A 211,872-nucleotide genomic window follows, 5' to 3' on the forward strand; every position below is an offset into this window, starting at 1 on the left:
CCTCTGACAGGAGGTATTAATGAGACTTTTTATTACCTAAACAGTTTTTGAGGCTGAGCTTCACATTCTTTAATGTGAGAATGGATTCAGCAGCATGTGTTTATTAGTGCTGTGCAGCTCATTAAGTTCTACTTTTGACAGCAGTAGAAGAGTTTTCCATTGGCTTTACCTACCTTCCCTCCCTCCCTCCTTCCCTCCCTCCCTCCTTCCCTCCCTCCCTCCTTCCCTCCTTCCCTCCTTCCCTCCTTCCCTCCTTCCCTCCTTTCTTTCTTTCTTTCTTTCTTTCTTTCTTTCTTTCTTTCTTTCTTTCTTTCTTTCTTTCTTTCTTTCTTTCTTTCTTTCTTTCTTTCTTTCTTTCTTTCTTTCTTTCTTTCTTTCTAATATACATGAATCACTGCTGCTGGTGTAGCATGCTAACAGTTATTTAAAGAACAGTCTGGTAAATACTTTAGTTCATGTATGGACTATAAAATACAATATATTGTATGGTCACTCATTTTAAGTCAAGATTCCTTTAACATGCTTTTCCTAAATAACAAACAGCTCCTGCAGAGCTTGTTAGCCATGTGAGGACCATGTGGTGTGTAAGCAGATATAAATACATCAGTAAAAACAGTCCATAGAATTATAAATCACAATAATGTTCAGCTCCAGTGTGTTGATGAACAGTATCTTATTAACTACTCATCAAAATTATCTTTCTTGTACTTAGACTTATGTTCAGTGTAAATTTTATGTAAAGCCTGACTTTGTTTTCTTTTGCCAGACATATCTATTTCTGAGTCAAAACTCAGTCTCTTTTGCAAAAAGGAGGAAAATCAAAGAGGCATGATAATCAGCCTAAACTCATCCAAAGCACTTTAAAAATAACCACCCCACCTACTGCACTGGGAGATTATATAGTGCAGTGTACAGAAGCACAGTGTGCAGTAGCTAAGGAGCTGTGCAATATGTAAGCTCTGCAAAATGTATTTGCGGCTGTGGCTCTCTAACCAGTATCAGCTTTGCTCCTGCTAGGACATCTGCCTCTCAGACTCTCACTGCCTTACGTCTTGGTGCCCAGGATGTTTAATTCTGCTTTCTGTGAGAAATGGCTCTGCATGGGTTTTTGTTTCCGAATTAGTGGCTTATAGTGGAGAGAGTTGTGGCAGAAGGTGGTCAAAATAAGTGAGACGGTGGTGTTGCTCACTCACTGGTGCGGTGGGTGGTGGTGCACTGGCATTGTCACTTGGGCTGTTACACAGATAGAAGGTGTAAACTTGGGTGAAATTCTGCAAGATAGGTCTTCCAAGGGGTGTAGGCTTACAATTATCCTGTGCGGGCCTTGGTAGGCTACACAAAACCAGCTGTCATCTCACTTTTTAAGTGTCCTGACTGTTCCAGAGGATGCATCACAATCTGCCTGTGGGTCCTGGGTGAGACCTTTCTTGGACAGTCTTCCCAGCAGAGACTTGTACAAAACTGCTGGACTGTTTGTCCTCTGCTCATACAGGTATACTGTTTCTTGAGGAATCCTAGGATTATCATGGTGATATGCAAATGCATGATGTGTACATACATTAATTAAATGGAATCATCCTAATCTACATAGATAATTTAAAATATTTTCCCTCTGCTTTCCCCTCTACTATGCTTGGTCCCTCTTGTTATAACCCCCTGCTTATGTTTTCTTATAGCCAGCTTTTGTTAGTGTTTTACAGGTGTACATAATTGACCAATTTATCCAGTTTCCCAGTAAACAGTCTACTGGTAAAAGAGCTTTTGGCAATACACTACAGCATACACTACAAAAGATGCAGTTTAGGCCTAGCGGTCACATCACTCTGAGGGGAATTTTGCTCCAAAGTAGATTTTGAAGTTAACCAAAACAAAGGGAATTTTCCCATGATAGACCAAACAGAATGTACAGTGCAGGGAAACGAGGAAATCCAGTCTCATGGTTTTCAGAATCACATTGATTTTGAAAGGATTAATTACCTGGCCACAGTTGCATCTTAATAATGTAATGCAAATTGGCATTTCATCTGCATATCTCTGTTACAGAATTTGATGAAACAGTTTTTGTTTGTTCACACTTGTCTCTCTTAAAATGTGTACATCATCAGAAAATGGTGGGTTTTTTTTCTGCAGCTGCTTGCACTTTCTTCTCTCTGCAGACAGAAATCAAGTTATCCTATTGCTTTCAATTATAATTTTCAGCCAGATTAAAAAAAAGTAGACTTTTACTACTCCTAACAAAAGGATTGTAACCAGTTTGTGTATTGCAATTTGCTAAGTTATCTGTATGCAGAAGCTGGTCACTGCAGAAATGGAGGGGTTTGCATGCCCCTATTAGGATATTAGGCTCTTAATACAATTCTGAATGCATTTTGTGGAGATAGGAAAAAGCAATTGATAGTGAGTCCAAGTTAACACATGGATTTGCCTTCATTGCTTCCATAGGAAAGGCAATTCTCTCTTTCCATTGTTTTGAAGACGTTTTGTGCCCTTTGGTAATAAACAGGCTATCTGGATCAGGGCTGCCTAGACTGTGGACTTCAGATTATTTGAATGAAGTGCTTTACTTAGTTGAGCTACATGGTAGGTGGAATTTGAAAAGACCTCAAAGTGCACGGAGAGAGAGGAACCTACTGTAGCTCTTTTGGGTCCTGAGCTGCACAAGATTTCATAGAATCATCGAATCAACAAGGCTGGAAGAGACCTCCAACATCATCCAGTCCAACCTATCCCTCAGCCCTATCTAATCAACTACACCATGGCACTAAGTGCCTCATCCTAACCCTAACCCTAACCCTTGAACACCTCCAGGGATAGCAACTCCACCACCTCCCTGGGCAGCCCATTCCAATGCCAATCACTCTCTCTGTGAAGAACTTCCCCCTAACATCCAGCCTATACTTCCCCCAGCACAACTTGACACTGTGTCCCCTTGTTCTATTGGTGGTTGCTTGAGAGAAGAGACCAACCCCACCTGGCTGCAACCTTCCTTCAGGTAGTTGTAGGCAGCAATGAGGTCACCCCTGAGCCGTCTCTTTTCTAGGCTAAACAACCCCAGCTCCCTCAGCCTCTCCTCACAGGGTTTGTGTTCCAGGCCTTTCACCAGCTTTGTCACCCTTCTCTGGACATGTTCCAGCATCTCAACATCTGTCTTGAATTGAGGGGCCCAGAACTGGACACAGTACTCAAGGTGTGGCCTGACCAGTGTTGAGTACAGGGGAAGAATAACCTCCCTTGTCCTACTGGCCACACTGTTCCTGTTACAGGCCAGGATGCCATTGGCCCTCTTGGCCACCTGGGCACACTGCTGGCTCATCTTCAGCCTACTGTCTATCAGTACCCTCAGGTCCCTTTCTTCCGGGCTGCTTTCCAGTATGAATAAGCATGTCCCACTGACTGCTGAGGACTTTCCCATTAGGCTCTTTCAGAAGGTTTATTTTTCAGATTCTATTGTGATTTTAAGCAGTTTCTGCCCTACTGTACAGTGTAAAAGGTAGTATGTGCTCATACAGTGAGCTTCCTAAGTCAGTGCAGAAAATCAGATATATGTGGTTAATATTATAACTTGAAATTTAGTGGGGATTTTTCTAGTAACAGAAACCCAGAAAACCCTCTAAATTTACATAAAAGGGAATGATAAATTCTACTGTGATACAGGGAAACAGACCATCATTTTTTCTACCAGCATTTGCTTCCCACTAACAAAACTGTGTTTAGGAGCGACCTCTTGTATTTTTTTCTAGCATGCCTTACAAGGGTGGCAGAGAGAAAGTTTTGCATGGAGGTTGTTATGCAATTATTAGTTTACATCTTCCTGTTTACAAGCCTTAATTCTGCACTGATTTTTTTAATGTGTTTTTTGTTTAAATCCTTAAAAAGATGTTTTTCCCTCAGTGAATGTTTTTTTTCCCCCCTCCCAAACACAAGCTGGAAATACATAACGCAGATAATATGTGTTTCTTTGAGTGATTCTTTGAGTCAGTTGCTTCCAGCTCTCATGTTCTATGCTAGGCAAGTTTAGAAATTATTATCAAAGCTCATAAGCTCAGACAAGAAAGCTCCTGACTGGTATTTGCTATGGCAGTTACAAGTTTTAACATCTAAGTATATACATAAAAGAAAAATCCCAGAAGTAACAGACAAGTAGAATTTTTCTGGGTTGTTAAGATACAGTGACATCTGGGTTTTATTGCATTTAATGATTCCTAGTATTATGTGCCATTTGTGTTATGTAACCATTATTATTAATCTGTAGCTCCTATTTAAAATCAAGTTTTCAAGGCTTTTTTTTTTGCCCCACAATCATATCTTCAGTTGGTATCTGGTTATATATTTATGCATACTAAAATAAAACTAAAGGTATTCTTCTTTATCAAGAATTTTTTTAAGTACTTGGAGATGGATTCTCTGTTCTCCATGAAGTAACTATTGTTCTAATCATTACCAGGAATTGAACCTGGAACTACTAGGGCTAGAGGATAGCTTGATAATTTGAGCTCAAAAGGGCTAAATCTTCTGGCTAACAGTTGTAGGACAATCATGCCTTTTGTGGCTCTGGCAGAAGTTCCAAGTTGGAGAGGGAGTTATGCTTGTGCAACTCAAAATTGTCAGTGAAATCCAAGGGAATTTGGGGGTTTGTAGGGAATGCAACAGAGGACTCTTCCAGGAGCTTCCCAGTAAGCATGAAAGAGTTTTGCTTTTTTTTGTGTGTGTGTATGTGATGGGTAGTGAGCAATCCTAATGCCTGACATCGTTCTGGCTAAGTGCATTCTTCAGTTTTTCATTAGTGGTGGTGGAGTCCATCAGTGAGTCCTTTCAGGAGTAACCAGTTGGCATTTCCTAAACCCTTGTCTGTGTATCATGTAAAGCTCAATGTTACCACTCTAAAGAAAGACCTTGAAAAGTTAAATGCCATTGGAATTTAGTAATGTAGGCGAGAGTATAAACTGTGGTTAAGTTGAGCTGAGGCCTGATCTGAAGGAAGAACCTGAAATTGATTAAACTCTGCCTTTAGCTAGATAAAAATGAGTTTGAAGTAGATTAATATAAAACAGTTAAAAGCTTCCTCGGTGTTGTCAGTTTTCAAAATGAAACTTGTCAAGTCTGGCAGAAAGAACTTGAAGGCAGATCTGATTCTAAACTAAGAAAAACAAACCCAAAGGAGCAAATAGCAGTATGGGCTGCCTCATGTTTGTTCATTTAAACGAATTTTCTCAGTGAAGGCTATGACTTTATGGCCTTCATTTCCATTTGCCAAGCCATTTTTCTCCAGACTACAATTCTTCATGAATTGTGTCTCATAGCTTTGTCTAGCACAGAAATTTCTGCTCTGCTGCTTGGCTTATCTTCTCGTGGCCTTCATGCATCTTCTCTGACATTTACTGTGTGTAATTGTAAGAACATAAACCAAGGGCAAAACTCAAAACATAGTTTTGGATTCAGGAAGAAACTGTCTGAGAGAGAATTGAAATGGAGACAGCACAGCCTAACAGTTAGAATGATGTCAGACTTCTTGCTGGAATCTGCTTCTATCTGTAACTTTGGATGGCACATGACTTCTTTGTGCCACACAAACAGTTTGGCCTACTGCAGGCACAGCCACAGTTTGGTGGCAACATGGTACAACTTTCTGTTATTGATTTGGACATCCGTTCTGTAGTCCCAACAATGAGTGGAAAGGGAGACTCAAACCATCTTCAACAAGTGCTACCAAAATGTTTGTCAAAACCAAGGTTGATTTTACTTAGTGTCATACTGGAAAGCTGTTTTAGAACATGTTTGGGCTTTGACATCTGTTCTCAACACTTTATCCCATATCCTAGCAGATGACACCAAGCTAGGAGCAGGTGTTGATCTGTTGGAAGGTAAGAGAGCCCTGCAGAGGGACCTGGACAGGCTGGATAGGTGGGCAGAGGCCAGTGGGATGAGATTTAACAAGGCCAAGTGCAGGATTCTGCACTTTGGCCACAACAACCCGAAGCAGGGCTACAGGCTGGGGACTGAGTGGCTGGAGAGCAGCCAGGAGGAAAGGGACCTGGGGGTACTGATAGATAGTGGGCTAAAGATGAGCCAGCAGTGTGCCCAGGTTGCCAAGAGAGCCAATGGCATCCTGGCCTGCATCAGGAACACTGTGGCCAGTAGGACGAGGGAGGTTATTCTTCCCCTGTACTCAGCACTGGTCAGGCCACACCTTGAGTACTGTGTCCAGTTCTGGGCTCCTCAATTCAAGAGAGATGTTGAGGTGCTGGAATGTGTCCAGAGAAGGGCAACAAAGCTGGTGAGGGGCCTGGAGCATAAACCCTATGAGGAGAGGCTGAGGGAGCTGGGGTTGTTTAGCCTGGAGAAGAGGAGGCTCAGGGGTGATCTTATTACTGTCTACAACTACCTGAAGGGGCATTGTAGCCAGGTGGGGGGTGGCCTCTTCTCCCAGGCAACCAGCAATAGAACAAGGGGACACAGTCTCAAGTTGTGCCAGGGTATTTATAGGCTGGATGTTAGGAGGAAGTTCTTCCCAGAGAGAGTGATTGACATTGGAATGGGCTGCCCAGGGAGATGGTGGAGGCACTTAGTGCCATGGTCTAGTTGACTGGCTAGGGCTGGGTGCTAGGTTGGAGTGGATGATCTTGGAGGTCTCTTCCAACCTGGTTGATTCTATGATTCTATGAATTCTATGATTCTATGATTCTTTTTTATACCCAACGAGGTCATGTTAGTGACCACAGGCATGAGTCTTCATTCCGTTGCACTGGTTGTATGCCAGAATAACTCCACCAATTTTCACAGTATAAAAGACTAGTGAAATGTGGTGAAAAAAATTGATCCCCACACATACTCTGAACTTGTAGCAACTTAATATTTAGTGCTAAAACGTTTTCAGCCTTCAAAAACAACACTTCTATCAGTCCTATTACAGATTTAGAGTTGCCATCTCACAACTTGCTAGAACTGCAGCAAATGCTGGAAAGTGAACGTGTCCTTAATTATGGCAAATCGTGAGATATGAGATCCTTAAGTTTGATAGTCCTGTCAGAGGGTTAGCTAGTGCTCTTAGGTATTGACCTCAGTGTTGAAACACATAGCTGTTCCCTTCAATCTCTATTTTAGGAATAATTTCTGTCAGTGCAGGCTGTCAGTTCCTTTGAAATGGGAGCAGTTTAAAATCTGCATCAGACTTGTGATGTTATAAACTAACAGATACGTTATTGGAGACTGTGCTGGTTTGAAGCAGGCTAGAATGTTTCGCTGAGCTGCATCTCTCTAACCTCACCCTCCATTTTGGGCTAACCCACTTTGCTTCCTAACCCCCTGGCCGAACCTCTGTTCTTCCTTGGGTCTGGGGTAAGGTTGAGAGGGGTAGGGGGAAGGTGCAGGGGTGGTTGAGAGCCCCTCCTGGGGACTCAGGTTTCTGGAAGGAGAGTTGTGTTTCTGTATTACCTTTTACCTTGTATATTTCTGTCTATAACTGTAGCTCAGCCAGCAGCCCAAGCGAGAGTGGTGCCAAGTGTATTATCTATGTTTTGACTTATAGTTTTATACATGTCAGTAAGCCTATGAGGGAAGTAGACATCACCATTGTTTTCCTTTTACAGCCTGTAATCTAGTTCTTCTCACCAAAGCATTCTAGCCTGCTTCAAACTAGCACAGAGACCCTGAGAATGTAAACAAGGCAGAAGTTAGATGCAGAATGTTTTCATGGGTCTGTAAATTGTTCCATGGATGCAGAAGTAAAACTGAGGTCTCTCTTGTTTCCACAACAATACATATGTGCAACATGTAGGTTGTAAATATTGAGGTTTCTATTATTACATACATACATATAGACATAGTTTCTCTAACTAGTAACATACTGCTGTGATTGTAATATGAGGGAAGCATTGCACTATCTTTAAATTTCTGATGCTAACAAGCCTGTTTCCATTAAAATCAGTTGCAAAACTTCATAGCAAAAGGAGCAATCTCATTATTCTTGATGATCGTACTCCTGACAACCAACTTGTAAAACTGTGCTAGTTTGAAGCAGGGTAGAATGTTTTGGTGAGAAGAATTAGATCACAGGCTGTGAAAGGAAAACAATGGTGATGTCTACTTCCCTCAGAATCTTGCTGAAGAAGAAAGGAAAACATTAGATAACTCTCTTGCCATTTTGTCACACTCTGGCTTGGGCTGCTGACTGAGCTGCATCTCTCTAACACACCCTCCACTCACCTTTGCTTTTTAACCTCTTGGCTGAACCTCTATTCTTCTTTAGGACTGGGGTAAGGTTGAGAGGGGCAGGGGGAAGGTGCAGGGGTGGTTGAGAGCCCCTCCTGGGGACTCAGGTTTCTGGGAGGGGAGTTGTGTTTCTGTATTACCTTTTACTTTGTATATTTCTGTATATAACTGTATCTACTGTAAATATCTGCTTGTATATTGTGCTAGCTGTAAATAAATAGCTTCATTTATATTCCCAGAGCTGCTGAGACTAGTCTGGGTAATTTCAAAAGTGTGGGGGGGCAGGGAACACCCAAACCATCACAGAAACCAAGACGGAGTGTAGTCTCAAAGGACAGATCATTTAGCAACTATGGGTATGTAAAATGTGTATTGTATGTGAGAATTTGCTACGGCACAGATTTCATGTGTGACTTTTAGACTAGTTGAAATGGTTCCCTTCTGAATCTGTAAACTAGACATAGCAGTGCACAGAAGCATAGAATCATCCTTACGTTAAAAGGAGTGATATGCACAGGTAGTATTGTGTGGCATCTTTTTTGGTAGAGACAGAGTTCTTGTAAGACTCAGGCATAAACTCAATCTGAAACAGCTGGGTAAGTAGTACTAGTAGTTAAATAATTAATTCAGTTACTTAGTAACTGATAGAGTAATAGCTGTTGCTTTGGCTTGTGTAAGAGAGTTGTGACCCTTGGTCTCATGTGGTGCACCTAATCACTCCACAGCAGAGTAGAAAGTAATGGTGCTACCAATCAGTTATTGCCTCTTTTCTTACACATATGTTCAAATTGCTGTGGATTAGTGAGGTACTATGTGTCAGATTCCTCCCAACTTCAGATATGCTATGATACTGGGATTCTATAAGTAAATTATGGTGATTGTGTATACATTTAGACTGTGGCATGTTTAAGGCTATGAAAGTTAGTTTAACCTGTAACAAAAAAGATTATCTTAAACCACATTGTCAAGTTAAGGGCTGAAGATACACAAAGACATGTTCAGCTGGCATTTGGTACCTTGTTAAGCCTCTGTAATTTGATCTGAGCAAAGGTTTAGATAAGAATTAGAACTTGTTTCTTCTGGTACCAACATTTTTGATTACAGGAAAATAAATCTGGCAGTATTATGGTCTCCAGAAGATTTATACTGGTTAACACTATTCTTCCCTCCACTTTTCACTAATTTAAATTGGCCAAAGAACAGAAATTTTGGTTCGTTGGGAAATCTTTTTTTTTTTTTTTTTTTTTTTTTTTTTTTTTTTTTTTTTTTTTTTGTGAATGGTTTTGGTCCAAATTGATCTGGGAAATAAAAATATTTTTTCTGCCAGCCAGAAATTTTGAGCTAATTTCATTCTGGAAGCAACAAACATTTTATTTCTGAAATAAATGTGTTCCCTGTTTCCTGCATCTTCTCACTGAAAATGGTATTTGACAGGTGACTACTAGCTCTGCAAAGCAGTGGTAGGGTTATAGAGGATCAGTGATTCTTTGGCAGCCCTGCTCTGTGGCCTGGCTGGAGGTCTGTTGCAGGACTTCCAAGCTCTCAGTTCACATTTACTGGTAGGTGATCGCAAAAGTCTGGAAATGATGAAAATTCCTGGGATTTCCATGCTTTCTGTACTGTTAGTGGGAAGTCACTCCTTTTAAGGTCAGGGTTTCCAGAACTTCCATTTTAGTGGTTGAAACCATGGAAGTGGTGTTTTCCTGCTTTGGCACACTCTGTTGAGTAGGTCTGCCTCCTGATTCCTCACTAAGCACTCTTTATTTCCAGGGAGCCCTTTCACCCCTTGTTATCCGGCATCGGTGTGCCATAGGATGCAGAAGGAAGCGCCTTCCTGCCTGAATATTTCATGTCTCCGCTCGCTGGAGTTGTATCTACCTTGCTTTCTGCTACCTCACTGGTGTATGGGTAGCAATCCAGCTGTGGAAGTGTGGAATTTAGTGTGGGTTAATTCCTGTGTGCAGTTTACCCAGCTTCTTTGGGTGCGTCCTGCATGGCTGCTAGACCACAATGGAAACTACCCACGCAGCTTCAAACAACTAATGAAGTGGCCTCGCACCCGCCACACCCAGCGTCTGGAAGATTCTGGCCCATCTTGCAGAGTAACACTATGCAGAATTACAGCATCTGGCTTTGGCAAGTCTGCAGGCACAGACAGTCTCTGTGAAAAAAAACAAACCCATGCATCCTCACCACTGTTTCGTCCCTTATTTACATGGCTAAATGCTGCAATGCACACATGTGGATAAGAGCAGGAAAAATGCACCCCACCAGTGGTTGTCAAAAAATTGCAGTGGCTCAGCACCCTGCAGGGTCTGCTGCTTGAGCTAATCCACAGGTTTTTCTAGCCACACTGAGTTTCACACATCTTAAGCAGAGCTGGTGTTTGCAGTGTAAAACCTCCCTAAGAGATGTCACATTTGGCCTTCAAAACCGAAGGAGTTTTATAAGATACTGCAAATATACCTAGACATAAACCCTGAATAGCTCTGCATTTCACCAGAGATGCAACTCCTTTTCTTGTCTCTTTCATGCATGAGTGATATAGATCTATTGTGACTGACAAACAGGCACAGAAAATATGTTCTTCTTGCAATCTTGCTTGTGTTGCTATGAGTACACTTCTCATGCTGAAGAACAGAGCACCTCCAACTCCTTTTATTGCCCCCATGATTTGCAGTTCACAGATCTTGGTCTATGGTTGTCTAGAGATGGCAGGAGATAGGAAACATTTTAGGTAGAAGATTGAAGAACAAAGCAAGAATTGTTTTCGGTCTTTATTGGCATATGAGGTTGCTTCTCAGTTTCAAATACTTTTATGGAAAGGCTTACTCTGGGAATGCTAACATTGAATATATTTAATCTTTCATGGTTTAAGTGATTTCTGTATGAACGCAGTGTGTTCTTGTGCAAGTACCTGTGCCTGGGAATATACTTGAGCCCATAAAGACTGTTTTGGCTCTTCAGCTCATCTTTGAAGATGCCTGCTGCCAACCTTAGATTTCTGCAGCAGGAATCTTGCATAAGACCACATGTGCAAGAAAATCATCCATGTAACATTTTAAACCCATTGTTTCTTGCATTAGTTAAGAGGAAACAGAGAGACTTGTCTCTTACAGAATGTGTTTTTTATGGCTTTCTCATAGCTTTGATGATTCTGTGGGAGCATTTACTTATAAATGATTCAAAGGAAATCCAACCTACTCAAAGATAAACACAGTAGTTATCTTGTTAAGGGGAATGGATCAGTAGGATTAAGTCCCTGCAAGATGTCATGGCGTTCTCTCATGACTGCATATAGGTAACCTGATAATTTCAGCTCTCTCTGTTATAAAGGAGCAAAAAGATATTTTTACACATATACATCATAAAATGAAACATGGTGCTCTAGGCACAAAGGGAAGTAATAGAGTGTGTATACACATATGTACATGCTCATGTATACACACATACATTCTTCTGTTTTATGCATACTTCCTTCCAGATGCAGTTAGAATCCAGGCTGCTCTGAGGGTTTGGCAGCTTTCTTGTGCGGTGTGGGTGTTTACCATTCTACTGTGATTGTTCATTTTGTGATGAGTTTTCTCTTGGGTGCAATTTTTAGGCACATCCTCCCATCAGCCAAGGTTGATGCTGAGCCTAAGAAGCAGTGTACAGGTGGTATATTAAAGCTAGCCTCTTTCTTTTGGCTGCAGACAAGAGCACTTCTTAATTTATGATCAAACCATTGCCCTGATACAATACCAGAAGAATTAAGGTCTTCCTAGATTTCAGAGAAATGGTTTGTTAAATAAACAAGGGAGAAAAAAAGAGTTAATGCATAAAAATAGACTATTAGGATCTGACCAAAAGCCTGTTCAACTTGATAGAAGAACTCCTTGAATTTCAGCAGGCTCTGCTTCAAGCCCTTGATGCATTCTCTGGTGTCTGTAATCCCTCATGGGAGTAGCAATTTTTTAGGCAGAAGGTAGCTTCTTACTTTACTCTCACAAGGTATAGTGCTGCTGGTGGTGAAGAAAGGGTGATGGCAGAGTTCATGGCAAAGAATGATTTTTTTTCTGCTTGGGCGGCATCTGAGTTCTAAACAAAAAAAAAGCCTAAAGGGAGAAATCCATCAGGGTCATTACAACTGTCATTTGGCAGTTACTAACATGTATTCTTGGAAGAAACTGTTAACACAATTTTGCTGTTTCTTGCCAAACAGCAAGGGCAAGATGGCTATGTTTTAGAGTCAGAATTGGCCTGCAAGCTTTAGATCCTCTCTAAGATAAACTGATCAAAAAAACTCAAAACAAAAACAAACAAACAAATAAAATGTCCCCCCCCAAAAAAAAAAACCCAACCAAACCAAACCCCAAAATCAAAAAAAGAAACAACCAAGCAAAAAAAGGAAATGGAGCATGATTACCCCTCTTACCTGCAGAATTGTGTGCTTGTCCACTCACAAACATGTACTGTGTTTGTCAACTTCAGATGTACAGAATGATAGAATCACAGAATGCACTGTGTTGGAGGGAACCTTTAAAGCTCATGCAGTCCAGCTCCCCTGCTGTAAATAGGGACATCTTCAACTACATCAGGATGCTCAGATCCCCATCAGGCTTGACTTTGAATGTCTCCAGGGATGGGGTTTATACCACCTCTCTGGGCAATCTGTTTCAGAGTTCCACCACCCTTCTTCCTAATGTCTCATGTGAATCTGCCCTTCTCTAGTTTAAAACCTTTGCCCCACATCCTATTGCTACAAGCCCTTGTAAAAACTCCCTCCTCAGCTTTCTTGTAGGCCTCCTTCAAATACTGGAAGGCTGGAAGTTCTCCCCTGATCTGTCTCTTCTCCAGCCTGAAGAACCTCAACTCTTTCAGCCTCTCTTAGTAGGAGTGGTTCTCCAATGCTCTGATGATTTTTATGGCCCTCCTCATGGCCCTTGTCTTGAGGGCCCCAGAGCTAAAGATGATGGAAAATGAGACCAGATTTTTTTAATTGACTCAAAAGACATTTGATCCATTATTTATACTGTATAACGGTTTTGATTCTACTGGGAGTAGATAAAAGCCAAATTTCTGTCAGATTTTTCCTGTTATAACATCACCTTCTGTCCTGAGAAAAGGAGGCTTTGTGTATTTTTTTTTCCCAAGACCTTGATGTTTCTCTGTTTAGCCTGGAACAAGTGAGCCAAAACTTGTCTAAATTGAAAGTCAAGGTCTGAGAAGGGATATCAGTCTCAAGGGTCTATCATAACTTGGGATTCCCTGTGACTCCAATACTGCCACTGTGCCATGGCAGCATCAGCCTCTCTAGAAGACTGGTATTAAGACAGTGATAGCCTATAGTACAAAATCAGCCATAAAACTTGACAAAGGGTGGCAGGAGTAATTACGATGTTCCACTGAAGTTGGACAGAGAAGGATATATAAAAGATAGCCTGGAATATAATTCACTGTGTTTTCCCATCAATGCCTTGGTTCAGTTGAGCAGTTTATCTGTGATTCTATATCATCAGGTTATGTAAACTAAATATTGCTGAAATGCTTGACTTCAGCAAGTTCAGTGCAGCCAGTCCAGCCAATGCAGTTAGTGACCTCCCTAGAAACTTACACAACACTTTTCTTTTTGCTCTGAGACACTTGCTTGGTGGAGACTAGGTTGGTACTTTTTACTATGTTTTTGAATTTATTTGGAGCATTTGACTGTGCCAAGCTCTACAAAACTGGAGGAAATGTAGTTCAATGACTTAAGTATAGAATTTCTTGTATGTGCTGTGAATGTTGGCATAGATGGAAACTGGATTAGGTGAACCGTGCTGATCTCTTGGAGTATTTAGTAGATTCCTTTCTTGCACACATAAAGAAAAAATATCCTGTACTCATTTACTTGATGTCATTATGGAATAAATCCACTTTAGTTAATGATGTTAAACTACTAAGTCATGCTACTGATTTGGCTACATTTTACTACCTGCTTCATGCAAACTGACTAATACAGAGAGCACTAGGTATGTGATTATGGTTTTGGATGCAGGGTGTGTGATGCAATCCATTAGAGGGCTTATGCACATATGCACCAAGTGTATTTTTGTGCTGCTATATTTTGGAATCTGTGCCAGACATCTATGCAGCCAGACAGTAAACAAAGAAAATGATCCCTTAGGCCAGGAACCTTCAACATCGCAGAGGGCTTACCTCAGAGACTGCAAATGGGAAGAATAGCTCGTGTGAAGTCACAAAGGTTAGTAGGCCAACCAAGAGCAGTGCTGTGCCTGTGAACTACATGTATGGGATTTGAAGTCAGCAGGAGTTTAGCCACTGATTTAAAAAGTAGGACTACCTCAAGTGTTTCTACAGCACTTTCATTCTATTGGCATCAATGGAAGTGCTTCAAATTTGGCAAAGGATGTAAAAGGTGAATTCAATCTGCTGTCAGAGGAGGTTGTGAAATTTCATATTTATTGCTTCAATCAAAAAAGCCCATTTTCCTCCATCTGTCAAATAGTTCATGTAATCTATGTAAAAGTACTCTTCAAATAAATCCACATTCTGATGCCATTGAACATAGGTTCCACTGCATGATAATAAGGTGCTGTATCTACAATGAATATTAGCTGCAGCCTCTTCTAGATTCTAAAACAAGTCTTTAAATTGCAAAGTGTTGGTATGTGGTTTACATGTTCCTCGAAATTCTGTGAAATTAATCAAAAGGTTGAAGAAAACAGACTTTGGTGGTTGGCTTCCCCCCCCACCAAAGCCAAATATAAAGTTAAAGTCTAAGCTTGAAATAATCTGATCTGGCTGCGTGATTCATTGCAGACTTCAGGGAGGCTTGCAGAACTGTTTCACATTCCTATACAAATATAGCAATGAAGAAAAAATAATTCTAGAAATAGGAAATCAAGCACAAAATGTATTTGTAAGAAACAAGATTGCTGAATAGGATAATTTTGATTTGTGTGTGTGTTTTATATTTAGTTAGCTTTCAGGTGATTATTTTTGATCCACTTGTTAAAATGATTATTATGACACAAGTAGAGTAGTATAGTGGCTACCTAATGATACTTTAAGAATCACCAAAACCAAGTTTTAATGCCTGATGGGAAATGTAGTTTCAGATCTTTTCTCCCCACCATAACAAAACTCACTCATACTGTGAAAAGTTTTTTTTCCTTATGTTCCAAACAGTACAATGGAAAAATCTGAAGCATATTTAGAACTCTTGGCTTCTTTCTTTTGACTGTCTGCACACTGGCTCTACCAAAGCAAGAAAACTAATATTATGAAGAGATAGAGAAGAGAACAAGCAGCAGAAGATGCTGAATTCCAGAGAAGTCAGATAGGAGGGAAATTACAAAAATGGGATTTCTCCCAGTGGGTGATGTTCATAGTCCAGGGGATTCAATCTCTGAACATCATCCAATATCTAAACAGACTGACAGGAAACCTGACAAAGACTTTGTGCCAGTGGTATGCTGTCTGAGAAAACAAAAAAAGTAATACCAAGAATTGGTCCTTGGATTTCAAGGGCAGTTTCTTCAGAAAGAAAACTCAGACCTGCAATTGACTAAATTAAAGCCATTAGCCACACTGGCATTGTTGTATCTTATCCTCTTTTCTCCCTGTATAATGTAATTGCCTGAAAGTAAAGAAAATAATAATCATGGTTCTATCTGCCTTCATATCACTGGATAGAAGTGTGCTGTAGTTGGAAGATTAGTGCAGTATTGTGCCCAGAGAAACCTGCTCTTGAACTGGTATAGAAAAAGAAAAGGATTTTTTGCTTTACAGTAGTGTCCACTTATAAAAGGGATTTTCTGAACCGATTCTGTGTTGTGTTTGAAATTCTGCATTTTCTTCGTGGTTTGTCCAAACTTGTCACACATCCACAATCTTAAGCAGTAAATAGCTGAATAAGACCTGCTAAATTCAATAATTGGATTTTGGCAGAAATGTAAACCAGGACAAGATCTACATTCAGGACCAGAGAGGTGTCTAACCTTCCCAAGATTTTATCAGCTGCATGGAGGCAACTGACCCCGACTGTCTGAAGAGGAGACTTTTGCTTCAGAGGCTGGTTTTCTCCCTCCCTTCTTTTACCAGATTGACAGTAGAGTTAGTCCTGAATCTGCAGCTTCTCTGCATTTTATATATGTTGGGTTATATGTTGGTCATATGTGTGGATTGTAAAAAGATGAGAAAGGTTCTTTAAACAAAGCACAAATAACAGAAAATTAAGGGCTCATTGACTCTTTACATGAGGCCTATTAGCTAATACTAACAAAGCTTTTTTCCCCATCTTAACTACCATGGGTTCAAGTTTGTTTTAGCTGCTTTTGTTATAATTTACTCTGGCTTTTTTTCCATCCCTTTGCCTTTGTGATCTTTGTTTTCCATCCATGTGTAGTTTCCTTTCCTACGTTTCTCTCAAGCAGATTCCTTCCATCCACTACAAGAATGGGTACTCAAATCAATTGTTAATTGAAATCCTGGCTCCCTGGGTGTTTTCCTCCACTGCTCTTAGGAGTGTCAGGATTCAAGATACATTTGTTTTTCTTTCTTGCTGTTACACAAATACTGCTCCCCAGAAGGACTTTGAAGTTCGTATTGTATTCATTAATAAGATTTTAAATCTTTCCAAGGCAGTCCCTCCTAGCCCTTCTCCACCAGCAGGATGAGTAGGCCATTGCATATGAACTGGTTCCAGGACCGTGGCCAGGGAGCATGGGAGTGGGACTGATCCAGGAAGTGGGGACCGCTGCTTCCCTGAGCACAGGAGAAGGGATTCTGGGTCCTAGCTTGTCAGGGTTGATCATGGAAGAAGCATGGCCATCTGTGCTTAGCATGAGTGGATCAGCCAGCAGGAATGGGGTCTGCTAGGACCCTAGGAGGTTCACAGTTTGTAAACCAGCTGTGAGTTCAAAAGTTAGTTTGACTGAACCGGGACGAACTGTCTCCAGCACAGTTTTGGCTTAGTCCTGTATTTCTGATGCCAGTGCATTGCCTAATGATGTCAGTGGGTGTTTTGGGTTTGCAAAGAATGCAGGAATGGGATCTCAAAAAACCAGAATCTGTATGTAGAAATGTCTTAAACCAGAAAGATGTTTTGCAGAAGCTTGCATTAAGCATTTTAGCAAGAAAACTGAGCTTCATCCATCGACCTGGCTATTGTTTCTATGAGTTGTCCTTGCAGGTAACTCATGTTCTCCCAGGCTGTCTTCTGATGCTTCTGTGAAGTGCTTCTAAGGCGAAATAACTCGGGAGTTATTTGCCTGCATACCATTGAAGTTTGTGAGCCTTCAGAAGCTTAAGTACTTTTCTGAATTACGCCTTGTCAAATCAGCATGGCTAGCCCAGCAGATCTTTTGTGGAGATGATAATGTCTCTGAAGCGTTAAAGATTTTAGCTTTACTTGATTTTTGTCCTGGAATTTAACAGCATGCTATTATGTCTAAGCAGGCCTTTGTGAGGCTTTGTGCTTTCATCAGTTGCGTGAAGTCACCTCACTTAGTAGTTCTGAGAGTATTTCATATCATAGCTAGTAGCATGCCTGCCTTTAACGCATCTTCTCACTCTTGTAAGTTCTTTGGAATAGAATTCCTTTCTTTTTTCTTGTTTTTGCACAATGACACATAAGGTCTCAGACAGGAATTGGGTTCTTTGTGGTAGATGTCTCACACATGGTATGAAGCAATGCCGTTGTCAAGGGGTCTGTAATGATGTCTTTGATGAAACTCAAAATTCACAAGTGCTTTCTGTGCTTTTGCTTAAGAACTGTGTGTAGTTTGATCCAGACAGTATGTATTCACTTTTCTAACGTGGCACTCTAAGTACTCAGGGATTCCTTATTTATTGTCTGATATGCTCAGTAAATTAGTGAGGTTCATCAAGCCCTAAGAGGAGAGGCTGAGGGGGCTGGGATTATTTAGCCTGGAGAAGAGGAGGCTCAGGGGTGACCTTATTGCTGTCTACAACTACCTGAGGGGTGGTGTGGCCAGGAGGAGGTTGCTTTCTTCTCTCAGGCGGCCAGCACCAGAACAAGAGGACACAGCCTCAAGATACGCCAGGGGAAATTTAGGCTCGAGGTGAGGAGAAAGTTCTTCACTGAGAGAGTCATTGGACACTGGAATGGGCTGCCCGGGGAGGTGGTGGAGTCGCCGTCCCTGGATCTGTTCAAGGCAAGATTGGACGTGGCACTTGGTGCCATGGTCTAGCCTTGAGCTCTGTGGTAAAGGGTTGGACTTGATGATCTGTGAGGTCTCTTCCAACCTTGGTGATACTGTGATACTGTGATCAGTTATAAGCATTCCCAGGTAGCTTCAGAATATATGCTGCTGAAACATATCAGCTTGTTATCTGTTAGTTTTTATACTCGAGATGTGCTGGGCACTGCGGAGTTCCTGCTGTAATAGTATGTTTAATCAATTTCCATGCAGCCTTCAGCCACTGTAGTGTCAAACTATGACAAGCTCAGTTTTGTTGGATTTTTCTTACCTTCTGACAGAGAAATGCGATTGTCCTTTTCTGACCTTGTGCTGTGGTCACACATGCAATTTTGGAAGGTCTTTTGCAATGACTTGGCTTCTCCCTTGGTACGATATTATTGCAGAGTACTACTTCCTGGATTTTCCTTCTAGAACATAACAGTTTTTACAGTGGTAAAGTTCTGAATAGAGTTTGAAATAGTTGGCATCAGGATAGAGGTTTGTGCATGCAATATATTAGTCAGTGTGACTTGTTAAAACCCTAAAAAGAGTGGCTTGTGCGAGTAACTGCATATTTGCTAGTAAATCACAGAAGTGTAGGCATGGGAGGGAGCTCAGGCGACCAGTCCATCTCTGTTTTGCAGCCAAGACAAGGACTATTTTTGACAGTGATTTGTCTAACCTTTCCGTAGTGGACTCCAGTGATGATGATTCCATGACCAGCCTGAGTGAGCTGTTCCAGTGCATGGCTGTTTTTGTTAGTTATTTTGTCTGATAGCTAAGAAATCTTTTGCTGCTTGGTGAGTGGAACTATTCTTCAGACTTTGCTGGGCATGAAGAACAGTTGATCACTGTCATATTTATATCAATATCTTGCATATTTGAAGACTTATGTCTTCCTTCAGTCTCTTTTCTAGACTAAACAAACCCGAACCTTTCAGCTTTTCTTCCTAGATTGTATATTCCAACCTGATGTGGTGGGGATTTTTTTGTTGCTCTTCTCAGGATGCATCAGATTGCATAAATCTTCAAGCATATTGTTCAAAACCAGACTGTGTTTTTGATTTTGATTTGAGGTATCACTAGTGCCAAGAGGGGAGGACTAACTAGCTCTCATAAAATGCCATATTTGCAAGAGAATCATGCCATTAACTGCGTTTGTGCTTTATTGTATCTAAGATCTTTCTGCCATTCTGTGGCTAGCTTACTTTTCTGTGCTTTGTAACTGTGCATTCATTTTGCCTGCTCAGGTGCAGAACTTGTCTTCTGTTTTTCATTTGACCAATTTCACAGCTGATGATTGACAACTCTTTGAGCCAGTCGTGTGAAGCCTTTTCTACTCTTCACAGTCAGATTCCCTGCAAATTTGAATTGTACCTTAATATTCCATCATTCTCCTTCTAATTGAGCCTTAGTCAGTCTTTTCAAAACAAAGCAATAACAATAATTTTTCATCCAAGAATCTTATAGTAATATATATTGCAGAAATTTCCTCTACTGGTCTACTGATGAAAATGCTGAGGATGTGTTGTGCAACATGTGTCACAATCCTACTAAACTTGAGGTCCTATCTTTTGTTTCTTCCTTGACCCGTGGGCTATAACCACAGACTCATGGAAAGATTCAGCTTGAAAAAGACCCTTGTATTCACTAAGTCCAACCTGTAACCCTACTTTACAAGGTTCACCCCTAAACCGTATCCCCAAGCACCAAATCCAAACAACATTTAAACATGTGCAGGGTTGCTGAGTCAACCACATCCCTGGGCAACCCATTCCGATGCCTGACCACTATTTGGGTGATTTTTTTTTCCTAATGTCCAGTCTAAATCTACTCAGTCACAGCTTGAGGCCATTCTTTCTTGTTCTATCACTATTTACCTGTGAGCAGAGGCCAGTGCCAACATCGCCACTATGTCCTTTCAGGTCATTGTAGAAAGCCTCCTCTTTTTCAAACCAAACATCTCCAGATTATGAAACAAGACAGAATGCAAGATGGAATGATCTGACATTATTTTTCATCTTAGGAGGGCTGGCCAGAATACTACCTGTGTCCTTGGTTTCTTCAGCCCTTGCTTAGAGCCAGTAGTTGCTTCTGGTCAGTTTGGTCTGAGCGGCACCTGCCAGTTTCATTAGTGCTCACAAACAGCATTGGGCAATGGCTGGATCACTACCTGAAGCTTAGCAGTATGTCTGTAATACCATGGATTTGGACTTCTGGCAGGCAGAAAGCTAACACCTTAGGATGAATGTCTGTTCATCTCAGAAAGAATTCTAACAGAAGAAAATAATCTTGGTGTGATAGTCATCAGTGAAGCAGACAAAACCCAAAAACCCACAGCAATTTACCTGGACTCTGGTGTGTTTAGCAGCAGGTTTCCCAACACCGAAATGGTCCCTCTTTGCTACCTAGATTATTTAAAAGCAATAAACAGATTAATCATCTGACTTGTCCTCCAGCTACTTTGAAAAAGTATTTTAAGGGCTGCTTTATTTTCACCCCCTTCATTCTTGGGAAATGCACAAGTATCTAACTGAAGCTGGGTTACTTAAACTGAAACTAATAGAAGACTTGGTTGTACAAGTAGTTCAGGAACTAGTCACAAATATGCACTGAGCTGCTGGTCCTCCTGGGCTGAAATTCACCTTGAGTAGAAACAAGAATTGCACCATGTTAACTCACAAAAAAGAGGTAACTACCCTCATATTTTAGTCAGGTGAGTGACAGAGTGAAATGGGAAGGCAGAAGAGGGGTTTCAAGATTGTTGCCCTGATAGTTCAGTGGCTGTTTGTAGGAAGAGAGAATAATCATAAAATAAGATGAAACCATTTTGTTTTCATATTAAGTTATTCCAAAGTCTTTGAACCAATAAATAATGGAGAAAATTGTTTAAAAGGGAAAAATAATATTAATGAAAACATGGAGGTTTTTTTGTCTCTTCTGGTAGTGTCATGTGCCAGCTGCAGTAGTAAACATACCTCCTTTGAATCTGGAGATGAAAACCAGACATATACTTGAGCTTAGGTGATTCATATGGCTTTATAACTGTTTTGTATCTTTTGAGCATTCAAGGAAAATCCAGCCCACAGATTTTTAAACTATGATTCTGGCTATAGAGACTCAACACATTCTTTTCTGTTTTTAATAAGTCTCCTTCTTTGAGCAGCAAATCCTTCTGAAAAGTTGTACAACCAAAGCTAACCAATGGATAGCAGCTAGAAGCTGCGGGGAGAGGAATTGCTTTGGCTGAATAGAGACTAAGGGTTTTATACACCCAAATTTTTATTGTTTTTAATAGGAATTTGGTTTCAAAAAATTATGCCCTCATATGTATTCAGTCTCTAACAACTGGAGGTCTCTAACTAAATGTTCCTATCTTGCCGGATTAATCCTCTCCAGGGGACAGCAGGTATGCCCTTGTGCACATCCCCTCCTGAGACTCCTCTCTTGTTAGATGCACTTCGCTGCTTTCTGATCGACAGCACCTACCATCTGCTGGCTGGAGCTTACAACTAAAGGAAGGGTGAGCCCATATCCCACCAGGAGTGCAGAAGTTACTTATTAATCTTAAGAAGGTTTATTATGTTATAACATAGATTAGTTCTTCTCATTATTGCAGTGGCTTTTCAGAAGAATAGGAAAGACTTAGGGCATCATCAGGCAGCCTTGATAACTGAATCAGAATCATAGAATCAACCAGGACACTTCTGCATTCTACACCTTTATTTCATTCTGCCTTAATTCTATGCCCTCTGGCATACTGGAATTCTGAACTTCCTACAGAGGAAAATGGAAAAATAAATGACAATAAATATTCATGGAATAACAACAGAAATTGATTATCTCATTTTGGTTCAGATTTGAAACCTGAATGAAACCCCAGAAGCTTAATGATAATAAAAAGGGGATGTTTTCCCTCTTTTTATTTCTGAGGGCCTACAGGATTATTGAAAACTCTGTAATTTAGGATTATTTACAAGAGGGCTAAGTATTACTGCAACTTTATCATATTCAGTTCACCAGTGCTAATGACTACAGACTGTAACTTGGTAAGGTGGTTGCAGGCAAAAGGGAAAGTTTGGCAATCATGCTTGCATTTTCACTACCTCTTCAAATGACTAATTTATACAGAAGGCAACCAGCTATGCAGGGCAGCATCCACTGCTGCAAAGGAGGAGATTCCTGAGCAGAACTCCAGTGGTGGTGTATTAAATTAACATATGTGCAGAGTAAATTTGTTAATGTGGATGATATTGGAAAAATTAGAAAATAAGAAACCTTAATCAAGGCATCAAAACAGGACACACCATTTTGACATGGGAATTTTTATGGATTGCATGGGACTGGCTGTACTCCAGAATTAGTTCCAGGCTGAAATGTAATTCCATTCTATATCTTCCTTTGTGTTGGAAACCTGAGTAGCGAGTGGTTATTTCACTGAAATATATTATGTGTGCTATTTAAGCACACTGAGTACAGTACATGGTTACAACTCTGTTTTTAAGTACACTTCTCTTTAATGTGTTTTTACTTAGAATGGCTCTGTAGGTTCATGTTGGACTCAACTTGTATGCACAGAGCACATGGTTCTGGAAGGAAGTTGTATTGTCTGCCAGTGCTGAGCAGCAAGAGGCGAGGTGCTCTCCAAACTGTATTAAAAGAATGTATGAGGAGGCGTGATGTTTTCACTTTCCTGCCCATAACAGCAGCTGCTTTCATCCCAGGAAAGTAAGTGCTCAGTGTGGAGAAGGTGATGGCTGAAATTCTCAATGTATTCCCATAGATATGCAGCTTTCTGGCAGCATTGCAACCATCAAGAGGTAGTGGGAAGAATTAAGTTTAAATGCCTCTTTAGTGCTTGAGGATATCTTTAGGTGTCACTGGCATTCCTCTGTCTTCCCACCTACCTTCTCTCCCACTGTGCCAATTCTTTCTGGGCTAGTCTCTGGAGTGAAATTCCCACAAGACCCATCAGTCTGTTTCTGAGTTTGTGCCACCTCTCTGAATTCTGACCACATCAATCCCTGAGTTTGTAGCCCACAGCTAAAACCTCAAAGATGTTTCTTTCATGTTTCACTTGTGGTTACAGCACAAAGTGTGTGTAGAAAACATATACAGTTTCATGAGAAAAAGACACGTTCTGTGGTGTTGAATAAATCATTTATTAACATCCTTGCCTTTTAGACAGAAGATTTTGATTCATATCTTTCACCTGGTTTTGAGGATGAAAAAAACCTTTTACTCAGGAGAATGCTGTAACACTAGGGCTTCACAGTTGTGTATTTTCCCTGTACAGGTAGGAAGAAAAAGAATGATTTCTAGAAAATCTGTATTAGGACATTTACAACAGTGAAAGGGGAGCTAGGTCTTTATTCACAGGTACTAACAGGCATCTAGAAACTGGAATAGTGTTTTTTAAAAAGGAAGAAGATTAAAAAGATGTGCTTGAATGGGGGGCAGGCAAGAAAGAGGGAACTCCCTGTGACAGCTTAGTGGCTGACATTCTGCTTTAAGATGCAGGTTAAAAACTCTCATCAGAGGAAGAACAAGAAACTGAGGCTGATACTGATGAGTGTCCTGACACTTGGATTACAGAGTGTAGTTTCTAAGCCAGTATTAAGTGTGTGTCTTTGTGTGTGCATATGTGTGTGTGATCTCATACTGCACTTGTCTTTCTGTTTGCTACTGGCTAGTTTAAGCAGCTCCCTGCTTAGTTGCTGCTGCCTGTGTATTCTATTTCAATGTGCCTGAGGCCTCTGATTGATTTATGTGTTGGGGCCAGCTTGAGACAGTGAATGTGGTTATCACCTCTAGCTGTTTACCCCATCCTCAGAGTGCTAAATAAATCCAGTGGTTCAGCAGCTGGTTTACGAACTGCTCAAATATCAGTGCAGGGAGGGTGAGTGGAGTTCTCAGACATGTTAACTTCATCAGCTGTCTGAGGCTGAGCTCTCCAGTCACAGAATTATAGAATCATAGAATGGTCCAGGCTGGAAGGGACCTCTAGAGGTCATCTAGTTCAGCCCCCCTGCAGTCAGCAGAGACATCCCCGCTAGACCAGGTTACCCAGGCCCCTGTCAAGTATCTCTTTGAATGTCTCCAGGGTAAGAGCCTCAACAACCTCCCTGGGAAACCTGTTCCAGTGCTCCACCACCCTCATAGTAAAGAACTTTTGCCTAACATCCAGTCTGAATCTGTTCTTCTCAAGCTTGAACCCATTGCCCCTCATCCTGTCACTGCAGGCCTTTGTAAACAGCTTCTCTCCATCCTTCCTGTAAGCCCCCTTCAGATACTGGAAAGCTGCTATTAGGTCCCCCTGGAGCCTCCTCCTCTCCAGACTGAGCTCCCTCAGCTCCCTCAGCCTGTCCTTAGCAGAGCTACTGCAACCCTGTGATCATTTTTGTGGCCCTCATCTTGACCTGCTCCATCAGGTCCATGTTCTTCCTATAATGAGGGCTCCAGAACTGGATGTAGTACTCCAGGTCAGGTCTCATCAGAGAAGGGTAAGGTGGCAGAATCACCTCTCTGGATCTGCTGGCCACACTTCTTTGATGCAGCCCAGGATATGATTTGCCTTCCGGACTGCAAGCGCACATTGTCTGCTCATGTCCAGCTTCTTGTCCATCAGCACCTTCAAGTCCCTTTCCATTGGGCTGCTCTCTAACACCTCATCCCCCAGCCTATATTGATAGTGAGAACTGTTCCATCCCAGGGGCAGGACCATGCACTTTTCTCTTTTGAACTTCACAATGTTCATCTGGGTCTACCTCTCCAGCCTGTCCAGGTCCCTCTTGATGATCTCTTGTCCCTCTGGTGTGTTGACACCATCACAGTTTGGTGTCATCTGCAAACTTGCTGATGGCACCCTTGATCCCACTGTCTGTCATCAATAAAAATATTAAATAGCACAGGTTCCAGTATGGACCCCTGAGAGACACCACTTGCACTGTTCTCCATCTGCACTTTGAGCCATTGAGCACCATCTGGAGTAGTCTCATGTCACATGACTCAGGCAAGGTACAAGGCAGAGTCTGTGTGTCCATGTCCAGGTGCCCTTTTGAATCTAGCATAGATGTAAAATAATTATATTTTATAGTGCTCAGTGTAGCACTTACAGTACAGATTAAGGAATTAGATGCCTAAACTCCACACGAGCCTTATTTGACAGATGCTGAATTAGGAAGTGCTGTTAAGATGGGAAGCCTATTTTGAGTATACCTGGAAGTAGGCACCTCAGGCATGCCACTTAGAAATAAAGTCTTCATAAGTTGGGGTTCAATTAGCTAAATATGGCTGTGCTTCTGAAACAGATTTTAAGACTCTGTTTATAACTGTAATTGGAAAAGTGGACACTTACATTATAGTGTCTCTGCAAATATATGTCTCATACAGGCCAGATGAAGTGTGCCCTGCAATGGTCTGTTTCTCTCCACTGCCTATCAGTAGCCAAGGAGGCTACTTCTGCTGCAGACACAATATACTAGAGCCCCGATTAAGATGAAATGAATGTCTCCTGTAGAAACTGAAACTGAGATGAGCTTATATGGAGATTCAGTGGGTCAAAGTCTGGGTTTTGGCCCTTCTGTCCAGTCACAGTTCCTTTGAGTATTCAGACTTTCACGACTTGCACCTTTGAGAAAGGCATAACGTTTACAAGGACTACAATTGCTTGTAGTGGCCTGAGTTTGTCTTCCTGATCTGTCTTGGTGGAGGTGGAGGAGAGCAGGCTCCCTGCTCTGTGTCAGGAGAGTGATGTAGGATCAGTCCTTCATGGTTGCATCTGTGGAGATTCTGCCACCTCCCTTTTCTTGGACTCATACAATGAGGCATTAGGACATGGCCACTGAACCATAGTGTGGGTCCTGTCCTGCAGATCTTCCCTTGCCCCTTCACATTTGACTACAGCATAATGTGAGATGCAGTCTAGTCTCCTGTTTGGGCATCCCATCTTGTCCTTTCTTGCCCTGTCTTTGCAGCTGCCTCCAGCTCATACAGAGTAAGAGCCAGTTCCTCTTAGGCATACAAATAAATGTTCTGTTTCTCTAAGTGCTTACCTACTCCCCAGGGGTATTTTTGCAGTGTGTGTCTACAGTTGCTTGGTTTAGGGTTCTCAGATCAGCATTATGCTTTTGTGAGAGAAGAGAAACCTCTGTGTGGAGATGTCAACAGTATTAGTTACTCTGTGTTTCTAGGAAACACCTAGTTGATGGGAACTGTGAAAAAACCCAACTATAAAAAGCTCTTTTAAATTAGAGTTCACACAGCTGAGGGGAAACTCAATGTTTTTCATCTGCCCAGGTTACAGTGGCAAAGGTAAGTACATAGAAATGTTTTCTTTTCTTTGAAAATGTTATCTAATTGTTTTCCATTTCTTTCTCTTTTCCTGTTTACAGTTTCTATTCTTATGTAATGGCTCTCGTGGTAGCTAACAAGCCCATCTGATATTTCGTGCCAGCTGTTTTAGTGGAGTGCTGGATTAGGCTGAGATCCACGTTCTTTGTTGAGGTATATGAGTAGCACTACAAAATATGGTTCAGTCAGGATGATAGCCTACTTAACCTCTTGGCACTTTTTTTTTTGTTAATTTCATCTTGGATCAATTATTATGTTTTGTCTGTCACAGAACTGGGCTGAAAACTCCTCTGGGCATGGAATGTGTCATTCATTTAAACAACATCAAGGCACCCTGTTCATGTTTAATTATTACTTTAATACAAGTGCTAAACTATTTTCAGTCACATCTAACAAACATGTTTTCTGGGACTGGTTGCTGCCTGACCTCAAGTAAGGGCAAGTTAGGCTAAGCCTTGAAATGCTGCATCAAGCTGTCATCTCAAATAGGAGTGAGCTCATTCATCCTCATGTGAACTATTATATAGATGAACTGATGGAAGCAGGACATATTCACTGCCCACCAGAAAGGACATTGCAGTATGCTAATTCATGACGAGTAAGTTCCAGAATAATCCTACTGATGATGTTTAAAAACATCTGTTCACAATGTTGCAGTAGCTAAGCTAGAAACACTGTGTAGTAGATGAAAGCCACCTGTTGATGAAGGCTTTTGAAAATATATATCACTGCTGCTGCATCATTTGTTTTTCAGGATACCCATTATGGTATGGCACATTCATTTGGAAGTAGGCTGAATATTTACAGGCCCAGTTCCAGCAGAATGGGAGCGTGCAATCGACGCTCTTGCTTTCAGTTGCTCACAAAGTCATTTTGATGCAAGGTTTAGGAATGAATGCCATGCTAAGTGCCCTTTAATGACAGAAATAAAAAAAGGAGCAAGCAGATTTTTTTCAGGATAAGGTGCATGTAGAAAGAAAGGTCTAAGCTATGTGTATTTGAGACATCAGTCTAAAAGATTAAGGACAGAAAACGCCACAATACCTAATGTCTTTAGGAGTAGGATTTACTGTGTTTTGATGTATTCCAAATAAATTACATTCTAAGCAATGAATTTTGGGATGTCCACAGTCAGTTCATAGGGCTGATAAATTCCAATTTTAAACTAAGGCAGAGGGCATGTCCATTTCAGCTGATCCACCATTCACCATGATCTCACCATGACACTGTATTAGCACTTGACTAACATAATGACAGTACTTATAAAAAGATGTAGATCTGACTTAAAACTTCCTTCAGGCATGATCCTAAGGCTTGAGAGTCTCATTTGTTTTTAAGTAACATATGTTGGAAAATTTCATGATATCTGGCAGTAGATTTGTTTTAACATCTGAGACCAAACTTTCCCTGGGTTTCATTTTCTCTCCTTCCTTTATGCCTGACTTTCCTATTTCTCCACTGAGCTGCCTTTCAGTCATTGCTGATGATTATCACTATTGGTTCTTCCAGCTAGTGACAGCGGGAGCAGTCTGCAGGGCTTGGGTTGACAAGTACCAAATGAAGCTTCTATGTGCCAGAAATGACTACCTGAGTTAGTGACAGTCACTACCTTACCAGCTATTGTACCATGATCTTTTGAAAGCATGAATGACTGTGAAACGAATAGTCTTTTGCTGCCCTTAGTGCAGAACCATTAAGAGTATAAAATTTTCTGCTTAATTTTTGAGTTTGACAAAAGCTTTCTTTGTAAATTTCCTGGCCCAGACTGCTCTTGCTTCATGCTCTTGCCATGCTACTCTGTTGGTTTGTCCCGGTTCGAAGGAATAAATCCTGTTTTAAATTTCCTTGGTTTCTTATAACAAAGGACTCTAGAGGAAAGAAAATCTTTTAATCCTCCCAGCAATAACCTGACATGACCTTCTAAACACTCTATTAACTCAAAAATATTAGTAATATTTTGTAGCTGTCTTAAGAAGAGCATACAATAGAGATGGACCAAATATTGAGAAGATTAATTATGCTTGGATCTGAAGAAATTAGTATCCACAGTACAATTACATGTTTAAAAAAGGGTGAAATGCTAAAAACTATTTAAAAAGCCATGCAGTGGGGTATTGTTCAGTAGCACTGGCAGAACACAGCCAATTTTCTGCATGCACTTTCTAGGCTTGTAATTTCTCGACTGCCTTAGCACAAATAGCTTGCCTTCACAGAGAGAGTGATTTGCCATTGGAATTAACTGCCCAGGGAGGTGATGGAATCACCATCCCTGGAGGTGTTCAAGAAAAGCCTGGCTGAGGCACTTAGTGCCATGGTCTAGTTGACTGGATAGGGCTGGGTGCTAGGTTGGCCTGGATGATGTTTGAGGTCTCTTCTAACCTGGTTGATTCTCTGATTCTCTGTGTTCTTAAGTTGCTCTGATCTGTTTTCCTTTTCTTTCATAAGTGGTACACTTTAAGAAGATGCTAAGAGATCATATTTTTAATATACTCACTGTGATTTATTTCTTAGAAAATTTGCAAGAGGAGAGAGTTTTTGGCAAATCTGGTCTCTGCTGTGCCAGTAGGCTGACAACAATGGCATACAGCTTAAATGTCAAATAGGTGCTTTGTAAAAATTGACTAGTGTTGTACTATATACATTGAGGAGAGGCTGAGGGAGCTGGGGTTGTTTAGCCTAGAGAAGAAGAGGCTCAGGGGTGACCTCATTGCTGTCTACAACTACTGAAGGGACATTGTAGCCAGGTGGGGGGTGGTCTCTTCTGCCAGGCAACCACCAATAGAACAAGGGGATGCAGTCTCAAGCTGTGCCAGGGGAAGCATAGGCTGGATGTTAGGAGGAAGTTCTTGCCAGAGAGAGTGATTGGCATTGGAATGGGCTGCCCAGGGAGGTGGTGGAGTCACCATCCCTGGAGGTGTTCAAGAAAAGACTGGATGAGGCACTCGGTGCCATGGTCTAGTTGATTGGACAGGGCTGGGTGCTAGGTTGGACTGGATGATCTTGGAGGTCTCTTCCAACCTGGTTGATTCTATGAATTTTTCCATTCTGTGAATGTATTCCCTCATAAAATTATTTGATAAATCGTTCAGCTTTTAGTCAGTTGTTCTCCATTATAAATTTGCATTAGATATCTGATCAAATCTTAGTGAAATCAGTGATAGTCTTTCATTTGCATCAGGCACAAATTGCAGAATAACAGCTACACCTGTACAGAGATACAGGAGATACGATGCACCGAAGTAGGATGTACACAGATACCACATGCTGCTATGTGCCAGCAGGTTGCCTCAGAGCTGGTAATAACCATATCTCTGGAGAGGAAAGTACTTCAAAGGTGGGATGCCCAGTTCTTCAAATTCAACATTGGACTCAGATGAGCAGTACCAATCAGAGCATATGCTTGATAGTGAGTCCTTCTCCCACTTGTGAGAACATTTTTGGCTCAAGAAGTATGGTATGGAGAGATACCAGGGGAGGAGAAGGGTGGGAGGAATGATCAGGTATCAATTCACAGTCTTTGGTGGCCTGGAACTGCTGGCAGTGTAGAGGCTGGAGCAGTGACTCCACTGGCTATACTGCTCTCTCTGGCCTTGTTATGATGGGCCGGGTAGCCATGGCATTCCCATTTGCAGATGGATTAGGAATAGTCTGGTTGCTAGACCAGATTAGAGAGGCCTCTGCTTCCTCAGCCTTGGCACGGGTTTGTGCCCTCACAGGCAAATCCCAAGTGCAGGCTGGTGCTTTAATCCCACATTTTTGGACCCTTGTAACTCTATTTCTTGGAGAGTGCCTTACCTAACAGACTAAGAGGTCATTTAGAGGAATGTGTGGCAGGGATGCAATCTCTGGCTTGTTAACACTGTCACCTTTGCAAGAAAGACCTCTGGTGACTTACCCTCCTGATTATTCCCCTCAGCCCTAGTAGCTCCCCAGGGCACATGCCTCATAGGTTGCTACTGAAGGAAGAAGACTGTGGAAACCATCAGATAGAGTCCTGTTTAATTAAAATAATGTACCATTAGACTTTATTTCTCTGAACATCCTCAAGTATTTCTTTATTCACTGTCAAGTCTTCCAGCAGCCAGCACACTGCCCCAAAAGCTTTCAGCTTTTCTTTGGGAGCTGTGCTGCTTGTCTCCAGTGTGCTCTAGAGTCTAGCCTGGCTTCATGCGCTCCTGCGTGCTTTTGCTATTGACAAGAAGTAGTTGTCAGGCTAAGTCAAACCCCCATTCCCGCATTTGACTCTGGAGAAGATGCCTCAGGCCCAGCTCCTCCTTCAGCCTTGTCCTGCGGATTTGAGATCTAGCCTGTAGCTTCTGTTGTTATGTTTATTGCTAAACCAAAGGAGTGTTGTGTTTGCTTGCTTCCTCACTTCAGCTGCTGATCAGGAGGCTCGCTGGCTGAACACCACTTCATTTCTGTCAAGGCAGTATGCAGGAAGCTTGACAGCCTGGAAAGCTCAGTAACTTTCACTAAGGCCATAGGGATCTTACATTATCCATGGCTTCTAATGGCTATGTATTCCTCACTGATTTAGCAGTTGAGCTGTGGTGGTTCTGGATGAGTCAAACCTCTGTAATAGTGACATGACATCTTCATGCGTGTTAAATGTGAAAGAAAACACAGAATCATAGAATCAACCAGGTTGGAAGAGACCTCCAAGATCATCCAGTCCAACCTAGCACCCAGCCCTGTCGAATCAGCTAGACCATGGCACTGAGTGCCTCATCCAGGCTTTGCTTGAAGACCTCAAGGGACGGTGCCTCCACCACCTCCCTGGGCAGCCCATTCCAATGCCAATCACTCTTCTCTGTGAAGAACTTCCTCCTAACATCCAGCCTATACTTTCCCCGGCACAACTTGAATCTGTGTCCCCTTGTTCTATTGCCGGTTGCCTGGCAGAAGAGACCAACCCCACCTGGCTACAATGTCCCTTCAGGTAGTTGTAGACAGCAATGAGGTCCCCCCTGAGCCTCCTCTTCTCCAGGCTAAACAACCCCAGCTCCCTCAGCCTCTCCTCATAGGGTTTGTGTTCCAGGCCCCTCACCAGCTTTGTTGCCCTTGGAATGATGAACAGTATTATGATTAATCAGAGCTGTACAGCTAATGTGTAGCATTCTGTAGGATTGGGTGGAAATTTCTTGTTTCACACCTACTTGACTTTTATCTTATGTTTGGTTTTCATTTTAAACTGAGGCCAAAAACCTATAGAGTTAAATATAGCACTGTTTATTTGGGGAGTGAAAATGCAATCATTATTGTTTTAAAATTTTTAGTACAGTCTTGCAACCTTAAATTGATTTAATAATTGCATATTTCTGGCAATATTTGCTCTGTACTCATATGTAGAAGGAAACAACAGCCACTGTGTAAGTGTGATCTAGAAATGTGTAAAGGCTGTGCAGCAGTTCCTCAATAGATTTCTTCCAATATGAAATAAATTTATTTGATGCAGTTCTTATGTCTCAGACCAAAGCTGAAACATTTGCTGAATGCTAGATTAAGGACAAGATCCTAATCGAGATTTAATCAGACACTCTGAAGCACAGAGTTTCAAAATTCCTGAGACCAGAAGCAAAAGAATTTCACAAACAAGTATCAGCCAAGTCCTGTTCCTGTAAAACGGGAGGCTGAATAATGAACAAGCAGTGGCAGAAAGTAATATCTGAACAAAGGGAAAATGAAGAGTCTGACCCTGTGAACTAGCTTTAAGGTCATGAACAAGATCTTACCAAATCAACAGAAATTCATTACTGGAAGAAGTCAGAATGAAGTCTTCCACATAAGGCATGTGTGATGAGTCAAATCTGGTCAAGTGGTGTATATGTGCAAAATTCTGAATAAGCTGGAGGCTACTAATGAAATGAACAAGCAGGAAAAGGGGGAATTTCCATAATGCCCCCTGTAATTTCCTGGAGAGCCTCCTTTAGATTGCTAAGGAGGGGTTGGACAAATCACAAGACAAAAGAATCACTTTTTTTTTTTTTCCCACAGGGCTTTTCGTGCCCTGTAACAGGATTCTGGGAGATGGGCGCTTTGTAGTGCAGACATATTCTTTTGTTGATTTAATTGTTTAGGTGTCAGGACTGAGGAACTTTCATGCTCTGTAGGCTCCTTTTCCAGCTTTGTCCTAGGTCGCTAAGATTATAGAATGTTCTATATGCAGTAACAAAGGACACTAAGTGTAGGTGTTAGCTATCTCTTTTTTTTGTCCTGGATTTTGAAAGTCTTGGAACATTGACTTATTCTTGCTGGAAGATCACTCTGCAAATGACTCCAAATTGCAGCAATTTAGAAATCTTGAGGTTCTTTCTATATTTGAATTTGTATATTCAGCAAGCTTTTAGTACAAATGCATGATGCTTTGGTAATTACTTTAATTCGTGAATAGAACTTTAGCTGAGTTGAATGCATGAATGTACCTTAGAGTGCTCAGGCTTTGTGAGACATTTCTGCTAAATCAGCTTATGAATTTCCTTTTGATGAGCTTAATTGTTGACATATTTCTCAAAAGCCACCAGCAGCTTTCTTTGCTAGCTAGTATTCACACGAACTGGACAGTCTTGTGAAGTCCTTTATTCAATTTGCATAATATTTTGCTTCTACTGTAAGATGGAGTGAAATCCTTTGTAGTCAACCTAACAATGTTAGACATTGTAAAGACATCAATCAAAATAAAGCTTAAAAAAACAGAAAAGAATCAACCTCCCAGAGTGTCCTTCAGAATACACAAAGCTAGAAAAAAAATGTATTTTTTCACTCCCCCCCCCAAATTATTTAGAAAAAATTATGCAAAATAATGAGATGTGATCTCTTAATGAAGGTATTTTGTTGGTTTCTTCATCAGGGCTATCACAAGGCTTTTCATTTGAGATTCCTCAAATCAAAATGCATTGCAAATGCTAATACATTAATTAAATCATCAAAACAAACAAACCTTTCGCATGAAACAGAAAAAAATCTGCATCCTATCTATGCAAAAATTTTTGTTGTTGTTGGTAATATTTTCGAATTCCTATATTTGAATAATATTTCCTGAGAGAAGTTGGAAGAGAATGAAATACAAGCTAAGCAGTGGGATCTTTAGAGATGATAATAGTTGTGGATATCTGTGTGAAGTGAAGCATGTAGAAGACTTGAACATAACTAACCCTGTTTTTCTCCAGACATTTCTGAAGAATTCTGGTCCATTAATAATGCCTTAAAAGTATTAAAAGACTGGGATCTGTGGGTTCTAGCCAAATGAGGCCACATCCTATAGTCCTTGCTTTGTATTACTGGAGTAAATTTCCTGTTTGCTCATGGTAGGATGGTAACTAAGGATTGAGTAAAAGTGGCAGGATGGGAATTCGTTTGTCACCTCTGAGAGTGCGTTTGCAAACTGCTGGAACCACAATTGAGCTCAGTGTTTAGCAAGATGATGGACGCCAGTGTGAAGCTCGGAAGTGTCAATTTTAATTAAAAACTGCATTTTCAAATCAAGCTCCTGTTTAACAACGGGTGGGAAATTCTTCCCACTGTGTCAGTTTTCTGAATGCGGTATTGACTGACAAGATGGATGCAGCTTCTCCTTCCAGAAAAGTGCTGCTACCATCATCTTCCCCTTCACATCCCCCTACCAGAAGAAAAAGACTACATTGTTTGTGGAGTCTCCTTGTTCATGTCCTGCATTTAGGCCAGAGTAGACAGATTTTATTTTGTCCTTCCCATCCCCCTTCCTTTATTGTTAACAATGGAGTGAACACATGGGATTAACATGGCTCTTGACATGGCTGACTTGTTTGCCGTTTGGAAACTGCCGATTCTTCAGTTGTATAATTGTTAAAAAAAAGAAAAGTATCAAAAGATTCAGTCATTTTCTGTTTATTCCAAAGACAGGAAGAACAGAGAGTAGGGGAGAGACAGGGGAAGCCAACAACAAAAAACAAATTAGTTTAAGAACCAGCATGTTCCCCTTACTTTAAGGAACACAGTAAACATTTCAAAAGTGCATGCCAACTCATTATCTAACTCAGTCTTCATTGACTTCATGAAAAACAGCAGCAGTTAAGCAATGTTTGCCAAAAGCAAATTTGGGTACATGCATTGCTAAAAAAATGTGGCACTCGCTCTGTACAGGTGCCTTAATCTGCCACTCAGGGGCAAATCAGCATTTCGCCATTGTCGTTTTGCTCTGTTGCTGAGCCCTTTCGTGATTGCTTTTCTACTCTGTTTTGATTGTTGTTTATTCAAAACTGTGGTATGATGTATGGTTTGAATTGCTGGCCAGAAATGAACCTCTCCAAGTGCTTAAAGATATAGAGACAACTTCAGTAATACAATCTTCAATGGAATATGCTTTGCAAGTATCTTTTTCATGACATTTATCATCTAAATAAAATCTTGAATCAGCTATTACTGATTCCCTTCTTTACAAGAGCTTTTAGATTTAGTTTGACATTAATTTAATGTAGCTTTTAATGAACATTATTTTCTAGTTTATGAAGAATATAGGCACTTTTTCAGTCCATTTGGTGTGGCATTTGAAGTTTACACTTAGTTTACTGAGATTACTGTGACAGAGCATTTGAATATAGTGTATATTCAAATACAGCCATTCATGATAACAAACAATGCAGCATATCCTAAGAATTGTTCCTTATGGATAAGCTACCCATTCTTTGAGAAACTCATACCTCAGTGTGTCTAAAACATATGTCTAGAACATGTAAATCCACCAATATTTTGAGCCCTATTGAACTTGGTTTCCTTTGGGAGTAACTCTTTACCCAAGAGAAGCACAAGTGTCTAAGGAACAATTGTTTTAATTAAATAGCTTAAGGAACAGTTCCCATTGGAAATCTTGCAGGCCTTGTTCCACAGCCCTCATGTTGTCTGGTGTGCACAATTGTGTCCTGTGGGCATTGATTTCTCTCTTCTTAAATTCTCTCCCTTCAAAATTAACAGTCCATTTTAGTAAGCTTTATTTCACTTTGGAATCTATATACTCTTCTGCCATATGTTTAAAATTCAGAGTTGCTGTGTAGTTCTGGTTATTAGTTATTCTGCTCCACATATGAGTAAAGAATGTTGAAAAATGCTAGCTTACTTGTTTTTTAATACATAATTTAAGTTTTTTTCTTTCCTTTTTTTTTTAATACTCTCTTTGGTTCAGAATTTCTTAATGAAATGAGGAATTCTGTTTGTAGAAAACAATGCCACTTTCTTATGGTTTTTAAAACATTTATCTTATTTTCCTTTGGGGAAAAATAAAACAGCTGATGAAATTAGGATTTCAAAATGAAAAAAAAAATTGCTTAAATAAACATCCATTTAGCATTTTATCAAAAGCTGGAGAATACTGCTGAAATTTGAATTTCTTCATCTTCCCTAATTCTCCCTTTCTTCAAACATTTACTTGGTTATTGTCAACATTTCCAATTCTCAGGAGGATCAGGTGACAGAACAGAGATTTTATTTTCCTTTTTTTTCTTGAGGCAGTTATGTCCAAACCAGAGAATATTCAATATGTTCCAATATTTATTTCAGGCTATTCATTGTTGTTGAGCAAAGATTGCTTCACTTCCGTGGTGTGGTTACTTCAGTCAATGCAGGACAATCTGGAAAGTACATTGACAACGAAAAATCAAGTGTTACACTTTCAGAGCAGTTTTAAACCACAGCAGAAAGGGCATTGACATTGTCAGTCAAAATAACTGAACCTTAACTATTAGTGTTAATCAGAGAAACGTCAGAGGAAGAGCAACACATGCCTGTATCAAATGTCCCAGCACCTTGTTCCTGATAGCAGGTAGCAGAAGATTATTACGTTGAAGTATATAAAACAGGGCAAGTACAGACTGTTTCTTCCTGCTTGTATACTTTCCCAGCTTCTGACAGGCAACAGCTTTGAGAGTCTGTGCTGAAATTGCATCTTAAGCATTGTTTTTATGAACCACTGAGTGCGGAAGCAACAATAGGAACAATGGATCACTGTTCAGCATCAGTGGCAAATGCACTTAGAAATAAGTAACGCTACCACTTCAAAACGCTTGACACAGACAACAGAAACAGAAGAGCCAGGAAATAATGGACACACCCACGGCCAGAGGCAACATCTCACAGCTCCTCCAAGTTATGCACTCCTTGAGAACTGAGAATTCCTACCATGCAGAGAGATAGGAACCAAAGTTACCATTATATAATGCACCAACTTCTGCCACAAGACATGGTGTCATGTTCTTCAGTCGAAGGGTTCTTGCCTGTGTCTTCCTGCAGAGCCTTTTGTTGGTGAGAGTTGGGTGAGTTTGCCTCATACCAATGCATTATACCACCAGTCAGCTGTTCTTTAGTGGTTAAGACAGACTTCTACATTCTCTGAGTTCCTGCCTCTCTGTAGGTCCTGTTCAAGCATCTGCTCCATGTAGGATGTGAACAGCACCATATTGTTTCCTCGGGCAGCCCTCTTTGGGGTCTGTCAGCAGGGCTCCCCAATAAATAGCTCTACAATAGCCTTCCTGCACAATGCTTGGCCTAATATAAGATCAGCTGTGTGTATCTTTCCACAGCAAAGCATTTGGAAAATGACAGCCTGAAGTAAAATGGAAGTTCCAAATCTGGCTCAAAATCTCCTCTTGAAGCATTCTGATCTTTTGCATTAGCAGCAAGGGACAGGTAGGCTGCTGCAGGAGGGCTCTGCAACCACCTGCCGAGCCCCATTGTTAGCCAGACTCTTGACTCTGCGGGAGGCAGTGACTCCTGCTGAGTTCCTGCGAGCTTTTTGCATGAAGCACTTCTCCCTGCAAAGTGGCACCACGCTGGGACACAAAATAGGTCCTGTCCTGATGTGAGCACGGCACAGAAAGGGAGGGCAGTTGTGACGTATAGGGACTGAGCTGTGATTTTGTTGTGGGTAGTTCATGCTGTGTTTTGGAGACAGCATGTGTATGTTTGAAGTTTACTTGGGTATGCAGAGTAATATGCCAACACAGGTTTCTAAACAGCTCCTCGCTGCATAAATAGCCCCATTCATTTCAGCAGATGGTTCTGAGCGTAACCCAGCTGCTGGAGTGTAGTCATCTGCCTGTGCAGCTCTTCCTTGGTTTACTTCGTTTTGCTTTCACAAAAATGTCACCGATCCCCACAGAAATTTTCCTTGGGTGAAGACTCTGTTAACTCATCAGGGAATTTCAGGAGCTGTGACCAGATAAGACAGTGTCTACAATAACCACAGCTGAAGCTTAGTTTTGAACTAAGACACCTATCCTCCTGAAGTTGTGATGTTGAGAATGGCAGACCTTGTTTCCTTTTGCAGTCCCATTATTTTTACTGCATCCTTTGTCTTTTGGAAGGAGCAAATAAAAACAAAGCCATGCTTTACATTTTTGCTTGAAGATAAACTGGAACATTTAAACAGACAAACTTTAAATGATTGTTTACTTTTGCAGAGGTCAGGGCCAGTACCCAGGGCTACAGCAACATGGCTGAACTCCCATGCTCCTTTTTAGTGTTTTAGTTGTCAGTGTTTCTTAAAGTGTGGGAAGGGTGACACTGGTGCAAGGTGGTGCATGTGCTGCCCGCTTTGCCAGTGAGAGAGGCACAAGAGTGAAAGAACAAAACCGATATAGGCCAGTCTCAGGGAAATGACAGAGTGCTGTTTGTGAATGACACTGATTTACACAAACATGTGAAGAAGATTTATCCATTTTTTCTTAATGGATAAACTTTCACTACCTCCTAAATTTAGACTCGTTTCTGTGAAGCCAGAGCTGAACCACACCCTTAAAATGTGGAGGGCTGTTGCATGAAACCATTGTGCTACCCAGAGGGTTCAGTCAAATGAGGACAAGTTTACAGGCAGGTGCAATTTCCTTTTAGAAGATTGATAGATGGTGCCTCTGTGTTCTGTGATGTGTTGGTTTTGGTCTCTACAAAATACAGCTTGCATTCTATTCTAACTAGTTACTAATCATGCATCTGGAACAAAGAGGAATGTAGCTGGGCAATATATTATATTTAATTACAATCTGGTTCAGATTCCCTGTTTCTTTTCAGTTTAATCTGTGCAACAAACATACTCCCACTTTCCATCCATTTTTATCACTATTTGTAGCATTTAACAAAGGTTATAGTGACCCAGAGGAAGCTTAAGAGGAAAAGTGTGGTGGTAGATCTTGGAAACAGAATTTGACTGTGATGACAGCGGGCATGATGCCAAGCCCAGCTCCCCTACATGTCTTTTGGTTGCACTCTTTGTTTTTCCATGTGCTGGGCTGGATTCAGTCATACAGCCACATCTATAGTTGAGGCAGAAATCTGCAGTAATTAGTAAATCTCTCTTCTTCAATGACTTTTTGTTTTTCAGAAGAATACTTCAAATTGTTCACTTTTTCTGGGGCTGTATTGTTGAATTAATAAGAAAAATGTAGCCAACAACAGTCTCTCAGTGAATGCATGAACATTTAATTCTGTGCTTAGTAACCACTATCTTGTCATATCTAGTGACAAACTATTTATTAGTGGGAATTAATCTGCTCATCTCATTAGATTCCATGCTGTACTGTCCATTTGTTTTCATTCAGGGCTTTATCTGTTCAAATTTTACCTACTTATAGGCTGGCCAACTAAAATTTGTGCAAAGCTCTTTGGGAAGTGACATAAATGCTAGTATCAAATAACATTCACTTACTGACTTTATAGTATTTCTGTTTAATGAGGTGAGCAAATATTTAGCAACTGATATATTTCAAAACCTGTTAAAATTAGTAAGACTTGCCATTGAAATGGGCTGCCCAGGGAGATGGTGGAGGCACTGTCCCTGGAGGTCTTCAAGAAAAGCCTGGATGAGGCACTTAGTGCCATGGTCTAGTTGAGTGGATAGGGCTGGGTGCTAGGTTGGACTGGATGATCTTGAAGGTCTCTTCCAACGTAGTTGATTCTATGATTCTATGATATGAAGCAGAACTCTTTTAGATGCTCTGATATTAACTTATTTAATAATTCAGAAATACTAAAGCTATCTTGATTTCCAAAATTTTCATCTATAGACTTTTATTATTAAAATTTATTTCACAGACATTTCTGCTATACTTTTTACCATCTTTTGCCACAATACGTAAGGTAGGCATGTTTATAGCTGCTCATGTTTCTGGATACAAAACACTTGTGAGGCCCATTCGTAAGAACCTTTGGAGCTTTGGTGTAGAACATAGCTTAAAAAAGTTTTCCAAGTGTTTTTTTCTTTCTAAGGGCTGTCTTCAGGACTTCCAGTAGTGTCTTTCATGATAGTATTGAACAGACTTATAAAATTTGCAGTTGCCATTAACTCTACATACACAAAGTAATCCAAAATTATATTTAGAAATTATTTTCAAGGGCTCTTTAGTGAGCAAGTGCAAGTTACTGCACTTAGAGAGGAATAGTCATGGAATCATAGAATCAACCAGGTTGGAAGAGACCTCCAAGATCATCCAGTCCAACCTATCCCCCAGCCCTACCCAATCAACTAGACCATGGCACTAAGTGCTTCATCCAGGCTTTTCTTGAACGCCTCCAGGGCCGTTGCCTCCACCACCTCCCTGGGCAGCCCATTCCAATGCCAATCACTCTCTCTGGCAAGAACTTCCTCCTAACATCCAGCCTATACTTCCCCCGGCACAACTTGAGACTGTGTCCCCTTGTTCTGTTGCTGGTTGCCTGGGAGAAGAGACCAACGGCCCCATCTGGCCACAATGTCCCTTCAGGACAGCAATGAGGTCACCCCTGAGCCTCCTCTTCTCCAGGCTAAATACCCCCAGCTCCCTCAGCCTCTACTCATAGGGTTTGTGTTCCAGGCCCCTCACCAGCTTTGTCGCCCTTCTCTGAACATGTTCCAGCACCTCAACATCTCTCTTGAATTGAGGGGCCCAGAACTGGACACAGCACTCAAGGTGTGGCCTGATCAGTGCTGAGTACAGGGGAAGAATAACCTCCCTTGTCCTACTGGCCACACTGCTCCTGATGCAGGCCAGGATGCCATTGTCTCTCCTGGCCACCTGGGCACACTGCTGGCTCATCTTCAGCCTACTATCTGCCAGTAACCCCAAGTCCCTTTCTTCCTGGCTGCTTTCCAGCCACTCAGTCCCCAGCCTGTAGTGCTGCTTGGTTTTGCTGGGACAGAATCCTAGTCCAGTCATATTTTGCGGGCCCGTAGAGGTTTCATGTCAGCCAGGGCAGCTGACCTGAGTTGGCTTATAGGCATGTTCTATGCTGTAAACAACGTGCTTAATATAGAGGGTGAAGTTTGCTAAGGGGTGGTCTTTTGCTTGGGCTCCTTCTGACCTTCTGCCTCTTTGCCTCCTCTGAAGGACTGGTTTCCCATTCATTGTGGCCACTGTACCTTTGCTGGGCTGAGGATAAATTCATGTATTTTGCATCGGTGTGAGTTTGGCAATTTTTTTGCTGGGGAGCACTGCTATAGTTCAGCCTTAAATATGGGCTAAGTGTAAGTGTAGGAAATGGAGATGTCCATGTCTTGCTTGAGTTTTCTTGTTGTTGTTTTTTGTTTGTTTGTTTGTTTTACAAATACAGAGATTCTTGTGGCTATGTAGTGCACCTTGGTTCTGTGTTTATCAAGTTCTTTGTCCTCAGATCCTCCTAATTTGTGGATTATCATGCTGTTGCATTGATTATGATTCCTCTTTCCTCTGGGCAAGTAATAGCCTGCAGTGCCTGAGAAGTATGTCAAGAACAGACTGCACATTGCTTGTGTTCAGTGAAAAATGGTAATGTCTTTGAAATGTAACCAATTTTCTGTCTTCAGCTGCAGTCAGAGCAATTTCTCTATTCTTGTCTTGCTGCTCCTGTAGTAGAAGGAATACTTGCTGGAGGGCAACAAAGCTGTTAGAGGGCAAGAAACCTTGTCAGAGGGCAACACAAGCCCTGTGAGGAGAGGCTGAGGGAGCTGGGGTTATTTAGCCTGGAGAAGAGGAGTCTCAGGGGTGACCTCATTGCTGTCTACAACTACCTGAAAGGAGGTTGTAGCCAGGTGGAGGTTGGTCTCTTCTGCCAGGCAACCAGAAACAGGACAAGGGGACATAGTCTCAAGTTGTGCTAGGAGAGGCCTAGGCTGGATGTTAGGAGGAAGTTGTTGCCAGAGAGAGTGATTTGCCATTGGAATGGGCTGCCCAGGGAGGTGGTGGAGTTGCTGTCCCTGGAGGTGTTGAAGAAAATCCTGGCTGAGGCACTTAGTGCCATGGTCTAGTTGACTGGACAGGGCTGGGTGCTAGGTTGGACTGGATGATCTTGGAGGTCTCTTCTAACCTGGTTGATTCTGTGATTCTAATGTACTTAGTACATTTAGCTTTTAGCCTGGTGTCTGTCTATGTAAGTATTCTTCAATTCTGTCTTCTTTCATATTTGCAAATATATATATATGAAAAAAAATAATTATGGATATTATCTGTATGGACTTCTGTAAAGCCTTTAACATGATAATACCCCTCTCACCAAATTCAAGAGAGATAATTTGAAGGGTGGACTTTTTAGTGGATAAGGAATCAATTGGATGGTTGTATCCAGAGGCTAGTGGTGAATGACTCGATGTCCAGATGGAGATCGAACTGTACTGGTATCCATTCTGTTCAATATTGTCATCAATGACACAGCAGGATTGAGTGGACCCTTGGGAAGTTTGCAGTTGACATTAAACTGAGTGGTGCAGTTAACATGCCAGAGGGACCTCGACAAGCTTAAGAGGTGGGTCTGTGTGAGCTTCATGAAGTTAAGCAAGTCCAAGTTCTTTGCATAGATTGGGGTGATCCTCATTATCAGTACAGGAAAGGGATTGAGAGCAGCCCTGTTGAGAAGGACTCGGGGAGACTAGTAGCTGAAACTGGACATAAGCCGACAATGTGCACTTGCAGCCTGGGAAGTCAGCCATATCCTGGACTGCATCAAAAGCAATGGAACCAGGAGGACAAGGAATGTGATTCTGCATGTCTACTCTGCTCTGGTGAGACCCCATTTGGGTCTGCCCACACCCAGAATACCATTGGCTTTCTTGGCCATAAGGGCACATCGTTGGATCAGGGTCAGCTTGCCCACCAGCACTCTTGGGTCTTTCTCAACAGAGCTGCTTTCCAGCAGGTCAGCCCCTAACTCATACTGGTGCATGGGAGTTATCCCTCCCCCCATGCAAGACTCTATATTTGCCCTTATTAAACTTTGAGGTTCACCTCTGCCCAACCTCCAGCCTGTCCAGATACATATATATCTTCTTACTGCTTAGGAAATACACCTACTGCTGTTGCTGACATAATCATGCAATAATTTAAATAGTACAAATCCATCTCTTTGTGATATTCTTCCTATTCATGCACTCCTGACAGTTACTGTATATTCAGTGCAACAGAGGGACAAAAGCCCTTTAAAAACACATTAATAACATTAAAACTTGTTCCTAATGCTGATTGTAACAGCTGCAGGACACATCTATCAAGTCATACCAATACAGTTTTCCAGTGTACTTCCTTTTCCTACCTCCCTGCTGCCATTGTGATTTGTATTTAACTACAAAAGCATTCTGTCTTTAATCAGAATGAGGAAATGTAGCATTCATGGTTTCAATATGCCGTGAATAATGAACAGTACATTTCCTGTGGCCCTGTGATTTGGTCTGTAATAAAGTGCAAATGTAGCTATGGTGTTGTTTCCAGTTTAAAAAAAAAAGAGAAATTCTATCAGAGCCTTTATTTACCAGAATCACACTGAGTAAAAGTTTAACTATCATGTCAAGGCTATCTTCTCAGCAGCACAACAGGTGAACTTAAATGAATTAGAGAACAAAGTACGAATGTGTTTGCAATCAGCATTTCCATAAAATAAGTCACATTGCACCATGTACTTATGGAAGGCTGCTGTGCCTGTTCATGTCTGCATGCCAGATAGATAATGTGTCTGTGTGTGTAGGGGGTGTGTGTTGTATTGGAACATTCTTCCCTTCAGTATATTATTGAGTCTTCTATCCCAACCCAGCTTATTTCTGCTCCTTTTAATTGCCTCTGTTTCAGATAGTGCATACCATAGAAAATTAATGTTAGAGTCCTGCTTATGAGCAAACTGCCTGGTGCATTGGCCATTACTGTGTTAGCCAAGCTGGCCGTCTCACAGAAGTCACCTCTGGTGAAGTTATGTGGTGAAGAGACCTTAAAGACATAAAATCTGGCCCTGTTGAAGTCAGTGATGGTTTTGCTGTTTACTTCAGAATTTATAAGATCTGTTTCAGCATATCCTAACATCTGCTTTTGCAGAGCATTGTGTGTAAATCGGTCTCCTCTTCAGTAGCATTGTGGCCCTCTGGACTAGGATGAGGAGGTTTGCCTAGGGATTAAGAGCAGCTCATTAAAAACTTCCTTTATGGACCACAGAAATGGATAGACATTTCTGAGGATACAAATAGGAAGATGCATCATGTTATCTGGTGTATCTTATTTCTGATTAAGATCTTAAGAATTTATCCTTAAATCACAAAATCACAGAGTTATTGAGGCTGGAATAGACCTCTGAGAGCATCAGGTCTAGCCTATGACCTAGGTCCTGTGTGACCTGCCCTAGGTTATCCTGCTTTGGCAGTGGAGTTGGACTGGATGATCCTCAGAGTTGCCCTCCAGCCCCTATCATTCTGTGAATCTATGATGAAGAGAGGATGAGGGAGGAGGAGGGAACTATAAACCCGAATAATGAAAACAGAGATTGTTTTTGTATTTGTAGGAATATTATTGGTGTCATCCACTAAGTGTAGTGACTCTGATTGAACTGTTTGTATGCTTAGCAAAAGTTAATTGTCCCAAATGGCACATGAGGAAAATGCATGCCGTTTTTTTTTCCCTCCCCCTTAGCATCACTCTGATAAATCATAGGATCATAGAACTGTCCGGGTCAGAAAGGACCCCAAGGACCATCCAGCTCCACCCACCCCCCACCGTGTGCAGGGACACCTCATACTAGATCAGGTTGGTCAGAGCCCCATCAGCCTGGCCTTTAAAACTTCCAGAGATGGGGCTTCTACCACCTCCCTTGGCAACCTGTTTCAGTATCTCTTATCCACCTTCATGGTGAAGAAGTTCTTCCTAACATCCAGTGGGAATCTACCCACTTCCAGTTTTGCTACATTCCCCCTACTCCTATCACTACCTGAAATCCTAAAAAGTCCCTCACCAGCTTTCTTATAGGCCTGCTTAAGATACTGGAAGGCCACGATAAGGTCTCCTAGAAGCCTTCTCTCCAGACTGAACAGCCCCAACTCTCTCAGTCTATCTCTATAGGAGAGGTGCTCTAGCCCTTTGATCATCCTCATGGTCAATTTAACTAAGTGACATATCACCACATTAGGTTAGAATTAGTACAGTCATATTTCATTATCTTGTATGGTTCTGTGGAGCAGAACCCTTAAAAAGATCTTGTAGGGTGATCTGAATGCTTCTTTTTTAGTTGGTGGTGTTATTTGAAATGCCAGAGCATCGACAGAAGAATTTGAACTTTATTAAGGAAATACATTTTTAAAGAGATTGAAACTTTGTTTTTGATCGTTGAAGTGATATTAAAACAAGGTGCAAATGTGTTTGTACTTAACTCTCAGAGGTTTCAGTGTCAGATGAAATGTCACTCTCTATTCTCCTCTTTAGGAAGGTGGCCTCTACCAGATGTAAGCTCCGAAATGGCAATTGTCATTCACGTAAATGACTAGCACGTTTATCATGCCAGTCTGTGAGGCTGACTTGAATTTTGGCAAGAGGCAAAGAGCAGGCCCATAAGAAAAAAGTAGTCCTCATGGGAACAGTAAAAATATGTTGGTATTGTTTAATTCTTCCATAACATACTAAATTAATTTATTTGTTTTTGAGCCTTCTAAAGTATAATGCCATCAGAGAATGTGTTTTTCATATAGTTCTTTTACAAATACATTGAAGTTTTGGGGAGAGCAGTCTTCGAGTAAACACCACTGGTCATCCATAAAGGGTGACTTGGAGAGAGAAGACTGGATATTTTAATTTCCTTTCTACTTTACATTCTATATAATAATTGGCATCAGTGCAATGTGATCTTATCTGTACATCTGAGAGTGGTAGAGGATGGAACCAGGCTCTCCACAAAGGAAGCTGAGGGTGGTAAGCCAGTGTCAGGGCTAAAATCAGCAGCCCAGCTGAAGTGCATGTACACTAATGCACGCAGTATGGGCAACAGGCAGGATGAGCTGGAAGCCTTGGTGCAACAGGAAGGCTGTGATGTGGTTGCTGTCACAGAAATGTGGTGGGGTGCATCACACAACTGGAACGCTACAATGAATGGGTACAGGCTTTTCAGGAAAGACAGGAGAGGGAGAAGGGGTGGAGCAGTGCCTCTGTATGTTAGAGAAGCCCTTGACACCATGGATCTTGTAACTAATGATGAGCAGGTTGAGTGCCTATGGGTGAAAATCAGAGGGCAGAAAACTAAGAATCCAGATCCAGTGTATCTCTATAGGAGAGGATCCAGTTGGCAGTCAGTCACTAGTGGTGTGCCCCAGGAATCAGTGCTGGGCCCAGTCCTGTTTAATATCTTTGTTGATGATCTGGATGAGAGGGTTGAGTCCACCATCAGTAAGTTTGCAGATGACACCAAGCTGGGAGCATGTGTCGGTCTGTTAGAGGGCAGGAGGGCTCTGCAGAGGGACCTGGACAGGCTGGACAGATGGGCACAGTCCAACACCATACGTTTTAAAAAGGCCAGGTGTCAGGTTTTGCACTTTGGCCACGACAAGCCCATGCAGTCCCAAAGGCTGGGGACAGAGTGTCTGGAGAGCAGCCAGGCAGAGAAGGACCTGGGGGTACTGGTTGACAGGTGACTGAACATGAGCCAGCAGTGTGCCCGGATGGCCAAGAATGCCAATGGCATCCTGTATCAGGAATAATATGGCCAGCAGGACCAGGGAGGTCATTCTGCACCTGTAGTCAGCACTGGTTAGGCCACACCTTGAGTAGTACTGTGAACAATTCTGACCACTCAGTTTAAGAAAGATGTTGAGGTGCTAGAACATGTCCAGAGAAGGGCAACAAGGCTGGTGAGGGGGCTGGAGCACAGCCCAATGAGTAGTGGCTGAGGGAGTTGGGGTTGTTCATCCTGGAGAAAAGGAGGTTCAGAGGAGACCTCATTGCTGTCTACAACTACCCAAAAAAGTTGTAGCCAGTTGGGGGTTGGTCTCTTCTCTCAGGTACCCAGTGACAGAACAAGAGGACACAGTATTAAACTGCACCATGGCAGATTTAGGCTGGATGTTAGGAAGAAGTTCTTCACAAAAAGAGTGATTGCCCATTGGAATGGGCTGCCCAGGGAGGTGGTGGAGGCACCGTCCCTGGAAGTGTTTAAGAGGAGGCTGGATGAGGCACTTAGTGCCATGGTCTAGTTGACTGGATAGGGCTGGGTGCTAGGTTGGACTGGATGATGTTGGAGGTCTCTTCCAACCTGGTTGATTCTATGATTCTTTGAATAATAGAAATTGTACGCTTTACAATAAAGACAAAAGAGCCTTGAAAAGTAACATTGAAATTAGAAAGATCTATTCCTTATGCAATGCTGCATTTAACTTCTGATTTTTTTTTTAAAAGACAATTAACATACCTACTTTCTTCTACCAGCACTGCTAACAAACATGTTGGTCTACATCTAAGAATTCCTGACTGGTATTAACCACCAGCACAAATCCACTGTGGCCAGGCTTGAAGTTTTTAACTTCTCACCCAAATGTTTGCCAGTATCTTCCTTGCTTGATCACCATCTTGCCTCCTGTACAGACCTTTGACCTGGAAAGTCAGCTTCTGTTGGAGAAGTGATAGACAAGAATGTCACTGAACTTGTATTACATGGACTATCTTCAGCACAAAGGCTTTAGTTCACACATTTAAAAAAGAAGTATAAGAGGACTGTGGATGCACACTGACACAATCTGTAATGATCAAGAAGTAGCTTCTGTGAGATGCATCTACCAGAAATTAGAGAACTTCTGAGATGTAGTTGGACTGCTTGCAGCTGCAGCAGTTGCTGCTGGAGAATTCCTGCAGAAAAAGTGACTAAATATTCAAAATGAAAGAAATTGTATAACTAGATTAGATAAACATTAGCATCATTGGGGAACCCTAGCATTCACCTGATGGATAATATGTGCCATGAAAAGAATAAAGGTAAGCTGCAAGATCAGTCCATGCTCTGTTGAACCTGGATATAACAACTTCAGTCCATGTTTTCTTATTCCTTATTGCAGAGCAAAACTTAATGACTTTATAACAGGAATGTTACCTGCATATGAACTTTGTGTTATTATAAATAATAGATGCTTCCATGCCCAGGTTTAGTGGTTTTGCACCACCCAGGCAAATGCTCACCTGGGCATTAAACCACTCCAGTATTAAGTGAAAACTGACTTGGGAGCCTGAAATGCAAAGACAGTTTCACAAGAAATGTGTTGGGGAGATACTTAGTACAGAAGGGATAACCAAAGAATACTGATTCGAAGAAACAAAGGCCAGAAGATATAAACTAGAAAGGCTGCTAAGGTGAGAGTTTGGTTTTCTGAGGACAGAAAGCAAAACAGAAAGTGGAACACAGTTAGCTAGATGTTACAGAAGGTGGAATTGGATGATGATGGGAGAAATGGGGCGAGTCAAGTTCTTATTTTTCTCTTCTTGGAGGTCTGTAGGTTTTCCATGCTGTGATAATGAAGCTGTGTTTTGGGTAAACTGCTGCAAAGCAACTCCATTCACTCTTAGTGAATCTTCATTTTTAGGTGTCAACATGCAGTCACAAAATGCATAGTCAAGTTCTCATGCAGTAGCATGTGTAACAACATGCATACTTTTCCAGGAACATGAAGCATAAATTCACTGCAATTTCCTGCAGTCAGGAAAAGCAGTGGGTAAAGTGGAATTTATTTTTCTGAACTGTGTAACAAAGAGTGTAATCTTGCATTGCTTATATTCAAGAAACTTTAGTATCATAGAGGAGAAAAATGCCTTTTTCTTGTGATTGGAGCACTTCTTCTATGAAGATGGGCTGATACAGTTGGGGTTGTTCAGCCTGGAGAAGAGAGGGCTCTAGGGAGACCTTATAGCAGCTTTCCAATACCAAAAAGGGTGCAGGAAAGCTGGAGAGGGCCTTTTTCCAAGGGCATACCATGATAGGAGAAGGGGCAATGGCCTTAAACTGAAACAAGGTAGACTTTGATCAGGTTTTAGGGAGAAATTCTTTACTGTTGGGGTGGTAAGGCACTGGAACAGGTTGCCCAGAGAGGCTGTGGATGTCCCTTCCCTGAAAGTCTTCAAGGCCAGGTTGGATGGGGCTTTGAGCATCCTGGTCTAGTGAAAAGTGTCTCTACCCATGGCAGGAACCTGTAACTAGATGGTCTTTAAGGTAGCTTCCATCCCAATTTAGTCTGATTCTGTGGCTTGCAACACCTTTGCATCTTTTCAGGTTTACAAGATTTGTAAAACTTAAGCTCCTTTAATTTAAAGATCCTTTTATTTATTTTCACTCCATTTCTATTAGAGCAATATTTTTTCTGGTGGGCTTAAGAAGTAAACTAGCCTTACAACAACTGATTATTTTTAAACTGCACACCTGAGATTCTAACCTTGAGTTTAGCTATGAAAAGCCTGAGGAGCCCTTGCAATACAGAGGGAAGCTAATATCCTTGATGGTTATCTGTTTGTGATACAGTAAACATCAGTTGAATTAACCTGCACAACTTCTGTACTGAAAAGTGTTAAAAGATACTTTAAATTATAGAGAGTCAAATACTTAGGAAATAGAATCACAGAATCAACCAGATTGGAAGAGACCTCCAAGATCATCCAGTCCAAACTAGCACCCAGCCCTATCCAGTCAACTAGACCATGGCACTAAGTGCCTCATCCAGGCTTTTCTTCAGCACCTCAAGGGATGGTGCCTCCACCACCTCCCTGGGCAGCCCATTCCAATGCCAATCACTCTCTCTGACAACTTCCTCCTAACACCCAGCCTATACTTCCCCCGGCACAACTTGAGACTGTGTCCCCTTGTTCTATTGCTGGTTGCCTGGGAGAAGAGACCAACCCCTACCTGGCTACGGCCTCCCTTCAGGTAGTTGTAGACAGCAATGAGGTCACCCCTGAGCCTCCTTTTCTCTGTGAAAATGAAAGCTGAGTCACTAGAAACCAGCAACAACTGAGATTTTACCTTGTATGTTGCTTGCAAGAACACTACAGGCTATGTCATACTAGTCTGAATTGCAGGCAATCCATACCGTGTGGTATGGAAACATTGTTCCTATACTGGCCTTTAGGAATAATGGATGTCTTGGAGGTCCATTGTCCAAAGAGACTGCAGGTAGTAAACCTGGGTAGGTGTCATGACTGAAGCAGATATATCTCTAAATGCTTATTTTCTGTGTCTGTCTCTCCTCTTACCTGCCTTGGGTCCACTGGAATGATCATGAAATGGAAGGAAATAGTCCCTGCAGCCATGGGTGTGCTGGCTGTGTGAGGCCAGCAGTTGTAGCAGCGTGTAAGAAGAAATGCGGCAGAGGGGAATGTCTTGTGCTACCCTCCCTTTCCTTGCCAAAACCTACCACCAAACCTAAGAAATGCTGTACAAAGGCCAGGGACAAGCTCACTGTTTATTTCAAGCCTCTGTTAAGAAGCTGTTATTTATTTAAAACTTCACACAAGGTTACAAAATCATAAGCATAAAAATCAGCAAAGAATGTGCTCCTTCTCCCCCACCATAACATAAGCCACAGTGTGAAAAATTAGCAGGAGCCTGCAGCAATTGGAAAAACCCAAGCCTTTGCTCTTTATCCATAGAGGTTTTAAGAATGAAACTCATAAATATTGAAACTACCCAGAACAGTAGATGAAGGAGATCCTAATGTCACTGTTAGAACCTGGCTTTCTCTTAACTGCCTTCATAGTAAAGCTATTCAAGTTGGGTCCAATTAAAGCTTGTGCTTGGAGAAATGTCTTGGTTTCACTCAGCAAACAGTGGGCAAAATACTACTAATGATAATTTATACATTCTTCTTTATGGTAGCTATCATGTATTACCAGCCTAACTACAAGGGAAATGAAAGAAGGGAGGAGCCAATACTTTTTTTTTTTCCCTCAGGCTGTCTTGTATATTTATATGAATTTTCAGTAGAATTACTTCTTGGCAATGATGGCAGCAGCACTAAAATGGGGAAAACAAGACTGCATGTGGGAGATGACATGTCTGGAAAGGTGTGTGGTCATTTTATCTAGATATTATAGAAGAATCTCTGCAGACAAGATTGCAGACAAGGCCACAATCTGGATTGTGTGATGACATGGGTGCCCAAAAGGAGTGTATCACTTGGCATGTCCAAGAGGCCAGCCTTGCAGTGCCTCCAATTTCAATGTGGCAACCCACAAAATATTCTTAGGGTTGTAGACATTTCCTTTATTTCACAGTCCATGTCACCACAAGGTTCTGGTAACCTCCTAAAAAAGGCCCTTTTATTTGTCTTACCTGCTTTTTTGTGGGCGCTATGTCATAGGGCTAAACACTTGAATCCTGCATGTCTCAGGTGTAACAGCACTGCAAATACATGAATGCTCAATACTTTGCTACTGGGCAGAGCATGCCCTGCCCAAAGGCTGAGTTCAACTGCTAGCTTGAACTCCATACCAGGCACAACCACTGTCTTAGCCTGTGGGCTAGAAAAAAAAACTAGTGAGGGAGCTAAGGTCCTGCAGGACTTGGGTATCAGGTTGAGAAAAGAGGTCAAATCTTCCTCTCACTTCAGCAGTCCTGCAGAGTAAAGGAAGATAGAGAAGGGAAAATGTCACTTGGTTTGAATAGGCAGTTTCTCTGCATGCCCTTTGGTGTTAGTTTCTCTTGTTTAGTGTGAGGGTATCATGCATGACAATGGGAGAGAAGAAATACTTTAGAAAAACAAACAAACGACTCCTCCCTCTCAAAAAGTCAGGAGGGGGGAAAAGAGCGGGTGGTGGTGGGGAAGAAAAAAAAGAAATGAGAGGCTTTGGTTGTAAACCCACAAAAATTGGCAGTGAGGCTTCAAGGCAAGTGTAAGCCTTGAAATTTCTTTTAGCTCTTAAAAAAGAATAGTTGAAATAAAAACACATCACATCAAGTCTCTTCCCATGGATTCCAGCTTAATAATGCTTCCTTGCCTCTCTCTTTTTTTTCTTTAAAGATTTGAAAACTTTAAAAAGTTTCAGCATAAGCCTTTTTTTGTGCTTTATGTCCTAAAAAGAATGTTGAATGATTTTTTTTCCTGTTTGAGTGGATGCTCCCTCCATGGAGGTGTTCAAGGCCAGGTTGGATGCGGCCTTGAGTGACCTGTTCTAATGGGAGGTGTCCCTGGCTATGGCAGGAGGTTGGAACTAGATGATCTTTGAGGTCCCTTCCAACCTAAACCATTCTATGATTCTATAATTTAAGAAATGCCAAGGCAGCTGCAAGAGAACAAGGGGACACAGTCTCAAGTTCAAGGCAAGATTGGACGTGGCACTTGGTGCCATGGTCTAGCCTTGAGAATTGTGGTAAAGGGTTGGACTTGATGATCTGTGAGGTCTCTTCCAACCTTGGTGAAACTGTGATACTGTGAAGTTGTGCTGAGGGAATTATAGGCTGGATGTTAGGAGGAAGTTCTTGCCAGGGAGAGTGATTTGCCATTGGAATGGGCTGCCCAGAGAGGTGGTGGAGTTGCTGTCCCTGGAGGTGTTCAAGAAAAGCCTGGATGAGACACTTGGTGCCATGGTCTAGTTGAGTGGATAGGGCTGGGTGCTAGGTTGGACTGGATGATCTTGGAGGTCTCTTCCAACCTGGTGGATTCTGTGATTCTGTTATGGCTTCCCCATTGATTTTCTGGATATCTTGGAGGATAGATATTGATTTCTTTATCAACAGAGCATCAGGAGTGAAAATGTTGCTTCTTTAACAAAGTAAATCTTAAAGGCTGCGTTAGTTGCTGAAAATAAATAGCAAAAAAGAAAAAAAGGCTTAGAATAGTTTCACTTTGCAATTTCTTTCCCCCAGTTGTTTCGTTTTCACTCAACTTTTGTGATATCATGTAGTCAATCATGAGAGTCATTGCCAGCATACTTTCTAATACAAAAGGGATAAAGTTAGGTGAAAGAACATACAACAAGGGCTAATATTTAGAGAGGAGCAGTTCTTTACACTTACAGCTCTGCATGTAACATGCCCTGTGATCCCTTTGTGCTTTGGTTCCTCCTTAGGTAAAGATAGATGAGAACACTTACTATTTTTTGTCAAAGTGCACTGAGATACAAGTAAGTAAAATTCTTCCCAGTTTAATCTTCCTCTGTGTTGGAGAAGTGGTGTTTGGTTCTGGTTATGTGTGAGTGTGACACAGCCCCATTGGCCTTTGTTGTTACTGTTGTTGTAGGCAGTCTGATTCAATTTTAGTGATACAAATAAAAACATTCCAGATGCCACTATCTCCTTTTCACAGGTTACCAAAGATGAGGGGGAAAAAAAAAGAGGTATTTTCAGTTGCACCTCTGAGGAAGCAGCTATCAATGATCTGTTTTGAAAATTTTGGCTGATGATTGGTTGTGGATGGCATTGGGCATGGTAGGAGGAGTAATGCAGCTCAAAGTGCATTTTTAACTGTTGATGAGGATGGTTTTAAAGTATGAGCTGAGGAGAACCTGTAAATACTGATCAGGGCAACAGTCGCCACTGGAGGCCAAATGACAAAAACATCACTCATAAAATGTAGTGATTCAAGTGTGTGGATACTCTCTAATGGCATGGGTTTTCAGTGCATGTATGTCAAAGACCCTGATTTATCAAACTATTATCAAATTAATTGCAGCACTACCATGCCTCAGGCCTCAAAAAAATCACTGTATTGTGTCTGAGACCAAAGTAAATTAAGTAAGTGCTGCAATATGGTTTCATGATCTTTATTTAGATTGGACAGCTGACCCATGTTTTGTCTACACATTCCCCAGAATCCCGAGTGTTGTCTTTTGTACTTGCACCTTAAGGCAAGGCAGCTCAGTATCTAAATCACATATTGACCCAAGAGTGATCTAAGAATACAGCATTCCTATGTTTCTGTCTTAACATACTATATAGAAAATTAAAATGTAGTTCAGTTCTGTGTGTGTGTGAGAACACATTACACAGTATCACAGTATCACCAAGGTTGGAAGAGACCTCACAGATCATCAAGTCCAACCCTTTACCACAGAGCTCAAGGCTAGACCATGGCACCAAGTGCCATGTCCAACCTTGCCTTGAACTGCCCCAGGGATGGCGACTCCACCACCTCCCCAGGCAGCCCATTCCAGTAGCCAATGACTCACATTCACATGCTTGAGAGAGGCAATCTTTTGACAGACCAATGGAGTGGCAGCTGCTGATTTATTTCTGAAAGGCACTGTAAGGGGATTCCATCCAGCCTGCTGGTTGAGATACTTAGGCAGTAAGAGTGATAAAAGTTTGGTCCTCTCTGTCTAATGGAGTGAAATCCTGCATCTTCCACTGACAGAGTTATACCCAGTCATAGAATCATAGAATCAAGCATGTTGGAAAAGACCTCCAACATCATCCAGTCCAGTCTAGCACCCAGCCCTATCCAATCAACTAGACCATGGCACTAAGTGCCTCATCCAGGCTTTTCTTGAACACCTCCAGGGACAGTGACTCCACCACCTCCCTGGGCAGCCCATTCCAATGCCAATCACTCTCTCTATGAAGAACTTCCTCCTGACATCCAGCCTGTACCTCCCCCGGCACAACTTGAGGCTGCATCCCCTTGTTCTGTTGCTGGTTGCCTGGGGGAAGAGACTAACCCCATCTGGCTACAGCCTCTCTTCAGGTGGTAGTCTCCAGGTTGTAAACTAGTTTTGGTGTGACAGAACATACTTCATCTTACTCCATGAAGCTCTGCCACTGTATAGGCAGAGGCAGACCATGCATATGAGTAAAAAAGACTTCTTGGAAACTCAGATTACACAAAGAGACCTGTGTTTCTTCTCTCTGCTCTCAGGGTGCATTGTGCATTTTGAATGACATTGCTGCTTGATGTAGTGCAGGAAAAGTCTGAATAGACAAGGGAAAAGGGATGTATCCTTACTTCCAAGTACACCATGTACTGATCTTTTGCTTCAGCTTTTGGTGTCTGTTCTGGACCCAGAAGTTGACTCTGCTTGAGGCATTGAGCATACTTGTAAATAGGAAACTCTGTGGAGATATGACTTTGAGCTCCCTTGAGCTAGGGGAAGAAAAAAAGATCTTTTAATTGTCTGGGCAGCCACTGCTTTTCCAACCTGTTTTTAATAGAAAATTGGGAGCTTTTTTTTATTTTTTTATTTTTATTTTTTTTTTAAAGCGACAGATGTGGAACAGAAGTAGAGACTTCTGAGCTCCAGATACCAAATACATCAGACTGTCTCTCTGAATCAGTAGGATTTAAGACATACTCTCCTTCTTAACATTTGCCTCTGCCCAGTTGCAGATAGTTGCCTCCTCAACATGTTGTCAGCACGTGCTTGCACATTGTGTTGGCTTATTTGGATTACACTGAGGCACTAACTTGTCCTGTAAATTGATTAAAGAGCCTGACACTCCATTCCTCTGTTGAACTCTCCTATGACATCTGAGGTACTGAAAGAGAGGCTTTACACTGGAGTATCTAAATCTTGTATTGGATCTTATCAATACAAATTAAAATATTTGTGAAGCAAGCCCAATTTTTATGCACATTTTAAAACATAAAAGGGTCTTAGTAACCAATATGCTAACAAGAGGCTAATTCTGTGTAAGATTCCTAAGGTGTTACTTTGCAGAAGGAGCAAGAGAGCCCCATTAAACTGTCAAAATGTTGATGTCATGGAGTACCACCATGCAAAAATATAAAAGCAAAAAACTCAAAGAAGAATCAACAAAGTGCAGCTGTTACTGGAATCCTTTCTGGGATAGGTTTTTCTTCTTGCCTTCTTCATAAAAAACAATTATGAAAGAAAGAGAAGTATCTTACCAGATTCACTGGTATGCTCTGGGAAATTTTTATGGTGAGCATTTGAGTCTTAAGAGTATGAAGATGAGTCCTCTTAGTATACACTTGCATACTGTAAGAGTTGCTACCTGGAGATCTGTCTTCTCTTGCCTTGCACCTCTTATTTCCCTTCCTACCACTAAAAATGCATGTAAATACCAGAATATTAGCAATTTATGTACCAGTGTAAATGGCTGCACAGAAAGAAGTGGGTAATTTTGCAGTTGTGATACCCCTAGTGGAAATAATTGTCTTCAGTTTAAAGCCTATAAATCACAGTTTAAAGAAGTGCATGTTAAAGTAGACTTGCCTGTTTAGCAGCAGGTCTGCTTTCTCTCAGGAATCGGTGTCTGAATAGCTGGTTATCCTGCTGCTGCTTTTCTTCATTGGTCCTGTATTACTTCTTCCCAGCTTGCCTCCTGCTGAAATAATTGTGGTACTAATAACAACGTGTGGGGAAATGACCAGATGTGCTAGTTTTCTTAGACAATTATACCATTTTTTCCCATTTTCCAGACATTTTTTTCCTTTCTTCGTTAACTCACCGGTGCCAGGGACTGGATTTTTCCAGTACATGAATCCTAATTAGTAAGCCAGAGGATTGACCATTCTGTTTTACCCCTGATGTGTCGTTTCCCCTCTGTTCTTACTTAACTGCATTTTGAAAGGCCAACTCTTGTGTTTTTAAGGATAAAAAAAGAAATTCAGGAATGTTTTGTGACAGAAATGGAAATCTGGTAGAGATGAAAAATGAGAAGAAGGTGTAGTTAGCATCAGGGCCATCTGGTAGTTCTGAGATTACAGGGCATGGAGGCTTGCCAGAGTGGCTGAGCTGCTTGAGACGGAGCTACCCTTTTGTGACTGAAACTTGTGATGCCATGGTGTGTTGCTCTTCACTTGTCATGGGCACAAGGTGAGTTTATTAGATGATACTGGCCCTGAGGAGCATCTTCAGATTGGTTTTGTAGAGCAAAGAGAGCGTTTGGTGCACTGCTGATGTGAGTTGCTCTTCCAGTCTTGCCCTCCAGCTTTGGTTTCTGCTTTATCTAGGACCAGAAACAGAAGGGAAGAGGAGGAAGAGGCAGAAGCTTGTCATAAGTGAGGGTATCCTCAGATTTTGAGTTTAAGGACTCTTTCAGCCTTAGTATGTGCTCAGGGATGCCCTGAGCCTGCAGGAGGAGTTGGTGGAAGATTGGCAGGGCAGAAGGAGTGGCTGAATCCCAGGGAGGATGAAGCACTACACTGTGTGTGAGAGATGTGAGAGTGAGTGGGCTAACTGTGGCAAGGGAAGAGAACTGGACACAAAAAAAGCATTTTTCTGGATAGATAGGATTATAGCAATCTGAAAAGGTTCATGAGATTCCAAGATTCACCAGGGTGGCAGAAGAAAGGAAAACAATTTGAGTGAAGTAAAAAAAGGTTGTGGCTTCCTGTTTGCATTGGTATATTGAAATCTGGGGACAAGGTCCATCAAAAGATGAGATGACAGAGCAGATATTCTTGCCACCTTGTACTGGAAAAGGGGAGAGTGGGTAGAAGGCTGTGCCCTTTGTAATCTTCTGTCAGTTTACTATAGAGGACACAGGTGAAGGAAATCTGATACATGCAGCCCTTCAGCTTGGTGGGTTTTGGGTGCTAATTGGTAGGAAGTGAAATAAATAGCTGCCTTTATGTCAGCTGGAGTTCAGTTCTTATCTCATCTCTCTAGAGGTCTGTCCAAAATGTGAATCTTTTGAGGTTCAGAAAAGGATGATTAATTCATTTTTCATGCTAATACATTAATTGGTTCCAGGCAGACTGGGAGCAGCAGAGCCAAGGTATTGCATGAAGGCTGCAGTCCAGGTAATTTGAAGTCTGTCATGGGGCTGAGAAGCACCAGAGATTTAATGATAAACTCTAGATGCTTTCATTTTCCAAAATATTTCATAGGTCCAGGAGGACCATGTTTTGGGGTGCTCAAAAGGAAAGAAAGAAAATGTCAGAGTACTTCTGGAATTATTCCAGCAGTGCTGTGCTGCCTTTTAAGAGATCCTCAGGAATTTGTCTCCCAACCCTGGGGACTGTATTTCTAAGCTCCAGCAGTCATCTTCCCGACTGGGCAAGGTCAGTCCTTAGCAACTGTGTTCCTTGTATGTAAGCATTACCTTTTGTTGTGACCCTGTTGAGTGTGCTTTTCATTAGCAAAGCTTGAACCTGTTATCTCTTTACTGCCCACTTAGGTTGTTGCTGGTTTAAAACATGTCACTGTAGAATTCATGCCTATGAGGTGCTCTCCTTTAGCTGTCTAATGTATTGTCTTCTGGTACAAGTACTGGGAGAAAAAGGGCTAAACAACTGTCTTCAGGGAGTTGCATTGCCAAACACTGTTTTACCAGTCAGCAACAGCACAGTATCACCAAACCACAAGAGCTTTTAGATGAGGCTTTAAATAAAAGGAAGTAAAAAAATGCTGGCTTTAGTCATTAATCTCTCCTTTTTATTAGCTTTTAGGGAATGAGGAACAGCTCAGTGAGTTGCATTTGTAGCAAATACAGGTTATGAAATAAGTGTATTTCATTATTTGCTCATTTTGCAGTGAAAGACTCTCCAAATCTGCCTCCTAAATGTTTTAACTCAACACTAGAATTGATGCTGCCAAATACCGACTGATTCAATAAATGATGAGTTTCAAATTCCTCTTTTACGTGGGGAATGTGATATAGAACAATGACCTCAAATTTCGTCTGTGTCCTCAGATTCACCTCTTTTCTTTGGCTGCATCTTTTTCTGTATCTTATATTTTTTCAAGTTGTGAGGGTCTTATAAGGACACTAGTGTTAATAATTAGACAGTGTAGCTCTGATGGATCTTCTGGTAACATCTTTTCTAACTAACGAGTATTTAATAGAATGTGATTGGAAGCTCTGATCCTTAGATCTTGACCTGTCTAGACCTCGTATACAACTAAGTGACCAGACAGCCCTTAACTCTCATTAGGAGTTATCTGAACCCCACATTACAAAGCTATGTGAGGAAACCGTTCAGATTTAGCCTCAGGCCACCTGCTTTGTAATCCGTTGCTGTGCACTTAGTTGATCCCGCTGTCCTTATAGTAACTGGAAAGCTACCAATGGTTTAATTTTAAAACAAATATTCTGACTCAGGAAGCATAGCATGGAAAGCTGGTTGCTATATTTGTCAGCATGTGACCTTCATAAAGCCTGTGATTTGGAAAGATTGCTTCAATGATACAGAGAAACTCATCACATCGTTATAAAACAGAAGACAAGCACCTATCAGCTAAATAGATTTTGATACAGTATATTCAGCTGGAATATATTTTACAGATCATATGCTTGTCTTGTTATTTCTGAAAGTCCCTTATATCTTTAAAGTAAATGAATACTTTCTACTATTGTTTTTCTTTTAAAGGAATTTAAATGAAAAATCTAGAGAGGCATTTCTGCAGAATGGCCTGTTGGGTATGCCATAAAGAGCTGTAGAGAGACAGTTTCATCATGAATTTTTCAATGTATGTGTTCCTAAAATTTCAAATATTGTTAAAAATGCATCAGGAACAGTGTGGCCAGTAGGACGAGGGAGGTTATTCTTCCCCTGTACTCAGCACTGGTCAGACCACACCTTGAGTACTGTGTCCAGTTCTGGGCCCCTCAATTCAAGAGAGATGTTGAGGTGCTGGAATGTGTCCAGAGAAGGGCAACAAAGCTGGTGAGGGGCCTGGAGCACAAATCCTATGAGGAGAGGCTGAGGGAGCTGAGCCTGTTTAGCCTGGAGAAGAGGAGGCTCAGGGGTGATCTTATTACTGTCTACAACTACCTGATGGGGCATTGTAGCCAGGTGGGGGGTGGCTCTTCTCCCAGGCAAGCAGCAATAGAACAAGGGGACACAGTCTCAAGTTGTGCCTGGGTAGGTATGGGCTGGATATTAGGAAGAAGTTCTTGACAGAGAGAGTGATTTCCCATTGGAATGGGCTGCCCAGGGAGGTGGTGGAGGCACCATCCCTGGGGGTCTTCAAGAAAAGCCTGGCTGAGGCACTTAGTGCCATGGTCTAGTTGACTGGATAGGGCTGGGTGCTAGGTTGGACTGGATGATCTTGGAGGTCTCTTCCAACCTGGTTGATTCTATGATCCTTTTACCTAGTCCATAGGCCTCTTCCTTCTCTTTCTAATATAGTGAAATAGGCCAGTTGTTGTCTGGGTTTTTAACTAGGAATTTGGGATCCATTGCCATCCCATATGTCTAGGGTGTTTTAAAAGATAAGTGGGGCAAATCATGTAACAAAGGAAAGGAAAATGAAATTCTTAAGATTGATAATTTTTCAGTGGCTTAGGAAAGGGTCCAAATATACTTGATCTTAATCCTTTCTGGAAACTCTTATATGGCACCATATGCATCCATATATATGTAAGACAGTTAGGTGTCCAAGTGATCTTGTTAATGCTAATGTGTCATTTCAATTATTTGTCTTTTGAAAAGTGGTCTGTTTGGAGATGCTAGTTGCAAAGATAGGAAATGGAGTGTGGATGTAGTAAGGAATAATTTACTATGTCTGGAGAGTTCTTTAGCAAAACATCTGGATCAATTTGTTTACAAGTCCCTGTAGATAAAATCTGTCCAAGGAATCCGTTTTTGCCCTTTCCGAAGAATCATTTAAAAGAAGGCAAAAAGAAAGTTTGTGATCATCTTGCATGGAAAGCTCATGGGAATTTGTTATTAAGGGATCCAAAGAAAAGTTTGATATCTCATTTCATTTCATAGATCAGCCAGAAAATGTGGCATGATTTTGTGGTTTTAATTTAACCTGCCCTGCCCTGTTTATCTGCTTCCTCCACATCCCTTATCATAAAAAGAAATGTGTTTTAGAAGCTAAGAGTAAACACAGCATGTTAAAGGTGCACCAGAGCTGGATGTGGAATGGAGAAAAAAGCCTTGGTTTCACATGTACATTACAAAATGCTTCAATTACTACAGGATGTTAATGTGAGAAATAAACCTTTCCTTCCATTTTGCAAGTCCAGCTCTTGGTGCTATTGAATTCTGTGGGAGGTGGCCCCCAGCTTAGAGAAAGACATGCATAGATTGAACCTGTTCTTGAAGTGCTCTCCAGTAAAAGAGCAGAACGAGGTATTTTGTATTCAGGTGCCACAACCTGCAGGAGCATAGAACTCCATTTGCTGATACTGCACCTGCTCTTGAAAGGTATTTAAAATGCTGGTGAAGCCTCCTGATGGAACTGTAGTTATTTGGAGAATAAAGAGATCTGGAACTCTTCTGTTCTAGTTAGTACAAGCAACAGTTTAGCCATGTTAGCAGTTAGTTATGGCCATAGTTCCTGAGCTTATTTTCAATAGCTGATTATACCCTGCCTTGTTTTGTGATATTTGTTTTTTTCAGATGTTTTCTTCATTTACAACACTTAATCTCAAAATGAGTCTAAGCCATGACAGATAAAGAGTTAATGGATATTTAGTTTTAAAAGAACACTTTGACAGATTTTTTTTCTCCCTTCTAAGTTTGACATTTTTGCAACCTTTTACTAAAAAAAAAAATTAACATTGAAATGTAATTTTATGATTAGACATTAAAAATGCATAGATAACTCTGCTGCTTCCATGAAAAGGTCAGAAGCATGGGCTGATGTTGTCTATATAGCTATGCTTTTTCAGCTCCAAGAAACATGTCTCTCTCAGTAGTACATTTTTTCTTTTTCGGTAGAAGTAAGATCTCCATCCCTCTTTGGAACAATGTCCTTGGCGCTTCAAGTGAATTAAACAACCTTGTAGAAGAAGAATGGCTCTGGGACAGAACATTGGTCTATTTCCATGCTAAGTTTGGTCGTGAATCTGAGGGTTGTGGTTCAGACAAACTCCAGAGCTGTATGAATTTGATTGCAGCTCAGCATCGGCATTCATGAAGCCCAGCTGAGTCCCGTTGTTGTTGACAGTATACTGAGCTCAGAAAGAATCTGGGCTCAACTCAAACAAACAGGATCATTATGTAAATCAAAAGAAGATGAAAGTAGAATCCACATCTTTCAGTTTGAGTATTAAAAGTCTGCCAGGAGGAATAAAAGATACTTCCTGTAAGGGTGATGAGTTGCAATTTCCTTTTAAGTTCTTCTGTTTTACATAGTAAAGAGAAGAGGAGAGTGTCTTGATTAAACCATTTAGGTATGGATTCCATCTTGTTCCAACATGTAGGTTTACTTAGAATTAACATTAACAATTCTTCCTATTTTTAGTTCTTTTTAAGGCCTTTGCACCAGCCTTGTGAAATGATACTGGTCATATCCATCCTGGAGTTCTGAACAGAGGAAAAAGGGTATTTTTCTTTCTCAAGAGAACACAACAAAGTCATTATACTTGCCTGGATTAGATGTCCTGCAGTTTCTAGATCACGCAGTATTTATTTAATCCTGTGTTCTCTTGCAGAGCGAGTATGTTTTCATGCAGATGCTGAGTAATCTCCCAGTAGTGTAGAGGACATAGCAAAGATTTTGACTTTTGTGCAGCATTTCTGTTTCTTGGCATGGAAAAGCGACATGTGTGCATAACAACTGGTTAATAAGGTGTATTTATAAATTTGTTGCTAACTGTGATGGTTTGGGTGTTACCCCCCGCCCCCCCCCCCCCCCCCCCCCCTTAAGAAAATCATCCAGACTAGACTCAGCTTCATTCAGTTTCCAGTGGCTATATTTACAGCTTAGCATAATATACAAGCAGATATTTACAATATATACAGCTATATACAGAAATATACAAGTTAAAAAGTAATACAGAAACAGAACACCTCTCCCAGAAACGAGAGTCCCCAGGCTACACTCTCAACCACCTTTCCACCTTCTCCCCACCCTTCTACCTTACCCCAGACTTTGCCTTATGCTCAAGGTAGTTTGAAGGGTTTGCCAGGGGGTTAGGAAGCAGACGGATTAGTCAGGCAGGTTAGAGACAGTAGTGCAGCCCAAATTGCCCAGAGACTCCCTTATGTATATTTATGTTCTTGTTCTTACACATCTCAGCTAGTCTACAAGTGAAGTAGACATCACCCTTATTTCCTTTTCACAGCCTATAATCTAATTCTTCTCACCAAATCATCCCAGCTAGGCTCAAACTAGCACACTTACAAATAACAGATTTTATGATCTGCAGCAGTAAGGTATCAGAAGTCACTACATATCTATTGTATTATAAAGTAGTTTAATCACACAGCCTCATGTTTTAGGTTTACTTTGCAGATGTGTTTTCTTCCACAGTTAATTTAAAACTAGAAAAAACCACAATTCAATACTTAAATTTTTTGATCACTGAAATAATTTCATGGTCTTTTGGTAAGTGCTGGGGAAATTAATGGAGCTTTTGGAAAAGATTCTATGATAAAAAAGAATTTAGATCAAGATCCAAAAAAGCACTTAGATGTCCAAAGAAAAGCTTAGACAGAATCTAGGTACCTAAATCCAAGGGAATGAGTCAAACACCCTGTGCAGAGATGCAGAGACTCTGCACTGCTGAGTCTACTTAGGTTGCTGAGAATCCAGTGTTCTGCTAATGCATGTGCTCTACAGTGCTGTGGTCTAAGATAATGTGGTAGCCTTAAACTAATTGTCCTACTATCTTCATTGCTTTTTAGACCTTAAATCTAGCTGCTAGACATCATCTTGTCATGGTAGTATGGAATTCAGAAAACATAATTTTAATTATCATTTAAAATGGAGGCCTCTCATTCGTCACTGTAATATAGTAGCATTTCCAACTTAATTTGTTATTCATTAGAGATCTGCATTGCATCTTTATATCAATAATATCAACCACATTGTCTATCCATACTAGTACTGAATAATGTATACCATTAGAAGCAGTTATAAGGATTTTTTTTTTTTTAGTATGCTGAATATCTCTTGATCTTGTTGAATACATTCAGGTGTTTGTATTCAAAGTGATTGAGTAACTATTAATGCTAACTTCAGTAATATCAGACTGGAATGCTTTTAGCTCAGTGGAAGATCTCACCAGAACTGCTGATTTCAGCACTGAGGGAAAAAAAAACAAACCTACAAATCTATTAGCTCTTATTTCCATTTCTGTTTTCTGTTGTTCTGGTTTAACTTCAAAGTCCCTGCAAAAAAGGCCTCTTCTTTCAATGTCTTCTTTCTGCTGTAGACATGAGACAGTTGAAGAGAAACGTACTTTTAATTTAGTATTTTGTTCCACTGGGGAGATGAAGGAACAATTTAATTCCCTTGAGAATCTTCTATCAATATACTTACATTAAGCATTATATTTTCCTTGCAGTATTAAACAAATGCAGTGAAAGAATTCTCTTTGGCAATATCTTCTGATCTTTTACAATGTCATGGAATGGTCTTTTATGCATCCCATACATTCTTGGGAGCATAACGATATGAAATAATTTCTGTGACCAATTCTTGAATAGGAATAATTTTGCAGAGGTGGATTGAGTAGTTTTGTAATATGTCAAGGCTTGCTAGAATAAATGAGGAGGTACAGATTGCCATAGACTTCAACCCGTTTTTAGAAACAGAAACTTAATGTGTCTCATGTGACAAAGTGTCTCCTGAATCTAGTCTGCAGTATTATGGGCAGCCTCAGTTCTTGTATTTGTGCTGTTGCAAATGTATGTATTTTGTAGAAGTTGAGCTTATATTCAGTTCTTTAGGAGAGGAGCTGGCTCAGGTATATTTTGGAAATAAATACTTCATTAAAAATATCTGCTCTGGTAGCTGCCTTTCTCTCACAGACGGTAGGCAGGAAAGTATACAGACATCACAAAGTTTTAAAGGTAACATCTTGTAATTTCAAGCCTGTATTCATCTTTTTTGTACAATGGAAATAATTTTTTTTGCTAGCATTATTTATGCAATCTTTGAGCTTGCTGAGGTTTTAGTTAGTCCAAAACAAAAAAAGAAATTGAGGCAGGAAAGAACTAGAATGGTACTGGTAGTGCTAAATTTTAATGAGTAGTACTGGGAAGGTAAGAACAGGGCTTGAATGAAGTAAAATAATAGAACCTTTCTTTTACATATTCTGAGAGCACAATATCAGGCAGGCTGCTGCTGTCACTGACAGTGTCCACCAGACACCATGATTTATGGCTATGACAGCATGAACTTAATCCACTGCAACCCCTGACAGAGTCCTCTGCAGTCCAGCTGCATCCTTGATAATAGGATTGGTTATGACAACTGCCTGTAGCCATGAAGAAGTGAAAAGAGCTGCTTTATGGCAAAGAAATTGTGCCTGGCCCTTTGGCACAGAGGCAGGATGTGGAAGTGAATGTTCAGAGCTCTTCTGTTCTTCACACTGCATGGTGCTGCTTGCTGGAAAGAAAAAGTCACAATACAATTTGAATGCCTGTAGTGTTCAGCCACACAGTATGGATTCCCATTGATGGGGTGCATGAATGACGTAGCAGCTTAACCTGATGGTTGCCATCATATGCTTAGGCCTGTGAGGCACCTGACCATGTTCTACATGACATTCTGGTTTCAAAAAGATAAGCACTATGCAAAATCAGTGTAGTCCATATTGTGCAACTTGAGTGAAAACCTGGTTGGCTGATAAATCATAAGAAGAAATGATGGAATTCTTTCCTGAGGAGAGAATTTGTAGTGTTGCCTGACTTTCAGTTCCTTTATCAGTGCTTTTGAATGAATATAATGTTACCATTGGTAGAATTTGTGGACAGAATAAAAAAGGGTAGAGAATGAAATATAATTATAATTACGGTCTTAGAGTTTTTTTTTTTTCTCTCCAGCATGCATCTTGATAATGCTGTCTAAAGCTACATATTTACAGCAAGCTAAAATCTAAAAGCATGTAATACAATGCCTATGTACAAAATATATTTACAACTTAGAAATAACACAGAAATCACCCTTGGTCAGAATGCAGAAGGGGCCAACCACCACCTTCTCCCCCTGCCCCATCCCCCTAGATAGAAAACCCCAACTGTTACATACTCAGCTGAGGTTAGTGCAGAAGTCAGTCAGGGTGGAGAAGGGAAAGAGGGAGAGTGAAGCAGGAATCATAGAATCAACCAGGCTGGAAGAGACCTCCAAGATCATCCAGTCCAATCTAGCACCCAGCCCTATCCAATCAGCTAGACCATGGCACTAAGTGCCTCATCCAGTCTTTTCTTGAACACCTTCAGGGATGGTGACTCCACCACCTCCTTGGGCAGCCTTGTTCCAGTGGAAGGTGTCCCTGGTCATGGCAGGGGACTTGGAACTGGATGATCTTTAAGGTCCTTTCCAACCTAACCCAAGGAAAGAGGAATTGTTTATACAGCAGACATTACCATCCCATTAATTTACTGTTTAGGATATTGACTTATCTATTGTTCTTCTGGAACCAATACAATTCTTTATTTAAAAGTTAAAATGAAACCAGTTAACTCTAAAACTACTACATGTTGGTAGCTCTATTTCAGCATTATGAGAAAAGAGGTAAAGGGAGAATTTGAGGGAATATGACAGTGAATTCTGAATGTTTTTCCTTTCAGTTGGCAAGAATCATTTAATGATGTGCAAATAAACCCAAAAGAGTTGCTTACAGTCTCAAGAGAAGTTCTGTTTTTATGCACTATCCATGGAAAGATGCTTAAAAAGTGTGTGGACCTAAGAGGCAGTAGCAAAGTGTTTTAAAAAATCCTCCACTCTGATTTAAGCTTTGTCTTTGAATTCTGGATGCTACTACTTTTAATTTTACCTGTCCACTTGGAACAAAATTGCCTTGGCAAGGCACCATTCATACATATTTATTCTATTTATTTCCACAAAATTCTAAGTGTTATGGAACATTTAGACTCACATCTTTAGTGTCCCAGACAGTGGACTACATATTTTTAGTTATTGTAGCTGGATTTATAGTAAAAATAATAAAAAAAACCCTAAATTAATCTATATGGCATAATGGAAAAGTTTGGAGACAAAGTCATTGTTCTTCAGCTGAACAAGCTATTTCCTTCTGCTATCAAGTGGATGGTTTGGAGCATACCTGAGTGAGCTGGAAAATCTTACAAGATCTCTGAGAGGAAATGGGCATAATGTTAATTGAGGATGATTAACTTAAGCTTTTGAGACCTGAAAGAAGGGCAAGTGGCAGGACTAGTGTATTTTATTTGTTAGATGTACATTTAAGTGAATTACAGGTGTTTCTTTCAGTACATCACATAAGTGGTTTATTGCCATTTTTCATAGAATCATAGAATGAACCAGGTTGGAAGAGACCTCGAGGATCATCCAGTCCAGCTTTATACGTTTTAAAGAGCAAGGGATTATATGTTCCTTGCCCAAATGTCTGTAGACCAGATTAAATCTTGTGCGTCTTTCAGAGAGGCCAAATTTTTCTAGGGGTTTTCACTAGTTGTGCTGGTTTATAGCATGTGCCAGAGTCCCTTTGCTGGACAAGAGCAATGCCTGCTCAGTATGTTAGGTATTACATGATTTCTTTCACTTGATGGCACCTTGTTGACTTGTGAGAAAGTGGTTAATTCTTTTTCTTGAGTGTCTTCTAGGAATCCTGTTAACCTGTTTGTATGAAGTTCAGCTATGACTTGTAAAGACAGCACTGCTGGATTAAAATGTTACTGTGACCTTCTGCTCAGAGTAACCTTCATCACACTTTTGCTTGTTCCCTAGTAGACCTTAGAGCAGAGTTCAGTGGAACTGAGCAACTAATATAGATGACAGCCCAGTAGGTATAGAAGAGGGCTTTAATGTACAATCTAACAGTATTTGAACAGTCAGTCCCAGGGATTTTATCATAGGAAATTATTCCAGAATGGTTTCTCCTTATAGCTTGTCCCAGATTAATTTCCTGCACAGATTCCCTGTTAAAACCATGCAGGACAAAGTTACTATCTCATTAGGATTGCAACTTGTTATTTTAACTGATAGCAAATCAGAAAGATTTACATTTAAATTAATACTCAGTCCAAATTATCTTCTGTATATTGGTGAGCCTTTGTATCTTTCAAGAACCTTGAAATTCCTTTTATAGTTTCCTTTCCCTCAAAAAAAACCCACAACCAAAAAAATCCCACAACCCCCCACACCCCCAAACAAACAAATCCCCCAAACATTAAAAAAGGCTTTGGTAAGCACACTTATTCCCTTGCCCCAGCCAAGGTAATTAGAAAATGTCACTGGAGAGGGCAATTTCTGGTTTTAATACTTATAGAATCATAGAGTCAGTCAGGGTTGGAAGGGACCACAAGGATCATCTAGTTCAAACTTCCCCTGCCATGGACAGGGACACCCTACCCTAGATCAGCCTGGCCAGAGCCTCATCCAGCCTGGCCTTAAACAATTCCAGGGATGGGGCCTCAACCACCTCCCTGGGCAACCCATTCCAGGCTATCACCAGTCTCATGCTGAACAACTTCCTCCTCACGTCCAGTCTGAATCTACTTGCCTCCAGCTTTGCTCCATTTGTTACATGATACCCAAGGTTTTGATTAAAGTACACTGAATGGTAAATTAACTGGCACTGGAAGCTGGTGGCAGCATTGTAATGAACTTTTACTAGACCATTTACAGTCAGGCAGCAAACATATGGCATTGATGTGTATTCTGGTCATGTACATGAAAATTGGTCTGACCCATATGACCTCTGTGAGCTTGGGAATGTCTATACTGAAGCCAGTTGCCACTCTTTCCTGATGCCAAAGGCAAACCTACTCTAATCCTATAATCTCGTTTCATAATATAGACTTCCATGTAGTTTGGAGCACAAAACCAGTTCAGAAAAATATTTAGCTTGGTCTTCATTTTGGTGGCTTTGTTGCATTCCAGCTGCAGGAGACAGGAATTTGAAGATGGTTTACTTGAGCCAAATTTTGCAGTTTTTAATTGAGCAAAATATTCAGAGAGTAATATAGTTTGCTACGTTCTCTCCTTACTACTGAATCTGAAGTGCAATGATAGGCAAAACTCTTCCTCTATGTCATTTTAACCTGGGGAATATCACAGAGCTATTCCTGTGTATCTGTATTTCCATAAATTGCCTTCCCAGATCTCCAAAGCATGTGTTCTTCCACAGGAATTACATGAGAGAGCCTTTATATGCAAGAGCAGATTTAAGATTTGGCTTGCTGATCTTGTTCTGGAGCATTACTCTGAGTCTGTGGATTTCAAAGGAACACTTGAGGACGGTAGCACATACTCATAGATTTCTCCCACTTGCCCTCCCACTCCTTGACAAGTTCCTAAATCTGTCTTATTCAGTAATTCTACTCCTCATCTGTAAATGCTTTTAGGCAGCTTTTACCAAATCCTAAAGATTGGTGTTGAGGTTTTGGGTTCATTTGATGTTCCTTGAAAAAAAGGATGCAGAGAAAAGAAAACATTCATTAAACCGTCTGTATTAATCATGGTTGAGACTTGAGGAATGAACTGAGAATAGCAGAGGCTGAAATGTTTCAAAATTATGTGTTTAAAAAAATAAGTAGGGGAAGCTTGATGATAGTGCTTCTTACAAGACATTGTTTTAAGAATGCACTCAATTTAAAATCTGCTTCACAGTTGGTTTTGTTTAAATTCCTTCCCTTCCTCCCAACTCCTCTCCCAAATTTGCCATTGGAATGGGCTGCCCAGGGAGATGGTGGATTTGAGGTCTCTGGAGGTGTTCAAGAAAGGCCTGGATGAGGCACTTGGTGCCATGGTCTAGTTGATTGGACAGGGCTGGGCACTAGGTTGGACTGGATGAGCTTGGAGGTCTCTTCCAACCTGGTTTATTCTATGAAATTCTATTTCATTTGACAAGCAGCAAGGTACCTCTATATTAGAAGCAATTGTTTTATTGATATAAAAACTGTATCTTCTTACACCACTCTAGCTTGTCTAGCACTCTAGCTTGTCCACTGAGGATCTCAAACCATTTTATAAACCATATTGTGTTTCAAGTGCTTTGCTTCCTACTATGCACTTCTGAGGCAAAAGCAACAGCATGGAAATCAATTTCAGGGGGTTGTTCTGAGACCCAAGGGGAGCTTCTTTTGGTAGGAAGGGCAGATTTTCTTGTGCAACTGAATTTGAGCACCTTCTGTCACATGCAATGTAGAATTAACCAGTAATATGTCATTTCATCTGTAGCTGAAGTTAGATATGCTGAGTATTTAATGGAGAAGTTGAAAAGTATCCAGTGTTGTGGTTTTTGATCATGAAAGCCTTCTTAAGAACTAACCTATGAACTCTCTCCTTTCACTAGAGGTGTAGGTACAGGGTAGAATAGTGTTAAACATGACAATTCAGCTGGTTTGTGCTGATCAGCATGACCACGGGAGTGGCCCATGTGCACTGTCTACCTCAGATTTCATTATTTCAGATGACATTACCTGCATCAGAACGTGCATACAACTACTGAAGAAGCTGTTAACTGTGTACAGCACATCAAAGTCATGAGGAGATAGCGATTCAGGTAGCGCTGTGTCAACACAACACTGCATTAGACTCACTTGTCCACCTGAAAGGTTTGGATGTTACACCAATTGTGTATAAGGAGATATGATGTGGTGTGATTACATTTACTGAATCATAGAATCAACCAGGTTGGAAGAGACCTCCAAGATCATCCAGTCCAACCTAGCACCCAGCCCTATACAGTGTTTCTCTGCACCAAGGGCAAGGAGGCTGTGTGCTGAAATAACCTTGTTGGTGTAGAACAGAGAGCTCCATGACTAATTGCAAGCCCTTATATTCTGTGAATGGGAGGACTGAAAATTCCCAGGAAGGAATTTGTTTGTATTCAGAAGTACACATGCTAAGCATGGTTTCTGTTCAATTTGTATTGATTATGTAACAGCAGGTTGTACCATCTGTTTGGCAGTGGTATATCATCCTGCTTGCTTCTATTGTATATTTCTTTTGCTAAACTTGCCATTAGGTTTCAGTTAAATTTGGGGTAATGACTGTTCCAAGAGAAAAAAATGAGCCACGATCTTCTCCTGATCTCGCTTATATTTTCCTTAAGTGACTTCTTTATGTGATGGGTGGACAGCAGCATTTTTAACAGATGTTTTTCACAGGCTGTTGCATAATTATTTTTCAAGTGGCTTCTAAAAGCAGATGTTTCCATGTCTTTGTTCTTTCCCCTCCTGACACTTTAACACAAACAGCAAATTCCACTGCTGCTGTCCTTTAGATCTAGTGAAGAAAATACCACAGCAGTGATGATGCCTTTTTTTTAATAAAAAAACTTTATTCCAAGACTTTGTTTCTTGTAGTGTCCTGACTGAGTAACTCTGAATCTCTAACTCCTTGGGATTTCTGTGTATAACTTTTTACCTCCTACCATAGTAGATCACAACTGTTGCTTGTGGTATTTTCATTGCCACGATCACCCCTGGGTTTATTTTCCTTTCTTTTTTTTTTCCTTTCCTTTTTCTTTTTCTCTCTTTTTTTTTTTTTTTTTTGGCCAAATAGCCTGAATCTCTTTGCCTCTCTCACAAATAGACAATCAACAACTGGACTTTCCCATTGTTTTCAGAAATAGTCCTGCTTTCTTACAAACCATTTTGTAAGAAGACTTGCAAATTTGACTGCACGTTCCTCAAAGACCAAGGGAATGCAACTAAAAATGAAGTAAAGGGCAAGCCTAGACAAGTTTTACCCAGCCATAATTTATCATTACAAAAGATGAACTTCAGATGTTTGTCTAAAATGATGATAAATGTTTGGATCAGGAAAACAAAAGCTTTCTAGTAAATCTCTCATGTGGAACATCATCTAATAATATACCACTACAGCTACGTGACAGTTTGTCCTGTTCTTACACTTGAGTTATTTACTGATCCCCGTAGCTGTACTAACAAGAGTTTTGCTTTGTTCATGTTAATTTTCACTGGATTTTGAGGAAAGTAAAACATTTTTGAAAGATGTATGGTAATTTATGTTTCACAAGAACTTTATGTGGGGCATAGAATCAGAGAATGGTTGAAGTTAAAATAGACCTCTGGGTGTCCTGTGGTCCAGGATCCTTGTTCAAAGCAGAGTCAAGTCCATCAGACTGTCTGGGGCAATGTCCAGTTGTGTTTTGAATAGGTGCAAAGCTTCTAATCTTCTCTAGACAAACTGTTGCAGTGGTCTGTTCCTATCACAGTAAAAAGCTTTTTGCTTATGTTTAAGTGGGTTGTCATGTGTTTCATTTTTTGTTGGTTTCTGCTTGCACTTGCATTGGATGTCAAAACACAGAATCATAGAATCAACCAGGTTGGAAGAGACCTCCAAGATCATCCAGTCCAACCTAGCACCCAGCCCTAGCCACTCAACTAGACCATGGCACTAAGTGCCTCATCCAGTCTTTTCTTCAACACCTCCAGGGACGGTGCCTCCACCACCTCCCTGGGCAGCCCATTCCAATGCCAATCACTCTCTCTGTGAAGAACTTCCTCCTAACACCCAGCCTATACTTCCCCCGGCACAACTTGAGACTGTGTCCCCTTGTTCTGTTGCTGGTTGCCTGGCAGAAGAGACCAACCCCCACCTGGCTACAACCTCCCTTCAGGTAGTTGTAGACAGCAATGAGGTCACCCCTGAGCCTCCTCTTCTCCAGGCTAAACAACCCCATCTAAACAGAGAGTCTAGCTCTTCTTTCAATCTTCCAGAAGGTGTTTATACACATGGATAAGATTCCCTGAGATTTCTCCTTGGTGGACCAAAGTGTCCAAGCTCATCCCTTAATCATCTTTGTGGCACTTTTCTGGAAGTGATCCAGTATGTCTATTTTCTTAATGTCCTGGGGAGCCCAGAATTCCAGATGTGTCTCTTCAGTGCTGAGTAGAGGGGAGATACCACCTACCTTGACTTGCTGATAACACTTCCCAAATGTAGTCCCCAAGGCTGTTGGTTTTTTGCCACAAGGGCACATGGGTGTCTCATGACCAGCTCCTTTTTCTCTAAGATCCCATGGTTCTTCTCTGCAAAACTGCTTTACACCCATTCAGCCTCCAGTCTGTACTGATGCATGGGCTTATCCCTTCCCAGATGCAGGACTTTACACTCTCTTTTTTTATGAACCTCATGTGGTTGCTGTTGTTTTCTTGTGGTTTCTCCCCCCTCATTTTCTTTGAGATCCCTTCAAAGGCAGCACAATCAACTTTCCAACTATGTTGGAAAACTCTTTTAAAGAACATATGATTCAACCTTTTGTGGAAACAGTAGCCTAGAGGAGATTAACACCTTGTTCAGCTGTCTCTCAAAAACCTCGAGGGATGAGGGCTCTACCATGTCCTTTAGGAGGTTGTTCTGGTGGTTGATTTTACTCACTGAAAAAATTCTTCTTTTATATCACGTCACTATGCTGGTTCTTTCAATGTACCCTAAACCATTCAGCAGCTTGCCCACATTTTGCCTAGTTTTGCTGCTGTTGTACAAGTTCTTCTTGTTGCCCTTCCCAGGTTCAACTACTTTGTGGACTTAGACCTTCCTAACTCCATGCATGCTGCATGCGTAATGTCTCTGGATTTTTCCTGGGTCCACCTCTCCTTGCTACCACCTCTTGTATACATTCCTGAACAGGCCAAAGGTTGCTCTCCAGAAGCCTAGTGCTGTGGCCCTGCTTTTTGCCTTATTCCCTCCCCTCAAGATTCTGACTCTCACCATTTCATGGCTACTGCAATCAAGGCTTTCCCCAGCCTTCAGGTCTCTGACCATTTCTTCCTTGTTTGCAGATGGTAGGTCCACCTACCCTCACTGGCTCCTCAAACACCTAGGTCAGGAATTTATCACCAGTACACTTCAGAAAATAGCTGGATTGCTTGTGCCCTGCTGCATTTTTTTTTATCCAGCAGATACTGAGGTGGTTAAATATCCCAACAAGTATCAAAGCCATGTTCTCTGGAAAAGGCCATGTCTGTCTTCTCAGTGATGTGGTCAGTGGCAGTTACTGATACTGGCCATGTTGATCAACCCTGATATTTTAACTGTTAGCTCATAGCTATATACTTTCTAGTTATTACTATGTCACAAAAGACATAGTAATGGAAACTGCAGAAACTTGATCCTTTGAGAACTTAAAAAAATATACTGATGTCACAGGAAAAAAATATCATGCCCTGGAAAGGGACTGTGTGATATCTTCATACACTTTCTTTTGTCTTTCCAATTTGAACAGCAGTGTTCATTGTTGTTACTGATTCTGGTTATGGCACCAGGCACCAAGGGTGACAGCTTGGGTGGCTTGTTGGAAAACACGTTCGGTGGAGCGCTATGGGAAAATGACTCTTTGTTCACCAATATGGTTAGATGGTCAAATCCACTTTATTTCCATGATGCAGTGACTTATATGCACTTCTAGCCATAGGTGTGCTCCACCAAGATTGGTTACAGTCAGAGGGTCCAGAGTTACTTGTAAGGCATCAATAGGTCAGTATACCATAACAATCTGAGGGTCAGCCTCTGGGGCTGGCTAAACTCTGCCCACCTGCAGCTGCACTCCACCCCCTCCAGCTGCATGTGGGGGGAAGCTACCCTGTGCCTGCTATCTAAACTCCCAAGATGGATTCAAGGACATTCCCAGCACGGGTTGTTCATTGTTTATCAATTCTTGCGTGCTCTGCTAACAAGAATTTCTCCAACAGTGGCTGAAGAAAATTTAGTGATACCAGAATCTATGAGGCTTCTTTTTTTTTTTTTCCTTTCACAATGAAATATTTGAAGCTTCATGAAATCTCATTTTTTACTTTTGCTTCTTTTCTGTGTTGAGTCTTGGTGGTTTAGCTTCCTGGCAATCTGCAGCAATCACTTTTCCTCCAACAAAAACATTTTTTTTTTATCAGTTTTATTATGACAGAAAAGTTTGGTGAAAAATGATTTGGCATTTGACTTTTCATGTAATTTTTCTTCTTGCTTGAACCATTTCTCCTGAATCGGATTGTTTTTCTACTGCGTAGAGTTGCAAAAGGATTGGATGTCACAGAAATGTGTAACAGATAAAAGAGATGCTTTTTGTTTCAGTTTTTCTGTTGTCCAGGTATCTATTGAATTATCTAGTCATCTGAGCACTCGTTAAGATGTCTCATTTTATCTTGTCTCCCTCATCTGTTTTTTCAGGCTTAGATTTCTTTTTAAAGTGCTGATAGGCATTCTTAAGCCAAAAAAGGGGACTTTGTTTACTTCAGCAAGTAAAGATATAAATGTAACCTTGCAAAAGACACCCAGTGGTCACTTTTCTGTAATCATGGGAAACTTTCTTGCAGATTATAGAAAATGAAAGAAGAAAGTGTGCTAATTGTAGTGTGTTTGGTTTGTTGACTCTGTGAAACAGTCTATGTGTAATCTCAACAAAAAAACTGAGAGAAAAACAGAGAGGGAAAAAAAAAAAGAAGTTAGTGGCTGCACTGTAATGTTTCTTTCTTTTCCAAAGCATAATCCAACTTTTTTTTCTTGAACTGATGTACTCAGGTCACTTTAACTAGTGGCTGCATAACTTTTGGCAGTTTGTTTGATGTTCCAACCAATCTTTGTATAAAGAACTGTCTAAACTGTTTACAAGCTTGTCCTCCTGCCCAGAGTTTATTCCATGATCTCTTACTTTGAAAACAACTGTACTTATGGGGGGTGCTATTAAGTAGTTTGGGCCTCACATTGAAAGGTTGCAATTAGTGGTCAGAAGATTCACAGAACTTTGAATCAATAGATGTGTTTATCAGTAGTTAAAAAATAATAAAGCAAATAAGGCAATTTACACTTAAATATTCCCATTCAGTATTCTTACTATGCAGTGTGACTATAATTTATGTTGTCACAACAAACTCTGCTTTTGTTTATTAAAGTTCTTGGAAATGTAAAGGCACTAAGAAATAAGAAGGGACCTTTCAAATTGCTTTCACAAGAAAATAGATGTTCCATACGTGTTACACATGTTCCATAATCTTTAGCTCTGGGGCCTTCAACACAAGAAAGGCATGGACCTGATGGTGAGGGTCCAGATGAGTGCCACAAAAATGATCAGAGCTGGAGCACCTTTCCTACAAAGACAGGCTGAGCGAGTTGGAGTCATTCAGCCTGGAGAAGAGAAGGCTCCAGGGTGATATTAAGACAAAGTTCTTTGAGGGTGGTGGAACACTGAAACAGGTTGACCAAGGAGGTGATGGAAGCCCTGTCCTTGGAGACATTCAAGGCCAAGCTGGATGGGGCTCTGAGCAACCTCATCTAGTTAGGCACGTCCATGTTTGCTGCGGGGGGAGTGGACTTGATTACCTTTAAAGGTCCTTTCTAACCCAGAGCATTTTATGATTTTAAGACAAAGATCAGGATGACTGTGAGTATTCTTAATGACTCTTTATCCAGTTTTGGTTTAGGGGTTAACAAGGCAAATTGGAAATTTTTACCTCTTAGGACTGCATAGTTAAGCAATACAACATTAATCCAGTATCAAGGCTGAATACAAGTGTCTAAACAACATTTATATGTCTTCAAGAATATACTTAAATGAACTTTAGCTTTGTATTGTCTTATCCTGATGGGGAAGATCAATAAACAGGAGAAATTGCTAATTTTGCATCTATCACAGTATCACCAAGGTTGGAAGAGGCCCCATAGATCATCGAGTCCAACCCTTTACCACAGAGCTCAAGGCTAGACCATGGCACCAAGTGCCATGTCCAATCCTGCCTTGAACAGCTCCAGGGATGGCGACTCCACCACCTCCCCGGGCAGCCCATTCCAGTGTCCAATGACTCTCTCAGTGACGAACTTTCTCCTCACCTCAAGCCTAAATTTCCCCTGGCATAGCTTGAGGCTGTGTCCTCTCGTTCTGGTGCTGGCCACCTGAGAGAAGAGAGCAACCTCCTCCTGGCCACAACCTCCCTTCAGGTAGTTATAGACAGCAATAAGGTCACCCCTGAGCCTCCTCTTCTCCAGGCTGAACAATCCCAGCTCCCTCAGCCTCTCCTCATAGGGCTGTGCTCAAGGATCTGATCTGGTTCTGGCTGAAATCAATGATGCCAAATTGTGCAGAAAAATCTGAACTCTATTGGAAGAACTTTAAAAGCCATTTGAGAGCATTACTAATTATTGTCTGGGTTAACTAGTTCTGCAGAATAATAGTTTTAATTAGTTTAGATGCAACTTTACACTGATGCTTCTGTAATTCAGCAGCTATTTCTGCATTGTTCTATACTGTTTGGAAAGTGAACATGTGATTGAATCCCTTTTTAATCACTAGAGAATTTAGAAGTCCTCAGAGTCATAAGACTAAATTCACCCCAGGTGTTTAAAAAATGAGAAGATATTTTATTGAAGGGGCAGTTAGCACTGCTATGTCAAACACCAAAATAACTCTGGGAATTGCAATATGAGCCTTTGTGATTATCTGTGTGCTTTTGTTAAGGTGCAGGTTTTAACTGCATGGTATTTAAGTGTTTCAGAGTGTCTGAAATTTATGTACCATCTTTAGAGATACTGATATTACTAGAATAATTAGTAATTGATAACTCATGGAAGATAGGTGAGGATAGGGAAAGTAGTGACTACCTTTAGGAGAAAGAGGAATTAGAAGGGAAAGACTGATAAAAATTGTGACCCCCTCAAAATTCTAAACCAAATGACAATCTAATTTTAAACACATAGAAGATAAACATTTGAATAATATTCAACATATGAATTACAGTAAGAAACAGTAAGTGTCAGTTGTCAAATGTGTCAAGCTAATCTACAAGACAGCAGTAGACTCTGGGTACAGAAGAAATGGCAAATCTATCCTGATTTTAGTGAGGTCTTTGGTATTGCTTTATATCACATTAGCAATATCCCAAGCACAACTACAGGCTGGGCAGTGAGTGGCTGGAGAGCAGCCCTTAGAAGAGGGACTTGGGGGTGCTGGTGAACAAGAAGCTCAACATGAGCCAGCAGTGTGCACTTGCAGGCTGGAGGGCCAACCAGGTCCTGGGCTGCATCAGAAGTGTGGCCAGCAGGTCGAGGGAGGTGATTCTCCCCCTCTACTCCACTCTGGTGAGGCCCCACCTGGAGTACTGCATCCAGTTCTGGAACCCCCATGACAAGAAGGATGTGGATGTGCTGGAGCATGTCTAGAGAAGGGCCACAAGGATGCTCAGAGGGCTGCAGCACCTCTGCTGTGAGGACAGACTGAAAGAGTTGGGGCTGTTCAGTGTGGAGGAGGGGAGGCTCCCAGGTGACCTTCCTGTGGCCTTCCAGTATCTGAAGGGGGCCTACAAAAAGCTGTGGAAGGACTTTTCAGGATAGCAGGGAGTGACAGGACTAGGGAGAACAGAGTGAAGCTGGACATGGATAGGTTCAGGCTGGATGTGAGGAGATAGTTCTTCCTGGTGAGAGCCTGGAATGGGTTGCCCAAGGAGGTGGTTGAGGCCCAGTCCGTGGAGGTGTTTAAGGCCAGGCTGGATGAGGCTCTGGGCTGCCTGATGTAGGGTAGGGTGTCCCTGCCCTAGGGGGATTGGAACTAGGTGATCCTTGTGGTCCCTTCCAACCCTGACTGATTTTATGATTCTATGACACTCTAACAAGAAATCAAGACAAATATTCTCAATTAAACTCCCACAGAGTGGGTTCAGTATGGGGTTACTAACTTTATCTAAGGAGTTCTTTTCAGTAGTTCTTTGATGTATTGAGTAAGTATTGAAGCCTTCCAGTATTCAGGACTTCCAGCAGTGTCTTTCGTGATAGTATTGAACAGACTTATAAAATTTGCAGTTGCCATTAACTCTACATACACAAAGTAATCCAAAATTATATTTAGAAATTATTTTCAAGGGCTCTTTAGTGAGCAAGTGCAAGTTACTGCACTTAGAGAGGAATAGTCATGGAATCATAGAATCAACCAGGTTGGAAGAGACCTCCAAGATCATCCAGTACAACCTAGCACCCAGCCCTATCCAGTCAACTAGACCATGGCACTGAGTGCCTCAGCCAGGCTTTTCTTGAACACCTCCAGGGACAGTGCCTCCACCACCTCCCTGGGCAGCCCATTCCAATGCCAATCACTCTCTCTGTGAAGAACTTCCTCCTAACATCCAGCCTATACTTTCCCCAGCACAACTTGAGACTGTGTCCCCTTGTTCTATTGCTGGTTGCCTGGGAGAAGAGGCCACCCCCCACCTGGCTACAATGTCCCTTCAGGTAGTTGTAGACAGCAATGAGGTCACCCCTGAGCCTCCTCTTTTCCAGGCCAAACACCCCCAGCTCCCTCAGCCTCTCCTCATAGGGTTTGTGTTCCAGGCCCCTCAGCAGCTTTGTTGCCCTTCTCTGGACATGCTCCAGCACCTCAACATCTCTCTTGAATTGAGGGGCCCAGAACTGGACACAGGACTCAAGGTGTGGCCTGACCAGTGCTGAGTACAAGGCAAGAATAACTTCCCTTGTCCTACTGGCCACACTGTTCCTGATGCAGGTCAGGATGCCATTGGCTCTCTTGGCCACCTGGGCACACTGCTGGCTCATCTTCAGCTTACTATCTATCAGTACCCCCAGGTCCCTTTCTTCCTGGCTGCTCTCCAGCCACTCAATCTCCAGCCTATAGTGCTGCTTGGGGTTGTTGTGGCCAAAGTGCCAAGGCCACAAGGGTTAGAGCTGGACTGGCTGTTAAAATGAATGACCAATGCTCTCATTTGGTCCCTCTCCCTTCCCAAAGAGATAGAGAAAGGGCAGAAGGGAGAGAAACTTATGAATTGGAAAACTAAAACTAATTGCATGAAAATAATAACAGTAAAATGAAATCTATAGAACCCAGCCCCTCAGTGGCAATTACATTGCTGTCGTGCTCTGGGCAGCCCCAGACTGGACTCAGCAGGAGACAGGAACTGGATTCAGGAACATGTCTATTGGGATAAAAGGCAGAATGGGCAGAGTCCTTCTTGGATGCAGGCCATTGAAGAAGCAAGCTTCACCTTTGTGATCCCTCAGCTTTATACTGAATATGATGTATATGGAATGGAATGCTTTGTTGTTCAGTTTAGGGTTCCCTGAACTGTCCACTCTTTTCTGCAGGTGTAGCCTTTTACTCTCGTGTATCCAAGTGGTACACAAGATTTATCAGTCACCTTGGCCTGCATACCAATCCTTGGTGCTAACTATAAACACTGAGTGTTATCACTGCTAGAAGCAGGCACTGCCCGCGAACATGTGCCATTAACTTCAGAAAGTGCAGTTCCTGAGAACAGACTGAGCTGAAAAGTAAATTCACAGAACAGAGTTCTGTTCTCACTCAAACCAGGACACTTGTAAACAGGATGGGCAACCTATATAAGAATACTTTAGACTAAGATTATAGTGGATCTCAAACTAAATGTTATTCAATGAGATGATTTAAAATGAGGTATTTGAATGTTGGTATTGATTAGCCAAAAGAAGATGTTCTGAAGAGGGGCCATGGTAGGAGAAAAATTAGCATAAGCTGTAGCAGAAAAGGTTCTGATTAGAAGTAAGGAAAACAATTCTAATGGCAAGGGAGATGAAGTGTCTGAAGAGATTGCCTAATGATAGCTCGGAGCATCCATCAACAGATGAGACAAACATCTGTTAGGAATGACACGGTTGTAACTGAGCCTGCCATAGTGTGGGAGGAGGGGAAATGGGTAACCTCTGGAGTGATTCTGTTTCTGTTTATGACATTTTCCTGCAGAACTCCTCTTAAAAACAGGAGTTGCAAGTGGAGCACTAGTGATTTGTGCCTCTGCACACAAAGTAGTTTTACTGCAGTGCGTGCAGTCTGCGTGAGGTTACATCACGCAAAACGATGGCAGTTGTTCATTGTATTTAACAGCTAAGGTGTGGGTTTGACTCAAAGTCAAGCAGGCAGCATGGTTTAGTAAACAGGGCACTGGGTACAGTCAGGCAACCAGTCTTCCTTGCTTTGGCACTTACTGTTTTTGTAACCCATCCCTTGGGGTTCCTTTGGGTTATTTCCCATGTTTTGTTTGCCATTTTTTTTTTTACCCTACGTGGTTCAAGGTTTTGCTTGATGCAAGATCTGGTAAGAGGGGATTATAACACTGTGGGTGTTTGCGTAGAACCTGGCATTACAGTGCTTGAGCCTAATTGAATCTTCAGTGTGCTACTGTAACACAAGTAATGAGCCACAATAACAGACACTGAAGACCACAAGTCTTCCTGTTGACTCCAGTGGAAGTAATTGAATCAAACCATGAATGAATGAGGGGATCTTAAACATATTCTTGGTTAGTAGTCTCTCTGACTGTGTTCAAGTCCTTTTGCCATCTTATTCTCCCATTCTCATTCAGCTTGTGTGAGCTGTCATCTTACTCTGAGTTGGTGAGTCCCTGCTGTAGCCTTTTGAAATACAGAATGCATGAAATATGCCTTTCATAGGAGTATGCATTCTAGTTTTGCTCAGACATGTCTGTGGTCAAAATCTGATATTCTCTGTCTAGTCATAGAGTTCAGAGGCCACTCTTAAATTATTTAGTAAAACATATTTTCCTGGAGAACTGGCTTGTACATGAAGTATATAGAGAGTGGAACATTTAAAAATTATGTGAAACTCATGCACAAATGCTGGGCTAGGAGCAGAAGTCATAGCATGTTATGTCTCTCCCTTTCTCTTTCTATATATATGCACTTTTACTGTCATTTAAAAACAATGTTTCTTTAAGTTTTACATAACATTTTTTCATTGGGGGAAAAAAAATCAGAGTCTAGCTAATGGTGAGACAGCTTAAAAATAATTGTAACTAGGAACTGGGCCATGATTAAAATTGTTCAGCTGTTCATTTTATTGTTTGTTCCCAAAACCTTAAATGCACTCTCTGAGAACAATAACAACAGCTAGCATGTAACTCCATATTGCCCAATTCATGCAGACCTCTCTGTCTTCTATTCTGCAGAAAAAACCACTCTTTGGGAGGCTTTGTAAGGAATTTACAGGTTTGGAGCTATAGGTTCTAACTGTTTTGTAATAATAACACAGAAGCTACCATAGAGAAAAAGGCAGAAAGAAAGGAGAAATAAAATAATGTCTACTCATGGCATATTTTGATTTGGGGAAGGGTGTAGGACAAAACCAGCTATGATGGCCCCTTTAGATAACACCTGTGTCTTGGTTAGCCCAAATAAAGAACGTGGGGTGTTTGCTCTTGGGTTTGCTGTGAGAGTGAGGAGACCTGGCAGAGTTTGTATACTGCTAGGAGTATAATGGAGGGCTCCGAAGATGATAAGGGGACTGAAGCATCTCTCTTAGGAGGGGAGGCTGAGAGACCTGGGGCTCTTTGACCTAGAAAAGAGAAGACTGAGAGGGGATTTTCTAAATGTTTGTATCTAAAGGGTGGCAGTCAGGAGGATAGGGCTGAGTACTTTTCAGGATCAGCAGGCACAAGCTAAAACACAGAAGGTTTCACTTGAACTTAAGGAAAAACGCTGAGAGTAATAGAGCACTGGAAAGGCTACCTAGAGAGTTGTTGAGTCTCCTTGGAGAGATTCAAAACCCACCAAGGCATGTTTCTGTGCAACCTGATCTAGGTGAGCCTGCTTTAGCATGGAGTTGGAATAAATGCATATGATCTGTGGAGGTCCCTTCCAGCTTCTGCCTTGTGGCTGAGTTCAGAAGTGATATCTAGGGTGGGATTTTCAAAACTCCATTGCTTTTCAACAATTACTGTAGATAAAGTCTTGCAGGCTTTGTGAAAGTCTCACCCAAAAAGTCTCTTTATATGTAGCTCCATTGCATAACAAACACTATATAGTTCACAATGTCTCTCTGCTATAAAACCTCTTAACACATCCTTAATATTTTGATTTCACTGAATTTCAGTTGTGTTACCAAGTGTGTGCAAAATGCACAGTTGGGCCCTTTTACTACTTGATTTAGGAAGAGCTACTGTAAGCATAATTTGAACCTTCTCTCTTGGGAGAAGTATTGAAACCTTATACATGTTTTAGGATGAGTAAGGATGTGGTGTTACTCACAGTAGGAGCCTCATTTAGAGCCCACTGATGTCAATGGAAACACTTCCCTTTGCTTCAGTGGGCTGTGGCCCAGGAGTAAGCAAGGCTAACTGAACTAAGGATTCTGCTGACTGTATCGTATAGTATAAGCTGTACAGTCTAAAAAAATAAACACATGTACTTTGCCAAAATACTTAATGTTTAATTTAAAAAACATAATATGAAAAGAATGGTTTTTGCTTTAGTGATATTTTAAGCTTTAATTTAATGTAGCATAGTGAAAAGGATACCAAATATTCTAGCTTTGTATCATTAGAACCAGATGGTCCATGAAAGACTTCTGGCTAAACTAGAATTGGGAAAGCTTGTAAACCCTGGCTAGTCTGAAAATGTGCTCAAAATTGCTATATCAGATGATATGCCCAGTTTTCAAATGTGAAATTCTTGGGCTGTTTTCCTGACATCCCAGTAAGGTGTTATACAATTTAGGCAATTATCAGAACCTTTTTTTGGATGCTGCTGTCATTATTGTTGTTCTGCTTTGAAATTGAGAAAACAACAACACTGCCCTAATGCAGTGAAGCGGAATATCCCAGAAAACATCACAGTGAAGAAGTAACGAGGAAAAGAACTATTATTACTTGACTTCTCACCTTTAGATGATGGGTTTTACTTTTAATTAAAAAGAAACAATCCCAAAACAACTCAAATCCTCATGGCCTTCATCCTGGAAGAATAATTATTTTCTCTTTACCGTAACAGCAATGCTGTTAATTGAACATCCCTATCTGACAGTGACCAGATAAAATACTAACTGATTAACTCCAGAGTACTATATCAAAATAATAATGACCATCAAGAATGGTATGCCTAATGTAACTGTTCAAATTTACTTCAATAGGAAGTTTGCTACTGCAGTGTTTCTGACTCCTGGAAGGTGACTTACTTGCAGCTAGCTACTACTTACACTATTGTGTGGTCTGAAGAGCAGAAGAAACAGGCAGTTTCAATGAAGTAGACAGGTAGGAATTGACATGAACTGCTCAAGAGAAACAGAGGTGGTCTAGTGGTTAGGATTTAATGCTCTCACTACTGCAGCCAGCTTTGATTCCCGGTCAGGATTTCCTTTTGGGGGTTTGGAAGGACTGTTTAGAAAGGCTTGTAGCAATAGGGTGAGGGTTTTAAATTGGAGCAGGGCAGATTTAGGCTGGACATAAGGAGGAAGTTCTTTACAATGAGAGGAGTAAAATACTGAAATGAGTTTCCTGGGGATGTGGATGAGACCTTGTTCCTGGAGATAATCAAGATCACACTTCATATGGCCCTGGGCAGCCTTGATGTAGTTGGAAATGTCCCTGCTCACTGCAGTGAGGTTGGACAAGGTGACCTTTGAGGCTCCTTTCCAACCCAATGCAATCTGCTAAAATATTTCCTATTGTTAGTAGAGATTGTGAGAAAAACAACTGTCCCTAATACTTAAGTAGAATTCAGCCGTGTTTAAGATCTGAGATAACTTTTATGGCCTTCTTTCTGGACTTATATAAAAGACTGGCAATTACACCTAATAATCTGCAGTTGGATTAGAGAATATCAAGTGTCTTCAGTTGCTAATTTTAATAATCTTGATGACATTATACAATAGTCTCACACCTTCAGCATTAGAAATGGATTTTCTAAACTTCTTTTCCTGTGGTTTCCTACTAATCTTTTTCAGGTGATAACTTCTTGACTTTGCTGTATTAGTGGTTTCATTGTTCCTAACTAAGATGTCTGCATGCATGAAGCAAGCAGGATCAGATTCTCTATGAAGGTGTTTCTTGATTTCAGTGCTGAAACACTAAACACTTATTTTCATGTACATGTCTGTTAGAGATTGTGAATTTACATCTCAATTCGAGAGAGATGTTGAGGTGCTGGAATATGTCCAGAGAAGGGTGACAAAGCTGGTGAGAGGCCTGGAACACAAACCCTATGAGGAGAGGCTGAGGGAGCTGGGGGTGTGCAGCCTGGAGAAGAGGAGGCTCAGGGGTGACCTCATTGCTGTCTACAACTACCTAAAGGGAGGCTGTAGCCAGGTGGGGGTTGGTCTCTTCTCTCAGGCAACCAGCAATAGAAGAAGGGGGGACAGTCTCAAGGTGTGCCGAGGGAGGTATAGGCTGGATGTTAGGAGGAAGCTCTTGCCAGAGAGAGTGATTGGCATTGGAATGGGCTGCCCAGGGAGGTGGTGGAGGCACCGTCCCTGGAGGTGTTCGAGAAAAGGCTGGATGAGGCACTTGGTGCCATGGTCTAGTTGACTGGCTAGGGCTGGGTGCTAGGTTGGACTGGATGATCTTGGAGGTCTTTTCCAACCTGGTTGATTCTATGATTCTATGTCCTTTGACCTTCTGCAGTTTCACATTCAGATGTTTGCTCAGGATTTTTTTTGCTTTAATGTTTCTGGACTCAGAATATTCCTTTCCCTTTGAACATTAAGCTGTAGTGAATCAGGCTCCCATGATTTCGTCCACAACAAGTGACAATTTTCATTTGTTAAGGAGTTTATATTGTCTCTACACGCTCAGCCACAACCTTTCAGAGTTAACTGTAATGAAAAAAACCCACATTGTAATCTCATGACTTCCACAGTTCTTTGTGCAAAATTGTAAATTGTTTTGGGTTTGTCTTATTGGTCATTAGACTTTATTTGGAAGATCTTCATATCTTAGCAGAACTTTTGAAAAACTTAGACTGTATTTGGATTTTTGTGAGGGAACTTGAAGCAAGAAAAACTTAATGTGACTTCGGGTTAACGTTTCTCAACAGTGGCCATGTCATAAAACCCAAGACATTCATTTGTATAATTTGGCCTTAGGGTACAGGGAGTAGTGGGGAATAGGCAGTGGAAAATATAATGGAGGAGCAGTAGAGATTTTGATCAGAGAGACTATGGCAGAAGCTTGTGAATTTGCAATAAGCCATGTGTCATTTAAAAAATAATGTGGAAAAAATCTTGACTCAAATAGCTATAAACCATTTCTTAGTCTGTGACCCACAAACTGTCCTTTAAGAGAATACCAACTCTTCAAGTCTCCTACTGTAAAATTACTTGATCGCTCCAAGTACTTCTGGCCGTCGGTGCCAGAATAGGGATCTACTGGTGATCCTGAGGCTTGCACTTTCCTTCCTGGCTTCTGCTCTTCCCTTGGAGATAAATGATGTATGTTCCAGTCAAACAATCCCTTCTCCCAGTATGTCAATTCAGTGCTGTAGGTCTTTGTGGTTCCAGTGTAGGTCTGACCTGTTGTGCCATGCACTCTAAGCTACCTGTGTGAGTCCAAAGGGTGCTCCTCTCTGCCCATGTCCTGTAGGTTGCCCATGCATGTAAAGTGGCTTTTGGAAACATGTCAGCCATTATCTCCTTTGAAGGAGTGACTTGCACAAGACAAGTGAGAAGGTACAGAATGCCAAACACCCATAGCTCTGGATCTCAACCTACGACAAACACAAATGATGGTTTTGAAAATATCATAAGAGACATCTTGTAAAGGAGGTAGAGATAACTTTCCTTCTTATTCATTTCATAGCTCCCCTATGTGAAGAGAATTAGAATTGCTGCTATGGCAAGTTTGACAATGTTAAGAAAGAAGAGTTCTTGCGGGAGCAAATAACATGATGATTGACTTAGAATCATAGAATCAACCAGGTTGGAAGAGACCTCCAAGGTCATCCAGTCCAACCTAGCACCCAGCCCTATCCAGTCAACTAGACCATGGCACCAAGTGCCTCATCCAGGCTTTTCTTGAAGACCTCAAGGGGCGGTGCCTCCACCACCTCCCTGGGATAAAAAACTATGGAACGCTTCACAAATCTGTGTGTCATCCTTGTGCAGGGCCTCTGTTTGCAAGTTTACATTTTGCCCTTAAATGCTGGAGCTACACAAACTTGTGCTTTGGTCCTAGACCTAGCAGACAAAACACTTAGTAAATATTGAAACACCAAACAAAAGAGGGTTCTTTTAAAAGCGTAAGTTGAAGTCTAGGAAGTAAGGAAAGGGGAGGAAGGAGAAACAGACTTTCTTCATAATGTTTGCTTTAAAGTTACTTTGCGTGTTGACTCAGTGAGAGTCTGCAGCTCTGCATATGAAGAAACAGTTTGCCATAATTTCACATCAACAGAAATATCCATCAGTCTCTGAAGTTCAAGTCTGGTTAATACCAAGAGATAAAAAAGCCACCCAAATCCATGGTAGTATTTCAGGCTGGGTGACCTAGTTAAAGGCTGGCAGATATGTGCCTGAAGCCCTACATGAAGTGGTGAAGTTAAAACCCAGAGTGGTCATAGTAGCCAGGAATTGTCAGGATGATGTGCAGCAGAATTTCTCTCTCTGCTGTGTATTAGGTGACAAGGTGACACTATGCAGTGACTGCTAAGTCAGGTATTGACTCTGTGCTCTTCTCCAACAGCTTCCCCCGAGGCACAAAGAGGGCATTTGTTTGGCGTTGGGAGGCCTAGCTCATGCATTTAAGTCGTAACTTTTAAGGACAGAAAGGGACCACAGTGAGTGCCTCCCTGGCCCTGGCAAAGCACACAACTTTGAAAAATCATTACTGCTCCTGACATCTGTTACATGATCCTGCCATAGCTCCTCTTCCAATGCATATCCACAGACAGAAGGATTTTAACATGCATCAAGTGAGCCAGCCAGCCAGATGTTTAGAGTCACATAATATAATTATTGATATGAAAATCAAAACAAGGTACCCTATAAAGGCAGCCACTGTCAGATCATTATGGATGAGACATATTTGCTGTAACAAACTCTGTATTCATTATTGTAGCTGAGAGCATTCTTTTTCCTTGCCAGAATTGGCTGTTCCTGTAATGAATATTGCAAATCACAACCCAAATTATAGGCTTTAATATGTCTTAAATTTTGATTTGCAATGAAGAGTTCAGGAGTTTGATTTGTGTCATGGCAAATAATTCCCTGATAGAGGAAAGGGGAAGAAACATACCATGAAGGGACTGCAAAATTCTCTGAGCAAGCAGTGTTTCAGAACTCAGGTACAAAGTAAGTCCCATGTTGTGTTTGGACTTCACCCTGGTCTCTCTCTCCTGCAGCATTATAAATGGAAGGCTTGGGGAGAAGTGGTAAAAACATACCTAAATTTTACTCATAATCTGATTAAAAAAATGGGACTTCATTTTCCTTCCCATCTCACTGACAGAAATGAGGTCTTTTCCTTAAACCCAAACAAACTGTGGACTGACTTTTGATTAAAAGACAAAGCAAAACAGAGGAAGAGTCACAAGAGAACTGTCCAAACAAATGGCTATTAAGAGCTACTGAGAAACGTTGGGATTTTTTTCAGTGGAGAGATTTCTATTTTCCAGTCCAGTTATAAGTTTTATGCATGTTTAAGCTTTTTTACAAAAAAAGCCATGAAGTTTTACTGAGTACCACCAGTTGCAATAAAAGTAGAGTTCCAACAGAACAGTTCTGAAGGTGAACGTTTTAAAACCAATTAGCTCAGAGTCCAATTTTGTCTGCACCATAATGTGCAGTAAACAGTAAGTTCAGTGGCAACTGGGAGTACTGTGTGGACACCTGTTAACATCTGTTTTCTGTGTATCATTCACTGCCCAAACATGCCAACCTTACTGTCATTTTGACCTTAAACAAAAGTCACTTGTGAATTAAAAACAATGTGTCACAGTCATTGCTTAGACCCAGAACTTTGAGAGCTGTTCACCTTCAGGGCATGCTTTATAGCCCTGCTTGAACAGATAACTAGGGAGAACTAGGAAGGGTTGGCCTCTATGAGATGGGGAGATGTTGTGCAATGGGACGCTCTTGCTGGCTGGTTCTTTCATGTGGGTGGGGTTTTGTTCTTATTTTTATTGTTATGGATTGTTAGATGGGGAATTGTTTTTTCCATTAGAAAAGGCAAAACAACTGCTTTCAGTGTAGAATGACCTTTTAGATTATGTGCATGAACCACAAACAAAAAGAAGACAATTAAATACTCCATGGGCAAGCATAGTGAGCTTGACTCACCACTGTGTTACTCCAGTTCTGCACCAGATCACTTCAGTGGAACAAAGATGGAGCTTTACTACTCATCATTATGTTAGGAGGAAGTTCTTCACAGAGAGAGTGATTTGCCATTGGAATGGGCTGCCCAGGGAGGTGGTGGAGGCACCGTCCCTTGAGGTCTTCAAGAAAAGACTGGATGAGGCACTAAGTGCCATGGTCTAATTGACTGGCTAGGGCTGGGTGATAGGTTGGACTGGATGATGTTGGAGGTCTCTTCCAACCTGGTTGATTCTATGATCCTATCTGAGGGAAAGAGGGTTAGTCCTATCTCTCACCAGAATATGGATTTGCAGGGAATGAGCACTACTGGTTCACTGTGGAGTGAGAATTACTGTCCATGGAGATCTATTTTATGGCTGTAGTGGCTGAATGTCACAAAGAATCATAGAATCATCCAGGTTGGAAGAGACCTCCAAGATCATCCAGGCCAACCTAGCACCCAGCCCTAACCAATCAACTAGACCATGGCACTAAGTGCCTCAGCCAGGCTTTTCTTGAAGACCCCCAGGGATGGTGCCTCCACCACCTCCCTGGGCAGCCCATTCCAATGGGAAATCACTCTCTCTGTCAAGAACTTCTTCCTAACATCCAGCCTATACTTCCCTCCGCACAACTTGAGACTGTGTCCCCTTGTTCTATTGCTGGTTGCCTGGGAGAAGAGGCCACCCCCCACCTGGCTACAATGCCCCTTCAGGTAGTTGTAGACAGTAATAAGATCACCCCTGAGCCTCCTCTTCTCCAGGCTAAACAGGCCCAGCTCCCTCAACCTCTCCTCATAGGATTTGTGCTCCAGGCCCCTCACCAGCTTCGTTGCCCTTCTCTGGACATGTTCCAGCACCTCAACATCTTTCTTGAATTGAGGGGCCCAGAACTGGACACAGTACTCAAGGTGTGGCCTGACCAGTGCTGAGTACAGGGGAAGAATAACCTCCCTTGTCCTACTGGCCACACTGTTCCTGATGCAGGCCAGGATGCCATTGGCTCTCTTGGCCACCTGGGCACACTGCTGGCTCATCTTCAGCCTACTATCTATCAGTACCCACAGGTCCCTTTCCTCCTGGCTGCTCTCCAGCCACTCAGTCCCCAGCCTATAGCACTGCTTGGGGTTGTTGTGGCCAAAGTGCCGAACCCTGCACTTGGCCTTGTTAAATCTCATCCCAATCAAGACTCTGAAGCAATATTTGGTCTAGAGTACTGAAACAGAGGATGCATATCACATGATAAATGTATCAGACACACATCATGATACATCCTGACATGATATGACATGTTCCATGAATAATGGCTTGAAAAATGAGACTAAGCACAAAGTTCTGTGGAAGTTGCATTTCCTAGTTCACAGTGACCTCCATGGTATCAGAGGAGGGGTCCCCACACTGACTGCTTTGCAGCAAATGCTTGCCATTTCTGTCAGTTCTAGGAAATGAGTGGTGGCTGACACAACACATATGTCACACTGATCCTTGTTAGGATGTTTTGAGGCTTTTCCTTTGAGTAGCTCCCTACCACAGGAATAAATCATCTCCTCGTGGAGAGCAGATGAACACCACCATGTGAGAAGCGCCCTGATGGCCGTGGCCGCTTGTGCGAGTGCTCTTGCTGCCCTGGACAGCGGTTCCCTAGCGCCCCCTAGAGGCACAGGCTGCAGGCAGGCAGCTGCAGTGCAGCTGGTACGACGAGGCAGCGAGCAATGCCAGGCGCCTGTTTCCCCGTGTGTTGGCTGATCTCCTCTGTAGCTGTGGTGACTTGTAATTGAGTCATTTAACGCAAAGGAAGTGCTTGGTACTTAGCCTCTGAACTAGTGCAGACGCAACAGGAGATGGTGGTTTACGGTTTATGGCTTGCCTTTATCCCTCCATTGTGGATGGTGCACTAATTGCTGTGCCTTTCAGGTGAAAAAACCAGAATCCTTGCTTTCCAAGATCAGGTGAATCTTGGTGAGAAATATGCAGTTCTCTGAAGATGAATCACAGAGGAGAATGTTGATTGGCAGTCTTGACTACATTGTAAAGACTTGTAATCTTCAGTCGAGATAACAGCTTGCAGAATCCAGACTAATTTGTTTCTAATCACTGATTCCAGTAGGCTGTATTCCTGAAGGCAAAGTAAATTGTACACTGACTATGCAAGCTGTGTCTGCTCCTGCAGTCTCTAGACAGATGGTTGTTCCAAACCTTTTTACCTATGTTGATACTGAGTTGAACTTGCACTTGGCTAGAGGGTAGTATGGAAAAGAATCTTGAATATGGCATTGGTGTAGGATAGAAAAGGATGAGTTTGGACATTCACTGTGTAGTTTGTTTTGTACCCAAAGGTACATTTTTGGTATTTGCATTATCCATGCTTTAAAAAAAAAAAAAAAAAAAAAAAAGGTAAAATTCACTTGTTCAGAGTGTATGAGAGTGGTGCTGTGTGACCTTCAATGGCCTCAGAAAGTCCCGTGTTTTGTACAGACCATTAGACATTTCTGAGACGAGTAAAATCATTTCAGCGTGCTGCAGGGCTTTCAAATACTTTCGGAGAATGACCCATTTCTGAACAGAAAAGCTTTCTTTTGGACACATCCCTTCTGTTTACAGCCTCTTCCATCGTTGCTTCCCGTCTGTGGTCCTGTTCTCCATTTGCAGTCACATTGTTTCCTTGTTCAATGGTGAATGCAGGATGGAACTACTGGGGAAGCAAATATTTAATGTCTTCCATCAGCCTTTACTGTGACAAGTGTTTTTGTTCTTTCTGAACAGAAGCTAGTAATTCTGGATTGTGCTACAATTAATTTGGTCTACAACTATGTTCATCATACTCTTACTGCTTGGGCCTCTCTGGTCCCTCATTCCTCTGTGTCTTGGTTTCTTGCTCCTATTGACTCCAGGCTCTTTTCCTGTCGGCTTCTGGCTCTTTCCAGTTGTTCATTAGGATCCTGTTACCGGGTGAAGATGCTGTTTTCTTCTCTATTCAGAATCAGAAGAGGCATCTGGACCTTTTCTGATGATGAAGTAAGAGAGCAAAGCAGAAGCGAAGTCAGTGCAACTGAAGAGCTGAAGTGTAAGGGGAATTCTATCAACACGGGACCATCAGAACCTAATCTGTGGTGGGTGGTAGCTGTAGTAATAATAGAGACATAATGCTAGGTAGAGGATCAGAAAATATGTGCTGAAGTGACTTAGCTTGTTGCTGCTTTTCTTGCTGTCCTCTTGGATTAAGGTAAGAAATGTAGTGTGTTTGATACTGCAAGTTGCTATTAAATGGTGGTTTGGCCAGGAAGCAGAGTTGATAGTAAAAAAAAAAAGATATCATGAATGCATTTCTGTGCCGAGGTGCTATCTGATGGCAAAGAGTTGATCTTGATGGACCTTTGTGTTTGTCAGGGAACCAGTTCAGTCTAGATTCATATCAATGTACAGGACTGTTTTATTTTATTGAAGTCATCAGTTACTACTGAGGCTGAAGGGATGACTAGACTGACCTCTTCATTGGCTCAGAAAAAAAGCATGTCTGTTGATGGTACTTGCTTAACATCTAATTGTTTGCAGAGGCAGACAGTGCTGCCTAGGAGATGGGAAACAAAATGGCAAGCAAGGCTGTATATTGGGGGAAAAAAAGAGACTCCAAATGCATACTCTGATTCATGTATGTGAACAAAGTCCAAGCAATATTGGGAATGTAAACTGCATCAGAACAGGCTGTGTGTGAAACCAGAGAAGTTTGTAGCAGGAAGAGTTCTACTGAAGATACTGAAACTCTTCTTTGACTAGGTACAGCCTGCTCCCAAGTGTAGTTCTTTGAGGACTTGGGGCAATCTCAGGATTCCCCTGAGGCAGTTTGTTGTCCAGTGTGACTTTGGGGGGGAAAATAATCAACCTGATATTATTTTACTAAAACTGAAACTGCTGGAATTTCCTGTGTGCAGGAAACTTTGAGGTGCCATGCTTCTATTCCTGTTTACAATGAAGACCTGTCTGGAAATGTGAGAATGTCATCCACAAAGAACAGAATGTCCTGGTTTTTATCAGCTGTTGCAGAACTGTTGCTTTCTCTGGCAGTGGACCATTTATGCCAGGCGAGTACCTTAAGGGCAAGAGAAAGACATCAATGAGTTACTCATACAGACTGTATCACAGCTTCCTCTGTAGGCTTGGTCTTCTCTGAATGAAATTGAAGGATGGCATTTAAATGTGATTTTTTCTTTAAATTATTTTTTTGCTTGCTGATGTGTGTCTGAGCTGAGAGTGGCATGTGTAAGCTAACACCTGTTAAGCATCTGTAGCAGCAGCTAAAGGACAGGTGAAATATATTCTTTGACAGGTGAAATATATTCTTTTACTTAATCTGTACTGAGGCACTTATGCTATGGTACTGCATGTGACAGGCCTACCTTTCCTAGTTCTCCAACCATAGAGTTTGTCATTGTTTCTCCACTCTTATAATGGATTAGGAACCTCCCCTCCCCACTATTTGAAGTTACCCAGACTAACTCAGATGGTTTTAGAAGTAAGAGGAAGCTATACTTACAGCACTTCAAAATTTGCAAGTATATACACACAATATATATACAAGTATTTACAATTATATACAAGTTAGAAAGAATATGGAATCCCTGAATCCCTCCCAGACAAAGCAAACTGCCCAGAAAGGCTCAAGGCTAAGCCTCTCTTCTCTGTTTCCAAGTCCCTTTTTGTCTCAGAATATCTTTATCATCAGAGGTGAGGTGTCAGAGCAGGCTAAGGTTAAAAGAAAGTGATTAGATCAAGTGGTGCAGAGTCCAGACAGAGAAGTGAATGGGACAATGTCCCAGGAGAAAGTGTCTGAACATTATTTATGCTTTGACTTTTTACCTCACTCAGCAAACCAATGAATGATGTAGACATCATCATATCTTCTTTTTACAACCTATGATCTAATTTCTCTCACTGAAATATTCCAATTAACTTCAAACCAGCACAACGCTTCACACTGCTGATTTTGAAGAAATGTCCATTAAACCATCTGCAAACAACTGACTAACTCATCTTGGTTTTATCAGATCAATTTCAACAATTCTAATGAAGAAATTATTTTGTAAATTTGAGACTGTTGGCATTTTAAAAAAAGCTGCTGAGTTACAAAATAGCAGATGACACCAAGCTAGGAGCAGGTGTTGATCTGTTGGAAGGGAGGAGAGCCCTGCAGAGGGACCTGGACAGGCTGGATGGGTGGGCAGAGGCCAATGGGATGAGATTTAACAAGGCCAACTGCAGGGTTCTGCACTTTGGCCACAACAACCTCAAGCAGTGCTATAGGCTGGGGACTGAGTGGCTGGAGAGCAGCCAGGAGGAAAGGGACCTGGGGGTACTGATAGATAGTAAGCTGAAGATGAGCCAGCAGTGTGCCCAGGTGGCCAAGAAAGCCAATGGCATCCTAGCCTGCATCAGGAACAGTGTGGCCAGTAGGACAAGGGAGGATATTCTTCCCCTGTACTCAGCACTGGTCAGGCCACACCTTGAGTCCTGTGTCCAGTTCTGGGCCCCTCAATTCAAGAAAGATGTTGAGGTGCTGGAACATGTCCAGAGAAGGGCAACAAAGCTGATGAGGGGCCTGGAGCACAAACCCTATGAGGAGAGGTTGAGGGAGCTGGGGGTGTTTAGCCTGGAGAAGAGGAGGCTCAGGGGTGACCTCATTGCTGTCTACAACTACCTGAAGGGGCATTATAGCCAGGTGGGGGGTGGCCTCTTCTCCCAGGCAACCAGCAATAGAACAAGGGGACACAGTCTTGAGTTGTGCCAGGGTAGGTATAGGCTGGATGTTAGGAAGAAGTTCTTGCCAGAGAGAGTGATTTCCCATTGGAATGGGCTGCCCAGGGAGGTGGTGGAGGCACCGTCCCTGGGGGTCTTCATGAAAAGCCTGGCTGAGGCACTTAGTGCCATGGTCTAGTTGATTGGTTAGGGCTGGGTGCTAGGTTGGACTGGATGATGTTGTAGGTCTTTTCCAACCTGGTTGATTCTATGATTCTATGAAAATAGTCGCAAATAAGATACTGCATGTTTAGTTTAGGGTTATTGTTGTGCACCTTTAGAAAGAGTTATGGGTTATATTAATCTATGTGATTAAGTGATGAAAAGTGTCTGTGATCTGCTGGTACAGACTTGTTATCAGAATTTAAGCAGGCAAAGGTCTATGTTTTGTGTTTATGAACTTTCCCATAATGAAACAATTAGCTGGGAGTAGAGCTTTCCCTGAGTTAATGAGATTATCGGTATCCAGAAAGATTTTCCCTGGAAGTTTTTCAGCACTGTAAGGATGGAGAGGTCCCTTGGAAGCTTTTCCTGCTGATACATAAAAGAGGCTGCTGAGAGTTCTTTGCTGTATGTTTTTGTAACTCCCATAATCTGTAAACCGCACTTGTGTGGTCAAAGTATAGTTGACACGGAAGGGAGTGTTTGTGAGTTTGTGACTGGAATAGTTGCAGTTTCACAGAAGAAAACCAGCTTTATCTCTCTAATCCTTCTGCTGGCAGACAGGACATGAAAAATGAAGGTAAAACACTGTACCTATTTATTGCTTAATTTTTTCCCATAAATTCTAACCTTGTGGTTAGAAAAACCAACAAAAATCCAGTAATTCTCAAATGTAAACAAGTGAAAAAATAATACTCTAGAGTGCAAGACCTCATAAGTATCCAAAGCCCAAATATGTTAACACAGCTGTGTGTTGTATGACCCACCACAAATCTGACACAAACATATGTGAAATGTTTGAAAATGGCCAGAAAATTGCAAATTTCTGATGATCCCCTAATTGAACAAGAGCAGTGAAACTGTTAAAAATCTAAATGGAATGAATGAAGAGTTGTGCTGAAATTATATAAACAGCCCTTTCCCTTAGCTAATATTTAAAAGCTCCAACTAAAGCCCTCCCATGGTAATGCTGTGCAAGCTAGAGATCTTGCAATGCTTGCTGAAAGTATTGCTCTGGCTTTGAGTCATACAGCTGCACTTTAAAGCATTCTCATGATCTCTTTTGGTTTTCTGAGAGGTCAGTGTGCCACAGTTCAATGAGAGGCAATATCATTTTCAGATGATGCTGAGTAAGGTAGCATGGAACAAGATTGTACCAGTGTGACTAATGTAATTGTTGTTGCTGGTTACCCTAATAGCTTGCCTGACTTTATCCAGTGAATTCTGAATGTAGATTGTTGAGTGAAGCTGTTTGTAATTCTTCAGCACCAGCTGAAATTCTGCAGACTTCTGATGTTGTATTGGCTGCTGCAGATTATGCCCCTAGCCGTTGCTGGGTTCTGTGGTAGGTAAAGCAGAGGTGGGAATACCAGCTGGGGCAAGGATTGCTTTGATTCATCCAGTTACTTGGCAAATGCAAGGGACTAGTATTACCTGAAAATCACAGAATCACACAGAAAACATCTAGCTGGAAGAGACCTCAAAGATCATCCAGTACAACCCTTGACCCAGCACTGAATGCCAGGACCACACCACTGCTTAAACACCTCCAGGGACGGTGACTCCACCACTGCCCTAGGCAGACCATTCCGGTGTTTGATAATCCTCTCTGTGAAGAAATTTCCTAATATCCAGCCTAAACCTCCCCTGCTGCAGCATGAAACCATTTCCTCTGGTACTGTTGCTTGCCACCAAGAATAGGCTAGCCTTTTACTTGCTCCAGCTTCCCTTCAGGTCGTTGTGGAGAGCTCCCCTCAGCCTTTTCTTCTCTAGACTGAGCAACCCCAGCTTCTCCCTCAGACGCTCCTTGTAGGCCATGTGCTCCATGCCCTCTGCAAGCCTTGTTGCCCTTCTCTGGACATGCTCCAGCATCTCAATGTACTTCTTGTAGTGAGGGGCTGAGAACTGAACACAGTGCTTGAAATGTGCTGAGTACAGGGGCACGATGACCTACTGGTTCCTGATGGCCACCATGTTTCTAAATTGTCATATTAGAAATAATATTCCTTCTAAGATCTACTCCTACAATATTTGCTTACTAATCTCACTGCCAGCCTTCATTAATTCAGACATTTTAAACTGCATTTTGGCTTGTCCAGCAGCTCCCTTCTGCAAATAGTGTCAAGATGCAGAAAAGGCCCTGGATTGTAGTGTGAATGATGTGAAGGCTGCTGTATGCCAGGATTTTCTCCTGGACCTTTCTGTAAGTTGAGCAGCTGATCTTCTCAGCTTCAGTGCTTTGAAGCTTCATTTGTAAAGCATTTTCAAATATGTATCCTGCCATGAGTGTATGTGCAACTGACTATTAATAAATCTTAGGAGTTTAATCTAGAAGAACATGCTATTATATTTATCTGGATTTTTGCTTTCCTTGATGGCAAGATATTCCTGCTCAAAGAACTATTCTGTCTCAAAAGAATGTGTACACCACCTAGGACTCTAAGAGAAAAAAAACAACCTACTGTTAATAAAAGGTCACTTCTGGCATTGATCAAATTATTTTGGGTAATTTGATCCTTATCTAGTAGAAAATTTAATCTATGAAAAATACTGGTGATGATGAGGAGGCAGACCTCACCAGGGGTTTGTTTCTCTTCTACTTCCTCTCAGCACAGGAATTGTGCAATTAGCAGCAATGAGGTCTACAACAGTGTGTTCTCAGTTGTTCCTCTTTACACTCTTCTGCTTCAGAGGAGCATCAGCCTCACAGCCTGTGGTACTGTGGAGCTGATGCCCTCTCTGCTAAGGAATTGTGTTAATTACCTGACACTTCACGGTCATATCAGAAGATGTTCTCAGTCTTGACAATGGACACTAGCACCTCATACAAAATGAGCCACTTCCAACCAAGGAGTGAGAGCCTGTCTGTCTCCCAATTCTGTCATATCTCATCACACAAAGTCAAACCAGAGTTCAAATTCACGTTCTGCCAGATCAAGACAGGGATTTGAATTTGGGTCTCCAGCCCCTCATATGTCTATCCTAGCAATTACTCTTTGGATCATTTCAGAATGGAAATGGTTCAATAAGTCAGTCCATACAAACTCTTTCAATAATAGTCTCCAATCTGATGTTAAAGGCACTCACTTCACAAGCTTATCTTTGCTTTGGAGCAAGCCTTGTAATAGTCAACACAATGGGAAATAAATGCCTTCAATATAGAAAAGGAGTGAACTGTAATGTAAAAAGTCAGAACAATTCTTTTACAACAATTCTGTACATCTTGTCTTGCATTCCCTTGCCTTGTATGTTTTCATTTGCCAAATGTTTACCTTTTCCAAAAATGCTTCTTGAGACAGAGGGAATATTTCATGTTAGAGTGTGCTGGGTGGGGAAGTTTTGGTGTGGAAACCTGGAAAAACTTATGAATTTGGTTCAGTTTGAACCAACATTCTTTTTCAACTGTTTGGCTTGACATCTGAACTGAAAAGCCAGTTATTTGAAAGCCCTGAGCCCTCCTTTGCAGTTGGACCCCTGTGCTTTACTAGGAAAATTGTAGCGTAGTCCCTAGAGCTGTTCATCTGTGTCACAGAGGCATGAAATGGAAATTCCATTGAAACTTAGGGTTTTCTGAAGTTTTTGAAAGTGAGGGAACTCTAAAATGCAATTAAATGATGATATCCACAATATGTTTACTACTGAACTCTTCCAAAGACACATTGTTGTTTTCCCAGATTCCTTCTATCATTTACTTGTCGCTCTGATGCACATCCTTATGGGAAATATTAGTAAGAGGAGAGCCCCTGACTTGTGTGCATTGTTAGCTGGGAACAGAGACATTTCTTTTTATAACTTTTTCATTCCATGATGTAATGAGAACATTTTAGACCAGGACAAGCAAATTGAAAATGCCAAGCTTTTTCCTACATGCTGCTTATGATCAAGCACACCCATCCGTGCTTTTAAATACCTCATAATTAAACATGCAAAATGAAGACTTAATTTGGACATGTAAATTAATCACATGTAACAATTCGAATTCATAACTGAACATCCATTAGCAGACAACACTGTTCCTCATTCTTTTGTTTGCATGTTTATAGTAATCACGCAATAGGATTTATGGTGCATGTCACCCTTTGAAAATTAATTCTGCATCAGCTTAGGAGATGTGTTCCCATTTCTATTGTATACTTTGCTCTATAAATGCAAATAATTGCAAATTAAGTCCCAGATGTCTAAGGAGCAGCAGGAGTGACCATTATTTGATGCCTGATGCACATCATGTCGTTTTTGTGTCGTTCCTCTATGGGTTACATGAGTTTCATGTTTTAGACCTCTTAGGAAAATAATAAACAACGTAGCTCATCCACAAAACATCTGCTGATTTGTATTTTTTTTTCTTTCTTATTAAGTAGAAGAGAAAGATATTTAAAGTGTGATTTCAGTTGCTTGCTAAGAAGTTTACCTAAAGTACAATTTTTCATGTTGAAAAATTATGAATTTATCTTCTCTGAAAATTTTTAAAAGGCTGAAATTTATCCACCTTGTGTATTTAGTAAGTGAAGAACTCAGTTGCTGTGCTGAGCTACATTAAGTATCAATGGATGAGAACAAGGTCAGTGGAGCGAACACAAGATGTACCACTCAGAGCTAATGTGTGTGCACATTTTACCTTAAAGATGTTTGCCCACTGGATGTCTGAATTGCCTGTGTATTTCAGTGCACGTGTGTGATGGGCCACGGAGCTTTCCCTAGCAAGCATTTGTGAAGGAAACACCTGGTTTACATTTGTATTTCCTTTGATCACCAGCAGCACTTTTATTGTTAGGAGTAGAATTTGCTTGCCTCTACTGGGGTCAGAATTTGCTGTAGGGCTTGGGCTTTTCACAGTATCACAGTATTGTTAGGATTGGAAGAGACCTCACAGATCATCCAGTCCAACCCTTTATCACAGAGCTCAAGGCTAGACCATGGCACCAAGTGCTGCATCCAATCCTGCCTTGAACAGCTCCAGGGATGGCGACTCCACCACCTCCCCGGGCAGCCCATTCCAGTGTCCAATGACTCTCTCAGTGAAGAACTTTCTCCTCACCTCCAGCCTAAATCTCCCCTGGCGTAGCTTGAGGCTGTGTCCTCTTGTTCTGGCGCTGGCCACCTGAGAGAAGAGAGCAACCTCCTCCTGGCCACAACCACCCCTCAGGTAGTTGTAGACAACAATAAGGTCACCCCTGAGCCTCCTCTTCTCCAGGCTAACCAATCCCAGATCCCTCAGCCTCTCCTCGTAGGGCTGTGCTCAAGGCCTCTCACCAGCCTCGTCGCCCTTCTCTGGACATGCTCAAGCATTGTGTAATGTGGAGTCTAGTCATTAAAGCCCCTTCATTAGCTTGAATCAGGCCTTGGAATTCTTCATCAGCTAGCACGTGCTTACTTGCAAACACTGCCTTGAAGTTTCTCACATGTGCAGGAGAAATTCTTCACAACTGAACCTCTTCTCTGGTTTTGTTATATTACTCCAGCTTGATTCTCAGTGTCCTGCTTCTTAATGTGCTCCCCAGCTGTCTTGAGCTCCTGGTTTCATTCCATCTTCACGTTACACCTCTCAACAGGTCAGCTACTTCCACAATGTTGATTTGTTAATTTCTCTTAAACAGCCCCTTTTAAAAATAGTGCTACTTACAGAAAATACCTCTCCAGTAACGCCTAAAATGTTTCTGTATGCATCTTTAACTTATAGAATAGGTCAAGATAGGGTTCTGTATAGTAGCATCACATCTATAGGCAGTGCAATGAATTACTTGTGCATGTGAAGTACTTAACTCTGGGAAGCCTTTGGACATGTATCTGAACTTGGAATGATCAGTTATCAGCCTGAGGCTGAGATAATGAGGGGAGCTACTGGGACAAAGCACACTAAGTGTGAAGATAGGGAAGTATTTATGAAAATGCAGTAAAATAGCTTTGTGATAATTAGTGGAAAGGAGGTCACCGCCCATCTTGCTCTTATTTATTATTGTGGCATGACAGCATATGGCTCTGAGTTTTTAGTGGACTAATACCATTTCTCAGTTGGTTTTGCCTTCTGTTTTCTTACAGTAAGATGTGACTTAAATTCCTAAATTCAAAACCCCCAAAAATTCAACCCACAAGCCCCAGAGGTATTTGGAGTTTATGTATTCTTTAACCAAAGAACTTTACATAACCAGATACTGGTACATTCTTTAGTGAAATTCTTGAAGCTTTGGGTTTAACCACTGCTTCTTGCAGTGATGTGCTTGAAAAAATGTCAACTATGTAGCTGTACTGGAGGGCTGTGCAGCTGAGATGTGTCTTTTTCCTCAAAGTGACAAACTGATGTTGAAGTTTACATTGAGGCAGGTCCCAGCTGCAGTTCAAACAGTCCTGTGGTGACATCAGAATTTTGGCATCTCTATTTGAACATTTTTTTTTTGCTATTGTCATTACTGCAGAGGAAAGCTGAAGATTTGATATGAATAAATCCCTTACAGAGATACCTGCTGGAGTGACCAGAGAGCTTTAAAAGCTTTGTGAGCAAGGAATTTCCTCATTCATTTTTCATAGGTTTTTAATTCTGAAACCTTTGTGCTGCTTGCTTGGGTGAGTGCAGGAGAAGCTTCGCAAATTGTAGGCAAAGTGACTTAATTTCTGAGAGAACAAAAAAGGACAATCCAGCAAAATCCATGTTGGAAGAACAGATATAAAAGTGCTTATAGAGGTTTGAGAGAGAAACACACACAGGGTTTACAGGCTGGGGTCGGAGTGGCTGGAGAGCAGCCAGACAGAAAGGAATCTGGGGGTGCTGACTGATACCCGCCTGAACATGAGCCAGCAGTGTGCCCAGGTGGCCAAGAGAGCCAGTGGCAACCTGGCCTGCATCAGGAATGGTGTGGTCAGCAGGAGCAGGGAGGTCATTCTGCCCCTGTACTCTGCACTGGTTAGACCACACCTTGAGTACTGTGTTCAGTTCTGGGCCCCACAGTTTAGGAGGAACATTAGGATGCTTGAGCGTGTCCAGAGAAGGGCGACGAGGCTGGTGAGAGGCCTTGAGCACAGCCCTACGAGGAGAGGCTGAGGGATCTGGGATTGGTTAGCCTGGAGAAGAGGAGGCTCAGGGGTGACCTTATTGCTGTCTACAACTACCTGAGGGGTGGTTGTGGCCAGGAGGAGGTTGCTCTCTTCTGGTGTCCAGCACCAGAACGAGAGGACACAGCCTCAGGCTGTGCCAGGGGAAATTTAGGCTGGAGGTGAGGAGAAACTTCTTTACTGAGAGAGTCATTGGACACTGGAATGGGCTGCCCGGGGAGGTGGTGGAGTCGCCGTCCCTGGAGCTGTTCAAGGCAGGACTGGACGTGGCACTTGGTGCCATGGTCTAGCTTTGAGCTCTGTGATAAAGGGTTGGACTGGATGATCTGTGAGGTCTCTTCCAGTGTTGGTGATACTGTGAAAAGTAAGTAGGATTTAGAAATGTACTGAGAACAATGAATCCTGAAAAGGAAGAGAACAACCATCCTTTCCACCCAGGATCACAGAGGAACACTATTAAAATGTTCTTAAAGTATTTTCTTTCTTTTAAGAACACACATGATATACCGGGCAGTCCAGCACGATTCTGTGTGTATTGGCAAAGCATAGTAGCCTTTTTGATACTTAATCTCTATTTAACTGTGTTTCAGATCTACATGTGATAAACCTCATTTGTTAAATGGGAGTGAGTGATCACTACGCTAAAGCAGTTGTTTCAGGTAGTAAACCAAAATGATGGAAAGGTGTTGGCTCCTTTTAGCTGACTTGTGCTTTCTGCTCTGATGTTTATAAGAAATCTCACTGTAAGAACCCTTTAACTGAAATTTCTCAAAACTTGTGATTGCTTTTATTCTGAATTATGGAGTGAAGCTGGAGATGGGTAGGTTCAGAGTGGACGTGAGGAGGAAGTTGTTCAGCATGAGAGTGGTGAGACCCTGGAATGGGTTGCTCAGGGAGGTGGTTGAGGCCCCATCCCTGGAACTGTTTAACGCCAGGCTGGATGATGCTCTGGCCAGCCTGATTTAGGGTAGGGTGTCCCTGCCCATGGCAGGGGAGGTTGGAACTAGATGATCCTTTTGGTCCAACCCTGACTGATTCTATGAATCCTCTATAATCTTTTAATTGCCATTCAGTTTACAATGGAAAATGTCTGGGAGCATGCAGAAATAAAATCCAATATTGGGTCTTTCTTTCCTGTATCTTTGACAATATTCTTGTTCAGATATCCTGAATGGGAACAGCATGAAGAATCACAGGGCTCAATAGCCGGAGTCTAGAGGGAACTAATCCGGCACTGCTCTTCTGGGCAGTGGATCCTTTGTAGTCTTTGACAGACAGAGCATGTGATCTTTCAATCTCAGCTTCCCTTTCTGTAATATAGAGTGAGGAGAATAATTTCATTCCTATCTAACACAATATTTTTATGTGCTATAGGCAGATGAACTAGCATGTAAATAGCCTTAGTGAAGATTTTTCTAAATCAAAGCGTATCCATCATTCATCATTTAATTATTTCAATTAAATTATATATATATATTTTAATGAAGGAGTTCAGTTCATAATCGGAGAAACCAAAGGATTTAAATGTTGGATTCATATTCTGGAGAGTATTCTGAATTTCAAGAAAACTACCCCCCACTCTTTCATTATGAGAAATATTCTAAAGACCTTCCAAAAGTTTTGTCTTTATGCAGAACCACAGTCTGTTTATTTCTTCATGCCAAAGATGAGGTTTGGCACAGGATTGTCCCAGGCCCTTGCCAAAAGCTTTCCTAAGAGCATACTCAGTTAGTTTATATTACTACTTTTGAAAAAGGAAACATTAAAGAAACCATATTTTTAATACAGCATAAAGGTCCTCTGAAGGCTGAAAATGCCTCCCTTTGGCCCCACCTCACTGCAGAAGGCTAGGGGAAGTGAAGAGAAAAAGAAGTTCTACAGTCAAAGAGCTGCCTCTGTGTGGGGCCTGGGAGCTAGGACAGCTTTGCTCTAACCTTCATTTCCCTCCAGGGCTTGTTTGCAGAATCGTTTCTAAGTCTGGTTGCCCAAGTGAGACAACCATAGCTTCATTTTCATCAAGTCTGGGCACTTCTAACACCTGTTGATTTTACTGTGACTGTTCAAGGGCGGAAGGAACTCGGATGCCTCCTGCCAGTCTCCCAGACTACTGCAAGTGCTCAGAGTACCCAATGCTTTGTCTGTCCCTCTTCCTCTGTCCCATGAATGTTGCACATTGCTTCTGCAGCTTCTATGAAAGGTCACAAAACCAGAGAGAGGCCATGGTTTTTATATGTCCAACTTGCATTTTTTTCTGTCTTTAAGTATAGCCTGTAGCTAGTGTCTGGAATCCTGAGTCTTTCCCTGATTCCTAGAATGACACACCAGGAATATTCTCTTTAAACTTAATTATGGCATTACCCTACATATCGGGGAAAGAGGGACTTGAGTGGTCTGCCTAACTGTGCTATAGGGAGACTGCAATTGATGAAACCATTTCATTTAAATACAGAGCCATAATTTTTTTTTCAATTCTATGAAATCTTCAGGTCTGAGATAACCTATAATCTAAAACTAAAACTGGAAGGCTATTGTATAGAAATATCTGATTCTGTAGCTAAATTACACACAGTGAGAAAGCGTTTCAGGTGATTGTGAAAAGACTTGTAAAAGAAAAACGAGTGTGTGTGTATTCATGTATCCATCCATCAGAACTCAGATTGTACTTTTAGAAACTGCAAATGTTAAAGCATCTCTCTCTCCTCCTGGATCTGTGAGTTCAGCCCATTCATTGTCTACAGGCTGCATGGGTAAGGCATAGTCATCAGAGAGCATGGAATGCGCATTTTTTCTGCTTGAGTTCCTTACACTAAAACGGTAGCCAGAATGTCTGCATTTAATTTTCAAATATGCCTTTTTCTCTTTATGAAATTGCCACATTCAGAATTTAATTTTCAACCACAGTGCCTGTTCCTCCTAGGGATCAGTTCAAAGAATTTCTATTAGGTGTCCGAATACCTAAATCTTAGAGATGTATACGCAACATTTTTCACTTTAGAGTCTTCAGTTTTACATGGACAGAATCTTGCTTTCCATAAGTGTATCTGTCTCTGAGATTGGTTAGACTCACACCAATGTGGATCAAGCTCCAGGGTGAGGGTCTTTAAGCCTTTTTAGTGAAAGTTGTCACTTGGATTACATTTCTATTATGATATGAAAATTAAATCATGCTGAAAATTCTTAAAGTACTCAGAAAGTACTTTTATAATCTGCAGTTATTTGCAGTGATGATGTTTCTGGAGAGAATAAATGTTGATTATTTATGATGTCGCAAGTTGTGCCGAGGGAAGTGTAGGCTGGATGTTAGGAGGAAGTTCTTGCCAGGGAGAGTGATTTGCCATTGGAATGGGCTGCCCAGGGAGGTGGTGGAGTTGCTGTCCCTGGAGGTCTTCAAGAAAAGCCTGTCTGAGGCACTTAGTGCCATGGTCTAGTTGATTGGATAGGGCTGGGTGCTAGGTTGGACTGGATGATCTTGGAGGTCTCTTCCAATCTGGTTGATTCCATGGTTCTATGAACTTCACAGTGATACTCAGATGGCAGTCCTTGAAGGACTTAATCCTTTCTTTTTTTTCTTTCCCAGCTGTAAATAGATATTTTGTTTAGTTAACCTGCTGGAGGAAATCAACATGTTCTGTAGACCAAAGAATGAGGGCTGTTTATTTGTACTTTCTGACCTCACTCACCGTAGAGGCTAAAAAATACTGCTCTGTCATACCCACATTGAGCCCAGTTCCCTCAGTGTTTGATTAAAGTGTTGCCTGTAAGTGTAAACTTGTGAGCACCATTTCTTTTCTAGCGTTACTCCTTTTGAAAATCTGTGATTCTCTGAGCTGGGAATAAATAAAGTCTTATTTCCTATGGCACTGGATTCTCTGGTTTTCTAACAAGGCACAAACTCCAACTGAGCTTTTCCAGTGGCTAGGAAATTCCTTACAGATTAATACTAGTGGATTCTCTGAAGCCTAGTAGGTTGTGTTCACACTGAAGCCTTTCATTTATTGAGAGCAGTATTAAGGCCATCCTGTTCACCCAACCGACTTTTTTTCCCTGCATTGTGTTAGGAATGGAATTGTTTTTTGAAGTGTCTTCTTTTATCAGATATGGTTGGAATTGGTGATTGTGCAAAAAAATTATTGAAGGGGTAGTATGTGTGTGATCGTGCTGGCTGGCAAAGCTTGACTGCATAACATTTGTTTTCCTATGAAATCTGGCACCCATGCTGCCTGAGATATCTGAACTCCTGTGGAGTTTTATTTTTGTATTCTTGATGTTCATTAGAGAAGGAGAGATAAGAAAGTTCCCTCAGAGGTGAACAGCATTCTCAGGGGATATCAGCAATGACCCACGCACTAGTTTCTTTCTAACTGTTCTTTCTGCCAGTTTCTGATGTTGCTTTGCATCATGGTGGATCTTTAAAAATCAGTTTAAAATGCACTGGAGACTACAGTTGGTAAATATTTTAATTTTTCTCTTATTTTCAAAGTACATTTTCTTGTCAACAGCTGATGGGCAGGATGCAAGTGAAATGTTGAAGCTCTGTTTGCCTTCACTTCTGTTTTAATTTGTCATATCTGAAGATGCTCCTAGATTTTGTTACAATAATACTTTTCATTTGGAAATGTAGACCTCCTCTGATGTGAGCCCCAGACATTTCCATTTCTAAGTGCAAGAAGTTGATCTCTATGTAATTACAAAGTGGTGCCAGGTTCTAACCACACTACCTTACATACCCTAGTCCTTTGGCTGTTTTACTTGCAACAACTTTATATACTAAACATGTTTGTTTAATAAAATGTTGTTATGATAACTATAAACAACATATTTTTTATATGACTCATGTTTTCATGAAGTTGCTTTCATTTTCACAGGTCACTGCTTCCTTTTCCAGCCTCACAAACAGTTTTCTCAATCATCTTGGGCACTGAGTTGGTGCCTCAGCACTTGGATCTGTGTCCTGTGATTTGACCTTCTTTTCAAAATGTTCTCTCATTTGTCCCTGTCCATGGGCTGTTTTTCTGACACTTTTTTTCTTCTTGTGCCACTTTCTGACAGTTTTTCTCCATGATGTGCTGTTAGGAGAGGTGAGATATCCAGAAAAAATTAGAAGTAGCATGAAAAAAAGAAGCAGCTGACCATAAACTACTTAGAAAGTAAGTAAACTTATGTTTAATTCCTTACTTGTGTGTGTGTTGCAACTGCAAAATCTACGCTCATGTCTTCATCTACAATACACAGCATATTTTGTAAATGAGCTTAAACACTCTATTAAGTTGTAATTATTCATGAGTAGTCTTTCTTTATTGTTAATTATATGTATCACACCAACAGGGTCTGATATACTGATTATAAGAATAAAGTTCATCTGAGGTAACGGAGTTTATTCTTTTCTCAGGCATCCAGCCTGGATCTCAGCTGCAAAGTAAGTACCTCTCCACATCTCATTACCAAAATAGCAACCTTCTTAATCCTTTGCTGTGAAGAACAAAGGTTCAATTCAGTCTCTGGAGCAGAAATAGGATCTTATTAATGCACTGGCAACTACAGTGTTGTTATTTTTGTTAGAAAAGGGAGAAACAGGAATTTGCTGATATATGTTAGATTAAAGGCTGTTATTGTTTTGAGATTAATCGGATTGTTTGTTAGACCTTTCCAATGGCAGTTGAAAACCTGCAAAATACATTGTAATTTAATATTCTGGATGAGTTCAGGAGCTACTTCCTGGCAATTCACTTCTATTCTTCGTATTTATTCTGAAAGAATCACTCAAGGCATCTGTTAAATGGTGTGTCACTTACTGTGCAAGTGCTGGAACTAAGAGGAAAGTTCTTCTGTGGCTCTTGCACGGTGTGCTGGTGTATCTTGGCTCAATCCACTTGCCAACCAGTGGATCAGAACTGAATCTCAAGGCACCAGTGAGGTACCTAGTAGTCAGCCTTTGCAGAGCTCTGATTTGGAAGAGGTCTGTGCATTAGCTGAGTGTCCAGCTTCCAGTGAGCATGTTGAATATGTTACAACAGATGTATGAGCTCACATTTTGAAGTACCAGATCTCTGATGATGTTTTATGGAGTCTTTCTTTTGAAAGATTTGTTGTCATGTGGTGTTGGGCTGCAGTGGACTGTGGAATTTGGCATCCCTGTGGAGTAGGCTCTCTAGGCCTCTGGCAGCTCATCAGGATAAAGTTGAAATTAAGATTGCAGAGAAGAGCCAGAGGAGTTCCACTTGGTGAATTAAATGTTACTGAGCTTGAGGACCTGGAAAAGGACGAGGGAAGGATCTGGGTGAGCTCCCAAATTGGTATAAATGACTGGCATGGAAGGTATCGCTTAGAGCGAAAATGAATGCAGTGTAACTGATCTGTTGAGACCAGCAAAGTGTTTCTGGAAATGACTGGTGCTTGATAATTCTTAGTGATAGGCAAATGGCATACTCCAAAATATGTGTGGTCCATTGTGCAATTCTGTGTGGGTGTGGATCTTTGCAGGTTATTGGCCTGTGCCCTCTGGCACAAAATGTGTTTGCCTAAGTTTTAGTGTGTGTAGAACTTTGGGTATTTATCTTCATGTGTATGTGAAAAGTTCAGGGTTAAGCGAGGGAGAGCTATCCCAGAAACTGAGATCAGCAGAAGCTTTCTGGATGACTGTTCGTGGGCCTGAGTACTGTCACAGAAAATGAAGATCAGTAAGATGGCATTTGAAGTGAACATCAATTATCTGCTTTTATTCCTCCTGGTTAGGACAAATTTTGTGTTTGGCCTCTAGGGGATGTGACAAAGATGTCTGTTGGTGAAATATGTAGTCTGGGACTTGTGGATTGAGTATGTGGACTTCTATTTTTGAGTTGGAAGAGATTTCTGAGCATAGTCTAAGGTAACTTTGTTGTATTAATGGCTATTTTATCCTGAATGCATGTGTGCTCAGAAAGCTTTAAATGTCAAGTTTTGATAAAACAGGGCTGCTTCTAGTGCTGGTAGGATGTTTGAGCCCAAACCTCTTCTCTATTGTACCACTATAAAGCTGCATTAATGGTATAGACTTCTGAGTGACAGTGGCAGAGACAGAGCAGGACTGGACCTGAGAGAGGAGACCATGAGTGTGCGTGTGTATGCCTTGGGCAATGAGACAGCTGACTGAAAATACAGCTCATGTACTGCTCCCATTTTCACTTAATGGCTTCCATCTGTGTTCTTACCCCTGTCATATGAAATGACATTCATTAGTTTCAGCTTAGGAAAATAAGTGAGAAGCAGTGTGTGGCTACTCACCTTATAGTGCTGCATACAGACAATGTGCTACATAGGACAAACTGCTCACAAATGCTGAGTGATTGTAATTGCTAAGCCAGGAGCTGGGTAAAGAGAAAGTTTCTTTGGTGAGCTAGTCATAGTCTAAATGTTTTAGACTATGCAATAGAGGAGGACATGCTCACGCAGGGAAGATCAATGTGTAGCACCTGGACTAAAAATGTGCCACATACTTCATGCTTTGATCATCATAGGTCTTTTATTATTGATTAAGGCAGGAGAAAGAGCTAAATAGGACAGTAAAGGAAGAAAGCAATATTGTTACTTTTCCCTACCAGTAAGTACATGGTTGTAGGATATGACCAGTTTTTGATATTGTGGGCTTTTTTCCACATTTCTTCCTCAGACAATCTGAAGAATAAGTAGATTGAAAATGTATTTAATGAGTTTACACACATAGATTTTTCCAACCTCTTTGTATACTGTTACCATGCAAGATAGAATGAATGCTACTTTTATGCTGCTGCAGCAAGAATTGGTACCACCTTGCTGCCCAGGTGGATAGGAAAGTATTATCTGACTGAAATCAGGAGATGCAGAAGGAAACACATTGAAAAGGCATGGAAACCACCGTGTCTTAACACCATTTCTGGTCCCAAAAATAAAAGGATTTGACTGAATTGGATGAGCTGCTAAAGGCTTTGTCTAAGACTTATTTGGAACTTACAAACTCAGATTTAAGTGAATTTTAGAAACTTAATGGACAAAGTTATGCAAAAGATGGAATGTGTGATGCAAAAGATGGAATATGTATTAAGGCTGCACTCTTCATGGTGGAAGAGTTTCTGTGTAAAGGAGAGGGAAGTGTTGACAGGTTGGTGTTGCCCAACTACAAGCGTTGTATAATCCTGGACAAATTATCCCTAGGATTTAAAAATCTGAGTAATAAATGAACTACAGATACTAGTGTGGACAGTGATGAATCTAGACAAATATCCTACTGAAAAAAATCCAGGTTTTGCTTGGTAAATGAATGGCCTCTTAGGGTCTTCAAACAACAAAATTAGGTGAATTGTAATTTAAATGTCAAATAGGTTTTTTGTTTGCTTTGTTTAAATCACAGAATGCAACCATGATGAAGTTCTGTTGTGAGGGAGGGAACTTTTATCCAGAATGTGTGTAAACAGTGGACAAGAAAACAGAAAAGAAAATAGAAAACTATTTGGAAGGGTTGTTAACTTTTGGCTTGTATAAATTTTCTCTGTTTTGCACTTCTGATGCAAGCTGAAAGTACAGCATATCTTCAAGCAAGTGATTTCCACTTGATTTAGTGCATTAACCTGGCTACCCAAGTTTTGCTATATAAATGATGAGAGGAAAGTAGCTATAGAGTATCAAAGAGATATGGTGGAACAGCACAGGAGGCTGAGGCTAGAGGTGAAGAAGCAAAGCAGTTTTTAGTTCTTTCTTGTACTTTTTAGTCTAGAATGACAGAGCAATAGGATTTGTGTGCATTGTATAAAGTTTTGATTCTATCAAAGCATCTGTTGTTTATTTCATGTTTAAGACTGATGCAGCTGTATGAAATCTCATGGTTTGGCTGACAGCCATGACCTTAACCTAAGGGCTTTCAGACTGCAATGTTGATTTTAAATCTTTCTCATCAGTTCAGTAATACTTTGTGAGGTGCTGGTTTTCCCTGGGGACCTGCCATCCTACAGAATCTGGGAAGTTAAATTAGTGAAAGCATGTATGTTTGTTTTGTATTTTCAGGATGAGGCAAATTCTGAGGGAGCCAGTACCTCAGAGCAGGAGAGCTCTCAGCCTTAGTGTAGCAGGGTGCAGTGGCAGCTGTGAAAGTATCAATGAGGAGAAGTTTTAGTACAAAAAGTAGAATAATCATATCAGTCCAGAAGCTACCATGCTCAGACAGGCTCTTTAAACTAGTGAGCCTTTCATAGAATCATCATAGAATCAACCAGGTTGGAAGAGACCTCCAAGATCATCCAGTCCAACCTAGCACCCAGCCCTAGCCAGTCAACCAGACCATGGCACTAAGTGCCTCATCCAGGCTTTTCTTGAAGACCTTCAGGGACGGTGACTCCACCACCTCCCTGGGCAGCCCATTCCAATGCCAATCACTCTCTCTGGCAAGAACTTCCTCTTAACATCCAGCCTACACTTTCCCCAGCACAACTTGAGACTGTGTGCCCTTGTTCTGTTGCTGGTTGCCTGGGAGAAGAGACCACCCCCCACCTGGCTACAATGTCCCTTCAGGTAGTTGTAGACAGCAATGAGGTCACCCCTGAGCCTCCTCTTCTCCAGGCTAAACAACCCCAGCTCCCTCAGCCTCTCCTCAAAGGGTTTGTGTTCCAGGCCCCTCACCAGCTTTGTCACCCTTCTCTGGACACATTCCAGCACCTCAACATCTCTCTTGAATTGAGGGGCCCAGAACTGGACACAGTACTCAAGGTGTGGTCTGACCAGTGCTGAGTACAGAGGAAGAATAACCTCCCTTGTCCTACTGGCCACACTGTTCCTGATGCAGGCCAGGATGCCATTGGCTCTCTTGGCCACCTGGGCACACTGAACTGTGAGCATATTACAGGAGATTCATCCTGCATTTCTACTCCGAACTGCTTGAGTCACTGAGGGTATGTCTATTCAGAGTTTGGCAGGCAAATATGAGCTCACTCTGTCCACGCTCCAAGCTGGCTGGGTTAAAGCTGGCACTGACTGGGAAGCCATGTAGCCATCATTTGCCTGTGGGTGAGTCCACCCGAGTTACAGGGCTGCAGTTAGATGACTTTAGGATCGGAGGTAGATTCTCTCTGAGCATCTTAGAGCAATTGCAGAGGGAATTGCATCTATTTGCTAATCTGCCATGAAAGTTCACCGTGAATTTCTTAGAAGGGATAGCTAGATACTGTGATCTGGAAAAATGCTGACAAAAAGGCTGCCCATTCTTTTTGAAAAAAAAAAAAACAAAAACAAAACCCAAACTTGAATAAAAATTCATTGCCAAACTCCAACTGCAACAATCTGCTTTTACATTCTTTCTGTCAAACCCGAGGCTTGATGTGTGCTAACGTAAGAAGAAAAAGGCATGAAAGTGTGTACCTGAATGGAAATGGTCATTGGGAAGGGCTATGCAGCTATGACAAACAGGCACCTTGCACTTAACATCTGCCTGAATTGTCACCTTCTCTGCAGTCCATAACACAAACCACTTGCTCCCTTGTTTACAATGAACAAAAAGTGCTAACCACAACTTATTTATTTCAAGTCCCAGACTAGGGGGGGTTACTTAGGTACTTTGGAAGATGTTCTATTTCAAATTAATTTCTGTAATTAACTTTCCTGCCTCTGATTTTCAGAAAAAAAACCCAAACAAGCATGTTTCTAAATAAAATTTGTGGGCATTTAAAGAATTATTTTCTCCTTAGCCTCAGGAGTCCCTTACTTGCTATGTTCTTGAATCAAATTAAAACGGTGCATTCTGTAGGGTATGAAACTATTCCTAACTGTGGCAGTGGATCACTGCAGTTATTAGATTAATACCAACTATTATCATCCTGGATGCTCATCTGGTTTTACTGAGCTTTGTTAACAAAATGGAAATGTATGATTAAAGGCATCCTGTCTGTCTCTCTAAAGTTGCGCCTGTGAATGAGTCACTGTTTTACAAATGGGTGTTGCCAGACACTGATATTGAGTGCGGCTCCAGCCGTCAGAGCTCTGGGTCCAGCAATGCATTCTTGGAGTCCAGACTGGAACACTGAAATTCCCGTTGAAATCTGTGGGAATTCTGCATGGCCAAAGCCCAGCTACCTTTATGGTTGGCTGTGGCAGCTGAGAGACGTAGCTCTATGCTGTAGGCACATAATAGCTTGGGGACTCAATAGGAATTTCATGCCTCTCTCCACTTAGTCACTTGAAACCCAAGTTGGAATTGAGGATACCACACTCCACTTAAGCTTTGTTTGTTTGAGGTCAGTTGAGTGCCCTCTGTTGTCTCTGGACATGACACCTTCTGCTCCACTGGAAAAGTTACAGCTGTGGTTTCCGTGCTCACTGGGCACAAGAGCTATTTGCACAGAGCAAACCCCAGCGTGTCAGTCTGCTTGCCTGCTCTGCCCACTGCAGAGCTGCCTGGCTGCATGAAGGGTGGAATATGATTTAACCTTTTGGCAGACATATAGCTACTTTCATGCCCCAAAGTAGCTTCCACAGATCTTTGGGTGGAGTTGCTCCCAGAAAGCTGTGTCTTATGGACAAGGTTGACCCAATAGTTAACTTAGCTTGTTTGCTTCACAGGCAAGATAGGATTTGAATAGTCCTGGCCTTGGGGAATTTCACATCTGGATTCAAATTCTTTATGGCTACTGTCCCCTAATCTGTGCCATGGGCTGTTCCCAAGTCCTAGTTCTGTACTTTTCCAAGCTTTGTGTTTCATGTCATCCCCTCAGGGGCATTTGTAAAAGTGGGAGGGATGGATTGGTGGTTGTAAGAAAGAGAAGTATCATCACTGACGTCAATGCAGCTCTACCACTTCACATTTGCAAGGGATCAAGCCTGTCTTCCAGTGTCACAGTGTGCTGGGGAGGAGGGGAGGCAGCCTGAGAAGTGTTGGGTTTGTACTTTGCCAAGTGAGAGAGACTCTCAGTGCAGTATCCAAGCATGTTATAAAACAGGCTCTTAGAGAGACAACTCTTGTGTAGAAGATTGAGTCTCGCTTTAGTCCTGGCCATTGTCCTGATACTTCATGGCTTCAAGACAACTAAAGGGAAAAAAAAAGGTGTTTCTGTGAGGGTAGCTGGCTGAGACCCCTTGAGTGGTTTCTGAGTGGCATAGGAGGCCAGTTGTGGGCAGAGCTACTTCTGTGCAATAAAGTGAGATTCTAGTGGAAGTTGCTCTAGGCTGGATGTTAGGAGGAAGTTCTTCTCAGAGAGAGTGATTGGCATTGGAATGAGCTGCCCAGGGAGGTGGTGGAGTCACTGTCCCTGGAGGTGTTGAAGAAAAGCCTGGCTGAGGCACTTAGTGCCATGGTCTAGATGACTGGATAGGGCTGGGTGCTAGGTTGGACTGGATGATCTTGGAGGTCTCTTCCAATCTGGTTGATTCTATGATTCTAAGTACGGCTACTCATAGAAATTTAGAACTTTCAAATCCTTAACTTCAGATATTGCAAATATTTTTGGAAGTATGAGTTTAAGAGAGCAATCCTGGATTGAAAGAAAGGGAAATTGGAAGCTATGGTTAAAGCAGAAGAGAATCAGGGTTTTCTCAGGTGCAAAGAGGAGCAGAGGAGGGGGAAAATGCCACTTGGTAATAATATACACTTTCAGAGATCCACTAATGCTCTTCCTGGAACTCTGCCTGTTTGGTGTGTTTCTTCTGTGCTTGTTCTCATGTGAATAGTCTCTCCAGATATCAGCAATTGGAAACACATAAGAAGTAATTCTCTTTGCCAGGTAAATGGGAACAATAGTGGAGTGGGAAAGAATGAATCATTCCTGCTAACAAGAAAACTCGGGTTGCTCTCATCGTTGACACAATGCAGTATCTATTCTCAAATGTCAGGGCTAATAAATTGGCATTTACAAATGAGATTTAGCCCCCTCCCACACAAACCCACATAGTCCTTGCTAGCCTTCAAGCTCAGGTCATAGCTGTCTTTCTCTGAGGGCCACCAATAAAACCTTCAAAACGTATCTCTTCCAGACAGTTTGGCTGCTTTCAAGATTGAGTATTTCTCCCCTTTTCCCTTTGGATTTTGTTTTGGTTACAGCTACATCACTGAAAAATGTGGAAATGTCTTTGAAAGCCCATCTAGGGCCCTAATTATCCTTAATGTAAGAGGACCATTAGTGTCTAGAGATGAAATGAATAATACAAGTAAGAAAGATTCCAAAGTTTTGGTTACCTTAATAAATTCCTAAACATGAAGGAACTCACAGATCTTTATCCAATGCAACCAGAAATTATTAATGCAGGTGGGAGTATCAAAAGATTGAGTGTTTCAGCTGGCATCTTACAACATCTTCAGTTGAGACAGTGTTTTTCATCCAGCGTCCTAGTAGATGGCAACTATAGAGGCCCAGAAAAGATGTAACAACGATGCCAGTTTCCTAGATAACCATCATGTAGGTGTAGAACATGAGATACTGCTAATTTCAGATGCTCATCAGGATATTAATAGCCTCCTTATTTTGAAAGTAATGAGCTTGTTTGAATTCCTGCTTCTGAAATATAGGAAACATTCAGGACATGTTTTTCAACCCATGTGGCTGTTAAGGTGAAGTTGAAGCAGGTAACTGGAAAAAAAAAGGACACAGAAACAAATTTGGGACTGATTCGTAAAGTCCATTTCACAGATTCTGTTGGCCCAGTCCAAACCAAGCATTTTTATTAATTAATAAATGGTGTTCTCTCTGGAGATTGAGAATTCTTCAAAGTGGTTTACATACAGTTCTTAGCACAGCTGCATGCTGGGGGGATGTGCTCTGTGTGGGGGATCTACAAACAGCCTGGCTACCTCCGTGTGATCTTGGGTAAGGCCTGGATAAAAATCAAAGGCCAGATTGTTCTGTTTTACCAAATGTGTTGCCTGGGGCTTGCTAATTAATAGAATGTCTAGGAATGTCATACATCTATTTAAAAAAAATAAAAAAGGAAGAAAAAACACATTACTTGAAAATTGCTATTGTTTTAATTGAATGCTGTCATTGTCACAGAGTGGTATCTCAGCCTACCAATCTTTCTGAAAGAGCAAACTGAAAGATGGGAAACCAGGCCTCTCATAGGGAAACACTGTCTGATTTTAAGATTTTATTTTTCTTAATGTAGGTCTCTCAAAGCCATAAATGCCTCCCACATGTTGACTGGGTGCCTTATCCTGAAATCCGAACTTGTGTTTCGATCTTATGAGTTATTCCATCATAAGTCATTGTTGGAGGTTGACTGTAAACAGGTTGCAGAACTGGGCTGGTTTTGACCTAGCAATAGAGCAGAACTCTGGGAGTATTTACTGGAGATATGGCACTCAGTAAGATGGGCAGACCAGCAGAGACTACAAGGTTGTGTATGGCAGGAGGCATGCAAGATTGCCTACCAGTAAGTGTTTGCAGGATTGGGTGGTAGGTGGTCCTACTTATTTGCTGTTTTAACAGAAGTCTGGTACTTGTTAGGAGTGAGTTAGTTCCTCTGGGAAAGGTGGGTGTAACTTGTCAGGACATGAAGGATAACTAACCTCAGACATTTGGGAAGTTGTGTGTGTTTTGATGCATATGATTTTGTTATGTAAAATAGTGAGGCTCACCCCCTTCTCTGCCTGATCGTGCCCTCTTGTGGGTTTCTGCACAGTTCTTTTGAAGGAGAAGGGTAGCTCATATGATGAGGTGAGAAAGAAGATGAATGCAAATAGAAACCAGGAGGAATCAGATCTTCTGTTGAATAGTTCTAAGGGCTTCTAGCATTAAAGAATTTGTTGTGTAGTGTCACTGGGCTTGTAAGAGAAAAAATGAAAATTGCCTAAATGCTACATCTATATTTTTACAGGGTAATTTGGCCACAATTTAATTGTGCATGGTGTGAGATATTTTGTGTGATATCCTGCTGTGAGTATTTCTCACAGGTATCCCCACACTGTCAGAAGAAGCTAACTCCCTTCTTTTTCTTCTCGGTACGTCTCTTTGTCAGCTGGTTTTTGTACGATTTGGGTCTGGCAGTGTGAAAACACAAAGGTGTGTGCTTTGGGTCACAGGTTCAATGCTGAAAGTTTCTTGCGTTGAAAACTCATTTAGCTGGCAAAGAGATCACTCAGGGCTAGATTTTCTGGGAACCCAGCAAAGATGATGGCATGTTGGAGGTGGAAATAAGCAATAGGAAATGAGAAGGAATATGTTTTTATTTGTCAAGTGCAGTTGTAGTATCTCTGGAACACTGTGCTTTAAGTATAATATGCTAGTCTTGGCTCTTCTGAGAGTTCTGGAAGAGTTTTGTGCACTGCACAGTCTGATTGACAAAGAGGTTTTCTGTCCTTGCGTGACCTTCTTTTAACTTGGAAAAAAAAAATTCAATAAAAGTTCAGCCACACAACAAGGGATGGATTTAAAGACTGCACACCATGTGACAATGGTAAAACTTTCATAATAGCTGTCATATTTGTTGGTTTAAAAATCAGCTTCATTGTCACAGTTAATAGTTTGCAGCTGCTGTAGAACAGAGGCAAATTGCTATGTATGTGTCAGTGTTAAATACAAGTAAGATCCACTGACTAGGAAGACTTGGTTGGTTTTTCCTATCTATTGGTGGTATTGCTGATCATCATCTCTACGCGATGAGAGGAATTCATTGCCACATTTCAGCACTGCTGTGCTGGCTATGTGATCTTGCAAGTATAATGAACTTGTTTTCAGTGGCTTGCCAAAGTATACTCCACGACATCATGTTAGAAAGGCTTCCAGGGTCGTGCATAAGTAGATGCAGTTCCCTTGATATACCAACAGCTTTGATTTTAACTAGTAATGTTAAGTTACCAAAAAAATGTTCAAGAATCAGTTTGTCACCCAATATTAAGCTTGAGAGTAAAGAAGCCTTGCTGGAAGATCACCAGTTCTCTACTGATATAACTTAAGAAAAGTGTTTGTAATTTGCTCCAAATCTGTATCAGATGGAAATGGTAAGTAGAAGGAATGACCCCTCTCCATCATGCTGGTGATGTGAAGATGTGTAAAGTCAAAATGGTGTCATGAACAAAGCCTGCCACCAAGATGAGGGTAAGCAGAGGAGTATGTGAAGTGCCTGCTGGTTATCTCAGACTCACAGCCATCCAAGAAGGCCTCCCTAAGGTATTGGGAGTTGTGGCAACCACAAGAAATTATGCAATGCATTGCACCTTTAGTTTGAGCAAATATAGTGCTACTTAGACTTAGGGAGATTCTGCTTATCCTCTTCCCTACTGTAAGTGCTGTTAGACCTTAAATTGTGAAGCTTAAGCCGTAGACTAAAAAGTGAGGGGTATCCCATTTGAGTGATCTCAGAAGGACTGTGGTTATTTAAGGTAGGTTATCCCTCAGAGTTTTAGGCACCTGTCTCTGTGTGAGGAAGTTGAGGATTTCGATGAATACAGGTCAGGCTGTCCAAGATGCTGTGTTCTCATGGCTGAAGTTGTTTCTTCAAGAAAGTGAACAGTATAGGAGTGAGAAGGTTAAATGACTGAACTTACAAGAAGACAGCACTTTTAATGCTGAAATCAAAGATTTAGACCCCAAAGGGTGGGAAAAATTCCCCAGGGACGAGACAGTCCACACAGTCCTGCACCATATTACTGTCTGTGCTACTTCACTTATTTGGATGAGGTTTCTGATGTGTTTCATGGAACAGAACCAGATCCTCAGGTCTCATTTACAATTCAGAGAACTTTTCAATTCGTTATACCTTCAAGCTTGGTTAGTTTTTCAGTGTGCTTGTTTGTCTTTTTCACATGGAGACCATGGCTAGCACTGAAGTCTAACGTAAACACACGAGACCTCTACTTATTCTGAGCTTGCTTTTTCAACCCGGTCTTCTGTCTTCCTTGGTACTTTGTTTTATAAACAGAGGCAAGCATATACCAGATGATCTGCAGAACCTTCAAAATACATGTTGTAGAGGGCTCTGGAAGAGGTTCAAAATACTTAATGCATAGCTGCTCGCATTCCTTCATAGTATTCCTCATCCTCTTGATGGACTTTCCTGCCCCTGAGGGGGAAGGGATATCTGGATTGAGCCTAGGTTAATTGTTAGCCAATTCACAATTTGATCAAATATCATTTCCTCAGCAAAAGTGAAGAGGGAAGGGAAACATACTACTCCTGTTAGACGAGATGGGACAGATGCATGGAAGACAACAGCTGTAGATCATAGAATCAACCAGGTTGGAAGAGACCTCCAACATCATCCAGTCCAACCTATCCAATCAACTAGACCATGGCACTAAGTGCCTCATCCAGGCTTTTCTTGAACACCTCCAGGGAGAGTGACTCCACCACCTCCCTGGGCAGCCCTTTACAATGGCAAATCACTCTTTTTTATTAGAAGTGCCTGTATTTTTCTGCCCTTTAGGACAGAGCATCTTGCAGGTTTTTGACCAATACTTCTCTGTCGTTGACATTGCTGAGGATTTCTTGAAGTCTGTTGACAGCTAGCCATGTTATCCTATGATGGAAGAGACTTCTTTATCCTATAAAAGCAGCAGGCACCTATGATTAGAGAAAGAGGCTGGACCTTATCTAACAAAATCTAAATGCATCTGGAATGTAAATGTCTGCTGTTATGGTAGTCCCTGAGCATCCTGTTAAGATCTGTGGATAAGCAGTCAATACAGTCAGTGGTCGGTAGGCAGTGACTCTGCTTATGCCACAGCAGATGTGTGCGATGTCATGTGGACTCTGTCTGAAACAATGCCTCTATCTGGTGACTAGGTGGGATACTGAGGTTGTTAACCCCAGCTTCTTTGTTGTCTTCTTACAGTTGCAGAGTTTGCAGAGATTAGAGTCTGTATTTTCATCCTCAGATTGCTTTCCTTCTCTAAGTATTGATAGGATGTTTCAGAGCAGATGTGAAGTAAGTTTGTTGAATATAGATTTTGATTTTTATCTCATTGTAGCTTTGCCTGGGGCACCACATAATCTACTGACATCCAGGAGAAACCCATAATGTTTCCACCAGCAAAGGTCTCTTGGAATTGTTGAAAGAAGTCTGGAATAGTCCTGATTGTTGCACTTTTCTTAAGGTCTTTTTCCTCCAGAAAGGAGTCTGATTTTAATTTCACATTGTCCCAACCCTGTGGCATTTTTGACATTGGCCAGAAATGAGAAGCCTTGAGTTGGAAAGATATCATCAAAACAATGACTAGATATACTGGAAGAAAGGTTTATTATTTGGCTTGCTGCTGCTGAGAGCAGCTAATTACCAAGCAATTATGACCAGACATAATTTTTCACTGTCTAAAGATGCCTCTTGGATTTAGTATCTGGCTGAAAATAAAAAGGGCAAAATTTTGTGAGGAGTTAAAATAAGGCAAAGAAATGTATAAATATTTCCTCAGGGCATCCTTTGCTACCTTAGACTTCAAGGCCAGGAGTTTGGCTATTATAGCCTCCTTAGAAAGCATTCTTGGCTCCATTAGTCTGATCCATCTTTTCTCTGCTGGCTTCTCAAATAATCAAATCATAAAAGTAGTTTGAGAAATACATCTTACATCTGTAACTCCTGTGATCTTTGGATGCTTCAGGAGTCAAAACTCCACATAGATTTGCCACAGCTAAGGGCTATGTCTTTGACTCAAAAATCCTTTTGCACACAAATTTGAGGGCAACCAGTGCAAAACAATGTGGTTATAATGCATTAACTGAGCAGGAAGCATGGAGATCAGTCTCTGCTGCATCAGGAAACAATTTGTCTGTGGAAATGGCACGGCACAGTGCTTGGGAAGACAATGCTGTGAGCAGTGTTCAGTAGGCTGCCTGCTCAAGAGGGTCCTACAGGGGCACTGTCAGTGAATCGGTAGGCCTGATTTATCACTGTATTATATTAATTCTACTCCAGGGTGACTCCATTCAAGTCAGTGAATTTATCCTAGGGTAAAACTGGAGAAAAACATCATGCCTCATCCCCCTTGCTTTCTGCATGAATTGCTTCCACAGAGCCACATTGATACTTTCAGTTCTGTCCTCTTCAGGGCTCAGCTGGGACAAAGTGGGAGCTGGAAGCCTCTCAGCATTGCTTCAAAGAGTTGAAGTAAAATCCTGGTACTGGCAGAAATATCTGCAACCCCAGGTTTGGCAGCTATTTTTAAAAAATAATTTCTGATGAAGATGCATGGATCTTGCAGTGTGATTCTTGAGAACTAAGGCACGTTAAAAATAAGATCTGCTGTTGGGATGGAACACCGGAGGCTGTCATACCACTAAACTGAGAATAAACAGAGAAGGAAGTCAGCATGAGAATGCCATGAAAGTGGGTATAAATGAGGGATGGAGGATTTCTCTTACTTCCAAACAAAGAGTTTTCATGTGCTTTGCCAGCATGAAGAGTGAGATTGAGAACTGAAAAGCTACATCTCCGTGTTCGTCTTTCAGCAGGCTTCCAGATTTTCATTCAAAATCACTACCATGTTGTTTATGATAGATCTGTGCCAGTTGCACTGTTTTATGTAGCCATCTATAGCCAAGTCATTGTGACCTGATGTGACTCAGTTTTTTCCAAAGGGTGTGCATTCAAATACTCCTGGTCTTCGGTTCAAAGTGAAACGCTAGGGGAAGTGTATTGGAATGGATCTGAAAAAGTGCGGCAGTCTGACGCGGAGGCAAGAGTGCCATTCGGGCAAACACCTGAAGAAAATGTGTTGATGTTTTTCAAAGTGAGCCTGAAATGTTCACTGGAAAAATACCAGGAATCTTAAACTTAGGTGAGCTAGCTCACATGCTCTGGTTCCGCTCTATCTGTGGTAGTGGGAAGTGAAACAATAGGTCCTATATACCCTGTTCTTGAAATTTTAGTTCACTTTTTGCTATCTGCAAGCGTATGCAAAGTCTGATTTTTTTCACTCTCTACTTTTTTTCCTTCTCCATCTTTTTCCTTCTCCATAGAATCATAGAATCAACTAGGTTGGAAGAGACCTCCAAGATCATTTAGGCCAGCCTATCACCCAGGCTTGGCCAATCAACTAGACCATGACATTAAGTGCCCCAGCCAGTCTGTTCTTCAACACCTCAAGGGATGGTGACTCCATCACCTCCCTGGGCAGCCCCTTCCAATGCCAATCACTCTCTCTGGCAAGAGCTTCCTCCTAACATCCAGCCTAACATCTGCCCTGGCACAACTTGAGACTGTGTCCCCTTGTTCTGTTGCTGATTGCCTGACAGAAGAGACCAACTCCTACCTGGCTACAACCTCCCTTTAGGTAGCTGTAGATAGCAATGAGATCAGCCCTGAGCCTCCTCTTCTCCACGTCTGTTTAGCCTGGAGAAGCGGAGGCTCAGGGGTGATATTTTCCTGAATTCAACAGTGTGAACTGAACCTGTTAGAGATACAGAGAACAATTAAATGAAAAAGATGCCTTTTATTTGGTCAAATAAGCTATGGGTTTTCTTGGAGTATAGAATATCCCCTATTAATTCAGCTGTTTAGTTATGTTCTCACCCATCATTAGTAGGAGGTAACAGAATCATAGAATCAACCAGGTTGGAAGAGACCTCCAAGATCATCCAGTCCAACCTATCCCCTAGCCCTATCCAGTATGTATTTTATTCTTATTTCCTCCAATACTGAGGAACAAATCAGAAGGAGAATTTTCTGAAGTTCTTCAAATTTAATTCAAATGCTTTCAGGCTTGTAAATGTAAGATGTTTGATACTTAGTTGAAATTTGCCACTATCTTTCTCTTGAGTGCCTCTACCTGTTTGTAGCTTCATCTGAGATTGAACTGAACACTTTAGTATTGTCATAATTTATGAGCAGGAGTTGATTTTATGTGCAATAGCACTTACCAGTGGTGCTTCTAATGAAATTAAATTCAATAGCACAACTGAGGAAATAAGGAGGAGGAGATTGCCCAAAATGACCTCTCAGGCTGAATCTTTATTTGATTGGGGAAAAAAAAACCTTTTTTTTATTTGAATGTACTTCCAGATGGTATCTACATTTCTTAGAAACTTGCAGGGCTTTTTGTGGGAAACCCCCAAACTATTTTTGTGTGGCTTTGGCAGAAAATATTTGATTTTCTCTTACCCGCTTTCAAAAAAGGTTGAATAGTTGGCTCTGAGGAAGGAAAGGCAATACTTTCCATAAAGAAAAATAACCATTTTCTTTCTAGAAATGGGTTCTTTTTTACTTTTTATTTTCCCCTCACATTTCTTACTAGCAAACGAGTACAAAAGTACCTGGAAGTACAGCTGTTACATCATGAAATTTCAAAGGAAAAATAAGATTTACAGTCTTTGAGTTTTCACCTGCCGCAGCCCCAGTCTGTGCCAACGTATTAGGCTCACGCTTTAACTTGAATGCAAGCACAGATCAGTCGTTCTGCCACTGTGTTGTTGGAAATGCCACTATGGCTTATTGCCATTGATACTAGTCACAGGGGAAGGGAGGCTGTGGTTGCCTAAACAATCTGTACTATCGCCAAAAAGGGTCAGCTGCAGTTTTCATAATCCTCTCTTGCAGTATCTTGAGTGTCCATACTGGTGCAGAATGTGTCAGATGAAGATGCTTTGCCAACTGAAAACTAATAATGAGGAAAAAGCAGGGAAGTTGGGGTTGTTTAGCCTGGAGAAGAGGAGGCTCAGGGGTGACCTCATTGCTGTCTACAACTACCTGAAGGGAGGCCGTAGCCAGATGGGGGTTGGCTGCTTCTTCCAGACAACCAGCAACAGAACAAGAGGACACAGTCTCAAGTTGTGCTGGGGGAAGTATAGGCTGGGTGTTAGGAGGAAGCTCTTGCCAGAGAGAGTGATTGGCATTGGAATGGGCTGCCCAGGGAGGTGGTGGAGTCACCGTCGCTGGAGGTGTTCAAGAGAAGACTGGATGAGGCACTTAGTGCCATGGTGTAGGTGACTGGATAAGGCTGGGTGCTAGGTTGGACTGGATGATCTTGGAGGTCTCTTCCAACCTGGTTGATTCTATGATAAGTCGATGTGGGCACGAGGGAGTGGTGTGAACGTGTAAGACAGACCATGCATTTTGGTTGAAGTATGAGTTTATATCACTTTAAATTCACAGTTGTCCTACATGCTCATGGTTATGCTGTAGTGATTACAGATGTGCAAGTTGTATGGGGCAATTCTGTCTGAAAACATGGTTTGGACTATACCTGCTAGATAGTGTATTTTATGGGATGTTTCAGCAGGTCAGGATAAAGTTATAATCCTCGTCATGAATCTTATTCCTGTGTGAGTAAAGGACATTATGAAGTTGAGGGTACAGATGTGTATCTTCCATCTAGATTCCTGTCTTCTAATGTCCCTCAACTCCTGTAAAATCTGCTTTCCTAGGCAGATGGAGGGTGTGTTGAGGGTTTGGTTTTTTTGGCCTATTCTTGTCTCAGTACATTGTGGGAGATAGTTTTATAGTGTCTGAAACTGCTTTGCAGAAGGTTAGAATACTGTATTGCTGTTATTCTGCTTACTCCTTATTTTAAACCAAGGGGACTGTATCCCCAGGCTTCCCTAAATCAGGATTGGAGCCTTCAGTTATGACTGAAATAAAGATTAAGGCTCAAATACAAGGATTAGACACTTAAATTGTGGGTTCAGAAAATACCCATTTTTGCTATCAGATGATTTTGTGATATTTCTGTAAAGAAGGCTGTTCAACAAAAACTGGAAGGAATTCAGCCATGAGGAATTCCAGCAGTGAGAATTTGAGATGTTTGGGAAATCAGGAGCAAACTGAAACTGAGGTCTTAGAAATGGTGGTATTTTTTTTTCTGGTGCCAAAAAGCAAGCCAAGTTATTTTGTCCTGAATAATCTGTAGATTTAATCTCTCTTGAAGTGCCCAAGGGGTTCTCTGACAGAGTTTTGGAATCTGTAGTTCTACTTGGTGCTGTGTTTTACAGCTTCATAACAAAACACTGAAGCTGATTTCTGCAGTGGATAAAATGAAGTTCAGTATATATTTGATCTCTTTTAATAAGTGGAAACCTTAACCATTCTGTAAACAAAGACTCAGCCCAGTGTGACTATATGTTAAAAAAATGAGAATGGATTGGATTGTGGAAGTAGCATATCTTGTATCTTCTTCACTTATTAAAACATACGGCCTTAATTTCAGAGCTAAGAATAAGAAAGATAACAAAGTATAAAACTGGACTGGAAACTATGCAGCCTGTGCCTAACTCCAGTGAAAATAGTTGTAGTCGAGATGTTTTGGTGAAAACATGTACAGAAAACAATCTAGAATTGAATAGATAGGAGTATAGAAACATAGAGAGGTGGCAGTGATTACCTGAGGGGATACTAAAGAACAATTTTAAAGCTATATCCTCTTTTTTAATATATTGGGAAAATGGATACTATTGGATAGATTTCCTTCCTCTTTCCCACAGGCTAAGGAATGTTTGAGCCTAGAAACAGCTTATTCTCTAACTTCCAATTGGAGAGTGGCATGGCATTTCTTTCTTCAAAATCTACCCATTCTCCAGCACATCTGCCAGTAATGGAGGCTGGCCTTTCTTGCTGTGGGCAGTCATCATTTAGTTCAGGAAATATAAGAAAGATGACACAGAGTTGGCTTAGCTCAGCAACAGTGACTCTAAAAGACATGGCCTTGAAAATCTTGCTGTGCTGTACAGTCAGGATCTCTGTTTGAGCGTTTCCATAGCACGCAGTCCTCAGCGTTGTTAGCAAGGTTAATGACAAGGGAACCTTTGAAATTTCCTTCTCTTTTACCTATACATGGCACTAACAGTAGGAAAAGCTAATGGATCTATAGACATTAGATACTTTGAACTTTTGATGTCTTTGAGGGATGTAAGTAAACAAAGGTGGGGCAAAATCTTGTATAGAGAGGCAATTGCCTTGTGCTAGGAGGAGTGATAGAAGTGGGAAAAAAAGGAACTGTCATGTGCTGGAAGCTTGTCAGTTCTTTCCAACTTTTATATCAGTAGTTCTGGTGATGTCTGCTGCAATGTAAATTCACTATTTTTTTCCCCTTGTGACTACTAATGGTTTATTTAGTTTGAAGAGAGAATGTGGGGTAATTTAGCTATCTGCATTGTGTGTATGTTGCAATATGAGGCCATCCTGAGGGATATGCTCTTCTGGAATCTGATATATGTTTTACATTGTGCATCTATCACAAAAAGTATTTGTAACAAACACCAAGAGTTTTGGGATTGTGGTATTTAACTAAGAATGTATATCCTTGAATGTATATTCAAGTGAGGATGAAACTGAACACTGTGACACATTATTCAGGTACCCTTATTTTGGGAACTACCTGAATGGTGTTTGACCCCATCATTACCATGTGCCATCATGGACATCCTGATTCACTGAAGTGTTAAATTCACTGTTCAGGAAGCTGTTTCTTTGAATTAGATTTTCTCTGGTTTTAATAAATCTTGGGTTTGGCTTAGATCATTCTTGCTTAGGTAATTTTAGAAAAATGCCTGTACAATTCTAAGAAGCTCTTCAGCCTTATGAAGACAACCTTAAGAGTTTCCATAACTTAAGCTCCTCTCAGTGCTGACCATTAGACAGAAAATAGATTATTTTGTTACATTTTGGTAAATTTTGCCTGCCATCAGGCTACAAATAAAAAATGCAGAAGCCTGCAGACTGAAGAGAAGACTGAAATGTAGTGTTGGTAGGTGGCAATGTAACAGAAAACAAGATGAAATATCTAATTTATGCTTGGCTAAGCACCAATAAACTCTTGCAGCATATGAGGAATGCCATCATGTCAGATGGAGCATTACTCACAAAAGTAGCTGTGTGACTTGCTGATAATAGCTGTCTTTGAGTGTGTGTTAAGATGCATCCCTGGCTGGCTGGACATACCAGAGATGTGTGGAGCAGCCGAAGTATCTTGAAAGGGCAGCTCTTCATCTACAGTAATATAACTCTGACCAGAAAAAAAACAAAACCAAAAACCCAAAACAATCAGAAATGTTAAACTTCTCTGCCACAGGCAACATTCTAAGTGTTGCAATATTCAGATCCCTAAGTGCTTAGAAGTGTTTGCATAGGTTTAACTGAGAATTACGGATCTGTCAATTACTGTCACAGACAAGGTCTTTCAGCAGGTTTTCTAAGCACCGTCTTGACAATGGCTAAGAGAGAAACTAATGGCTTCAGAAAACTATTATAGAGGCATTCTTTCTCCTGTTACATAAAAGACTACATGTCTTATTTCCTCTCTGTTGAAAACAAGTCCCTGAACAAACACAGCTGTTGAATATCTTGAAGTAGACTTCAAATGTCTTCATGTTTTGTGATCTATAGATTTACTATTTCAGCCTCATTGCATAGTAGCTGGTATGTATTTACCACTGAGCCAGGCTGCATGTTGTGCTTAAAGATGAAGTTTAATGCATAGAAATTTGTGTTCTAGTAGCTACTTCTGGTTTTTGACAGATATTTGTATGGGGTTAAATGCACAGCATAATTACTGGCAGATCTCTCAGCAGTAAATCAAATTCATAACAGCAAATTGATAACTGTGTGACAATTAAATTCTTGTGTGACGTGGTCCTGATAGGACCAGATAGAGTCCATGTAGGGCTGTAAGGTAATGCAGAAGTTATAGGACATATAGAAAACTTAACAAGGCCAAGTGCAGGGTTCTGCACTTTGGCCACAACAACCCCAAGCAGTGCTATAGGCTGGGGACTGAGTGGCTGGAGAGCAGCCAGGAGGAAAGGGACCTGGGGGTACTGATAGATAGTAAGCTGAAGATGAGCCAGCAGTGTGCCCAGGTGGCCAAGAGAGCCAATGGCATCCTGGCCTGCATCAGGAACAGTGTGGCCAGTAGGACAAGGGAGGATATTCTTCCCCTGTACTCAGCACTGGTCAGGCCACACCGTGAGTGCTGTGTCCAGTTCTGGGCCCCTCAATTCAAGAGAGATGTTGAGGTGCTGGAACATGTCCAGAGAAGGGCAACGAAGCTGGTGAGGGGCCTGGAGCACAAATCCTATGAGGAGAGGTTGAGGGAGCTGGGCCTGTTTAGCCTGGAGAAGAGGAGGCTCAGGGGTGACCTTATTACTGTCTACAACTACCTGAAGGGGCATCGTAGCCAGGTGGGGGGTGGCCTCTTCTCCCAGGCAACCAGCAATAGAACAAGGGGACACAGTCTCAAGTTGTGCCAGGGTAGGTATAGGCTGGATATTAGGAAGAAGTTCTTCCCAGAGAGAGTGATTTCCCATTGGAATGGGCTGCCCAGGGAGGTGGTCGAGGCACCGTCCCTGGTGGTCTTCAAGAAAAGCCTGGATGAGGCACTTAGTGCCATGGTCTAGTTAACTGAATAGGGCTGGGTGATAGGTTGGACTGGATGATCTTGGAGGTCTCTTCCAACCTGGTTGATTCTATGATTCTATGATAATATAATATAAAACCTGATATGAAAGTGCAGCATGATATATGTCTCATACAGGGAGAATCGCACTTCCAAACCCACACAAAGTCAGAAGTTAGTACCAGTTCTTCTCTTCTTTGTGTCAGGTCCCTGGAGGTGTTAAAAAAGAGGCTGGATGAGGCACTTAGTGCCATGGTCTAGTTGATTGGACAGGGTTGGGTGATAGATTGGACTGGATGATCTTGGAGATCTTTTCCAAACTACTTGATTCTATGATTCTAAGTGACTTGAACGTAGTCACTTTGTGAATTTTAATGTGATGTTAAATAAAATAAGACTTTTTTTGTATCTGGCAGAAAGTTCTAGCCTGTGAAAAGATAGCCATTAGATATTTATGAATGTTCACTTTACTTGCTGAACTAAAAATTAAAAAAAAAACCTTCAGATTGACTCAAAGTGAAGTGTTCTTTTTTTTTTTTGTTTGTTTATTCCACTGTAATGAAAAGTTTATTGATGTTTCTAAATACTTAGAGGGTGGATGTCAGGAGAATGGGGCCAGTCTTTTTATCAGTGATGCTGAGTGGTGGAACAGGAGGTAATGGACACAAACTTGAAAATAAGTTCCATCTAAATGTGAAGAGGAACTTCCTTACTTTGAGTGTGGTAGAGCACTGAAAGAAGCTTCTTAGAGATCATAGAATCATAGAATCAAGCAGGTTGGAAGAGACCTCCAAGATCATCCAGTCCAACCTATCACCCAGCCCTGTCCAATCAACTAGACCATGGCACTAAGTGCCTCAGCCAGGATCTTTTTGAACACCTCCTCTTTTAACACAGAGGATATTCTGTCAGTCACTGCCTTGCCCCCTTCAGCAGATAAATTAAATGATGTGCTTTAGCCAGCATCATTTGTTCAAATACATATCTTCATTGTGCTATTTGATCTGGGCATAATGTAATCACCTTTGATTACAGACATTGCTATCACCTGTTATGCTTGTAATTAATTAATTACCATTTAATTAGTTTCCTATGGTAACTCATCAGATGCCACCAGGTGATGCCATTTGCTATTAGCTGGCTATTGGAGTCTCCTCCCACCCCAGGTGTAGCCCCTTTGCCCTCCCTACCCACTACCCTTTATATTCAGCCCCAGGAAAAGCAGAAGCTCCAAGTTCGGCCCTTTGTGGGCCAAGGGATCCTCCGCCTGGCGTCCCTGGTGAGTGCCCATGGTGTGCACCGGGTGAATTGGTGGAGGATTTCAAAGGCCGGGGGGCCTCGTTGGCCCCCCGGCTGTTAGGGTTAGGCTCAGCAACCATTGCAACATCCGACTTTGTTATGCACTGGTGCTGGGTGTGTGTCTTTGCTGGAGCTGATTTCTTTTGCAGGGTGTTTTAGCTGTTTGAGCCTCTCCCCTCAGGCACTGAGATGACTGCAAGAAGGGTGGTGGAGAAGAACTCTTCAGGCGGAGTGAGAGGTAAGGACAGAGGGGAGCAAGGACTGCTTTAGGAAGGTGAGATCCTAGAATCAACCAGGTTGGAATATTTTAGCTGTTTGATGGTCTTGTCCCAGGCTCTGGGGCAGGGATGAAAATGGTGGTGGTAGAGCAGAGCTGTTTAGGCAGTGTGGAAGGGGCAATCAGGGTCTGCTTAGAAGAGGTGAGGGTACTTTGAGGGTATCTGGCTACATCTAAGTTTTGAGTCAGAAGTGCACACAACTAAACTGAACTTGCCAAATAGTTTACCTTTGGAGTTGCTTGTAATAATTTTTATTAGAAACAAGTTGACATTTTACTGCTTGTGGAGTTTTCATGCTTTTACCTGAATTTCTAAGTGACATCTTGGTCAAAAAGCTTGTAAATGTGACTCGTCCATCATTTCTGCATGACTGAGACAAGGTGCTTGTATCCCAGAAGACAATTTAAACACCACTTGCAGATGTGATGGAGTCTGCATTTCTGGAGTCGTTCCATACCTGTCTGGATGCTGTCCTGTGTAATCTGCTCTAGGTGGACCTGCTCTGGCAGTGGAGTTGGACTGGATGATCTCCAAAAGTCCCTTCCACCTCCTACTATTCTTTATTGTCTAATGTAAATAAAATATTGGTTGTGCTTAAACATTTTATGCCCCAAAATACTTCATTTCAAATAATTGGAGTTTTGTAATCACCTCTTTAACAGAGAGTTACTAAATTTAGAAAAAAAAAATCTTTTTTTATCTAAGAGAAAGCCAAACAATTTTGTTGAAAAAATATTCAGTCAAAACAATATTTTTGTATTTTAAAAATATTTTAAAAGGGTTTTAAGTCCCTCTCTGCTATAACCACAGCTACATTTTTCCAGCTAATGTTCTACTGAATGTTCTGTTTAGATTGATTTGCAGATGATTCCTTTTACTGTCCTGGTCATTTTCTGATGGCTGCTTATTGTGGTGTGATATGTTTTGCAAAGTTTACACAGAACTGTGATGCCCACATTGTATGCACTGGAAAAATCATGTATTAAAACATGTGAAGGACATTTCCATCCTTATCCCTGGTTGGTGTAAGATGTTGGTTAGGGTTGGTTTAATCTTGAGACTAATTCATTTCTGCAGGGTAAATGAACTTTTATGCTTGGTTTTCAGGGCTTGGAAGGGTGACAGATTAATGTAGTGTTCTTATCCTCTGTCTGTATGGCATTGCCATCTACATTAGTTGAATTTGGGAAGTGTGGAGTGCTTCAGAAGATTAGAGAAGGCAGAAGAGGAATTTGAAGCATGTATTGAGTAAGAGGTTGGCTGAGGAGAGATATTTTAGATCTTGTTCTCTTTATGGACAATTACATCACAGATTTTGTTTGAATGGGCTCAGGTTTGTAAACCTGTGTAACCCAGAATGCAAAGCCTGTTTGAAAGGGTCTGACTTTCAATGTAAATGTTTTACTCAGGTGGTAAGATAACACTTCAAGAGTTAGTGATAAAATAAAGGTTTGTACTTGTAAAGGTCTGCTTTAAATTGTCAAGCACAAGTGAAACTGCAGATGGGCTGAAGCTGCTAAGTAGAGTGTGTGAACCCTTTCCAGCTTCAGTCAAGTTGGGATCCAAAGCTTCTACTGTTCTGGCTTATGGTTGCATTTAGATTCCTCTTTGTTTCTTTAGTATGTCTTGTGTCAATCTAAGATGGTGGGAACTGTTGGTCACAAGTGATTTCCACTTGTCCTGGTTCATGAAAACTCTTTTCTCATCTTCAGCCTTGACTTTTGAGGCAAACTCAGCATCTATAGATGCCTAAAGCCTTTCTTCTTTGCTCATACCTCCAGCTAGGACAAGTTTGATTTTACTAAATTTCCCAGCACCCAAAATAGTTTCAGATATTTTGCTTTCACAGTAAACAATCATTTCCAGTGAACATCAACAGTTGCTCCTTCTATTTTTTGGGGTAGAACAGAGAGGTTACTGTTGTTGTATAATGCCGTTCAAAATGCAACTGCTAATGATACAGTTTTACAATTGAGTGCTGCCTTTCCTACCAAACAGTACTGGATCAGTAACTAAAATCTGGTTCAGTAGCCAGAAAGACTGTAACTTATGGAGTGAGACACACACAAGCTTGTTTTGCTTTCAGTATTCCTCATTTGACAAGTGTTTACCTAGACAGTGTGTAGTTAGAATGCGCTTTGTCATTTTCTGCAACCCTGAATATTTGATGTGTCAAGATTCCCATCAAAACAGATAAACAAAATCTGAAATTTCCAGATGGACAGCTGTACTGCAAGCTATCACTGATTCCAGTTTGAAAATGCTTTAAAACACTTGTGACAATAGAAGCACATGTCTCTAAATATTAGGACTTGTATCACAGCAGACTTGCTGTAATCACAAAAACAAACTTAGTGTCTAGGCACATAGGTTCTGTATTTTGTTTTGTGGATCTGTTTTTATATAGTTCTGCACAATATTTCAGATCACCTGCCAGATGAAATGGTACAACACAGGGAGATAGACCATTCATGTTCTGCAAAATAAGGAAGAATGTTGAGTACATTTCCTGTGACTTATCTTTTAAATCTTGTTTGAGAAGCAGCCTGAAGTGGCTTGATTTTTCAAGGAAAAGTTTTATGTTGCCTTCAGTTGGGGCCTTTGTGATTTCATGAACTTTAAAGTTCAGTCTGAAGTTAAGTATGATAGTTCTAGATCTGTATGTTTAAAGAGTTGTGTGTATAGATGCCTAAACTCTTGGGAGTGGATCTTAATGATAAATATATCAGGAAGTGTAATAAATCTATGAATCTTTTCTCCTTTCTTCTTCATTCCTACCCCACTGCCCATCTTACGTATACCTCCTTAGTATAAATGCAGAAATGCACATAGAATGTGCAAGTTCCATATCAACTCTTTCCAAATGAGTTACACAGGAATGCATCAGGAATGGTGTGGTCAGCAGGAGCAGGGAGGTCATTCTGCCCCTGTACTCTGCACTGGTCAGACCACACCTCGAGTACTGCATTCAGTTCTGGGCCCCCCAGTTTAGGAAGGACACTGAGATGCTCGAGCGTGTCCAGAGAAGGGCGACGAGGCTGGTGAGAGGCCTTGAGCACAGCCCTACGAGGAGAGGCTGAGGGAGCTGGGATTGTTTAGCCTGGAGAAGAGGAGGCTCAGGGGTGACCTCATTGCTGTCTACAACTACCTGAGGGGTGGTTGTGGCCAGGAGGAGGTTGCTCTCTTCTCTCAGGTGGCCAGCACCAGAACGAGAGGACACAGCCTCAGGCTGCGCCAGGGGAGATTTAGGCTGGAGGTGAGGAGAAAGTTCTTCACTGAGAGAGTCATTGGACACTGGAATGGGCTGCCTGGGGAGGTGGTGGAGTCGTCGTCCCTGGGGCAGTTCAAGGCAAGGTTGGATGTGGCACTTGGTGCCATGGTCTAGCCTTGGGCACTGTGGTAAAGGGTTGGACTTGATGATCTGTGAGGTCTCTTCCAGCCTTGGTGATACTGTGATATTGTGATACACAAGCTTTGTAACTCACTTCATTACCTAGAATGGCCAAGCTACTGTGTATGCAGGGTGGAGAGGAAGTTTATGTCATGTTTTCAGTTTAACTGAGGTCAGAAGGACACAGAGGTAAGCACTGAGATTCTGACACTACTTGTGAAATGTCATTAGCCTATTTAATTCTGTATGTTAATGATGAAAATATTATACAATTAGCTACTTGATTTTAAGGGAATATATTTCATTAGGAACTTGAGCCTCAATTTTCTTATGGTTATGCCAGGTTTTGCAGAATTTTCTTTGCTGATTTCAATCCTCAAATACAGAAGACTGATGTTCCAAATGGAAGGGAAAAGAACTATTATCGCACTGGAGCTTCAGTCTGTATATCATCTCTTGTCCTGGTACAGCAAAAACTGCTACCTGGAAGGAAGGGGAAGCACAATGATGTCTTACACTGATCTAAGTCAGTACAATTATGTATAGTGAGTAGATAACTAGGTATTAAGTTTATGCTAGTATTCACTTATATTAATTGTCTTGTGTGAATAGTTTGATATCTGCTGATGAAAAACTGCATCTCAGATATGTTTAATGTAGACATTGAAAAAGGGAAAGGTTTTACTGAGTCATTATCTTCAGCCTCCTGCACTGAAAATGAACTGTGCTGTATAATCAGAGGATTGCAGGATGTCGGGGGTTGGAAGAGACCCAAAGAGATCATTGAGTCCAACCCCTCTGCCAGAGCAGGACCATGATCTAGCTCAGGTCACAGAGGAATGCATCTAAACGGGCCTTGAAAGTCTCCAGAGAGAGAGACTCCTGTTTCTAACTTCATTATCCTTCATCATTAGCCAATGAATTAACTTTTTGCTCCTGCATTTCTTTCAGAAAGCTGTTTTAAGACTTAATGTAGCTGACAGTAAGAAAACTTGTGGTTTTTTTTCTTCCTCCTCCCCTTAAATTAATTCAGACCACTTTATTCCCCTTGTAACATGATCCTCTATTTAGTCCTGAAGTTCTTACCTCATGCTGGCACAATTCACAGAGAACACCACATTTTATCTGTGCTCTCATTTTTATCTGTCTTCCCAAAGCAGACTCTCAATTTTCTGCAAGGGTGACTAGTCCTTCTTCCTACCTCTTGTGGTCTGAGTTAATCTTTGCACTCTGCGTATAACACAGAGCACTGTTGGCAGTTTATTGTTACCTTGCAGAATGATTTAAATGCACCTCTATTTCTACTGAAAATATTTTGCTTTTGCTGTGGGCTGGTATCACATTGCCCTTTATCAGTGTGCTGTAATCTCATGATTAAGGTCAGTGGCCATGTCTTTCCCTCTGTCATTTCCAGCTGACCGGAGTCTTTTTCATGAAAGCACTTATTGGTCACAGTATAGTTGGTGAGGAAATATGCTGGCTATCACATTCAGGAATAAATGAGTTCTACCATATTTAGTAGATTTTTTTTTTTCCAATCCTGTCTGGGTAATTTGTGTGTCCACACAATACCATTTCAGATGACCATTTTCTCTTCAATAAATTTTTGAGGTCCTCATCCATGTTCAAATTTGACCAATGTGAGAAAATCACAAACTTTTGACCCTAGTTCCTTTTGCAAACCTTCTGAGGTCAAAATCAATTTGAATGAATCTTCAGTTTTATCCATGCTATTGCACATTTACTTGCAGAAATAGTCCACATTAAACTATGGCAGTATTCTATTCCTGATTTCATTCCTAGCTTTGAGAAGAGTGTCATATATTTCAATGTCCATGTTACAGTCAGGACTGATACTCCACCAGGCCTTGTTATGGCTTCACTATCTTATTCGATGCCCACTTCCTCTGTTTTGCAACCTTGCCACCTTTCTTTGGCTTCCAAACACCTGCTGCCTCTCTATTACCTCACTAACTTGATTGTTTATAGTCCCTTCAGTATGTGAAGTGTCTCCCTGGCTACATCTTTATTCACTGTTTATACTTTCCTCTTTGCTTCTTGTGCTGAATTTTTCTTTCCCTTTTTTTTGCTGGATGCTTTAAATGGCTTTTCTTTTGCCTGTGTAATAAAATCAGGTTGTGAGAGAACTCTTTGCCTGTCTTCTTCCTTCAGCCTGCTGGTTTAAAGCTTTTCTGAATGGTTATGCTGGTTTGAATCTTATAAACTCAGTGCCTCCAGTACTTGGGTAGAAGCCATTCTAAGTAACTGTTTTGTCTGAACGCTTTCTTTATATTTATGTTACTACTTTACTTAGAGTATTTCTCAGGCCTGAATCATAACAATGATGTGTTTTTTTTTTTTTTTGATGGCAAGTGGTTGAATTTCTCATAGAAATATTATCACTTACCATAAAGTGATGTAAAGGATTCCCTTCAATTCAAGAAACATCCCCACAGACAGCCTACGAAGTCAAGAACCTTGATCTGGCAACAGAGTTATTGAATGTAAATCTCAGCAAGTCGCAAAGCTTCTCAGAAAGCTGCTATGAGTGTAGAGTTTATGCTGACGGATCTCCTTCTCATCACCATGATCCAAAGTTGTGTCCCTACAGAAATACTTCTAGACAGACATACAATTTTCAGCTGACAATCCTCAATCCTGGATGCTTGGCTTCTTGCCAATTTTGGTTCATCTGAGAGCAATATGTATTTGTTGTATTTCTCATTCCTTCAGACACCTCTGACTGCTCTTTCTGTCTGACTGAAGTGCTCCCTTATTTTTGAACAGAACTAGGTATGCTTATTTGTGGAGTAGATGTCATTGAACACCGCCAGTGCATTCTGTTAAGTCTGCCAGGTGTCTTCTGACTTAGTCAACAATTTTCCTTTTAATTTAAGGGGGTTCAGAAGGTATAGGGTGTTCACTCAACAGGAATAGATTTGAAGTAGAAGATTATAGTCTTATTTACTTTCAATCCCTAAATCTAGGTGAGTCTCCAGAGACTTCCACCATCCCAACTCTTTGGAATATCTGGATGGCAGCTGTCCAGTTAAACGATTGCAAGAAGTGTTGCTGACTTCAGTAGCTGTTACTTCTCTCTCAGAGCTACCAGGGGGTCATCTGTTTTTTAGAATTCTGCAATAGAACATTCTAGCACTTAATGATCACTTTTTACTCTCTGTCTTTAGTGATTGATTTGTTCATACAAAAACTTGTGTTCACATTTGAAACTGCAATTAATATTACCACTGAACACAGAGGTTAGATTTCCTTATGTGCAAATTGTCAGTGCAGATGCAAGCTGAGAGTTCATATAATGGATGACTTTTGCATTGAATTTCACTTCTTGTATACTTGGGAGTTTTGGCCACAAGAATGCTGGAGAATATAAAATTCCTCTTGTACTTTCATCTGTGAAAAAAATGGGATCCTGACATTTTCCACTGGTTTGCTTTTTGTTTCTCTTCCCATCCACTTGCCCTCATACACTTGCATGTGACATTTTGGCAAATGCAGGTGTGTAACTCATGCAGATTCTTTCATCTGATTGAAAAGGGTTTCTGCCTTTGGAAATTTTGGCCCTATCTATTAATGGGCACTTTTGACAACTCTCTGTAAGTTTTTGTTCTTCCAGTAGCCACTTGGTTGGCCAAAGCGACACTGTGTTGAAACTACGTTGGCCAACAAAACTCCTGCAGTTTCAGCTGGCAGAGTTATTTTCCAATTCCTTGCCTTGATTGTTGGGACACTTAGCTAAATTTAGACAACTTTTTTTTTTTTTGTTTCAGCCAAAAGATGGGAACATTTTGTTGTGACACTAAAATGTGTCCTCTTTACGTACTGTTTATTTTACATTTGAGGAGTTTTTGAGGCAGGTTGTCCTATATCACTTCGTAGGCTTAATAAGGAAGCTGTCAGCTTTTATTTAACTGGACATTATTAAATTAATAGATACAAGTACTTCAGTCCAAACATATTTATACATATTTTCCAACAACATGCTTTGCCACATCAGTTCAGAATCTGCAAATGCACCACAGTTCAGTTACACCTAAAGTGATCTAATGAATAGCTTGTTAGTCTTCAGCACAAGTCAATAAAAGAAAACAACTGGAATATAATTTGTGTGTTTTTCACTCATGTGTTTTTCTGTGCATATCTTAACATCTGTTCCGTGTTCTTCCTCCCTTACCTTTTTGGTGTTACCTATTTATTTTTATTTTCTGTGGTGATTTTCCTAATGTACTCTGAGAGGTGCAAAGCAACTAAGTAGAGGACAGGTAAACTGGGAAAAAAGAGTTCCTTGTATTGTTTTCCATGAAAAGTGGACACTGGCCCCTTTTTGATGCAACTTATTTATTTATTTCTAGATCTGTTTTCCTAGTATTTTTTCTTAATAACTAGTTCCCTCCAGCTGAACCGCTGAAGGTAATAACTTTCATGCTCAGAGAAATCATTTGGCACTGAGAAATGACTAATTGGCTATTGAAACAAGGTGCATAAACCCTGCCGGGGCAGATCCCTAACAATGAGTTTTGGCTGGTTACCCTTTAGCTTTTATTCCTGAATATTTATTATTCTTCCCCTGTACTCAGCACTGGTCAGACCACACCTTGAGTACTGTGTCCAGTTCTGGGCCCCTCAATTCAAGAGAGATGTTGAGGTGCTGGAACATGTCCAGAGAAGGGCAACAAAGCTGGTGAGGGGCCTGGAGCACAAATCCTATGAGGAGAGGCTGAGGGAGCTGGGGTTGTTTAGCCTGGAGAAGAGGAGGCTCAGGGGTGATCTTATTACTGTCTACAACTACCTGAAGGGACATTGTAGCCAGGTGGGGGGTGGCCTCTTCTCCCAGGCAACCAGCAATAGAACAAGGGGACACAGTCTCAAGTTGTGCCAGGGTAGGTATAGGCTGGATGTTAGGAAGAAGTTCTTCACAGAGACAGTGATTTCCCAATGGAATGGGCTGCCCAGGGAGGTGGTGGAGGCACCGTCCCTGGGGGTCTTCAAGAAAAGCCTGGCTGAGGCACTTAGTGCCATGGTCTGGTTGACTGGCTAGGGCTGGGTGCTAGGTTGGACTGGATGATCTTGGAGGTCTCTTCCAACCTGGTTGATTCTATGATTCTACGATTTTTGTAGTGATATCATACATCTATATTTCATGAAAGACTTAACTCTGCTGTCCTTTCCTTCTTTGTCTTACCTTCTTAAAGCTCTGCTTTCTTAACATCTTGATCTCTTAGTCTTGTAAAAACTGTCTCGGCATGATGTAAAACTGACTTGTATGAACTGTTCTTGTTAATACTGAAAACATGAAATGCAGCTAAATGAGACAAATAAGATTGTCTACAGAACAATAAATAAAGTGCAGTGCTTTGGCACAAGAAGTGTATTTTACCTACAAGAAGGTGACTGAAGGTTAGCTATATACTAAGTTTGGAGACCAGACATTTTCATTCATAACAAAAATGATCTCATTCATTCAATATCAAGAAGCTGGCATTATGGATGGTAGATTCCTTTTAAGGTCAAAATGATGTATCTTTCTCCTCTTCTACTTGTTATTGATGGCTGGGATTTCAGTAAAACCTTTGGGATTTAGCAACAATTTCCCTTTAAAAGGGCTGTTGGATTTGGGAGTCTTCTAGGTTCTTTCAAAAATACAAGCTGTTATTAATAAACTATCATCCAGTGCCTGTAAGATTACATCAGACTTCAGCTTTTTTAAGTCCAGAAGACCATATGGGTAGTGTATTCTCAACCACTTCCAGTAACTTAGCTATCTTACCAAATATTTAAGCAAATTTGTTTAGGAGTGAGAGCTCATTGGTAATTTGGCAGTCATTCTAGGAATTCAGGCAAAGGGCGAGCACTCACTGTTATTGAACTACTTTATTGTACTGTTAAACACTCTAATGATAATCTGATTTAACTCTAAACATAGTCTTTCATTAATTTAAATATAGCTTCATCTTTAAAAGGTTCTTCATATTTAAAGGATTAGTAATTAACAAATACATTGTTGGTAAGCAGAATGCATATTATGAGATGTTTTCCATAAGTAATTAGGAAGTTATAGTAGTTTTGGAAACATTTAAAAAACCTCAAACCTTGATTATCAAAGCTGTTCTAATAAGAAAAACATTATGAAATAATGTTTTAAATCCCTCTTACCACTTCTCTATGTGAAACTGCTGTTCACCAGGATGTGACTAGATTTGTTGCAGGGAAAATGCAGAAAGTGTTTCAAGAAAATTTTGGAGTTAAAACGTGCTTAGCAGAGGTTCAGGACTAATACTTCAAGTGTATGCTTTATACTCTAAAGGGATGATTCAAGGAATAATAATCTTTCAATTAATGAGAGAAACAATTCTGACATTATTAGATCCTCTAGGTTACATCTCATGGACAACAGTTGTGAATTCAGTGTTCTTCTGTACAATATGCCTGTGATTGAGGTAATTATTTTGTTGAGACAGGTCCTGCAAATGTTTCCTCGCTATGATTGCTACCAAATCCTAGATGCCTGCTGCCTCCTAGAATAAACATATGGTAGGAAAGCTGCTGGTGGAAATTTTGTTTTATATTCAGTGTAACAGGGTAACAATGGTAACAGTTGCCACTGTTCAAAGGGAAATGACTGATTCAAAACAAAATCTTAACCTGGCAACCTGTCAGAGCGAGACAAGCCGTGATGCCAGTCAAAACAGCAAAGGCTGTACTGTTCCTCCTCCCTCAGTCTTTCTCCACTATGAAAGACTGTATTATGTTTACAGTGTTTATTTTATCTCTGAACCTTTTGCTGATGCAGTGCTTCAGCACTTTTTTTTGGTAGTCATTTCCTGTTCTTAGGGGGAGTGCTTTAAGAAATTGTCAGTCTGTTTTCTCTGTTGCTGTGGTGCCTGTGTTGCACTTTGATGCCCAGGGTTTTACAGCGTTACTCAAAGCTGCTGTGGCTGAAACTGGAGAAACTGCTTGAAAAGAGGGGTGAGATGTAGCTGCACCATGTCAGGAACAGGTTAGAGAAGGAGCTGTGACAGCCCAACAGCTGCAGGTTAGACTCTGGCAAGGCACATGACAACATCTGGCAGCATCTGGTGAGGCATCTGACAAAACCCCTCTCATCCTTTCTAATGTACTAGGTCAACTGGGGATGGATTTTGTGTTTTGTGTTTGGGGAAGGGTGGGATTATACACCAGGCAGCTGAGTTTTTGAGTAAGGCTTTTATAATCCAACATTTGGGGCATTCAGAACTAGCCAGGTGCCACCCTGGGGCACCTCAGGTTTGAGGCCATGGTGCAGCTGTGCAATATCATACTCTACAATCTAACAGCAAAGCAGCAACATGAAAATCAATCTTATTAACAGTTCTTCCATAGAAGGTGAGTCATCTCATGTTAATACTACTTGCTGTGGGTAGACTAGATAACGCCTTTACTTCTGAGTAGACTCTGGACTGCAGCAGTTAGCCTGGAGAAGAGGAGGCTCAGGGGTGATCTTATTACTGTCTACAACTACCTGAAGGGACATTGTAGCCAGGTGGGGGGTGGCCTCTTCTCCCAGGCAACCAGCAATAGAACAAGGGGACACAGTCTCAAGTTGTGCCGGGGTAGGTATAGGCTGGATGTTAGGAAGAAGTTCTTCACAGAGAGAGTGATTTCCCAATGGAATGGGCTGCCCAGGGAGGTGGTGGAGGCACCATCCCTGGGGGTCTTCAAGAAAAGCCTGGATGAGGCACTTAGTGCCATGGTCTAGTTGACTGGCTAGGGCTGGGTGCTTGGTTGGACTGGATGATCTTGGAGGTCTCTTCCAACCTGGTTGATTCTATGATTCTATCTTGCACTACAGTGTACTTGTTATAATCTGTTCCAGCAACAGCTGCAGCCCAGAGCAGGAGATTAGAGATGAGCACTAGTCAAATTGTCAACCATTATCTCTGGAAAAAAGGTTTTCCCATTGGTAAGAGCACTAGGCAAACTGATTACCCAGAGGGAATAACAGATATCTGTGTTCATTGAAGTAGATTGTTCCCAAGTAACCTCAAGCCAGGAAGAAACTTAGCCAAAATGCATGTAAATCCAAAGGCTTTGACCTTCTCCCACCACCTCCAATACCTTGGTGAGTGACTTTGGCAGAGAATGAGGAGAGAAACATTGGCATTTCCTCTGTCAAAATATTTTTCTGCCCCCATGGATGTAGACAATATTTTCAAAAAAATATTTGATTTTTATCTGCAAAGCAACAAGAAAATTTCCTCACAAGAGGAAACTTAAAAATCATCTACTGAGAAAAACAGCTCATTTTAACCAGACTATTTACAAATCCAAACAGATCTGCTTGCCCAGAATACCAAGATGGAGGCAAATAAATGTTTCTCACGAAGCTGCAGACTCACAGATTTAATGTCTGTATGCCTCCTTTGTTGAGTTTTGAGGTATTTTGGCAAGAGCCACACTTCTGCTATTGTTATCTTCCTGTCCAGTGCATTTGCCCGCTATGGACTGAACATAAACCCGGATGATCTGTGTAATGGAAGAACAGGATGAAGATTGCTAGATATAACCATAGTTTTCACAGAGAGTAAAAGATGAATACCCAGTAGGGTACTTGCCTGATGTAGAGCCACATCTCTTGGAAATTACTCTGTTAAGATGGAAGGGAAACAGCCACTGGTGGAAGGACATAATCTGAAGCTGTCCACAGCTATCTCTTGTCAAAAGCCAAGCTCATGTGCTATCTGATGATACTAGGAAAAATGTAATGACATTGCAGCTGTACCCATTTTAACCAGCAAAGGCCATGAGTAGTTGGCATGACAGACTGGGACTGAGTCAAAGAGGCCATCTTCTGGAAACCCAGCATTTCTGTCCTCCTCTTCCCATTGCATTCATTTTACTTCATTTTCAGATGAAAATCTTTGCTTCAAAACACAGTACTGCTACAACTACTCTCCTTATAGTGTTCCTTCACCCCCTTAAAAGGGGCCTGTAGGCTTTATTTAAACAGATAGAAAGGCTTTTCCTGAGACCTAATCTAAGTCTTCTGACATACATGAAGATGATTACTTCTTGCCATCTTCTGACGGAAGCAAGGTAAATGATGACTTACAAATTTTTCAAGTCAACATTGGATGATGTGTATCATTCTGTCTTCAGCCTTTTGTTTTTCCCTGAAAGGTCACATTTTATACATTTCCCCTTGTTCTGTGTTTTCTTCAGGACTCCTTCCAGTTTACCAATTCTTTATTAAAACTAAGAGACAAGAATAGATGTAGCAGAGGCTCTACCAATCATTATTAGGGTGGGATATTTTCTTTTCACGTTTTACATAGAGAATTATATTATTCTGTTTTGAAACTTTTGTCTGCAGTTCGCTTGTATAGTCTGTGCTCCAGCCTATCCAGTCCTTTTTCTTCCCAGCCCTCCCTTTCTGATACTGTGTATTCAAGTTTGTCTTCTAGTGCAGAAATTCACACTTCATAAAATGTCATCTAAATGAGATCGTTCCTTTCCCCTCCTGCTAATTTACCACACTTCGCTTAAATCTTCTCTTTCAAATTCTTTGCAGTCTCTTCCTCTTCTGCCCTTTGCCCAGGTTTTAGGACTATTGCACGTTCACCAAATTATTAGTGACTTCAACTGTGCTGAGACCTTCTGAAGCATACTCTTTTAGTTTGAAAATAAGCCACTGGCAGTCACTTTTTTTCCCCCACTAAGTTGTATACATATTTTATAGCAATGCTATCTAGATAATGTTCCACTAGTAAAGAATTTATTTTGGAGAAAATGTCAGTAATTTTAATGTTTGTTTCCCTACCTTTATCCTAGTTTATTATTTTCCTTGAGTATGGTTATTCTAAAATATTTTAAAATCATTCTTCTCATTTTACTCAACACAGTTTCCAGGCATCTTCAGCTTCCTGGATCAAATTCTTCAGTTGGTTGTTAATCCAATTCAACTATAACACAATTTCTTATCTGGTGAATAAGACTCTTGGTTGGTGTTTGTTCTTTGCACCCCGACAAGCCAAGGGAACACTTTGTACAAAACAAAGTGTGTTGCTTCTAATAGTACATGCCTGTCTGTCACAGTGTCTTTCCTGTGCTCATTCAATTAAGAATATATAACTTTGGCTGGTTTACAAATGTATTTCTTTTTAAAATTGCATTTCCTTCATCTGATGTTTTTCTTACTTTCTGTTCCTTCAAGCCTAGCACTTAAACTAATTTTTAAAATGATTGAAATGTTTACTGTTACCATTTATCAGAACAGCTTTTGGATTTTCTTTGATATGTGCTGGCCTGAAATACTCCAGCATTTATTAATTGGTTTATATAAATGTTTATCCACTTATTTGTTTAATTGAGTCAGCTAAGGTAAGATGGAACTGCAATTTTATTTCTTCTCTAACAACAACAGAAAAAGAGATTTTAGGGAAGTTCCACAAGAAAAGTATGATATTAATTAGAGGGATGTATCCAGTGTTAATTTTTCTATATATTACCTTTCCTGGGTCCATTTAAGCTTTGGGATAAGCAGCTTTTTACTTCAGTAGTGCTATTTTCCAGTTTTGTACATATATCTAAATAGTTTTGTTGGTAGTTTTGTAGAGTAAGGCATTACTGGTTAAAGGTTTGAATAACAAGATAAAGCTGTTAATAGAAATACAATCATGCAGAGGTGCTGTAATAAATATTATATCTTTTCAGCTGCTAATTAATTGAAACTTTTCAGATGTATCAAAAATACTTCTACAGCTTTTCTGTTAATAAAGTAACATATAATATTACTTTATATTTATTATATATAAACATATATAAATACATTCATTATATATTATATATAGAAATATATTTTAATATATCTATTATATAATTATGATTATATGCTACAATATAGTAATATATATTAAGCAATAAATTAATGATAATATATAATATATACTGGTATGTATAATAATTAAAGACAGCTCATGTACACATGCTCAATGCTCTCTGTTGCATAACTCTGTTCTATATCATGTATTCCTCAAATAAGATTTAATAAGAAGAGCCTTTGTGCTACAGGGAAAGTAATGGCACTGTCCAGTATGTGTTCTGCTTTTTTTTATTAATCACTGACTTTCAAGAAATGCTATATTATGTGAAATGAAAGTTGCTCAGACAGTTGGAAGCAACCTGTGTAGCAAACGTTAAAAATCATGAATTGAGTTTGTCTTGATACAAATGTGAGGTTGTTTCTCCTAACAACAATTGTATTTGCATTCTGATTTGTAATTCCTTAAAACACCTTCTCTTCCTGTTGTGAAAGCTAGAGATCTAGTTATTTTAAATGAAATTTCCTATTCTTCATTACCCACATGACTCTTAAGAGCTGGAGATTGAAGGAAAGCATGAAATGCTTGTGAATCACTCCATGGCCCAAATACTTTCTTCAACTATAATCTCACTGTCAAGTTCCTGATAGAAAATACTTGTAGTTTCTGAAATTAATACCTGTATGGACTTTGTGTTTTATTTTTCGCCTACAACTCAGTCTTTATTTGATTTTGAACTTTAGACACCTTCAGCATAAAAAGATCTAAGCAAAATTAAATGAACCACAGGTCAGGGTATAAAATTTAAAAAAATAATTGAATGATGTCATATGGTTAAAAAAAATCCTACTTGTTTCCATATTCACTCTTTATGGAGTAGACTGAAAGTGCTGTTCTCCAGCAGCATAGCCTTATGTCACTCTGCTGTAGGTTATCTGTACTGATAAACCTGACTCACTTCAACAGGACATAGAAACCTAAAAAAAAAAAAAATGCTGCCAGATTTCTTGTCTCATAGTTTTAAAAATAACTCAGCCTCAGACTGCAATCCAAATTAGAGACTCCTACTTTCTTGCAACATTTCATATCAGTTTTCTAAAGTCTTGTGCTTGCAATATTTATAATCTCTAATGAATATCTCCTCCTTCAAAAAATTAGAATAACCTTTCCTGTCCAAAGAAGCTTATAAATACAAAGGTTAATATAACTTCTTTTTTTTTAAGAGTGCCTTATTTTTTTTAATCTAAAGATGTATTTTTAGGGTAAGATTTTATATATATATATATATATATATATGTATGTATGTGTGTGTGTATATGTGTGTATATATATATACATACAAACACACATATATATATGTATGTGCGTGTGTATATGTATATATATATAAACACACACACATATATATAGTATATATACACACATATATAATATATACACATATATATAATATAAAAATATATAGATAAATATATTAAATTTATATAGATAATTATATTAAAGTTATTTAGATAAACAGGTTAAATCTATATAGATAAATATATTAAATTTATATATAGATTTATATACATAGATAAAATGTATATTGAAAATTATATACATATATAAAGTTTATATAGAAAAAATATGGGTATAAAATATGTGATATTATCCAAATCATACCCTCTATATTGAGATCCTGAGTTTGGATAAGTTATTTTACTGAAAGTAGAAGATCAGACAAAATTTCTCCTTAAGCCATTGTTTCAGTGATTTAGTCTGCTTGTGTGATTTATATTGACAAACTAAAATGTGTATTTCTGCAATGAAGCATCTATTTGTTAAATGTAGATGCTAACTTCAGAATAAGAACAAAGCAGTTACTTTGAATTATTTATTATTCAGATTTAACCAATTTTTATGTTAAGAAATGTACTCTAAAAAAATATTGATATTGATGATTTTCTTGAAAGTATCAACTCAGAAAATTTAGAAGCTGGAGTTTAACCCTAACTGATTAATTTCTTGTGCATCTTAAACTGTTTTTCCTGCCAAACTTCTGAATGCCTGGTGTTTCTGTTCATCATGTCTTTAAAATATGATTCCTGTGAATTCTGGTGTGTCAGCCCAGAGGCTCACTTCAGCCTATTGCAGTTTGAATCTTCTCACTTCGGTGAAGCAAGGAAAGCTGTGTACCAAATGCAGAACTGGTTGGGAATGTAGAAACGTCAGACAGCTTTATGCAGTCTGAGCAGATGTGGTACTGACTGAACATCTTGGCCCTGATTTTTCCTCTCAGTCTCACTGCTTAGTGCTTCATCAGTGGAAGTCTGAATGTCTGAGAGTCATCCCAGGTGAGGCATCTTTGTAGCAGGTCTGTGCTTCTCCTTCTGTGGTCTGCAGTTTAAGGAGTCTAATAAGAAATCAGTTTGCCCGGAGTTGGGCAGCAATTTACTGGAATTGTCTCTCGTGACAACAAATATAAATTACATCTGTTCTTCCATCTATTGCCTGTAGTTTACCAGAAGATGGTGCAAAGGTTTAAGGTTGTGACAACATCAGCCTGTCCTGCCCGGAAGGTAATCGGGGCATGAATTCTTGGCCTTAGGAATTTGTTTGCTGTAATTAGATTACTGAAGAGGATTTTTGCTGCTGAGGTGTTTGCTTTCTGAAGTGAATGCTGCCTATAGCAGATAAAAACAAATGTTCTCAAAATAGGAATTGCTTTCTGAAGTGAATGCTGCATATAGCAGATAAAAACAAATGTTCTTAAAATAGGAGTTGCTACCAGGAAAAGTTAAAAGTGCAATTCAGTCTTCAGCTATTCAGACACAGGTCAAATGAGAAGCTTTTTACAACCTAATGAATAGAAAAGAGTAAGTACAGGGTTTCTAAAATGTTATGTTAGAAAAAGTATTCCTGAGGAAGAGTAGATTCCCATCTAAACACATAATGTGATGCAGCAGTTTTTCTTAGTGTTAATGAGAACGTGGGACTGCTTCCAACAACGACAGCAACAAAAAGGTAGGGTTTTTTTGGGTCATTTTAAGTTTATTTAGGGTGAGACAGATGTACCGAAGCCCAGTGAAAACTAACAATAATAAAGGAAAATAGTCAAACACATTTTTGGTGGCTACTTTAAGAATTTCACCTGAGTTATTCAGACCTCACCATCCCTCTCATTATTGTTAGTATCCTGATGAAAATGTGTTTTCAATCTCCAGCATTCCAAGACTGTAAGTAAATAATTCTGTCCTTCGACCATCGTGCAGATTAATTGCTAGCTGGAAATTGTTCCTCCTGAACAGAAAATATGAAAGTATTTTAACAAAGAGAATATTCATTAATCTTTTGAGATGTTTTTTTTTGGAAGACAGATATGTATTCCTGAGGGGAAAAGCACTAACAAGCTTTAGATAGAGGGCCAAATTTTCAGTATACTTCCATAACACGTGTCCCAAACAAGATGTTACAATAGCTATGTGTCCTTGTAATGTCAAGTGCAATGTCTGGCTTCTATGAAGCAGAATATTTGTTCTGAGATGATAAGGTATTAAATATGCATTTTCAGACTGACCTCTGAAGGGTCATTTTTAAACAAGATACTTGAAAAAAAAATTAATGTTTAACAATCTGAAGAAAATGATTTAAGAAGAGACAAAGGGGATATGCAATACTGTGCAGCCATACATCCCATTGAGGGCTGTGTAATTAAAGTCTTTGTGTTCTTTGTCAGGAAGTTTAATTCATTTAGAGGTAGATGGATAAAAATAAATGTTTATATGGGTACCTTTATTATAGTTTCTTACAGATTTTCTTTCCTTACTCACTGTGCTTTAGTCCTGTTACTTTATAGTTAGGTGGAGCGATGTCATACAGGCTCTGGCTTACTTGCAACATAAGTGCCGCTTCAGCAGAAGGTTGCCACTTCTTGAGGGTATGGTTTGGGTCCTCTTTAGTTGGCTTTATCCTTTGGTTTAGTATAAGGCACAATGGCCTGTGTGTGTTACATGTGTTCTTTGAAGCATAGTAGCAGAGTCTGTTACAGGTTGTAGATTGAAAGCTTGGTTCGTGACATTCAGAGCACTGCTCTCTCTAGTCTCAGGCATCCTTGGAGCAGTTTCTGTCATCAGGAAAAATTGTAGATGTTCCACAAATGGTAATGAGCTTTGGAGATGTAAATTGAAGACACAAATTTTTCCACTGTTCACTTATCAATAGGGTAAAATTAGGTAAAGTTTCTCTATAATGACAAAACCTTCTTTTCACTTCTAAATGGTAGAAAGTCATTCTGACAAAGAACATTTAAGGACTTACAAAATCTTCCTTGAATAGCTCTAAAGTTGGTACTTTGTGCAAGGGGAAGGCATTCTAAATTTGGTTTAAAAAGAAGACCTTTTAGGGACAACTAAGGACTGTCGATCCTAAAGACTAAAAGCATGAAAAAAGAGAAAATACCCCATTAGGAGGGAATAGAGATGCTCGAGAAAATAGAAATCAAATTGCAAGGAATGGCTACATAATAAAGTAAGACTTAATGAATGAGTTTTCTACTGGTTTGTGGCTTCTGGAAGTACTGTGCTTGGTATACCTTGGACATCTCTATTTGCAATAGATGCATTTCTTGAGTAGCTGTGTACTAAATGCAGTAAGTACTTAGTCGTTATGACTAGAGCTAGCAGCAGAGTTCAGAGTCACGGGTAACAGAGGAGTGTGAAGCTAGAAGTGTTTGTACCGTAAAATAATCAAAATAACCAAGCCCACATAGTTAACAGTTACTGCCAGGTGATGCTGAGTTAATGGGAACAAAGGCTTGAACTGAATTTCTTGCTGCCATCTTGTGTCTGAAGGCAAAATGGCAAGGAAATTTCTAGAGTTGCACGTATTGGTTTGCATTCAGCACCGGGCTAGTGCTTATTCCTCTTAGCAGTGAAGCACATTCCTCTTAAGACCAAAGCACAGACAAATGCCAGTCCTAATATGGAAGTTTTTTGAGGTTTGCCCCTGAGAAGAGTAGGAGAAGATTCTAGAGATTCTGTGACATTTTGGTGAGAACTTCTCACTACGCTGGCAGCTAAGGTGTTAAAAGTTGCTCTCCCCAAGCCTGTTCCCAGCAGAACAATTTTGTGAGGTGCCAGAAGAAAAGCTTAATAATATTACTTCCAGGATAGACAGGGTGGAGCCTGTGTTTACAGTATTGGTCTCCCTATTAAATTTCTTCATGAACCCAGAGTTACTCATGCCATCTATAATGCTGTATGTACCATGCTGCAGAAGAACTGTTGCGTTCACAATTTAATAGGAAAGATGCTTTAGCCTACAACAGGGTACTTTAGAGGCAGATCTGACAAACCTAGACAAAGATAGCACTACCTGTTACATAAGTTTGTAGATTAATGTTGCTTACAGTCCTCTTCCTCATTCCACCTATGAGGATTGTGAGTCTTTGCTTCTGTGCCTTGCCATTCTTATCTTGCCAGTGTCATCCAACTTTTAACTTTTCACCTTCTCAGGTGAATTGAAGCCTTTGGCTAATTAGAATGACTTTTACTTGGGACTTTTTTACAGGAGTGCAGTGGCATTTCCACTTATTTTCAGGCCAGCTATGAAAAATCCACAGTTGACTGCCACTGCAGCAGATTTTGTGGCAAGAGGTAGTTGCAGTAACAGGAGCTCTGAGTTGTTGCCTAATGCTTCCTGCCAAGTGCAGTGATGATGAATCCATCCCATACGTATATTTACTGCAACAGCTTTATAGCAAATATCTGAGGAGACTGTGGCGTCCACATTTATAATGTAATGAATGAAGACAGTGGTAGGAGGAAAGTATTTAAGAAATCTGGGAGGTCTGTTCACCTAGATAAGTTAGTTGATGGGAAGAGATTTTCAAAGCAGAAGAGAAGGATGATCTTGCACTGGAAACAGTCTTCCACTGTGTTCACTGTTCCATGATAACCTCCACATCTGGATCATTCAGTTGTTTAACAAATGGCTGAATTCTTTCCAAGCTATACTCGTGAGTTTGTTTGCCAGTGAGGCATGACCATGCTGTCTTTGGTCATTTTAAAAGATCCACATTTACTGTGCTCTGTTCACACCTCTTCAGTCCTTGTCTAATAAAGTCAGTGTAGTGTGAGAAACTGTTAGCATCTTCCTATTTACTGTCAAGCAAGCGAGCGTCTTGGAGCATCTTGGTTGAAGAAAATGCTCTGCGTCAATCAACTGAACTTAGTATTTTGGGTTTAAATCAGTGATGACTGAGGTTTGTTTGCTTTAATAAATTTACATCTGCTTAGATGGGGGTTGGAATGACATAACTGCAGAAAATATCTCTTGATTCTGTAGGCTCTGGAAGTGTTAGTAGTGTAAACTGCTGGAACAAACTACCCAGGAGAGAAGTGAATTCTTTCTCTCTTGACATTTCTAAGTAAGAATAAATGCCTTTATAGGAGATATATTTTACTCAAAGAGGAGTGATATGTCTCAGTAGAAATGTACCTGAATGAAACTCTGTGGCCTGTATCATATAATCAGACGCATTTTTGGACATCAAAATCTAGTGGTCTTCAAAATTTTCTTTGTCTCAGTTTTCTTTTTTCAGCCTGATGTTGTTGCTTATATTTGCTGCATCTTAATTAAGTTGGTTGACTTCTGGGGAGCCAAAGGCCTTTTTGAAAAATTGCTTCTAGGACTGTAGAAAGGCTACTAACTGGCTGAGGGCTGCCTTCCTGCTGATAGTAGTGCTGAACAGGTACTGACATAGTGAGGCACTGAAAGGAGAAGCCGTCTCAAAGAAATGTGCAAGTCACTATAACATGCTTAAGACATATTTAATCCTAAGTGAAATAGCAGAGAATGTTCAGTAGATATGGTCCCTCATTGTGGTACAGTGCTAAGATGATTTGAGGTGACTTTCAGGTTCTGCTTCTTAAAACCTATTTGAGCTGTTTTACAGTTTCAGTCAAGCATTGAAGTGCAGGTAATATTAGATTCTAAATTTATAACTTATACTTGCAGCACTGAACTCTGGACACTCACATGTGTTTTGGAGATGGAAGCTTAGCTCCTGCACAGAGGAAAACTGTCTCCAGAAAGAAGTGTCTGGACTTAACATCCATCCTCAGACTGGATCAGTTTAGTGTGATGAGAGTCCAACTGTAATCAATCTGCTAAAAAAAGACAAGGGCTGAAGTCGCTACTTTCCTTAAGGGAAGTAACTGAAACTGAGACTTGGGGTCAGTCTATCAATCTATAAACAGAGTGAGCCACATTTCTACAGGAGCTATTTCAACTAGCATGCAATTCTGTGCAAAGTAAGTGCAGTTTGACAGGAGAGGAAGGGGAGACTACATTTCACCACCAATCTTTATGAAATAGGTTATGTCAAATTGAATAGAGGTAGTTTAAAATCTCCAGGTATTCTTCACTGATACCAATTCATCATAGTGAGGTAAAGTCTTTACTAATGTCATGCTTAGATGTGCCCTCTTTTAAAAGAGTGGAAAAAATCTTAACTGTGTTGAACTCTGTGAGCTGTTATTACTAGATGTTAATGCATCTCAGAAAAAACCTCAGTGTCCTAGGAGGAACTGCAATATGCTAAACAAAAGTTTTTTTAAAATCAGTACTTAATAAAAGCAGTTTCCATAGGAACTCAGTCCATGAGAACTGACAAGGTTTTTTAGGGACATTATGACTGGCATATAATAGCAATAATAATAGTTCTTGTATCATCCTTGTGCATGCTATATGTGTTTTGATATCCTGATACTATTTTTCAGAAGAAAACTTGGACTGTGTTTTTTCCACTTCAGACATGCCTCTTCCTGGAACACAGCCCTGTGAGGAGAGGCTGAGGGAGCTGGGGTTGTTTAGCCTGGAGAAGAGGAGGCTCAGGGGTGACCACATTGCTGTCTACAACTACCTGAAGGGAGGCTGTAGTCTGGTGGAGATTGGTCTCTTCTGTCCAGCAACCAGCAATAGAACAAGGGGACACAGTCTCAAGTTGTGCCAGGGGAGGTATAGGCTGGATGTTAGGAGGAAGTTGTTGGCAGAGAGAGTGATTGGCATTGGAATGGGCTGCCCAGGGAGGTGGTGGAGTCGCCATCCCTGGAGGTGTTGAAGAAAAGCCTGGATGAGGCACTTAGTGCCATGGTCTAGTTGACTGGCTAGGGCTGGGTGCTAGGTTGGACTGGATGATCTAGGAGGTCTCTTCCAACCTGCTTGATTCTATGATTCCTTAACGTTCTGGAAATGTAGTCTTATTATGTACAGAAAATTTCATTAAAAAGAAGTATGGGCTGAAAAGTTTGGGATTTGCTTGTGCTATTGAGGAATCTTCTTATTGCAGATTCCAGCATGAATCCAGACCAGCCTATCAGAGGAATTCTTTTAGAATTGGTTAGAAAATGTCAAATATACTGATAAGTAATTGGACATGTGGGTGGAACCATGTCCAGTTTCAAGTACATTTTCTAATCTTCTGTTACTAATCAGAGACAGGGCCACTTGACACTATCTCAGTATCTGCTTCCTACTTGTGATGGATTGCTCCTGACACCTAGGTTATACTCAGTAAACTGGCAATCACTCTTTCTTCTCCTGGCATCTGCATGATATCGTAATTTGCAACTTTGTTGGCAGTCCCATTTTTAAGTACATGTACAAGCAGGATCTCTATCTTTTGCTTCTGTGTTTATCTGGACTCCTTTCATTATTTCATTATTCTTCTACTCATCTTTGGATAAAATATAGCATTCTTTAATTGATAATGGTTGGTACCTTTGAGTCTGAGGCAGACAGAAGGGAGAAAATCCTTACAGGCTGTCTGCTAGGAGAGAGATTGATTCACCTTTAATATTGGACCTCCTCTGAAGTTCAGCTTCTGTGACCTTCTGGCCCACCTATTCCACTGTCAAGCAAGTGTATCCTTGTCTTGCCTGCCTACAACTTCTCTCTTTCCCCTTGCCTATGCAGATGGCTCTATCTGGGATATGTATATGTATTAGTATTGTATTTACTAATTAGTACATAATGTGATTTTCTTCAGTGATGGATTTCAGGAACATGTAAGGATCATTTGTATGCCTGCACTTGCACAGCAGTGCAGGAAGTATTATGCTATTCTTTAAATAATGGAGCTCTATGTGCTTGCATAACTTGCAAACCAGTTCTTTAACAGAAGTGATTCTCAAATACAATTGCAAAGTTCTTGTCTCCTAATGGTGTCAATTTCCTAAGAGACTTCCATTTAAAGATAAATCCTTTGGTTTGTCAGTGTAACAGAGCCACTGAATAATAAAAGTCACTGGAAATAAATATAATGCATTTTATCAGCATTTCTACACATTGAACTGTAGAGGGAGATAAGGTCAGATGTTGAATACACAAGGCAACAACTGACAAAGTAATGTACAGCATTTGTTTGGTGTCCAGCCAAGGATTTGTAGTGCTCTTATAATGGTAAAGTACATAGCAAATATTTGATGTGCCAAACCACAGAAGACAGTTGATGATGATTATGGAGTGGAAGAAACTCTATAAGTAGTCCCTGTAGTGTATTTACTTTTACTGTACATTTCTCACAGGCTATTTATTATGCTCCTAGTATTATATTTGTAGTCCTTTTTTCCCCTGTAGTATATTATTGTGAAGTAAGAGTTGTAATCTTTGCTGTCCCTTTTCTTCCATGAAAATCAAGTTAGCATTTTCAGGAATGAACAACACAGAAGTATTTTATTACCAGATAGAAGATTGTTCTGGAGAAAATACTGTAACAAAATAATGTAGCAGCATTAAACCCCACCCTCCTTCCCAAATGAAAAACCAACAGTGGTACCCCAAACTCAAAAGAGAACTGTGGTAATTAAAACAATGGAGAAAGCTGATGTTTTAAACATCTATTCTTCATTCATTTGCTTCCTTGTTTCTCTATTCATTTTACCACCATCACCACCAGCAGCAGCACTACTAAATTTCTCTTGCACTGCCTCTTCTCATCTTGGCATGTTTGCAGTACAGTCTTCAGTTCTGGTGAACACACGATCTGGCTAGCTGCAAACTCGCCACATCACTGTCTGCGAGCAGTACAGCTACATAAAGCCAGAGCTGAGCGTACGTTGGGCGCTTCTGCAGTTGGAAATGCAACCTCTCTGCTTTGGCTAATGTCTAAGCTGGATGCTACCTTGCCCTGTGTGAAGATACCTGAAGGCTTCTTGAGGGCCTAACGGTGTATTTTGTGGTCCAACTGTCATGGTTTGAGGGGTTCCAGGTTATCCCAGACTCCCTAAAAGAAATACAGAGACCAAGATCCACACCAGGGGACAAACTGTTTGCCCTGGATACTGAAATTGTGTTATTCAATCCCATAAATCCTGCAGACAATTTAAAAGTAAGCAGCAAGGTCAAGCCGTTCTCTTCTCTCCCTTTTCATTCAACTCTTTGGAGGGATCCTTATCTGGTAGCTATGTAAGGGTACTCTGTGGGCCATGGCCTGCTTGGGCCTGATGGGAGACAATGGGGGATGGGAGAAAATGAACACTGGGCTTTTGGTGGTTTCTGGTTTGGCTTGGAGGAATTCTTATGGAACAAGGGGACACAGTCTCAAGTTGTGCCAGGGTAGGTATAGGCTGGATATTAGGAAGAAGTTCTTCACAGAGAGAGTGATTTCCCATTGGAATGGGCTGCCCAGGGAGGTGGTGGAGGCACCGTCCCTGGAGGTGTTCAAGAAAAGCCTGGATGAGGCACTTAGTGCCATGGTCTAGTTGACTGGCTAGGGCTGGGTGATAGGTTGGACTGGATGATCTTGGAGGTCTCTTCCAACCTGGTTGATTCTATGATTCTGTATCCTGTATCTGTATTGGGTGTTAAGGATACATGTACATCATATCTTTTCCTCTACATTCTTAAACACAACTTTTCCATATTTTATTCTCCAATTCAGTGAGAGCATTATTATTTTACTGCCCTTTTTCCTTAGAAGAAGAGTAAAGTGAGAAATCTTAGTCTGTCTCACTCTTACACAAAAACCTAGGCCACCAGTTCTGTCAGATCCTCAGCACGAGAGGTGAGATGCTATTGATTTTGTGTGTAGTAAGGAACCCTGGAGCAGGGCTGAGTGTGTGCTGCATAGTGCTGGCCCTCCAGCGAGGCAGACCTCATTGCTACCTCTACAGCTACCTGAAGGGAGGTTGTGGCCAGATGGGGTTGGTCTCTTCTCCCAGGCAACCAGCAACAGAACAAGGAGACACAGTCTCAAGATGTGCCGGGGGAGATACAGGCTGGATGTTAGGATGAAGCTCTTCACAGAGACTGATTGGCATTGGGATGGGCTGCCCAGCGAGGTGGCTCCTGTGTGATCTGGTATAGGTGATCCTACTCTGGCAGGGGGGTGGACTAGGGGACTAGGTGATCTTTCAAGGTTCCTTCCAGCCACTGACATTCTGTGATTCTGTGTGATTCTGTGAATTCATAGATGTGTCTTTAGTGCTACCCTCAAAAGCAACTAAAACAAAAAACAATGTCCCTCTGGAAATGCCTGATTTTAATTACTGCAGACATACCTAAGGTCTAAATGTGGATCAGTTTTCAATACAGAAAGAGCCTATGAGACTGAGACTTCTGTCATTCAGGTATGAGGGCTGCTGCTTAAGCTTACCAGTGTCCTGTTTGAAGGCAGGACTCTCACTTGATTAGTGTTAAACATGTCGTAGGTTATTAAACATGTCGTAGGTTAACCCCATCCTGCAATTAAACACCACACAGTAGCTCGCTCACTGTCCCCTGCAGCAGCATAGGGGGAAGAGAACTGAAAGGGTGTGAGAAAACTCATGTTGCTGCTGACACCATTCTGAGCACGTGCTGCTTACCCTGACAAGTTTATGGTAGAATGAAGAAGTCATTCTGCCAGGCTTCCCTATGTTAATAGTTTGGCCATCATCCTCTGTGTGGAAAAGGCATTAGCCACTTAGCTTGTTTAGTTACAGTGTACATTTGACATTCAGGGATAACCCCTGCGATGGCATCTGTAGTTAATTCTGCTCCTTGATCACAACCCCATTTGTATGCTGTATCCCTTCCAAAATGTCTTTATATACTGTGTACCTATCAAGCTGTAAATAGCTCATCCTTATGTTCCCAATCCAGATCCACTTGAGTCATGTCCATTCTAGCAGCCTGATCCATCTGCTCATTGTTTTGATGTTCTTCAGTGGCACAACTCTTGGATATCTGAGCGTCTATGTAATGTACTTTTACAACTAGGATCTCTGATTGCAACATTATCTTGCCATACTTCAGCAGCCAGATGGGTTTACCTCTGAGCTACCAGTTGGTCTGTTTCTATCACTGTAGCCACCCCCACAGAGCATTTGCCACCATCTATGAGTCAGTACAGCTATAAAGTACTGTCCTTTTTCCTTTTTTTTTTTTGTACAGCAGTATTTAAAACCAGCTGGATGGCTTTCATCTCCAAATTAACTGGATTCACCTTATCCTTCAGCAGTTTCTGCAACTTGTTGTGTACAACTCCACACAGCAGCTTACCACCTTTGGTGTTTTTCCACAACGTGGCATGATCCATCCATTGATAGGGCAAATTGCTTTTGACTTTCTGATATTTTATTACACAGAGGATCCTCCTCTGGTGACACTCAGAAATTTTGGCTCTCTGACCACTCTATGATCACTTCCAGTGTTCCAGAGTGGTCTGTTTTCTCCATTTAAACCCATTGCATTATCAGTGCAACTCATTGATAATATCATTAGTTGCTTGAAGCATAGAGGGAACCCTCCTTTTCAACAACCAGCTGAACGCAGATAATCAAGATGCCCAAAGGAGCTACGTTTCAGTACCAGCTACTTCTGAAGTGGTTCAAATTCCTGCATATGCTGCTAATATTTCTTTTTCAATTGAAGTATATCAGACTTCAGAACTCCAATGTACCTAGTGCCTGCACACTAGAAGTTGACCTCAAATTTCTCAAGACACTTTCTGCCATAGGCTTCAGGTGGAGCTGTATCTTACATATTGCCCTGTGGAAACTGGCTGAAGTGCTACTGCATTAACTATCTCCTGTGTAATTTGTTCAAGAGCTTGCTTCTGGATGTTAACTTGATGTTAGCTGGATGTTAGGAGGAAGTTCTTCACAGAGAGAGTGATTTGCCATTGGAATGGGCTGCCCAGGGAGGTAGTGGAGTGACCATCCCTGGGGGTGTTCAAGAAAAGCCTGGCTGATGCACTTAGTGCCATGGTCTAGTTGACTGGATAGGGCTGAGTGCTAGGTTGGACTGGATGATGTTGGAGGTCTCTTTCAACCTGATTGATTCTATGATAAAGGACCCATTCAAAGTCCTAAGACATACCAATAGAAGTATTTTAACTTGCCAAGGGTGTTCTGATGTTATTGTAGCCAGAGAGAAAGTACAAAAGAAAGTAGTAAAATTATTCTATATTTCCTTTAAAAACAAATTGGAGGAAGAAGTATAATTATTAATTATCTTTGTGGGAAGGTAACAGAAATACAGTAATGGCCTCAGTAGAGTCCAAATACCAGGTTAAGCTCAAGGTCAGTGTTTTAATAATAAATTTCCCAGACAAATCATCACTAATCACTACAGAGCACAGCAAACCGAAAAAGCTATGTACAGTAAAGAGAAGAGTGTGGTGCAGATAAACTAATATTAAAAACAGATGAATCAATAGTGTGACCTATCTGTTAACAGATTTAAATCTGAAGACAGGTTGGGAGAATTGGCATGGTTTATCCTGAAGAAGAGAAGGCTCTTGGGAGACCTTATTGTGGTATTTCAATATCTGAAGGAGATATAAAGGAAGGCTGGGGAAGGAATGTTTAGAAGGGCTTTTAGTGATAGGATGAGGGACAATGATTTTTAAACTAGAGCAGGGTGCATTTAGGTTAAATAAAGGCAAGAAGTTCTTCACAATGAGGGTTGTGAAATACTGGAACAGGTTGCCTAGACATGTGGTGGAGGACCTGTCCCTGAAGACATTCAAGGTCAAACTTGATGTGGTCCTGAGCGTCTGATCTAGCTAAAGGCATCCCTGCTTGCTACATGAGGGTTGAACAAAATGACTTGCAATGGTCACTTCCAGCCCAATGAATTCTGAGAGTCTAATACACTGTGATCAACCTGTTACTGTCTCAGGCCCTTTGAGTCCCATGTTGGGTGCCAGAAAAGGACTGTTGTGGTTTATACCCTAATGAGGGACCATATATGCTGAACTTTCTCTGCTATTTCACCTGGGATTAAATATGTCTTAAGCATGTTATAGTGACTTCCACATTTTTTTGAGATGGCTTCTCCTTTCAGCCACTTGCACACTGCCTCCCATGACAGGATGGGGGAAAGTGAACTGGAAGGGTCATAGGTGAGAAAACACATGGATTAATATAAAAATAATTAAAAAAAATACTACTACTACTACTAAAATGTAATGGGAAAAAAAACCACAAAAAACAAATGAAGAAAGACAAACCCTAAGAAAGCTAAGTGATGGAAATTGCTCACCAGAAACTGACCAATGCCCACCCAATCCCAGAGCAGCAACTGCTGAGCCAACCCTCCCTCTAGTTTTATTGCTGAGCATGATGGTATGGAATATCTCTTTGGCTAGTTGGGGTCAGCTGTCCCCACTGTGTCTCCTTCCACCTTCTTTTGAACCTCCAACCTTCTTGCTCACAGGGTCAAATAAGGTGCAGAAAAATCTTTGACTCTACTGAAATCATCCTCAGTATTAAATCCAGCACAAATCCAAGGCATAGTCCCATACTAGCTACTATGAAGAATATTAACTCTACCCCGGCCAAAACCAGCACACATGTGCATAAGTGTTTTTTAGGCTGAAGTCTGCAACTTTCTTCTCAAGGCATCTATGATTTATTGTGTGTTTGCTAGGGAACTTTAAACAATGCACCTTTATTCTGCTTACAGCAACTATGGATCCATTTCTCTGTGTTGGTGGAAATCTGCGTTTGGCGTTTTCAGAGATACCTGAGCCAAGCTGAAACCTAAGTGGATATGGGGTGATGGTAGACACATGTCCTGTCAGTTCCACAGTTCTGTTATTTTTTGAATGTATCTGATTATACACTGAGCTTACATAACGAAAACAAAGTTTTCATTAGCCTGGCTTGGGAGGAATTGTGGTTGAAAATGAGGAAGAGGAATGACAGAAAAGGATCATGGGGAGGGGAGGCAGGGAAGGATGAAGGAAGACAAACAACCGGTGGTACTGCTGCAAGCAAAGGGAAAAAAGCCAGATGCGGCATTTCAGAGAGGAATGACATCTGGCCCCCTTTCAGCTTCCTTAGAGGACTGAAAAAGTGGACTGATGATCCAAATGCGTTCCTGAGTCTAGGCTGCAGGTACTTTTATGTTTGTGTCTGAGGCTGACTAGCCTGAACTAGAGGTGTTAGGAACCTGACAGTCCTGAGGTTTAACCTTGTAAAGGCTCTTTGCCTTTCATACTTGCAGTTTCCCACACGGTAAGAAAAGGATAACAGGTTCCTGCCACAGATAGTCTCCTTTGGATTTCAGAGAGAGGATATTAGGAGGATAGAAGGATCAAACTGAATGGGAAAAGTCCCTTTGATACTGCATTTTAGTTTAAGCTAAAATGAATTCATTTTGATACTGTATTTTTTATGGGCTTTATAGCATCATGGGACCAGATCAGCTGACAAGCAGTGGTGAACTTTGCTAAGGATTTGTTTCACAAATCAGAAAGTGAAACACTAAATAATTATGATGCTTGAATCTCAGCCAGAGTCTGAGATAGAGTGGCTGACCAGTTACATCTGTTCTCTGCCTTCTCTACAGAACCTCTTATCAGATTAGGAGCAGAAATGAACTTAACCAAAATGGAGACAATTTATGGTGACATTTAGAGCATGGCAGGAAAGTGGACTGCAAAGTTTTCTTGAGTCTGGAAAGGCAGAGAACCTAATCTGTAGGGAAAACATCTTGCTCTGAAGGGCAAGATGTAGATCTCTGCGACTTGGCATCAGTGAAGCTCTGCTGATTTACACCAGCTGAAAAATCTGGAAGAGAACAATGCACTTTTTGTTTAATTTTTTTATGTAGTCCTCAGACCATTTGAAGAGGAGTAACATTTAGTAGATGATTAGACTTGATTTTTTTTTTCTTTTCCTAAAATGGGATGTGGATGAAGTGAAGATAGAATAAGGCAGTTTCATTACTACAATTGAAGAGCTTGAAAAAAAAAACTTAAAAAAGAATTTGTGAAATAATATATTTGATGTCATGATACAGGGAAATGCATTATTTCTTATATGAATAATTAGTATAAATTTAGAGAAGTAGATTGTGCCATATTTGCATGAAATGGTCTGGCTAATCCATTGCTTTCATACTATGTACCACATAGCCTCTACCTGTTGCAGAGTCACCAGGTGGTGAATGTCATCAGAAAACTGAAGATCCAAAGATTATCAGTTCTATTTTAGAGCCTGAAAGGGAATTTGGACCAGAGACTTTCTCTACCTGCAGAACCAATTTTGCTGCAGTGGTTGAAATCTTATGCATTTATTGCTGTGTATGCTTTACAAATAGCTCTTCTGCAAAGAGGGTGGGAGAGTGGTGGCTTACTCAGAGACAGGAGTCAACCTAAGACAAACCAATAGAAATAGTTTATAGACTGAGGTCCATGCTCACTTGAAGAAGGAAGTGATTGTAATGGTCTCATTTCTGCCTAAGCCTGTTGTCAGAGGTGGAGGGGAAGAAGAGATGCCCAATTGCTTGCTGACTTATGTGCAGGCAATGTTGGATTGCAAACAGGGCTGAGGACCTGGCATGTGTTTATCGAAGTGATTGCAATGGTCTTCTTTCTGTCTAAGCCTGTTGTCAGAGGTGGAGGGGAAGAAGAGATGATGCCAAACTGCTTGCTCTCTTATGTGCAGGCAATGTTAGATTGCAAACAGGGCTGAGGACCTGGCATGTATTTATCTATCACTGCAAAATGGTGGCCCATGTAATCAGCATTGGCACAGAGCAGGAAATGACTGGTGCCAGCAAAAGTTTTGGAGCAGGTCATTTCTCTAGTGGACTAAGATTGGATTAAAACTCTGAGACTTCCCATTTAAGACTTGTTCTGTTGCTGGGAAATACACATTAAACGATCATTATTGCAGCTCAACAGTAGGTCACAGTCCAACCAACACAGTCCTATACTACCTATAAAAACCCAGCTTTTAAGTGTGCTGCAGTTTAACGTGGGAAAAAATATTCCTAAAATATTATTCTCAAGGCTATAAACCAAGCTGTAAGAACTACCATTGCAGGCAATGGCAAATAGTTGTGCCGTTCCTAGACATTTGTGTTCTCTTCCACAGCAATTTGGAAAGTTCTATTTATTATAATAGTCTGAAAAGAAAACAAGTGTGTCATATTTTCTTCAAGAGTTGCATTAAAAATCCCACCAAAGATGCCAGGATTACCTCCCAGGTGACATGGTGAGGACAAACAGTCCAGGGAGCAGGCCACCTTGCTACTGAGCAAGGCAGGTGGAGCAGGGCTGTTGTGAACCATCCATCAATAAGCCTCTACATCAGGGAATGCCCTGTGAAATAGGATTACACAGTGTGAACATCAGGTTAACCCAGTGTGAAGTGCAAAGGAAATGCCACTTAGCACAAACTTAAATCCCTTTTCTTCCAGAACAGGGAATTGATGGTGGAAGAACACAGATTTACTGAATAAAATCAGAGAAATTATCGTCTGTGGCTTCTGATGATGAGTGAGCAAGGTGTGAGTGTGATCTTTATTTGGCCTACAAACTGCATGTGGCACGTGCATTTTCTTGTGCAAATGTGGTAAACAATTTAGTGTTATGCCCTTTACCAAGAGAGGCAGTGAGATTCAGCTCAGTCGAGAGGGAGGAGTTTCTTCATGTTACATATCAACCATTGTGTGTAAATACTACATGGGCCCTGCTAGTAGCAGTAGTACACCAAGTGTTACTTCCATGTCTTTAGAGGGGCTCAGTCTGATTCAGTGGCTACTCAATGTGTTTAGTGCCAGAGACCTATTAACAGCATGCTACTCTTGGACACATAGTTCCTGAAAACATAAATCCCTGTGTGAGGTTACTGCACAACCAGAATCTGACTCATTGCTTCGCAAAGCACTTTTAGTTGCTTTGGAAACATGATGATATGCACTATGCAAACTCAGTAACCATGCTGCTCCAGTAGCAGTCTGCTATCTCAAAGTTGTCAAGAAAAGTTTGTTCTCTGTTATCTACATCCTAGACAGAAGAAACTTCATGTGACAACCCAAACAGGATCCTGTAGCTCCAATGACTCTGACTGCATTCTCTTGGTGTTCCAGCTAATGGGGAGCTCTCAAGAGGTGTGAGCAAAAGTATTGTACAGTTTTCTTTCCATGCTGTAGGGGGTAGTAAAATACTCAGAGACTACATGTGCAAGGAGAGAGCACCAAACAGCAGAGTGTATGAATGGAAAACAAACAAAAAGTCTATTTTTAAACTGAGCTAAATCCATATAATTTTAAATGGGAACCCTTTTGAGTCCTTGTAAAGCAAGTTCCTTAAGTGTTTGAATGATGCTATTTAAATGTGGAATGACTTGGCCTATTAAAAAAAAAACAAAAAACAAACCCAAAACAAAAACAACAACACATATTAATTGCTGCACTTTCAGGATGAAAGTATGAAACATTTTAATTGTGTTCTGCATGTTTAGTTTGCAAACAAAAGTGCTCATTGTGAACCCGCCAATTAAAGTAGCTGCCAACAGGGAAAGGAGACATGCCTGTGGCTTTCTTTGGGTTAGCTGAGGTCATGTCTACAACTAACACACAGGTTCTTAAAGAAGAAGGCATTCGAAGGCAGGAAAATCCCAAGCAATACTCCACTATTTCTTCTCAAGGTTTTGCAGCTGTTTTGGTCTGACAACAATTTTAAAGAACATTATCAAGGCTTTTTTATCATTATTGTTATTTTTTCTTTAGGAAAAAAAGGCATAAAGAGTGCAAAGGGCTGTCTGAGGCATTGGTGCTAAGATCCTAGTTACAGGGCTGCTCTTGAGCCTCAGAGTACTGTATATGATCATGGCCTACCTCATCTGGCAGCTGGAGGAAACCCAGGTGACGCTAATGGGAATATTCATGTACCTCTAGTCAAGAAATAGTTTAGAACTTCAGTGTTTCAGAGATTAGAGTTTCAAAGCACTGATATTAATTCATTGTCTGTATATTTCTGTAGCATTATTTAACAACAGAGTGTTTTAGTACCATTCAAACAGCACAGAAAAACAGACTTTTTCTTACAGGGTTAATAGAAATCCACAGGTTATGGATTTAAAAGAAATCCATAATCCATGGAATTGGTTTCTAGTCATGTTCTCCCACCAACTGAGCCTGATGAGACCTAAATTCCATCTCACTTATTCCAGTGTACGTTAAGAGCAATCCGAATGACTAACACACAAGGCACCCTGGCATACAGAGTTGTGAAGAGCTGAGAATCTGGCTCAGTGTTCCCTATTGTGGGAGGAAAGCTGTGTTTAAATCCATATATAAAATAGAAGATATTTATTTTACATTTCTGCAAAGATTAAAACAGTTACATCTAAATCATGTATTTCTGCCTCTGCTGATGGAGCTTCATAGGTAGATTCTGAAGAAGATACAGGACTTCTTTGCTGAGTGTGTACTGAATTTGTGTTATGTAATGCTACATATAGTTTTTTTTGGTAACTATTACTGAAGATTTTGAAGTATATTAAAAAAACAACCTGTAAGCCAAATCTACTTTATTTTCAAGAATATCCAGCTATCACTTGCATGTCCTTGCCAAATTCTTGCCTTTTCTCTTAGCAACGGTATGGATGGCTTTAACAAGTATTTTTAACCTGTGAAAGAAAGTCAGAGAGCTCACTTCTGAAATAAAAAGTTGTGTACCTAGTGATCCAGTAATAAATTGCTTCTCTTCCTTGCAAGACCATGCATGCTATTCTTGCAGGGCATTCTTATTGTTCAGTGCAAGTGGTTTGCATGGGGTTTTGTCTTTCCAGTTGAATCTCGCTTTACTCTTTTCTAGTCTTACGAAGTATTGGATGTGTGATAAAACACATGCATGTTTCTTGGGGAAAATGTTAGTTCTACAAAGAAAGATCCTGATCCAAACATAACGTTAGTTATATACATATTTCTCTGCAGTTCATCTGCCTTTCACAACTGAATTGCCACCTGAGTTAGCATGGAGTAATTGTTAGATGGCATCCTGGTAGCTGTAGTCTCAACAAGAAAATTCCAAAATTTCACCTGCAGTTTTGCCTGCAGATAATGTGTAGCACAATCTTTAGTGCTGTTTAAAACCCCTTTTAAACCAGGTATTTCTGAGATGACAGATGGAAGCAGCAGAGATACTTAGTTGGAATTTTTCAGTGAAAGACTGACTAATATTTTACATCCACCTTATCAGTGGTTTTATGGCATTATTGTGGGATATATGAGGCAAAATAAGAGAGTCTGGTTCACCACATATCTGCCAGAACCACAGATCTACTGCGGAGCATAATGTACCTTTTCTCCTTCTAATGAGATGGACATGGAGGTTGTTACATCCCACTTTATCTCACATTCCCAGGGACTGCCTACCATGTGAGTCAGCTGTGAACTAACCTCTGAATGTGATATATCATTTCCTGCTGTCTCCTTCAAGCCATGTCTTCTAAAGCATGTTAATACTCACCTATATCAGTCAAATACTCTTTTTACTATCAGCATTTATTTAATTGAGTTGGTCAGACAGACCTTCAATGAAATTAGAATCATAGAAGCAACCAGCTTGGAAGAAACCTCCAAGATCATCTTGTCCAACCTGTCACCCGGCCCTAACCAGTCAACTAGACCATGGCACTAAGTGCCTCATCCAGTCTTTTCTTGAAGAAAAGAACATTGCTAGTGTCCTGGTTTAAGCCTTCTACAGCATCTTGTCTTTTTCAAGGCTCTTTTTTAGATTAAGACTTTCATGGGACAAGCATTATCTTTTGTTATGGCTTGTTCAGTGCTAAATGCTATTTCAGTGTTTAAAGGTTAGTCATAAACATTGGTAGTGTGCTTATTGTAAGAGCTTTGCCTAGACCAGTGCCTTAGTATTGTTCTTTAACTTTTGGAAGAGTCCTTTTGATAGCTTCTACAGTTTAATTCACCAATTCTTGAACGTTATTCTTGAGTGATGATTTTTAAATAGTAAATTTGGATTAAAATATCAAAATAAGGTTTGAGAAGATCATCTTGTAGCAAGATGTTTTTCTGACCATCAGGAAACAAAAAGGTAATGCATAACATTCACTTTTCCTATAGGACTGTTGTGTATAGGTAACCATATGGTAACATTTGAATTTTTTAAAGAAAAAAAAAAGGCTTGAAAACCTATTTCAGTGTCAGATACATGTGACTGGCAGGAGCAAGAAGGCTTATAACACTGGGGATGAATTTCTTTAAATTTTCTGTAGGAACTGGTAAAAAATAGGGTTAGAGTTTCAGAAAAGGCTTTGTAAAGTTTGATTTATTGCTGAATTTATAAGGGTTCATCTGGTGGCTGGTGTATTCCTAAGCAAACATCTTATTTTCAGTATTCCTGGACACATCTTCCATTTAAGTGAAGTTTGGGATAAGGCTAAGGAACTGGGAAAAAACATGTCAGAGAGAGTAGTATGGCGTAGGCAGGAGCATATGCTTCCTATTAGGTATTCCAGTACAGATTCATCTTCTCTCTACAGTACGTGTTAATTTTAGGGCTAGAATCAGATTTTCAAAAAAGAAGGTAGAAAGCCTTTTTATTTGTGCATTCTGCAAGACTGGATGAGAGTTTGCATAATTGAGAGCAAATGTCTTATGCTCAGTTTTACTATACAGACTGGTCGCTCCCAACTAGTAACTTTCAGGCTTAGGTTTATGGTGTCATTATGACATAAAAGACAGAGGCTTCCTCAAGTCAATCTCACTCTGATTTTAGACCAACAGAGATTAGAAAGAATGTTGTTTGCTAATGAATCTCAAATTTCCATTATGAAGTAGTCACTTGATTAGGTTTCAGGTTTTGGTAAAAAACAGAGTTAAGAGTTAAGAAGAAATTGGTTGTTGAACCTAGCTTGTCACTGGGTCTGGAATGGCTTCAGGAATAGGAAGAAGATTAGTATCATTAAGGACAAATGATGTTATTCAGATTTTTTGTGGAGTTTGTTCACATAAGTGGAAAAAATGGAGATTTAGAAAGACTATGGTGATGGTACAACTAGCACCTTTACTGCATTTTAACTGCAAGAGTTAATTCACTGCCCATACATTGAATAGTGTTGTGGCTGGTGTTTTATCTAATGTTTGAGAAAGCAAAAGGTTTGACCTGAACGTTTAGGATGAGGGATGATGTCAGCAGTTGAAGTTTCATGTTTTGATTTCTGTAGGGATTTGTTCTATGATTATATTTCAGATTAACATTTGAGTGTAGAAAATAAGGCTTGAAGAATTCAGTGTCCTGTTGGGTACTTCATGATCATCAGGGATAGGAATAACTGTTTCATCAAATCCCATTAATCTGTATTAGATTTCACTCTGGCTCTTGGTTACCTGGCTATACTCACAATTTTGTTGATCCTGTAAGGACTTGGGAACTCAAAGCTGATTGTTTCCAAGGTTCTATTAGATTCCATGGTGCTGGTTTTTGTTACTGAGGTAGATAAAGACTTGTTCTGAGAAGCCAATGGACACAGAAATAAACATTGCATGTTGGCAGAGAATCAGTGTGCATTTGCAAAGAAGGGTCATGGCTCAGAAATCTAGTAGCATTCTTCAGACAAGCCAAAGACTTGTGGATAAATGAATTATAGTTGATATAACCTACTATGATAAATTTTCACTGATGAGAGAGGTTACCAGGAAAATTTCTTGTCATGTGGCTTGCAATGTTCCAAATGTTAATAAATGGTCTGGAAATAAGAGAGAAAGTCTAAAGGTATCTTAGTTTGTCTGCAGTCCTAAATTATTCTGAATAGAATCAAAATAGTTTGAGTTGGAACAGACCTTTAAAGGTCACTTAGCCCAACCTTCCATGCAATAAGCAGTGACATCTTTAAACAGATTATGTTGCTCAGAGCCCCATCCAACCTGACCTTGAAAGTTTCCAGGGATGAGGGTACTACCAGCTCTCTTGGCAACTTGTTCCCCTGTTCCACCCCCATAGTAATGATCATCTTCCTTATGTCTAAATCGCTCCTCTTTTAGTTTAAAACCATTACTCCTTGGAATACCATGACAGGTCCTGCCGAAAACTCTCTCTCCATCTTGCCTACAGCCTCCCTTTAAGGGCTGAAAGGCTGCAATAAAGTCCTGTGGATGATCTGAATCTAACTGTGGGCAGTTTCAATCTTGGTGAAACATGGCTCTGTCCTTGACCAGAATGTAAACAATTAAGGGAGGAATTAAGACAATGAGAAACCAGGATGTAGGCAGATATTTTCAGCAAGTTTGCCAGTGCACGCAAAGAGCACTCTTTAGCCAATGACAAGAAGCAGAAGGGCACATGGGCACTGTAGATGGCCAGTCATATGTGTTTCTGAGGCATGTGATCACTGTAGAAGAGGTAAAAAGGCACCTGAGAGGAAAATAAAGCAGCTCCTGCATGAAACTGAAAGCTGTCCTTGTTTTGTCCAGTAGTGCTGCGCGGTGACAAAGTCCCACCTGCAGCCTTCACTTCTCCAGGCTAAACAACTCCAACTCCTTCCTCACAGGGGAGGTGTTCAAGCCCTTCGATATTTTTTGTGGCACTTCCCTGGACCTGCTCTGACAGGTCCACACCTTTCCTTTGATTTTGACATGTCAATTTGGTTTCTTATTGTTTGGGACCACTGGTGAAGAACAAAGTCAATGTATCTGTGAACTAGGTTTTCTTTGATGATAATGAGACCCTTCAAATTACAGTGTCTTTTAACTTTTCCAGGGTTAGAAGTTTGCAGGAGAAAATATTTTGGAGACATGGTGATTACTTGATTACTTGGTATAGGGTAACCAATGTGTTAAAGACAGCAGATCACAAAACTCCTCTTATGAGTATTTAGTGGTGAATTTGCCTTACAAGATTCAGTTTATTAGTTGTTAGTTGACTTCTGGGTCTCTGTTCTCTCACAAACACTTTCTATAGTCTGGATGCATGAAGCTTTGTTGCCATATTTTGCAAACACAGCAGATAGTAGTGATAGTGTTAAATGTGTCCTTGGATGCCCTGTGACTTGCAGCAGCAGCAGCAGGAGTGATGATCTTGTGTTTAGTAGCAAACAATAGCTCACTATAGCGTCTTCTGAACTAGAGTTGGCTTCTTACCATGTCTCAGAACCAACCTGGCATTTCACAATAGAAGAATCAAATGCCTTTTGGCAGCAGCTGATGTCATAGCTGCTTAGAGCGATCTGAGAATTCGACTGTCGTGAGTCACTCCATCTGTATTCAGCTGTGTAAAACAGACAACAGAAAGTGTGGGTGTCAGTGGTGCTGTGAGCATTATACAGTGTTCATCAGACTGAAATAAAGCAGAATTATTTGTTATTGCTAATTTTAAACTGCTAATTGGATTTTTTCAGTACATAAAGCTAAAGGAACCTAATACTAGAAGCATACAGCAGCATATGACTTCAAAACAGATCTCGTTTCGACCAAAGAGCTCAGAAGCAAAATGACAGTGGACTGTGCTTGTACAGCAGTGTTACACCTCTGTTTACACTGTCCTGTCCTGCTTTATGTGTTTGCTGTTCGAGAGAATGACAACTCCTATCTTCCTTTTGGCATATTGGAGTTGCATTGAGAAGCAAAGTAATTCATCACTGCAGGGTGCCAACATCACATTTGATACTCAAAGGTTTAGTCTGAAGGAGCTTCTAAGATGATTTAATAGAAACCATTCTGTGTAATAGACAAGTATTTCTAATCTACCAAATCTCTGAGATTGTTTAACTGGGGTTTCTTTAACAGTTATCTGGCTGCTCTGATCTGCTTGTAATGGGCAGTATTTATTGCTTGTAGGGCTTTGCCAGTATCATAAATCAATTCAATAAAGAGCAATTAAACCACGAGTGAATTATGGGTTATTTTCATATGGTGGTCATCTGCCACAGATAATTATGTAAGGAAAATGGATCACAGCTTTGCATCCCAATCCTTTCCTGTATTCTTGTCCTTTTAGAAAAGTAAAAATATGTTGCTTCTACTTCTTGTCTTATACAAGCTGTGATTGAAAACATGAAAGTGCCTTCAAGAATAAAGTGACTGTATCAGAAAAAAAGGTTGTTTTATTAATCTATTAATAAACAGGAGGTGGTACAAGATTAAAATACTAAATCAGGAACAAGGCAGATCAAATTAAAGATTTTAGAGCTGCTAATTCATTATCTTTATTGTGAGTTGTATAACACATCTTCCAGTCTTTAAAATTCCATCCTTTGAGGACATGCATAATATGAGTTATGCCTGGCATGCATTTTCTCACTTGTGATGTATTTATCTGTTTCCTGGTGTCATCTGCTGAATCCAATGGGATTAGCACCCTTTTTACATAAAATTCAATCTTATTATCAGCTACTGAGTCCAAGAGATATTATGACTTGTTTCATGGGCTTATCAACATCTTACTTTGCCTGTTGGTTTTGAAGCAGTTTTACTGCAGCTTATCACCACCTGGTCTTGCATATCTGTGATGTATCTGGAGCTGAAGTGCAGGTGGCTTTGCCATCTAGTTTGATTTGGATGGATTGCTGATTTAATAATATAACAGTAAAAATGTCAACTGAGTGTCTGTCTGCCTTGTTCTGTAATAAATATACATAATTTCTGCATCTGCTAACTGACACCACAGGTTGCTTTCCCTTCTGTGGAAGACTTTCCAAATGCTCTCAGAAACAGCATTTTCCAGGCATATAATTGGTATTTGAAGATAGTCTGGTGCTGCTTCCTCTGTGATTTTCACTGCACCTTACAGGCTGGCCATTAATTTTTATGTCAAACTGCTGTCTGAAGCACATATGTTAGATGGCATCCACAATACAGGGCACCTGCCTTCTCAGTACTGTTTGCTTAGTTTGAAGTTGGAGCACTTGTTCTGTACCAATACACTATTGCCATGTTCCTTTCACTGCTCTCTTGGGCTGCTTTTTCAGTGAGTGGCATGTTTCTGAGGTGTTGTGGAGGGGTTTTCTCTATGCTGCCCCTGTTAGGGGGAGGAGAGAAATTAATTTGAGGTGGTACTCATTTTTTATAAAATTATTTATTAAAATCAATATTTACAAAATTGTGCCACCCCCAACCACTATGTAATCAAGTTCTTTGTGTAAAGTTATGAAAACAGCTGGGATATATTTACAGGGATTGGATTATTAAATGGAAATATCAAATTATCAACAACTATAGACAGAGAGAAAGATTCCCTTAGGCTTAATGCCTCTTAACAACTATACTGTCTGCCCAGCAAGGGCTGAAACTTGTCTGCTCTAAAGGCAGAGGTAACTTATATTACAAAGGATTTAAAGCTTGCTTAGATGTGTTGCTCTTAAGTATTAATTATTAATCATCCTCCCGGGATTGTCACAGCATGTGCCCAGTATTGGGGTTTTGGTGAAGGCTAGAATCTGTCCTGGCTTGCAGGGATGATAAGGATTCCAGTCTCTGGGTTGAATAGGATTTTCTCTAACCTTCTCTCCTGGGGTGAAGTGGTCTCTGCCTTAGAGCTGTTGCTTCTTCTGGATGCTGTGTCCAGGGATGATCAGCTGGCAGGATTTCCAGATGCAGGAGAAGGATCTGTCTGTGTAGCTTCTGACATGGTCTCACAGCTAGCAGGCTGTGTTTGCAGGTTTGCAGACAGTCTGAAGGTCTGATGGGCTCTGGATCTTTCCAGACTTACAGGACAGCTGGCAAGCAGTATTTATGCCGGGCAAGCAGGGTCTATGCCATGCTGCAGGGAGATGATCTCTGTAGATAAATGCAAGGCAGCAAGCCAGTGTGTATGGCTGCTCTAGGCTTAAGCAGGGGGCTCTCAGCTCCCCATATATGTATGGAGTGCAGGCGTGCAGGTGCTCTGCTTCTCAAAGGGCTCGCAGACAGCTTAACTGAGCCTTGAGATCAGTGCAAGAGGTCTGTGCCTCAGTAATGCTTGCAAGTGAGTAAGGCCTGATCCTGTGTCGAGGCCATGCAAGCAGGTCAGGGCAGCAGGGTGCTGCTATCAGAGCTGAGTCTGAATGCTCTGAACTAATGAACAGTCTGAACCGTCTGACCACGTGGTGCTCCTTTGCACTCCTCTTTATAGACTCTGGGCTGAGATTCGTGGCTCATCTGAACATCTAAAGTGACCAATCAGGCTGGCAGTAAGCCAAACCTTAACCCAATAGGCAGTAGATGTTTGCCTGGACCCTCCCAATAGGAGATTACCTGGGTGGACCCCCGGGGTACACGGACTGGGCGTGTGTGTGTTACACAACCTGTTTACTGCCATGGGTGCTGGCAGAAAAACATGTCCAGGCATGTAGAGGCATAGAGAAACCTCAGTTTTGGGGCTGCTGCCCCTCCACCACATGAGGCTGGGTCTATTGCCTTGAAAATTATCTTGCTTTCATTCTTTCTGAGCTTATATGTGGGAGCCAAGATTGTGCGCTTTGCAGTGTGTAAACAATTCTTTCCTCACCATTCAATACAAATATTTATTCAGGTAAAAGGAAAACAAAACACTTTGGTGACTGCTGTTTTGTTTTTTGTTTTTTTTTCTGGCCTCATTGAGTATTTTGATGATCTGTTCCAGCATCTGAAGCATTATTCCAGCTGGAGTGTCCTATTATCTAAGCCGTTAACCCCAAATGTTATAGCTGATTTTTCTCAACTTCCTTCGTAAATTGTGTATGCATGGAGGCTTGGTTCTTGCTTTTACAGTTTTAATGCCTGTACATGGATTTTGTTTGGACATCCACCATGCTTGGTAGCTGGCATCACTCCATGCTGATGATTTCCTTTGTTTCTTTCCCATATTTTGTCTCACTGTAAATTGTGTTCTCTTTATTCTTGTGAATCTCACAAGAATAACCACCGCTGTTATCTACCATATGCCACATGCTGAGTAGTAACATTAGAAAACACTGTATTTCTTGAGTAAAATAGCTTAAGATTGAGAGAGCTATAACAGAACTGGTGCCTTGTGGCAAGTCAGTGTCCCCAGATGGCAAAGACTATGGCCTTTGGTACGATTAAGTTTAAAAGGCTTCAAGGAGTGGAGAAAATATGAGTGAGCCCTGAGTGTTACAGGGATGGAGAGAGAGTCAAGACCTGACCTAACTGTTCTAGACCAGTGCCTCTGACATCTGCCTAGCTTAATTTCAGAGCAGAGTTTCAGCATCAGACCAGGGAAACTTCTCATGGAAACAGACTTGAAAAATATGCCTTTAGCACTATGCTGGCAGTAATGTGGTGCTGGTGCTCAGCAGGTGAAGGGGAGATGCTGTTACAAAGATGTTTGCACTGGGAAAGGTGGGAATCAGGTGCAAGGCTGCTGAGCTATTTTGAGTGGTTTTCACTCTTAACTGGGGGAGCTATCTGAGAGAATGCCTTTACAAATTGATGATGAAATGTCTATATTCATGAACTCCTATTTCCCTGAATGCCATTAGAAGTAAACATTAGAGGCTCATTGCTTTAATGCTCTCCTCAGCCTGAGGTCTACCCTAACTTCCTCTTTCTTTTATGAAAATCATCTTACATGCTTTCTAGTTGTCTCTAGGACTTTCCTGCTGCCTGCTTTATGTATGCCTGTTTCACCCATTTTCACCATTTTTGTTTATCTCTGCTGAACAGAGATCATTGCCCAGAATTTGCACTTAGCCCCACGGAGCATTGGAGTGGCTGGTTCTTCTTCTAGGACTTTGTTTCAGGTGCTGACTTTCAGTTTTTTTTCTGTTCCATGGAAGTGTTGTAATTAGTTTTTACATTTAGCTTACTACTTACTGCTCAACAAAATGTGACTTCATTTCCTGCTAATAGATGACAGGTTCTTTTTTGTTGTATGCTATCAAGCTACAGTTCTCCTTTTCACCACAAAAAGAATGTTGCTGGTTTTGTACATAAACTCCATGCTTCAGAATATAGTAAGATTATCTGTTAAGGTTACACAGGGAGGATACTCAGTTTTCTCAGGTTTGTGTGTGTGTAGCACTTGAGCCAATCACACTTATTACTTTAAACAAGACCACTCAGACGTTTGAACTTGACCCTTATTCCTGCCAGTAACACTCGGCAAGATTGCCAAATAGGTTAAATTGCAGATATACTCAAGATTTATTTTAGCTAAAGCCTGTTTGTAAGATGTTTGTGTGCAAAGTCATATCTGGACTAAACTTTTACAGGCAAACACTAAATCAGAGGCAAAAACGGGTGGGAAGAAGTGTAAAAGAGAGTAAGTAGAAAGGTTGTCAGACTCCTAAGTATAATGAAAATGGTTGTGGAGAACTGTATTGTATTAACTCTGATAATTGCCAGAGTCGTAAAATCCAGATTTTTCTGTTTGCAAGACTCTTGGGAGCTGCTGGAGACGGAGAAAATTAGATGTAATGGTTCACATATAATTCAGAATTTTGTTTCTTTTCCTCATTCTCAAAAGAGTAAAAGTGACCTACTTTCTATATGTTGTAGTTTGGCGGTGGATTCCCCCAAAGCTCAGTGTTAGTACGCTTGTTCTCTTCTTAAGCAGGTGCTAACTCCCATCTCTGCTTTACTACTGTTGGCATAGTATGCGCTAAATGTGTTGTGACATTCTTTTCTCTCAGTTTGCAGTGAAGGTGTTTGTGCTCCTTCCCAAATTCCAGTTTTGTTAAACTTCTGGGATTAATGCAGGATCTAAATTAATTTTCTGCATGTTAGTTTTCAACCACAGTAGAAGCAGTTAAATAACAAGCACTCCTCTAAGATTTGTGCTTTTGTATTTGATAAGTTACATATAATGATGGTCAAAAACAGAAGGGAAAAAAAAAGACATAAGATGAGAAGATACCTGTACAAAACATCACAATTTCTTCTTTTTTTTTATTTGTCACAATGCATGTTGGGACAGAAACAAATCTGAAACTCAGACAGTGTCAGTTCTGTAGTAAGTCTGGTTTTGAACTGCAAATATTTCAGTCCAGCAGACTTCTTCCAACTCATCTTCACAAAACCAAAACGAAATAGCCTGAAAAACCTGAGACAGGAAAATGAGGAAATTGGATTCAAGATTAAAAGTTAAGCCTGTCTCCAGTTACAGCACATGGCTACAGAACTATGCCAGACAGAGTATGGAAGCAATCTTAGTTTTAATCCTGCCATTCAAGAAGAGTCAACATTTATTTTGATGAGTCTAGTTCTATACCAGGGAAAAAGAGAGAAATATAATGAGATTATAATTTCCCATCACAGTGCTAAACCTATTCATGACTGAGGAGATTTTGAATTTTTCAGTTCCTTTCCCAGTATGATTTTTCCATCCAAGGGTGGATCTTCCTATCTCCCTCCATGGGTGGAGAGAGATGGGAGGATGCTAGTCCTGTTTTGCTCAAATGAAAGTTGTAGTGACCACAAAGAGATGCTGAGATGTATGATAGGCAGTGTTCCAGTTACTTTTCCTAAGAGAACTTGCTACAAAAGTTGATCATCAGATGTATACAACAAGCAAGACAAAATTGCATTGCTTACTGAATGAAATGTGCCCTTAGAGCTGTTTGCAGGGAAAGATTTGAAAAATAAATATGGTTCTGTTTAGCCACATCCTATTTATTTATTTACATACCTTTTTATTTATTTGAAGTGAGCTATTTCTTCCAGCTAGGGACATTAGACCACTCAGCAAGAAGATTCATTCATGTATTTTTGTTTTACTTTTGCGATCAAATTGTTAGGAGTCGGGAGTTTGGATCCAAAGGGGATGAATTTATGTATGCAGGACACATTGTTCAAGGAGCTAGTACTTACAGTAAACAGAGGTTGCTTAACTGTTGAGTAATGCTACAATAATTATTTCCAAAATTTTGCAAGAAACAATGTTCATGCAATGTTTTACCACTAGCAATTTGTTAGTGGTTTTAATCTAATACCAAACAAATCTCTAAGGGCTCTAATTCTAAAAACATGGAGTATCACACGTATGAACTGGAATTTCTACTTCTCGAAGGTAAGACACATAGAAAAGAGACACCATTTGATTTATCCCATTAATAGAGCTTTTGTGAGTCATAGATTATGCACATTGCTTATTTATGTCATTAGTAAATGGTGTATGTGTCTGCATGAGATGAGGTGTTCTTGGGAAGACTTTGGGATATCATGTTCAAAAACTAAATCGTGTTGTGTTCAAAAACTAAATCGTGTTGTGTTCAAAAACTAAATCATGTTGTGTTCAAAAACTAAATTGCTGTGACAAAGGACGCTGTGACTTAGACTTAAGGAAGCTGTACTCTGCAGCTGTGAAGGTATAGGCTGGATGTTAGGAGGAAGTTCTTCACAGAGGGAGTGATTTGCTGTTGGAATGGGCTGCCCAGGGAGGTGGTGGAGGCACCGTCCCTGAAGGTGTTAAAAAAAGGGCTGTCTGAGGCACCTAGTGCCATGGTCTAGTTGACTGGACAGGACTGGGTGAAAGGTTGGACAGGATGATCTTGGAGGTCTCTTCCAACCTGGTTGATTCTATGATTCTAATAGTGAAAACACAAGAGAATTTTTACCAGAGTAAAGATACTCTTGTGACATCGTAAATGCACAAGAAATCTTTACAGAAAAACGAAGTATTTCTACAGAAAGATAGTTATAGCCTTCTATATTTGGAGCAGTGCATTACAAGGCCTGGAACACAAACCCTATGAGGAGAGGTTGAGGGAGCTGGGGGTGGTTAGCCTGGAGAAGAGGAAGTTCAGGGGTGACCTCATTGCTGTCTACAACTACCTGAAGAGAGGCTGCAGCCAGGTGGGGGCTGGTCTCTTCTGCCCAGCAACCAGCAACAGAACAAGGGGACACAGTCTCAAGTTGTGCCAGGGGAGGTCTAGGCTGGATGTTAGGAGGAATTTCTTGCCAGAAGGAGTGATTGGCATTGGAATGGGCTGCCCAGGGAGGTGGTGAAGTTGCCATCCCTGGAGGTGTTGAAGAAAAGCCTGGATGAGGCACTTAGTGCCATGGTCTAGTTGATTGGGTAGAGCTGGTTGTGAGGTTGGACTGGATGATGTTGGAGGTCTCTTTCAACCTGGTTGATTCTATGACTCTATGAAGAGAGGCAGATAAATTGTGATTACACTGCTGGCAAAGCCTTCACTTTGGAGTGGAAAAATGAGTGTAGAGATATCTATGCGAGTGAGTGGGAAGATGTTTGCAGCAATGTAAAACAAAACATACTTACAGTAAATCTGTTCTTAGTTGTGAAAAAAGGTCAAACACCTTTTCTTTGGTATTGTAAAAAGAGAGGCTGAAAGGAAATGTAAGGAATATACAAAAGAAAAGAACAGAAATTAGTGCAAGAAGGAAGAGTGATGAAGATGAGCTAATGAGAGGTGAAAGTGATGATGTGAAAGTGAAGCTATAATACTTCACTAGAGATGATAGAAGAGAATGGAATGAATTGAGAAAACCAGAGTGTAATTCCATTATTATGGAACTGAATAGCATGCAAGGAAAAGTGAAGGAGATGAGGGGAGACAAGGTAAAAGAATGGCTGCACTGAGGTATTTGCAAATCATTTCCCTTTCACACTAATTTATGTGGGTTTTTTTCAGTGTCTTTCACTGCTTATTGCAGTTCAGAATTGATAAATCTCCAGTGTTTGGAAGGCAGAACATTTTGTCAGATGAAGAGAAAATTTCTGATCTCATAGACCTTTTTTGTGTCCTGTTATTTGTCATTAACTAGGTTTCTTTATTACTGCCTTGAGCACCTGATAGAATACTCTTTACACACAAGACAAGTATTCTACGGAATTTGTAGCATCTGAGGGCAGGAACACTTAGGCATTTTTTAACACCTACTTCTAATTTAGGACTAACTGGACCATGTCTCATCATCATCTTTAGAAAATAGCATTGATTTCATATATGAAATAAAAGAATAAACATTAAGAGCCACTTGTGGGCCTCTTAACAGGAGCACAAGATAACCCAAGAAGCTATCACACATGATTACAGGTGGCCAGGAGAGCCAATGGCATACTAGCTTGTATCAAGAACAGTGTGGCCAATTGGACAAGGGAGGTTATTCTTCCCCTGTACTCACAGTATCACAGTATCATTAGGGTTGGAAGAGACCTCATAGATCATCAAGTCCAACCCTTTACCACAGAGCTCAAGGCTAGACCATGGCACCAAGTGCCACGTCCAACCTTGCCTTGAAGTGCCCCAGGGACGACGACTCCACCACCTCCCCGGGCAGCCCATTCCAGTGTCCAATGACTCTCTCAGTGAAGAACTTTCTCCTCACCTCAAGCCTAAATCTCCCCTGGCGCAGCCTGAGGCTGTGTCCTCTTGTTCTGGTGCTGGCCACTTGAGAGAAGAGAGCAACCTCCTCCTGGCCACAACCACCCCTCTGGTAGTTGTAGACAGCAATAAGGTCACCCCTGAGCCTCCTCTTCTCCAGGCTAACCAATCCCAGCTCCCTCAGCCTCTCCTTGTAGGGCTGTGCTCAAGGCCTCTCCCCAGCCTCGTCGCCCTTCTCTGGACACGCTCAAGCATCTCAGCATCCCTTTTAAACTGGGGAGCCCAGAACAGAACACAATACTCAAGGTGTGGTCTAACCAGTGCAGAGTACAGAGGCGGAATGACCTCCCTGCTCCTGCTGACCACACCATTCTTGATGCAGGCCAGGATGCCACTGGCTCTCTTGGCCACCTGGGCACACTGCTGGCTCATGTTCAGGCGGGTATCAATCAGTACCCCCAGATCCCTCTCTGTCTGGCTGCTCGCCAGCCACTCCGACCCTAGCCTATATCTCTGCATGGGGTTGTTGTAGCCAAAGTGCAGCACCCTGCACTTGGAGCTATTGAACCCCATCTGTCCAGGCGGTCAAGGTCCCGCTGCAGAGCCCTTCTGCCTTCCAACTCAGTCACATCTGCCCCCAGCTTGGTGTCATCTGCAAACTTGCTGATGACTGACTCGATGCCCTCATCCAGATCATCTATGAAGATGTTAAAGAGGATGGGGCCCAGCATAGATCCCTGAGGGACGCCACTAGTGACTGGCCGCCAGCTGGATGTGGCACCATTCACCACCACTCTCTGGGTCGAGTACTGTGTCCAGTTCTGAGCTCCTCAATTCAAGAGAGATGTTGAGATACTGGAGTGTGTCCAGAGAAGGGCAACAAAGCTGGTGAGAGGCCTGGAACACAAACCCTGTGAGGAGAGGCTGAGGGAGCTGGGGTTGTTCAGCCTGGAGAAGAGGAGGCTCAGGGTTGACCTCATTGCTGTCTACAACTACCTGAAGGGAGACTGTAGCCAGATGGGGATTGGTCTCTTCTCTCAGGTAACCAGCAAAAGAACGGACAGTCTCAAGCTGTGCTGGGGGAAGTGTAAGCTGGACATTAGGAGGAAGTTCTTCACAGGGAAAGTGGATTGCCATTGGAATGGGCTGCCCAGGGAGGTGGTGGAATCACTGTCCCTGGAGGTATTGAAGAAAAGCCTGGATGAGTCACTTAGTGCCATGGTCTAGTTGACTGGCTAGGGCTGGGTGCTAGGTTGGACTGGATGATCTTGGAGGTCTTTTCCAAACTGGTTGATTCTATGATTCTATGATACATTCTTCTGAAGAACATCTCCCTCTAGAGGAGTGGACATACATTCAGTATGAGCAGTGAATCTTTTTTCAATATTCACTTGATACACCTGTGATTTTTCATCTATCTAGATTGCTTGGACCAGTACAGCTGTGAAAATATACATAGAAAACCTGGTCAGGCAAGAGAAAAATTCACTTAGCTGAAATGCAGAGTCCCTCAGGGATCAGTCCTGAGACCAGTCTTGTTCAACATCTTTGTTGGTGACCTGTACAGAGGCATTGAGTGCACCCTCAGCATATTTGCTGATGACACCAAGTTGTGTGATGCAGCAGACACGCTGGAGGGAAGAGATGCCATCCAGAAGAACCTGGGCAGGCTAGAGAGGTGAGCACAAGCCAGCTTCATGAGGTTCAACAAGACCAAGTGCAGTGTCCTGCATTTGGCTCAGGGCAGTCCCAAGCACAAATCCAGGCTGGGCAGTGAGTGGCTGGAGATCAGCCTTGAGGAGACGGACTTGGGGGTGCTGGTGGATGACGAGCTCAACATGAGCCAGCAGTGTGCTCTTGCAGTCTAGAGGGCAAACCAGATCCTGGGCTGTGTCAGAGAAGTGTGGCCAGCAGGTCAATGGAGGTGATTCTCCCCCTCTACTCCACTCTGGTGAGACCTCACCTGGAGTACTGTATCCAGTTCTGGATGCAATGCTTATCAAGTTCTTCCATTTGAGATTAACACATATTCTTATTTTACAGATGAAGAATTTAGGGATAAGGCAGATAGAAATCCTTTGGAATATCTTACTGTGATTAAGTGCTAGGGGGGGCTAAGTCCTAAGGACTAGGGGGAATGGAGCGAAGCTGGAGATGGGTAGGTTCAGGCTGGACCTGAGGAGGTTCTTCATCATGAGAGTGGTGAGAGCCTGGAATGGGTTGCCCAGGGAGGCGGTTGAGGCCCTGTCCCTGGAGGTATCACAGTATCACCAAGGTTGGAAGAGACCTCATAGATCATCAAGTCCAACCCTTTACCACAGAGCTCAAGGCTAGACCATGGCACCAAGTGCCACGTCCAATCCTGCCTTGAACAGCCCCAGGGATGGTGATTCCACCACCTCCCCAGGCAGCCCATTCCAGTGTCCAATGACTCTCTCAGTGAAGAACTTTCTTCTCACCTCGAGCCTAAATTTCCCCTGGCACAGCCTGAGGCTGTATCCTCTTGTTCTGGTGCTGGCCACCTGAGAGAAGAGAGCAACCTCCTCCTGGCCACAACCACCCTTCAGGTAGTTGTAGACAGCAATAAGGTCACCCCTGAGCCTCCTCTTCTCCAGGCTAACCAATCCCAGCTCCCTCAGCCTCTCCTTGTAGGGCCAGGCTGGATGGGGCTCTGGCCAGGCTGATATAGGGTAGGGTGTCCTTGCCCATGGCAGGGGTTTTGGAACTAGATGATGCTTGTGGTCCCTTCGAATCCTGACTGATTCTATGAAATGCAATCTTTAAGGACCAAATTCTACAGTATACTTATCTTCCACATGAAGTGATATTGGTTTATATATAATTGCATAGAAGATGGTTAAAATTCAAATTTGTATATTAAGTGTCAAGGATTAATGCTGGGCTGGCCACTAGATCACAGAATCATAGAATTCTGTGAGTGAATAGTGTTCTCTATTAACCTCTTTCTCTAAGGGGGAAAAGAAGGGCAATGAGGGAGAGATACTTATGTTCCCTGCACGTAATGCCTTTTAGTTTGCACCCCCAATGTGGAACACAAGATCTAGCAGCCATTTATTTCAGTAAGTTACTTGGAAGAGACTAAGCTGAAAAACACAAATCAGAGAATAGAATTGGTTCTGTTCTAACTCAGACCAGGCATTACCATATGAAGACAGAGCAAATTTACTTGCCGTATAGACAATGATTGTTGGCAAAACTACTTAAAAACGACCTAGTTGTCTGGTTTTCCTGGCTTGTATGTAAGGTTAAAAAGAAAAGTCTAAAATTGCATCATTTTACTATTGAAAAAGGATGACCTTCTCTTTTCTTTTTCTGGAGGTGAGTGTATATGAACGTGATAAACTAGAATGTGAGCTTGCAGTAGCTCAGCTGTGGTGGCTGTCCATATGTAGGCTGTTGCCCAGCAGAAGTTAAACTGAAAAGTAACTTCTTGAGGTAAGGTGTGAGAAGCTACATTCACAGCACGAGTAGCTGATGTGCTATAAAATTACTGCTGTATTTTACCCATTACTCTCTGGAATTCTGTAAGAGGGAAGAATGTATGAAGAGCCTTGAAATTAAGAGGCTTCTTCCCAAGTTTTGTATGGTTCTCAGGATGGTAATAGGTTGCTGTTCTGCACAGCAGCACAGCTGTACTGCTGTTGGATTTGTTTCAACAAAACATCAGATTTTCAGAGAAAATTGGCTGCAGGAAGATAACAGATGTATAAAAGAAAACAAGGAAAGAAAAACTCTTAGCATCTTTATATTTTGTTTACTAGGAATTTTTAAGGGGAGAAAAAAAGCTGAAGAGTTACTGCAAGTTGCTATTTTTGACCTTATAAACTGATTTTATTGTACCTGTTTGTTCATATTATTGCACCACAGAAAGAGTGCTGTTGTTGCAGGATGGCTAGTTCATGTTCAGCTTTCCTCTTCCAAATACTTCTGTCTTTGGTACTGTTTAAATGGCAACAGAAGATGGCAAGTGTCTATGCCTAGACTGCTTGTTCTTTTAAAGATTGTCAAAGCTCTGTTTAGCTCTTGTCTTTGTTTAGTCTGTTGTTTCAGTTGCTTTGCAGTAACAATTGCAGATGCTTTATTGAAGAGGATTATGTTTCAGTCTCTGTGAAGTCTATTTCTGTTTGTTAACAAACCGCTCTTTTGGTGTAGTTTTTTTATTTATTTGTTGTATTATGCTAGTAATCATAGACAGCAATTCCCAAACAGGGGCTTGTCATTTCTGTTTGCAGTTATAATCACAGAAATATAAAAGGCACAAGAACGAGAATTTTTGAGACTGTTCCAGAAATCTTAGACAGGTCAAGACGCCCTTTAAAGTGGGGGCTGTGACTGGAAATTTTTGGGACATACTGTCCCAGTAAACCTCTTGTCTTCATCATAGGACTTCTTTGTGGACATCGTACACATAATGAAAGCTGTCTCTGTTCTGGAAAGCTTATTTTGTAATTTACAGCTTCTTTTAGCATCAACTGTCCACAATAAATCTCAAAAGGTTGCTTTCTGTCAACAATCTATTAGAGCTTTCACTGAAGCAAATTTTTCACTCCAGCAGCACTGATCTACATGTACTCCTGAAAGCTTGCAGAAGGAGTGGCTGTGTTGCTAGTGCTAGTCTTTGACAGTGTCAGAAAAGGCTGGTTCTGCATAGGCATGTAAAGGACAGGGAAGCAGGCAGTGATACTTCCTTAGAATATTCTCCCTGTCAACTATTTGCAGGTTGGGACTTCCCAAACCAAAGATATAGCATTGGGTTATCTGTATCAGTGGATTCCTCTTCCATAAGCTTGTATACTTCTCCATTTAATCCATGTCAGCTGCACCTGCGGCACAGTGTTCCACTGCATGCTTGTGTGTCATGGTGAAGCTGCCTAATTTTGCTTGCTTGGAGGCTAGCAGCTGCTAGTTTTAAGGGCAACTCCATTGCTAGGACAAGCAATACTATTTTGGACTGGTCTCAGAGAACTGAACCTCAGGTATACTCAGGTATAACTGAACACTCACTTGTATTGCAGGAAAAGTTGATTGTTATGATAAGGTAGATAACATTTTCCTTTTCCATTATGTATTTTAACAATGAAGAGCTTCAGTCACTGGTTGCTAACCAACATAATGATGGCAGGGAAAGTAACCACTGATGGGGAAAAAAATCCAAGAAACCAGACAAGATTCCCACCCTCCCTCTGCTTCCATGCAAAGACAAAATTACTATTCTGTTGAGAAGCTCCAGTGTACACAGTGAGACAGTGACCCTGCTCTGAGTTTAAAGGGGACACAGTCTCAAGTTGTGCTGGGGGAAGTATAGGCTGGATGTTAGGAGGAAGTTCTTGCCAGAGAGAGTGATTTGCATTGGAATGGGCTGCCCAGGGAGGTAGTGGAGTCACCATCCCTGGAGGTGTTGAAGAAAAGACTGGCTGAGGCACTTAGTGCCATGGTTTAGTTGACTGGATAGGGCTGGGGGATGGGTTGGACAGGATGATCTTGGAGGTCTCTTCCAACCTGGTTGGTTCTATGATTCTATGAAAAAGACAGAGAACAGAAATATTTGCCACTTTGTTTATGCAACATTGCATTTTTGATAACCACTCTTTCAGGAATTACACCAGACCAGGTTTTTGCTCTGTATGTTTTTCAGTAATTCACTTTTAGATAGAATGTATCCACAACATGGTTGCAAAGAAAGCTTTTAACTAATCTACCCAGAACTCCATTCTTCTTAACTAAATTGTGATAACTGAACTCTTCATTTATAGCAAGCATCAGTCTTTCTTTTCCACTGAGGTGTTCCAGCTAAATGCAAACACATATTGCAAAAATGACCACAGTAGTCTTAGTTTCCTACATCTTTGTAAAGATGTGGGTTTGACCACTTGACAGTTTGGATCAGCAATCTGTCAGAAGCAGAACGTGTACTTAAACATTCACATACCTTGCAAATAAAGTTTTGCATGGCTTACAAACAGAAATGCGCTCTATAAAGTAACAGGATTGCAAAAAATAATTAATAGAACAAGTCCTTGTTTTCATGCTGGGCTGAGGTTTCCTTCCACATAGTAAATTGTCCTAAGGAACATTGAGTCAAAAGAAATGGATGCTTAGGGTCAGTATTCATAGAATCAACCAGGTTGGAAGAGACCTCCAAGATCATCCAGTCCAACCTAGCACCCAGCCCTATCCAGTCAGCAAGACCATGGCACTACGTGCCTCAGCCAGGCTTTTCTTGAACACCCCCAGGGATGGTGTCTCCACCACCTCCCTGGGCAGCCCATTCCACTGGCAAATCACTCTCTCTGTGAAGAACTTCCTCCTAATATCCAGCCTATACTTTCCCTGGCACAACTTGAGGCTTGTGAAAAATATCACTGCTAGAGTTGGCCATAAGAAAAATAAAGGTTTTGTGTATTATATTTCAGAAAGTAAAAGACATTAAAATTAATATCTTTAGCAAGAGGATCTGGTTTCATTAACTTGTTTGAATAGCTTTAACAGGCTGTTTTCTATGCCTGAAAGGATCCTGTGCATGAAGTGCTCTGAAATAGAGAGATGGTAGAAGTATATGTACCTAAGTGTTAGTCAGACAATTTTTCAGCATGTTGAAGTTTCTGTATTACCTGTATTAACTCTAAGTAACTTTTACAGCTTGTAACTTTCATGTTACCTGATGCAATTTAGTGAACAAATTCCCCTTATATGAGTAATGGATCATGTATTATGAGTTCTTGCAGACTTCTAAGCGGCATGGTTTAGAACCAGACTTGGTAGATTTAGATTGGGGTTGGATCCCATGACCTTAAGGGTCTTTTCCAACTAAAATTATTCTGTGATTCCATGATTCTATTCTATGATTCTCTCTCCAAGCTACATGAATAATCGTTCCTTCTGAATCATTACTCTCTCTCTCTCTCTATATATATATATATATGTATTGTGGAGGAGAGGGGGAACATTAGATGCTACAGCTGTCTTCCTTGTAGTGGAGGAGAACAGAGTTACACTGATAGAAATAAAGATAATCAAGCACTGGTCAGGCCACACTTTGAATACTGTGTCCAGTTCTGCACCTCTCAATTCAAGAGAGATGCTGAGATATTGGAATGTGCCCAGAGAAGGACAATGAAGCTAGTGAGTGGCCTGGAGCACAGCCCTGTGAAGAGAGGCTGAGGTAGCTGGGGGTGTTTAACCTGGAGAAGAGGAGGCTCAGGGGTGATCTCATTGCTGTCTACAACTACCTGAAGGGAGGATGTAGCCAGGTGGGGGTTGGGCTCTTCTCCCAGGCAACCAGCAATAGAACAAGGGGACACAGTCTCAAGTTGTGCCAGGGGAGGTATAGGCTGGACATTAGGAGGAAGTTCTTCATAGAGAGAGTGATTGGCATTGGAATGGGCTGCCCAGGGAGGTGGTGGAGTTGCTGTCCCTGGAGGTGTTAAAAAAAATCTCGGATGAGGCACTTAGTGCCATGGTGTAGTTGATTGGCTAGAGCTGGTTGTGAGGTTGGCCTGGATGATCTTGGAGGTCTCTTCCAACCTGGTTGATTCTATGATAATATCCACTGCAAAAGGACATATTTAATGGAATTGTCTTGCAAGGTATGTATGTGTGGCAGGTCTTTTTTTTACCTCACAGCAGAAAGTTGAGCAAGAACCCAAATTGAACAGCCATATTATATACTAGGGTCTGAAGGAAGTGAGGCATATCAGTGTAATTGAGGAGGATAACCCAATATGGACCAGCCTTGTTAAAAAGGGAGGCAAATACATATTCATCTGGGACAATACCTTTTTTTTTTTTTTTTTTTTGGAAGGGACAAATGAACCAAAGTAAAAACTATATTAGTTGTGCAACTATTAAAAAAAAAATCAAACAAACCAGTGATGGTGATTTAGAAAAATAACTTAACAACTATGGGAGTTATGTTCTGTTTTGTTGTATGTGTCCTTCACTGTTATCTGTACACATGGCCACATGTAACTATGGCCAGTGAAGGCAGCTCTTTGGAAGAATCTCTAAAAAGAAAATGCTCTGGTTCTGGCAGCATATCACACAGTATCACAGTATCATTAGGGTTGGAAGAGACCTCACAGATCATCATGTCCAACCCTTTACCACAGAGCTCAAGGCTAGACCATGGCACCAAGTGCCACGTCCAGTCCTGCCTTGAACAGCTCCACCACCTCCCCAGGCAGCCCATTCCAGTGTCCAATGACTCTCTCAGTGAAGAACTTTCTCCTCACCTCGAGCCTAAATTTCCCCTGGCACAGCCTGAGGCTGTGTCCTCTTGTTCTGGTGCTGGCCACCTGAGAGAAGAGAGCAACCTCCTCCTGGCCACAACCACCCCTCAGGTAGTTGTAGACAGCAATAAGGTCACCCCTGAGCCTCCTCTTCTCCAGGCTAAACAATCCCAGCTCCCTCAGCCTCTCCTTGTAGGGCTGTGCTCAAGGCCTCTCCCCAGCCTCGTCGCCCTTCTCTGGACATGCTCAAGCATCTCAATGTCCCTCCTAAGCTGGGGGGCCCAGAACTGAACACAGTACTCAAGGTGTGGTCTAACCAGTGCAGAGTACAGGGGCAGAATGACCTCCCTGCTCCTGCTGACCACACCATTCCTGATGCAGGTCAGGATGCCACTGGCTCTCTTGGCCACCTGGGCACACTGTTGGCTCAAATATATTAAATTTCATGCTAGTGCTGTGTTTCTATTTTCTGTCTTTCATAGTAATTAGGTGTTGACCAGAGAATCAGAGAAAAAATAGTATAAACTTGACTTTAATTTTCAGTTAGACATATAAGGAAGAAATTTATGATCTATATTCTAATTTCAAAACCCCAAGTGATGCTTTTGCAAGAATTAAATATTCTATGCATGTCTGATTTGACTTTTATGACAATCTATGTCTATTGTGGCCATGATTTCTGTGAAAAAAAGCAAACCAAAAAGCTGCTCACTTTTCTTCAAGCATCTCTCCCTGTGCTATTTTACCACCTGCTGATGAATATAAGTAAATATTGTTATTGTAAAGATACTCTCTAGTCTGGCCTGCACGGTGTGATCCAAATTAAATCTTGGCTATCCAGGGAATTGCTGAGATTTAGTGATTCTGAGTAAGTGTGACTGAAAGTGTGTATAAAATCCACAAACCACCAAGGTAATTTAAATTTAGTTAGTTATTTATTCTCTTTGGAGGCCCTGCCCCTAAGTGGAAGGAGTGGAGTGTGTGTTTGCTAGAAATCTGGGTGCATGAAGTAAGTTCTGCTTACATATGGAGTGAATTAAGAAAGGCTGACAGAGAAAAACACTTCGTTTTCCAGTGTCCATCAGTATGAAAGTGGAAGAAGTGTTAAACATCTGCCAACTTTACGTGCTGAGCAGAATACTGACAGTAAGCTTGTCATCTTTAGGTTGCTCATTTTGCCAATGTGTTTCTTCTTGGTCTTGATGTGGGGAAAAACTTAGGCAATTTCAAATACATTAAGCATTGAAGTGAACCAAGAAAGAATTGTTTAAATGGAAAATGTAGTCATATTACTAGTGCATCATCTTTTTTCTATTAAGGAAAAAATAATGACAAAGGTTAGAGAATAAAATTTAATATAACCAAATAAAAAAACCCCACAGAGTGGGGGCACTATGATCGGATAAAGCCCAAGACAGCTTTAAAGCAAACGACCTCAAGCAGATCTGTTTTCTATATCTGTAATAAGTACAAAATTAACAATTAAAATTGACCTTAGAGGCTCTCCTTGCTTTTGGAGGAGAGAATTCAATGGACATGTCACAATAACAACAAAGATAGGTCAGATGTCAGTGAAAAAAAAGTACTTTCTTAAACAGTAATCAGAATCACAGAATTAACCAGGTTGGAAAAGACCTTTGAGATCAAGTCCAACCTATTACCCAACACTATCTAATCAACTAAACCATGGCACCAAGTGCCACACTCAGTGTCTTTTTAAACACTTCTATGGATGGTGCCTCCACCACCTCCCTGGGCAGCCCATTCCAATGGCAAATCACTCTTTCTATGAAGAACTTCTTCCTAACATCCAGCCTAAAGTTCCCCTGGCACAGCTTGAGACTGTGTCCTCTTGTTCTATCACTGATTGCCTGAGAGAAGAGACCAACTCCCACCTGGCTGCAACCTCCTCTCAGATAGTTGTAGAGAGTGATAAAGTGGCCCCTGAGCCTCCTCTTCTCCAAGCTAAACACCACCAGCTGCTCCTCATAGGGCTGTACTCCAGACCCCAAAACAATTATAATATCAGTAGTATATGAAATGATGTTCTTTTGGGTTATAGTTGCCTACATGATACAACTCTTAGTAAAAGAAAACAGAGGAAGATCTCCTTTTCTGTGTTTACAGTGTGAAATTAAAGTATTTTTCCAGATGCCTCTGTTAGGTATTCATTTGGGCAAGCCAAAAGGATATTCTGCTGTTTAATTGAATAGAGCTCTTTGTAAATTAAACACAGTGCTTTCAGAAAGCATTTGACTAAGCAGCTACCTGAACTGATGTAGATAAAGCAGATGAAAAATACACCAAATAAATACAGTGCATTTTCACTTGTGCTCAGAACTATTTTGATCAATGAAATGTGTTAGTGTAAATTGTAATTAAATCTTAAAAATAGAACAATTTCTGAAGTTACAGGAACTTATCCAAACTAACCCAAAAACTCTGAGATGTGCAACATTAGTGTATCATGTGGATAGTTGTGCCAGGGTAGGTATGGGCTGGATATTAGGAGGAAGTTCTTCACAGAGAGAGTGATTGGCATTGGAATGGGCTGCCCAGGGAGGTGGTGGAGGCACCGTCCCTGGGGGTCTTCAAGAAAAGACTGGATGAGGCACTTAGTACCATGGTCTAATTGATTGGATAGGGCTGGGTGCTAGGTTGGACTGGATGATGTTGGAGGGCTCTTCCAACCTGGTTGATTCTATGATTCTATGATAGGTGGGCAGAGACCAACGGGATGACATTTAACAAGGCCAAGTGCAGGCTTCTGCACTTTGGCCACAACAAACCCAAGCAGCGTTACAGGCTGGGAACTGAGTGACTGGAAAGCAGCCAGGAGGAAAGGGACCTGGGGCTACTGATAGATAGTAGGCTGAAGATGAGCCAGCAGTGTGCCCAGGTGGCCAAGAGAGCCAATGGCATCCTGGCCTGCATCAGGAACAGTGTGGCCAGTAGGACAAGGGAGGTTATTCTGCCCCTGTACTCAGCACTGGTCAGGCCACATCTTGAGCACTGTGTCCAGTTCTGGGCCCTTCAATTCAAGAAGGACTTTGAGGTGCTGGAACATGTCCAGAGAAGGGCAACAAAGCTGGTGAGGGGCCTGGAACACAAACCCTATGAGGAGAGGCTGAGGGAGCTGGGGTTGTTTAGCCTGGAGAAGAGGAGGCTCAGGGGTGACCTCATTGCTGTCTACAACTACCTGAAGGGACATTGCAGTCAGGTGGGGGGTGGCCTCTTCTCCCAGGCAACCAGCAGTAGAACAAGGGAACAGAGTCTCAAGTTGTGCTGGGGAAAGTATAGGCTGGATGTTAGGGGGAAGTTGTTGCCAGAGGGAGTGATTCCCCATTGGAATGGGCTGCCCAGGGAGGTGGTGGAGTCACCATCCCTGGAGGTCTTCAAGAAAAGCCTGGATGAGGCACTTAGTGCCATGGTCTAGTTGACTGGACAGGGCTGGGTGCTAGGTTGGACTGGATGATCTTGGGGGTCTCTTCCAACCTGGTTGATTCTATGATAACTTCCATGATTCAAACTGCTGCATATTGAATACTCCTGGCTTCTATTGCAAACTCTATGTCACCTACTCTGGACAGCAGAAACACTTTCAGCTGTATACTCTGTATACTGGCATTAAATAAATACTGTCATTTACTCTCTCAGTTGAGTTTAACTCAAAGTGCTAAAATAAAAGTGTTTCCACTAAGTATAAACCAGATTTTCCACTAGCTCTTTAATGTTTTTGATTTCTCAATATTTCTTAGTATTTCTTCTGATTTGGCAAGTAAGCCTGTTTATACAGGCGCTGACCATGGTTACCTTCCATTGGTTTTGCTTTTGCAAGAGGCAATCAAAACTTTGTGGAATCAGGTTTTTCTGGATTTTCTCTCTTCTCTTCTCTCTTCTCTTCTCTTCTCTTCTCTTCTCTTCTCTTCTCTTCTCTTCTCTTCTCTTCTCTTCTCTTCTCTTCTCTCTTCTCTCTTCTCTCTTCTCTCTTCTCTCTTCTCTTCTCTCTTCTCTCTTCTCTCTTCTCTCTTCTCTCTTCTCTCTTCTCTCTTCTCTATTCTCTCTTCTCTCTTCTCTCTTCTCTCTTCTCTCTTCTCTCTTCTCTCTTCTCTCTTCTCTCTTCTCTCTTCTCTCTTCTCTCTTCTCTCTTCTCTCTTCTCTCTTCTCTCTTCTCTCTTCTCTCTTCTCTCTTCTCTCTTCTCTCTTCTCTCTTCTCTCTTCTCTCTTCTCTCTTCTCTCTTCTCTCTTCTCTCTTCTCTCTTCTCTCTTCTCTCTTCTCTCTTCTCTCTTCTCTCTTCTCTCTTCTCTCTTCTCTCTTCTCTCTTCTCTCTTCTCTCTTCTCTCTTCTCTCTTCTCTCTTCTCTCTTCTCTCTTCTCTCTTCTCTCTTCTCTCTTCTCTCTTCTCTCTTCTCTCTTCTCTCTTCTCTCTTCTCTCTTCTCTCTTCTCTCTTCTCTCTTCTCTCTTCTCTCTTCTCTCTTCTCTCTTCTCTCTTCTCTCTTCTCTCTTCTCTCTTCTCTCTTCTCTCTTCTCTCTTCTCTCTTCTCTCTTCTCTCTTCTCTCTTCTCTCTTCTCTCTTCTCTCTTCTCTCTTCTCTCTTCTCTCTTCTCTCTTCTCTCTTCTCTCTTCTCTCTTCTCTCTTCTCTCTTCTCTCTTCTCTCTTCTCTCTTCTCTCTTCTCTCTTCTCTCTTCTCTTCTCTTCTCTTCTCTTCTCTCTTCTCTCTTCTCTCTTCTCTTCTCTTCTCTTCTCTTCTCTTCTCTTCTCTTCTCTTCTCTTCTCTTCTCTTCTCTTCTCTTCTCTTCTCTTCTCTTCTCTTCTCTTCTCTTCTCTTCTCTTCTCTTCTCTTCTCTTCTCTTCTCTTCTCTTCTCTTCTCTTCTCTTCTCTTCTCTTCTCTTCTCTTCTCTTCTCTTCTCTTCTCTTCTCTTCTCTTCTCTTCTCTTCTCTTCTCTTCTCTTCTCTTCTCTTCTCTTCTCTTCTCTTCTCTTCTCTTCTCTTCTCTTCTCTTGCCTTTTCCTGCCTTCCCCTGCCTTCCCCTGCCTTCCCCTGCCTTCCCCTGCCTTCCCCTGCCTTCCCCTGCCTTCCCCTGCCTTCCCCTGCCTTCCCCTGCCTTCCCCTGCCTTCCCCTGCCTTCCCCTGCCTTCCCCTGCCTTCCCCTGCCTTCCCCTGCCTTCCCCTGCCTTCCCCTGCCTTCCCCTGCCTTCCCCTGCCTTCCCCTGCCTTCCCCTGCCTTCCCCTGCCTTCCCCTGCCTTCCCCTGCCTTCCCCTGCCTTCCCCTGCCTTCCCCTGCCTTCCCCTGCCTTCCCCTGCCTTCCCCTTTCCTTCTAATTCCCAATTCCCAGTGTTCTTTTAATGAAAAGAAAGATGAAAAGAGGCAAAAGGAGACAGAAAAAAATGGACACTTTCTTTCAAAAGACATTTAAAACCTGTATTTGCATAATGACAGCATTTCTAATTGAGGCTTTTTTGAAAAGGAAATCTTGTCCTTCTCAGCAAAAGTCCTCCTCTATAAAGCATCATTCTAAGATCGAGTAATCTAAACATGGTAACATAAAATAGTTGTAGTTTAGAAATACAAAGATGATGAGTTTCAGCCTTGGATGGTTTCCTGAATGATTTCTGTAATCTACAAAATAGCTAGCATTTAATGCTTCTAGTTTCAGCTTTATCTGAAGCGTTTTGAGGCAAGAATTGTTTGGGAAAAGTATGGTTCTCATAACACAAAACCTGACAGAACCGATTTTGCTCATATGCAAGCACAAATTGCTGTGGACTCAAATGCAATATGGAAAGTATTACCACAAGCACAGTATGTTTTAGTAGTGCCATTAGAACAAGTCTACCTAAGTTGACATCAGTCTGGAATGATTTTTTTCAGAAGGAATAGTACGGTCCTGGAAAGAGTAATTGTAGACATCCCCAACAGTGGTATGCTGAACGATGAAATGTGGGTTAGTTGTCCAAGCTTCAAGAAAGAAACCGCTGTAGACACAAGTGTACTTCCCTATAGCCATCCAGGAGACTAGACACTATGCAAAGATGGATAGCTTAAATGTGTGCCTGGGATCTACTATCTTAAAGAAGATGCTGCTATCTTATGCCGTGGTATGAAATGATCTCATGATTTGTAAATAGTTTGCCCAGATTAATTATAATCATGAAAGTTGGGAATATTTTAAATCACCCTGATTATATGGGTAGATTCTAGTCTTTGCGTGTATACACATGATATACATAATTAGAGCAATGTGCTTCATTCAAACCAACTGCAATCATGAAATTACTCTTGCCCATTAAACTGTACAGGAGGCTGTGATTACATCCTTTTTATTTTTAATATGAGTGTTCTGCAATTCCCAAGCTCTCAAATGCTTCCAGCCAGCTGTATCAGTGAGAATTTTAATTATACTGCTGTTTAGTGAGTGACATAGAGCTTCTTCTCAGTTTGAATTAGCCCTGGACAAACAGATAGGAGTAATATGAACTCAAAAAGCCTAAATGCAGAACAGCTGTGGACAGAAATGCCTTGATTGAAACCACTCTCCTGGTAGTTTTCTTGCATGTTGTTATGGTATAAAAAAATTATAGTTTTATTACAAGTTTTCTAAAGTGACAGGTGTCCTTTAGAATAGCTTTCCTGTGCTTTTACCTTTCATTTTGAAAACCAAGTTGTTTGTCTGTATTTTATTTCTATGTAGTGAAAAAATCTGCACATTGTTGTTTCTGCGGTGACTACTCCCTGTTCTCAAGAAAAATGCATCTGGGCAGAAGCTTTCCTGGTGAAGGGTGTAGCCTGCGTTGGTTATGATTTGGGATAATCACACCTTCCAGTTCCTGAATTTTAAAAAAATGTGTTAAACCAGCTGAGAAATTAGCAGGAATTGTACATTGGAAAAACTGTCTTTCTCTTTCCATTTGAATTTAAATGTGGAGGATATATACAGCTTTAATTTTGAAGTTAGCGATGCACACTAAATACTTTATGTTCTACACTTTGGCCACAACAAACTCAAGCAGTGCTACAGGCTGGGGACAGAGTGGCTGGAGAGCAGCCAGGAAGAAAGGGACCTAGGGGTACTGATAGATAGTAGGCTGAAGATGAGCCAGCAGTGTGCCCAGGTGGCCAAGAGAGCCAATGGAATCCTGGCCTGTATCAAGAATAGTGTGGCTAGTAGGAGGAGGGAGGTTATTCTTCCCCTGTACTCAGCACTGGTCAGGCCACACCTTGAGTACTGTGTCCAGTTCTGGGCCCCTCAATTCAAGAGAGATGTTGAGGTGCTGGAATGGGCCCAGAGAAGGGTGACAAAGATGATAAAAAGCCTGGGATACAAACCCTATGAGGAGAAGCTGAGGGAGCTGGGGGTGTTTAGCCTGGAGAGAGGAGGCTCAGGGGTGATCTCATTGCTGTCTACAAGTACCTGAAGGGAGCTTGTAGTCAGGTGGGTGTTGGTCTCTTCTCCCAGGCAACCAGCAACAGAACAAGGGGACACAGTCTCAAGTTGTGCCAAGGGAGGTCTAGGCTGGATGTTAGGAGGAAGTTCTTCCCAGAGAGAGTGATTGGCATTGGAATGGGCTGCCCAGGGAGGTGGTGGAGTCACCGGCCCTGGAGGTCTTCAAGAAAAGACTGCATGAGGCACTTGGTGCCATGGTCTAGTTGATTGGCTAGGGCTGGGTGCTAGGTTGGACTGGATGATGTTGGAGGTCTCTTCCAACCTGGTTGATTCTATGATTCTATGTTCTTTTACTTAGCATAAAGAATGTAATTGGTGATTATTGTCATACACATAGATGATCTGAGCCTTCAGTGTTATGGAAGATTTTAGAAAGTAAATAGATAAAGTGTAACACAATTGTCAAAGGAAGACCATCTTAAATATTGGCCTTTGCAAATGAGATTTCTAACTTCATGGGTGTATTTGGTTGGTAGCTATGCCATCAATATTTCATAATTCAGCAAATTCTAGTTTCAGTGGTTCTCAGCTCAGTAGCATTTTATGTAACCATACAGCTTCTCTCAAAAAAGCAATCTGGGCCAAAATCCATTGCAAAACCATAGATATTTTTTTTTCTTGAAGTAGTTGTGTTGTTGTTGAGCATATTTTTTCATAACTGACTGTGTTTTTATCTTCACATTCTATCTGATGACTTTGACTGTCTTCCATACTTATGTGAAGTTCAAACAGATCTCATAAATCTCTGTTGACCTCCATAGCAAACCGCTGAACATGAGCTGAAATTCAAAGATTTATTTATAATATCAACTTTTTCCAGGAAATTAGATTTTATCCAAGCTCCTATACAACAGAGGTTACATTATTTAAACCAATTACAGAGGGCTTGAGCCCCATAAATTGATTTGATTAGATTTTGTATTTCAGAAGGGCATGGAGCCTTGATTTGAGAATGTGTAGAGCTGAGGAGTCCATGACAAGGTAGTTTGCTCTTGCAGTCAGTGTCCATCTCTATAGATACCTTCTGCTTGTCCTAAATGTTTCAGAAATTCTAGGGTTGGTAAGATTAAAGACATGCCTTTGCAGAGTCAGCTGACAGAAACCATGGCAGCATTAGAAAGAAAAGTTCAAGTTCCTTGGAACTGCAATATTTTGGATAAGGTAGAGCTCTTGTTTCAACTAAAAATATCTTAAGAGCTTACTTTCCTTCAAAAGATGCTTGGAAGTATGTACCAAACTCTTCCTGAACAGTGGAGGCTGAGAGGTTCCTCCTGGAACACTTGAGATCAAAAATCTAATCAAGATACATTGAGTCTCTCTCATGCTGAGGGAATCTGTTTCACTTAACAGTTACAGAAGGTGTCACAAGTAGCTAACTTAGGTAGCTAACTCAGTAAGGTGGGTTAGGAATACTTGTGAAATACCCAGAGTAGTGGATCATTCTGAGTGGTGTATTTTTTCTTCATCTCCCAGAACATGATACTAGAAGTACCTACACCAAGCTCAATCTGAAATCTCTTGGTTTGACTTAATTAACACTGGTAGTGCTGCTTGCAGAATGTTCTCTTTATGTAAGAGATTTCTATAAACCCATGTGCTTCACCTGGATAAAATGATAGCACTATTCAGAGTTTCAAATCTGAATTCTTTGACCAGATCTTCTTCAGTTCTATGAAACATTAATTCAATTTCCTGGGTGATATCAATTAGTAAATGCTATATTTTGCCCTAGGAAGAGGAAAAAAATAACAAAACCAACAAAAAAAAAAACCACCCCAACCCCCCCCCCCTCCCCCCCCCCCCCCCCCCCCCCCAAAATAATCCACTAATGGTAGTAGTCTGAAAATTGCAGTCCATACAGCTGTGGCTGACATTCTCTAACCTGCAGCTTCTAAGAGGTTGATATATTTGGGTTTTTCATATTTCAGTATAAACTTTAGGAAGCTGAACTAGGAGAACACTGCAGAAAGAAAGGAGATGCAGATATTGAAATGGCATCTAAGCATAAATCTATTTGCTTCAGAGAGCTTTTCAGTTTCCTTCTATCCTCTTGAAGGATTTTTTAATTAAAACATTTGTGGAATGAAAAAAAAAAAGGTATTGTTCTTTGATTTTTGTGCTGATATAAGAACAGTACAGTTTCCCCAAAATCAGATGTTCAACCTGAATATTTAAGGCATTTCAAGGAGTTAATGTCTCACCACCAGAACTTAAACTTTAGATATTACTCACGACCAGACCATTTGAGTGTGAGCTGAGCACCTTTATAGCCTCCAAAAAGTAGCCTACATAAATGCTGATTTGCTATCTCCATCTGATAAAATCCGATTTCTGAGTAGTACTTCCAGTATCTCTGACCAGTTAGCTTTGTCCTGGAATCTGACAGACATTCTTTTTTTTTTTTAGCTGAAGCTATACAAAATAAACTCTGCAAAATTGTCCTGAAAATGAACACTGGTGGAAGGAATTAGTTTGTGCTCCACTTATTGTTATGGGAGTAAATCACTAACAAAGGATTTTCTTAGGAGACATCAAAAGAGGTGTGGGAGAACACTTACTGCCTTCCCATACTTAGACAGAGAAGGACAATTCAGTCATATCTTGGACATGAAATTTCCTCCCACTAATAAGAAATTACTTATTTTTAGAGCACTTAGGCTGTTTTGTTAGCTATAGTACTATTAGTAATGAAATTGTTCATATAATTTCACTCTGTCTAGACAGATCTATATCTAGTTGAAAATTAAGAGTGTGAAAAGAAGAGAAACAGATTTCCTTCTTAATTTAAACATCTCAAAGTTCCCAGTTTCAGCAAGTTCCCACCACTCACCATGCTGAAATCACACCAGTTCATGCAGTGTTGGCAGGACACCAGGCTTATAGCAAGTGTGCACCATTATTTTTTGGGACTGCACCAAGCACTCACTGCCATGGTTAGCAGCCAGGGCTCAAAGGTTGCTGTTGTTTGCTAGAGTTGTTGAAAGCCAGGATATTTTAGCTACAAAAGCTAAACTAAAGTTTGGTGTGAACTGAATATGTGTGTCTCCAGGCTCCTGTAGATGAGCGCAGTGAACCTGTCCTGCCCCACACAGAAAACTCTGCCCCTGCATCTCTGCACCACAGACTGAGCAATCTTATGTCCTTTGTCCTTCCAGGTCAAGTGACCACTCAGTTCTTCCTGCAGCACATTGCCTCAGCTCTTTCAGACAACTGGTACCACATATTCTTCACCACAAGCTGCAGGTGCTTTCTCATAAACATGTGCCCCAGAGGAGCTGCCCACTTTCTTCCCCTGCCTGAGTGGCAGCTCTTTGCCCTGGGGGCACCTACATCAATTCAAGCAGGAGTCCCAAATCCATCCATAGAGCAAAACAGGATTCTTCTTGTTAAGGTGCTACTTTTTTCCTACCTTCTCAGACTACTGGACATGCAAGTGTTTCGGTGGTAGCAGGTTAACAAACAATCTCTGCCAAGCATATCTTGGTGATAGGGGGCAGGCTGTAGGCTGCAGGAAGCTTGCTGTGCTGTAATTACATCCATTCCTGAAGTTAGAAATGGTTACTCAAAAGCCCCCAAAACTAGGCTCTGCAATATTTTAGCAGTAGTGGCAATGTGCCATATGCACATGTGCTAACATGAACAAGGGTTCCACAGCACTACCACACAGAAAATGAGACAATGCTTTTGCCATTGGAATGGGCTGCCCAGGGAGGTGGTGGAGTCGCCGTCCCTGGAGGTCTTCCAAGAAAAGACTGGATGAGGCACTTAGTGCCATGGTCTAGTTGACTGGATAGGACTGGGGGATAGGTTGGACTGGATGATCTTGGAAGTCTCTTCCAACCTGGTTAATTCTGTGATTCTATGAAAAACATACCTATGACATACACTGTCAGTCTTCAGTTTGGTTTGTGAGAGACCTCTGAACTGAGTCTATTGACAAGTAGTTGTGGATTCCTGATTTTTGGAGCTGGTTGATTTAACACTAATCAAAGCTGCATTAAAAGTCTTCTAGCAATTTTATTTGGAATTTTTTATCTCAGACATGGTCTTATCTTGAGGTGAGAATTTGGTTAGCCTGTGAATGACAAGTGGGATTGTTCAGACTTCCCTCAAACTCTTCTGTCATTGCACTTCTATTCTTGATGCTAAAAGCTACAGCTCAACATCATTTTGTGCTGTTTGCAGGTCCTTCATTTTTTGTTACACCATGCTGCTGTACCTAATATCAGGAATATCAGATGCCTCAGCTCCCCTGTGAAAGAGAAGAGCATGACTACCTTGCTGACCAATCTTCTTTTACTAATTACTGTTCTTCCTCAGGCATTGTTCAGGTCTATGGAAATATTAAGTGTTTTTTCCCATGTTTCTGGATGTTTTAAACTCTGCTTAGGACTGTGATTTAGGGCTGTGTTGTACTTCCAGCAGAGAAAAGGGAACCTTAGAAAAAGTGCCTGCAGATGTCCTTGTTGGAGCATGGAGGAAGGAGTGCAATACTTGGCATCAGTGCGGGTGACTTACTGTGGTGAAAGGATCATGCTATGCTTGTGTCCTTAATGCCAAACTAGAATTCTGCACAATAATCTCTTGCTTCCTGATCCCTAGTCTCCAAATTCTCAAATGCCTCAAAACTGTATCCCACCAGATCTCACTCAGCAATCCTGTCTTCCTTGACCTCTTTGTACCAAGGTCTTTCCACCCTTGAACAGTCTTCCCCAGTGTTATTGCTTTTTCCAACTTGGCAAGCCACCCTAGACTTGTCATGTTGTGGCCTGAAGCTTTCCCATCCTTCACTGTGCTCTGGATAGTAATATGTGCAAGTTCCCCATTTCTGTCTGCATTCAAATCCTTTCCCATCTATGCGTTCATCCCATCAATCTCCCTTCCCACTCCAAATCTGCATGTCTGTAGGAGCAATTCCTAACAAGCCTGTTTCTGTTTCTAAAGGTTTGATTTATGAGCTCTCCCCATGTCCTCTTTCACTCTCTTGGATGCTAGTGCCTGCTAGCTGGCTGAACTTATCCATTCTGTTGGACCTGCCCTCAGAAATAAACATGCCCCAGCTCTTGTTTCTGGCAGAACTCTAAGAAAACCTGGATACAAGCTGCAATAATCCAAAATCTGCTCAGATGGCAGGGAAAACCAAGAAAAGTTGGAGAGAAAGAGTCCATATAGAGCCCTTTTTAAACTGTCATTCTTCTGTTCTTGATTTATTTTACCCCAGGTAGGCTTTGTTCTTGGTTCTGTAATCACACAGGGGCATGAAGGCCAACTCCTGAAGGTCCACTTAATTCAGCATCTGTGGCCTGATCATCATTACGTAAGATGAGCTTCAGCATAACATAACTGGTCCCAACTGAAAGGTGTGTTGCTGCACTACATAGGCAAAATAGATGATCATTTAGAGGATTAGCAAATTGCTTGGCCTCAGTTTTTGCTTCTATAATAACTTCCATGTGCAAAAGTCCCTGCACTCAGAGAAAGCCCCCGTGGCTTCCATGAGGGCCCATGCACTCCTGCTGTGACTCTGACGTGGTGGCATTAGGGACTGTCCTTGACAGAACTTGTTCTAAAAGCATTTGTTTCCATAGGCAATTTTGAGGGGCTTTAATGAGGTTGAGGGAGGAGATTCAAGAGGAAGAGAACGTACCTGGTGTTGTGCCAGAACATGTGGCGGATGGAAGCATTTTAATTTCTACAGCAGAGCTGTTGCAGCCAATGAGCTCAGTATTTCCCATGTTAATGAATTTTAAGGTTGGCAAAAAGCTGCTCAGACAAAAATAAGAGTAAGTAGGAAGACTAAGAAATACTCTGTTGATATCATTGCCTCCTGCTGCTGCCCAGCCTCTCCCAATATTTGTGTGTAAACAGCAATCCCTGTTTCTTTTAGAATCATAAAATCAACCAGGTTGACAGAGACCTTCAAGATCAACCAGTACAACCCAGCCCTAGCCAGTCAACTAGATGATGACATTAAGTGCCCCATCCAGGCTTTTCTTGAATACCTCCAGTGACTCCACCACCTCCCTGGGCAATCCATTCCAATGGCAAATCACTCTCTCTGGCAAGAACTTCCTCCTAACATCCAGCCTAGACCTCCCCTGGCACACTTTGAGACTGTGTCCCCTTGTTCTGTTGCTGGTTGCCTAGGAGAAGAGAATGACTCCCACCTGATTACAGCCTCCCTTCAGGTAGTTGCAGATAGCAATGAGGTCACCCCTGAGCCTCCTCTTCTCCAGGCTAAACACCCCCAGCTCCCTCAGCCTCTCCTGCTTTCACCAGCTTTGTTGCCCTTCTCTGGACACATTCCAGTGTCTCAACATTTCTCTTGAATTGAGGGGCCCAGAACTGGACACAGCACTCAAGGTGTGGTCTGACCAGTGTTGAGTACGGGGGCAGAATACCCTCCCTTGTCCTACTGGTCACACTGTTCCTGATAGAGGTCAGGATGCCATTGGCTTTCCTGGCCACCTGGGCACACTGCTGGCTCAATTTCAGCTACTATCTACCAATACCCCCAGGTCCTTTTCTTCCTGGCTGCTCTCCAGCCACTCTGTCCCCAGCCTGTGAGATGAAAAACAACTTTAAGTGACCAGTTTGGCAGCAGTTTGGAAATGCTATATCTGGAGATAATTTTATGCTTTAAGTGAGTTATGTGTGACACGCTGCAAGTTAATAATTCAGACCATGAAATAAGGAATAAGATAGAAAAGATTTTCTTGTTGTCAGCCAGACACATGTGTTTCAGAACACTGTGTTTTAGAATCATTGGATGCAGTTTTTGTTACTGGCACCTGGTGGGAGGACAGAAAAGTGGCAGTGCAAAACAGCAATATAAAAAATCTTGTTTCTCTTTATATTGTCCAGAGTGGTAATTCTTTTTGTTTCCTTCTGCAGTACTGACATAAAGATCTATTTTGATTTTGTTGAGGGATAAGCCTGGGAGGGAAGATGCTGTAGGGTTTGGGTTTTTTTAACTGAAAATGTGTTGAAACTAACTTGTTTTCCCTGCTATGTTAACTTTTCAAGTTCTGATAAAAGAAGTCAGTATTTCTTTACAGTAGAGTCTTCTTTATATCTTAGAAGACTTCTGTTAGAACCACTGAAGAAAGATAAAGTGTTTTGCATATTTACCATTGTGTATTCTGTTGTATCTGTAACTTCAACCTCAATAGATTTGTTTTGCATTTGTGTTTTGAGTTGGTTTCACTGATGGAGAAAATAAATTATACATAAAAGAGAGTGATCTTCTAAGATGATGTTCATTAGGCAGTTTTAACTTGTGGTGCATCAGAAACCATATGCTTTGTGCATTGGTTTACAGCTGTAAACTAAAGCTGAAATTACCCATGGAAGGCTTGGTGCCAGTTTCCAGTGTAGCCACTGGCAAAACTCCATTTATTTCAGTGGTTCGGGGTGAAGTGTGTAATAATCATAACTACAAGTTAAAAGCTTTTGGTTTCAAGCCAAAACCTCATCTTTCATTCTGCAGATTTGCAGTGCTGAAAATGCAGGTCCTCTTTTTCTTCTTTTCTTAAGTGTGTGAAGATAGCCTGATTTTCACTCATTCTTGCCCCTTCTGCTTCCTCACACTGCAAACAAAAGTTTAGCAATCCTGGGCACTGGAGTTATAAGAAAAAGAGTGTCTAGGTGTCTAGACCACTTGCAGGGTGACCACAAATACTAGAGAGTAGCATGCTTATGTGACTACATGTCATGGAAGGCTAATAGGCCTAAACCATGTCCTGTACTGTGCCCCCCCACCTTCTGCTGATGAGGGGAGCAAAGACTTGGGCCAGATACCCACAGGTGTTTGTTTATGCACTTGTTAGTGTCTTACCCAAACAAGGGTAAGCAAGCCCTGGTTTCACCTAATATGGTCAGTTTTGGCAAAGTGCCATTCTGATTGGTGAATCTCTGTGGCCAAAGAAACTCTTACACTCAGGCAAGTAATATAAATGGAGATAAGTTGCAAGCAGTGTGCTCTGCTCTGACAACATGCTCTGCTCTGCCTCAGTGTGCTCTGCCCTGCTTCAGTGTGCTCTGCCCTGCTTCAGTGTGCTCTGCCCTGCTTCAGTGTGCTCTGCCCTGCCTCAGTGTGCTCTGCCCTGCCTCAGTGTGCTCTGCTCTGCCAACATGCTGCAGACCAGCTTAGCTTTGATGTACAAGCTTTGACTACCTGGAAACTTGCTGTGTCTCAAGTTTAGCAGGAGAAGGCATTAAGTGACTCACAACATGGTAAGAAGTGCCACTGACATCATCTCTGCTCTCTACACATCTGCAAGACATCCTGCCTGCACCTCTGCAAAACTCTGTGCCAAGTCTGGAGATCAAGAGGAACCAGGGTCAGTTTAGAGATTGTCTGCCTCTTTCCCAGCACCCTGTTAGAGCCTGGGAAGATTGAGAAACTAATCAGCAGCTATTAAGACACTGACAGAACTCTCTTCAAGTGTTTGGGTACTGTCTGGAAACGATAAGTCAGTTCCGGGAATCTGGAGATAATATTTTGTGAGTAAATATTCATAAGCCTCTCTATAACTGAATTGTGTTGTGCCTTCTGCCCTAGCAGAAAGGAGTCTCTTGGTTCTCCTTCAAGGGCAAGCAGCATATTGGCCACAAGATTCTCTTTCCAGAATAGTTTAATGTTTCCTGTATTATTACTGGTTATTTCTGAAGTGTTCTAGCTTCCCTGTTTTCCCCTCTATATAATACTTTCCATGACCATGCAAAGAACCTATTGTTGTTAAAAATTATGGTCTGTGGCAAAATTCCTGAATATCAAAATTAATAAACTATATTAATTTTGGAATAGAACCTGCCCATACCATTACACTGCATTGTAGCCTCTCACTAGGTTGAAAGGTCCTCTACACTGGTGCCCATGATGTTGCCATAGATACTGTCCTGCTGCTGATTCTGTTCATAGCTTGATGCAGAGCTCAGGAAGAGAAAGGATAAATAATTTCTGGTTTGTTGGAAGAGACATCCACAAGCTGCTGTGGAGGCATTTGGGAAAATTGCCTACTCTTTATTAAAAAATCTAAGTAATTTATTATTATTTTTGTCCAACATGGAATGATTCTGTCTATCCACTGTACAAGAACAAAATTTGTTACATGCCTTCAAATTAATGATGGAAGGTTCCTAAACTATTGAGGGATTTCAGAACATATGTGCCCTTGAAAGAAAAGTGGTTGAGGGGGTCACTTTGTTGCTTCTCTTGTTTTCTTCCCAAAGTGCTTTTATGCCCTTAAAAAAAAAGTAATTATGCCACTTTTATCTTGGAAAACCAAAGTAGGCTTGTGGTTTGTAGGCTGAAAGCATTCACTGTCTAGGCAAGCTTGAGCCTCTTAGCAGGTCCATACCAGACTTTAAGTAAAAACCTATCCTTAGTCCTGCAACCATCATGAAGCAGAGAATGTTAGAGTCATTCACAGCTGCCTGGCATTGTTGCTGAGGGACAAATTGAAGTGGCTGCTCTGCCAGCCTTGTCAACATCTGTGAAATCTGCTTCCTATGCTAGTTCCCCAGAGGACTCCTTGGAGAGAGTGAAAAAGACAAACTGACAGCCAAAGACAAAATCTACCTATTTGTCCCTTTTTCTTCCTTTGTCTTTGTTTCTCTTTGGCTTTCATAATTGTCTTGCTTTTTGCTTGTTTTTATCCTAGCAGTGGTGGTGTAATATTAGTATGTGGTTCAATTAGAAGATTTATTAACTTGTATTTTCTGTCTTTTCACTGAGAAAAAGTATCAAAAGCTTGACATAAAATAAAAGTTATAGCATAATCAACTAGTGGATAATACATAACATAATCCACTAGTTGGATGCAGTCTATTCCCCTTGAATTCTAAGGCTAAAGTCCCCTTAGCTTTCACGAGAGGCTCTTGTTATTTTGTAATATGCATGCAAAGTAGGGGTTTCAATTTAGTCATTGAATCATAGAATCAGTCAGGGTTGGAAGGGACCACGAGCATCATCTAATTTCAACCACCCTACCATGGGCAGGGACACCCTACCCTAGATCAGGCTGGCCAGAGCCTCATCCAGCCTGGCCTTAAACACCCCCAGGGACTGCACCTCAACCACCTCCCTGGGCAACCCATTCCAGGCTCTCACCACTCTCATGCTGAACAACTTCCTTCTCACTTAACTAAAGACACCTAAACAAGCATCCCCTGTTTTTTAGTGATGTGAATGACTCAAGTAGCTACATGGGAATTGTGTGCCTGATTTTAGTACACCCACAGCCAAATATGGTAAGCACCGTCCAGTATCATAACTTCATCTAATATGAGCTGACATTTTTTTGTTACTCTGGGAATGGCTTGAGGGATCTGGGGGTGCTGATTGATACCCACCTGAACATGAGCCAGCAGTGTGCCCAGGTGGCCAAGAGAGCCAGTGGCATCCTGGCCTGCATCAAGAATGGTGTGGTCAGCAGGAGCAGGGAGGTCATTCTGCCTCTGTACTCTGCACTGGTTAGACCACACCTTGAGTACTCTGTTCAGTTCTGGGCCCCCCAGTTTAGGAGGAACATTAGGATGCTTGAGCGTGTCCAGAGAAGGGCGACGAGGCTGGGGAGAGGCCTTGAGCACAGCCCTACGAGGAGAGGCTGAGGGAGCTGGGATTGTTTAGCCTGGAGAAGAGGAGGCTCAGGGGGGACCTTATTGCTGTCTACAACTACCTGAGGGGTGGTTGTGGCCAGGAGGAGGTTGCTCTCTTCTGGTGTCCAGCACCAGAACGAGAGGACACAGCCTCAGGCTGTGCCAGGGGAAATTTAGGCTGGAGGTGAGGAGAAAGTTCTTCCCTGAGAGAGTCATTGGACACTGGAATGGGTTGCCTGGGGAGGTGGTGGAGTCGCCATCCCTGGGGCTGTTCAAGGCAAGATTGGACGTGGCACTTGGTGCCATGGTCTAGCCTTCAGCTCTGTGGTAAAGGGTTGGACTTGGTGATCTGTGAGGTCTCTTCCAACCTTGGTGATACTGTGATACTGTGGCTTGTCCATCAAAACCACCTCTGTTTGGTATACATGTAAACCTAAAATAAAAGCAGATAATAAAGGAGAGAAATAAATGTGAAACATAAATCTGGGATTAGTATGACAGCTGTAGTGAATGTCTATCTGAGGCTTTACTTCATGATAGTAATTAATTACCCATTTTCAGTGTTTTTCTAATATTGCAAATTATTAATGCTTTAAAAATATAAACCAAGTTAATCTGTAATTAGAGCTGGGATAGTATTTTCCTGGAGCAGCACTCTGCAGAGAATTCGCTTAAGATCCAAGAACTGGTAAATGTAGAGCAGAAGGTGTTGATTTTTAAAGGCACTTAAACACCAAACCATAAATAAGTACTTCAATATTTGGATGGTCATGACCTACAACATAATAACATTTAAAAAAGAAAAAAAAAAAAAAGAGAAAGGTTTCCAAGTCATAGTAATATAAATTAAGAATTTATAAAGCCCCTTTTCATGTGGTGAACATTAAGATTTGGCTTGTCAGTTTACAGACTAAGGTCAGCTCTGATTTTTTTGCTACACCATTGAAAGGAATAATTAAAAGTTCCCACAGTGATTTTTTTTTAACATTGTGAAATCTATTCAGAAAATATGGCCTATATAAAAATAGATGGGTAAGATTATCTCCTGGCTTTAAGTATAAGCAACATATATATTCAAACAGGTGATATATGTAAACCCTGTCACTTGAGACCAAATATTTTGTTCCTTCAACATCTTTAGTGTGTGAGCCTTCTGATTTATGCACAGTGAGACATTCCTCATATTGTTTCATAGAATGGATTAGATTGGAAGGGACCTCAAAGATCATCTGGTTCCAACCCCCTGCCATAGGCAGGGGCACCTCCCACTAGAACAGGTTGCTCAAGGCCTCATCCAGTGAACACCTCCAAGGAGGGAGCATCCATAACCTCCCTGGGCAACCTGTTCCAGTGTTTCATCACCCTCACTGTAGAGAACTTCTTCCTAACATCTAGTTTAAATCTCCCCTCTTCCAGTTTAAACCCATTACCCCTCATCCTGTCATTACAAGACGTTGTAAATAGTCAGATACTGGAAGGCTACTACAAGGTCTCCTTGAAGCCATCTCTTCTCCAGGCTGAGGAGCTCCAACTCTTGTAGCCTGTCTTCGTAGCAGAGGTTCACTTCCCAATGACACAGTGGTGCTGGAGTTCTTTGCATTTTGACATCTCTCATCAGTGTGTTACCTTGGGTTACAGTCTTTGGTAAACTCTGATCAATTCTTTTCTTTGTTGTCTGTGAGGAGTTGCATATAGATTCTTCATGTTTATCTCAGTTCTTCATTTTTTATTTGAACTCTCCCAAGAAGATGACTGGATTCCTTCTTGCTTCCTGCAACTGGTGGACAAGATGCCTTTTTTTGTTTGTTTGTTTAGGGGAAAGGCATATTCCAGACTATTCTAAAGTGTTCACCTTTCAAGTCTCATTCTTAAAGTAAGAGAGAACCTAATCTTCAGAAATGTCTCTGCCAGTGCTTCTGCATTGACTTTAGGTCTTCAGAAACCATATGTGCTAGGTCAGATTGTGCCATTCTGCTTCAACAATAATGGAGATCTCACAAGCCAAAATTTGCAAATGCTTGGAAGGATATTCCTTTGGCCTGAAAATCTTTCTTACATTTTTACTTGGTTTTTAGGCCATTAATCCCAGATTCCAGGTGCTGGTGAGCAAAAGAATTCCAAGGAAAAGTGATACTTGCCATCTTCTGTGGCTTTATTCCAGCAGATCTCTGTCCCAAAGAAGTTATCTGTGCCACTCTTCTTGTAGTCCACTTCAAGTAATATGCCCATAGCACTAAGTGGTTGGGAACAGTTGATAAAACACCTTGTCAATGACCATTTCTCTGAAAAGCAATTGATTGCCACAACCCTCCATCACTTAACACTGAGTGACCACAGTCCTTATGCTGTCTATCAATTCAAGAGAGATGTTGAGGTGCTGGAATGTGTCCAGAGATGGGCAACAAAGCTGGTGAGGGGCCTGGAACACAAACCCTATGACGAGAGGCTGAGGGAGCTGGGCCTGTTTAGCCTGGAGAAGAGGAGGCTCAAGGGTAACCTCATTGCTGTCTACAACTACCTGAAGGGACATTGTAGCCAGGTGGGGAATGGCCTCTTCTCCCAGGCAACCAGCAATAAAACAAGGAGACAGAGTCTCAAGTTGTGCTGGGGAAAGTATAGGCTGGATGTTAGGAGGAAGTTCTTCCCAGAGAGAGTGATTGGCATTGGAATGGGCTGCCCAGGGAGGTGGTGGAGGCACCGTCCCTCGAGGTGTTCAGGAAAAGACTGGATGAGGCACTTAGTGCTGTGGTCTAGTTGACTGGCTAGGGCTGGTTGCTAGGTTGGTCTGGATGATGTTGGAGGTCTCTTCCAACCTGGTTGATTCTATGATTCTATCTGCAGCATCAACTGTCTGAAGTTGAGGTGTTAGGAGTACATTTATCTCATTATCCCTGAGATCCAAATCAACAAAATAATTTTTTGTTCCTCTTCTTGGAATGAAATGTGCATTTTATGAGGGGCTATAAATACAAATAAGTATGGATGGGCAAAAAGTCTGTTGGAAGCTGGAGAGACCTTGTCCTTATGCAGAGACAATGCTTTTCTCAATTGCTACTGAGTCTTTTGATAGACTTCAGAGTTAGAGCACAAGAGTAGGAGTGCTCAGCCCTTTATGATAACTGCCTAGTATTTCCTAGAACTATGTGGAGAGGCTCAGTGTGAATAGTCATACTTCTTTCAGACTTCAGTGTTGTCTTATTCTGCTTCTGTGGCTGTTTTGTTATCATTCCCCAGGTTCAAAGCAAAGCCTGGATATTGTTGAAAAGACCAGTGTGTGTGTTAAGATCTGATTGAGTTACCTATTTTTTTTTCCATATGTTGGGCCATATTAAGAGGAAATCTACTTACACAATCAGCACTATTCCCTATTTGTTGCAGAAGAATTTCTTGATCATTGTGCTCACATTTCTGAAAGGGTTGATCAGATTGTTTCCTTTTTTTAAGAACTACTTCCTGAGACTTGAATCTGGTGCCAGTGATCCTCACTTGCATCCTTCCTGTGAATGTGTAGCAACTTCCTCACTGATATATCTGACAATGTTTTTATTACTGAATATTGCTTTCTTATGGAGGGTAGGAGACTCTTTTTATGTGTATCACATCTATTCTTCGTAAGGTATTTCTTTAAAGAGTCATCCTTATTTCTGGCTCTGAATTCCATCTTAGTCAGAATCTTAAACTATATCTAGTTTTCATGTGGTTTTGACATACTCTGGATGCAGAAAAGCTCTTATTTATTTTTTCTGTTCTTATTTCTGACAGGATCAGAAATTCCAGATGTTTTCTAAGTCTCTTTCTGTCAACAACTGAGTGATCTGAGGATACTGGCATCTTTGTGTGCAAACTATTTATGAAGATAAGAGGCTGTTTTGAGAGTTCAGTCAAGGCTACGTCAATGACTGAGGTGAATGCTACTAGGTCTTCAGGTAAACAGGTGGTAATCCTGAGAAATTTGACCTTTACTGTCATGTATTGAGCATTCATGTGGAGCTCTTTTCAATTTCATGAGACCCTGTGCCATCTCAGAAGTATCTGTGCATAGTGTGGCACATGACAGTGCTCTTTCAATTATTCTATTGGTTATGAAGAACTTTCATTTCCTCTCTGTGGTAAATATGCAGCCTTCCTCTCTGCTCCTATGGTATCAATATGCATATGTGCAATTGCTGTAAAATAAAAGGTAGGGCACTTAAAAGTAGGATTTCTTCAGAATATGCATGTGTCCCCTACTTTTTCTCCCTGCAGTGGACATAAAGGAAGACAGAGAATAATTTTTTCTTCTAGAGAAAGGAATGGGAGAGAAACTACCATAGAAGGAAAAATTAAATGGTCAGAAGGCAGGTATTTCCCCTGACATCTTCTGTGACATGAATGAATTTGTGCACTGCATACATGAAAAAAAGCTCCATTTGCTGGTAAGTTGTCTCTCCTTCTTTCCAAAATCTGCACTTGAAAAATGCTAATAGAACTGAGCCTTAGCACATTGAATGGGCCATCATATTAGTTTTGGGAAAACACTAACCAGGGATACTGAGCTCCACTTTTTGCTTTGAAAGCCTACCACATGAATAAATATCACTAATCATCACTGTCATTAGCGAGTAACCAGTTGCAACTACAGGGATCTAGAGGCAATTTTTTCCTGAACATGTCTTTCATGATGACAGTTGCTTAATTGGTGACAAAAAGGCAGCTATGCTTGTCACCAGGGTGAGAAAAATCTGACACCTGCTCCATCTTGGATAAAATAGTCCATAAAGATCCTATCTACTCAGCTGGTGCCCAGGAGATTAGGATTTGACTCTTAGTGTGAGTGGGTTATTATGGCCTGCATGTTAATTGCCCCGTTGCTGTCTTTTAATGCCCTTAGGAGACTTGTTGCACTTTACCCCAACTTGTACGGCTGAGTCCCTTTTTGCAGGATGGAAAAGAAAGATTTTGTGTTGTTTTCCTGTGCTCTATTTATGAGCTTAAGTTTAGGACTTTAGTTAAATTCAGTTACTCAGAACCTCCCAGGATCTGTCCCCCAGTAAGAACAGAAAAAGGATGCCACTGCAGTGTTTGGAAGGCAGAGTTATACAAAAGGTTACTAAACATTATTGCTTGTGCTTGATCATTTCCAACTACCCTGCCACCCACCTTCTTGCTGAGCCAGAAGCGAATTTGAAAAAGAAACCACTGTGCATCACTTCCCCAGCAGAACATGCTGCAGACAAAAGGAATCGAAACCACAAGTAGAGAATTGGATTTTCCCTGCTTCCTCCAAAATAAATATTTGTTTGTGAAAAAAGTAGCTGGAAGAATGAGCCATGTACCCCTGACACTGAAGGCTTGTGTGTTTGTGCCGGCTGCAGCACGGCTATGAGAGCCCGCTGAGTGCTATCTAAGGTCGGGCTGAGCTCCATCACCCGAACTTTTGAAGTGTCTTCAGCTGCTTACACAAAACAGAGTGAGAAGGAAGGCCCAGAGGAAGGGAGTCCAGCAGGGTTCTGTAACAAGTGAAAAGCAAAATGAGCAATGAGGTTGCCCCTTGGAGCTGCTTTCTGTGCTGCTCCTTCCAACAGCATCATTATTTCCCCCGAAGCCATTGTGATGAAGAGGAGGACACACCAGTCACCTCTGGCCAGTGTAATTTGATGGTTGTTCATTGGAAGAACTCCAAAGTGATGACTTCAGTGTAAAAGTATCTGTACCTAAATCAGGTGCCTGACAGTAGGGAGCTCACAGCCCGTGTCTGGGGAGGAGATAAGCACCTCCAGGAGATGGCTTTTGAAAAGGAGAGGCAATGAAAGTGACCTCCCGGGACTACATCTGCTTCTGTATGCTAACCATGAAAGGATCCATGCTTTTCTAGACTAGCTGATTCTTAAAAATACCTGAGCAGTACAGAATGGTGCTTTGTGTAGTGGCTTAGTAGTTAAAAGTATTGACCAGAAAGTGGGCAACATTACAGTATCACAGTATCACAGTATCACCAACACTGGAAGAGACCTCATAGATCATCAAGTCCAACCCTTTACCACAGAGCCCAAGGCTAGACCATGGCACCAAGTGCCACGTCCAATCCTGCCTTGAACAGCTCCAGAGACGGCGACTCCACCACCTCCCCGGGCAGCCCATTCCAGTGTCCAATGACTCTCTCAGTGAAGAACTTTCTCCTCACCTCCAGCCTAAATCTCCCCTGGCACAGCCTGAGGCTGTGTCCTCTCGTTCTGGTGCTGGCCACTTGAGAGAAGAGAGCAACCTCCTCCTGGCCACAACTACCCCTCAGGTAGTTGTAGACAGCAATAAGGTCACCCCTGAGCCTCCTCTTCTCCAGACTAAACAATCCCAGCTCCCTCAGCCTCTCCTCATAGGGCTGTGCTCAAGGCCTCTCCCCAGCCTCGTCGCCCTTCTCTGGACATGGTCAAGCATCTCAATGTCCCTCCTAAACTGGGGGGCCCAGAACTGAACACAGTACTCAAGGTGAGGTCTAAACAGTGCAGAGTACAGGGGTAGAATGACCTCCCTGCTCCTGCTGACCACACCATTCCTGATTAGTTACAGCCCCCTTTCCCTCTCAGTTTGAGTGGGCTTACAATCCAGTTTTCAGTTTTCTTGAAGGTGATCCAAAAGAGTATATTCCTTATCTGAGCAGCTGGGGAGGTAAAAACACTGGGAGTAAACGAGTCAGCAGAGCACTGCTGCTAGCTAAGACCATCAGTTGGGAAAGCCTTTTCTGATTCCTTTTCTGAATTCCAGAGAGCATGCTGGTCAGCAGACAGGTGTGCTTGTTCTTTAAAAATCATGGTATCACTTGATTATTCTTCTATTCTACGCTCTGCTTCACTTCAATGTGTTCGCTTTTCCTACAGAGAAGCGACAAAGGAAAAGATATGGTGCAGAAACTGCCAGTAAAGAGTTGATTTTTATAGGCAGTTACCACATGAGATTATCTGGAGCACCACAATTATGGCCTTTCGCAAGCTTAGGGAAATGTTGTGGTGTCTCGTATGGTACCATTTGGTAGCATTTATCCAGCAGAGATGTTCAGAATGCTCTCTAAATTGATAGTTTTTTGCTTCAAACTCTTTTACTCTTGCCCACTGCTCCAGTCCTGATTTTCAGCTATTGCCTGGCCTGAATGTGCACAGAAGGACCTCCTCTGCCATCAAAAAGCCAAAAAAATCTGTTCAGATTAAAAGACGGAAGGAGATTTAGAACGAGAGTCTCTTTTGGATCATGCCTGTGCTTTCACAAAAGCCATATTTTTATTATGCCCTTACATAACCTGTCCCCTGTTTCAAATACAGCATGAAAAAAAAACCTTCTTTGTACAAGAACATGACCAGCTGAGTAAATAGAAAAAAACTGTTGAACTTGTGGATAGTACTTACTGAGGCACTAACTCTTTTGATACATGTCCCTGCATAGCAATACATTTTGGACAGAAATAGTGATACTGAGAAACATGAAAACAGTCGGTTAAAAGCTGCAAGTTAACCCGAATACATATTCCTGGTAGCACAGTTAAAGGGAAGGGAGAGGTACTCAGAGGTAAATTCAGGTTAGTTGGTGTCTTCAAAATCAAGTCTTGGATGATTTTATAAACAAAGTCATATGCAAAGAGGGAAAATAAACAGAGAAACACAGAAGTTGCCACAGTGTCATGAGAGGGGAAAGGAGGGTGAAAAGAATGACAAAAAGAACCTAGCAGTAAAACGAATGTATTCATGTAGTCAGTCTCTCCAGACAACAAATGGTGCCAAGCAGAACCACAACAGCGTGTGGCCGTTTCTTGCACTGACACTAAAAACATCTGTTGAGGTACAGTGTTTATACTGCCTGCCAAATAAGAGTTTTTTTAATCTTAAAACATGTGCTGGAAATAGGAAAAATTGGACAACAACTGAAAGAAAAAAGAGTGGTGGATGGCAAATAAATTAGAAGTGAGAAATGGGGGAGGACGGACTGGAGAGAATGTTTTCCACACAGTACATCATAGTTAATTCAGGTCATCTCAGGTCAGCAAGAGAAGGGAAGCTCATGGAGGAATTCACAGTTCACTCTCAGAAGTTAAAAGAAATGAAGAGATGTTCTTCCTGTCAAAAACTTCATCATTCAAGCATTATGTTTTGAATAATTAATCAGAAACCTCAGAATTCAGCAAGAGTTTGGGGATACATTTAATTTAAGACACAAGATTTGCTTCTGATGCTGACAGCAGTACTCTTGTTTTTGCAGCCAAGCATATCTTAAGTGTATACTTAAGGACCAGGCTCAGCCAGGACCTAATACTGGCTCTACAGAAGTGATGCCTTTGTGCTACTTAGCTAAACACTTATTCAAATAAATACAAT

The 211,872-nt window shown here is 41.3% G+C and overlaps 2 long non-coding RNA genes across 8 annotated transcripts; both read left to right on the forward strand.

Moving 5' to 3' along the window:
• Positions 1-57,491: 57,491 nt before the first annotated feature.
• Positions 57,492-207,952, forward strand: LOC135190771 (uncharacterized). 4 transcript variants are annotated; one of them, XR_010308663.1, is made up of 4 exons: positions 57,492-57,630; positions 106,778-106,875; positions 107,054-107,144; positions 207,296-207,952. It is a non-coding gene; the product is annotated as an uncharacterized LOC135190771 (long non-coding RNA). The 4 variants fall into 4 exon arrangements; XR_010308637.1 differs by having other exon boundaries at positions 107,118-107,144; XR_010308657.1 differs by lacking the exon at positions 207,296-207,952 and adding an exon at positions 162,019-162,328.
• LOC135190661 (uncharacterized) lies at positions 129,181-159,432 on the forward strand. 4 transcript variants are annotated; one of them, XR_010308603.1, is made up of 3 exons: positions 129,181-129,246; positions 129,416-129,504; positions 158,681-159,432. It is a non-coding gene; the product is annotated as an uncharacterized LOC135190661 (long non-coding RNA). The 4 variants fall into 4 exon arrangements; XR_010308612.1 differs by lacking the exon at positions 158,681-159,432 and adding an exon at positions 150,746-151,116; XR_010308608.1 differs by lacking the exon at positions 158,681-159,432 and adding an exon at positions 135,923-137,056.
• Positions 207,953-211,872: the final 3,920 nt, after the last annotated feature.

The sequence above is a fragment of the Pogoniulus pusillus genome, chromosome 1, assembly GCF_015220805.1.
Source record: "Pogoniulus pusillus isolate bPogPus1 chromosome 1, bPogPus1.pri, whole genome shotgun sequence".
Classification (NCBI taxonomy): Eukaryota; Metazoa; Chordata; class Aves; order Piciformes; family Lybiidae; genus Pogoniulus; species Pogoniulus pusillus.